This window comes from Myiozetetes cayanensis, unplaced genomic scaffold (genome assembly GCF_022539395.1).
Source record: "Myiozetetes cayanensis isolate MyiCay16 unplaced genomic scaffold, myiCay2020 scf28, whole genome shotgun sequence".
Lineage (NCBI taxonomy): Eukaryota > Metazoa > Chordata > Aves > Passeriformes > Tyrannidae > Myiozetetes > Myiozetetes cayanensis.
In genome coordinates this window covers 3,006,844-3,288,503 of record NW_026087499.1, presented here as the reverse complement: position 1 = coordinate 3,288,503, position 281,660 = coordinate 3,006,844, and the positions used below count along the sequence as shown (strand labels likewise).

The 281,660-nt window shown below is 46.9% G+C and overlaps 5 protein-coding genes across 11 annotated transcripts; 4 read left to right on the top strand and 1 right to left on the bottom strand.

Annotated features, from left to right (window-relative positions):
* Positions 1-11,684: 11,684 nt before the first annotated feature.
* GPR157 (G protein-coupled receptor 157) lies at positions 11,685-30,031 on the top strand. 2 transcript variants are annotated; one of them, XM_050322477.1, is made up of 6 exons: positions 11,685-11,832; positions 14,599-18,494; positions 24,388-24,601; positions 26,114-26,308; positions 26,850-27,101; positions 29,269-30,031. In XM_050322477.1, exons 2-5 carry the CDS (start codon positions 17,608-17,610, stop codon positions 27,063-27,065), a joined length of 1,512 nt encoding a protein of 503 aa, XP_050178434.1. In that variant the 5' UTR covers positions 11,685-11,832; positions 14,599-17,607; the 3' UTR covers positions 27,066-27,101; positions 29,269-30,031. The 2 variants fall into 2 exon arrangements, with proteins under 2 accessions (XP_050178434.1, XP_050178433.1); XM_050322476.1 differs by having other exon boundaries at positions 11,685-18,494.
* Positions 30,032-31,711: 1,680 nt separating this feature from the next.
* SLC2A5 (solute carrier family 2 member 5) lies at positions 31,712-44,401 on the top strand. Its single transcript, XM_050322538.1, has 13 exons — positions 31,712-31,959; positions 32,319-32,612; positions 34,151-34,249; positions 34,635-34,795; positions 35,283-35,407; positions 37,467-37,619; positions 37,703-37,828; positions 38,066-38,253; positions 38,634-38,744; positions 39,042-39,143; positions 39,473-39,548; positions 39,958-40,085; positions 40,753-44,401. The coding sequence occupies exons 2-13, from the start codon at positions 32,535-32,537 to the stop codon at positions 40,984-40,986; spliced, it is 1,581 nt and encodes a 526-aa protein (XP_050178495.1). The 5' UTR covers positions 31,712-31,959; positions 32,319-32,534; the 3' UTR covers positions 40,987-44,401.
* Positions 42,097-47,766, bottom strand: CA6 (carbonic anhydrase 6). Its single transcript, XM_050322726.1, has 8 exons — positions 47,730-47,766; positions 45,937-46,085; positions 45,665-45,760; positions 45,439-45,505; positions 44,744-44,901; positions 43,791-43,914; positions 43,232-43,330; positions 42,097-42,710 (listed from the first exon to the last, which is right to left on the bottom strand). Exons 1-8 carry the CDS (start codon positions 47,749-47,751, stop codon positions 42,097-42,099), a joined length of 1,329 nt encoding a protein of 442 aa, XP_050178683.1. The 5' UTR covers positions 47,752-47,766.
* A 12,878-nt stretch (positions 47,767-60,644) lies between these two features.
* On the top strand, positions 60,645-74,094 carry ENO1 (enolase 1). Of its 2 annotated transcripts, none has more exons than XM_050322274.1 (12): positions 60,645-60,779; positions 64,876-64,969; positions 66,253-66,348; positions 68,623-68,681; positions 69,328-69,397; positions 69,584-69,717; positions 69,860-70,082; positions 71,510-71,707; positions 71,947-72,148; positions 72,527-72,635; positions 73,095-73,153; positions 73,625-74,094. In XM_050322274.1, the coding sequence occupies exons 2-12, from the start codon at positions 64,885-64,887 to the stop codon at positions 73,692-73,694; spliced, it is 1,305 nt and encodes a 434-aa protein (XP_050178231.1). In that variant the 5' UTR covers positions 60,645-60,779; positions 64,876-64,884; the 3' UTR covers positions 73,695-74,094. The 2 variants fall into 2 exon arrangements, with proteins under 2 accessions (XP_050178231.1, XP_050178230.1); XM_050322273.1 differs by lacking the exon at positions 60,645-60,779 and adding an exon at positions 61,355-61,373.
* Positions 74,095-87,222: 13,128 nt separating this feature from the next.
* On the top strand, positions 87,223-279,347 carry RERE (arginine-glutamic acid dipeptide repeats). 5 transcript variants are annotated; one of them, XM_050322215.1, is made up of 22 exons: positions 87,223-87,352; positions 149,177-149,647; positions 161,187-161,257; positions 184,352-184,457; positions 185,874-185,970; positions 189,155-189,259; positions 203,337-203,385; positions 205,985-206,109; positions 206,929-207,028; positions 214,887-214,985; positions 234,333-234,413; positions 262,888-263,050; positions 265,197-265,289; positions 266,023-266,222; positions 267,506-267,667; positions 268,839-268,952; positions 269,812-271,190; positions 271,415-271,637; positions 272,186-272,909; positions 274,777-274,923; positions 275,095-275,275; positions 276,284-279,347. In XM_050322215.1, the coding sequence occupies exons 2-22, from the start codon at positions 149,323-149,325 to the stop codon at positions 276,315-276,317; spliced, it is 4,578 nt and encodes a 1,525-aa protein (XP_050178172.1). In that variant the 5' UTR covers positions 87,223-87,352; positions 149,177-149,322; the 3' UTR covers positions 276,318-279,347. The 5 variants fall into 5 exon arrangements, with proteins under 5 accessions (XP_050178172.1, XP_050178173.1, XP_050178175.1 ...); XM_050322216.1 differs by lacking the exon at positions 87,223-87,352 and adding an exon at positions 128,346-128,435; XM_050322218.1 differs by lacking the exon at positions 87,223-87,352 and having other exon boundaries at positions 268,842-268,952.
* The last annotated feature ends 2,313 nt before the right edge of the window (positions 279,348-281,660 follow it).

Sequence of the window (281,660 nt, the reverse complement as noted above, 5' to 3'; positions counted from 1 at the left end):
CTGCCTGCTGCACTGCTCTCACCCTGGGTGCCTGCAGAGGCCCCTGGGGGATGTCCCCACTGGGTTAGAGGAGGACAGGCCACCTCGTTCCCAGGACAAGGTGTCCCCTCTGCCTGGCTCCCAGCAGAGGGAGGCAGCAGCACACCAACCTCAGCTGCTCTGTGCTCTTCCAGCCCCGGTGTCACTGAAAACGAGCAAACAAAACCCCACAACACCTCGCCAAGTAAAGATTAATTTCTCTTGCTGCTCAACGATAAAGCCCTTGAGTAGCAGGGAACTGCTACCTGTAATTGCCCCAGCTAATCCTACCAGCAAGCTCTGTCCTTCACCTTAGGTGCTATTCTTAGTTCAGTCCCCTGCTGCATTCCTGACAGAGCAAGGGCTGAGGGTTGGTGTGTGCCTTTGGGTAGATCAGTTGAATGGGTGAACTGGGAAGCATCTGCTCTTCTTAAACCACGCAAGAGATTAATGGAGACCCTGCTTTTCCAAGGGAGATGAGTCCAGTCCTGATGGAAATGCTCAGAAAGTGGTGGAAATGCTGATGGATGAACTTGGTGGACTGTAGCTGGCCCTAACTCAGCCTGAGGGAGCAGACTGAGTGACTTCAGTTCCTTGGGACTCTTTGCTCGGACGACTTCCATCTGAAAATCTCTCTTTTGTCCTTTTGCCTTTGCTGATCTGAGCTGGGTCTCCAGCTTGCTGCTGTCCATTTGTTCCACCAACTAAGAGGCAGAATCCCTGTGCCATCCAGGCCCTGCTCCTGTGACTGTGACCCTGGGGAGGAGTGATGCAGTCCAGGAGGAGCTGATCAGCTGCTTGAAGGGGTGTCTGCTTCCTAGAGCAGTCATGTGCTGCCGTGTCCTCAGTGGCATTTTTCCCCCTCTCAAGACTACAGGGCAGGTTTTTACACTGGCATACTCAACTCCTCTTCTGCAAAGTGCCTCACCCTTGCAAGTCCTTGCACCCACTTCTATCTGATCAGGAGGGAGGCAGAATCTCCCTAAGAAAAAACAAAAATCCTCATCTTGAAACTGCTACATGCCTGAGCAGGACCAGGCTATCAGAGTGAATGAGGCACTTGAGTTTGAGCAGTCAGATGTTTCAGTCGTCACTGGGAACATGCTCAGCTGTCTGGAACATCACACCCCTTGCTCTGTGCTTGAATTAGTTCAGTTCCTCATGCTGCTTGCTCTGCTTCTGTTCCCTGTTCCTGCAAAAAGGGGAAACGTTCACAGGCTGTTCTACCCACAGAGTGTTTGGGAAAGCATTTGCCAGTGGTGGTGGAGCTCACTGCTGCTGCTCTGTGCTTACACCTATGCAACTGAAGAGACTCTGTGCCCACCTCATTAGCTGTAATTAGCCTCTACAAAGTGTGCCTGTACAGGCATGTCTGTCTGCAGCCAGAGGACAGTGGAGGGAGGAGATTTCTGCAGGGGAGCTGAGGAGAGCTGGACCCACATTTGAGTTTTCAAGTCACTGAGTTCATGACAGCTCATGTTCCTCTAGCAGCCTGAGAACTTTTCCTGTGCTGATGTTCAAGTTCCAGCTGGTTAATGTGTCTTAGTCACCAGCCCTTGTCCACCTCGTTGCTGCAAGTAAAGTCTCCAGCAGAGCACCAGCTGCAGGAGTGGAGCAATGACAGGCTGAGACACAAGTGGTGGTGTTTCAAGATGAGTCAGTAGGTGAAATGTGCCTCTGTGCTCTTCCACTGGGGCTGCTGATCGAGGCAAATATTCCCTCAGTGTGAGCTGGTGTTTGTGGTGCTAACTCCTGTTAACACAGGCTCTGAGCCTGCACACACAGCCAGTGAATCCAGCCCTGCTGGAGCGTGGCACTGCTCCCAGCTCAGCTCTGGGAGCTCCTTCAAACACATGGCCCTGCAGTTGGATGCCTTCCACGCTCACTCACTGCTGAAGTTGCCCAACTTGGGTGCCACCCGAGGTGTTTCTGCAGTGGAAGAGGCAGAACAGGTTACTGAGGTTTGTCAGGTTTGTGTGAAGACCTCGGGCTGTGCTTCAGCCTCTCACTCACCACACAAAGTACCTGCTGAGCAGGCACCAAGCCATTTATGTCATAAATACAACCATGGACACAGGAACTGGTGTTGTACAGACAATATTTCTGTTCAATTCCTAACAGGCCACTTTGCTGCAACTGAGAAACCTGGATCCTCTACTCATTCCAGGTGCACAGATGCAAAGTCTTATCTGCCCTTACAAAGGAGGTCTGGAAACATGTACTTTGTGGAAAGCCTGATTTATTTATTTTTTTCTCCTCCTGTTTATCAAGAATTTTGTCATCTATATATTAAAATGATTCTTTTTGAGGGGAGAGAGGTCATATATTAGTGACTTATGACTGGCAGTTTGCATGAGTGCATGTGAATCTACCTCCATTGTGGTACCATGGAGGGGAAGGAGATGGAATGGATGAGGAGGAGTTGGGAACTTAAAGGAGACACTGAAACTGCTGTTTCCCTCCACATTATTTGGGAACGCTCTTTTCCCCTTGGTAGGTTTAGTGGTAACTTGGTGTTAAACTCTGTGAAGGTTTACATTAAGGGGTGGGAGTTGTGAAGGGTGCTGGGAGGGGAAATGATGGGATTTTCTGGGTTGCAGAGGGTTCTCTGTTGTCCCACATGGAACAGAAAGGCTGCTCAGAAGTTGGGTTTTCTGCTTTTTACTGTTTTATTTGGGAGCTGTCAGTTTAGAAGTTTGAGGAAGGTGGAAACCTCAGTTTGAAGTAGGAGAGCCCTGGTGAATTGCATGAACAGGTGCAGAATTGGCCCTTTTAGCTGCCTGTTGTTGTTAACAGTGTTCAACAGCTCACACTCCTTTCCAGGAGGACCCTGCTCTTCATCCTTCCCATATGGGATGAAGGCAGTGAAGGACTCTTCCACTTGTAGTTCAAGTTTAGGGAAGTCTGTGTATAAAGCTGTTTGTTTTTAAAATAAGTTTGTAGAAATGCATTATTTGGTTTTTTGTTTATTTGGTTGGGGGTTTTGTGTGTTTGTTTGTTTTGTTTTAAAGTAATACTTTGGAGCTGTTGGATATCCCACTCAACCCTGTCACACCACGAATCCTGAGCCCCTTTTCTTCCCCCAGCTGCAACTTCAGGTCATGAGTGGGAAGCAAAGGGCACCTGGAGGTAATCGTGGAGTCACCCACTCGGTCTTGTGCTGTGCTGAAATCTGAATCTGGCCCTTGCAGCTTCCTTAGGAAAAGTAAATGTGACCACTCACTGACACAAAGGGGGGAAAATATCTGCACTGTGTGTGGGGAGGAGGCTGCTGCAGCTCTGCCTCTGAAGGGCTCGTTATTAATTAGCTGTGTGCACACTGAGTGCTTCTCTGGAGGACGAGGAGAGGCGAGGGCACCTCGTTCAACCTGCCATTTGTCACAGTAAGTGTTTGGGGGGGGAGGATCTGGGAGATGGGTGTCCTCGAGCTGCAGGAGGAAATCCCCCAGAGCAGCGTGGGGTGAGTTTGGGGCGTGCATTCCACGCCCGGGTCCTGCACCCCTGTGGACTCTGCTGTCCTCGCTGCTCTGGGCTCTCACCTCCCTTTTTTTTTCCGCTCGCTGGAGCCTCTGGTGGGATCGCCAAGCTGTGGGTTCCGTTCCTTTTGCCAGGAAGGATCCTGGAGGAATCGTGCATCCCTCCTGGGTGGGCTCTGTCAGTGCAGTGGGTCCAGTTCAGCCTCACCTCAAGCGTGCCGAAGTTGCAGCGCTCCTGAGTTTCATCTTCCCTGGGATCAGTGATGTTGCAGCGGCAGGAACCGGGTCCTGTGTCCCGGCCCGATGTGTGCTGGGCTGTCCCCGGGCTGCAGGAGGTACCTCGCGGTGACACCCGGAGGGCTGGCTTTGCCTCTGACCGGGCAGGCTCAGGAAGAGGCTTTATTTGGGCTTGTCTGGGCTTGTTCAGGCCTGAGCCTGCCTTTGTCTTTGCGATCCCAGGGATCGGAGTGGATCAGAGAGGATCTGCCTCTGCCATCAGCAGCTGCTTTGGAGCCCTCCTTGCGAGCCCCCGGCAGGACCCGCTGACCTGGAGCTTTTGGGACCCTGTCTGTGCCCAGGTAAGTGCAGCTCTGTGTGTGTTTGCCCTCCTGTCTGTCTTACACCCCCTGCCAGCTTCCTGCAGAGCCTGGGGGTGTCTGGGGGGCTCTGGAAGGTGGTGATGGTGGTCTGTGCAGATGCACACCTTGGGTAGGCTTTTAGAGGTCTTGAAATCCCGTAGGGGAATGTTACAGTAGCTGCCCTCTCCACTCTGTCATGCTGGAGCAAAGAATGCTTCCTTTTCTTTTTATCTCCCATTTCCTCTTCTGAACACCCCCTTCCTTCAAGCTCTTCACACACAAACGCACTTCAGGATGCTGGTGAACGTCTCATTTTTGAGGGATCCCAGAAAGTAACAGCCCCCCAAAAGCAGCTGTGTGGCTCACGTTGTCTGAACGTGCTGCAGCTGCACGGGGAGAGCTGAGGATGCCACAGAGCAGCTGGAGTCCCGGAGCAGTTCAGTGATGCTGAGGAGTTACCTGTCTGGCTGCCACATCCAGGAGACACAAGGCACCTGAGCTGATGGTGGAATTAGCCACTCTGTGATTCATTGTCGTGTCAAGCCTTTACATAGGGGGAACACAAAGCTGGATGCTTAATTATTTGCAGCGAGCTGGCAGCTATTCCCCTCTTCTGCTACACTTGGCACAAACCGTCCCCTCCATCCTGTTTCCAGGGCTGTTACCTGGCTCGACGTGTTGCCTCCACGTTGTCCTTTGTAAGGGAGGGGATAAATAATACAAGTTCAAGTGCTCCCACAAGGGAGGAAAGCTCTGCTGTGCCGTGTTTGGCTTTGTTTGCCCTGTTCACTGGCAGAGTGAAGCTGGGCTTCACCTGCATCTGGCTGCCCTGTGCATCGCTCACCTGCTTATCAGGAGGTTTCAGGTGTCTGCAAATGCCGGTGGGATTATCTGTGTGACTGTGACATCACATAAGACAGGGGCCTTTCCATGACTTAGGGCTGCCTCGGGTAAGAGTTGGAAAAGACACGAAGGAGTCTTTCCAGATCGGAGGTAAATACCAACCCATCAGAGCTAACTGTCAACACCAGCACAGGTCCAGCCTCAGGGCTTGGTGTTATTCCCCCTCTCACCTTTCAGGTGCATCTCACACAGGGTGGGGTGAATGGATATGAAGGTTTTGCCTGTATTTTGAAGACAGACGTGCTTTATATCTCTGATATAGAATGTATTAAATGGTAATCAACTTGCCTCTCATCTGCACAGTCTTTTGATATTTTATTAGCTGTTTATATACCAGAGTGGTTTGGAGTTCCCACATACTGGGGTGAGTTTGCTTGATTGTTATTTGCTTTATCATTTTCAAGTGCTGTGAGGTGCTTTTTTTGTTTGGTTTTTTTTTGTTTTGTTTGGGGTTTGTTTTGTTTTGTTTTGTTTGGGGTTTTTGTTGTTGTTTGGTTTTGGTAGACTAGAGACACTAAGGGATTTATTTTTCTCCTAGGACCTGAACGTAAAGATGTAGTATTTGGTTCTGATGAATTCTGTTCCCTTCTAGTGAACACTTTTTGCATCTGCCACTGGTGGTTTTGCAGCCAGGAATGTTCGAGGTGCTCCCTTTCCAGCAAGGCTTTATATTTGTGCGTGAATTTTCCATTTGCAGACACCTGCAGGGAATTTCAGACCAGGCTTTAACCCTGTCCCACTGACAGCTCCAGTGGGCACACTGGTCACTCTGCAGCTCTTCCATTCCCTGAAAAATTGCACTCCAACAGGATGATGTGCCTTGTGGATGGGGTTGCATGCAGGGCTCTGCTGCAGGCCTGGTGAGTGCAGCAAAGCCTTGGCCACAGTGGAGTTGTGGGCTCTGTGAAATGACCTGCTCAGCCTGAATTCCAAACAGGGTAAGAAAGGCAAAGGGTTCTTCCATAATGAGGCTCCTTTTTTCCTTCTCTTCCACTTAACTGCCCTCTGCACCCAACCCAAGGGTGCTGAGTACAGGCAGTTCTGGTGGCCACGCTTCTGTCATGTCACCTCACACTGTGTTTTGTCCCCTGAGCAAGTTAATTGACCTATTTTAAGTGGCTTTGGAAAACTGAGGCACCAAAAAATATACATATATTTTGAGTATACAATGAAACTTATTAGTCCATTTTGTGGGGCACTCTGTGCTCCCCTGTGCTCTGAAGGTAAAACACCAGTAATCTTCCAGTGGCTGGTACAGCTCATCTCTTAATGCAAATGGAGAGAAGTTAATAACACATGAGCCATTGTTTTGTTTCCAGAGAGAGGCTCAGCTGAAGGAGCTTATTACAACTGTGGGACTCAAATTCAAGCTTTCAGTTTTATGTATTTATTGTTTTGTTTTGTTTTCATCTGAATGTATTGTAGGAGAAGTGACCAAGGCATCCAACCCATGCCTGGCCTGTCTGAATCTGCTTTCTCCCTGAAGCAAGAATCCTGCACCCAGTGGACAAGAGGCAGCTTTGGTAAGATGAATTAGAGTAAAAGAAACTTTATGCTACTGAAAATGGAGTTTGAATCTTTTCTCTGGAGCCTTTCTGTAAATGTTCTCCCCCGGTGATGGGAGTCTGCTGTTAAACCCCCTCACAGGGGAAGCAGCTGATGTGCAAGACCCTGAGCTTGTTTAGAATGTTGCAGTGCACTTGTGATGAACTGATCAGATGCATCTTACAGGGGATGGCAGCCCTTTCTGTTGTGTAAGCAGGTACAGCCCATGTCATACACTTTAGGGGTAACAAATGTACAAAAGAGGGTCTGGCCTTGGAAAAGAAAGAGAGGCGTGTCCTGAAGGAAGTTCTATAAAGATCCTTCAAAGCCCTGATGGAGGTGGAGCCTGAGATGAACAAGGAAGAGAGGGCAGAACTGCTGTGACCCTAAAATCTCTGCTCTGGATCAGCCTGGCAGCATCTCCTGTCCCAGCAGACTCACCTGGGGGCCAGGTCAGGAACTTCTTGGGTTGGATAAAGTTGTCTTTCCCAGCTTTATGCAGGCTGTCAACCCACAGGTGTCTGTTTGGCCTGAGGAGCTGGAGTGGAGATGAGACTCCTTGCAGCTCTGCTGGGTTTCTGATCGATGAGTAATTCCTGCGCATTGCTGGGCTAATGAGTCACGGGCTGACGTGTGGCTCGGTCCTCCCAGCTCTGCAATGCCCTGGACTCTGCCCAGGCCTCTCCCGAGGTACTGAGTCAGCAGAATCCCTCAGTCTGGTGTCCTCAGCTTGCACTGGCTGCTGCAGAGTGGAGCTGGCTGGGAAAAGGGGCAGCCCTGCTTCCAGGAGCTCTGGCAGCACCGCAGCCTTGGATGGGGCCATCACCAGGCTCCACTGCACAGCTCATTACTGGGAAGTAATTTTGTCTGGGGCAATTCTACACAGAAATTAATGGCACTTACTCAGCTGCTGGTAGAGCTGTGAGCTGTCTATACAAGCTCCAAAATGACAATTCCTCAAAGAGCCTCTCTAGGTGCTGTAGGGGGAGAACTGGTGTTTGGGGTTACCTGACAAATGCCCACAGAGCAGGTTTAACAGAACATTTTGGCTTCTGTTTAAACCTTTGGGTTCAGTCTGTGTGTTTTACTTCAGTTAGAGAAGGTATGGGGAGGGAATTGTGCAAAGGAAAGGGGTAACATGCAACAAGTCTGGTGTGTGAACTACAATAGTAGTGCATCAGCTTTGTGGGTAACACAAGTGCAGCTCTTCTTCTGGCCACTGAGAATGGGCTGCTGTAAAGAGCCTGCAGTCCAAGTTTAAGATGTTCCTGCTGGACATCTCTGCTGTCATTTGGGAGAACAGGGTGGAAAAAGGCAGTGAAAGCTCTGTTACTCATTGTTGCTGCAAAGGGAAGAGCAGAATTTCCTCGAGTGCAAAAAGCAGAGGGCTTTTTTGTTTGTCTTCCTGTAAAAAGGGGATCTCAAAGAAAGGAAGAAGTTGCCCTGAACCTGGCAAAGAATGAGTTGTTTAACTCTGCTGTGGGCCTGAGTCTGAGGTACAGTGTGAGCTTGTTCCTCCCAGCAGGGCATGTGGAGAAATTCAGTAGGTGATGTGTGTATTGATTCCATGGCTTCATCTTGTTTTGATGTGAGGATTTAATATTGCCTAAGCCAGTGATATTAGTCAGGCTCAGTGAGATCCCAAACGAGGATTCACTTGGGTGAGAGGTGACAGATTTTCAATATGATGCCTTTTAAGGGGTGGGAGGAGACTGTTGCTCTGGGTTTTCTTCACAGCATCCTCGACTGTGCCATGTTTTATGGAGCTTTTGTGCCTGTATTTCCTGGAGTAGGTGCTTGAGTGACAGACACAGCTGTCCTGCAGATCTTGGGTAATGCAACAACCTGAGCTCCTTCCTGGATGTTCCCTCTTATATCTGAGAGCTTTTGAGCTTCTCAGAGTGCAGGGAAGTTTGTGGGAAGAGGCTGCTGGGGGCAGATCTGGCTGCCATCAGCAGTGTCATCCCAGGGGCTACAAAACCACTGCTGCTATTTCACCTGTCAGCTGCAATGAGACAGGACAGCCTGTTGCCCAAATTGCCCTGTGAGCTGAGGGACCAGGTGGAAATCAGCCAGGTTTGGAATGCAGGTCCTACAGGTACGAACGCTGGCCGGTGCCACACAGGACCCGTTTCCCTTGTTCTGTCACCTCTCCTGCGGGATCTCTGCTCTCTGTGAAACACAGCAAGACAACTGCTGGTGCTGGCTGAGCTTTTCTCAGTTCTGCTCCATTTTCAGCAGCCTGTGACTCAGTGCAAAGGTGTTGTCCTGTTTCCTCCTGAGCCTGAGCGTGGCCCATGGGAGTGGTGGCCGTGTGTGTGAGTGGGGAGGAGTCCTGGCTGTGTCCAGAGAGCCGGAACTGTCTGGGTGTGCTGTGAGTCTGGAGCAGGTGTCTGCACCTCTCTGCAGCCTCTGCTCACCTTCCCTGTCCTGGATGAGGCCAAGGAGCAGGAAGATGGGATCACCTGGGGGTTTAGATGGACCTCAGGTCCTGCTGCCAGGTGGGATCAGCTCCTACCACAGAACTGCAAGGAACTGGTAAACCTCTTTTGCTGTCTGGGGACCTGTCAACTCATCTCCTAAGCAAAGTTTTCTGCTGGGTGATTAATTAGGAAAAGGCAAACAGGAGTTGTTAAGCAGCTTGTGTGCTGTATTTGGGGAATTGGGATGCTGCAGGGAATTTGGAGGGGAAGAAAGTGGTAGGAGAAATATGATAATAACGGTGCTTAATGAGCATTGCCAAGAGTCATTAGCCCAGAACCATTTTCTGGATGGCTCAGCAGATTGCAGGAGTTGCAGTAGAAGGTGGGATAATACAGCACTAGCCTGAAAACTTCTGGGGACACTAACCCAAAACTCAGGATCCCACATATTGCGGGATTTCTATCAAATCAATCAGAATTTATCAAATGTATTCTTATCTAAAAAGGGGAAGCCTGTCTGTAACGCTGAAAGTCAGGAAAACTGACTGTAGTTGGAGAAGCAAGACCTTTCCTCTCCTACCTGGAGGTTCATAATAGGAAGCTTAATTTAATGTCTAGATTTAGTGAGATCTTTGTCTGTCCAGGAGCAGATGGATCAGATCCAACTGGCACATCTGCATTTAGGATGCTGGTCCCTTGCAGCTGAAGGCTGGAGTAGGTTTTTTTGGACCAGGTGAACAGTTCTGGTGTGACTTGCTACTCAGGCTTGCTTGGGGTGCTGGGCACGTGTTTTTTGGGGCTGTTCTTCCTGAGAGATTTGAGTACAAGGGTGGGTTTGCTGCTCTGTGTTCTCCCTCAGGATTGAACAACAGGGAGATCAAGAGGGAAACGTCCAATTTCAGCTGGATGATTTGTCTCCTCTCCTAAAGCACTAGGAATAGGTAGCAAGCAGCAGAGGGGAGCTAAAATGATTTGCAAAATTAAAAGCAGGCTCATTATTCTCTGGATGACTCAGCATATTGCAGGAGTTGTAGCAGAAGGTGGGGTAATACAGCACAGGTCTGAAAACTTTTGGGGGACACTAACCCCAAGATAGAAGGTTATCCCCCAAAACATCTTTTCCTGGCCCTGTGGTGCTTGACTTTTTAGTGGCTCAAAGGAAAGTTTTACAGTTCCCAAATTCTGCAGCCCTGTGTGTCCCCCGAGGAGGATGAAAGATGAAGTGATATCTTCCTCTTCTGTACCAGACTGTTTTGCTCTCCTGTAGCTGTGCTTGTCCCTGACCTGTTAATTGCCTTTGAGATGGTCTGGTTTGTTCTGATCCTGGTGGGAAATGCTGGAGGGATGATCAGGTCATTGTTCAAACAAAACAGTTCCTTCCAGAGTGGGGCACGTTTGCAGGACAGGGAGGTGGGTACTGTTGTCAAGTCTTGATTTTCATGTTTTGGAATTGTTTGTTTTTTCCCTCAGGGTGAAAAGGTTACAGTCAAGAAGTGTTCTGTTAATTGACTGGTGCTGTCTCCTGGGAGTGGAGCCTCTGTTCTGTCATCAGGATGCCTGGTGGGTGTGACTGTTCTCAGCTGTGCAGGTTGGTTTGATGTGTGGTTACAGCGCCTCATTTCACCTTTGTCAGCCTCCTCTGATATTACACAGAGGGCATGAGCTTTTCCCATCACCTGCACTGCCATCCTGTGTGATGGAAGCCACTGAAAGCTGTCATGGCTTAGTGCACACAATAAACCCAACAGTTTAGTCTGGCAGTGCAGGGATGGCAGGGCTCTGGTAACCTGCTGGAAGATGGAAGTGTCATTTCACTGGGCAAAACAGGGTGAGAGCAAGGAGCAGTCAGGAGTCCCAGCTCGCTCTGTCTTGGTATCCAACCACAAACCAGGTTGTGGTGTTTGTAATTGGTGACCTGGTGCATTAGGAGGGGGAACAGAAGGTCAGAAGTCTCCGAATATACAGATTTAGTGTTGCCAGCGAATCACTGAAAGAAATTAGAGGCTGGTGAGAGCCAGTGAGCTCCTTGTCCTGCAGCCTGTTGGACCTTTATACTCAAGGGTTGCATAAGAGGCCCTGGAGCAATAACCTGCTTGTAGGGCTGTGCTGCAAGAGTTAAGGAGCTGCTTTGTCCTGGAGGCTGTTTTCTCACATGCCCATGTGTTTCCAGGAGCTGAGGATTGCAAGAATGCCAGATAACACCAGTTGTTGTGTCTCTCAGGCTGTTCCACGAGTAAAACAGGAAAGTCCAATGGGTTTCAGTACAGGTGAGTGTTGGTGCCTTTCTCCTTTGTGTTCCCAGTGAGTTCTCTTTCTGTCTCCCTGTGTGTGACCCCAGACAGAGCTGTGCAGTCAGGTGAAATCACCAACAGCTTCAACAAGTTTGTGTCTTTAAACTGTTTCCAGATGTTTGGTGGGTATTGTTCCACTCTCCTGCCCAAGAAGTGGTGGTGTGTGAAATGTGGGAACTCATTGCAATAAATAAGGATTGCAGACAAGTAAGCTGGGCTTATCTTGGTAATATTTGTAATTCTCAGAGGCCATGACCAAGATCTGGGGGTAAGGGACAGGGGAACTGTCACTTTATGGGTTTGAGCCTCCTCTCCCTTGAAAACTGGTGTTTTTTTTCAGTACTGCTGCAGCTGCTTCACTGACTCTCTGTTTGTCCCCAGGCTCTGTGGACGAGCAGTTGAGGATTTCCAACGACCTGCCATCCTCGTGTGATGCCAGCTGTGAGTGTTTCTTTGGCAGTGTCTTAGCTGGTTGTTGTGAGCAATAGTCAAGGAAGCAATCAGCAAGTATACTGCCCTAGAAGTGCTGCACATTGTTGGGCCTGCCTCACCTCCCTGGCTCGAGCTGGATGGGGATCCAGGCTGGGAAGCTGCCCAGGTGTTGTGTGTGGAGCTGGAGCTGGGGGTGCTGAGGGAGCAGAAGGCTGGTGTGAGAAGTGCCACGGGATGTTCCATGTCAGAGGAGACAAAGATGAACACACTGCAAGTTTTTCTTCTTTCTTTGTCCTTCCCCCGTGCCTGTCCCTGAGTGTCAAATGTGTCAAATGCCAGCTGTGGTTGGTAATGCTGCAAAATGCAGCACTAGGTGCTGGGGGAGCAGGAAGAATCATCCCAGCACTGGGAGAAGGGAAAGGCCTTGCCTAAATCTTGTTTAACTTTTCAGTAATCACACAGAGGATAAGAGCTTACATTTATTTCATTTAGACCAACCAAGCTGCTTTTGCCTTGTCCCTGTCTCTCTCACTATGACCATCAGTTCCTGGCTTTTTGTGGGAAGAAACAGGGTGGGTTGTCCCTGGTAGATGGCCATGAAGATCACTGCAGGAACTGCCACCGTGTATTATGTGGAAATGCCCTTTCTGGTGCCCTTTCCCAGCTTGACTCTGCCCTGTACTTGAGTCTGAGCTGGGTGTTGGCTGATTGGGACTGATGCAATGACTGGAATGTGGTTGGGGTGACAAACACGTGGGGTTTGAACCTGTCTCACTGTGTGACTGCTGAGCAACTTCCTCTGTGTTAATAAAGACAGGAGGTTTGAATTCCAAGTTACAAGAGAATGTTCTGCTCTCTGAGTTTCCTGCACAGAGCTGGGCAAAGGATGAGAAGTGTTTTAAAATCCCTTTTTGGAGTCATGTTTAGATTTTGGACTGTAGGTTTACTACAGCTGTGTTATTTATTATATTTATAAATTATTATTTCCCTCCAGTAAAATTGTCTGTTTGCTGGTTTTCTTTCCACCTGTTCCAAGTAACTTGTGTGAAATACCTTGAGTGAGGTTTTGAGCTCAGCAGCCAAGGAAAGCTGATCTGCATCCTGACTCCCTCCTTGGGGCTCTCATTATTAGCTTTTATATTCCTGTCTCATCCGTGTTAAAACCACAGGCTGGAGGCAGCCCTCTCTGCTGCAAAGTGTGCACCTCCAGGTCAATTTACAGGAAAAACTGCACCCCAGAAATCCTACAGTTGGGCCTATTTTCTGACTATCAATTATATTATTTTTACTATAAATAATGACAGTGGTAGGAAATTAGCATTGAGGGGTTGCCATGAAGTTCACTGCAGAGACAGGCCCTTTGTATTCCGTGTAAATCCCCTTTCTAGTGCCCTTTCCACGCTTGGGTCTGACCTGGGTGGCCTCACAACCAGCTCTGAAATGCAATATCTTTTGCTTGTTCATGGCGTGCCCTGTTTCATTATGAATGCACAATATCAACACCTTTATTTTTCTCCACACAGCCCCAGCATGAAGGAATATCCCTTGTTAATCCCCTCATTTAAATTTGAAATTAAAACCTATCACAACACTTGGAGCATCCTTTAATTCCTTGATTGTCACTGGCTTCGTTCCAGCACTGTAACTAATTACATTCTGCCTGCAAAAAAATCTCATTGCTGGTGGCTTTGACTTTTTTTTTTGCCCTTTTTTTTTTTTTTTTTTTTTGAGAGCTGCTGGCTTGAATTCTTGTGCCATCTCTGCAGCCTGACTACACATTTTTATGCTAATGGAACTGTTTCAAATGACTAAGCATCTCTGCTTGCTGGAGGGATGCAGTGTGGTGCTCTGCAGCAGGGGATGAGGGTGTCCTGCTTCAGCAGTTGTGTGCAAACACTCTGCTCTGGGGTTTGCTGGAGGTGGAAAAGGAAAGCCTGGAGTAAATCCCAAGTCATCCTGATCCAGCAGGTTTTTACAGGGTCTCCTTTGCCTCGGGGCCACTCCTCTGTCCTCACGCTGAGCCTGCCAAGAGTTGAAAATGCGTCACTCCACCAACAGTTGTGTTGGGTGGGTCTGGTTCAAGGGGATTGTTTCAGGCCCTAAGGAATCCCAAAGAGCCAGGCTGGAGCAGCAGTTAACATGCCACAGTTTGTACCCAGGCCCTGGAAGCAGCTTGGAGGGCACAGCCCTGTCACTGCTGCACAGCAGAGGGGTGGGAAGCAGGAGGAAGGAGGGGATTAACCTGCAAGTAGCAGCAGTGGAGAAAGTCAGGGTGTTTGGTCTTGCATGACCAGGATAAAGTAGGAATTCACCCAGCATTTGCTAATTCCAGAGGACTTGGAATGAACTAAAACTAATCTTAGTTAAACTTATTTTCAGCTGTTGCAGTGACATGAGGGCATCTTGGGTGGTACTTTGGGTTTTTTTGTGTGACCCCCATCTGGTCCCTGGGGGAGAGTGGGAGCTGTTGGTGTTGAGATTGGATGTGGTGTCTGCACCTTTTTGACTGATTTGTTGCTTGGCATTCTTATTGACATGTAGGAAATATTTCCTTGTGGTTTGGATTTTTTTCATTTGACCCTTCTAAATCTGTGTGAGGAGGGTTGTTTTCTGGAGGGGGGCAGGTAATGAGAGACTGTTATGAAGATTCTGAGTGATCACTCTGGAATTTTCTGAGCAGCCCTCGATGTCTTTCAGCAGTGCTGTATCAAAAGCTGGCTGTGTTAGTGCCTGGCCAAAAATGGAACAGATGGGGTTAATGAAGTCAAGGATTAGGTCCCTAATCTGTGCCAGGACTGCTAGAAATGTAGGGGGTTTTTTTTGTTTTTTTTTTTATGTCACATGCTAGAAAAAGCAACAAAGGACAAGCATGAGGATTTTCACCTCTCTCAGAAGCCTTCTCTTAACTATGCTCCCCTGGCTTTCCTTTCAGCTGATGCAGTGAACCCAAGGATCAGGTGATGCCTTAGAAAAAATGGTCCCATTCTCCTGGAAGTGAAGAGCTCAGGTGCTGGTAAAACTGTTGGCTGGCTTTCTGTTGTTTTTATTTTATTTTTTAAACTGTTTTACAGTTCCAGAGTTAGGTTTCTCTTTCCAGAGACTCAGGTGTAACTCTTGGCCAGGTGTTCTGCCTGGGGTCTGTGGCAGGGGAAGGTTGGGCAGGGTGCATTTAATTTGGCATTCCTGTCAGGGGGTGGGAGTTGGGTGTCTGATTGCTCCCAGACTGAGCCCTGAGAAGCTGATGGGTATAAGAAACAGCTGTATTGGATTCCTGGGTTGGAATTTAGCTTCATGGTGGTTTGAAAACTAAAGCATTAAAGAGTTCTGGTTATTTCAATACTCATCTACTTTTTGTTTGTTTGTTTGTTTGTGTGTGCCATGAAATTGGACTCAACCTTTTTTTTTCCAGGCTCCTTCTTGAAATCACTGTCTAAGCTGTGGGCAGGGGTGGGAAAAGGTGGCCAAGGTTCATCTGCCTTTATGAAGAGCTTGTTAGATCAGGACAGTGATGATGGGAGAAAACACTCCTGCCTGGACCAGCAGTGACCTCTTGTGGGTGCAGAGGCTGCTGGGGGTGCTGGGAGCTGGCACTTGCAGGCAGAGGGTGTTAATTCTCTCTGTGGCCTTAAGGTGGACGTGGTGAAGGGAACTCGGGTTCCCTTGGCTGAAACGTCAGAAACAAACAGCTCTAAGTGGTGCAAAGTCTCTTTTCTTCCTCACACGTGTGTGCTCTGGACTGGGATGTGAAATGGTGACTTGATGGTTCAGGAGGAGCTCAGGCTCCTCTCCCTGGTGGACCCTGAGCTGGCCTTTGAGCAGATCAGGGGAGTAAACCAGAGCAAGAGCAGAACTCCTGTGCTCATGTGCTTTTTCTTGGAGTGTCTTTGTCTCTGATGAAAAGCTGCCTCACTGACCTGGCCCTAAATCCAGATTTCACAGTGCTGTAAAGCAGGCCTTTGTCTGGGATATGCAGAGGTGCTGGGGGGGTCTCAGCTCCTAATAATCACCTAAAAGTCCTAAGGCATATGACCAGGTTCCTAGTTAATGGAGAACTGTCTCAGCCCAGCTTCCTACCAGCTGCAGGGGCACAGCAAAAACTTCTTGTTGAAGCCAGTTTGTAAAAAAAAAAAAAAAAAAAAATTTAAAGGTTATGATGTCAGTACTTTCTGTCTCCCAGTGGAGGTAAATTTCTGCAGCTACAGCTCAACCAGTGCTGTGTAAGATGCAGAGTGTAGCCTGTGTGTCAGATAGCTCTTTTAGTGGTTGGTGAGAGGAATTCAAGTCAGGAAAAAAAAAAGATTTTTTGTCTTTTCACCAAACACCACGTTGCTTCATCTCCCTGTGCCTTAAAAAGCCTCTGAAAGAGAGGCTCTCATAGGAGATTTTTCATTGTGTCTAAGCCACTTGCTTAGAGTTTTTTGTTTTTTTTTTACTTCTGAGCTACAGACAACGCTGCCTTTGAATTGACATGTATCTTTGGGCAGTTTCCAAATATTTCTGTTCTCTGGACAACTGCAGATTCCTTGGGAGCGAAGGTAGGAATGTGTATTTTGGGCAGAGACAGCTGCACTGCTCCCCTGCAGCTGGAAGGTAACAACCTCAAAATGCCAGGAATGCCACGGAGGTGCTGGATGTCTTGGCTGTGGAGATATCAAGAAAATGAAAGGTGGTGGGAATCCTTAGTAAGAAGTTATTTGCCTTTTATTCCTCAGTTTTAAAGCACAAGCTCTTTGTCTGTGCCCTGCTCTGGAGTGGTGACTTCTGTGTGTAAACTTGCCATATTCCTATTTTAGAGACCCAGCAGAAAATCCTCTGCCCTTATCCTATTTCTGACTGCTAAAACAAAGATACATTTGTTTGTTCCTGCAGCATATGATGACCTGACAAACTGCTTTTTTAAAAAAGTGGGGAGAAGGGAATATCTGAATTCCAGCCACACAGTTAGGGAAATGCAAATTCTGGGTTTATTTTGATTTCGCTGTCTGGCAAGGCCTAATTAACACCCAGAAATAAAAGCAACACTCCAAAGCCCCAGGGTGTTTGATGCTGTGGTTTGTCTGGATGTTTGTGATAGTTAGGGGAGTGTCTTGTGCTACAAAAGTGGGGAAAGGGGAAACCAAACAAGGAGGAAGAAGACAAGAATGTGTAAGAGCAACAAGTGGGAGTGCAGCCTTGACAGAGCTTTGTCTTGGGGTTTTTTGGGGTGGGTCAGATGGTAGCTAAAGAAAGGCTGGAATAATGATAAGTTAAGAAAAGCTATTAGTGTCAAATTGTGTCCAGGTCAAAAGAAGTGATTTAAAATGTTGAGAACTCTCTCTCTCAATTTGGAAGATGGGAACGTAGAACTGAAAGGACACCGTGGCCAAAAGTGACATGAAAACTTGAAATCATTTGTGGTTTTTTTAAGGTGTTTCCATCAGGTGTGTTGTCTGGGGTGTGTTAGGTGGCTGCAGGGTGCTGGGGGAAGCTTGGGTGGGGACACCTGGTTCTACAGGTCCGAATAAACCTTGTTAAAACCTGAGTTCAGCAGGGATCCTTCATGGCTGGGAAATGATTAAACTGTTCGGGAGAACAAGACACCTGAAACAGCAACGCCCTTTGAAAATGGAGCACATTTACATCAAAGGTGTAAAGTATGAGTTGTCTTGTGTGGAAGCCGGTGAAGGATCAGGCAAACAAGGACATGCTTTCAACCCGTGAGTTCTTTGAAGGAGAGGCGGGGTGGGGGAAAGCTCTTTCTTATCGACAGAGCTGTAAAATCCGTTTAACACGGGGAATGAACGCTCTGTTGTGTCTCTCCTGAGGCTTTTCAGCTCCGCGGGTTGCAGGATGCTGCGAATCAGTGCTGGAATGTGGGAGGTGAAGGTAACACCGGTGTCACCTGGCCAGGGTGAGGGACCGGTGGTGTGTGTTGCTGGTCCGATAAACCTTTCTTCTGGGCATGGGAACGTGTTCCAGTGTGCCCTCGAGTGTACATATACATGTGCAAACACCGATAGAGGTGGCTCGGAAGGGACAGGCGAGCTGTGCGCTGTCCTGGGGGGAAGAAGGTCCCGACAGTAAAAGTGTGGAGTCAACAGTGAAAATGAGGAGACGACAGCAGAGCGGGCGTTTATTTCTGTCGCGTCCTGTCGCGGCGGGGTTTTCCCGGTTCGAAGGACGGAGGTGTTTTCTGCGCCGCGGGGCCGCAGCCGCTCCGCTCGCAGCGCGGCTCCCGGGGCCGCTCCCTGGGGATTCCCTCGGGATCCAGAGGGGGAGCGGGGGGGCCGGGCCGGGCTCACATGACAGCGGGGGCGGGTCGGGCCCCGCCGCTGCCGAGCCGGTCCCGGCTCCTGCCGCTCCTGCCCTCCCCATCCCATCCCATCCTCTCCCGTCCCGTCCCGGCGCTCCCGCGGAGCGCTCCGGTCCCGCCGCGGCTCCTCCATCCCCCGCCGCTGCCGGGACCGCTGCCATGCCCGCCCCGCTGCCCCCGACGGAGCTGCTGGGCTCGGAGCGGGCCGTGGTGCTCGTGTCCTGTGTCCTGTCCTGCGTGGGCTCCTCGCTCCTGCTCTGCTCCCACGCGCTGTGGCCGGAGCTGCGGACGCGGCCGCGGCAGCTCCTGCTGTACCTGTCGCTGGCCGACCTGCTCTCGGCGCTCTCCTACTTCTACGGGGTGCTGCAGGACTTCGACAGGACCTCCTGGGACTGCGTCCTGCAGGGCGCCCTGTCCACCTTCGCCAACACCAGCTCCTTCTTCTGGACCATGGCCATCGCCCTCTACCTCTACCTCACCATCGTCAGGGGCTCGCCCACGGGCACGGGCTTGCTGTGCTGCTTCCACGCCGTGAGGTGGGTGCTGCCTGCTGCTCCTGGGAGGTGGGGACCCCCCGACACCCACCCCGTGGCCAGGAGCCCCCGCTGCTCCGTGCTGCGTGCTCTGCTCCGCGATGGAGCGCTCGGATGGCCGCTGGAATCACCTGCGCCTCCTTTAAGGATAGCGCCTGTGTCCCCCTCTCAAATTCCTTTTAAACACGGATTTTGCTGCCTTTTAACCAGCCAACCCTGCTGGTTCCATCCCCTCTCCCCCCCCTCCGCCCTTCCCAAGTGAAGAATTGGAGACGTGGAAAAAGTTGAAAATGTTTTTTGCTCAAGGTCACACAGAAAAATCTCTGGCGAGTTACAACGACTCTAAAAATCCTGGCTTCTGCCCTGACATCCGGGAAATAATACCCTAAAACTTGTGCTTGTGATACCTGTCTGCCAAAACTCCCGTGTTTGGGGTCTGTTTCCATGGGTCCCTGACTTCCCTGGTGTGTGGATCCTTCCCCTTTCCCCGGGCAGGTTGCTGTAATTCAATACCCACAGGAGAATGCTGTCTGCAAGTGATGAGGCTGCTAGGAAAGCATTCTGGAGGTTGTTTTGGCATGTTTGATTGAAAGCAAGGCGAACCAGACCGCGGTGTAGCTTTCTGTCTCGGTTTCTGTTATTTAGGGAGCTGATTTTCCACAGCATGTTTAGTAAAAGCTTTCATTATGCAATTGGAGCTTGTGGAATCATGTGCTACGTCCACGCTGAGCAAAACAGTGATCCTTTAGTCCTCCTTCTTGCCAAGCTTTTGCAATAAATTATAAGAGGAATGATCTGGTTTAAAAGGGGGGGGAAAAATAAAGTAATTGGGACGAACACCAAATTTTCTTTGGTTTCTTAGTCAAGTATTTGTCACCTTGTAGTTTCAAACAGCAGCAGTTGGGAGATGATGGAATTAGAGCCGAGTCCAGGTAAGGATGTGCCACAGAAAGACTTTAAGGCTGAGTGTGAATCAGGGAGGAACTTCAGTTCCTGCCCTACCTGTTCTAATTGCTGCCTGACAGCAGGGTCTGTGTGTGAGGAAGCCTGAGGTGACTGGAAACACCAGATTTGTTGGTGGTGAAGCTGAAATACGATGCAGTGAGACAGTGGAGGAGCTTTTTAGGTTATTTAATCTCAAGTGAATAGAGAGCTCTGAGAGCCGTGGAGAGGCTGGAGTGCCAGTAAAGAGCCACAAGTTGCTTAATGGACAGAAAACAGAAGCCTGACTCCTTCATGGCCATGCTGGCTCTGTCAGGAGACATCAAAGAGTTGAGGCAAATCTGGCCTATTTGTAATTTTCTTGCCTGCTGATTGTTTGTGGGGCTTTTGCCTGTGTTTGTTTCTCCATCTGGTTTGATGCCCCTCAGCCTCGGTGGCTACAAAGTGCACAAAGGAACAGGCAGAGTCACCAAAACAGCGTTGGTTGTAATCTCTACACCCTTTAAAAACTGGAAAAACCCCAAAAGATTGCTCTGCTTTGTGACACAGCTCAAACTGAGCTGCCTCTGGGCGAATCTGTAGCTTTATTTTCAGTTCTTTACAACGAAAATAAAAAGCCATCTTCTGCCCTTGGGGTGGGTCAGCACCACTTGCTCTGTTCAAAAGGGACAGCACTCACAAAGCACCTGTTGTCAGGTGCTGCTTTGTCGAGGCCTCCTGCTCTGTGCACAGACAGTGTTTAAAGCTGCTGCTGCTTAGGAAAACCCAGAGGAAAACAAGTGAGGACCTGCTCTCTGCCCATCCCCTCCTGACACGTCACCCTGCTTCCCTTCCCTGCACTTTGATGGGCGCCCGAGAACTCAGTCACGACGTGAAATTCGGGATGCAACGCTTGCAGGTGGCTCCCCCTCACCCTTTCCAGTGCTTTAGGGTTTCACTGCAGTGCTGGTAGCCTAAAAATCTATCAGAACCACTTCTACCCATGGATGCATTAGTGTCTTTTCATATATCAGTTGCAGGAGGCAAATGTGGGAGACCTGTCTAGGCCAAAAAGAAAGGTGACAAAGGTGGGCGATGTCTTAAGGATTTAAAGTTAAATTTCCACTTTTTTTTTTTAATTTTTTTTTTTTTTGTCTAGGCGAGAACCTGAGGGGTTTTTATTCCCCCTCCTTGCTTTGTAGTTTGCCAGCAGAGTCATGCAGCGACCATTGTGTGAAGAGTCATTCCAAGACACCTCTGGAAGGGATCCAAGGCAGGAAGGAGTTTTGTCAGGCGTGTTTCCCATTCTTCAGGAGCAGCTGCTCACAAGGGGTTTCTTAAGACCAGTGCTTTGTTGATGTTGGGTATAACCAGAGACTTCATTCTTTAGCTGAGTGGAGCTGACTAAACAGATGTTGGAAGTCAGTACCTGACAGTCTCCGTAGGGAAATGAGGATGTCACACCAAACCTGTCCAACAGGTTTCATGTGGTAACACATCCACCTCTTCTGCAGCCTCTGTGCAGGTTTTAAACTCGTCCAGCTCAGAGGAGCTTTGAAAAGAAGGTTACACTTAGCTTTGGAAATATTTAGGCAGTTGTAAAATGTGAGGTCTGGCATCCAGAGTGCAAAGCACCAGGCTGCCTCGTGTTCTGAATTTCTAAATATCGAGTGTCATCTGGTTGGGTGATGTCAGCTCTGTGGTGAGAGCAGCTGATCCAAACTCAGGCTGAGGAGTGGACCAGACAGACAGAACCCACCTTGGGATTGTTTTTTCTTGGCTTTTGACAGCAATTGCTGAAAACTTTTTTTATTGTCAACTTTTTATTTATATGACAAGTATTTTTATTTCATGATCAGGCAATGCATACAAGCATATATATGCTTTACTTATGTAATTAATAAATAATTAATATTTAACAATTATAAGCATATTATAATTATAAGCATTGTTTGTATTTATATATGCATATAAATGTATGTTTATTTATATATACAGTTATACCATGCATTTTTACATGTACATGCATGTCCACGAAGTACTTGGGGTCCTTTCATGTACTACTGTCCTGTTCATCTCAGTCCTTGCTGGGCTGTCTCATGCATGCTTAAATTAAGGCAGATTTGCTCTGGAGTTCTGCTTGCAAGGTGTACTCAGAGCTCTTTTCCTGGAATGTTGGCTGGGAGATCCAGGAGACTGATTTTTCTTTCTCTACAGAAGGATAAATTGCTGGCCCCAGAAGGAATTGCCCGCAGTCCTGCTGGCAGGATGGCTTGTTGCCTAACCTGTGCAGGCAGGTGACAGCAGATCACCTCTTGTGAGAGCCTCTAGGGAGGAAAAAAAGCAGCTGTGCAGCATAAATCAGAATGTGGTTATTAAACAACCTGACCCAGGCATGCTGAGGACAAGGAAACGTCAAGACAAGTCGAGCTGAAGAGTGGTGGAGTTTAGGGGTCCTTGCCTTGCCTTGTTTTGGTGTTAATGTGCAAGGATAATAGTGGGTTATATGGTGGGTTTTCTTTATTAATCCATTACTAGGAGCTGTATTAGGGGAATAAGAAGTGTTGTATCTACCTTAGGGACGGGATCTCCAGCCTTCCTACAGAGGTGCAAGGAGTTGTCGTCTTCCCCTTCTCTCCCTCTCTGATTGTGTTTAGATCCAAGAGTACTTTTGGGAGGCCCAGCCTACATAATTGCTCTTGGAGGCTCAGAGGAACATTTCTGCCTCTCTGTTATCTCGGATCCCTTTCATTCCACTCTCTGCACAGGCCTTGGGTGATGAATGCTGGTTCCTCAGTTCCTCCATTCCTCCAGCTGGGTGTAAAAGCACTGGCATTTTGCAGCCCTCGTGAATCTGCCCTTCAGGAGTTCTTAAGAAGGACCAAATCACCAGTCTCAGTTCTCCTTTCCAGTTTCCTAAAGTAGAGCTGAAGTTCACTGAGATGTCTGATTACTTTCTGGATCCTTTCTGACTTCGCTTGGAGCTGGTCATCCTTTATCCTTGGTGTTAGTGGTAAACATCCATCTGATCCCAACGTGCTATTCCAGTGAAAATCGACTGCCTGCTGTGCAGCAGTTTTCTTCCACACTCTTTCCTTTTCCCAGTTATATAGTGAAGATTTTTGGAAGTCTCTTTCCTAGGGGTCTGTTATTCCTGCTGTGGCTTCCCTGGCTGTGTCTGTGTGGACTTGGGCTGTTTTACATCCACACGCAGTAACTCGACCTGCTTTTACCGTGATTCTCTTTCAGTTTCAGGTCACTGTTGAGATGATTATTTAGAGAAATTAGTTTCTTAATTTGCTTCCTTTTTCTTGGTACTTGTGTGCCTTAACGTGGTTTCTCTAAGGAAATGCCAGTTCTCTTGAATTCTCTACCTTGGTGCTCAAGAAGTTCCAAGTGAGCTGAAAACAGAATTGTTTTCAGAGAAATCACCACTTTTACCAAAACGAGGCGTGAATTGTGTGGAAGCTGTCACGGTGGTGGTGACGTTTGGGATGTTTTTAGAAAGCCTGCTCTGATAACAGCGCGGGGAGGGCTTCCTGCAGCACCACTGTCCTTAAATAACAGCGCTGGCTTGGATCAGCACTGCCTGTTCTGAACTGAACATTGAAACAAAATGTCCTAAACGTGCTGAAGAGTCGACTCTGACATTTTTTACAGTGTTATATTTGCATTTGTTTGTTTTGTGAGGAGTGAACCCGGACATTATTTAAGAGTGGGAAAGGGGGTATTTTCGGAAATCTAATATCATGGGATTATCTCTGATTCTTCAGCTGGAATTTCAGATAATCTGGTCAAGGCAACTGCTGTTTGCCTGCATAGTCTGGTGCCTGTGGAACCCATTTTTGGGAGGAAGACCCTTCCCATGCTCTCTGCAGCTGCTCCAGGCTGTCAGTGGAAGGCAAGCATGACCCAGAAAGGCACCGAGAGCAGGACAGGCATGGATTTGTTTTCTCTGCACCTGGGGGGCCCAAGGGGGGCTGTGCTGGGAGCTCAGTCTGAGCACTCTCAAGCATTTATGGCATCTATTGAATGTCCCTTGTCCCTCTTCAGGCTGCACAGGGTTTTTCCCTGAGGATGGCCGTGGGGAGGGCAGCTGATGCACTCAGCTGGATGCAGGGCACTCTTTCAGCCATGGTGTAATTTTCATGTTTCTGTGGGCTCATGGAATTTTTGTCTTCTTCCTCGTGGCTTCTTGTGGGCAGCCCAAGCTGCTGAGTGACAATTCATGTGTGTCACCACAGTTGTTTTTATTCTAAATGCTTCCTTATATTTGCCTCTGCTGTCAAGAGAGAAGCCAAAGTCACAGCTCCAAATTATGAGAATTCCTCTTGGCATTCTTAGCTTTCTGCTGTTACTGCCAGTGCTTTTCCTTGGGAAGAAACTTGCTCTTTGTCCTTCAGAAATTATACTTTTGCTCCCAAAACATTGCCTACACCTCCACTGAAAAGCAAAGCAAACCAGAGCACTGATGGAATAAAGCCGTGGATTTCTTTGTGTGCTGGTCCAAAGTGCCACTTTGGAATCAGGGTGTGGGATTTGGCTGCTCGTGTTCTGAAAGCCCTGAGGGAGGTGACTGAGCCCTGCAGGACAGTCACATTGTGCAGTGCTCTGGGCTTGGCAAATCCTCAGCCTCTCCTGTGTCCAGGGGAGAAGGGGAGTAGGTGGGAAGGTCTCCTGTTCCCCCTGGGTGTGCTGTGCAGGCCAGGTCAGAGTGTAGCACATCATTACACATCTGTCCTTCAGGCCTGGGGATCCAAATCCCTGTAGTGGGTCCTTAGGAAGTGGGATTTGCAGTCCACATCCGTACACTGTCTGTTTGTCAGCCACTTCCCTTCAGCCTGACACAGGAGTGCTGATGTCTGGAACAGGTATTGGCATCCTGGCTGATGAAGAATCCCTGAGCTGAGGTGTGGGGAGGGACTAAACCCAGGGTGATCTTGGCTTCACCTTGCTCTCTGTGTTCCCTCCTCAGCTGGGGTGTCCCCCTTGCCATCACGGTGGCTGCTGTTGCCCTGAAGAAGATTGGCTACGATGCCTCCAACGTTTCTGTGGGCTGGTGCTGGGTCAACCTGGATGCCGAGGATCGTGTCCTGTGGATGCTGCTGACGGGGAAGGTTTGGGAGATCCTGGCCTACGTGACCCTGCCAGTGCTCTACATCCTCATCAAGAAGCACATCAGCAGAGCAGTGAGTACTGTGCTGTGTTCAGCTGGGCCTCCTGACTCGCTCTGTGGTCCTGCCCTGCCACGCTCTGCAGGTTTTGGGCCACATTTAGCAGCTGCACAGGCAGGAATTGCTTCACAACCCTGCAGTGTCCCCACCCCTGGGAGCAGCATCACCACACAGTGACTTAGCACAAGGATGTAAAAGCCTTTTGAGAGCATAGCAGGGGTCGTGGGATGTTCGTGAGGGAAATGCTCAGTCCTAGGTAGGAATTGAAACAGGGCGTGAAGGACAAAATCCCGCTTTAATCGGTGTTCTGCAGACTTATCTAACCTCAGTCCTTGCAGTATCAGAAAGGGTAGTCTGTGTTTATGAATGGTTTGTGCTGGCAGCATAAAGCACTGTTTGGGAGTCTGGGCAATAGGCACCTCACACACACTGCACAGGAGACACCCTGGCCCGGCAGGGTTTTGGAATTCAGAGCTTTGTTGTTGCTGTTCCCTGTGAACACAGAGAATTAAAGCATCTGGGACAGCATTTGCATAACAGAGACATCTAGATTGAGAGTGGCAGAAGGAACTGCATTCAAGGATTCCTTTTATTTCCTCTAAGTTGTATTAGAGTTAAAAAATCCCTCTCACCCGTGGAAAGGAAAACGCTGCCGCTGCACTTGTGGTGCAGCTGTGGCAGTTGCAGGAAGGGATAAACACAAACCTGCTTAGGGCAGAGCTGGAAGAACAAGGGTAGTTTTAAGCAGCCCAAAGTGTCCTGGGAAAGGGGAGTTGGGAAGGGTTTGCTCGTGCCTGTCAGCACCACCTGACGTAACCCCGACAGGACACCGTGTCCCAGCCGCTGTCAAAGATAGAAGTGTGACCTCCTGGAAACCTGACCCCCCAAAAAAGCCTGGGCTGCTGCTCCTGCTCTGCCAGGGATTCCTGGGAACTCTGCTCTCCCTCCCCACTCCAGCCCTGAGCCCGTCCTGGGAGCAGAGCTAAGGGCAGGCAGCAGTCCCTGCTCTCACTTGGGGGTCTGAGGGTCTGGAGCAGCACCTCGTGGAGCTTTCTGAGCTCCATCATCTCCCCCCTCTCCTCATCCCTGGGGACTTTGCCAGGCCTGGAGCTGCTTGCTGAGCTTCTGAACTGGCAGGGAGTCTCCCACTTCCAAGGGAGAGCAATAGGCAACCAGAGCAGGGCTTGGGCTGTGTTTTGGCTGAAGCAGCAAAACTATTTTGTGGAGCACCACGTTTTTATTTATATTCTTATGACCTGTCTCAAACATCACCCAGTGATGTTTGCAAGTATAAAGCTTTAGTGGGACTCTGGCAAGGGCTGGATCTCCCTCATTTGCCACTCCCTGGCTTCAGCAGGAGCGTTTGTGCTCGCAGAGGCAGAGTGTGGCCACTGCTCACAGCCGAGCCCCTGTTAAATTCCTGCAGGATGCAGAGATTTAGCTTGCTCTGGAAAGAATCCCTGGAGCTGAATGTGCAGTGTGTGTGGGTTTTTGTTGATGTTTGCTCTCTCTGCCCCTCCCTGGAAGCACGCAGCTCTCTCAGAGTACCGCCCCATCCTCTCAGGGGCACCTGCATTCCAGCCCCGGGCTTCCATAGCGGACAAGAAGCTGGTTCTCATCCCTGTCATCTTCATCTTCCTCCGCATCTGGAGCACTGTGAGGTTCATCCTGACCCTCTGCAACTCCCCTGCCGTGCAAAACTCAGTCCTGGTTGTCCTGCATGTGAGTATTCGCCGGGAAACGCATCGGGAGGAGGATGTGGGAGGGAGATGAGGTTTTGGTGCTCTTCGTGTCACAGGATGCTGTGCTGTGAGAACACCTGCTCCCTGCTGGCAAGTGCTGCCCTGCCCGGGATGCTCAGCCCCAGCAATGACTCCAGCAAGGGCAGCGATTCCAGCAGTAGCTGTTGCAGCAGCATCTAGTGGCTGCAGAATAAAGCTGCAGTGGGGAGGGATGGACAGCGCCAGCTGCCTGCAGAATCAGCTCAGCCCAGGAATGTTGGGTGTCTGTCCCTCAGGAGAGCTCAGCCTGCTCCTGCCCTACCCCAGGCTGCAGCAGTGCCAGCCCACAGCAGCTCTCTGCTCTGCTTTTTGGGTCCTTTTCACGGAAAAAAAGAAAAAAAAGCTTTATTTTTCATTTGTTTTCTCGTTGATGTGAAGTTGGTGACTGTCATGCAGCTGGTCTGACACGATGTGTGCTCTTCTCTGGGTGGGGGGAGTGCCTGGAGGAGCAGCACTGGTTCATTCCTTTCTTGCCCTTGCAGGGAATTGGTAACACGTTCCAGGGAGGTGCCAACTGCATCATGTTTGTGCTCTGCACTCGGGTGGTCCGGGCTCGGCTGCTTTCCTTCATCTGCTGCTGCAAACACGACGAGCTGGACTGGCCTTGGCAGAGATCAAACAGCTCCTGGCAGCGCCCAGAACCCCACAAGGATGTGCCAGGCCCTGAGCAGACAAAGCCACTGCTTTCCAGCACCTGAGCTGCCTCCACCTCGGTGTCGAGTCCTCCTTTCATGGTAAGAAATCCCAGTGTGAGTCTTTCCTCCTGCCCTGCCCGTGCTTCGTGGTCCGAGGGGTGGGCACAGCTGTCAGTAGGCAGCTGGCAGAGGGGGAGGTTTCTGCTGCTGCTGGGGGGATTCCCTGTCTGACTTTGCAGGTCTTAAACCATTTACAGAACTGCTCCACCCCTCCTTCCCCTGAGCTGGGGTGGTGCTGCTCCAGCTGTTACTGGAGCCTGAAAGACAGGACACCAGTGAAAGCTGAAGAAGAGGAATGAGTGGCTCTTTTTTGATGTAGAGTGCCACGTGCACACACATTTCATCAGCACTGCACAGTTCAGATGTTCAGTGCCCCGAGTTTTGCTCGTGAGGGAACACAATCCCTGCTGCCACTCATCATGAAAGGGAAAAGGAGGGGAAGTGATTCACCCAAGCTTGCCTAGAAAGTCTCTGGGAGCAAAATTTTGACAGAAGTTCTTAAGATGGGGCACTGAGGTCCTTGCAGTGCTGTGTAAGCTGGGATGCACTGCCTCTTCAGAGAGAGTATGAAACCATCTGTGTTCCTGCAGTTGGACTCACCCTGCAGGTCACACTCAGTCCAAAGGGCTGAGGCTGACAGGAGCTGCCTGCCTGGGCCAGCGGGGATGGCAGGGGAGGAGCATCCTGGAGGGAAGGGGCTGTTGGGGATGGCAGGGCTCTGAGCTGGACCTCTCCTGCGTCCATCTCCTCCTTCTCCTCCTAGACCACACAGCCCCCAAAAAACCACACAGGGCTCCTTCTTTTCAATCAGTTGACACTTTTGATTTGTACACCAGGTTTTTGCAAACAGACCAGGAGCCCTGTGAGCTGTGTGTGGAGGCAGGGAAGCTGTCTGGCTCCAGCCACTCCGGGCCCCTGGCTGTTCCCAAGCTGCTCTTATTAGTTTATTTTAGTCACGTTAACAGCAAGCACAACAGTTACATGATCCAGAGCTCTTAGGGGACTGTAGGCAGAGGCAGGTCCTGTTATTTCCTGAAGCCTTGGCATTAGCTTTATTATTATATTAGTATATTTAAGCCCCGTGCTGCACAGGCTGTGTAAACACAGGAGGTGAAGCTCTCAAGAGCTCAGAACCCATTTAAAGGGGATGCAGAAGGGCTCTGCTCTTTACATCCCTGGAGACTTTGAGAGGTAGGTGGAAACATCTTATCTTTGCCATAGATAACTTCAAGAGGGTTTGTTGTGGGTTTTTTTCTCCTTTTAAAAGGCTTTTTTAAGCTTCTAAAAGCTAAATAGCAACCTGGGTAGCTCAGCTTCGTGTTAGTCCCGTGAGGTCTGGAAAGAGGAGCTGTGTTAAAGTTCTTGTAGAAAGGCAGGATAGTAATTTTTGAATTTTATGAGGCTTGGAGTTATGCTGTGTTCTGGTTTTTGGAGCCAGCCCTGAAGAGAGGAAGTAAAATTGTCACCAAATTGGCTTAAGGGAAAACAAAGCAAAACACACGCACAAAAACCCAACACACACAAAAAAAATAACCAAAACAGATTCCATGTTCTCAGTTTGCCTTTTTCCATTACAGAGCTCTGAGAAATGCTTTTGAAGGAATGTGCAGCTCACCAGAACACGGTTCCAGCTCCAGGGGTTTCAGGGAAGCACGCTGGGCTGTAAACACCAGCGAGGGGCCACAGTGGAAAGTCTGTGACATCTCTGACATCCTCCTGTCAGCAAGGGCAGAGAAAGGAAAACAGCCAACAGAGGACCTCTTAGAAATGCCTGTGGGTCCTAACACTGAAGCTGAGGGTGGCCTAAATATGAAGGGAGATGGGCTGATAGGGGAGGTGACGTGTGGAAGTGCCTGGCTGCTCCTGGCAGGTACCCCTTGGTCTCTGGATGAGGTGTGAGTGCAGGGCAGGTGCCTCAGGCGCCTGTGGAGACGGCTCTGATCTCTCCCCTGCCAGGCATGCACTGGGGAATTCCAGCTCAGGTGTTTCTGGAGGTGGCTGAGGTTGTGGTGCCAGGCTGGGCTTTAGGAATGGGTCCATCACGCCCGTTCCAGCTGCTCCAAGGTGACACCCCTGGGGCTGGAGCTGCAGCAAAGCCTCTTCCCCTGGCTCGGGGCACACCTGGCACAGGCTGGGCCAGGCCCTGTGCAAAGGCTGCAGGGTGGGGGGACAGTCCTGGGCTGTAACTGTGCTTCCTTTTGTGCAGGTGTGGGATCACCCCGGAGTCCCACAGAGGGAGCTAAAGCCCTGGGGAAGGCGCCGCTGGAGAGGCTGAGCAGACGGAAAAGGTCCCAATCCTCCTTGCACTCACGTACCAAAGGCTTCGGTCTTCGACTTTGCTTAGGATCCTCTGGAAGGGACTGTGTGACTGTACTCCAGTTTCCTGGTTTTCTCCCCTTCTTCCCCTCACCCTCCACTGTAAATCTTAAAAATCGGTTTGGGGTTTTGCTTTTCTGCCTGACGAGGCGAACCGGGCGGTGAGTTCTGAGGTGAGCGAATATCACGAGGACAGGAAAACTTCAGTAGCTGCTGAATGGGACTGTGCTGGGCATGGATTTCAGTCCTAGTGTGTGAATCTTCCTGGGAGCTCCAGGCTGGCTCCTGTTCTTCACTGGAACACGGACAACACAACAATGTGCAAACAAACGTGTTTGTTTGGTTGGTGGTGGTGGTTGAGGGTTCCTCTGCATGGTTTATTCCTCATCCAGGTACTCAGGGGTGTTCCCCAGAGCCTCCAGCAAGGACAGCCCTCCCAGCAGTGCCTGGCCAGTGCCCTGAGCTCCAGAGGTTCTGTGCTGAAGGCTGCAGTCCGTTCCTGCTTTGGGAGAGTTGCATCAGACGTGGGGAGGGGACAGGGTTTTGTTTGCTACTTGCAGATAATGGTTTACCTTATTTACGGCTCCTCATTTGCCTGAGTTTAAAGTATTTCTCCGACCTGTAGAAAATAAAGTTTTGTTTCTTTACCAGGACCCTGCCCAGCATTGCCTTTGTTCAGAGAAAAGAGGGTCTCATTTGCTTCTCGGTTCCAGAAGCCCCATGCCTGCTGCTGTTCCCTGCAGAGTTCCTATTCCTGAGGGATCAGACTGCCATATCTGCCTCTTGCTCACTTGACTGGAAGCCTTTTATGCAGCTGATAAAGCAGTGTTTGCACATATGACTTATTTCCAGGCAAATAATTTATTTCTTTCTTAATTCATCACTTCAGCTTGAGGCTCCAGTTGTAGCTCAGTGCCCCAGGTTATGCTCAGGACTGCATATGATACCTGAGCCGTGACTGAACACGCAATTCCTTCCCAAAGTGCAGGTGGAAAGGCTGCTGATGTCACTCTCTTGGTGTGGGATGTCTCCTAACAAGCCCCCTCAGGGCAGGCATTGCAGTGAGCACACTCTGCAGCACGGCTGCCTGCCAGCTCCTAATCCAACCAGTGCTTTCCTGGAGCTCACCACTGAAGTTCTCCAGCAGATTTGATGTCCTGAAAACTAAATTAATTTCCCCCTCACCCCCAAAGATACCAGGGTTTCATAGGACTCAGCTTTTAGCACAGACAGTTGGGCTGTGAGTGTAAACAAATCCCTGCACAAGTGCTTGGGAGCTCTTGCCACGTGGTGGGCAAGTGCAGAGGAGAGAAGATCCAGAGGTGAGTTAATGTCTTCAGGCAAACACTCTCTGGGATGAAGGGCAGATGGAAGGAGCCCAGTGCTGTGCAGAAGCTGAAATGGAAAATGTGCTTTTCAAATGCTTGTAAAATGAGCTCTTTGCTTCTTCCTGCCTCTGTCCTGTGCCCAAGTCCAACAGGATCTCAAGTGCTGAAGGTGTCACACCCCTGCAATTGCTTTGAAAGTCCCAGGGGAAGATCATTCACCACCCTGTCTCCCTTCATCAGTCTCTTCCAAGGTCATCCCAGTGCCAATTACTACCTCAGGGATGTGATCAGATTCCTACTGTGTTTGGCAAATCCTCAACCTGTTCTGCTGCCATAAGCACATATTTAGTCTGATGTAGGATTTCCAATGGCAAACCTACATGTATTCTTTGATTTCTGCATGTTTCAAGATTATTTCTTCAGGAAAGGAATTTAAAGACCACGACAGAGAATTCTCCTTCCTTACAATTACTGAGTGTCAGAGCAGTTGTCATTCTGCCAAGAGGTTCCAGCAAAATGACGCTGTCTTTAAAGACCAGTAATTCTATGAAGGAAAATTGACTTTTTTTTTTTCCATTTTCCCACCCCTAAGGCAGAATTTTCCCTCTTGGCAAAAGATCTGTGAGGGTGAGAACGCCACCAGTTGCTGACTGAGCTGTAATCTCAGCAGCTGTGACACAGGAGCTTTCTTAAGGTGGGATCCACCATCAGATATCTCAGGGCGCTGTGTCCTTAGAGTTACTCATAGATAACAAAGGCAATGAAAGAGAAATTCTGCTCCAAAAGTAGCATGGGCTCTGTCCCCTTCCACGTGGAGGGAGGGAGGCTGCAGCAGTTAAAGAACATGGGCAGGACACGTGGAAAAGAGCTGCTGCCCAAGACAGCCAGTTAAGGAACACAAGCAGGACACGTGGAAAAGAGCTGTTGCTCAAGAGGGTGTGGGTTTTTAGGCTGGCTATTAAAGGGAGCTGGACCAATTAACAGGAGGCTTGGTTTCTCTCCAGCTGCTGGGGCCATCCGTGAACTTTGCATTTCTCTGCTGAACTCCATAAATTGTAGTCGACCATTAACCAGGCCCTGGACTGTTCAGGGCAATCTCATAAGGTAGGAGGTTAATGCCGAGCCAGCAGCACGTGCTGCTCCTTTTGCATGTGGAGGGAAAGGAACACAAAGTGCTGGTGGAAAATTTCTGCGCTGTCAAAACCACAGCTCTGAGAGGATGAACCTGTGAACTGCAGAAGAGCCTGAGCAAGGTAGGACAAGGAGCAGTGTCTGGGGCCCAGGGCAGGTGCCACTTGTGGCTGCAGGGGGGTTAATGGGGTTCACTTGTATGGCTGTGCCATATGGCAAACGCCCTCTCTGTTGCTGGGGCTGCTCCCTCAGAATGCCCTGGTTTTCCCTGAATTCCACAGCTGCTGGGCAGCCTCTCCAGCTGTGCCACCCACAGCTGCCCACGGGCTGCAGGTTGAAGGGGCAGCAGCTCTGTGCTGTAGATCCACCTCTCCCACATCTATGAACCAGCTCACTTAGCAACCTGGGCAACAAATCCGCCCCTTCCCGCAGGAGATGAGCCTGTTTCCCCTGTAACTGGCAGCACATCTGTTTGAAACAGGTTCTGGTGACAGAAACCCGACCCAGCAGCGACAGGCTCGAGCAAGGGGAAAGGAATCGAAGAATGGTCAGGCAGCAGGGACTTGCTCCAGCTGATAGAGCCTGTCAGTGATTGGATGTGTTTGGAAGAGTCACAGAGGGGGATTTTCTGCCTGGGGGCGTTTCCATCCCCTGCCTTGGTCGTTTGGGCTGCACAAACCTGCACTGCGAACGCCGCATGTGGGATTCCAACGCCAACATGAAGCTGAAAGGAGGGGAGCAGGAGAGCTCTGAGCGCAGCGAGGGTGCAAAGGGGGTGAGTATTGTTGACTCTCTGCTTCCAGCTTGAGCCTCCCACAGAGACACAGAGCAAGCTCTTGGAAATCTCTGGATGCCTGTAGAGAAGGGGGAAGATATTTTGGGCTGACAAATCCACAGGGAGGGCAGAGACAAGTACATTCTTGAGCCCTGTTTATGTCTGTCTGCAGGGCAGTGTTGCACTGAGTGCTGTGATTTCCTCTCTGTCTGCAGCTCACCCACCCTGTAACTTGTGTGTGACTTCCCCCTTCTGTGTGTGAGTTTTCATTCCTATTGTCTCATCAGTTTGAGGCTGCAGTTTTAGTTTTCTGGGTGGGGGCTGCCTTTCACAGCAGTGTTTGTGGAGTCTTGCACAACTTTCCTGTGTGCCAGAGGTTTTCCTAAAAGGGCTGAATGTGTATGACAAGCACCATTGGCTCTTCTGAGCTTCTGGGATTTGCTTAATGAGAGTAAGGCAGCTGCTTTTCATCACCAGTGTGAGAATGTCATCAGTCTGCTCCTAGAAAATGGGGCGGGAAGCCTCAGCTTCCTCGTGCTCCTTACTCTGAGATCCAGCTGAATTTTGATCTCCTGCAATGCCTTAGATGAGCTCCTGCAGATTCTGAGGAATAGAAAGAAGCACCAGCAGGTATTTGGGCAAATGTTCAGCTGGGGAAGTGACAGGTCCCTCATGTGGGACCTGAGCTGAGCGCTGGGACATAAAACCTTGCAGGCATTGAGGCTGGAGGAGGTGGAGACAGAAAATGCATCTGAATGGAAAATGACTTTATTGATGTAGCAGCAAGGAGATGCATTAGTGAGCTATAAAAACCAACCCAACAAAAACCCAACAACCCAACTCTGTCAACACAGCCCAGGGCTGAACAGCAACTAAACTATTGTGAAAAGCAGGTTGTTTGTAACCCTGAGCACTGTGTACCCACAAACGTGGTGTTTGATCCCTCTCCAGATGGCAGTTTCACTCTCCTGGTTAACTGCAAAGTGCAGCTCTTGTACCCCACAGCCAAGCCCTCACCGAGCTACTTGGATAAGTTCTAATTGGCTTCAGTGATGATCAATTAGATCCATAAAAAGCTTGGTCCCAAAATGTGAGAAGCGGAAAAAAATTAACAGGAAAGGGATTTTGCCACCTGATGCAAAATCACTTCTTTTTAAAGCTTTCCTGTGCCAATATCCTGTGTTATTTCCCTACCCAATTTGCATGTTGGAAAAAGAATAATTGCTTACAACCTTTTTTCCCTGTGGGGCGGTATTTTAAGGATGTTAGCTTCAAAAAAACCAAAAATTTAATCATCCAAATGATTCATCAATACCAGCAGAGTGAATTATTGTAATGACTATGTGCAAATCAAGCAGAACAAAAACGAGTCGTAATGAAAACAACCCACTGGGCTTTCCTATGCAGTTAAATTAACGGAAAAAAACATAAAAAAGCAAGACTTAAGGTAATTCTTTATTTTTACTGAGTGTCATTAATGCCTCTGAACCAGACCTGCTTCTAAGGCGGGGTTTGTTTGATTTCTTTCCCCTCCACAGAAAATGACAATTCTCCTTGCCCTGGTGGCTCTGATATCTGGCTTTGGATCTTCTTTCCAGTACGGCTACAACGTGTCCGTGATCAACTCTCCAGCCCCGGTAGGTTGGTCTGTGGAGCAGCCCCTGACGCAGGAGTGGGTTTGCAAACACACTCAGGAGGAGGTTGACAAACAGAACAAGTTCATTACAGGGTTTTGGGGTCAGGTGCTTGTGCTCTGTGCTCAGGAGAGATGAACTGTGAGAAATGCCTCCCCCTCTGGGAACCAGGCACAGCCTGCAAGTCAGGATCACTTGCAGTAACAGTTCCCTAGTCCAGGCTTCTCTATCCCTCTCCTGCATCCCTTTTCCCACTCACCCATTCTGGTTTGTTTTTTTTTTTTTATCAAGGCATTCATTTAAAGCTTTATGGCGTTTGTTGTTAATTGGCTTTTACAGCACGAAAACTGTCCTTGCTGTGCTCAGCGTGCTCTGTGTTTCATTCCAGTACATGCAAGACTTTTACAACCAAACCTACCTGGACAGGACTGGGGTGCCCATGAACAGTGGCTTCCAGACACTGCTCTGGTCTCTTACTGTGTCCATGTTCCCCCTGGGTGGCTTTTTTGGGTCCCTGCTGGTGTGGCCCATGGTCAACAACTGTGGCAGGTACGTGACAGCCGTGGCTGGGATCTCACCCATAATTTACTGGGCTCAGATAAGGCTGGACTCACCGGTCACTCCAGCTTGCCCAGCCCAGCAGGAGGATGAATTTCCCACACACACCCCTTGGCAGTAAAGCAGATGGGATGAGGATGAGTTGCTGGGCTCACCTACACGTGTTGTCTCCCCAGGGTGAAGGAATTTATATGGTTTCAGGATGGTCAGGGCCAGGCTGTGTGCTGGGCACTGAGCCAGGCAGAGAGCAGTCATGGGAGTGCTGGGCTGAGACCAAGCCCAGAAGCTCCTGCTGCTCAGAGTTCCTGAGAAACTTCAGTTCTTTCTGGAAGCCTCCATTCCCTGCAGGAAAAATGGGACAATTGGCATTTTCTCTTGGATCAGTCTTTGGGATGATGAGTCCTTAGGGTTTGGGACAGCATTGCACCTGGGGCCTTAAAAACCCAAACTGAACGTCTCCTTTTCTGTTACTTTGCAGAAAGGGCACTTTGCTGATAAATAACCTCTTCTCCATCTGTGCTGCAATCCTCATGGGAACCTCAGAGCTAGCAAAAACCTTTGAAGCAATCATCCTTTCCCGTTTCATCATGGGAATATATGCTGGTAAGTGCACGGTAAAGAGAGAGCCATAAATGTTTTCTCGGCTGTGTAAAGGTGTTTTATTCTCCCAGCAGATGCTCTCACAGGCAGCACATTTTAGCATCTGCCTGGCAATGCTGTGCTTTAGCACTGGTCATCTGCACGTTGCAGAAGTACTAAAGGTCTCCTGGAGATAAGGTGCCTGAGAGTGGAATTTAAGATGTGCAGAGAGATGTGTGCCTGTAGGTGAACCTCCCCTCTGCAATAAACAACTGCTAGGCACTGCAGCTCCCACAGCCAGGAAACCTGCTGCTGATAATCTCTTTCCCCAAATAACTTAAAGCAGGTAGTCTTTTTTGTTGTTTGGGGTTTTTCCCCCCTTTTTAACATAGTCAGAATAATCCATCAAAGTCGTTGGAATCAGTGCCACATCCAATAATCCACTTCTGGAACTGACTGTTCTTCCTGCAGGAGAAAAGAGCTGTTAAAAGGGAGAAACAAAGAGCTCAGAGACACTGGATTTACTACAAAGATAGTGGGAAGCCAAGGATATAAGTGTGTTGCTGGTGTAAGTGGCTTTTTTTAGAGCTGCAGTAACAGGGAACAAACAGAACCCTGGAATTCTGGGTACCCCGTGCAGGGCTGGGCAGAACCAGGTCTGTAAGAGTCCTAAGGGCATTTAGGCTCAATTAATTGGCTTTGGGCTGGCGAGATTCACGTGTTCCACGATTTATTAGTGAGTTGGGATATCCTGTAAAGATAAATTTCCTGCCTTAGCTCAGTGGCTGTAATTGCTGCACGTTACACATTAAGTTGCTTTCCTCGGGCAGCTTCTTGTTTTCCAGTTTATCTCCTCCAGTGGTTTTATTTTGGCTTTTGACTCACCTGAACCTGGCAGCTGCTCTTAGCATTGGAGCTCAGAATAAACGCTGAGGGACCTGTTAAGTGTGATCCCTCTTTCCAGTTATTTATAACCGACAAAGGAATCTGGACTGGCTGTGTCCCGACTTGTCCTTAGCTTGACCTGGACAAGCTTGGATGTTTTTCCTGGGGAGGGAAGCTGCTGAGCCCAACCAGGCTGCCTTGGAATCTGGGAGGATCCAAGTGCCACCCTCCAGGAGGATCCAAGTGCCACCCCCCAGCACTGGTGACACTTGTTTCCATGCCTTTTAGCTTTCAGATAGCAGCTTGGTCACCTCTGTAACCCCAAGCTCCCGAAGCCCAGGACCTCTAGAAATGTCAGATGAGAGCCTCACATGGTCATTTGACCCCAGGAGTTTGGGTTTTGCGTGCCAGGGTTTACAGAGCAAGCAGGGAGCTGGCAGCTCGCTGGGGTTACCATGGGTAGGCGGGTAAGGTTCCTAAAAATAACCCGTGCCCTCGGTGCCCTGGCTGGATTAGAAATCCCTGTTCCAGCACTCCACCTGCAACACGTCTCAGAGCAGCAAAGCTCTCTGAGCAGCGAGTTTCTAAAGGCCAATATGGAGTTGTTTCCTTCCACCCTCACACCAGTTTGGTTGGATACTGATTTCTTTCCTTGTTTTGAAGGAGGTGAAAGTTCCTCCCTTACACAATTTTCCTCTGTGTGTCTTGTGCTGAAGTGCCTGCTGGGAGAAAGCTGCTTTTAGGAAGGTGAACACAGAGCCTTCAAATCATCTGCTGGCTCTGTGGGCTCACCCTCTGACTCCTCAAATGCTTTGCTGCTGAGCAGTTAATAATCCTGACACCCAGAGCACCAGGAGATGGGCAGGTTGCACTCCAGGGCCAGAGCCCCTGAGGGCACCAGAGGCAGGAGTGGATGTTGTACCTCTCCACATACTGAGTGTATGTTGTACCCAGTGCCACATGTTTTTAGTCCCCTCTTCCCCTGAGAGTGAGGAAAACACGCAAAGCCTATTCACTGGCCAGAAGGTGACCTTAAATCTTCAGCTGGAGCAGAAGGGTTTGAGTGTGACAGTCTCTACATGTGCTCGGTTCATCATGAATCTCTTTTGCCCCTCATGGGAAAACAGCACCTTGCTGAAGGTTGTGAGCGTGCTGACACCAGGCAGCTGCACATCTAACACTGCTCTCTCGCTGCCAGGCCTGGCTTCCAACGTGGTTCCCATGTTCCTTGGAGAAATGTCCCCCCGGAATCTCAGAGGGGCCATTGGGATTGTCCCACAGCTCTTCATCACCGTCGGGATCCTTGTGGCTCAGATCCTTGGCCTCAACAGCATCCTGGGGAATGCTGAAGGTGAGGCTCTGCCTGGGGACTTTGCTGGGGGCTCCACAAGGGCGGGATTGCTCACAGTTGTTCCCCTGTCCCCCTGCTCTCAGGCTGGCCTGTGCTGCTGGGGCTCACCGGGATCCCATCGCTGATCCAGCTCCTGACGCTGCCCTTCTTCCCCGAGAGTCCCAGGTACCTGCTGCTCCAAAAGGGCAACGAAGAGCAGGCACGACGAGGTACAGTGTCATCCTTTTGATGGAAGGGGAGATGGAACAGGGTGGATCTGACCAGGGGACGTGACTGACAGCAGAGCGCAAAATTCCTCACTGGTGGTGGAGGTGGAATTCTTGCAATGTTGCTCCTTTCTCTGCACGTGTGGATCTCCAGCCCTGCTGCCCAGAGCTACCTATTGTTGTGTCTTGATTGGGAGCAGCAGAGCTCACTTGTAAAACTCACTTTCCTCTCCCAACTAGCCTTGCGGAGGCTGAGAGGCTGGGATGACGTGGATGACGAGATAGAAGAAATGTTCCAAGAGGGCCAGTCAGAAAAGGAAGAAGGGCAGTTCTCTGTGCTCAGCCTGTGCACCTTCAGAGGCTTGAGGTGGCAGCTCATCTCCATCATTGTCATGATGATGGGCCAGCAGCTCTCCGGGGTTAACGGGGTGAGTGGGAAGCGGGAAAGGCAGTGGGGAAGAAAGGAAGGGATGGATGAAGTTGATGATGTGGGGCAGTGCTGACACAGGAGACAAAACCCAGGAGTACCCCTTCACCCAGGACACTGGTCCATGTTGTGATGGGTTGACCCTGGCCAGTACCAAATCCAGCACAGACAGGTACAGGGTCAGGGTCATATACAGATGCAGGGTCAGGCTGTCCTGTTAAGGATAATTTGGATGTTTTTGGAGTGCTTGGGCCTGGATCCAAACAACAACGTCTCCAGAAATAAAATAAGTGCACCAGTGACAGGATGTAAAGCAGCCAGAATGGGATTCCCATGTTCTGCCCTTGGCCACACACAGACACAGCTGTGGTTTTGCTGCAGGTCTTCTACTACGCCGACAGGATCTTTGAGTCAGCAGGTGTGCCCAGCAACAGCATCCAGTACGTCACTGTGTCCATAGGTGCCATCAACGTCGTCATGACTTTGCTTGCTGTGAGTTTCTCTTGGGGCTCTCTGAGCTCTGACTTGTCCACTCTCCCCTGCCTGTGTCTGTCTAATTTATATTAATCAAACCAGAGAATCCCAGAACGATTTGGGCTGGAAGGGACCTAAAAGATCAACCTCGTTCCAACCCTCTGCCCTGGGCAGGGAAACCTCCCACTGGAATGTTACTTGCAGGTGGTGTGAGGTGCTTTGCACAGCAGGTGCCCTGTGGTGACCCTTGGTTGAGGGCACCTGGAATAAGAGAGCCCAGGTGCTGGGTCTCTCACCCTCTCCTGTCTCTTCCAGGTTTTCATTGTGGAATCCCTGGGGAGGAGGATCCTTCTCCTCGCCGGCTTCGCGTTGTGCTGTGCTTCCTGTGCCGTGTTAACCTTGGCCCTCAACCTCCAGGTGTGTACAGATGGCTCAGGGTGATCCTTCCCAGGCATCTCTGGACTTCCCAGGGAGCAGGCCAGGGGTATATTTTGAAGTACAACTTGAAAAGCTGTGATCCTGCTTGTCTGAACACTGCTTCCAGTGTGTCACGTTCCTAATACCCATTTATTGGCAGCAAGGATCATCCCCAGGCTGTGATTTTGTGGCTCATTATGGACATATCTGGCGTTGGAGGGCGACACTGGCTTTAGAACGCCTTCAAATCTTACTACAAGTAGTACCTTGAATGTGTTGGGGGTGTTCAGGTGGGAACCACATCTAACCCGTGATTCAATCCTTTGCAGACCACCGTGTCCTGGATGTCCTACCTCAGCATAGCGTGTGTCATTGTTTACATCATTGGACATGCTGTGGGACCCAGTAAGTATGCACAGCCTGTCCAGGCTGCTCCTCAAGCTGGCTGAAGCCAAGGATTATGTTCCATTTCAGCCCAAAACCTTTGTGGAGCTCATCCATGGGCACTGAATTTCATCTCTGTGTGGCCACACACCGTGCAAGTCATTTAATTGCCCTGGTTTTTTGTTTGGTTGGTTTTGGGTTTGTTCTTTTATTTAATCCTTATTTGATTTATTGTCTGCTCCTAAACACTTAGTAGTTAGAAGCTGTTGCCTGCCACTGAAATGGTTGGACCATTTTTTTGGAACGTTTTGAACATTTAAACAAATGGTTGAAATGAAAAAACAAACAAACAAACAAACAACACTGTAATTAAGAATTCAGAGTGGAGGAACTGCCCTTGGGATTTCCAAATGTCCAAATTGCCTTCCAGGTCCGGTTCCCTCTGTCATGATCACCGAGATGTTCCTGCAGTCGTCCCGGCCTGCAGCCTTCATGGTGGGAGGGTCTGTGCACTGGCTGAGCAACTTCACCGTGGGGCTTGTGTTCCTCTACATGGAGGTGAGATACAACCCCACAACAGGGCAACACTTCAGCTCAAGATCAGTCCCTTCACCCCTGTTTAATCCCAAAAGCTGCAAACGCCCCTGTTGGTTCCCAGTACCTGCATGTAGGATTATATGTTAAGGGAAAGAAACTGATGTTCAATCAGCATTTTCTTATCACCCCTGTCTGCTGCACAGGCTTTAAAAGAAAGCAGTTACCTTGCCAGCTGAATGTCTCATCCTGAACTCAGGAGCGTGAAAAGATGGCAAATTCCCCATCTATCTTCCCCTGGGGGATGGGGCAGGTGTGTGTCTCAGGAGGCCAATTTTAGTTTTGATCTCTGCATCCCCCAGTTCAAACTGATCCCCATCACTGACCTGTAAACTGCAGCAGGTGCTCACTTCAGCCTCTGCAAAGGGAGCTGGGGAGCTCAGTTAGGTTTAGTTTGAATTAGCTCGATTCACCCTCCTTTTCCAGCAAATTCATGGTGTTCCCAATAAGCCCACGGTGGTGGTACGAGAAGACAGAATCCACCCCAACTTCGAGTTGTTCAGCTCAAAATACGTGCACACCACCATGGCTGCATTTTTTATGGCCAGTGCAGGGTTCCCCGTGTCCAAGCCATGTAACTGCCCACCTGGAATGTTTCCCTGATCCCTGCTCTCTCCTGTCCTTGCCCTAGGCTGGCCTGGGGCCCTACAGCTTCCTCATCTTCTGTGCCATCTGCCTGGCCACCGCGCTTTACATCTTCTTCATCGTTCCCGAGACCAAGAACAAAACCTTCATGGAAATCAACAGGATCATGGCCAAGAGGAACAAAGTGGAGATTCAGGAAAACAAAGAGGAGCTGAAGGATTTCCGCACTGCCCCGGGCGGGCTGGTGGAGAGGACGATGAGCTCCAGCAGCCAGCTGTGAGCCAGCCCAGTGCCTGGCCTGGCAGGGACATCCCTCAGCATCTGTTCAGCGGGAAAACAAATCCTTTGATTCAGCATTTTTGATACTGCTCTGAGAATCATAGAATCCTTAAGGCTGGAAAAGACCTTTAAGATCGAGTCCAGGTGCAAACCTAACGCTGCCAGCTCCACCTCTTGTCACCAGGAAAGGACAGTGTCCTCAGCCAGCTCAGTTCCTGTCACCAGGTAACCAGTGTCCCTGATGTCCTGACTGACACTCCTCGGGAGACACAGGCCAGCCCTGGGGCTGGGTTTGGGTCAGGCACGTTCAATGAGTGCACCACACTCCTCTGAGGAACTGTCACTCGTGTATTTGAGGGTCCAGCACGGGGAAACTAAAGTTAAGTTGTTATCTGAGGGTGCTGCCCTCTGTTTTGAAAAAAGCAGAATTGCTGAACAGCCTGGCGTGGATTTGGTGGTGTTGATGGAGAGCCCTTCACACGGTTGACTTTAACCTTAGAAAATTTGGATTTATACCTGCCCTCAAATTTGTGATATAGGTGTTGAAAAAAGAAACTGGTTTCGTGTTCTGTCTCTACATCCCTCACAGAAGAGAAGGCAAAGGGCTGTCCCTGGCCAAGGAACAAGGATTGCACAGGAGCTGCTCTACATCCCTTTTCCCCTGTGATGTGTCTGCAGGGGAAGGGTGCTGAGTTGATGGTGGTAAACAAACAGAAAGAAAGAGATGTGCAGGGAGGATGGTGAGAAAGCGAGACTTGGGTGAAGGATGGGATAGAAATTTTATTTGAGAAAGTGGCTCCTTTGACCAAGGAGAGCAGCTCTTTGGTACGAAGGATCTAGGTAGGGGGATCTAAAATTCCTGTGAGGGGTGTGACAGCCCAAGGTGCTGGACTGTGCCTCAAGTTCTGCTGTTCTTCGCCTCTATCCCACTGAGGGAGGCTTTGCTCTCTTGGACAGACACCCTGGAGCAGCAGCAGGTGCATGGCGAGCCCACCACAAAGCAGAGGGAGAAACAAGCTAATAATCCTGATTCTTCTCAGTTTCCCCAGCAGGCAGTTCAGATTCTTCTGATGCCTTAATTAAAAAAAAACAAACAACCAGCAGCTGGGAATCACTGGCAGCTGGTGTCAGCCTCCAGAACCACCCCCCCGAGGAGGGCCATGGGGGTTTGTCCCCAGGCTACGACGTCCCCCTGTGGCCTCCCCGGCTTGCACAGCGCGAGCGCCCGAACCTCGGCAGGGCTGAGAACGTGGCTCCACAGGTTCACCTGAGCCATCCACCCTGCAAACCCATTGGAGAACGTCCCAAGGAGAGTGTCTCTGTCTTTCCCAAGGACGAGCATCCCTCCGGGCTGGCTCACGTAGCCCTTCTGGATGCTCACCGCCTTGCCGGCCGCTCCGTTGAGCCACACGCTGGCCGTTCCCGGCTGGGAGGCCCACGCCAGGCAGTAGTGCAGCCAGTCCTGGGCCTTGTGGTGCAGGGGGAAGCTGATGAAATGGCCTCCTATCCACAGTCCCACCTCTGTGCCCAGGGTCACCACCAGCTCGTTGTCCCTCTCCCGCGTGGAGTAGGACAGGACGGTCTGGCTCCCGGAGTGCTGGGATCTGGCCCAGAAGCACAAGGTGAAGGCTTGGAGAGACATGGCACGGAGGGGATGGACATCCACAGAGCTCTCAATGTTTTCCACGGGGAAGTAGAAAGCTGGAAAAGCGCTGGGTTTAATACCTGGAAGAACCAAAAAGCCACCGGTTACATTTCCTGCCGTGCCTGTAAATAAACCCAAATCCTGAAGAATTGCACCCGTAGTCTGAGCTGTCTTGAGCCACAGTTACTGGTGTGTGTTGTGCCAACAGGGAAAGGGCTTGCAACGATGAAAAACTGAGCTCTCTCACCCAGCTGTTTGGGAAAATTGCTTTTTTCTCCCTCCTTCTTTCTCTTTTTCTCATCCTGCATAAAACAGAGGTGACGATTATTTATCCTGGGGGAACTGCGAGCTTAAACATTTCACTGCTTGTAAAAAATGTGCTCCCACGTTGCAGGAGAAAGCTGCAGTTGCTGTGGGAGTACCTAGATCAGGGCTGGCCACAACAATGCTTTAACTGAAGAATTTCCATCAGCAGGCCTAGATATGGGACAAAATTCTGCCTGCACGTAGCAGTACCCAACCTGTCAATGATTTAGGCCATCAAGGCATGGGCTCTTCCTTCTCCCAGGATAAGCTGGACTCCACAGCTGCGTGTTCTTACCTGGGTGGCTCACTCCATTCAGCAACTCCGTCTTCATGTCTTGGAGCTGCGCCTGGATTTGATCCAGTCTGAGGGTGAACTCCTCTGGATGGCATTGTGCTAGAGCAATCAGACAGCTGAATTTACAGAAGGCCAGGACACCTACACACGGTAGATCTTCTAGTCTGGGGAAAACCTTTGTTTTGAAACGCAGCATCTCTGCTTTGTGTGGTGCCAGCCTGGCTGCTCACACACCTCACCCACCTGGGCACAGACACACCCGAGCTGAGGGTCCTTTTGTGGTGCCACCTATCACCAGGTACCCTGGACATGTGTGTGACAGCCAAAACTGTCAAAATACTGGCTGGCACATACCCCGCAGCCACCACTGCACCTTCAGGGGTGAAGTGTGTTGGCAGGGAAAGAGGAGGCGTGCGGGGACACCTCCACCCGTGCGGGGACACCGCTGCTCCTGGGAAAGCCGATCTCCAGCTCACCTAAACTCGCAGCTGAACGCCTTTCCACGCAGGTTTCTTGCCCCTCCCCAGGTGAGCCCAAGTCCTGCCTGCTGAGCCCTTACCTTGGGGGGGTCTGGCTCTGAAGGAGGACTCCACCACCCTCCCGTGGAGGGGCTGGCCGTGCCGGTAGTCGTTGCGCAGGGTCCTGTTCTCCCAGTCCAGCAAGGTGCTCTCCAGCAGGCTGATCTGGCAGGAACACAGGCATCTTTAGGAGGGCAGTGGGAAGGGGCTGTTGTGCCTAAAAAAGCGCAGGGAAAATCCTGCAACCTGTTCCAGAGGGATCCTCAGGGCCTCTCACCAGGCATTAGCAAGAGAAAGGAATGCAATGTGAGGGCTCTTATCAGCTAATTCATGACAGAGATATTTTTTTTGCCTGAGGGAAGTTCTGAACACCTGATGGTAATGCATGCATGGAGATTTTTGCTGCCGTGCTGTAGCTTTCTCACAAGTGCCTTCCAGCCTTCCCCCTGCCAGAAAGAGTATTTCTTTTTCAAAGAGAACACAGTGATCCTCCTCTGCTGGAGTCTCGATTTTATCTTGCTCTTCTCCAAGAAGAAAATGTTTCTAATGCTTCTTTATTGACTTAAAAGCAATGTAAGTCTAGACAAGGAAAAATCCTGAAATACTGTATAAAAACGTGCCAATTATTCTGTAATTAATGTTATGAATGGCTCTTTTGAGGTTGTTTTGGGTTTTTTTGGGGGGGGACTCTCTTACAGTAGTTTTTGCCTTGTTGATTCTGACTGGCCACTTCCTTTTTATAGTGCTTCAGGGTGAGCTTAGAGAACTTTGTTATCAGTCACCAGACCTGCTGCTCTACAGCACCTGACCCTTGCTGTGATGTGGCACCACGGTGTCATCACAGCCACCTGTAATTCCAGTTGCTTAGGAATCTATCCCAAAATGAGACATGCCACGTTATCTCACCTGTCAGGCTGCTCCCAAAATCACTAGAGGGCAGAAAAGGAAAGGTTAAGCACAGAGGAAAGAGCAGCTGGTGACAGCTACCACTTACCTGTGTGTGTGACAAGACAATGGGAGAGTGGAAGATGGTCCAGATCACACTCTCAGAGCAGGGTGGGGTTGTCAGGGAGCCCTGGTACCTGTAGAAGTGTGAGAGGTTTTCTGGCAGCATGGCTTGGACATCCAGAGAGCTGAGCTTTGTTGATTGACCTCAAAAGGGGAGCAGAGAGGCAACATCAGCAATTAATGGGGAGTGAAGAGAGAGGTGGGAGCGCTGTCAGAGCTGGGGTGGCAAAGCCCTCTGCCCAAAGCACTGGTTTATCAGGCCTTTGGCAGAAGGGATGGAGATGGAGAGGAAGGAATGGCCTTTTCAGTGGGTCCAGGTCTGTCATTTGGAGGTACCTGGGTCCTGGGGCTGGTGGGCACCTTCACCCCAGTGCTCTGCCAGTACCTGCTGGTCCTCCCAGGAAGCAAAGAGTATTAGTGGGTGTACAGACTGCAGGGAGCTGCTCTTTGGTGCTGCAGACCTACCAGGAGTGGATTTACTGCTGCCTTGAGCACCTTCCCCTCCCACCCTGCTGCTGTTGGAGCCACGTGGGCAGGGATGGTGTGGAGTTGGGCATGGCTGAGGATGCTCAGCCATGGGACTGCCAGCAAAGCAGCAGGAAAATGTCTGTCCCCAGACCCAGCACCTACAGACAGGCTCTGAGAGTGTCAGGGATGGAGAAAGGCATTCCCAGGTCTTACCTGCAAACCTGATTCTTCCCAGCTTGGAGATGAACTCACTGTAGTAGGTGTTCTCAAAGTGCCCATCCTAAACACAGCACAGAAACCTTGATCAAAAGCTTCGTGACCTGCCTGTCCTTCTGCTCTGCTGATCAGCTGGGGGGGACTAATTGATGAACTTGGGGATAAAGAGAACAAATGCTATGGCAGATCTGATGGGCTGGACAATGCTGGGCATCCCACCTACCTCATAGAGGAAAGCCAGCACAGCCAGCCCGTTGGGTTTGTCCTTGGCTTCCTCAAAGCTTGAGTAGTCAGCAGAGTTGTAATGGACAATGTGCAGCTGTCAGGACAGACACAAGCTCATTCAGCAGCAAGTGATGAGGGGTTCCTGGGTGCTTTAGAGGGCCCAGGGCACACTGCAGGGAGGTCACCATCCCAATTCCTGCTGCTTGTGCCTCACAGCGTGGCCAAGGAGACCTTTGGTTTAACAGGTCTGTGATGAATATGCTCACGTACCTCTGCAAAGTACCTCATCCCATCTATGGTGTGCTCAGAGCCACTGGTCTCCAGGTCCAGGCCACCCCAGTGCAGGTGCATCTGGACAGCCGTGTACAGGCCCGGGAGCCCTCTGGAGATGTTCATGGTAGGTGGCAGATCGATCTGAACTGGAAAAAAAACCTCACCAGGATTAGAGGCAGCCACCCCACTGCTGTAGATCCCCTGACAGCGCCTGGTGCTCCCTGCAGCACCACCCTCTGACACGAGCAGGTGCAGCTGAGCAGGAACCGACCCCAGTGTGGAATGGAAAATGCTGAGCCTAAAGCTGGATGTGCTTGAAATCCTTCCTGAGCTCAGGCTTGTGCCCCACACAGCTCCCACCAGGGGCAGCAGCTGTGCCTGCAGACTCTTCCTCCCTCTGAGCAGCTCTGGCTCTGTCATTAGGCACTAATAAAGGTGCTTTAGTGATCAGCCCTTGCATGGCACAGTCACTTCTGGCTGGGCTCTGCACAGATTGAACTACTTCCTTTCCAAGGAAGAAAAGGGGAATATAGGTGAGACGTTTGGGTTTGGCTCCTGAGAGCCTGCAAGGAGAGTCCTGCTGAGAAATCCATCTCCTGCCCCTTTCAGATCTGCTGAGTGTTTTTCCCTGAGAGATTCTGCTGCCCTGTCCCCTCTCGCTGAAGCCAGTAGAAAAACCCAGCCTGACTCACAGGAGCTGTGAATGGGGACAGCTTTTGAATTGTCTCCCTGCTTTGGGAAACTGCCCTGCATCAGATAATCATTGTTGGGAAGTTAACAAAGGAACAGGCAAATACACACACGGGGGCAGAAAAGCTAAACCTGCAAGAATTAATGTATAGGCAGGGCAGGGCAGCAGTGCTGACACAACTGAGTCTGTGTGGGCCACAAACAGGCACTTTGTCTCTCATCACTTCATCTCCTTGCTCTCACACCGGATTTCTCCCTCTCTGTTACAGAGGGGAAGAAAGGGCTGTCGTGCAGGATTAAAGAGCTACAAGTTTCATGTTTCAATCACCTTCCCAACACCGCTCAATTCTCTCCCCACTGCAGCCATTGGAGAATCAAATCCTCTCGCTGCTCATCTGTAGTCCAAAAGCATTATCCCAACAGTACCAGCTGATGAATTATTTAGACAGTGAATTACAGACTGCAGCAGGGGAATCTGGGATCTCCTAAATTACAAGCCTTGCCCTGAAACTGTGTGGCCAAAGGCCAGGCTTTTAACCTGTGCTGTGCTCCCTTTTCCCTTGCTGAGACCCAAGATACCAATCCTCTGGCTTTGAGGAAGGGATTCCTCCGTGTTGTACTTTGGGTGACCGACATCTAAATGAACTTGGAATGCAAAGGTTTCCATTCCTGTCACTTCTTACTAATGCACAGGGCCAAAAGAAGCATTTTTTTAATGCAGAGAGGAGTCAGCATGCCCCAAATAAATACCACACACTGCTGTAGTCCTGTTGTCTTGGAGCACGTTAAAAGAAAGGGTCAATCTAGAATGCTCTGTTTGCATTTTATCCCCTTTTCGAGTCTGACAGAGAAAATATCTTGCAGAAATCTAACTGCCTGTTATTTGTCTGGTTTATATATGTATTTCTGGAGAGCTTTCCTGGGTGATTGGGCAAAACTCCAAAACAGGGGAGGGGAACCAAGTGAGATGGCAAAGTAAGGTGAGTTAAAAAAAAAAATAAATAAAAATAGGGCATTGTCTGTGAATAGCATTTGCATCAGTTAAAATGAGAAGTGTCCTTGCCCTGCCATGAGCCTGACACCACCCCCCCCAGCCTTACCAGAGTGACCATTGTTGGTCATCTTGAAATCCCCCTGCAAAGGCCCGTCGTAACCATTGAGCTCCAGCTCCAGCAGCAGGGGGTTGTACCTCACTTTCTTCCTCTGGATGTCAATTGGAGATTGGTGCTTGCCAGCACAGTCTGGAAAGTGCTTCCCCCAGTGCTCTTCATCCAGCTCTCCCTCTGCCAGCAGGGGAAGCAAGGCGAGGTTACAGGGACGTGGTGAGGAGTCAGGGGAACTCCCCTCGTTTGCCAGCAGGAAACGTCAAGCTAATTATTGTAACACCGGGAGCTGCAGCCGGGAAAGGTTGCTTTGCCTTCCCCGGAGTGAAAATACACATTATTCTGTCGGCAGGACGGCTGTGCTGCAAAGTGAGAAACCTGCATTGCAGCAACAGAGGCTGAGCCTCCACCAGAAGGGGAGCAGCGTTTACATGGAAATGGGGATTTAAATGGGGCTCAACTGCCAAAGGTGTGGAAGTCGATCAGGGCAATAGGCAGGAAGACTCTTCTTAGGATCAGGAAGTGGCAGCAATTTGCTGTTTTCAACTGGGGAAAGAGCAATTGCAATAGTGCAATTTATCCAACAGATATCCTTTGTTTTAGCTTGATTATCAGCCCACCGAAGATCATAAAGGGATTAACATTTACTGCAATCAACTCCCCGAAACAAACGCAATTGTGATAAAATTTGACCAAAAAAATATAAATACCCAAAGAAGGACTTCTTAGTGCTCTGTACTGCTTGGAATGTGACAATAAAATAAGCAGCAGGCAGTACTTAAAGCTTTTCCTTCCAGGATCATCCAAAGGGCAGCTTTTCTTCGAACACAAGTAAAGATTCCCCCATTGTTTGAAACCTCGTTGTGCTGCCAACCCTGACAATGTGTCCTGACCACACAAAGGAGCAAAAAGGGGTGACATTGAAGAGAATCACTTTCAAGACGCAGAGGCATCAATAAAGTGGAATAAATTAGCTGCTCTGTGATCTTCCACCGAGGGAGAGTCAAGCTGAGTGTTGCTCCTGCAGCACGAAAGGGAAGGGAGCGTCTTCAGCTGCAGCGACCCCAAACCAGCCTCATTTTCCCTTACCTTTGTAAGTCCAGTGCACCAGGTGAGAGCAGCTCAGGGGCAGCAGGAGCAGGGGGAAGAAGGCAGCTGGAAGCCACATGTCTTCTTGCTGCACCTGCAGTGACACCCAAGGTGGGGAGTGCTTTAAAAAACCCTCAGGAGGAGAAAATACCCATTTCCTCCAGGCCTGGTCTCTCCAACACCACCCTGCCCTTCTCCTCACCCAGCCAAAACAATGACAGCAAGCAATGCCACCGAGATAACATATTTGGACAGTCAGCTTTATTGCTCCTCTTAACTAAGCTGTGCCTGCAAACAGGACAGGTTTCCCCCCTGATGGCCAACGCTGATCCGAGTTGCTGTCTGACCACTTTTCCTGTCCATTCATTCCTGATGAATAGGTTGGAAAGCTTCGTTGCAAGTATGGTAAAACAGTGCTTTGTAAGCAAAAAAAAAAACCAGCACGGACCTCAAACACTGTCCTGAGACAGCTAATTGTTTCCTCCTTACCCAGAGGAAGAAGGAATTTAAGGGAGCATTCTCAATCTTGTTAGAAATCAAACCTGCAGACACTTAGCCCCTGTGAAAATCAGACTTTTGAGGCCAGGTTTAAAAGCGCTCCACACCCCCAAGCCTTCAGAATTCAAAGCATTTTGCTTTCAACACCTTCCCTCCTCACTGCAAATCTAGTTTTGAATGGGGAGGGATTTGCAACCTTTGAAAAATTCAGAGTTCTCCAAAAAAAAACTCCATTTAGACTGTTGAAAGATGTAGGTGTGATAGGAGAGAGTGGAACACTGATGGCTTTCTAAAAAACATACAGGAATTCAAATAAGAACCAGCAGGTGACAGATGTCTAAATACTCTTAGCTACTCTTCAGTAGCTGGTCTGTGCATCTGATTTCCTTAAAAAGGTGTCCCAAGCAAATAAGTGCCTACAGTCCAGTAAAAAAGTCACTTGGCAGAACAGGGGACAGCCCATGGATCCTCTGCCTGCCTTTCTGTAAGGCAAAATGCCATTCCCTGTGAAAAACCTTCTCTTCCCTCCAGGAATGTCTCACCACCAGCAGCCCTTCCTGCCCAGCAGTGCCCCCCAACCCATAAACCCACGGCTTGGCAACAAAAGGGAAGCAGAAATCTCACAAGGATGGAATTTTCACCTGGCACTGAGAAGAACCACAGCTTCCCCCCCCAAAAGTCAGCACAGCTTTGCTGTTGGTTGCAGGTGACAGGCAGAGATACCAAACATTTGGCAGGAAGGCAAACTGAGATCAGTGCAAGCTCAGCACTTGTGTTCACAACGTCCCTGCCACTCGCAGTAAGGTCTGCAATTATTTTCAGGGGAGAGGAGAGGGACTTTCAGGAGCAGCAAGGTGGTTTTTGGTCGGTCAGAGGCAGCAGCAGTGAGGTGAGTCCAGGGCTGAGAGTCACACTGAGGGGGATCCTGAGCTCAGACACAGCCGAGTGGCAGTTTGGGTGGCAGTTTGGGCAGGTAGGGCACTGCAGTTTGCTCAGTTGCTGGTCGTTACACTCGCTGAGAGAGCTCAAACGTGGTGCCTTCCCCCAGATACACTGACCCAAACAGAGCTCCCAAAAAAACATGAGAAAAAACCCTCCCATGTAGCTGTCCAGGCTTGAGGCTGAGGGAGTGCCTGGAGCAGGGATGGCAGCAGCAGCAACTGGGCTTGCACAGGGTGGACAACTTGCCCAGTCTGGCAGCAGAGTTATGAGATGAAGTAGAAAGAAAGGGCTGAGAAGCATCAGAGAACCACAAAGGGAGACTGAGTGGTGAGACTGGGCCAGCACCTCACCACCCTCACAGGACCAGCCACCAGAGACAATTCAAGATCAAGGGAATCATCTTTCCATCCCCCAGCAAGCAGCAATTCAGCAGCAAGAGCCACAGGTGAGCTACAGATTGCACGGGAACTCAGATTTTCAGGATTAGGCTGAGCTGAAGGACAGAAGCAGGCTTTTTTAATTCATCTTTGCAAGTGAATTGTTAATGTGAAAAGGCCTTTCCTGGTCTAATGGTTTCTGCAGTGCATGTTTAATGCTTGGGAACTGCTGTAATATTGAGTTGATTAACCAAATGTGGTTTTTTTCCTGTTCTCCTCTGAAGAAGTCATTTATTCTGACACTTGCACTGAACTGTGTAAGGACTAAACTAAGCAAACATGCCCTGCAATGCACTTCTTAATCCTTGTGTATCCAGTTGGGTAAACAGGCTTTGAAATTAGCTGAGGGAGAAATTTTGGGGGGTTTATACCTCTTTGCACTTCGGGATTCCACACAGCAGCACAGGAGGGTGCGAAGAAGAGTCAGGCACAGGAGGTCACCTCTGCACCGAAAACATCCCTCCTGTCAGCTCCCTGTGTGCACCAGGAGAGTGGAAATGGATGGCACACAGTGACAAGCTGTTTCCCTTGCCTGTGCTTTATTGATCAGCCAGCCCAGCCCGCACAAAGGATTTGGAACAAAGCCCATTCGGGAATGTACCAGTGCCAGGAAACCGGAGATGACAGCAAATTAATTTTTAATGGCGCTTTTGCAACATTTGTGCCATTTCACTCGATGTCAGCAGGAGCTGTGGGTGCTCAGCACAACCTAAACCCACATCTGTTAGCTCGAGGTAGCTTCCCCCAAATCAGTGCCTGCTTTGGAAGGCCAGGTTGGATGGGACCCTGAGAAACCTGGGCTAGTGGAAGGTGTCCCTGCCCGTGGCAGGGGGTTGGAACTGGGTGATCTTTAGGTCCCTTCCCACCCAAACCATTCCGTGATCCTATGAGGGCACAGCAACCTGGGGAGAGGATTTGCTAAGGGCACAAAGCATGGATTTGTTTCAGAGTTAGGACAGAGCAACGATTTTAATGAAGTTCTTCAAATGTATTTGGCTATTCAGCTTCTAAGTACAAGCTGAATATTATGGAAGTCCTTCCCCTGTATGAAGTACTGCACACATCAGCCACTGCCTGTTGGTTCTTGGAGCCTCTTTAGCCTGTGTAGGAGTTAAACCTGCCTGGGATGAGGCTTGTCTTAGTCAGCTCTTTTTGCTACCCCAAAATAATTGCTAGGGAGAAGCAGGGACACAGTGCTCAGGAACTCCAGACAGCAGGACCGTGCTTGAGATAAACTGGTGGTTTACAGGTGAAGATTGTGGGTCTGACAGCACCCAGATTTAACCAGTGAGAAAATCTAAAGCTGAGCATCTCAGCCATGGGTATTCTTGGCACTGTTTCTTCCCAAAGGCAGGCTGCTTTCACACAGACTTCAGCCTCCCCCCTCCCTCCTCGACTACAGTAGGAAATAAGCCTTTTATCCCACATCATTGGCTTCCATGCACTTCACTTTTATCTCTACAGTTTTCCCTGACTCTTTGCCATCTTTTAAATCCAGCTTCTCCCAGGCTATTCTCCTCGCTGGCCTTAAAGCTCAGCTCAGGTCTGACTTTGGAGTGTTGGGAGACACATTAAAACCTTGACATGGCATTGAAGTGGCTGGCTCAAAACCTCAGTGCTCCTTTGACCCAGAACTTGAAAGGGTTAACTCCTCTCCCTCTGAATCAGCAGGAATTTCATCAGGAATTGCAGTAATAGCTGCATCACTCCCCAGCCCAGCAAACATTGGAGCAGGCACAGGGCTGTTTGATGTGAGATGGACAGATGGCCTTCAGTCAGGCTATCTGGGTTTTCCTAAGTGAGTTTAAAGCCTCTTCAAACAGAGGTCTGTCTGCTGAGGTCGTGCTGGATGAGTGAAAGTATCCAGAGCCAACACAAATTTTATGAAAGACCAAAATCAGCCAGTGCAGGCAGGCCCAGACCCATGAGTAAAGCTGGCAATAGCTGAAAGATTGAAACAGGAGATTCTTTTGTACAGAGATTCCTGTAATGTTTTCACATCTTCCTTCCAAAATTTGCCCTCATTCCTTTGAAATTTTGCACGTGGGTTTTCCCCCCGCCTCCTTTTGCCCCCCACCCCCGGTTTTTAAGTACTTCCAGAGATCACAGAGGTAGAAAAGTGCTGGAATTCCTTTCTCCAGTTCACACAATCCCTTTGGACCTCCTTCATCCTATATGATATTTTGATGTGTTTGACTGAATTTAAGCACAGAATCACAGAATGGTTAGGCTTGGAAGGGACCTTAAAGATCATCTAGTCCAACCCTCTGCCATGGGCAGGGACACCTTCTTACCTTTTACTGCTACAAATTCTGACACACTTACTGATTCTGCTGAAGCTTTGTGGTAGAAATAGGCTTTGAGGCAGTCGACACCAGAGATTTACACCAGTGCTCCTAAAAGCAGGGTTTGTCCATTTTGAAGCAGAGAGGTTCCCTCCGCGGATTCCATTTCACGCTCTAACAGATCTCAGCATTATCCACCTGCGGTTCATCGTCAACCTAAAATGTCCTTTTGCTCAGTTTCAGCCAATTACTCTTAGTTATAGCTATAGCCCTTGGATTATCTTAAAATAGTTTGCCCTTTTTAAATGTTCACATCACTTCTGGGGTGGTTCTCACCTCACTGCTCCGTGGGCACGAGCAGCTTTTCACTCCCTGTTTTCCCCAAGGTGGAGAAAAGGACAAGGTGATGCTATAAAAAAGCAGAGAACATGGTCAAATAATCCCTCTTCGTTTTCATTTCCAGGAAATGTAATTCCAGGTCTTGTGATGTCTCTATAAGGGCTGCTCTGTGGACTTGGCTGAAAGTGGCTTCGTGTTCTGGATCTCCTCTAGAGACTTTTAAAAAAAAAACCAAATCGAGAAGGGAGGATCAGGAAGGGGGAGGTCAAACTTCCCTCTGCATTCAGAATGAGGAGCACAGGAATGTGGCCTGAAGGTGGGGACTGAAGGAGTGCTGTAGAGAGGGGGGCCTTGAGGAAATGATTCCCTCGTTCCAGGGCTCTGTGCTGTGCACTGGATGGTGGTGAGATAGAAAGGGAATAATTCAGTGAAAAAGCAGCTTGTCAGCACGTGCAAATACCTGTTGGCCTTCCCTGTGCTGTTGGTGTTTTACACATACCTGCACCTCCTCCCCATTCTGCTCCTGACCTCCCGGTGTAATGACAGGCACAGGAAGCACAGTTGCTGCTCAATCTCTCTGCAAATCAACATTAGCAGGGCCCAAAGAGAGCAGAAGCCCCCGAGCCCCTTGCCAAACAAACGCTGTGCACAGGACGAGTAAAGGCTCTGGAAATTGCTGTTGCCCATTGCTGGGTAAGCACTTTTCCTTTCTGCTTTCAGCTGCATTGTGTGTTGAGCAGCTGTGACATCCAGTGGCCAAACACAATAAGGTTTGGGTCCGGTACAGACCTCTTCATACATGGTAACAATAACAGAGCCCTGCCATGGCACTTTTCATCTTCAAAGAGCTGTATAAGCATGAATTCGTTAACCCCTGCCCAGCTCAGCGGGGCAGAGCAGTGTAGTGATCCCAAAAGTGCACGTGAGAGGGGGATGCCACTCTCCCAGCTCTTCAAAAGCACAGGAATCAGCTCTCTGGGGAGGTGGAGAGCCTGCTGTAGGACCAGAGTGCAGGACCTTCAGCCAGCAGTGCAAAGAGAATCTGCTGAGAGAGAAAGGATCAGAAAGGTGCAACTCACTCAGCACTTGATGGGGAGGCCACACCTGAGGAAAGAGTTGTGCTCCTTTTCCCAAGAGCAGGAAAATCTGTGGTCAGGGAGTGGGGAAAGCTCTGTGAGGGGACACAGGAGCAGGGCTGGTTTGGAAGAGATCCTCTGTTAGAGGCCTGGCCTGAGGAAAAAGCTTCTGCAGAGATTCTCTGAACATGCCAGAGGACTTTGCTGATGGATGTGGAAGGTGGGGAAGGCAGCACAAACATGGATTTGGGTTAAGAAATACCGTGGTGGACCCAAAGAAATGTGACTGTCAGGAGATCCCAGCGCTTCACTGTGATTCTCTGTCGTGGCAGGTGAATTGGAAGATAGAGAAACCAAGAAAACAAACTATGGAAAGGAGGAGCTGGGTGTCCCCCATGGAACAGGGCACCCCAGATGGGTGTTACCACATCTGTTCCAGTGGCTCCTCACCAGGGCACTCTGCCAGCCCAGGACAGGAGGAAGATGACAGGAGCTAAAAGTCATTCCCATGAGAATGAGGTGGATTTTTAAGACAACATGAAGGAGATTAAAATCCTCCTGTCTGTGTTGTACCTGTTCTGTGGCGAGAGAATCCTGTTTGATAACTCCTGTGCTTTACATAAGTATTTTGCACTCGTTAAGAAAACAAATGAGTTGTTATTGGGTTAATCATACTGGGGTGTTTTTTCAGGTTTCCATTAAAAAGAACCCTGAAACCTAAATACCAAATATAATTTCTTAATGGCTAATCAATTCCAAGCATACTTTCCCCTTTATAGCAGATTATATCTCAAAGAAAGGGAGGGTCCTGCTCATCAAGGAGCCTCAGACACCACTGTAAGAGGCAGTGCAAGACCTGCACACCGGCCTTTATAGAGGATATTACTTAATGGTTTCACCATGGTTGGAACAAGCAGCTATGGCCTTTGGATCCACAGTTCCTGGCAATTAATATCCAGCTGGTTGAAAAGCTTTCAGTCTCACTTCAAATCACCATATCAGATCATCAGCTGCTGGGAAATGTACTCCCTGGTATTAGCACTCTGGATCTGTGCATTGGTTGCCTTCCAAACAACCCTTCCCCATCACCTGAAAACAGATGTAGTAGCTGTATCTGTAGGTTGGAATTTACAGTAGTTAAAAAGTAGTAGATATTTTTCCTCTTTGAGCCATCTTACCTGCTCTTCTTTTGTTGTTGTTGTTGTCAGGGTTGTTGTGCATGAATGTTCCATTTTAAATAAAACATGTTCAAAACATTCTGCCCTTATTTACTGGTGGAGGTGGATGACTGACCCATGCTACATATTCACAGCTGCACACAGCCCACAGTGTGCCACAGTGTCACCTCTCAAACATGGACTAACCAGTCCATCTCTAAAAACCCTGGGAGAGGGGAGCAGAATTAAGAGAAGTGCTGGAAATTAAAAGCATTAAGAAAGACGTCAGGTCTGTCACCTGCAGCCATTTCAGTGTTCATGTGCCTAAAGCCCGTGGTGATTCATCGCAGAGAGGAGCTGGAGGACAAAGGCATGACAGAAAAGGGGGATGAAAAGTGAGAGGGAAGGATGTAAAATCAGAGGAAGTTTTGAATGCCTGGAAGAAAACACCTTAAAGAGTCATCCAGCAACTTAACAGACACCCAGAAGCAGCATTAGTCAGACCCTGCCGTTACCTTTCCAATGGATGTTCCTTAAAATACCAGGATCTGCTGAGTCAACGAAGAGGAGAAATCTGAGTGACAGAGTGCTGAGTTCTGCATCCGATGGCTTTCCCCTGGAGATCTCCACTCGGCTGTGGTGACGTGGGAAGCCTCGCTCCCTGAGATGCAGGGCTGCTGTTCCGCAGGATCCCACTCCAAACCCCAACAGGCTGGCACTTGTCGGATGGAGCAGGCGAGGGTGGTGCACACGCAGCGACCCAGACACATGTCCTTCAGGTGTTCTGTGAGGCACTGGGGAGGGAAAGAGGAGTCCCTGAGAATTCAGGAAGTGCTTTCAAGGTGCTACAAAAGCACACGCCCTGGAATGCAGCCTGTGCTGCTAATGGGCATTAAGCACATTAAGGCACATTAAGGCAAACAAGTCCTGATCTGTGGTGGTTCTGCTCCCTGCCTTGGCATCCTCAGCTGCTTGAACCGGTGATTTCACACTCTGCAGAGCTCACAACCTGTGTTAAACAGGGAAGGGAAAGCCTGGCCCAGTCAGCTGCTGCACTCACCAGCGTGTCTTGAGCAATCAAAAAACTTACACCCTCACACTTGGGGTTTTACCTGTAAAGCACAAGGAGCAACCAGGCCTTGCAGCAGAGGGGATTCTGATCGTGAGAGTTGTTCTCCATCTCTGGGTGGTGGATGCCTGTAAGCCAGACCCGTGTCAGTGTTTCTCCTCCATCTGCTCCATCAGATGTGTTGGTGTTCCCACGTGGGCTGTCGAACGGGATCACTGGCTTCATGTTTCCCAAAACTCTCTGTTCCCAGTGTCCACCCCATCAGCCCTACATCCCCCATCCAAACCAGGAAAGAAATATTTTAAAAGAGTGCCCTGAGCGTCTGATTAACTGGTGACAAGCTTGGATTCCCACACAAAAACTCATGCTTCCTAGATACCTCACAGCCTTAGGAATGCTCTTTTAAGGAAGAGAAAAAGGAAAGTCTGGCAGGATACATGACTGAGCAGTGACATTTTTTTCATAGCAGCTCTGAATTTCATTTTAATATGTATGGTACAGTGCAATTCTAAATCTGCTGACCCAGAAAAATATTATACCAACACCTGAACGGTGCCAGACTTCTGATCACGGATGCCTGACCACTGCTGCCTCCAGCTACTGCAGTCCCAGTGTGTGCCTCCAGCTGTGCCTCCCTCATGGACACACGACCCAGTGGAGCAGACACAGCTCCTGGCACAGTGTCCATGGCCATGCCTGCTGGGGATGGGGAATGCAGGTTCTCAGCACACAGCTCATCACTCACACGCCAACAGAGGGACACTCGCTGGGTGCTGGCTTTGTGGTCACAAGGAAAGGAGAACCCAGACAAGGGACAAGTTGTAAACTCTTCCTCACAGGGAAGGTCTTCTACAGCCAGTCCTCCCCCACAGCTTTGGTTTGGTTGGACAGGAATAGGGACCTGCAGGAGACTCAGTGCTCCAGGCCAGAGGGTTCACTTTACACCCCACTTGTGCCTGCCACTGAGCTAGTTATGACCTTTCCTAATACATCTTGTATCCCTAAAGATCACCCTCTTTTACTTCAGCGTCAGCCTTTGCTCAGCTGCTACGATGTTTAATTTCCCTCTGCCTTAGGCTTTCTTGTGCTCCATTTTCTTCAGCTCATTATGAGACTCAGCGCCTCTGCGTGATTTTCCTGCACGGCGATCAAGGGACTTCCACCGAGTGCAAAGATGGTGAAGCATCTCCAATCCAGCAGTTAACCAGCACAAAAATCCAGTTTTGTGATTTCCAGCATGTGGAATGTGTTTTTGAAGGGAATGTTCCCCTCTCATGCCCTTACACCAGGAAGGGTAAGGCTGCAGGATAAGTCAGTACTGACAAGGGCACAGATATAAGGCAGTGGAGTTTTGGGGAGGCTGGCAGCGCAAAAAATAATCTACCTCGAAGTGACAGTTTAATCCCAAGTTTAATTAATTAATTAATCCACCCCTAATAGTTTAATAGATAGTTTGATCCCTTTTCCTGGCCTAGATCGTTTTATCTCAGCTGTGTGCAACCCAGCAGCATTTCAGCCTGGTTCACAGCTGTGCAGCCCACATGAACCTGCTTAAAAAAAAGCACAAACCCCAGCACCCAGTGTTGCTGTGGGCACGTGGGACACATCACCCTGCCACCAACCAGCCTGGATTTCACTGGGCTTCTCCCTGCTGGCAGCCTGGGGGTCACACGAGGGGGCCTGTGGGGCACTGGTGGCACCACATGTGAGGTGCTGGGGGAAGGAGGTCAGTTCAGCAGATTGCCTTTGGTTTTTTTTTTATTAGACTTAAAGCTTGCCCCGAGGGGATGTTCTCAGGAAGGAAAGAAAAATGTGCCCAGAAGAAATATCAGTCATAGGCTGGCAGGGCGAGGCAGGGCTGGAGTGAGCACAAATATCAGGGAGCAGTGGTATCAGTGACTCTGAGCGCTCTGCTCGGAGCACTCAGGGTGAACTGGGCACAGAAACGAGTCACAGAATAGGTTGGGTTGGAAGGGACCTTAAAGATCATCCTGTTCCAGCTCCCTGTCATGGCCAGGGACACCTTCCAATATACCAGGTTGCTCCTTGGACACTTCCAGGGGTGGGGTAGCCACAGCTTCTCTGGGCAACCTGTGCCAGGGCCTCCCCACCCTCATAGGGAAGAATTTCTTCCTAATATCCAATCTGAACCTACTCTGAGCCCCAAGACCCCAACTCCAGGCTTGATGAAAACAGGTTTGAAGGGGGTTTTTCGATGTTGAGGGAGGCAGGGAGGCATGGACCCCCACCAGCACCACAGTGCAGCATTCCAGCATTCAGGAGATGGAGCAGGGCCTTGCCAAGGTGGTCCCAGGGAACAGCGAGTGGGGGGATTTGGGTAAATAAGGAAGGAACAGGAATCCCTCGGCAGTGCCACAGCAGGAACAATTCATGTGAGGGGTCGTGCTCTTATTAAACACCAGGACACGAGGTCAGTGCTGAGTCCGCTGATGGTTGAGTGTTACTTTCCAGGGATGGAGGGTTTGCTGATCACAGAGCTCCCAGCTCAGCCCATGGCTCGTACCTCACCATAGCAGACTGAATAATTATCAATGAATAATTGCATGTTTTTACAGCAACCACAGAGGGGTTGGAGCTTTTCAGGAGCAAAACTCACTCCATATTGGCAAAGTCCTTAATTCTGTGTCCGGTTCTGAGCTCTGTTCTGCTCTGTTATGTTTTTTTGTAACAAGATCGTTTTCAAACGTGCCTTGGGGGACCAGATCCAGGCAGAACACTGGGAAAAGTTTTTGTTGCTGCTGGCACACTGATATGAGGTGTCATAACCTGTCAACATAAGTGCTCCCTCTCCACCCCAGGAAGTGTGATGGTTACTCGCTTAAAAAATCAGAGTAAATATTTATTGTGATTAACCTTTTCCTAGAACTAATACAAACACACACGCTTCCAGCCTTCCTCTTTCCGGCTTTAGTTGCCATTCCTACACAGAATTATTGGGACGTCCGGAGATGATCCATCCCAACCCCTCTTCCCAGGCAGGGTCACCTGGAGCAGGTGACACAGGAATGTGCCCAGGTGGATTTGGAATTTCTCCAGGGAGGGAAAGTCCACACCCTTCCCCGGGGCAGCTGTTCCAGGGCTCTGCTGTCCTCCTGCTCTTCCTCGTGTTGAGGTGAAACTTCTTGTGTTTTAGTTTATGGCCATTTCTCTGTGTCCTGTCACTGGCACCATCCTCTGCCCCTGAGATATTTGTATGCATTAATAATGTCTCTCCTCAGTATTCTCTTCTCCGGACTTTCCTCCCAGCTCCCGCGGTCTCTCCTCGTCAAAGAGATGCTCCAGCCCCCCAAATCATCTTTGTGGCCCCTGCTGGACCCTCTCCAGTAGCTGCTCTGGCACAGAGGAGCCCAGAACTGGACCCAGCTCCCCAGATGGACACAATTGTGAGGAAAGGCTGAGAAAACTGGGATTGTTCAGCCTGGAGAGAAGCTTTGGAGTGACCCAATTGTGGCCTTCCAGTGCCTGAGGGGAACCGACGGCAACGATGGGGTAAGACTAGTTATGAGAACGTGTAGTGACAGGAAGAGGGGGATGGGTTCAAACTGAAGCAGAGGAGGTTTAGATGGGACATTGGGAAGGAATTCCTGGCTGTGAGGGTGATGAGGCCCTGGCACAGGCTGCCCAGAGAAGCTGCGGCTGCCCCATCCCTGGGAGTGTCCAAGGCCAGGTTGGAGCAGCCTGCTGTGGTGGTAGGTGTTCCTGCTTATGTAAGGGGTTTGGAACTGGATGATCTTTAAGGTTCCCTCCAACCCAACCCCATTCCATGACTCCACGATCGCCCCTAGGGCGAACCCGGCTCCCCCCGCTCCCCCCCTCACATGGTCCCGTCCTCTTCCCCCCCGCCCCGCGCCCTGCATGGGCCGCTCCGGCCCCGCCCCCCCCGCTCGCGCACCGTGCACGCGGCCGCCGGCCGGCTCTCGGCGGCACGTAGCACACGCACCCCAGCCCGCCTCTGGCGCGAGGCGCCGGCGGCCAATCGGGGCGCGGCGCGGGGCCGGCCCGGCCAATGGGAGCGGCCGGGGGGCGGGCCCCGGGCGCGAGGGCGGCTATAGGCGGGCGGGCGCGCGGGCGCTCGCCCTCAGTCAGAGCCGGGGCGGTGAGAGCGGCGGAGCTGCGGAGCAGAGCGGCACAGCGGTGAGTGCGCCCGCACCGCCCGGCCTCGGCGTCCCCTGGGCACCGGCCACGCGATTCACGCGGAGTCCCGGCCGCTCCAGTGGGATGGGGCTGGGCCGTGCCGAGGCGCGGTGGTCCCTGAGGGGTGCAGGCCGCTGTGGGCGGTTCGCGCAGCACCAGTGGGGCTTGCGGGCGTCTGGGCGGCCTGAACCCCGGCCACGTGTGGGACTAGGGGGGGGAATCAGGGGAATATGAGGGTCGAGGCGCGGGCAAAATCGGGGGAACACGATGGGTCATATGAGTCGAGGCGGGTGCACAATTTGGGAGGATACGGTGGGTCAAGGCTGGGCCAAAGTTTGGGGGATATGATGGGTCGAGGCGTCCTCAAAGGCAGAGTTTAACCTCTGCCTCTTAATCATTAACAATCGCTCTCGGATTGCCTGTGGTGATTCGGACTTTTCCCCTCTTCAGTGGATGTCCTTCAGCTGCCCATCTCAAATATTTAACGTTTGCTGTCGGCGCTCCAATCCGTGCCTGAGGTCTCTTAGCGGGTGGTTCAGTGCTGGTGGTTATCCCAAGGCAGCAGCACCTGGACGTGCATCTCTGGATGCTGAGGTGTGGAGAAAAACGAAAGAATTGCGTGTTAACCTTCTTGCCTCGTGCAGGGACTGCCGGAGAGGATCCTGGGCTTGCTCCTGTTCCGTTACTCGCCTGCTGAGTCACAGGGTAGGGCTGTGACTGTCTGAGCCTGGCAGGAAGTACTGAAGTTTGTCATCCAAACCCACGGGCTGAGGCAATGTTCAGGCCTCCATCTTATTAAAACACCGAGAGGGAAAGTGGTTCAACATGTCTGTGATTTACTCCCTGCCGGGCATTGGTTAGAACCCGTTGTATCACGTTGCAGAGATAGAGAGGTGCATTTTAACCCCTTGGAATGCAGAGCAGGAGGGTTGGAAAGGTGCACGTTTGCCCAGTTTTCAGGAGTGCTTTAGCAGTGGATTTGATGTGCTGAATCTGATAGAGTGAGCTCAAAGGTCTAATGGGTGGTAATGATATGAGAGTCGTGGTCACGCAGGACCTTTAAATGTCAAGCAAAGCTGGTAAATGGCATTTCTGTAATAAGACACTTGGGTAGTTCTTCCTAAGGCCGAACTTTAGTGTTGCTTTTTAAATCTCCATTCAGATGCTTGCAGTGCTCAGCTGTAACCCTGCCTTGACTTCACAGACATGTGGCTGCAAAATAAGTCACAAGGACAATCTTTGCTGAGAAAGTTGGCTGTAAATAAAATCTTTAGAAATAATTTTCAGTTGGAGTAGTTCCCTTTGGTGTGAGAGTATTGCATTTCCTGTGCAGAGCACGGAATCAGATGGGCAATAAGTGGTGATTTCTTGGACTTCAGGAGATAGTGGTGTGAGTACTCAGAGCTGGCAGTGGGTTGTGACTTAGCCTTGAGCAGGTACTGACACGTGTTTTCCTGGGAAGGCAGCAAAGCTGGTGTGTGTGGCTTCTCTCCTGCAGGCAGACAGTGACCTTGTCAGCAGATTATGCTGCAGAAGAAGGTTTAAGGCAATGTGTGTGTTAAATACCACTGTGGTATTTGCGTGTTGGGCTGATTCCACGGCTCAGTACAAAGGTCTGGAGCAGACAGTGCTGCTGGTGACCTCTCCTGCCTTCAGTCAGCATTTCCACAGTTAAACCTGTGCTCAGGCTGACCCCCGTGTTCCAGATGAGTTGTTTGAGGCAGGATTGATAATGCTGAGCTTGTGGGGAGCTAAACAGCTTCAGTTTTACCCTATGGCTCAGTGGGAGAACTGTTCCTCGAGCACAGGAGTGAGGGGGTTTGCAAAATGAGCAAGAAAAAAAGTGTGAAGGATTTCTGGAGTGGTGCTGTGAAAGGGCTCTTTGAGGAGGAAAGGGAGGGACGTCTGCAGAGGTTGTTAGTCAAGGATGCTCAGTAATGTCAGAGCTGGCAGACATTCCCAGTGGAAGCTCTTGGAGTGTGTATTCCTGAAGTGCCTCCTTTGTGGAGGTCAACAAACAATCCTTGCATTGTGCTAAGACTTCCTGTGAGCTGGCTGTGCTGTCAAAGAATAAGACACCTAAAGGTTTGTGGCAAAGCCACAGTTGTGAAAATGAAAGTGCCAGCCTAATAAACTCTCAGAGCCCTTTTTGGATGAGTGGGGAATGTTTCTGTTAGCCAGTGCTCAGTGCACCTGCAGAGAGATAAATGTTGGTGTGGGAGGGACTGATAACTGGAGGGTTGCAGGGATTTATTTCTAGCTTGTATATTTTTCACTGGTTGAAGCTCAGTGGTGGCAGCGTGAAGGTCAGCTCCAAGTAAGTTGTGTTGCTTCCTAGATTAGTCATATCATGTGTCAGTGTGTGGGTCTGACTCGAGACAGGCACTTGAAAATGTTAGAGGTTATACAACATGCAGGGCAGGACAGCTGGAAGGGGCACTTGAAAGCCAAGAGGGCAAAGCAAATGGCTACTTGAGTTTCTAACTTGAGGGGAGAGGAATTTGCCGTGGAGGAAGAGCTGAGTGTGTGAAGTTACTCCTCTCACAGACTCAGAACAAGCAGCAGCATTGCTAAGGTCGTGTTTTCTTAACTTTGCAGTAACTGTGGATTCATGACCATTTCTGTAAACAGAGTTGCCACCCACACTAGCTTGCCAAAAAGGCAGATTCCAGATAGTTCTGCTTCTGAGACTGAGCTTTATTCTCTGCAGATGGGCTGGGTTTGGTGCCAGGCAGTGGCTTACAGACATGTGTATGACTTGGTTTTTAAAATCTAGCCAAGCTTACATAAGAGTTTTCTTACGTGTGTAAAAGTGAGAAGGGGGAAAAGGAACTATCAGGAGATTGTGGTGATTTCTCTTCCTTGTAAGAGGGAAAGTTAAAAGGAAAAACTATTCCTGTAAATAGTCAACAGGGTGTAACTATTAATGCAAGCTCTTAACTGGAGCTGTGACTGTTTCTATTTCGACACAGGCTCTGTTTGGCTCTGAGCAGCTGCTGTGCATACTAAGAGCTGTTGCACTTCAGACTCTTATCAAAAAGAACTCCAACTGGTAGCAGAGATTTCCTGTATTAGGGTTGCCTGGCTGCTCTTACGTGGTGAGAGCTCTCTGTCTGAAAACAAAGCTTCTGGGTTTAGAAAATATTCTTCCCAACATTTGACTCTTAACTCCCACCAAGTATGAAAAGTTTTCCTATGGTGTGGTGTTTTTGAACTGGTCTCATGCCTGCAGGTATTAGTACAGGATATAAAATTCAAACTGATGCTTGCAGCAGTTGCTGCCTTCTGAGAGTGGTGCAAGGCCTGTGAGGTCCCTGGGCAGGGGGTCTGAGAGGGTTTCTGTGTCCCTGGCACCCCTGGGCTGTGTGGGAGAGGGACTGGGGCAGGGCTGGTGAGAGTTGGGTGGTGCTGGTTGTGCCTGTGGCCTGGTTGAAGCTGCTGAAGGCCACACACAGCCAGCCTCTGGGGAGCCTGAGGAGCCAGGGAGTGGCATTGGCAGGTTGTGGTGGGAAGGGTGTGGGATGGGGCTCTGCCTGATCTGTTCACCTGCTGCTTGGGCTGCAATGTGATGGCCACCCCAGCTCCGTGGTGACTGTGCAGAGCCTACCCAGAGTCTTAGGGACTCCTGGGAATTAGAAAGATGCCATATTTCAGAGGAATCACCACTTTATAACTGTGAGGACACTGTGACCTGCTGCCAAAAGGGTGTGTCTGGTATTGTTAATTAGAGGTTCCTTCCTTACTGAAGCTCCCAGGTTTGCTGCCTACCAGGAGCTTGCATTCACGTCATCTGCTCCTACTGTTTTGTGCAGGGTCTCATGATACTGCAATGAGGTCACTTAGAAACATCAAAAAAGACTCTCCCTTGGATACAGGAAAGAGGTTTTTTCAATGATAAAGGTGATGACACTGGCACAGGTGGCCCAGAGAAGCTGTGGCTGCCCCATCCCTGGAAGTGTCCAAGGCCAGATTGGATGTGGCTTGGAGCAACCTGGTCTGGTGGAAGATGTCCCTGCCCATGGCAAGGGGTGGAAGGAGATGATCAGAGGGAAATTTCCAACCCATTCCATGAGTAACGGTAAAATCTTCTTTTCAGGTATTAAAGATGTCCATCACCAAGATCCACGCCCGTGAAATCTTCGACTCCCGTGGGAATCCCACTGTTGAGGTAGACCTCTACACCAACAAAGGTGAGTCCTCAACTCTAGGGGTTTATTCCTTTCTTCTATCTGATAGAACAAATGATCCCATTCTAGCCTTGGAATTGTGCTTACTTTTTCCTCCGTGAATAGAACTTCGTTGAGCCTGGCAGGAAAAACCTCCGCCTCATTCTCCTGGGATGAGTTTGCTGAGCTCAAGTTCCTGGCCTGGACAGTGCAGGGTTTTTTGAAGTGTGCTGCTTCTTACAGTCTAAATTGTGCCAGTGCAGTTCCAAACCTACCTTCCTTCCCTGGCCAAGCATAAACTGGGGCAGCACTTGCAAACTCAAGTTGAGACCTCTGTTCCTGTCCTTGAGCAGCTGCTGATGGTCCTGGTGGTCAGTGCTCCCCAAACTCTGTCTGACTGCCCTTTGTCTGGCAGTCACTTGCTGGAATGAAAAGTCTTCTGCTGCAGAGTTGAATTTTGGGTAATGGTTTCTTCTCTGTGCAAGAACTCGGGCATGACTCAAGGACTTGTCTAATTGGGCCTTCACATATAACATCTTATATTTTTAATTATTGTAGGACTTTGCCGTGGTTTGTGAGTTGTTCATCCCACATCTGATAGGATCTGACAAAGGCATTGTGCAAACCCATACCAACGTGCTTTGGTGGAATGAGCAAACACAATGGTTGTAATACACTGACTAAAGAGCTGATCTTTCTGCCTCAAAGGATTAATGCAGTCATTTAATGAGACTGCCCCTACTAAGCTCTTTGATTTAGTGGGATAAGGGAAAGACTGGAGGCTGAAGCTGGCATCTTGAACCACAGGCAGAACAAACTCCAGTGTGTAGATTTGCTCCAAGTTCAGCATCCTTGGCTGGAGGAATGGGCTGTCTGGGTGGCTCTGCTGTTGTCAGAAGAGCTCAGAACTCACATTAATAAAATAGACCTCCTAATTGTCCCTTTTATTCCATATCTTAGAATTTAAGAGCTTGCTTGCCAGACTGAGCTCAAAAGTAGATGCAGTGAATAAAGCTGCCTTTTTGGAAATGGAATGGATGGGTTTGTAACTTAAACACTTGAAATGCACAGTGGAAGAGAATGAATTAGCTTACTGTTGATCAGTGAGGGAAACACTGAAGAACTGGTGATGCTGTAAAGGAGCAGACAGCCCTCTTAGGATCACTGTACACCTGAGCAGAGATGTTTAGAAACTACTTCTCCCATCTCCAGGGATGGAAGTATGAGCAGGTTGGGATGGTTTATGGGTGTAGGATGTTTTGTGGGTGTGAACATGCCAAGACCTTTCATTTTTGTGCTGTGCACAGGTCTGTTCAGAGCTGCTGTTCCCAGTGGTGCCTCAACTGGAATCTATGAAGCTCTGGAGCTTCGTGACAATGACAAGACACGCTACCTGGGCAAAGGTAAACCTGAGTTTGGGTACCCAGAGAGCCCTGTTAACAGGGGCTGTGTCCCTGCATGTGGTGCTGCTGGACTGCAGGAGAGGACACCAGGGCTCCTGTGCTGCTTCTGTGCTCTGTGCAAGGCATGGCAAGTGAGCAAGGCCATGGGAGATGCACAGGGAGGTGACAGCTGTGGGCTGGGGCACAGGGAAGGCAGAGGCTGCTGGGCTGGTTCTCTGGGGATGATGTGGAGGGTGACTGTGCCTCCAGCAGTGCAGCTGCCTCGTGCTGGAGGTCACTGTACCTGCACAGGTGGGTCTGTGGAGCTTGGACAGGCCAGGCAGGTGCCAATGTCTCTGTGCAGTGTGCCCAGATGTCCTCTGTGATGCTGCTCCCCTTGCCCTGTGTGTGTGTCAGAGGACAGAGTGCACTGGCAGGGTGTCATGAGAGCATCTGCACTGCCTGCCCCCAAAGGCTTGGCCATTCTGCAGCCACTCACAAGGTCTTTCCATAGGCCAGATTCTCAAAGAACCCTTAAATCTGCCAGCTCTGTCACTGTAGACTCCTGAGATCCCTGCCTGTTAAATCCTGAACCTGGGCTTTGATGCCAGCTGCTGTCCACAGCCAATGTGCAGCTCTGCACTGGTAATCCTGGAGGATACTTCCATTCCAGGGTGCACAACAGCTAAAGCCACTCTGAATTTTGTCTGTCATTACAGGTAGCCAGGATACTTAGGTCTGTGTTAGTAGTGTAATATTTTACTTGTCTGGGGACTTATTGTGTGTTCTGAAAGGAAATTAAACACAGCAGTCACCAGGCTGGCTGGGAAACAAGTATGGGTGAGAATGAATAGCTGCAAACAAGATGTCATTCCCTAATACACATCCTAATTGTAGTTCTTATGACCATTCTGAGAGCTTGGACAGTCAGGGCTCCTTTCTAACTTGCTGCTCTAAAAGCATTGGTGATGCCTTCCAAGTATAAGCAATCATCCTGACTTTTGGCTGGGAGAGAGAATTATTTTCAGACTCCTTTGCCAGTCAGGTGAAAGGAAGCTGAAATATTTTTTTGCCTATTAAGAAGGAGCAATTAGAGTGGATAACTACTGAATTAACTTGCAGAGCCTTGCCTTAGAAGATTCATGGTTGTTAATACTTTAAACACAGAATAAACTCCTTGATGACTGAATATCCCAAAAAGCTGAAGAGCTTATGCTGTTTACCCAGGGCACTTTTTCTTGAGAAGAGCAAATGTGTACTTACCTCACTGTGCTAAATGTGTGTGTGCTTAGACCTGTTAAGTCTGATCCTACAGGCAGTTCTTAATGGCCTGTAACTAGGCAGTGGTTAACAGCCTGTGGCAGCTGAGAGGCTTTGTCAGCTGGGAGATAACAGTTGTGAAAAAATAATCAGCAAATGGGATGAGTTGCAGATAACTGGTGGGCCTTCTGTAATATAAATCTGCAGACTTAGACTATTTGGAAAAGCAATTAATGCGGTTTAGAGTGCAGTTAATTAGCGTTCTGTTCTGAACATGGGGTTTAAACACTGCACAGTAAAACACGTGCTAAGGTGATGCTTTAGCAATGTTACAAAATCATAGCAGATGGTGAAATGCCTGAGCTGCTGCAGAGCTAACTTCTGGAGAAACCTTTTACTTTCCCCCTTTCCACAGATTCTATGAGTAGCCCATCCTAAAACCTTCTCTAAATGCTGCTGTTCAGCCCCTTGAGGCTTGGGTCCAAAGTGCTGTTGGCAGAACTATGGAGACCTGGGTGGAAAGCCCAAACACAGCCTTGCACAGTTTCCTTTGCTCTTTGCCCCTTTTGTTTCTAGTCCACTGCCCAGTGTCAGGCTGTTGCTGGCTGGTGGATCTGTTACCTGTGTGTGTCCTTTCTCTGCCGTGCCTGTGGGGTTGGCTGCGAGTCTTCCTCTCCCCCTTGATTCTGTTGTCCTGTTTCGCTTCTGTCAGGTGTGTCCCGAGCTGTTAAGTATGTTAACGAGTTCCTGGGGACAGCCCTGTGCACACAGGTAATGGATGTGCTTCCAGTGCGGTGTCACTCGGATGAACTCCTGCAGTGCATGGCCTTGCACCCTAACCCTGCCCAGGCATTCCTGGACAGCGTGTCCTTCCTGCAGCCCCCACTCAGTCAAGGTCACCTCTCTGTTCGGATGTGCCTGTGAGCTCAGGGTGCACCAGGGCTGGAGTAGCATGAGGTGATGTTCCTGAGATCCCTACTAACACCTGCATAACCTGTGTGGTTGACCAGTGTCTGATCTGCTTGTTCCTTCCAGGTGTCTCAAAAGCTGTTGAGCACGTCAATAAAACGATTGCACCTGCACTGGTTAGCAAGGTAGGAGCAATCTGCCTTTCCTTAACCTCACCTAAAGCCAGGCAGCGTGGCCAGACCGCCCCTCAGGGTGGTTGCAGGAACTGTGTGACATGGGGGGTGTTAGTGGATTGGGGTGCATGTGAACAAACTGACTACAGCAATTGTTTTACTTAATTTACTTAATGAATGCATATCTAATACATAATCAAACCATCTCTGGCAGCCTGGTGGTGCAGTGTAGGAACACAAGCACCTGGGACCTTCAGTGGGGTGCTTTATACTTAAGAGTAGCTGAATGATGAGGAAAGGCTGGGCTTCATCCAAGCTGGGTAATTTGGAAGGGAATCTGATGGATCTAGAACAGTCTGCTTGTGTGAGATTCCCATGAGCTTTGTGGCCTCTAAGCCCTATCCATAGAGGATGTGCAAAACGAGGTAATGTGTAAAGTGATTGCACACCCAGCTTGCCTGTCAGCCTTGATCTGCTGCAAGTGCCAGAGGTTCTGCTGTGTGATAATGGCAAGAGTTGGTCTATTCAACTGTTGGCAGTTGCCCTTGAGCAAGTTTTGGTGCCTGCCAGGGATGTAGATGATGCAGTGGGGGGGTAGGTGAGAGTTTGTGAACCTGTGTTTGGTGTCAAACTGTTTTTTGCTTGCTTCTCCCTGCAGAATCTCAGCGTTGTGGAGCAAGAAAAGATTGACAAACTGATGCTGGAAATGGATGGGACTGAGAATAAATGTAAGTGGGCTTTGTGTTACCCCAAGGGGTGGAAAGGTGAAGAAGGGTTTCTAGAATTCTGATATACTTTATCAGAAATGGGTAGTGTGTGGCATGTGCTGTGCACTGCCATAATTAAAACCGTGGGGCTGGCATGGCTGAATGTCTTTATAGAGACATTTCCATAAACAATTCCTTCTCTTTCAGCCAAATTTGGTGCCAATGCCATCTTGGGTGTATCTCTGGCTGTGTGCAAAGCTGGTGCTGCTGAGAAGGGTGTCCCCTTGTACCGTCACATTGCTGACCTCGCTGGAAACGCTGAGGTCATTCTCCCAGTTCCTGTAAGTCTCTGGGTGGGGCTCAAGCCTTGGTCTGAGCAGGTGCCTCCTGGGCTTGCATCAAAGTTGCTACACAATAAAGAGTAAATGCTGTTAGCAAGTTACCCTGAAACACTCTAACTTGGCTTTTTTTGGCTGCTCCAAGGCTTTCAACGTGATCAATGGTGGCTCCCACGCTGGCAATAAGCTGGCCATGCAGGAGTTCATGATCCTCCCCGTGGGTGCTGAGAGCTTCAGGGATGCCATGCGCATCGGGGCAGAGGTCTACCACAACCTCAAGAACGTCATCAAGGAGAAGTATGGCAAGGATGCCACCAACGTGGGTGATGAGGGTGGCTTCGCCCCCAACATCCTGGAAAACAAAGAAGGTAAGAATGAGCTAAATGCAGCAAGAGCTGTAACTGATAGCTGGAGAATTAAAACCATGCCTGCCCCAATATCAGTGAAAAGCAGGATCAGCAGGTTCAAAGGTGTAGAACTTGCTGCTGCTTTTTGGCTCTGCTTCTTACCCTGACAAACATTCCAAGTTGCTCTACTGATGTGGTCAGGTGTTCCCTTGGACATCAGCTTATGCAGCTTGACAGGGTGGCTTTAACTTCAGTGCCTCATTCGTTCCATTCCTGTGGCAGCTTAAGGCAATCTTGTGCCCTTCCAGCTGAAAAGTGATGTGGAAACATCTGTGCACTGCAGGTCTCCCAGAACCAGTAGTCAAAGATCACTGCAGCTGTTTTTCTGCTGACAGGGAGGAAAACAGTTTGTACTCTGCCTGGTCATGTGTGGGAGTGCCTGGGAAGTTGAGGCAGTTGCTGCTTCCACGGCCAAACAGTTCTGTTCAGGAATCTGCAGGAGAGGCTGTTTGTCTGTGGGAAGTGAAATACCTGTTCCTACAAAAACTGTGCCAGAGGAGCTGTTTTTCTGCCTCTCACAGAAGAAATGGAGCTGCTAATAAGGCAGTAGAATACTGGAACTCTTAAGTTGCTTGTTACTTTACACCTGTTAGTTATGTTATTGTTCAGGATGACTTCTGAACTGCACTGCCTTTTCTGACACTGAAAGTACTGAGGCAGCACCAGGAATGGGGCCATTCCTGAGTCCCAGTGTCACGTGCAGCTGTGCTGGGCCTGTACCCTCACAGGCATCAGTGAGGATGACCTGAAATGAGCATTACAGTCCCAGGAACTTCTGTTGCTGGCAGCAGCTGCTTTTGCAGTTTGTGCTACCAGCAGCATCTTACAAAACTCAGCCAAGCCCACAAAAAACCCAAACCAACAAGAAATGGAAAACACTTGATCTAAGCTTCCTACTGCAGATAGCCTGGCAAGTGGAGAACAGGTAGATGCCAAGAGGGGTGCCCTGTGCAGAGGCAGGCGGTGTCCTCTGGCCTGTCAGGGTTTGCAGTGCTCACCACTTCCACGGGCAGCACCTGATGTGGATGGAGCTAAAAGGGATTAGAGTGCAGCCAGTGCTTCCTGCCCACATGCATAAAGCTGGAGGAGGATGTGGTATCACCTAGCATTAAGCTTTCTGGGCTGACATGTAGTCCTGCCTGAAGAGATTAGGAATCCCATAATGGTGTCTCGGGGGTATTACAAGCTAAAAGCAGCATTAGAGTAATATCTTGTTCCAGTCAGTTCAGAAGTGGGAGAGTTTAAGAACCTTTTCTGTGCAGCCTTTTGGGCTTTCCAAAGTGGGTAATGGAGATTCTTTGCCAAGTGAAGATGCTGCTGGTGGGAAATGAGGAGCTTTTGGGTTCAGATGTTTGGCAGGAGCTCAGAGATCCCTCTCTGTGTTCCAGCCCTGGAGCTGCTGAAGACGGCGATTGCCAAGGCCGGATACACCGACAAGGTGGTCATTGGCATGGACGTGGCTGCCTCAGAGTTCTACCGGGATGGGAAGTATGACCTGGACTTCAAATCCCCTGATGACCCCAGCAGATACATCACTCCTGACCAGCTGGCTGACCTGTACAAGGGCTTTGTCAAGGGCTACCCCGGTGAGTTCTTCATTAACAAGAAGCAGCAGTGGTGGTGGGTAGGGGTTGATTGCTGAAGGAAAGAGCTGGTGTGCAGCCTCTCTTACAGGAGGGAACAAGAGCTCCTCCCTTGATCAGCCTCTTAGGGGTCTTAGGAATGTTCTTCAAAGTGGGTAGTGCTTGGCTGCAGCACTTTGGCACCACTGCACTCAAACAATTCGGGCTGGCGTTGTCTAAAAGCTGCTCGTGTCCCTCTGCAGTGGTGTCCATTGAAGACCCGTTTGACCAGGATGATTGGGCTGCCTGGAAGAAGTTCACTGGCAGTGCTGGCATCCAGGTGGTTGGTGATGATCTGACTGTGACCAATCCAAAGCGCATTGCCAAGGCTGTGGAGGAGAAAGCCTGCAACTGCCTCCTGCTCAAGGTCAACCAGATCGGCTCCGTGACAGAGTCCCTGCAGGCGTAAGTTCTCCCTCCTTGGCCAGGCTGGGAATGAGGGTTGTTTTCACTGAGGGAGATGAACATCTAGACCAGATCCAGGGGTACAGAAATCTGCTGGTGGGGCATTTGTGAAGGGAGAACAATTATTAACTGAGAGAGGATACTGGCAAGTAAACGTGTCCCTTCATGCTCTTGACGTCACAGGGGCACATTGAACAACCTCCCAGGGTCTGAGCACGTGTGAAGGCAGCTCTTGGTCACTGCCTTGTCGCATGATCCTCACCTGCACCACAGGGCAGTCCTGTCCTGCCAGAGCCAGGAATTTGCTGGCACTGTCACCAGAGCAAAGGCTGCTGGGCACGTGGGCACGGTGTGAACCTCTGTCTTTATCTCTTCCAGCTGCAAACTCGCCCAGTCCAATGGCTGGGGTGTGATGGTGAGTCACCGCTCTGGAGAGACAGAAGACACCTTCATTGCTGACCTGGTAGTGGGTCTCTGCACTGGCCAGGTTGGTATCTGTACCTGCTGCAGTTTGGCTTTTTTTGGTTGATGAGATAATGTGGTGGTGAAGCCAAGGCCACGCTGCACTGCAGCTGGAGGCTGCTCTGCCTTCAGGTGTGCAGATTTGCTGTGCCTGTACACAGGGAGCTGATTTGACTCATAGGAGCGTGACAGGAAAATTGTTATCTTGTGCAAACTCACCTTTAACCACCAATGTAAAAAACCTTTGTCAGCTCTGGTGGGTGTACTGGGATTTCCTGATCCTGAGGCTGGTGGCAAATGAACAATCTTTATTGCTTCCAAAACCTCTTGTGTTTGAGTGTTGAGATACTGAGCCTGATGCTCAAATAAAGCTTATCACTAAATTATTACATGATTATGCTTATTTCTCTGAACAGTTTTGTGTTGGCATCTCTGGCCTGGTTTCTGCTCTAGTTCTTCACTAACTTTCTGATTTCCCTTCCAGATCAAAACTGGTGCCCCTTGCCGATCCGAGCGTTTAGCCAAGTACAACCAGCTGCTGAGGTGAGCCTTGGGAAGGGGAACAGGGCTGAGCCTGGCATAGAATCAATGCTCCAGGAATGCTTGGGGGGCACAGCTTGGTCTTCTGCCTCTCAGAACCACCCTGCAGCTGAAGGACATAAAGTGAGCCTGGCAGAGGTGCTTTTGGGCCAGGGCTTTGTTGGGGTGGCTGAAGGGCTGAGCTGGATGGGTGAGGTCCTTAACAGACACGCTGAGGGGAACGTCACACAAAGCATCCTGTGATCCTGGATGGGACACATTGTCCTTCTCTCTGCATGAGGCAGAGCATTTAAACTGTTGGGGTTGAGTTCTGCCAGGTGGGTGGCACTTCTGTCACTGGTGGGGACTGGTTTATCACTGGCAGTGCCTTCAGTACCAGGTAGGTCGGGGGTTTCAGAGCAAGGCCAGTGGCTGTGCTGATGCGGGAGCTCTGTGCTGTCTGCTGACCCCCAGTGCTCTCTTCCCTCCCCCCAGAATTGAGGAGGAGCTTGGCAGCAAGGCCCGCTTTGCTGGGAGGAACTTCAGGAACCCTCGTGTCAAATAAGTGTGGATCAGTCGACCCCTGTTCTGGTTTCGAGCACTAGTCATTTACTTAGATCACAGTTACCTGTACTAGAAAGTTAAGGGCAGCTGAAGGAAAAGACCAGTCTGCAGGTCCTCTTCCCCCCTAGATGATCCCTTCACCCAGTGTTTTCACCAACTCTGATCTGTTAATTGTAATGCTCTGCTGCTGCTTCTGTAGAACGGTCCTTGAGGGGGTTGTGTGTATTTAACACCCTCAGGGATCCTGACATTGTGATGATTCTGGGCATCAACACTTTAGTTCCTTTTTCTGCCTGTCAGTGTTTGGAGCTGTGTGATTTGCAGTGCAGCAAGAGGTACCTGCAGACAGAGATAGTAGTGTTTTTACATGTGGTAAATAAAAGCATCAAACAACTCAACAATGTGTGGTTTTGAGTTATTTGGAGGAGGGGGGGAGAGGGGGCAGGGATTTCCACCTCTGCATCATGGAATTATGGAATGGTTTGGGCTGGAAGGGACCTTGAAACCAGCCCTGGGGGATGAGCTGTGGCACAGAGTTGCTCCTCAGCCCCTGGGCTTTGCTGATGGCACTGATAGAAGGTGTAATTTGGGGTTGACCCCAGAGCTGCACTTTGATTTTCACCGTATGAGTGTCCAGGTACCATTTTTCCCAGGGGAGAAGGAAAGACTTGAGGGCATTTCCAGCAGTGTGAGAGCAGAGTGAACAAAAGGCTGAGGGGCTTGTATTTCCAAACCCTTTGCTCTGTTCAGGCTCTGCTGGGCAGGGCAGGCAGGCAGGGGGAGATGGCAAAATGTGTGGCCCATCACTGCCCTGGGAGATGAGGAGGAAGAATTCCTTTCTCCTGGGCTTTACCAAGAGTGTGTTCGGTGTTTCTGTCCCCAGGGTGGTTCTGTTGCTCTGTGTGGTCACTGCCAGAGCAGCAGCCCCAGAACTGGGGATCAAACTTGTGACCTTAGTCCCCTTCTAGTCAGGAAAAACAAATTATTACACAACCGAGGGGTTGTCTAAGCCAGTTCTTGTCCCTTGCCTTCCTTTTTTTTTTTTTTTTTTTTTTCCCTTTTCCATAACGGCAGATTTGTAATAAAAATATTAATTTCCGCTTCACTTAATGACTGTTCCTGGCCTTGCAGTTCCAGGAAAGGGTTCCCTGTGGCTGGAATGTTCATTATCCGGGAGGAGCACAGCGCTGCCCCCCGGTGGGCGCTGATGGCGTTGCAGGGGCAGCGTCACGAGTCAGTTTTGTGCCTCTGAAATCGCTGAGATGGAAAATGTTAAAGGCTCTGATACTGCAGGGAACGTGTCGGCATCTGCCTTAAACTTAAAGAATGTTGTCGGTTCGAGTTTGGGGGGTGGGGGGGGAACACCCAGCAGAGATTTTATTTCAGTAGCTGCTGTGAAATGCTGAGGGCAGGGGTGGGGACTTGTGTCCCTAAACAAACCTGTAGATGTGGAGGGGAGGAGTGGAGCCAGAGCAGAGATGGTTGTGAGCAGTGCAATGAAAGCATCCTTTCCTTGGGCAGTTGGCAACTGTGTCTCCTCAGGAGATTCATCTCTGTCAGGCTCCTCTTAAGAAGAGCTTTGCTATAAATACCAAATTCACCAGCCCCAGCTCAGCACAGGTAAAAGGCTCCTCTCCCACTCCTTTGTCCTTTCCCAGGGCCTGGGGCTGGGCTGGTCGCAGCCCATGGCAGGTTTGAAGCCCGGTGCACTTTTCACACTTAGCTGATCTCTGAATTAGACCTGCTAAATGAATAAACCTGCTAATTACACACAAATCCTATCAGGGGATTTTTCCTCTCTCTAAGAGGGGGGTTTGTAGCGAGTGCAGAACGCTTTGGGAGGGTTTTTAGCAGAGCTGTGTCTCACCTGGCACTTCAGGAAGTAAAGTCCAAATGCTTAACCCACCTTCCCCCGGGCCTTTGTTTCCACTCGGTGATTTTCTTTTAATAAGCATCAGAAGGCAAAAAAGAGCCGGGAAATCAGGTCAGTGGCTGCCATAGATTGACAAAACCCTGAAGGGCACTAAGGCTGTGATGAACCGAGTGACACGAGCAGGGCCTGGCACCTGGGCTGCCCTATTTGTGCGCAGCTACATCGACCTGGGGGGGAAAAGGGAGCTGGAATCCTCCTCTGTTCGGATGAATAGTTCAGTCCCAGCTCTGACAAAAGGCCCTTCCACTTGTGCTGGTTGACAGCACTGCCGGTGGAGGCCGGGCCGTTGATTCATTATCGTTCGCACCTCGTCAGGGCAAGGTGGAGGGAACGGCTCCAGGTCAATTATCAGGTGTGTCCTGCCTTAAAATAACCGGGAAATCACACGGAAAAAATGGCAGTGTCGGAACATCGCTAGGGCTGGAAAGCCCGAAGCTGAAGTCAGATGCTATTGAACCGCGCGTTCCTCCCTCCGCCGGTGAATCAATCCCGCGGTGCCAGGCGCTGCGCTCACCTGTCCCATCAAACCAGTTATGTAAAGCTTTCAAGTTAAACCTCACAGAGTATTTGGGCCAGATCAGCGAGGTGCTTCCAGCTGCAGAGGATTCAGGCTCTACCTAATGAGGCTGCGGCGTTGAAAGGAGTCCCTCGCAAAGGAAGAAAGGAGAGCAGAGTGGGTAAGTGCCGGAACGCGGGGCTGGGGTTTGGAGATAAGGATTTTAAGCGCGTTAGAGAAAAGTGAATGATTGCTAACGCTCTGTGTGTGTTTGGAGTGAGGGGGGGGATGAGTGAATAGGGAACAAGATTTGATTGCTGAAAATCAAGACCTGAACCTGCAGCGCTGGAGGGAGGGTGGGGGGAGATGTGTCTGCTCCTTAATCAGGGCTCCAATCCCGCCGCTCAGCTCCTCACCTTTCTGGGCTGTCCCCACGGAGTTGTACTCGAAAGGCTGTGCTTTATAACAGAGAGCAAATGTAGCACAGCCAGTGGCTTTATTACCGCAATAATTTGCAGGGATGGCACTCCTTGGAGCAGAGGAGGCATCAGCTTAGCAAACACGAGCTGGGAGGCTGCTCTGAGAGCAGCAGGCTGGCTTAAAAGCAGGGCTGGAGTGGGAAGCGGGAGAAGGGATGAGTGATGAGCAGAGGGGAGAGGCAGGTGGTGCTTTGGGGAGCTATTCAGGTAACAGGATTTATAATGGAGTGATGCAAAGGACTGGAATGGGAGAGATCTCTCATTACCCTCTGGCTCTGTTTCTGGGTGTGGAGAGGTGGCTTTCCTGCTTTGAAGCCCAGCCTACTCTGAGCATTAATTTCCTGATGGTGGTTTCTGGGGCTGCTACAGGCCCTGTCTCAGAGAGTTCCTTCTGGACAGAAAGGAATGTTGCCATCCCTCTGTAATCCTGAGAAACCAAGTGATTCAACACTTCATGCTAGACGTGGGCCCCTGGTGTAGCCCCTGGAGTGAGCACATCACTCCTGACCTTCCCTCTCTAGGGCTGGGGCAGTGGCACATTTTCCCATCCCTTGGTTATCCTGTTCACCTTTCTTCCCTGATTTCTGTGTCGTTCCAAAATGGTCTAAATGATATTTTTTTTTTTTTTTGGTTCAGATTGTTGATTTTTGAAAAGAAACAGAAGTAGAATTGAACAGTGGATTGACTGTTCCTTGCAGGGACTGCTCAGCTCAGCTCTGGGAAATCTTGAGCCTTGCCAGGTAGATTTTACTGCCTCTAAAGTGGTTTAAGAGCTATTTTATCCCCAATGCTTTCTCCCTCCTGATGGCTTATCCTGGGCACACACCACCCACCCTGGCCTACTGTGGGAAAACCCCACAAGGACCAGCAAGAGCAGGAGAAGGGGTGTGTGTGGGGGTATCTGCTGCCTTTTCCCTGCTGGAAGGGGGAAATGTGGCTTTCCTGCTGCTGTGCAGGCTGCAAGGAGACACGAGGGAGGGAAGTGGATGCTGGGGAGGGGATCTGTGCCAGGCAGGCTGCCAGCCCTGCCTGCCCTGCAGCGGCATCTCAGGCTCTGGCCTCATGCTCCCTCTCATAGCAGGATTGGGAGAGCTGTGCCAGCCACCAGCTCGGTCCCACCACTCCCTCGGAAAGCTTTTATTGCCTTTTGCTTTGTATGGCAGGGAGAAACGATTTCCTTGGAGATACGGGCTGTGGGTGGGTGTGGGAATGAAATGCCAGAGCCCTGAGCACCTGGGAATGTGGCCTCTCCCTGCAGCTCATTCCTGGGGTCACCACCAGGATGGTGCTTGGGCTGTCCTGGGGGATCCAGGCTGGGTCATTTCCACGGTGAGAGACACCCATTTGTGCTCCCCCCTTTCAGTCCCGAAGAGGGAACAAAGTGCTGTCAGATGTGACACACTCTGTGCTCCGTGGATGGATCCAGCCACAAAACCTGAAAGTTCAGGGTGGAGAGAAGGGGCAGAAGAAGAGGAAATAAAGCCAAACCTGCTGTAGCCCTCAATTCTGCTAGGGAAAGGTCAAGGGGGAAAACAACCCACCAAAAAACCAAAGAGAACTGAGGCAATGAGGGAAGAAAAAGGGTTGGGTGGTGAACTCGGAGGATAAAAATGAGAGATCCAAAATAAAACATAAGGAAGAAAATAATCCCAAGGCCCAGCTCACTTCCTTGTGCCGCACTTGAAGTGTGTGTTTAAAGCACAGTGCACAGGCCCAGCTCTGTCTGGAGACACACACACCTTTAATCATCCCTGGTGCCACTTCCAGGCTTAAGTTACAGCAGGGAGAAGCAGCACAGACCAGTCCTGCAAAAATAAAAACCCGCGACAAAGCCCGGGGAAAATGACACCCTGCTGACAGCAGTGTCTGCACTGCAGGCACCGTGACCCTCTCGGAGCATCCCGGGGCTGTCTCCTCCTCCTGCTCCCCCCGGGCTCCTCAGTCCCCCCAGGTTCAGCTCCGGTTCAGCATCTCCCCTTGCTGACGGTGCCTGTCAGCAGCCACCAATCGTTCTGGTGGGGCAGGGTGTGGGAGGCTCACCCGGTAACCTGAGAGCGAGGGAGTTCTGTGCCTGGGCAGGGAGTGTCGAGTTCCCTCGGAAAACGAGCTGGGAAAGCACCTGGGCTGCTGCAATCCCGCGGAGGAGTTTGTGGGCTCTTTGCAAGGGGCAGGACAGCCCCGAGGCAGCGCCATCCTCTGCTGTCCAGGGAGGGTTTCTCTGCAGCAGCGGCTCCTTCTCTGCCAGAGATGCTTCCCTTCAGATCCCTTCGGGTGATTCACCCCAGCCAGACCAAACCCCTGCTGGGCATCCCTTCTGCCCCCCTTGGAACTGTTCACAGATTTGGCACGTTGCTTTTCAGCTCAAAATATGTGACTTTTCAGGACCCTGCGCATTGTAGCGTTGTGAGAGGAAAACGCTTTCGCTGACGGTCGTTTTGCAGGGATATTTCCTTTGAAAAGCCCTTCAGAAAGCTTTGAAAACAACCTGGAGGAGGAAACCAAACCCCTCCTTGCCAGACAAGGCTGAGGTCACCTCGGTTTTGGGGTGACCTGGCACAACTCGTGCGGGGACAGGTGGAGTGTTGCTGTGAGCCCTGCTGAAGGGCTCCAGAAGGAGCTGCTGCCGGGGGAATATTTGGGGTAGGTGGGCTTGGGAATTCTTGCACCAGACACCCGATGCCACCTGTGCCTCGTAGGTGCAAACTCAAATAAAGGCTGAGTGACAAAGCTCCCCAGCCAGGGCCTTGGAGGGGAGGTGACAGAAAGACCTGCTTGCTAATCAAGAGTGGAGCTGCGGGGTTTTTGTGAGGGCAGGTTCCAGGGGGTGCTCCCACCCCACGCTGGGTGATTTGCTGGTTTGCCTCCCGGTTGAGGCAGGGCTGCAAACAAAAGCTGGGCACAAAAGCTGCTGCTCTTCCCTTTCCGCTGGCTGATCCCTTTTACTGCGCCGCTTTAAATGAGCCCTAACCTGTGTTCTTTATTCTGCGGAGCACCCGGGTGCTTCTCTAATCTCCCGCAATAAACACTGATTGAAAGATGCCTATCGTGGCTTTTCTGCCGCCTGGAAAGTCGCCGGCGGTGGGAACGGCTGAATTCAGAGCCTGAAAGTCTCCTGGCCCAGCAAAATCCAAAGAGCAGATGTTTCTAGATCTGAACCTGTCTTAAAGAGCAGAGGTGTAAGGCTTTAGGAAGGCAGAGAGATTTCTCTGTTGTTTAACAAGCCCCAAAATCCTCTTGCCCAGCTGCTGGAGTTCAGAAAGAACCTCTCCAGAGGAGAGAGTGCTGGAGGGTTGGGAACCTTCCCAGCCCCGACCAGGCCCACTCCCAGACCTTGTCTGTGCTTCATTTCTCTTGTCTCCCCCTGTCCCATGGGGTGGCTGACACCTCCCAGTCCAAATCCGTCGATTTTGTTCAGTGCTTTGAAGATAACAAGTGCTGAGGGGGGGGGGGGGAGGGAAGAAAGAGACGGTGCTTGAAATGGAAATGTTCCTGTTTCTGTCACTCTCTTTTCTCTCCTTTCAGAAAAGCTCGTTCATTCAGATGTGCCATCAAAGGTTGTGGTGTTGCAACACCGGGGGAAGAGCAGGGAGGGGAGGTGGGAGCCACACTCCTCCTCCTGGAGGAGCTGGTTCGGAGCAGGAAGGGCAAAAACGCGACTCTGGAATCAATCCTCTCTCTCCCCACCCCTCCCCTGAACGCTTTGGCCATTTGTAACAGCCTCAAGTGAAGTCAGTCACTTAGGGCAAGAGGAGAAGCTTGTAAATCCATTTACTGCTCTCTGTGCTGAAGGAGAAGTGGTGGATTTATAGTGGGGATGCTGTAAGTGCACAGGTGAGGTGTTCCACCTCAGCAACTGAGGATGGCTCAAAAATATCGGAGCAGACCTTTGAACAACCAGAAAGCTCGAGGCCTTGGGAGCCAGAGCTGTCAAACAGCTCTTTGGGCTGATCTTCCCTGCCCTGCCCTCACTCTGCCTTTCCATCAGAGGCACAGAGGTGTCTGTGCCGTGGATCCCCCTGTGTTTGTGGTCTCCTTGCTGTGGTGGCAGCACAAACTGTGTTGTTGTTCCCCCTGAAAGCCTTCCCTGCCCTGGTGGGGAGGGGCAGCTGTGCCAAAAAATGAGGGCACTTCCCAGGGTGATGGAAGCCAGGGGGGCTTCTCAGCAGGAGGGGCTGAATCCCCTCCTGGTTCCCACCTGCACGTGGGAACCCCTTTCTGATTTAGGAACAACCCACCCCGTGATTCCAGAGCTGTTCCTGAGCCTGTAGCAGAACACAAACACAAATCCCATTTTGGAGAGCCCAGCTCTCCAGCCTGTGCTGCCACATCCCAGCTGGATTTTCACATCCGCTTCTATTCCGAGCAGTCAATTGATAATCAGCGGATCATGAACAATCTATTGGTATTAACCATAAGAAACGGAGAGATGAGCCAGCTCCCTGCACGTGCCGAGCTCTTGGCTGGCAGCTCCCTGTCAAAATTCCAAGGGTTTAGGTTAAACGGGAAACACCCCCACCTGGAGCTGTGTTAGACCCCTGCCGTGCCTTGTCCGTGAGTGTCTGCGGGGTATGACCTTTTGGAAAACTGATTTTCTGTTGGGAAGAGGGTTGAGGCACCTCTGGATTTCGTGTGTGTGGCTGTGGAGTTGCATCTAAACATGCCTGGGTGGGTCTGTGTGCCAATCTCCGCTTGATGCTCAGACAGGAGGCTGAGGCTTCTCAGTGAAAAGGTACCACAACACACAACAAAACCACTCCCCAAATCCTCCAGAGGTGCTGGGATCCCTTTTCCAGGATCCCTTTTCCAGGATCCCTCCAAGGAGCGCCGTCCCTTTGTGCCTTTACAACCCAAAAGCTGTTTGGGGTTGAAAGCAACTTTGTTGTGTTCTCTCCACTTGTGGGGTTTTATCTGATGTGCAAATCTCAGGAGGAATTTCCCCCTGGAACCACCCCTGGGCACGGGCAGGACGCAGAGCTGAGCACCGAGGGGTGATGCAATTAATCCCACTCATGAGGAAAGACTCATTAGCCGTTTGCAGCCTCAGCACTGGTGGCTTTCAAGGTGCACAGAGCTCTCGTTAGACACGTCTCATCTTCTGCAGATGGGCATTTTGTCCTCTCCCTGCACGCCCTGGAACGTGCCCAAATACACACACACAAAAAAAAAAAGAGAGGAAGGATTGTTAGGGCTGACATTTTTTTGTTCACTTTCAATGGGTCGGGTTTTTTTCCCCTCCACCCCTCCCTTTGCATGGCTCACATCCTGGGCTTTGATAAATGAGTCTCACCAGACACCGTGGTAAGCCAACCTCTGCTAATATTCATTATGCAGAACCCACTAGGAAACGGTCTGAGTCAGGGAAATGGAAAACCTTTAAGAGATAAAAAGGTTTTAATTTTTTTTTTTTTTAAAATAGAGATAATGAGGGAAGTAATTCGGAACGTTTTGCGTTGATTGCTGGGATGTTTTAGAATATTAAAAATATTCAGCCCAGAAATGTCAGAAGTGCCTGAGAATGGTCCTGTAGGAATTAGGGCTTCTCCCCTCAAAATCCCTGGGTGTCTGGGAGGTGTGCAGGGACGTGGTTGAGTGGTGGGTTTGGCAGTGCCAGGTCGGGTTTGATGGTCTCAGAGGGCTTTTCCAAGCTCACAATTCCATGATCCGCGTACTCAAAACTTCCCTGCAGAACACGACGAGCGAGCAAAGGCTCAGACAAGACACTTTTTAGGTCAGAGCAAAAGCATCCAAAGGGGACTTGGGGAGCCTGGTTTTGAAGGATCTGAAAGAAGGGAGCACGTGTGCCCTGGTGTCCACATGGGTGTGTTCCCACCCCCCGATAAATCACCAGGAGCATCTTCCTCTCCACGGGCACCCTCTGACTTGTCAGTTCGGTTGGGATCTTGTTTCTCCAGCCTCTGGGAAGTTGCATCAGGTCAGGGGATAACCTGCTGCTTCTGGACAGCCCCTGGAATTTGCTGTGCCCTGGAAGGGGTGTGATTATACCCAAATCGATTTAAATCTCATTTACATCACTTTTGCTTTCATTGCAACCCATGCAGTTGCCAGCTTTTAAACAGAGATATCTGTGTCCAGGAGGAGGTCACAAACACCCAGAGCATTGTCCTCCAAGTGGCACGAGGCTTCCAAAATAAAAAAAATAATCTCTGGTAATATCTGTGAAAATGAGATTTTAAAAATCCCTGAGATTTCTACAGAAAACAAAACAAAACAAAACAAAAACCAAAGCAGAAAACCCCCCAAAGCAAACAGTTTTCAGCTAAGAGGGCTGGTGTTTGGATATGACAAAGAGAAGGAAAGAATATAATCCTTTTTGGTGAGTGGAGTTAGGTCATCTGTAAAAGCCTCTCAGAATATTATCTCCCCAGCTAATCGCTGTATTGACATTTGCCTGTTTCATTAGAGCTCAGTTTTTACTGCATTGCCGAGGTTACAACCTGACTCATCTGTCACGGGCAAGGACTGGTTTCTAATTTCATGACCATAGAATGAAATTTAAAAAAAAAAAAAGAAAAAAGAAGGCTCCTTTATTTTAACAGGTTGGGTTGAAATGGTGTTCACAGAATTCTCTGTATTGGTGTTCTTTTTTTTTTTGTAGTTTCCTCGTTTGATTCTTTTCTTTCCCTCATAGATTTTTGGTTTATTCTGTTGGCAAACGGACTAAAAAAAAAAAAAAAAAAAGAACACATCTGTAAAGAGATAATTTTAAAAAGTTAAATGCACCACGTGCACCGAGGTGTGGATGTCAGGTCAGATAAATGCAGGGGTTAACAAAGGGAGGGGAGAAAGAGAGAGGTGTTATCCAAAACTAGGAGGGAAAAGCAGTTTAGGCCAGAACTGAGTCAATCATTGACGGGATGAACCTCCCTGGCTAGGATTGAGCAGGTCAGTGTGTGGTGTCTGAGCTGCTGGGAGCAAACTGTGCAGAGGGAGGGAGGTGTCAGGAAGGTTGGGGCAGGAATCAATTGCCTCTGATGCCCTGTTTGGTGGTTTTCCTTTTCCCTCCGTGCCCCTTTCCCTAAGAGGTGCTTTGGGTTTTCCCACCCCCTGTCGTGAGGGAAGGGTGTGATTTTTCCATGGCATCGTGACAGTCCTAGGGAACAGCTGGAGTTCCTGCTGCCTCCTTTGCCTGGGTGGGTGCAGGGTGTGTGACCAGCAGAGCAGGATTGTGGAACTGAGGGGCCCAAAAGGGCCAGAGCAGGGCAGAACAACCTGGGGCAGAGAGTGGGAGGTGGGAAAGAGGCAGGAGCAGCGCTGGGAAGACGGGAGCATTCCCATTTGAGAGCAGCAGGGCTCCAGAGCCGGAATTCTCAGCACAAACGTTGCCAACATCAGGAATATACGGAGGAAAAAAGAAGGGGAATCTGAGGATTAACATTTTGTGTGTGGATCCCTTATGTGGCACGTTGGAATTTAAGTGTCTGTGTGGATTTGGCCAATTAGCCTTTCCCTGCCTCAGCAGTTTTTATACCTCCTGGGAGCGCTGGGGGAGAGAGAGAAACGCAGGAAAACATTGCAGGGATGTCAGACAGAGCCCTGCCAGCCCCTCCTGCAGCCAATCTACGTGTACATCAAATATTTCACATGTGCAGTATGCCCAGTCATTCCATCATCCATCTCTCTCCACTCGGAGGGGAACCACAAAATCCTGCAGTGACCAGACAGGAGAACAAAGATCTCCCTCAGCAGCATTTGGGTGTTCCTTGGCCTTGTGTTGAACCTGAACCTCGTGGATTTAGCTGGTAGAAGATGGTGATGGGACGAGCTCTGTGGGTTTTATTATTATTATTATTTATTTATCATCGTCCAAAGGGAGAGCTGAGTCTTTGCCAAAAAAAAACCAAAACAAAACAACCCAAACAAAGAAGCAGCTTCAAGTGCTGTTCCTGCAGCAATCCTCTGGCTGAGAGGCAAACTTATAATTGGATCACTTGCTCGTGGTATGAGGATGTGGGTTTGCCTGCTAGAACTGGCTGGGAATAATTTTGGGGGGTAAACAGATGTTTGTTATACAGTTGAGTCAAAGAATCCTAAAATGGTTTGGGTTGGAAGGGACCTTAAAGATCATCCAGTTCTAACGCCTGCCATGGGCAGGGACACCTTCCACTCTCCCAGGTTGCTCCAACCTGGCCTTGGACACTTCCAGGGATGGGGCAGCCACAGCTACTCTGGGCAAGCTGTGCCAGGGCCTCCCCACCCTCCCAGGGAAGGATTTCTCCCCAGTATTCCCTCTAATCCTCCCCTCTGGCAGTCTGAAGCCATTCCCCTGGTGCTGTCCCTCCAGACCTTTGCCAACAGCCTCTCTCCACCTTTCTTGCTGCTCCTTTCAGGCCCTGGGAGGCCACAATTAGGTCACCCTGGAGCCTTCTTCTTTCTGGGCTGAACAATCCCAGTTCTCTCAGCCTTTCCTCGTGGGAGTGGTGCTCCATCCCATCCCTCTGATCAATGTGGTGGCCTCCTCTGGACTAGGATAGGTAGATAGGTAGGTGGATAGCTGCATGGGATAGATGGGTGGGTATATCTGAGAATATTCACCCCAGCCATGCCAGTTTCTGTTTAACAACACAAGATGACATCAGAATGCTGTGAGCACTCACTTGTGATCCTCGTGTGGTGATGTGATCAGCGGGTTTGTAGGAGAGGAAAGAGGAAGAGAAAGAAAGAAAGAAAGAGAGAGAAGCTGCTGTGAAGAATCTTCCCCTCACAGAGAGGAGAGCCCGGAGAAAGCTGAAGGCAAACCCTCCATGGTGGCAGCTCCTGCAGTTTTTAACACTTCCATCCAGAGGCCAAGGAACATGAAATTGTAATTAGCAGAGAAAATAGGAGAGATGGAATCACACTCTATCAAGGACAGCTTAAGTGCAGCCTCCGAAATGGCTGTGTCAGACACTGGACCGATGTGCATTTTTAGACGCTTATCTAAATTAGTTATTAGAACACAATCAGCTCCGGGCCTCAACCTCTGCTGGTGATGGCCCCGAAGTTATGCTGGGGATAAATTTGTCCTGTGTGTTCGGGGCAAAGAACTAAATTCCTCTGATGTGCAGGGCTCAGATCTGTTCGTGTGTGCCTCTCTCTCCAGTGAGAGCAGCTCCCGCTTCCCCCCGCTGAAGGCAATAACATCCAACTTCTCTCTGTGATGTGCCCAGAACCAGCACTGAAGGCAGTTTACAGAGACAGCAAACAGTTGGGGTTACACCACTGTAATTGAGGGCAAAATCTGCCCTGACATATCCGAGGGCCTTTTCAGAAAGAAGATACAATTCCACATGGAAGTGCTCAGATCCCTGGGAAGAGCGTGTGACTTCCTTCACTTCCCTGTGATTTGTTTTGCTGGCCTGTGCAGGAGGGGTGAGGTTGATGTTAAATAACAGCTCTGCCTTGTTTTCAGCACTGGTACCTCCACGTTATCTTTGCTAAATACGCGACAGCTCAGAGATGAAGGAGCTTAAACCAAAAAAAAAAAAAAAACACAAAACCCAACGTCCTAAGTGACCAAGTATTTCATTAATTGCCCCTCGGTGATTTGGAATTCTGCTGCTGTGTCAACTTCCTCACTGCACAGAGCAGCAAGAAGCAGCATCAGCTGTTTACCCAGCAAAGCACTCGTGAATAATCTTAACATTCAGAGCAGGGCCAGTACCAGCAGCTCAGTGGGACTGAGACGGAGCGGGAGCCTGAGAGGGCTGAGTTGTCTTGGGGGTCGAGCACAGGCTGGATTCAATGGTCTTGGAGGTCTTTTCCAGCCTCAGCCATTCTGGGATTTTGTGACTCTGTGCCCAAAATCTGCGGTGCCAGGGCAGGGACGGGCCATGCTGGGAGCAGGGGGGTGGCAGGGGGGCCACCCCAAAAACAACCCCTGTAGTGGCTGAGACATCGAGAAATCAACCCCATCCCTGAACCACTACGGGGGGAAGAGGGGAAAGGGGTGAGGAAGAGGAGGATGGGGAAGAGGAAGAAGGGGATGAGGAGGAGGAAGAGAAGGGAGGGGGGAAAGGAGAAGAAAGAGGGGATGGGGAAGAATAGAAAGGGGGGTGAAGGACGTGGGGAAGAGGAAGGTGGGGAGGGAAGGGAAGGGGAAGAAGGGATGGGGAAAAGGAGGATGGCAAAGAGGAAAATGGAGATGGGGGGAGAGAAGGGGGGGAAAGGGGATGGAGGGATGGAGAAGAAGGGGATGGGGGAGAAGAGGTGCAGAAAAGGGCGATGGGGAAGGGAAAGGGGATAGGAACGAGGGTGAGGAAGGGGGTTAGAAGGTGGAGGGGGGGCCAGAAGGGGCTGCGAGAAGGGCAGGGGGGACACCCCCCGTGTCCGGGCGCCGCCGCCTTTGTGCCCGCTGCCCGCACCGCCTTCACCACGCTCCCCGCACCCCCTTCCATCGGCGGCCGCCATTGGCCCGCCCCGCCCTCCCGTGGCGCCTCCTCCAATGGCGCGCGGCGTCACTGCGGGGCGGGCGGCGGCGCCGGCCGTGCCCGGCCCGTGCGTGCCGTGCGTGAGGGCAGGGCCGGGCGGGGGCGGCGCAGGGGGCCCGCACCGGCCGCTCCTCCTCCTCCTCCTCCTCCTCCTCCTCCTCCTCCATCCCCTCCTTGTTCCCCGGGAAGATGCCCCTGGGCTGCCGCTGCTGAGCGCCGCTCGCTCGCCGTCCCCCCCCCACCCCTTCTTGTTCTCCGCCGCCGCCGCCGCTTTGTCCCGGCAGCGCCCCCGGAGCCGCCGCGGATGGTGTAGAGCCCGCAGAGGTGGGTGGGGGGCTCGGGGGGGTTTTGTTGTGCCCGGCCGCGAGGCCCTTCCCTGTTATCCAGGGAATCCGGGGGCTGGAGCCGTGGGGGGCGAGGGGAGGGAGCGCTGGGAGAGGGAACTCCGCCGGGAATTCGGGGGGATTGGAGGGGGGGTGTTTTGGGGGGTGAAGGGGGGAGAAAGTCCCTGGTCGGAGTTCTGGGTGCTGGGTCTGGCTGTGTTTGGTCTATGTGTGTGTGTGTTTGGCTTTTTATTTATTTAATTATTTCTTTATTTCTTTATTTTATCTCTTTATCTCTATTTTATTTCTCGTAATTCCTTATTTCTCAAGGTATTTCTTCGTTTCTTTATTTTTATTTCTTTTAATTATTTTCCTTATTTTATTTATTTTCCTCCGTTTTACTCTCTTTATTTTATTTCTTTATTTCCTTATTTCTTCATCTCTGTATTTCTTTAATGTCTTCATTTTATTTCTTTATTTTGTCTTCTCTTCGTCCCTTTATTTCTGTGTTTTACCTCTTTATTTATTTTATTCATTGATTTATTTATTTAATTTCTTTATTGTATTTCGGGGTTTTGTTTGTTTGTTTGTTTATTTCTTTATTGCTGCCTGCCCCTGATGCTCGGCAGAGAGAGAATGCTCTCGGAGAAAGGTTTTCAACTTGTGAACCTTCTAAATAACCGTGATATATGACTAACATCCATATGGTTCAGAGAAAAATCCAGTGAGCTGTTCAAAAGGCACACACTTGTTTTCGTGTGTGCGGGTACAGAACTGGGAAACGAAGATTTTATGCAAATGGATTTAATCACAACATTTTCAGTAGCATAGGAAGGGGTGGGGTTTTATTTTTTCTTTCTTTCCTTTTTTTTAATTTTTCGTGGTATGTTTGTTTTGTTTGGTTCCCATTTTCTCCTTCCTGAAGCGTGAAAAGAAGATGCCCAGAATCAGGAAAAGTAGTAGGAGGTGGAAAACATTGGAGGCTTCCTTTGCTGCAAGTGGCTGCTCGAGCAATTGCTGGGAGGAAAACAATGTGATTCATTGTCGAGGTGCCTTTGCCCCTTGGATTTATTTTCACGGGCTGCTCGCGGTTATTTTGGGTTGCTGGCTCCCTATGCCGGGTTTTTCCTCGAAGCACTGGCGTTCTTGGAAGATTTGGGGGGCTCGGGAGGGTTTTTTGCGCTGCTGTTTTGGTGGCTGTTTTTTACTCCTGGGTTGCCTCGGCCAGTTATGGAAATCAAAGATATTATTTTGCTCGTGCAGCTGAGCTGAGGAGCCTCAGCCACTCGTCCTCGCTGCTCGAGTGTAATAAAAATGCTTTTTTTTTTTTTTGGGGAACAAACCTGAAGGAGTGATATGATTCAGGCAGCGTGTCTCCTCTTTAAATGTGGGTTTTAACCGGCTAAAAATGAACGCTGTGTCAAAAGAAGTAGTTGTTGGTTGTGAAAGGCACATGCCCACGTTTTTGAATAATGTGCAATGTACAACGCCTGCCCCTGATGCTCTGCAGAGAGAGAATGCTCTCGGAGAAAGGTTTTCAACTTGTGAACCTTCTAAATAACCGTGATATATGACTAACATCCATATGGTTCAGAGAAAAATCCAGTGAGCTGTTCAAAAGGCACACACTTGTTTTCGTGTGTGCGGGTACAGAACTGGGAAACGAAGATTTTATGCAAATGGATTTAATCACAACATTTTCAGTAGCATAGGAAGGGGTGGGGTTTTATTTTTTCTTTCTTTCCTTTTTTTTTTTTTTAATTTTTCGTGGTATGTTTGTTTTGTTTGGTTCCCATTTTCTCCTTCCTGAAGCGTGAAAAGAAGATGCCCAGAATCAGGAAAAGTAGTAGGAGGTGGAAAACATTGGAGGCTTCCTTTGCTGCAAGTGGCTGCTCGAGCAATTGCTGGGAGGAAAACAATGTGATTCATTGTCGAGGTGCCTTTGCCCCTTGGATTTATTTTCACGGGCTGCTCGCGGTTATTTTGGGTTGCTGGCTCCCTATGCCGGGTTTTTCCTCGAAGCACTGGCGTTCTTGGAAGATTTGGGGGGCTCGGGAGGGTTTTTTGCGCTGCTGTTTTGGTGGCTGTTTTTTACTCCTGGGTTGCCTCGGCCAGTTATGGAAATCAAAGATATTATTTTGCTCGTGCAGCTGAGCTGAGGAGCCTCAGCCACTCGTCCTCGCTGCTCGAGTGTAATAAAAATGCTTTTTTTTTTTTTTTGGAACAAACCTGAAGGAGTGATATGATTCAGGCAGCGTGTCTGCTCTTTAAATGTGGGTTTTAACCGGCTAAAAATGAACGCTGTGTCAAAAGAAGTAGTTGTTGGTTGTGAAAGGCACATGCCCCACGTTTTTGAATAATGTGCAATGTACAACGTTTGGTTGTTTGTTTGTTTGTTTGTTTGTTTGTTTGTTTCATTTTTTCCCTGTCGTTCTGGTATTGCCAGGCAAACATTTTTGATGGGTCTTTGTGTTTTTTTGGGTGTTATGGTGGTGGGTTTTTTTTTGTACACATTTAGAATGGAGAAATCCATGGTGGTTCAGAGGCGTGGAAAGCGCTTCTCTAATAATAAAAGCGCTTCTGGTAAATACGCCTCATCTCGGGTTTTACTCCTCCGGTTCGCCCCATAAATTGTGGAGCGGGGTTGATTTGGGGGTCCGGGTGATTTTGGGGGGGTCTGCGCGGTGGTTGCCGAGGGCTGGAGGGACGAGCAGGAGGTGGATGCACACAATGCCCGGGCTGGGAGCTCATTGTTCTTCTCTGAGCTCCGCTGTGTTTGGGACCGTGCTCTCGCTCGCACAACGGCCTCTTTTTTTTTCCCCCCTCGGAGGAGCGAAAGATCGGGATGGAGAAGCGTTTTCTGCCTTTTCCTCCTCCCCCCAGCACGGCCTTTTTGGTCCCTCGATTTAAAAAAAAAAAAAAAAAAAAAAAAAAAAAGGAAATAGTAAATTAGAAGCTAAAGGGCGCCAAAACATTGTGTATGTTCTGTGCTCCTCCTCCCTCCTCCGCTCGCTGTCTGGGAGTGGATGTGGAGAAGGGAGCACATGAGGTGAGACTCGGAAGTGCACTCCATTGAACCCCTCGCAACTTTCTTTCGTGTTCCACCTTCTCCCCTCCCTCTCCCAAATGAAAAAAAAACACCACAAAAAAAACAAAACACAAACCACCCCAGCCGGCCTGAAATAAGAATCGCTGCCCTCCCTTCCAGGTTTGTGTGTTGGCTGTGGGTTGTTTGGTCCGGAGGTGTGTGCAGGGAAAGCTGCCCCCAAGGAGGGGGGGGATAGGTCACATAAGTGCAGTGGAGTGGCAAAAGCGAGAGGAAATGTGCAGAGCTGGCTTCGGTGTGTCCGTGGTTTCCTTTCCTGGTGAGTGTTGAGGGCTTTTGTTTTTACAGCAGCTGCTTTAGAAAGGCCAAAGCCGGTTGTAGGATTGTAGGGTATGTGGAGCTGGAGTGGCCCCATAAGGATCATGGAGTCCTTGCAGGACTGGGGTGTGTGTATTGAGGCTGTGAAAGAGCGACTGATGCACAAGGGGTTGAGATTTTGGGTTGTTGGGGTATGGTAAAATCTCAGTCAGCTCACTGGTGACTTCAGCTGGCTGGTGATAGCGAGGTCTGCAGGAGTGGGTGAAAAGATAACGTGTGGGTGTTGAGGAAGAGTTGCCAGTGTGCTGGATCCTGTGGAAAATAAAAAACAGTGACTGTGGTGGTTTAATCATGAGGCCTCCCAGTTTTGTTTTTGACTCTTCAGCTGACTTCAGTGTGCAGTTGGGGTAAATGACTTCATTTTCCTTACCTGAATAACACGTGGTGGTTGCCTCTGGGTTGAGAAATCTTTTCTTGAGTATTTTTCTCCCACTCCCATGGCTTTGGTGTGGCCAGTGCTAATGCCCCTGTGGGCTATTGTCTGCAGGAATGCTGTGGTGTGAGTTCCCAGAGGTACAGTGAGATCCTTGTGCTGCCTCTCTGTGGCTCTGAGATTCCTGTGCCCCGTGAATTTGTGCTGTGGAGTGACAGAGGGAGGGATAACTCTCCATCTGCACAAAGCTCTTCAAAATAGGAGGCATTCCTGGGGCAGAAGAGGTGAATGGAACTGGGAAGAGACAGATCTGCCTTAACCAGTAATTAAGTAGCTGGATTTAAAAAAAAAAGAATGATTTCTTTACATCCAGGGACTTGTTTTTCCTTAGGGTGGGAGTTGTTTGCATGCAGAGTCCATCCCGGGGAGCTGTGGGTATGGAGTCAGTGCTGCCACAGCAAAAGGCAAATAACCAACCGTGTTCATGAACATTAAGAGACGTGGTGTGGGCAGTTTATGAAGCTGTGCCAGGGCAGGGTCAGGTTGGCTCTCAGGAGAAGGTTCTTCCCCCAGAAGGTGGTGGGCACTGAACAGGCTGCCCAGGGCAGTGGGCACAGCCCCAGAGCTCCAGGAGTGTGGGTGGGTTTGTTGGGCTGTCAGTGCAGGGCCAGGAGCTGGGCTTGGCCTGGATGATCCTTGTGTGTCCCTTCCAAATCTGTGATTCCATAATTGTTAATGCAGATTGCAGCTTAGGTGAGGAAAAAAACTGTCCTTCTGACGTTGCAGTTTAATAACCATCCGCTTTACTGACACCTTTGTAAATTTACTGTCACAGCTGCAAAATGCATCCCTCTGTTCTAGCCGTGTTTGGCCCATAAAGGAGTTATTTCACTTTGGGGAGTGGGAGGGAAGCAAGTGTGCTCTGAGCACGCAGAATTCAGCAGGGCTGTGCCAGTGGCCGTGTAATGGCACAGCAGAAGGTGTGTTGTCCTCTCAGCAGTGCTGTTCATACACTGAGGTGGCCTGAGGGGAGCTTTGATTTCATTATGAGCCATATTTAAGGACACTGCGAGCTCCAGGAACATCACACTCGCTGGTGTTGGTGTATGAGCACACTGCTCGAATTGTGATTAATTGCTAGTTTAGAGGAACAGTGGCAATTGGAAAACAATTAGTTATTATGTGATCCTGAAATGAGATGAGGGAGCGACTACATGAATTAAAAAAGGGGTGGTTGGGGTTGGAGTTCACTATTCAAAAAACCAAACAAGCTCGAAACAACCAGCTGTTAAGTTTCTAATGTGCAGGTTGGTGTGTTTTTTTAGGATGGTGTCCTGGCTAGGCCGGCTATTTTTAATGTTCAGCTATTTTTCACTCTGGTTTTGCTAAATATTGCAGTTGTTACAGTTGCACGAGGCCCGGACAAATCACCCCGTTTGACTTAAAGGGATGCATACTCTGTGATTTCAGCTCAGAGCTTAAAGTTAAATCAATAGGCTTAAAATACGGTGTATTTCAAGAGAAACCTACCTTTGAACCATAACAGAACAAAACCCCTATTGATTGGAGACCTGTTTATTTAATGTGCTTTTTTTTTAAGAAAAAAAAACCTGCCTGCAACGAAGCTTTGCAGGAACTGATGTGGAAGGGTGGGGAACTGGGAGGTGTGTGAGGCTGGCACGGGGTGGAGTGTGATCAGCTGCGCTCGGGAAATGGCTTTTCCAGCGGGAAAACGCGAGCGCTCCTGGGAGCGATAGGAGGTGCTGGGAGCGGGATCCACAAGGCTTTATTGTGCTCCGGCTGCGCCTTTGCCAGCAGCGTTTTACACAAGCTTTGCTAATGTTGGTGGCTGTGCCCAACTGCTCCTTTCAGAGAGGCTGATGGGGGAACAAAGGAGCAAACAAGATATGAATGCTGCCCTGGCTCCCTCTGCTTTTACAAGTCTGCAGGGGCAAGGAATTGCTGGAAGTGACTGAAAAACACACACAGATGGAAATATTAGCTGGCTGCTCCTGCTTCAAAAGGTGTTGTGGCGTTTGTTTTGGGGTTTATTTTTGGGTTTTTTTGATGCAAATGCCTTGTTAGTTTGGAACTGTAGGTTGACCTAGAGACAAGTGAGACTGGCTTGGATACAAACATCACTTCCCCCTCTGTGCCCAGTGGGGATAATAATCACCTTTTTCTGTGGAATTCTTAGAAACGTGTCCATGGAATGCACCTCTCAAAAGCTGATGGTGTTTCTCTGAGTTGGAGACATGAAGGATTTATTTGGCATGTTAATTCTGTCAGAAGTGCAGCTCTGAAAATGCAATCAGTTTAGCTATTGGCTTAATGTGATAGATTAAAAAGTAAATTTGGATGATTGAGTTATTGAAAAATGGGCAATTCTTTGAACGTGTTGATTGTCTTTTGTTCTTCCTACAGAACACAAATGAGAGGTTAGTTCACTGTTATAAGATTCAGGGTAAGGGGAAGAAAATGAGTGCTCCTGAATTTTGAAGTCTTAGTTAATCTGTGTATTTAATCTGTAATGAAAAACCCCTTAGCATGGTATTTTTAATCCCTGGGACTGAGAGTCAGCGTTGGCCTGTTCCAAACATGCAGCAGGATTTCTGTTTTATGGTGATGGATGTTGCCTGATCTTCTCTAGGGAAGGCTGTAGTGTAAATTTATTTTCATAACCAGCAGGACTAATGAAGTTTCTCCTTTAGTATTTCTGCAAGACGAGAGCTTGTAGGTCCTGAAATTTGCCCCCTCCATCCCTGTTGCCAGTTAAATCTTCTTTTTCCCCCTATTCTTCCTAACAGTGGAGGGGACAAATAACACGGCTGTGGCTGCCAAGCAAAACTCCAAAGGCTGGTTTGTGTCTGGCCATGCCTTGCTGGGGATGTAATTAATTAGGGAGTTTTTTCCTCCCCATCTGCTGGCTCGCACAGAACTTTGAGGAATGCTGGTTGTTGCTGGGATGGACGTGGCTGGTTGGAGGTTCATTACACACCAGAAGTTACTGGCATGGAATGAGAGGAGAAGGAATTGGGGAGGGGGAGGAAGGGGACTGAGGTGAATTAGGGAAGTTTGTTTTCCCTGAGAAACTGGGTGAAAGGAGGAGAAAGGAAGTGGTGTCATCCAGTGCTAATAAAGATTTCTGTGTGTGATGAGCAGTGTCTCCTTCATGGTCCTTTCCGTGTGGTCACCGGGTTTGGGGTGGAACAGGCAGCTTATTGGGCACCTGGCCCATCTTCCTGCAGATATTCCTCCTTTTTTTTGGAGCACTGTGAGTGTCAGCTGGTCTGGGAGCAGGCATATATAAAGGGGAAACATTCCTGTTATATATTATACTGAAAACAAATAAAAACATCAAGGAGCAGAATTTCTTCTTCGTGAGAAATCACCGGTAGTGTTTTCAGACAGGCTTTTGTTTGGTTTGCCATGAACTCTGTGTGTGTGTGTTCACACCAATTCTCCCACAAATGGATCTTCATCTAAAGTTTGCCAAAATCGTTTTGTGGGAATTAAAAAATGCACAAATGGGTCTTCATTTAGACTTTGCCTAATTCGTTTTAGGGGACTAAAACATGATGGATCTTACTTGATCTCTGATACTTTGCAAGTGCTATATCTTAGATTCTTAGGCAGGTATTGTTGGTTAAACTCTGGAATTCTGCACATGGAATCATGTAGTTTGAATGTGTGTAGGGGAAGGGATGGGGGAATCTATCAGGGGCAGGGGGGATTGTTAGTGATGTACATATATATATATATATGGTGAGACTACACTGTGTTTCAAACCTACAACAATCCCATGGTGCTGTATAAAGCAGCAGGATCTAGACTTGAGTGCTTTGGGGTGGTGGAACAGAGAATTAAACCAGACTCTGATGGTTCCTGTCAAAGCTCGCTATTTTGGCAACCAGTTTATTCCCTGGTTTGAGGAAAATGGCAAATTCAGTTAGTAATTAACTCTGTATTACAGGATGTGAGGGGATCAGCAGCTTTGTGCTAAATATCAAAGCTATTAAATATATGTGTTTAAGGATTATGAATCTTCTTAAACAAGTGTGTATATGACAGTAGTCTGCTGATGCCAACATCCACGAGGGACTGGAATACATGGTGTTGATGCTAAAATGCCTCTTTATCTTTTCCTTGATTTAGGAGTCTTCATTCATGCTTGTTAAAATGAAAAGTGTCATGAATATGGAAGAAGAAAGTGCTGCACATCACGGAATTTCCAGTGCTTTAAGGGTTGCATTTCCCTGAGAAAATACCCAGTAAAAAATCAGCATGTCCAGGCAATCAGGACCTTCAGATTGGCTTTGAATTAAGCAACAGAGCAGTTGTTTCGTGCTTGAGGTGAACAAAACACACCCAGTTGAACAACAGTTGTGTGTCCTTCTGGTACCTGCTGTGGCTGTGCCAGGGTGGTACCTTTTGTCTCAGAAGGGACGTCTCCATTGAAGATCTTCTAATGAGGTCGGTGCAGGAGACTTGGAGACACTTAATCCTCATTTTTACAAACTGGGAGTGAGATGCAGGAAATCTAATTTATGTCTCTAAGGTCATTCATTTTCATGAAACTTAATAGACCTGCCTCTGACTGCTCCTTAAACCACTGAATTGTGTTACTTGCCTTCTAATGTGAACCCTTAAGATGGGAAACTTCACTCAGTGATTCAACAAACTTATTTCTCTGTACACTTAAAGGTTTCTGTGAATCAAATGCCCAGCTAGGAAGTCACCAGGAGGTAAACTGGCTTACCCTCAGGCTAATTTAGGCTGAGCATTTAATTTCTGATGTATTGAATTTGTAATACGACTTAAACTGTAGGGTTATTGTTGTGTCACACACGGGTTTATTTGCTGTTACTGGGAGCAAAATGGAAATGGGCATGGTTTTAGGGAAGTAGAATTCATTTTGTTTTCTTTTTTGAGATCCTGCTGGGATTTGCCCCTTGTATCTGTGGTTAATCAGGGGAACCTTGCCCTTGAGGGGAAGCTTAGGCAGAATCCAAGTTCTCTTCTGAGCTGCTCTGGTTGCTGTTTGAATTCTTCATCAGAGTTTGCAGATATTGGAGGGCAGTAGGTGAAAGGATAGTGGTGCAGGTAGTCTGGTAATCTTAAGCTTTATTTCTTTATTTTCTTACTATAGCAGTGCTTAGGGAGGTGCTTGATTTATCAGTGGCACCCTCAGTTACATCTCACATGTCCTTTGGCAGCTCAGTACAAATGTAACCTGTTTATTTTATACCTCTGCCTAGATTTCCTTCATAATTATGCCCGTTTCCCTCCTGTAGACGTTGACATCCCACCTGCTCTGCTTTTTTGATGATTAAGCTGAGTGTTTGAGGATATATTTCTTTCTCTGAGCCTCAGCCACTGTCACAGCTCACCTTCCAGGGCCGGCTTTGTAAAACAGCCTGTAAACAGCATATCTGCTCATTCTTCTGGCTGGAAAAAGTCATTTGATTCTTATTTCCTGCTTGTCTTGGTGTTGAATGGCCCCAGTCTTTTATTGTTGGGGTTTATTGTGTAAATGCATGCTTCTCTCTCCACGGCTGGAATGTGTGAGGAATGAAACCGGCTCCTCCCGTGTTCCGTGGCTCCCTCACTGCTCTCTCTGCAGCCCTGCTGCAATTAATGTTCTCTTGCCCTGCACTGATTATTCACCAAATAACTCCTTCCACAGCTTTTGTCCCAAAGTACGAGTTCAGCAAGAGGTGGGAAGTAATTACTGTTGTGTGTGTGGAGTCCTCCGAGTGGCCGTGATGGTTACGTGGACTCCCAGCTGGGGCTGCTTGGAGCCCTCACGTTGGGTGTTCTTGGGTGGACACAGGGGATTATTAACCAGTGAGGCCTCTTGTTTGTGACATTCTCTTCGAAACCAAGCATGTATCCTGCATTAAATCCCAAAGATATCATAATTAGGTCACGTGTTTAATTCCTGGAGATGATCAAGGGTCACGCTACAAGCACACAGCAAGAGAGACTGGAGAGACTGCACGTTGTTAATTCCTGACAGGAATTTACATTTTGGTATCACAATATTTGGGTTGTGCTCCAGACACTTAAACACCCCCCACCACCCCAAAAAAAAACATGTTGCCTGACCTTCAGCTGAATAACTCACTGCAATTGTGGTTTTTTTCTGCTGATGAAACAGGTGTGAGGGTACTTTGTCATCGTTATCAGGAAGTTTTACAGTTGTTAAGCAATAAGAAAGTGCCAATTTTCTATATCTGTTTACTTTGCTAATCTGCAAATGTGTGTTTAACTCAGTTAAACATGACACATTTCCTTTTGCAGTGCTCATGAAATGGGTAGTTAATGCTCTCAAAACATATAAATAATGGTTTATTTGCATCCCAGCACCACTGAACTCTGGGCCATGTGGCTGCAGATCATCCCTTTCTCACTGTACCTTTTCATTTAAGACATGGTTGCCCTTCTCTTCAAAGGCTAATTCTGCTGGCAACTTGATGTTGTATCTTTGCATTTATTATTTGTCTCGATGTATCAGCAGCATCCATTTGGTATTACTGGTCCATAGCAAAGTAGTTAAGGATCTTCTGGTACCAGCAGCTGGAGAAAATATCTAATTCTTTGGTATTGAATGGAAATTATTCTTATTGTTTTTTAAATGCCTGTTCTGCTCGCTGTCAAATTTGAGTTATATTGATTTTTTTTTTTTTCTTCCCTTGAAGTTTTTAGAATCAATTTCTGGCTTGCTGTTTTCCTTGGCTCTCAGAACCGTTTCATGCTCTAATTCTTGTTCCAAATCAAGTTTGCCTTTAAAATAAGCTTTGTAGGAATAACCAAGTGTAACTTCTTGCCCCTGGTTTGCTCACTTGTGCTTTCAGCAGGAGGGATGTGTGGTGGGGTGTGTGATAGCAGGGTGGTTTTGGGCATTACTGGTGGAAAGTTCCTGTGTTTGGTGTCCCTCCTGTTACTAATTGACTGTTTGCTCAACCAGGGAACAGTCCTCAATCAATACTGGGAATTCATTCTGAGTAATGTTCCCTCTCCCTCCTTCAAGTGAATGGAGTTGGGATTTTGCTCTCAAGTGCACAGAGGTGGAGTTATAAATGTTGAATGAACCTCTGAGGGTGGACAGAGGTGATACCACCCATTAGAAAGCTCAGGAAAGCCAGAAGGTTGTTCTTATTTATTTCTATTTCTACATTTTCTCTTATGTATTTCTATTTCTTATTTAGCAGATTTTTTAATTTTTTTTTTTGGTGGGCAGAACCTATTCGGGAGCAGCACTTAAAAACATCCCTTCGAGATTGCTGCTGCTTAAGTTCCTTGATGTGAACAGTTCTCAGGTCATCAGTTCCTGCTCGCAGAAATAGGACTTCAGGGGCCAGTCATCCATAGCACAGTTTGACTTCTGCAGCTGTGGAGAAATGTCTGGGCTTTCAGAAGCCTGCAGATGTTAAGTGTTTGTCAGGAGGAACTTGCCGAGCGTGGCACGTGGCTGCTGTGCTTGCTCTGGTGACTTGATTAGCTGTGAATTTGGACTGCAGATAAATTGGCTGTCAGGGAGGGCTGGAAGTGTTGTCTCTATAGCACGGTACGATTTTTAGGGTTGATTTTTGTTGTTGTTTTTTTGTGGTGGTGTGTTTTTTGTTTGTTTTTTTTTTCTGGAGCCACTGGTATCAAAACAAACCTTGAGTGCTCTGGGGTCTGAATTGGAAGCTTCACATCAGTGAGAAACTGCTTAGAGATGAAGAGTGTGCAGAAATGCTGACATTTGGGGGTAGCCCTGGGTAATAAAATGCATCACATCGTTTAAGAGGAGGGAGCTGTAAATGCTGTTACATCTAAAAGAGCCACTTTCCAAATGTGAAAGAACTCCCTGTGAGCAACAGCACCGGTCCCTGATCCCTCCAGGAGCTGCATATCCATCTGAATTACATTTGTCTGTTAGGATTAGCTGAGTATATTCCTGAAAAGACAAAGCCCTTGTATAGTCTGGCTCTTTTTTTGATGATCTTGAGCTTGAGGAAACCCACATTTCTGTGTAGTGGTAACTCCTTCAGCTGTGCCTCAAATGTGATGCTCTCTTGTTGGAGGCAAAAATATTTGCTGTGCCTTTAGTTCTCAGTGAAGTGTCAGAGCTGAAACATGTTTGAAGGAATCTGTGTAGATCACAAGGTTTAATTTTGCTTGCTTGTGCACTTTTTTCCCCCTTTCTGCAGCGTGGGATTTCTTGCTATTTTCTTGGTGTGAAAAGAGCCTTTCACCATGGCGTGGGCTCATCCAAAAGAAAAAAAAAATGTGGAAAACTTGCTGGTTTGGGGAATGTGCTGCTCCACAAGGATGTCACAGCTCACCTCCACATCACTTCAGTCTGTGTCTGTGTCAGGAGAGTTATTTTAGGGATCATTAGGGACAGATTTACTCATCCACGTTACAGACAGTTCCCCTTGGAGTGACTGTGATGCTCAGGATGACACAGCTGGTGTCGGAGGTGAGAAAGTGGTTGAGGTGTGGGACATGGGCAGATGCCAGCCCTGTGTTTGGGACAGGTTTGACTGCTGGCACCACATGGCAGAGCAAAATTCTGTACTTCATTATTGGTAGTCAGGGTAGTGGAGGGTTGGACACACCCAGAACCTCTGGAGTGTCCGCTGTGTGGCCGGTGTGGAGCTGCCTGGACCAGTTCTTACCTGCCACAGGTATGAGGCAGTTGGTCAAGGGCAGCAGAAAAACCTTTCTGGAGGCTCTCAGGCACTTTAAAATGTTTCTGTCTGGGTTTAGGAGAATTTAGGGGAGTGCAAACTGTGTTTGTTGGAAACAGGCCAAGCCTTAAGCAGAACTGTAAAGACCCGTCTCCTGATCAGCTTTTGAATGTGAGAGGAGCTCCCCAGTCTGAATTACAGGGCTCTGCTGAAACGATTACACGAGGTGCGTTTAAAAATAGCAAATGTCTTTTATGTCCAGTCAAATAAAGCTCTTGGCAGTCAAATGAAATCTGTGTTGACTTCCATCTGACAGCCAGCTGACTCAAATTCTATGTTTCTTGAAGGAAAGGGGCTTTTTTTAAAATTTTGTTTCTGATTAATGCCATTGTAGCCCGTAACAATGAATAATTTTGGACTGGATTTTTCTTTGTAAGAGTGGGATCCATAACTCTGCAAGCAGGCTTTAGCTCAGCTATTAAAAACGAGTTAGAATTTGTGAGGACTGCTTGTTTTTTTTTTTTCCAGTGGGAAATGGTCTGTTGGAGGCTTCTTTAGCCTGTTTCTGTGCACTTCAGTTTGCCAGATTAACAGAGCTATTAATAATAGCCACTCTTGCTCTTCCAGCGTGAAGGAGTTGGTGAGCATGGAGCTATATGTAGTTTGTATTTTTAATTAAACTTGTCCTGGGATTATCTTGTATTACCAGCTACCTTCTAGAAGATTATGTTCATAAAAGGTTCATGAGTTGTTAAGTGGAAGAGATTAAAGTGATTGTTGGCATGTTAGTAGAATTATTTGTTGCCTACGCAGCATTTGTTCATAGCTTTAATTTGCCAGTAATGGCAGACAAGTAAAATGCAAGCATCTGAATTTTAAAATCTTCACTAGCTGACAAAACCAGGCTGTGTTTCAGAGTGATTGTCTTTTTTAGTCTTATTTTTTTAATGTGATGTTTAGTTGTTTAGAAACACTGACTGGAAGAATAGGTCTTTTTGTTTTGTTTTTTTGTTTTTTTCCCCCAGTGTTTCTGCGCTGATGAGACTCTTTAATGGTGTGACCAGAAAAGTCTTTTATTAAAAAATGGAAAACCACTTAAAGCGTGGAGGGCACAAATGAGCACAAAGGACTGATGAGCAGATTCTGGAGAGAAGATGGTTTCTATTATAGCGGCCTTGTAAATCCTTGCTGTGCCGGTCATTTAATCAATATGGGAGAGGTGCTGAAGTTATCCTGTGCTTCCATAGATAATGTGTTTAAATACAGTGCTTAGGATGATTTTTCTGCATCCAAATGTGTTTGGAATGAGCAGTGAAATGGGTCACAGCGGTAATGAAGGAGCCGGGGGGGTGTGGGGGGTGTCCCTGCTGTTATCAAAACCCATTAGGAGTTTTGCTGGGCTTCAGTGCCCCTCATTGTCCTGCTCTGGATCCATCCAGGAGCAGTGGCAGTCACCAGCCTCCCTTCTGGGCCGCTGTAAACAGCCACCAGCGAGTCACAGTGTGAATAAACATCTGCTTAGCCTTTAATAATGGATACCGGGCAGGTTGTGGAACTGCCAGCTACACTTGTGTGTGTTTTTAGCTGCACCAACTTCAAACCAGTGATGGAGAATGATGTGGCAAACTTACAGGGGCTGGTCATGCACAGTGGGAACCGTGACCTGTTATTTCACAAGGTGGTCAGTGGGATGGACGTGGGTGTGGAACGTGTACATGGATGGAGTAAAATCAGTTTCCAGCACAGGCAGTGATGCTGCTTCCAGGAACGTGTTGTGCTACTCAGCTCCCTGTGCCTCGTAAGACAAATATTTTTCCCCCTCCCATTTTTAACAAGGACTTCCCTTGTAGTTCCTTGAGTTTGTGTGGGCTGGGGGACAGGAGTAGATTGGAGCTGTGCATCAGAACTTGGGGCTGTGCATCACAACAGGCTTTGCCAGCAGCACAGTCCAAGGGCTGATCCTGCTACTCCAGATGACGATGACTGTGCAGCCTGACATTCCCACTGACTCTCCCACGTGCTATTGCACTTCTCTCCGACGTGGAGATGGTCAAGATGATTAAGAATTCTAACGTTAATTGCTCTTTGGTTGCCAGAAATGTTTCCTGTTGACAGTGTGTGCGGTTTATCTCCTGTCGTGCTCCCTGTGAATGTGTGCCTGGCTGGTGTGACGTGGTGGCCTTTAGGGATCAGCTGTCGAGTGTGTGAGTTTAATTTGAAAGCTTATAAAGCACTGCCCACTCTGAGTGTGCTGTTAAAACACAATTCCTGCCTGTAGCAACCTGCAAAAGCCAGGCTTTCGTTGCCAAACGTGTGAGAAAGGCATCACAGTGTTTTGAAACTCCTTGGTTTCTCAGTGTTCCCCCAGATAGGCAATGTAGACATGATAGCTCTTCACCACGTGGTGGCAATTGTCTCGTGGAAAGGGATTTGTGTGGCTGGAAAGCCTGAACTTCCCTTGCTCAAACATGAAGAATGCAAGCGTGTTTCAGGTTAGGCACGAGAATTACACTGATCCCTCTGTTTTCCAGATGTGCTGAGATTGGGAAGGGGGTGTAGATCACAAGAGGCCATCAAAAAATTACCATTAGCTCTGTCCTTGAATTTAGTATTTCATGCATGTCTAGCCTGTAAAATGCTAAATGCAGGTTTTTTTCAATTAGAAAGGCTTAGCAAGGCTTAGAGATGATTCTCTGAGATTCTAAAATATGTACTATTTAATACATAATGCAAAAGGAAAAGCTGGTTTCTTAATGTAAGAACACGAAAGTGGAACCAGCTGCAACGTTCTGCCACCCTGATGCAGCTTTGATGCTACACTTTTAGCAGTGGATTAAATATTGATACCTCTTTCTGCCCCCTCACCTCCCAGACACTCCTAAAGCTCTTGCAGTTGTTTGTAAGTGTTTGTAGAAGAGCTGGTCAAGTTTCTCGGTTTCTTCTCACCGAGTTTTTGTGAATTATTAAAGAGTTTAGGGGGGGAAAATGTGCAGGCAGTTTTCTTCTATAAATACACAAATCTGTTGGTGAACAAGAAAACTTTTTAAGCTCCAGTGAAACCTGTTCATGTTGGTAACGAGGTCTCTGATGTCCCTTGGCTGCAGCCAAGATCAAGTAAACAGTGTATGAAATGAAACTCTTAAAATGGGAAATGAATGTGTAATTTGGTCCCAAATGGAAGGCAGATGTCAGGAACGCAGGGATTACAAGGGCTGGTATGAAAACCACGCAACAATCCGATGCTTGTTGGAGCCAGATGTCACCCTCAAGCGTGAGTTGCACACCACTGAAAGCGTTCAGGGTGCTGGGGAATAGTTCTTGTGCTGCTGAGGATTAGGAAAGTGAGGGGAGGTTAAGAGGAGATTTATTGGGCTGTCAGAATATTCTGCTCGGGCTGGAGACGCTGCAGTTCAGTAGGACAATGAGCTGCCTCCTCCAGCGATCACTCGCTCCCAGGGCAGGGTGTGCAGGTCTGTTCACAGCAGGAGCAGGGTCAGGCAGAGTTCTCCCTGTGTCACTCCTGGCTCCTGACACTAAGCAGCTTCCTGGAGCTCTTGGGTTTAGAGTTTAGCCCATCCCCAGATATCTCAGCATCTCTAACTTGTGGTTATGACACACATTGACTAAGTGATCTTTCCTTACTGTCAGAAGCTGAAATTCCACAATACTTGGCAGAATCCTTGGAGTGAGCGAAAGGTGGCACCGTGCAGCATTCCAGTGGAGCTGGAGGATCACTGAAAATGATTTAAGGTTCAACTGTGAGCTCTGTAAAATACTCAGTCTGCTAAATTCTGATGTCTCTATTCGGTCCTCGTTGTGGTAGAAGTGAATTCAGTGGGAGATGTTGCAGGACTAATCCACACTGAGCCATGTATTAGCAAACTGAAGTTATTTTTGTTTTCAATTTCTGTCTATTGTGTTGCCTTGCTTTTCCATTTATTTATTTATTTATTTTAGTGCTGTAGCAAACTGACTGCTCAAGTTGTCAACCTCGGGCTGAACAAAGACGTGCTCAGATGACATGACTGAAAGGCTGTGCTTTCCCTTCTGATGGATTGTTTGGCTCCCTTGTATGTGTGTGTTTGCAGCTTTATCACTGAGTGAATAGTCAGAGGTTCAAGGTTTCCAAGCCACACAGATCCCTCATTCTCTGTGTGTTTTAGCTTATTGTAACTCGATGGCAACGTTCAATCGGGCACTGGGAGAAGTTGGTTCTGTTGTGAAAATATTTCCCCTCTGTACTCGTGTGTTATTGCACCTCATCTTGCAGTGGGGAAAGCAGGTGTTGAGGAGAACCTGAAATTTAACTCAAATAATGATAGAGCAAGAAGACTTAAACCAGTGGTGGTGCTGGAAGCATTTGGGGAACCCAAAATTATAAATTCTCTTGTTCTTGGAGGGTAATCAATTTTTTTTTTTTTTTTAATTCTGTGAAGAGAATTAGAGGGCAGTTTTTGATCTTGTGAGTGGATTTCAGCAGCAGCAGGTGTATTGGAGTGATCAGCCTGCCTTCATATGTGATAACTGCACCAGGGAGTTACATCTGAGAGGTGTGAGGGGGAGAGCACAACAAATGAGTCACAGTGAGCTCGTTTGTAGAAACTGATGCTCTCAGCTGTGTTTCCTCTGAGCGTGGCTTGTTTGCTTTTAAAGGATTTTAAAGGAAAGAAAACGTGTGGGGCACCTCACAAGGATATGGAGGTAAAAGGAAAGAGTTGGTTGAGATTGTGCCTAAAAACAACCTCGCTTCACCCTCTAATCAGACTCCAAAGTCTCTCAGAAGGTGCTTGTGTTTGTTGCTCACAGAACTGCTAATTTTTGTTACTTTCCTTTGGGGGTGTTGTGGCTTCCTGGGAAACAGCACTGCCTGAAGGATCCGTAGGGACTGTAGCCAGTCCCAGTGTTTGATGTTTGCTGCTGGAGGTTGAGTAAAGAACACTTTTAGTTCCACCCAGTTGTGCTGGGCCTGTTCAGGCTTTCCTAAACAGCTGCTCTTAAGCTTCTGCCCCCACAGCAGCTGCTGCACCGTGGGGAATGGGAGCTGTGCCTGACTCATCCTGAAGGATCAGATCATTGCCATTCCGGGCACAGAGCGCAGTCGATATTCCCCAGTCCCAATAAAACGTGGCAGCTCCCCAAGTGACAGCCCAGGACTGTGCCTGGAGACTCTCTCACCTTTCCAGGGTTGCCAGGAATGAGTCTCGTGACCTTGTTTCTCCTAAAGGACCATAAACACTTGTGTGGTGATGATGCTGTGGGTGGTTTCTGTCAGACAGGTAGTTCATCTCCAGCTGGCTCCAGGACTCTTGGATGTTCTGACTGGAACAGCATGAAACAGTTTTTGGTGTTCCCAGGATTTCCATCTTTGCATCCAGCCTCCTGTGTGTGAAGTGTGATGTATTTGCATGCTGTGCTGGGGCAGAGGAGGGTGGTGGGTGTGAGAAGCCGCTGCTGGGTGAGGCAGGAGAGGCAATAAATGTGCAGAATGCTCTGTTCTGGAAAGCAGCGTGAGCAGAGAACACTCATATTCCGTGACAGCACAATCAATAGGGCCTGTGTGGAAACAAATGAGAGTTCTATCTCTCGAGGCTATTGTGGAGGGCAGACTGAGGCAAATGTTTAATGGGTTCATGCTTTGGAAATCATTCTGTAACTGTAAGGGAGAGGAACAGGCTTTTAAAAATTGAGTGAGCAATTATGAAAAGGAGGTTAGTCCCACTCCTGGAAACGGCTCGTTTTGTCAGCCTTGAGTCGGTGTTTGAGCAGGCACTGGGGAGTCAGCAGGCACAGCCGTCACACAGTGCTGTTTGTGTGTTTATTTGGTGGCTTCACACTCGGTGTGAGTTGATTTTCATACCTGTAGAATATCTGGGATATATAAAACGTGCATGTCTGTCCTGGGGAAAGCCGAGCGTGTGGAGAGAGGCAGAACATCTGGTTTCCAGGGGAATACCCCTGCAAGTATAACTTCAGAGAAATATGATTATACACCAGCATCCCTTTCATTCTTGAATTTTGGCATCTAGTTTGTCCCACAGGATGACTCTTGAGAAGCCTGTTATTCTCAAAGTGCTGATCAGCACTGCAGAATGTGCTGTTCTACAACTCTGCAATCAAGAGCCCATTATTGACTGCAAAAGTGTTCATAAATATTTGGGAACAGTAATGGTAACATGGATTACCCGGTAAGAGCTCAGTGCTACATGGGAGCAGTGAGAAATGGGCTGTTCTAAATCTTTCCAACCTGTTTTTCCTGGGGTGAAGCAAATGAGAGTAACAAATGATCCAGGAATAAAACACTCAACATGCACAAAGTGTTACCAGAAGCTGTCCTTGGATATTGGAAAGCTGGTGATACTTGTGCCAACTCATGAGGCTCTTAGGGTTGTGTTTTGGTTTTTTGGGGTTTTTTTGGTAGAAAACCTGGGAGTGTGTGGATGCTGGGTTTGCTTTTGACAAAATAACTGCACGGTGTGGTGTTTTGGCCACTTCAGCTTCCGAAGGAAGAGTGAGAAATTCCAGCTGGAATTTCTTGTTTATACAACACATGTGCTGAAGCTCCTGCTCCCTCCTTCACATATGTATATATGTGCATATATATATATATATTTATAGCTGTGGTAGTTATGCAAACAAGGAGAGATGAGTCCTCACTGGATTGCCAGGGTTGTTTGAGCATCAGCAATTCATTCAAACTCACTAATTTTTTTTAAGAGGGAGGTGTTTACTTAGGTCACTTGCCAAGTTTAATACCTTTTTCTTTCGTTTTTAAAAACACTTGGAACACCAAAAGCCTTTGTTACTTTACTCCAGTCCCTTCAGTGAGAACCAGGGAAGAAAAATGCCTATTTTTTTCCTTTCTTCTGAATGAAAGAATAGCCTGAGTTTCAGAAATACTAAGCTGAAGTGATTTGTTTTCCCCCCCTTTACCTTGTCAAATTAACATGATTGCACGTTTCACTTTTTATGCTGAAGAGTTTCTGATCTTCAAAGCCAACTTTCAAACAGACACTCTGGTTCAGGCGAGGAGACTAATATTTTAGAAGGAATATTACCAGTAATAAAAAAGACAGAGTTATGATAGTTTGCATTAATTTTAATAACTTTTTGTACAGCTCTTGAGTCAGGATGTGAGAAATTAAAGGGTTCTGGGCTGGCCTGCAGTGTATTTATTCCTGAGGGGTGGCATTAGCTCATGCAGACATGTGAAGAGGCTGCCTGGAGCCTTGTGGTGTGGCTGCACCGGGGCTGGGGGTTCATGTTCTCATCTCTGGTTTGTAGTGGCACGACCCTGTGTCCACATTGCCCATCTGCCCTTCAGATGGGACAAACTGCTGTAAAATTATCTTGGCTTTCAGTGGCGTTTGGTTTTAGCAGAGGGTAAAATAAAATCACGTGGGTGCTGGTGCTTCAGTTCTCAGTGTTAGTCATTAACTGGGCAAGTTGATTCCTTCACAACAGCGAAGGAATTCTTTCTGTCAGTCCAGTGGGCACGCTGTGGGTGTTTCCCAAAAAGATGTAAAATCAGAAAGGAACCTCACTCGGCAGGGCCAGGGTAGGAGCAGAATGTCTGGTGAGCTCCTGGGAAATAGCCAATCTCGTTTATCACGGGAACCATCAATAATGCCCCAGATGTTTTGACTGCTTTTGGGGTTTGTGTTAAATTAAACATAGGCAGGGGGGCATGAAGTTTATTGTTAAGGCTGCCAAAGCTGGTGCTGTGACAACCACTCTGTGTTCTGGGTTGTTTATTTATTTATTTATTTATTTATTTTGATGTTGCTTTTCACTCTGTGTGTGTGTGTATGGTTTGTGTGTTTGTGGGTGTCTTCATAGTAAAGAATTGCCCTAAAATTAGTTGTCTTCATTCAGCTGAGCCTATCCTCTCAGGTTAAAACTGCTTTGAACAATTTCCTTCACCCATCCTGTCAGTCAAGCCTTACATTATGAGTTTAGTAAGCAATTACATTCGCTGTTTGCATTTCACTGGCTGAGACGGAGGCAGGGCTGTAAGTGGCAATAATTAGATATAATACCTGTGTTGTAAGGCAAGCAGAAAACTTCAGGTGGGGGTTGTATCTGGTGCTTAACAACACCTCTGTGTGGAATGCAGTCCCCAGGGCTTTGGTGGTGAGCGAGGCACAGCCCGTGCCAGTGGGAACTGGGGCACTTGAGAATTTTACTAAGAGCTGGTCCCAACTGCACCCTGGGTGCTGAGAGCAGCAGGGCATCTGCAACATGATTTTTTTTCAGCAGTGTGTGGTAGCAGGAGGGTAATTAAGATGGCAAACCTTGGAGATCTAACATTCCCTCCCTCTTTCCTTAGAAAATCAGCTACATCGTTGAAACAAGACTTGAAAAGCGTGCTCTGAAGCCAGAATAAACACCCTGAAATTTTTATCATAATGTTGCTTTTAAAAGTCCTAAATGTCCTCTATTTAAAATGAAATTCTTTTGTATTAACCTGCTTTCATATGCTGGCTTTCACCAGACTGCAGAATTGCCTGATTTGACTTTCTAATGTAACTGTAATGAATCTTCTGGGAAATGGAGCGATTGAATGCATAGACTGTGCAACTCCATTGTGAAATATTCTGTTAGATCTGCTATATTTCTGATTTTATTTAATTTTTTTAATTTTTAATTTTTTTTTTTTTTAGGGGTGGGGTGTCCCTGTCAGGTATTAAAAAACCTAAACCAAAAGTATTCTCTAGGGAGCTCAGACGTTCCAGTGTGTAATATTGCCTTGATTAAATATGTTTTGAGCATCACACACATAAATATGCTGGGTGATGGTGGTACAGTCAGATTAAATTCAAAGGCGTGCACTTGGAGAGGAAAGAATAAAGATGGAATTTATTGGCAGATAGCTGTGTAGCTCCTTTGAATAGCTGCAGGACAGATTATTTTAAAAAATATATCAAAGTGTGCACAAAACTCTACACAGAGAGGATATTTTTGTGTTGAAATGCTGCCTTATTCTGCAGCTGTACTTGCACAGTGTCTGACTGGTGAACAAAACGAGCCTTTGAAGAATATTGCATATGTGATATGTGAGAGGGAGGGGGGAAGCCGAGTATCCAGTGCTCAGCTTGGCACCCAGCAGCCATTCCTTTCATACTTGGGTTCTGAAGTGCCCATTATTTGCACTCTTTAAACCTTCTACCAGGGAAGGCCAGACCCAAACACTCCTGTGCATGGCCTGTGTTGGTACCTTTTAAAGTGCTACATGTAATTTTGACTTTTTTTTTTTTTTTTTGGCTGTATCTTTGGGCTTTCTCTTTGCTGTTTTTTTTTTTTTTTTTTTTTTTTTTTTTAAATGAGCTCCACTGAATTTAAAACCCTCTCCAGAAATTGTGCTGTACCTTTCAGCAGCAACATTGATGCCTCCCACAACTGAAATCTGGACATTTTCTCCTTCCCCTTGTACACAAAACAGTGGAGTATCACTCAGCTTAGAGCTGGTACTTAAAAAGGCCACACTTGAGGAAAAACCTGGATATCTGTGACTTGCTTGTTGGTTGTTTCAGACCCGTGGAAATCACGTTTGCAGAGCAGTGGTTGGTGTCATCACCAGCCCTCCTTTACGCCTGGCTGTGGTGTCCTGAGGAATGGGGTGCTGATACATCCTGTGGCACAGAGGGCAGGAGGTGCTGGCAGTTAGGAATTCAATAATGGAAGGAAATGATCTGTAAGTGCCAACTCCCACCTTGGTGGCTGATAGAACTTCTGCTGGGAGCTCAGATCTGCTTGAAGAAGGGTTTCCCTGACACCACATTCACCTGATAAGGCTGCAGCTGATCTGTTCCTTCACAACAGTTCTGCACAGTGCCCTTTGTGCTGAAAGTGATGAAAATTGCCATGAATAAAACCAGACATAGTTTTATATATCAGTTAGGGGAGGGGGAATCATTGTTTTCTTTGGGATCTGCTGTTGAGGCCCATGGCCAAAGGGCAGGTTTTAAACTGAAATCTGTTTAACTTTCAAATGCAGGTAGTATATTGTAAGATGAAGGCAGATAAGTACAAAGCAGGTTCTCAAGCCTTTGGAGAATGTTAAAATTTCTATATTTTTTTTCCTGGAGATAACCTTTTCCTTGTGTCAGTTGAGTTGGGCAATTGAAACAAAGGCTGGTGTTGCACAGAAAAGATGTTCTGTGGGCTTTATCTCCAAACTGTGTCAGTGTTTTCTCCTCCCCACCCCCTTCCCCCATCTGCCTTCCTTCTACATAAAATTTAATTCCTTAAACTTAGATTTAGATTGGCTTGCACCTAAGAGGAGTTCTGTACAAACCAGCCTTTTGTCAGGGCATTGGAAAAAAAAAAAAAAAACAACAAAAAAGCAGTTTACATCTGGAGCCCCAGCTACAAACCCCATGTGTGTCTCCCCTCAGAAATTGTTCCACCCCCTGAGGGAAGAACACTCTGCCTTTGGCTGGAAATGAAATATTTCCTTTCACAACCCCCTCCCCAAATCAGTTGTTGCCATTTTGCATCCTGTTTTTTTTTTTTTTTAATCATCTCCCTCTAAAATGGCTTTATTGTTGGCCTCTCAGGTGTATCCTGGCAGGAATAAAGCGCTGGCAGTAATTGGCCGTGACAGGCTTTGCCTCTCCCCGGCGAGGCAGGAGCAGCCCCGTCCTCCCTCCCTGGGGTAATTGGCTCTGACGGCTGCTGGTTGCTGCAATAATACTGATCCACGAGCTTGTGTGAGCTGCATAATGCCTGGAGGATTTTGTACCCATCAATATGTCCTCGGCTCGAATCATTTTTTTTTCCTTTTTTTTTTCTTTTTCCTTTTTTTCCCCCGCGCTTCTGCCGTGGCAGTTTATTAAAAGGAACGCTTGCTGCAGTTACTGCCTGTTTGGTGTCTGCACAGCCCCAGCTGTCATGGCAGATGAAAACACCATCCTGCCGTTCTGTCCAAACACTCCTGCCGCTGCTACAAAGGAAATCCTCCCGCAGTCAGTCGCCCACGGGCGCTCGCAGTTCGAGCCTCTCGCTCATGTAGGTGCGCTTATGCTTTTTAAAAAATCACCCGTGATAACAAAACGTGGTAATCTGCTGGCCAGGGCACAAAACCGCTTTTGTTTGCAGAACTTAACAAGCTGTGAGACAAACCCCAAAAATATGCAAAGCCAGAGAGTTGTACGTGCCTGGCAGTTTCGGTTCCAGCCGGGGCTGAGGGTGTAGGGACTTGTTTGCTGCCTTAAGTGAGAATTCAGATTTCTTCTGTGGTGTCTGGTGGCGAAAAAAAAATTAAATAAATCTCGCATTGGGTGGTGTTGGATCGCGCTCGGTCTTATTAGGACGTTCTGAGAAATGTAAAATGGCAGCAAATCCACCTTGGTTGGATCCTAATCAGCTGCAACACCAAAGTTATTGGGTTCTTAACCAGAATTGGCACGTAGAGCTGAAATTCATTAAAAGTAGTTCTTAGAGCAGGGATTAGTTTTTCTCCGTTGGAATTACTGCTGGCTCATCACTTAAAGCAGAGTTTTTGTGGGTGAAGTGTTTGCCAGAGTCATTTACTGTCTCAACAGTAATTGTGAGTGGTTTGGGGAAGGAAGTCTGTATAAATATGCCTCTGTAAGGTTGTTCCCTGACAGTTTTAGGGCTCTCTGCTTGGGGAGTGGGTTCTAAAGGGTCCCAGCAGCAGTTCAGGAATTGCTCCACAGCAGGCCGAGGCTGCAGTGGCTGAGAAGTACCTCTTGAAAAAGATATTACTACTTGCTTAAAGTAAGATCCTTTTGGCACACATGAAGCCAACTTGCACCTGCAGTGGAGCTGGAGAGAAATGCATCTTTAGGAATGAGGGGGACTCAGGGAAGGATCAGGGATTTGGTTGTAATTCAGTGCCAAACTCTGCTAACTCCTTGGAATTGCCTTTTTTTTTTAAACTTAACTGTGCTAATCCTGACATGGTTTATGGCTTTGCAGTCATGCAATACCATCGTGCTGATGACTCTTCTGGGGAAATGGCAGAAAACTCGTAGTGGGATATTCTGCATCTTTATTTTTAGAAACGAAACACTTCCCAGAGAAACAAACCCTCTGGTTTCGTTCTGTCGTTATGGGGAGGTCTGGCAAAGTTTTATTTCCTCGTTTCATGGACTCAGCTGTGTCTTGATACTGAAAATAAAAGTTGTCTTTAATTACATCCTACAGTGAGGAGGTTGATGATCAGTGCCTGGCTGGCTGCTTGCTTTTGGCTTCCAGTTTTCTGTGACGACAAAAAAAAATGTCTCCTACTCAGCTCCTATTTTATGAACTTGTTTTTATAACTCTTTGTGTCTTGAATCTTTAGGCAAAACCCTGAAGCGAGGTGTTCCTATATTGGTGTCTTGAAGGAAAAGGTACTGAAATGTCATTTTTTCCACCAGATGAGCACACACTGCAAATACAATTTCCAAATGGGATTTCCTTTGTTTTTGGTAGTTTATCTCCCCGGAAATTACAGTAATCATTTGAGTGGGAAGCTTTCAGAGGCAGAAAGAACAGTTTAAGGAGCTCACTTCTGCATTCAGAAGTACTTTCAGAGTGGAATGTTGTAGAGTAATATTTGGATCCTTTTTCTCTTAAGCTGTGACCAGCCCTTCCATCCATTTGTACCCTGAAGATCATGTTCTGATTTCCAGGTAAACCTTAATTTGAAAACAGAATGATATTTAAAACCATTCAGCCTCTTTTGCAGTGTGGGGTTGATCACCCCAGGCCAAGAACCCAAAACCAGGCCATGTCAGTCTGTCAAATATGCCCAGCAAAGACTTAGGGGTCAAAACCAGCAAAACTCAATTACAGGCTAATTGATGAATGTAATTACATGTAGATTTGACCAAAACTCGGTTCTGCAACATTAGCAGTTTAATTACAAAATGCACTGTGATTGTAAACCTTGCAAAAAATATTTTTCCTGGTAGAGGTAGCTGCTATTTCACATCCTGTTTTTTCACATAAACTGGTTTTAGTGGCCAGTGTAAGAACAAGTGAAACACCTGAATTTGCATCAGAATGAAGCTTCCTCTGGAAACTTTAGCACAATTTTAAATGTTTTGCCAAATTTAAACCCGAGAAAAGTAACTTTAATTCTCCCAGCTTTAGCCTGTTGCCTGCAAATTGGATTTTAAACCTCTTGTCGAGTGCCAGCCAACGAGTTCTCTTTGTGGGATGTCATTTGGGAACGCTGAATCCAAGCATTTTGCCTGGTGTGTGTCTTTCCACTCGTCCTCCTTCCAGTCCCGGTTTAGGTCCCTCCCTTTCCCTCCTGTAGCAGTGTCTGGGTCTCAGCACAAGTCAGTTCAGGAGCTGCCCCTGCCCAGGTAATTGTTTTAAAAGCTCCTTCTAATCTCGTCTTTGTTGGCTTAACTAAACCCCTCGATTTGGAACTCAGGTTTCAGCATTTGTGGGTAAGAATGCAAGGACAGTGTGGGGAGGATTCTGGAATAGCTCCTGGGCTGTGCCAGTTCTGTCTTGTGGGGGGTTTTTTAGTTTATTATCAATATTTTGAAACAGGCCCTGCTTGTCTCTGTCTCCTGAAGGAGGTTTGGCACAGTAGAGGCTGCTGAGGGGAGGGGTTTCCTGGAGAATGCTGGGGTTTGTGTGGGGAGCTGCAGCACAAATCCTCGCTGGGCCTGATCCAGGGGGTTTTTGATGCAAGAAACAGGTGGTGACAGGCAGTGGCAGCTAATCCGGGTGGGATCTGCTGGGGAGAGCAGGAATGTGGGAGATGGCTGCCCTGGCCATGTCTGGCATTAATATTAGAATAGCTGTCAGGAAAGGTCACAGTCCTGCTGATCCAACGTGAAAGCCACACAATCTTGTTAGCAGATACTGCACCCCCCCGAAGAGGATTACACAGCAGCAATAGTTCATCGTGTATCTCTTTGCTGCTCTCCAAAGGGGATTGATTTATTTTACAGGTGTGTGAATGACAAAACACAAAACTGGAGTTGGCTTCTGTTCTTAATAAAATGTACCCTTCATGTAACACTTGAGCTGTGCTTCTCTAAGTAACCTCGTAATGATCTACAAGCTTGCCTTTGGCTTAAGAAGATTAAGGAATTAATGTCAAATTACAGACATAACTGCAAATAGTATTTACTGTGTTCAGCATGCAAGGAGAGGCAGGCAGTTGACAAACATGAAATATATTTTTAAAAGTCTTTTTAACTTGAAGGATCACAACTACAACGATGTCAGTGTGCTGTGTGTGGGAGGAAAAGATGCCTTGGCCAGAGAGGGGTTGTTGTGTTCTGTTGTGAGGTTTGGCCGAGGATCCAGGTGAGGAATTGAGAAGGTGTCAGTTTAATTCTGCATCAGACAGTTCCTCGTGTGTCAACAGAGGCTGGGAGATCACAGCTCTGCAGGCACAGTGGACGTGTGTGCAGGGGGTTAGTTGGGGGTGAGACAATGATAAAATGCCTAAGAAGATTGTCTGTGTTACATAATGCTAATGGAATTATGGCTGGATAAACACATTAATATGAGGGAGGGAGGGAAGGAGGGAGGAAATGCCCAGGCTTCAGCTGTGGGAGGCACAAATGTTGCTGCTGGAAGGCACGGCAGAGTTTCTGGAGATGGTTTTCAGTTTGGGGAGGGGGGAGCTCGTCACAAATAAAGCATAACGAGTTTTCCCAGCTGTAAATGGCTTACCTTAACCTTGCTATTTTGGTCAAGTGAAAGGGAAATGAGGGCTGAGGAAATGCTCTTTAGCAAAAGGTGGGAAAGCCACCAAGGTTGCTTATCTGTGAGGAGCTGCAGGGAATATTGCTTTTAATGTGCACAGCAGTTTGTTAATTTTCAGAATCAGAGCAGCAGTGGCCTCACAGGAAGAACAGGCTCTGCTAAAACAGGGGCTGGACTATTGATCCCTTTCGAGGAAAGAATCTGTATTGAGGTGTAAAGATTTGTAGTTGTCAAAGGCTCAGATTTGTCTTTAAACAGATACTGGTTTTAGCTACTGCTCTTAATTATTTGTCAGTGTTAATAAGCATGTGAGAAGGCAGGAGGTTAAAACTTCCCGTGACTGTGAGCTGTAACAAGTGTTGGAAAACTGCAGACTCTGGATGTGCAGGAGGGCAGAGCTGCGAGCAGGAGCTCTGGGAGATCCTTTGCCTGTCTGTGACACTTAACTTAGACCTTAAAAGCTGTGATTGTCTTGCAGCAAACATCTCCAAGGATGACAATTTGTGATGGAAGTGTGTTCTATCCTTTCTGCAGGATAGTGTTTCCATCTGCTCCCATTGCCAGAAACTTTTCTGACCTCCTTTTCCAAATCTCTCTTTTCCTGGCAGTGCCTTAGTGTGTTGAAGAGACAAATGATTTTCTTCTGCCTCTCTGGCTTTACCTTGAGCTTGTTTAAACATTAAAAAACCCCACTTTTATTTCAACTCCTCCTTTCTCCCGTGATTTACTTTTAAAGGAAATGGTGGTTTGGAGACAGCCCCGAATTCTTAAGGCCCTTTGAGTTCTTGCAGCCCAAAGGAAGGTCCTCAGGAGATCTCTCTGAATCCCCTTTAGATGAAGGATGAGTGTCCTCGTCAAGGCAGATTAGAAGGATGATCACAGATTTTGTGAAACAGAAGACAGGTCTGCAGGATGAGATGTGGGGGTGAAGCTCAAGAGCCTGACCTTGCGTGTTTAGGGGCTTGTCTGGCCTAGAACATGAGGCCCTTGGGCTGGGGAGTGAAGATGAGGGTGATGGGAGTGAAGGGAAAACCCTCCCTCCTGTTTTGGGGACTGAAATTGCCAGCAGAGCTCAGCAGGAATCGCTGGCATCGTGTAACTTGTTCTCCCCTCAGTCATCACCTGTGAGCCTGTTTAATTCAGAGAACAAAACCAAAATGACATAATGAAATTCTGCAGTCTGTTTTTTCTTTGGGTTCTGGTTTTTTTTGTTTTTTTTTTTCTCCTCCTGAGGGCTCAGATTTGGCAAAACAAGTGAAACCCTAATAATTGAATTGATGAAGTCACTGATTAGATTGTCTCTGGTGTCAGTGTTATCATCTTTTGCATGTACCTGCTTTAAGCAAAGAGTTTACAATCAATGAGTGAGAATTTAAGGGTGTATTTCTGTTAGGCAGTAACTAACCCTCATTTGGGATTGAAACAGGCCTTTTAATAAGAGTTTGATAACTTCAGTGGGTTTTTAATTAACTGAAATTCCACGCCTTAACAACTTTCTCTTACAAATAATAATTAAAAACTCAGGTTCTTAGGACTGGGAGGTGATCTTAGAGATGGCTGATGTTAAAACAGACCAGGAGTGGCTCCTGCAATCCATACTCGGCCTGGTAGGAAAAATCTGGGATGCAGCAGCTTCATTTTCAGTGAAAGGTGCACGTGAAGTCTTGGAAAACAAAGCTTGGCCTTTATTCAAGATGAGCTGGTTAGTTCTTCTTCAAAGTGACAGAGCAGTGGCAAAGTTTTTTAATAGCTTTGTTCTTTACCCAGAGGTTGTGTCTTTTTTTGTTAGGAGCACACTGACAGCACAGATCAGGGCGGGTATTTGTGGATGTAAATTCAGAAAATACATTCATCTCCTGCTGTCAGAAAAACGCTGCCGGGTTTGCTGACGTGTTACCATTTTTTTTTTGGGGGTGTCACGTCCTGGTGGTTTGGGGGGCTGTTGCAGAGCAGCGGGGTGGATGTGAGTGGAGGAGGACACGGGGGTGATGTCACTGGTGAGGAGTTGGCTCTAGAGGGTGCTCTGAACCAAGGCAGCGCCTCCTTCCCCTCCTTAACATGCACGGATGACGTTTGGGCTGAAGGAAAACAACAAAGATCTCCCTGCTTTCCTCCTGCCTTGCTCGCCACCTTGGGAACCTCAGGATTGCTTTGGCCTGGAGAGTTCCTCGGGAAGCTGCTGCTTAATTATTTGGCTCTGGGGGGATTCCTGCACCGGGAGCTCTGACATCCTTCCCCGTGTTTTCCTGCTGACTTAAATAATTTGGATGTTTGAAGTGTCTTTGGAGGCCTTTACAGAGCATAAATAAAAGCATGAGTGGTTCAAATTGGATGGCATTTTCTCCCTTTCTTGGACAAGAGGTAAATTACTGCATTTTTGCCTCAATATATTAATGGAGAAAGAAACAGTGTCTTGACCTGCTGTGATTTTTAATACCCCTCTCTAGCAGCTGGTAATGACTGGTAGTAAAACATGTAATAATGCACAAATTCCACACTGAGATTTCACATAGGGATTTTTGTTTGTTTTGCTTTGTTTGTTTGTTTTTGTTTTGTTTTTTGTTTTGTTTTCCTTTTGACTATAACTGTCCATTCTTTTTCTTCTTTCTTTTCCTTTCCAACACTTCCTTCTCTTTCTTTCATTTAAACAGCCTTGCCACCCTTTCCCAAATGTCCTGGTGAGGGATTTTTTTTTAAATTTTTTTTTTTTTTTGCTCTGAGTGTGGGGAATTGTTTAAGGTCTGCTGGAAAGCTGTAGCTCAGGTTTTTGGCCAGGGAATATTTACACCTGCAAGTGTTGTGTCTGTTCAGGTCTTTTTGCTGCATTTTTGGCAAGGATGTTGTTGCTTTTCTTTCTCAACTTAAAGTCTTATTCTGGGACAAGCAAAATTAGGGACTGTGACTGTGCTCCTCTCTTTTGTCTCACTGACTGTTCTTTGGAAAAATGTGACTTTTTTCCCCCTGAATATACAGTCAGGTAATAGAAATCTCGTAATTTTTACCTCTTGACTTGAGTGGTTATGAGGATAGTAATTGTTTCAGCCTGATGGAGATTAAAACTTGTCTCCCATGCCAGTTCTTAAATGTGGAAATAGCTGCGGGCTGTGGAATAAAATATTTGATTTATTTCGCAACCCCGTGAAAGACCATAATGCCAGAACTGTATGGATTTGTTTGGTATAAAAGCTTAATTTAAAAGGAGAAGCAGCAGCAGCAGCAGCAGCCTACTAGACCATTTCTGGCTGTGATTTCTATTTTAGGAGGCCGGGGCCCGATGTGGTGATTTGTGTGCTATAATGACGGTAATTCCGAGCTGGGAGATGAGTTGTCTGTAATTCTGAGCCTCTCTCAGCGTTACAGCTCCTTATCAGCAGAGTTAACACGAGGTGAACTGTCTGTAAGACACGGAGTTTTCCCTCCTTCTCTCCAGCTAAAGGTTAAAGTTATTACAGGCACGTGTGCTGGCTTTTGCTGGCGCTGAGGAGTGCTCTGCTTGCCTGCACATTATTGCTGTGGACATATTTTCCTGCTTAACGTGGTGAGCAGTTGTTTAATTGCAAAAGCTGTTACTTCTCCTGATCCCCGACTAGAGTGAAAAAAATCAATGTCTTCTCTGCAGTCTGAACTAATAGGAATCAAACTCATTGAAGGATGAAAATGGTTTAATCAACACAGAGCTGTCTTAAAGGTTATTTAGAAAAAAAAAAGAACACCAAACCCAACAACAAACCCACAAACCAACCAAACACCCCCCAGCCCGGCTCTGGAACTAATGAGCAAAGCACTTCTTCCTCCCTGCAGCTGGACTGATGAAGGGAAGGCAGGACAGGGTTTAATCTGCCAGGGATATGTAGTGATATTCTTGGGGGCTGTTTGATTCCCAAGGCTTCCCTTTTAACCACCACTTCTTGTCTCTATCTTCAGCCTTTGTAGGAGCTGACAGAAACGAGGCCTAATGAGGGGTTTCTTTGTAGTGGGAGCCATGAAAGGCACTCGGGCTTTTCATTCCAAGAGCTGGATCCAACACGATTGTCTCGCTTGTTCTTGACCTCATTTGTCCAGTGAGCTCTGCTTATTTAAAACACATCAGTGGCACCTCTGCTTGGTGGGACCCCAAAGTGCAGATTTCCCTGGGAAGTCCCAGGGGGAATGTTTGGTTGACCATTCCTTTGGAAAAGCGTCAGGTGGTGGTGGTGGGGTTGGAATTGCTGCCTGGTAACCCTGTAAATTGGGGAGTGGAATAAGCAGTCTCTGCTTTGGGGGAGAGTCTGTGGAATAAACTTGGTGTTGCTGTCTTCAAATCACTGCTGATGTTTAAGCCTTGTTATCAGCTGGGCTTTGCAGGCCAGTCTGGAAACACAGGCTTTGGTTGGAGACAGTTCTCCAGCTCCCCCTCTGCTCTAAACTTCTACTTGATTTTTTCCCCCCCTTTTTATTTACTCCTGACATTCCCTGCCGAATCTCTTTTACCTGTGCTACCCACTGGCATCCTCCTGGAAGTCAGACACGTGCAGTGTGATGTTTTTGTCTGGTGTTTAGGGAGGAGAGCACAAGTTCTTGCTGTGGGAGGTCACCTGAGTGTGAACTTCCACGTGCTGTTGTGATTTCAGCCTTTCCCTTCTGAAACTCGGTGACTGAAGGCAATGGAGAATGAAGTGGATCTGTGACTGCTCAGTGATGATTCTGTGAAACCGAAACAAAGTCTTTTAAATTATGTTTTCACCTCTTGATGTGCCACTCTGGCGTGTTCAGATCCAAAAAAACACCCCACAAAAGCAGCAGGTTTTACTTCGGGAGGAATTTTGCCTGCCAAGCTTTAATAAAATGGATTGTTAATGAACTCAGGAGGTGACATGTGTGCTTTTTTCCTGATAAAACATTAGCATGAAAATCCAGCAGTTCCTGTCAGTCACCTTGTCAGAACCCAGACAGGGTGTTCAGGAGGAATGAGGCAACAGCACCTGGAGCTGGGAGGGTGCATTCTGTTTGCTCTGTGAATCCCTCAGCCCTGCCTGTGCCCTTCTGGGTTTCTGAGCCCTTTGCATGCTGGTTCTGTTGTTTGTCAGCTCATGTGCTGGTTGATGGGATGATTTATCAGCTGCAGAGAGGGGAGCCAAGCACAGCAAGAGCCTCCTGTGACGCTGCCTGACTTGGTGCTCTCTGGGTTTTCCCTCGGTGCCCTCGGCTGGGCCGATGGCAGCACGGGAGGGGAAAAATTAAGGATTTTCAGCTGCAAAGTCCAGCCTCTTTGTGGCTTTCCTCGATTTTCCGGTGTTTTGGTGGTTTTTTGGAGGCTGACACTAGATGGCAATGCTGCAGCTGGACCCTGTCACCTGGCTGCCAGCTGGGCACGGTTTGCTCTGGAGCCCTTTTTGCTGAGGGAGGATTTCTCTGTGTCTCTGCAGTGGCTTCCAGGCTGTCTCTTGGTGCACTGGGAACTTGCCTTGACATCCTCCAAAAACTCGTGAGTTCCTTTTGTCCAGGAGTGTTTGCTCTTCCTGTAAATTTAATGTAGGACGTACAAAGACTTCCTGAAGTGAATGTTTGTTTTGTGGAATTGTCCCTTGGCTGGGTGTGTTTCAGGTCCTGCTTTGCCATCTGCAGGCAGTTACTTCACCAGAGATGTAACACAATGCCTGGGACACCATTTAGGATGGCAGGGAATGGTGCTCTCATATTTTAGGTGTTTTCAAGGAATTCCATGGATACCTCTCACATATCCCTATGGTTGTGATGCCCTGCAATTATTTGGCTGCTCAGTTCTGATGGGGACTAGGTATTTGAAGTGCTTCTGTCTTATTTTGTGTGGATTGCAAGAAGAGACAACTAAATAGAAGATCTGGGATGCCTTTTATGCTGAACTCTCTTAGTAGGCCACTGAAGGAACAGTGGAAGGGAAAAACTGCTGTGTTGGAGGTGTAGCCTTCCTAAAAACACTAAATTTCCGTGTTCCTGTAGCTGCATAACACGTGAAACCAACATGAATGTAGATAAAACCAGTGTGTGTGTCCTACTGGAGAATTTGGAAGGAAGTTCAGAGTCAGGATACGGTCACGTGAGTGGGATTTTCAAGCCTTTGGTGTGATTTTATGTTGTTTTATGTGAAACACCAACAGGAAAACGAGCATTGTATCGACAAGCAGCAGTGATTTATGTTAAAATATAGAGCAGGATCCATTTCTTTGGAGAGAGGGTTGGATAAGTTGGTGTAAGCCACGTTTAACTGCTGCCACCTCCTCATCTGCAGCGTGAGAAACGTTGAGAAACTCACCCTGAAAGGCTTTTGTGACTGTTAACTGGTTGATCACGGCTATCAAAAAATCTGCTGCTTCCTTTTAGTTGACTGAAAGTTTCTGTGTAGGTGGCTGCAGACTCACTGCTGTGTGAAACAGTGGTGCACCAGCAAATCCCTGTCTGCCTGAAATAAAAACGAGGCAAAGTAAGCAGAGTCCAGCAACCTGCTCAGATAATTAGTGTGATTTAAGGCTCTGAGTGCAGTTTTGACTTGATATCTCTTTATCAAGCCTTCCAAAGTGCAAAGAGACCTTTCTGAGAAGGGTCAGAGTTATATTTGAGTGGCTGCAGTGTGGCCAAGGCAGATACACCTCCCAGTGCTTGGGTGCAATTCTTACCCTGGTTTATTTTTTTTTTTAGGCTCTTAAGAAATGTGGGAAAGTGTCCATTTTTTAAATAACCCACTATTTCTCACTCTTATGAACCTGTTGGGGTGAGAAGAAGAGGAATAAACCGAGAACCTTCACATTATTCCAAGTTTTGGGGGATTCTGGAGGGGTGAATTAGTCCCATCCGCTGGGTATCTTGTCCTGTAGCCCAGAGTTTCTTCCCTGTAACTGAACTGGGCTTGGGTGGTTTCAGGCTGTTAACATTTCTTCAAGATTATAGCAGGAACTTCCTGTTTTTAGAGCTTATCTCCCTGTCTGGAGGGAGAGATTATTATAGGTATGGTCACATCCTGGGGTTGTTGTCACTTAGTGAAAAAAAAAACACAACCCCTATTGAATTTTCAGAGGCCTTTGAAGGTGCAAGTGATTACTGGGTTTTTTGGAGTCACAATTCCCACCCCCTCTGTGATTCCAATAAAAGGCCCTAAATCCAGTGGGAATTTCCCATCTCTGCTAGTTCAATTTGTGTGTGGAGAAAGAAAACCTCTTGGTAAAGGCTCTGTCTGGCTCTGGAAGGAAGATTGTGAGGGGAAGCATTTGGGAGTCATTTCCTTCAGCTGTGAGTCCGAACATGCTTTATGTTATAACAGTTTAAACAGGCCCTTGATGGGGGTATCGAGTTTTCCATTCCCAGAGTTTCAGTTTAAACAGGCAAACTTCCATTGTTTTACAGCTGCTTTGATGGAGCTGAAAAAAGATGCCTTTGCTCAGTCCTTCCTTCCCTCCTTTTCTTGAGCTTTACCCCTCCCACACAGATTGAAACTATTCAGAGTTTTATTTTCTTTGCTTTATTTTAAATATACAACTGAGAACAAACAGCTTCCTGTTTGCTTTTTAATGCATACATTAGATTTTCAAGTATGTAAATTTTCCCTTTGATATATGACTTCTTTTTCTTGACAAATATTTGGGTTTTTTTTCTCTTTGTCCTTCTAAAATAACTTTTGTGCATTCTTTTGTGTTGAATTCAAGAGGCTGCTGAACAGGTTGGTGTCTTGCCCTAAGTTACCACAAAACCTGGCAGACACACACACTGGGTTTTGTTTTAATATTCTTGGCTCACAGTTTGCCATTCTGTAATTTGGAGGTTCCCAGGGCAGGGATTTTCTACAAAACCATTTTTGAATTTTACTTTTGGTCCCTCAAACCAGGAGGGAAATATCAGGGAAAAAAAAAGTGATTTCTGTGATGAGCAAATGAAGTTTTTTTTCCTTAAATGTGCCTTGCCTGGTTTGTTTTGGTTTCCAGCTGGGAGGCTGTACCTGCTTTGAGTCACTTTATTCACTTGTTGTTCCCCTTACCTTGGTCACAACATCCCAGCTGAGTTTATTACGCTCATCCCTATGCACATCAAAGCTTTTATTTTAAAATCTGCTGCATTCCTCAGCTTGTTTATCTTTTTTTTTTGGTGTTCTTTCCCCCCCCTCCTTCTCTCTTCCCATCCTGTCTTTTTGGCTGAATTTTGCCCTCTTTGAGGTGCAGCTCTCTCAGAGCATGAAGTTTTAACCCTTCTCGTGTCCTTCTCGTGTGTGTTTTTCCTTGGCTTTTCGTTGGGCTCAGACACCTCAGCATTTTGGGGAGGAGACCAGGGAGCTGTGAACACTCATTTATTTGTGTGAGGAGCTCTCAAGTGGGCTGAGCTGTTTCTTTTTGGGTTGTGGTTGGTTGGTTGGTATTTTACTGTTTGTTTGTTTTCCCCAACACTTCCTAAGCTGGGCCTTCCTGTAAAATCCTGCCTTTTTTTTTTTTTCCCACGTGTTAGCATGTGAATTGCCTTAGTCCTCACAGCTCCCTGGGGGAGCCACGCTTGTTTTTTCATCCCTGCTGTGACAGAAGTGCATCCAAGATGCTGCACAAAAATAACCCGCCAGATTCCTCCCGAAGACACCCAGAGCAGAGCTGTGCAGCCCTTCATATCCTTGAATTCCCTGTCCCCATTCCTCAGCTGAGTGATGCCCTGACTGTCCCAATAACCATTTCTTTGGCTCTCTCACAGGTTTGAGGGGGAACCTGAGCCAATTTGTGTTTTTACCTCATACCAACCCGTTGTTTTAACCAGCACTGAGTGCCACCAGTGCACAGGCCTTGGGATATATATATATATATTTATTTCTTTGGGGGATTTTTTGTTTGCATTTGTGCCTGTCTTGCCGGTTGGAGTTTGGTACAAAGGTGTTCCCTTGCAGGGCTGCCAAAGGGGCAGTTGGTGGCAGTTGCTGGTGACAGTTACAGGAGGTCGTTGTCTGCAATTCTGGGGCCTCAGGGTCGTTCAAAAGAGGCTGAAGTTCCTCAGACTTTCCTGTGCTTGGCAGGGTTTTCCTTGCCCGGGGTATTGATGTGGTGCTGGATTTTAACAGGGACCTGTGAGGAGTTACAGCTTGAGCAGAGGTCACCTGGAACATAAACCTGAACACCAGGTAAGCACAGCAAAAGAGTCAGAGTTCCTGAACCGTAAAAGGTGTGATGGTGTCAGTAATTTGGTTTTTTGCAGGCTCCAGGTTGGATGCTGCATAACCAGAGGCTTGGGGAGGGGGGAACCCTCACCCCAACCAAAACCAAAAAACCCTACAAACCCCAACAAACCAGAATCTAACCCAACAAAAAAAAAAAAGCCAAACCTCTTAAAGGTCTGTAAAGGGTGCAGGTTCCGTTTGGAGATTGGAGAGAGGCGAGGAAATGGTTCATCCAAATTTCAGCTGTTCTGCTGTAAATTAAAATAACAAATAACCCTTCCCGTGCTGGTTTTAAGAACTGCTGCGTATGTAAATGTGGGGGAGAGGAAGCAGCCACGAATGTTTAACTGTGTGCAGAGTTTACAGCCTCCTTAGGCCGGGATTACAGCACCAAATGGCCTTTTGATTATGTTGAGGCAATGACGGCGTTGCTCCCAGTTTCCTCTCACAGGTTACGTTCCAGGAGTGTGGAAAAGCGCCCTGGTGTAAGTGTGGAGCTGGGTCAGTGCAGTGGCTGCCTGGAGCTCAGAGCAGGTTTCCTGTTGGGTGTTTCATGTGTGCTCACAGATCTGCAAGCACAGACAGGACCTCTCCTGCTCGGAGCGGATTTGGAGACATTTGTGTGCCGACAGCAGCAACTGTCTCGTCAGGAGCCGAGTATCAGTTCCTCTCAGCTGTGTTTGTACCAGTAAAACAGCACGTTATTTACAGAGGAATAGAACCTCACCTCTAACCTGACCAAAGGTTTTGTGTTTAGACAGGGCCCAGATGCTTTGATGTCGAATTGAAAACAAACAGCGACGGGTAACAAATATTGGGCGCTGCTGCTGCGAGCAGGCAGAGGTGACCTTTCCTGCTGGCAGCACAGCCGGCGCTTCCTCTGCTCTGCCGGGAGATCTGCAGGTGACTGCTGGCCTCTGGAATTCTCCAGCTAATTTTCGGTTTAAGCTGCCCCTGCTTGGGGCTGGTTTTTTTTGTTTCTCAGGAGGAATCACTGGTGTTTTGGCCGGGGATGTGTGTGTGTGTGAGAGCTGACAGGGAGAGGGAAACTTGTGATGAGGAGTGGAGTTGAGTGACGCGCAACAAAAGCACTGTGGTGACAATATGAAGCTGTTAGCTTGTTCTCCATCAGCCTACTCCCTTCCTCTTCCCCCCCCCATCCAAGGCTGAATCCGAGGGGAGGGCTTGATTTACGTGGAGCTCTGAAGACGGTGTTAAATCCCCTTTTAAAAATAGGCTCAGCTTAGCAGGGGGCTGGTGTGTCAGACTGAACGCTTGCCTGAGCCGGGAACTTGTGCTGTATGAGCTTTTAGAAAACACTTGTCATGTTCACATCTGCATGTGTTCTCAAAAGTACTTTGAGGCTTCTTTGTGTTCAATTTGTGCAAGTCAGGCAGTTGCACTCGAACCTGCCTTTTGGAAAAATTGACTGGATGAGCGAACTCAGAGCCGGAAGGAGCCGCTTTTAAGCGTTTGTGGGACCTCTCTGTCGTGGCTGCCTCTTGAAAGGAAAAAAAAGTTAATGTACCCATTTAATCTGTATAATCTCATTAAGCCTGTTTACGGTTAGTTTGTGTTTCAAGTGTATGGATACCTGGGAGACCCGAAATTGCTCCTCTGGAGCAGTTCTGGGAGCGGGTGAGATGTTTATGTGTGCTTGATGGCTAATTCTGTCAGAGGAGGTGGGGAGCGCCCGCTTGATGGATGGATCCTGTTGGCTGGGAGGGCTCGTGCCTTTTATTTAATATTCTCCAAATTCCCGCGTCCGTGTTTAATATTCCTCAAGCGCGGCGCGGGGTTATGAATTATTCGCGTCGGGCACGAGCCGCGTGTCTCGAAAGCCGCGCGTTTTTCCCAGCCCGTTTGAAGAGAGCTCTGTCTGTCACTCCTCGGCTCTCAATCTTTCATGAGCCTGGAGCGCTCGTGGGTACAGGAGACAAAAGTGTTACAGGACTGGGGGGGAAGCGCTGAAAATGCAGGTGCTTCCCAGATTTCAGCAGCAGGAAGGGAAGGTGTGCTGGGTGGGGTGTGTGTGTGTACATGCCTTTAAGCAATGTCAGGAATTACTGACAGCAAGTCAAAGCTGCTTTTTTTTTGCTTTTTTTTTTTCTAGCTTCTGTTGTTTATTGTCACGACCTTAATGTTTCTTCAGCTAGGTGTTCTATTTAATTATGGTGTTTATAGTAAATATCAGTTCCCTTGGCTGTGTGCTGGGGCCTGTAGCATGCGGGAGTGCTTTGCTTGTAACTGCATCCCTTGTCTCAGTTCATTATCTGTTAATGGTACTCGACATGACAGGCTTGTTTTGATAAATGGAGGCTGCCAGGAAAGCTGGGCTGGATTTTGCAGACGGTGGAATTGAGCTTTATTTCATTGTGTAACACCAGATAACTGTTGCACACTGGACCGAGCACAACCACGTGTTGTGTTGAGGTCTGGGGGCACTCATTCCACTCAGGGGCTCGTTCTCTCCAGTAGATTTGCCTGACCCATGTGAGGGTAGATTTTGCATAGTCTTGTTGGGCTTTGTGTATGTTTAACTCACATTTTCCCCCCTTTTTCAGACATCCAGCTTCCAGAAGTGATATCAAAAGAAACTCTGTTAAAGTTTATAATGCTGTGACTAGCCAAGGTGTATTTCAGGACCAAGAAAAGATCTTTTTTGTAATCCGTTTCCAAAAGGCAAGCTAGGAAGTCCCTGTTGCAAAATGGAGCTTGAGGCTGTACTCTGTGCGTGTTTTTTCTCTCAGTCTCTGAAATGGGGGCAGATCTCCATATCTCATAGGAAAGCCAATTAGTGAGAGTTGAGTTGTCTCTGATGTTGGTGATTGAGTGCTGTGGCTGTTCTGTTCATTCAAGGATCTCCAATGTGCTGTGTACAAGCAGATGGGACTTGAGATGATTTCGCTGCCATCTCCCACGCCACTGAATTCAGAAGTTGGTTTGTCTTGGATTTGCAAGACAGCGTCTGAGATTCAGGAATAGTCTCCAGCTCTGTTGCTGTGCTCAGCCTGCTGGATGCTGTACCCTGCACTGCTTGAACAACTTTCATCCTGCTGGGATACAAACAATTCTATGCATTTTTAAATTATTATTATTATTATTTGAGTGCGTTTTTCCTGTATGTACCGACTTTAAGGATTTGTGGTCCAAGCTGGCTGGGTCATCTGCCCTCAAGGGATAAGGTGGTTTTGAACAAGTCCCATCGAGCAGGGTATTTTTCAAATGATGGAACCTGGCCTGGATTAACTTACTGCTGGAAAGCTCTTTTGGAAGTCATCAGGAGTAAACACTGATTTAAATACACACTGGAGCAGCAAGTTCCCTTCTACGATTTGCCAGGTGTTGGGCCACATTTGATTAGAAAATTGAAGAGTGAGGATAAATGCAGTGTGGTTTCTTTGTGCTGACTCGAGGATTGGATTTCAGCTCTGGCAGGTTTGGAGCTCTCACACGGCTACTTGGTTACAAAGCTCGTTTTGAACCAGGTCTGGCAAAGACAGGCTCCAGCTCAGGAGCTGTTGTACAATGAATATTGCAGGAGCAGAGCTCATGCCATACACCATCTCCAATTTGTATTGATCAGAGCAGTCCTGTGATGTGGCACAAGGGCATTAGAATTAATCAGCTCCTTCAGCTGGGCGTGCGGTTTTAGGGAGTTCTATTTCTAGAAAGTGCGGAATAAATGTCAAAGTTGGGTTTCTTTGTTTCCTGAAGGACTCCTGGGTTATGGTTCGAAACATGGGAGAAAGCTGTGTGGATAAACAGAGGGGAAAATACACAACTACAAATAATTACCAGCATCTGGAAAGATTAAGTTGGCAGGCAGTACTTGAGGGCGTCCCTCTAATTAACTGGGTCTGTGAACCTTAATGATTATTATTTTTTCTAAATTTTTAATTTTTTTTTTTTTTTTACTTGGCCTTTGTGAAGCCAGCTCTGGGAAGGTGTACTCCCATATTTATTTTATAGGTAAAATATTACTGCACGGCTAGGAAATGGATTTGCTCGGCAGGGATAAAGTGTACGTTGCCCTGAGGTAATGGATTACATAGATGACTTGTTCTGCATGTTATTCTGCAAGGGAAATAGCAAAGCTTTGCTCTAAAATTAAGTCGGTACTAGCAGCTGAAAGGTCATGGTTGTGGTGTTGGAGAACAGAGCGAGACATTGTGAGGCCGAGATGAGTTACAGGTCTGCGTGGAGACGCGCAGTAAGATAAATATTCATTATTGAAAAAACCCCCAATTAAACGCAATTAAAAGGAACGCGTTCTGCTGAGCTGATGAATTTCTGTCTCTAACCGAGGGGGGAGAAGGAAGACATGGTAGGAAAGGATTTTAAACAAAATGGCTTACTAATTGAACGCGCTGCAACACAACCCCCCGCGCCAAGTGTCTCCTACCGTGGCACTGGCCAGGCATCCCCCACCCACCTGGGAAGGTGTCGGGATCCCCCCCACTTCCTTGTTTTGTCTGCCTTTCCCCACCCCCCGTGTTGTGGTCGGGGGAGGCCGGGGCATTGATATTCCTGCAGCAGCCGCGGGCTGGGAGCGCCGAGCGCCCCGGGGGATGCTTCGCCTCCCTCCTCCTCCTCCTCCTCCTCCTCGGCGGCTGCAGATGCCTGTTCTCGCTGACCACGCTATTAAAGCGCTGCCATCAATCACGGGGCTCCCGGTTCCGGCGGGGCCGGGCGGGGAGGAGGAGGAGGAGGCGGAGGCGGGGAAGGAGCCGCGCGTGTGTCCGTGTGTGTTCGAGCTGCCCCCGCCGCGTGGGACCGGGGCCGGTGCGTGGGGACCGGGGGGTGACCGGGGAGGGGGCACCGAGGGGAGGGGGGGGATGAAGCCGTGCCGGGAGCGGGGAGGGGGGCGGCGGGCCCGGGAGACCCCGCTCGGAGCAGCTGCTCGGCGGCGGCGGAGGGGCCTCCTTTTGTTCACCAGCTGCGCCTCCCGGCCCCGCTTCCTCCGTGCCTGCCCTTCCCGGAGCCCTCCTCTTCTTCCTCCTCCTCTTCCTCCTCTTCTTCCTCCTCCTCCCGGGCACCGCGGCTGCTCCCCCCCCTCCACCCGGAGCACAGCCCCGCTGGGATCGGGCTGTTTTCCCGGGATCGCGGTATTTTCCCGGGATCGTTTTTTTCCCCTATTTCCCCCCCCCCAATCCACCCCCGGGAGCCGCAGAGCCCGAGGCTGGCGGTGGGTGCCCCCCGGACCTTCCCCCGGAGTTTTGGCCAAGGCGGAGAAGGGGTCTGGGATCCCGCTTGGAACATCCCTGGAGCAGGTCCCTGACTGGGTGAGCTGCTCTTCAGTTGTTACCTGGCCAAGGATAACCTGGGTGGAGGAAAGGCTTGACTTAATTCTCCTTTCCCCCTTTTGGTTACTCCTGGTTTGTTTTGGGGGGGGGGTTGTGTGTGTTGTTTTTTTGTTTTTTTGGTTTTTTTTCTCCCAGAAAAAGTTGGATCGACTCGGTGGGTGAGGCGTAGGTAGGTTGTTGTTGGCCTGGGAAGTTCAGAGTGCTCTGTGAGGCTGCGGGCTTTTCTTTCCATAACAAACGCTTTACCTCCCCGATCTAAATATAAACAGTTCAGCCAAGCGGGCTGCTGTGTTTAATTCTGTTTTTTTTAAAAGCAAACGAGATAAGGAGATAAAGATTGCCTTTTCCTTATCCTGGAAGAAAGTACTTTTTTTTTTTTTTCTTTGCTCTTGATACAATGGAATGCCTTTGAAGTACTAATTGGGACAGCGTGTGTGTAACTTTTTTTAACGATGTTTAATGGTGTTTTAAGATAGTGACAGGAGACCTGCTCGGCCACTTTGTTTCCTGAGGAAGAAACCAGCTCTGCTTTGTTTTGCAATTGGTTTTAAGCTCCTCTGAGTCCATGTGGCTTCTCCCTGCATGGGGCATTGTGTGGCTGGATGGCTCCTTACAGCCATATGGGGCGGCTTTAATTGTAGGGGAGTGGAAATGCCAGTTGACAAGGCCACTGAATTTCTCTTTTTTTTTTTTTCCCCTTGTTGTTTGTTTGTTTTAAACTTCACATTAATGTGGGGGCGTGAAGCAGGAGAAAGTGGAGAACAGAAATCTAGTGAAGTGTAGTTTCAGACGCTCCACAGAGATGTTTCTTCTGGGAACTCAGTTTTAAAGTCAACTGGATTTCAAACCCTGCAAACAGCACTGTTCCAATGTAAAGCCGTTAATCTGCAGGCAATTAGTTCCAGACGTGCAACCAACTCCACATTTTTCGCAGTTTTTGTTCTTACAGGCGGTCGCAGTTTTGAGCACTTTTGCCCAGTGACTCTCACAAGACAGGCGTCTGAGATACCTCAACAGCGAGCTGAGAGAGCGCTGGAGGAGCAGCGTTTGAAAGCTTTTATTTGTTTTTCCAACCCCGTAATTTAGCAGTGTTTAAACTATTTTATAAAGATCTCTGGGACCCAGTGAAAGGTGGTTTTTTGAATCCCGAGCACTCGAGTGCTCATTGTGCTCTGGCAGGCCGGGTGCTTGGCAGGCACTTCTTGAAATGTTATTTGATCTGGCAGCGCGATAGAATTGACTTGGATTACACCATTTTTTTCACCCCCCCGGTCGCTGTTTGAAAGTGATTCATCAGCGAGTGTTGCTCGAGAGCGTATTTTAGGGCACAAGCTGCGTGTATTCACTTAAAACATCTTTCCAGAGAAAGGCAGTTAAGAATTCGTCTTGTTTTGCGGTCAGGATTTATGAATTGAGGCAAGGGCTGACGTAATCCCTCCGACCACTTCCTTTGTGTGTGTTTTGGAGTTGATAGTGCTTTGTTTTACTTAAAATAGCCAGGACTGTTTCTTGAATACTTTTCTATCTCCTGGCTGCTGTGGCCTTCGGTGTGAGCAGACAACTTGTTCCACTTGTGTGTGATTATGTCCCTTTGAGGAAATGGTTCCTTCCTATTGTCACTAAGGTTCAGTGAATTGCTTGTATGCTAAGCAGATGAGACTTTAATTTTAATTAACATAATGATGTGTACAGCTGTTCTGTCGGAATGCATCGGCTGTCTTTGCGATTTTACTACAGGTTGTAGAGAATCCCTTGGTGTGTCTCTCAACCCCTCTTTTGCTCGCTTTTATTTATGCAAAGGTGACAAGATGGGGCTTTTTATCTCCTGATGTGAGTGGTTAAGAGTTCACTGCCAGAGGGCTTGGGTTTGATTTTGTGTGTGTGTGTGTGTGGGAAAGAAAATAAGCTGTTTATCGCTGAACTAATCCTAAACCTCCTTGTCTTTTGGGTTGAGAGGGGTTATGTTGCCTGTTGTTTTGCTTAAGAGTAGCCAGAAGGAATCCCCACCTTGCTAATTTTTTAATTCTTTAATGGATGTGCAGCTTTCTAGAGCTGGCTCTGAGTGTTAGCTCAGTGGGCACGTGTTAATCTTTCCTTGTCCTGGGACTTCTTCAAGTGATGTAGAGAGATTGTGCTGATGGTGTGTATGCTGGACTGGGAGCAACACCAGTTTGTAAACACTGCAGACCAGTGCTCCTGTAACTTGTTGATCAATGTGGATAACACAATGAGAATCCAGTTACTGGTAAGAAAACCAATTGTGAAGGCAATTTTAGGAATAGGTGTATAGTTGTGTTGAGATTGTCATTCAATGCTGTTTTGGCCAAGTGATTTTCAAATTAAGGCCGTTCTTTGGGGCGCTGGGCTGGGCTCTGGCAGATGATTGGATTAAAAGGTGTTGACTGGAGCTGTTGGAGTCCCCAGTTGTTGGTTGTGTCACTCAGGTGGTCACTGTTTACCCCACTGTTTGAAGTGCTGCTGCTCTCAACCAGCCTTGTTTAGTTGAACCAATTCTCATCATGATTTAGAGGGATGCACCAGGCAGGAAACAAAAGCAGCTCAGGAGCCGAGCTGTGAACTGGGGTGTGACGTTGTTGGGGACTTGGCTCCGTGGCAGAGTCAGAATATGGGACAGGAGCGTTTTCCAGGCATTGGGAAGCAGAAATTGCACGTGGCCTGTTGGGTTTGATGCAAATGCTCAGCACTTTCACCTCTCTGAAGGCTACAGAGCAGCTCTGACTCGTGTCCTGAAGCAGTGGCTCAGAGCTGTGAGCAGCTCAACAAGCTGCAGATGAGTTTTATTGCTTTCTGTGAGCTGTAATGTCTTGGCCAAGGTATCTACCTCTGCCTTAAAATAACTCGTTTTTTTTTGTTGTTTGAACATTGTGTATTTCAAGTGCCAGGCTCAGGAAATGACAGATAAGAACACTAAGTAGTTGTGTTTTGTATTTTGAGGGTAAAGAAGGGAAATGGTGTATAAATCACTGTAGTCCCAGAATAGCAAGTGACCTGATGTGAATCTTTAATATTGACAGTCAAGTGCATGAATCTTCGAGTTTCTCACCTTTGTGTGCAGAAGATTGAGCATTGCTTTAGAAACAGGTCCAAGGGGCAGCAGAGGTGGCTTTTGGTGTATGAGGGGAGATCCTTCTATTTTCCTGATGCTGATGTAGCACTGAGCAGCAAGTGGTGTGGATATGAGCACTCAGTGTAATGAAGATTCCCAAAATAAGATGGAAAGGCCTTTTTTTTTTTTTTTCTTTTTTTTTTGAGTAATTTCCTAGCTGATAACATGCAGATTAAGGTGCCAATCTTCTCTAATTCGGATAAAACAAGATGATTTCGGAAGGGGTGTTTAGGGAAGAAGGGAAGCTGGAATTCTTGCTCCTTGTTTGGCTGATCCTCATGGTGGTGTAATTCAGAATATACACACAGAATGAATTTCTCTATTAGTAAAGATTGGCAAAGCCTAAAGTGATGTAACACGAGTACTAAAGGAGAGGAGCCATGAAAAACTTGCTGTAAGCTGACTGTGAAAAGTGTTCCTAAATGAATCAGAGGGAAATCTGCTTTTTGCACTCCAGCTCCCTTAGCAGAAGTGAGACTCTTGCCAGGAGAGTGGACAAAAATTGTATTTATTCCAAAGTTTGCCTGGGGTAGTGGTTTGAGTTCTGACCTTTGGATGCAAAGTGAGAACAAATAGTGTTGAAAAATGTAAATGATTAAAGCAAGCTGGCCTTCTTTAGGAAACATTTGTGAGAGGTTTTGCCAAGGAAAGGTCTCGGTGATTGGGTAAATGTTTCACTGCTGGAATAGGTGTTCAAATGGGATTTGATGGGGATGTGTAGATGGTGAGTTTGGATGGGTATCACTTTTCACAGGATGACAATACAGTGGGAAATAACAAATGTGGGATGTGTGAAGGTTGGTTCCTAAAAACTCAATACTTGCAGGTTTTTCATTCTGTTCCCCCCCTTTTTTATTAAAAAAGAACTGACTCTAAAAAGCTGTGTGATGGGTAAACCTTCTACTAAAACCAACCAGGCTGGGTTTAGGTAATTGCTGCTTCTGTAACATCAGTTTTGTTCATGGAATAACCTTTGTCTTAAGTGTTGACTTGGATGTTCTTGAAACTACCAATAAAAATGCTTTGGGGTCGGCAGGGTTTTCTTGTTGAATTGGTTTAGTTGTAGAGATCAAAATGACTTGTTTTTGAAATAAAACTGAAAATTTGTTATCAGGCAGTAAGTGTTTCAGCAGCCTCTGGGGTCTGATAAGCTTTTATTCTGTTTAGATTCTTAAAAATTTAAACCACTTTGTAGTTGGAATGTTATTGTCAGGTTTTGGTTTTGGTCATTGTTGGGAACTGGAGAAAATGCAGAGTTTTACCATTTTTAATCCATAGTTCTGTCCCAGGTTTGTCTCTGTGCGTGTCCATCAGCAAAATTATGGCAGTAAAAGGTTCTAAAGTTTAAAACTGAATTAGTTTCAGGTTCTTCACTGGGGAGGTTTCAGCATGTCCACGTAATCAGTCTGCAAAGTCAACATATTTACCTAACCCAGGACCAATGTGCCACTTCCTCTGAGTGTGGGAAGTTCACACCTTTCTCTTGGTGCCCTCAGTGGGTGTTTTAACCCAGGCACAAGTTGGGAACTCAGTGACTTGAATTTTTGCACGTGGTGAAGTTCCTCGGGTCTGCTCAGTGACTGAGGAGCAGAAGCTGCCCCAGTGAGCAGTTAAATTACAAGGCAGTGTGGAAATGACTGAGCCATAATATGAGTCAATACAATTCAGGTTGGGGACTTGTCTTTTTTTTTTTTTTGAGTTTGACACAGTAACAGATCCCTGTGGAATTTACCCTTCCAAGCAGTCAAAACACGCCGTGTTTGCTCCATTTCCTATTGAAATCTAACAAAGAAGCCAAAAATCAGATTTCCATTTCCTGGTAATAAAGCTATTCCTTTGAGATCAGAGCTGGGAATGGATTTTTTTATATATATATATATAGCAGTTCCTGCTTAATAATTGAATGCTCTTTGGTGTCTTGTGTGAGAGTGTGAGGCAGAGCACATCTACCCTGTGAGTTCAATATTAGACTGCTGGAATTGGCTTAAAGTTGTGGGCTAGTAGGGCTTATAGTTAAGGCTGGTATTAAAGAGTTAAGAGCAGCCCAAGGTTATTAGATCATCTGGAAACCAATTGCCCTTTCACAGTGTAATAAAGTAATTATGAGTAGTGGATGAAAATGGGGTGCAGTCTGTTCCAGCATTATGGCTGCCTGTCTTTCCCAGCAATTGCATCGTCCTCCTTTGTGTGGAGATCTGATGATTTGCATATTCAGAGCATGTTTGGTATTTGCCACTTGCAGCTGTAAATGGGAAGTGTGGCATTAAACCCTCCCCAAATTACGCCATCTGTTTGCGGGGGTTTCCTGTGAGGTTTTTCGGCTCCTGATAGATGATGTTTCACCTTGGGTCTGCTCTCTTTAAACAAGCACATCCCCCTGGTGCTGAGGGAGTTGGGAGTCTGGTCTGGTTTAAATTGGGAGTCTGGTCTGGTTTAAATTGCCAGAATTCTTTCCTGAATGGATGGAGCAGTTGCAGCTGAGCAGGGCTTGTGCAACTTCATCTCTTGGTGGGGTGTTCCTGTGCTGCCCTGACACCAGAAAAGGTGTTACTTGGAAAAAAAACCAACTCAGTCCTCATGCTCTGTTTTTAACTCGAGTAGCACGTGATCAAATTCTCCCATGAATTTTTAAGGCGAAAAAACAAGTTTTAGTCTAACTTGCCTTTGTGCACAAATGAGATCTGTGGTTTGAGCGATGCAGTTTGTGACTAAAACGTTGTTAATGTGAAAGGGTAAGTACAGCTGGGATGTCTGATCGAACTAGAGATGACAGTTTTACTGGAATTCAGCACCGTGTCCTGGCTCCAGGTACCACCAAGGGTGCTGTTTTCCAGTGGGGTGAGAATGAGAGTGGACAAGTGCCGGTGGTGACCTCCCAAACCAGGTCACTGTTTGCTGGGACATGAGAGTCAGGGTCTGGATCTGAGGGACCAACAGTCCAAAATCTGCCCTGGAAAGGTGTGCAAGCTCCGTGGGGCTGGTGAAAGCAATCCTGGGGAGGCTTTTAAAGCGTGGAGTCAGTCCCAGAAACAAGAATGGAGCTGAACTTGAGATCTTGACTTTTCTAACAAATGCTGCTGTCTAAAGTTGTGTTTTGGCCCAGAGCTTTATTGAATCCATGCTTTTGGCTGGGTGTTTTCCCTCCGAGGCTGCACTGGGGGCTCTGGGACACCAAAGGTAAACAGAACGAGCTCCTTCTGTTCCGTTCCTGTGGGACTTCCCAGTGGTTTAGGATTTCAGGACAGGGAAACCTTTACTCAGTGCATGCACATCTTTTTCCGGCTTGTTTGGAGCAGAGAGAATTTTTGGGGATGAGTTATGAGCGTTGTATGTCAGGGTAATCAAGTTCTGAGGTCGTTTTCTACCCTGTGGCTCCCACACTGTGATGCTGATGTGGGTCTTCTGTGGAAATCTTAAAGTATATTAACTGTTCTTCTCAGGCAGATGAACAAGTGATTTAGTCCTACAGATAAGAGATGGTGAGTAATAAACCCTTCCCTGGGATTATCTTTAGGAGACAGTTGAAACTTTTCCTGCCTCTTCCAGCCTAAACTGTGCATGTGATGACTGTTTTGGTTTTGAAGCACAATATGTGAGCAAGATAGTAGTTGTGTTTGGGATTTTTGTGTTGATGTGTCTAGGTTTATATAGGGATCTTTTTCTTAGAACTCTTACCGTGGTTTTTGCTTTGTTTGGGGTTTTTGCTTTGCTTTGTTGTGTCGTTTTTTGAGGGTTTTGGTTTGGTGCCTTTTTTTTTTTCTTTCCTTCCCCTCTCCAAGAAGGCTTTTAGTTTGTGGGAGGTTTTTTTAAAACTCTAGAGCAGTGTGAGTGCAGTTCTGCCTGCCTGGGAAGCAGTGGACAAAGAAATAACATGCAGAGAGCACTCCTGAAAAATCATGACAAGTTTTTCACTTGGCTGTTGGGCTGAAAACTTGAGAAAACCCTTCACAGGAGGTTGTTTATTTTGGTGTGGTTTGTTTTTTTCTTGGTCCTATCAATACAATTTGAATAAAAAATAGTACATAATTATTTTGTAATGTCACTTAAACCAAAGTTCCTTCTGATTCCAAGGCCAGATCAGCAGATGTTAAGAAGCAGTCAGCAAGTAATAAATCTCCCCCTGGCTGTGTGTGTTATCTCCTGGGAGAGGCTGCAGGACCCGAGGAGAAAACAGGGCTAATCCCTCAAGTGCTGGCTGGATTTAATGAGGTCCCAGTTGCTTGGGTAACTGGCACCTGGTGAATTTTCTCCTGTAGTATTTTGAAAGTAGCTCTTAAGTCAGCTGCTGATTAGGTCTGTGTTTCAGGAAAACACTTGGTGACAGGGCATCCTTCTGCACTCATGCTCCTTTAATTGTTGAATATTCATGTGCGGTTTAAACGGTGGAAACTTCACCCACAGGTGTCTTCAGAGCTGGGAGACTTCAGTGCATCATAACAATAATCAATCATGTCACTTGTTTTGCTGTCTGGGGTTTTTAGTGGAAGAGAGAAGGGAGATCTGGTAATGCTGGTTCGTGTTACTGGGGGGATAAAGAAGGTCTTAAAAGACTTCCCTTGGTCACAGATGGATGAAACACTGCTGTGAACAGCTTCTGGTGCTCTGTTTAGTCTCATGTCTTGTCCACCACAGACTCCAAGCAGCTTTATTAAACATTTAATGTTGTTTCAGAGCTGTTATTGATGTCTAACCTTAAAGCTTCACCTTGAAAATAGAGCTGGCAACCTCACAGTGCATCTTTTAGGGAAAAGAACCTCCGTTTTGAAGGTATTTCAGCAGGATACATGGCCTGTGTGATCTTAATTTGCATGTCATGGGGTATTAGCATGTAATTATGAAAGCTAAGGAGGTTTTTTTTGTCTTTAAGCGTTTCAGGCCTCTTATTTTTGTGGGAATGTGTCAGTCAGCACACAAAGGATGAGCATCCTTGGCTTCAAGGAGAACAAGGCCCAAGGCCATCAAAGTGTTGCCACAGTCCCTGTGCCACCTCCTGGTCTGCCTGGTGGCACATTGATGGTCCCACCAGTGTGAATGAGGCCACTGCATTTCCTGGGTGGCTGAATGGTTATTTGCATTGCTTATTTTATGCTTTAATGCTTTATGGTCTCACTCTGCAGCCTCGTTCTCAGCAGCTTCCGAGATCAGCCCTAAACACACGGCTGCAACTGTGGTGCCTCCCACTGTTCCATCAGATCCCACTGCTCTGGTCATACATGACTGTAGAGCATCTGCTGAGGGTCCTGGAAGTAGGAATTCTGTTCATATCTGAAGCATGAGCAGAGCCACAAAGTTATTTCATGCGGCGTTCAAATATTTCCTCCCGGTGTGGATGAGACTCGGATTAATCACTCGGAGCATTTCTTAATATTTTCCTCTTCTCAGGAAAGGTGTTGTGAAGCCCTTTCACTGGGGTTCATTAGCACTGGGCAGCTGAGGGCTGTGGGGTCATTCCTGGAGCTGAGAGCTGTTTAAAACATAATATACAGGGTTGAAACAGCGTGTGAGACCTGCGAGCTGGTCCTTGTTTAAAAACCGGTGCTTCAAATCTACTCAGCAACTCAACTGGGTGCTGCCCAGGAGCAGGAACAACCTACAGAGGAGGTCAATGTTTCACTTTGAAAGTATCTACTGGTTTGTTGTCTTTTTTTTTTTTAAAGAAACTTCTCTGACTTTCAGAGAACTAAACCAGACCTAAGGGGAGGAAAAAAAGTGCAAGTTGGTGCAGTGAGGAGTCACTGGGCAAGTGAGAGATGTGGGTGTTGGTGTGCAGTACCAAAACCAGCCAGGAAAGTGTGGAGGTTCCTGTGGGAAGCTCACCTCGGGCGGTGTGAGGTGTAAAGGAAACCTGGCTGTATTTTTGGGCTGAAAAGATGTCAGAAGCCAACTGCCAGCACTGCCAGCTTTGGTTCCTGTCGCTTGAGGTCACGCAGGAGATCCTATGATCCCTTGAAACACAGACCCCCCTCCTTGCAAATACCTTTTAACACGTGTTTGGGAATCTTTAGCAAGAGCGCAGAGGGATAATGAGCTGTTGGAGCTTTGCTGCAAACTCATTTTTGAAGCAGTGCCCCTCTGTCTCACCACTCTGTGCTTTCATTCTTTCCTTGCATGCGGCATTTTTGTTTGCTTTTCAAGTACTGTTCCTGCTGCCTCGTGTAGCAGTGTCAAGATCAAAGGTCACACTGGCACTGGTAGGGTTTTACTGCTTTAAATGCTGAATATTTATTGCTGTTTTCTCTAAGTGCAATAAAGGAAGTGAGATGTAATTGAATCCATCTCAGTTGTTAAGTATTATGAAATGATGAGGAATATGCTGACCATTTGCTGCAGACAGTCTATAATATGAGACAGGGATCAAGCCTGCATTTCACACATGAATAAGCACAGTTAATCTCCTGATTACAACAGCCCTGCTGGACTGGGAAGGGAGGCTTTGGAGGGAAGGAAATTCTGACGTCTGCTCTGTCATTAACTGAAATAAGCTGCTCCTCAGAGAAAATGAGACCCAGGCCTGAAATTAAAGGCAGTTTCTCCAGGCAGAAATATCATCTGTCTTGATGCTTGTACAGAAAGTGTTTTAAAACAGTGGACGAGAAGAAAAAAAAATCTGTCCTGTTAATTCTGATAACATTTGACTGAAAGAGGAGACTTTCTTTGTTTGCACTCTTGTGGAATTTTATGGAGCAGTGAAGTGGTGCAGCTTTAGTTAGTCTTGTGGATAGTCTCTAAATCTCAGGATGTTGCTTTCTTTAGAGAGAAGCTGCTTTAATTATAGCCCTGTTTCAGTGGGAATGTCTGGCCAGGCGGCTCATCCCGGGAGCCCACCCTGCACTTACTCTTCCATTTTGAGCAGCTCAGATCCACAGGCAGTTGTCTGGAGTTAAATAAAACACTTAATGTGGCTGAAGACCAGAGGTTTTGCCTTTGCTTGCTCCCAAAAATAACCCGATCTGGTTTGGGTTTGGGTGGTTTAAATAACTCGAGTTGGAAGCTTTCTAGGAGATGAAAGGTTTGTGGGGGGGACAGCTGAGTGTTCAGCCATGGAGAAATGGAATTTCCAGTGGAGAAAAGCACAGCTAAATACACCCAGGGAGCGACAGTTTGGGAGATATTTGTAGACATATTGCAGAGATGGAGGTGCCAAAATAAAATTGAGAATTTAGAAACTGAAATGAGTGGTGGGGAGAGTTTTGGGTGTAGTTACACTTGGAGCTGCCTGCGAGGCAGCAATGGGCTCATTCTGATAAACACAAGTGAATGTTTTCAGTATTATACAAAACTCATTTCTGTCTTAAAATAAAGGACTTAGAGGCAGGTATAGGAATGTGATCTATTGGTAACATTGATAAACATCCTGTAAAACCAGAGCTGTTGCAAAAGGGACACAATTCTGTTTCATTTACCACTGGTTGTTACTGTCTACCAGCAGTTTCTCTTGATGCTTTGATTTCTTTGTTGGCTTTCCCCAGATCTGAATTTACAGCACTTGGCAGTGTTTATATTTTACCTATTTTAGTAAACATACTACAGATTTCTCTTTTATTTGCCACAGACTTGCCTGTCAGGAGATCCATATGCATGCTTTCAACCCTTTTTACTTCTCAAAATCTGTTGTCTTTTTTTTCTGCAACCTCTGTCAGCAAATGAGTTGATTTTTTTTTTTTTTTTTTTTTTTACAATACTTGATGATTTTTCAAGGGAAAGTGTGATTTATTTGTTGGGGTATGGTGGAATGGTTCCACTGCCTCTGGTTTAGGTTCTCCACCCTAATCTCACTTTTTGTCTCTTTATCTGCACTTTGTTGGCTGAAGAGTTCTCCTGCAAATCCAGCTGTGTTGGTGTGGTGGCTGGAAGGAAAACAGAGCAGTTGTGCCTGATAAAAGATGGCACGAGGTGGGATTGTTGGGGTGTCCTGTGCAGGGCCAGGAGTTGGACTTGAATGATCCTTTTGGGTCCCTTCCAGCTCAGGATATTCTGTGGTTCTCTGATAGAGAATCTGTTCAAAATAACCTGCTGTATATAACAACAAGGGTTGGGTTTTTTTCCTGTTTTAAATGTTGTTAAGCAAACCCATAATGCAGATGTTTCCTTGGCTCCAAATCACTTGGAGTTCCCCAGATAATATTTCTTGTTACAGAAGCAGCTCCTGCAGGTCCCGTGGGCCTGTTCTCCCCTAACAGCCTTTAACAGGAGGGAGTTCTCTTGCATTATGGGGTCATTTTTTAAAAGCTCTGCTTTTCAGTAGTGCTGTGGGATGACTACTTTGCATGACTCAGACCTGTATCACGTTAATCATTTACATTAGCCTGGATGACTTGGGAGAAGGAGCAGTAAACACATGGCTTGGTATTTACTGCCTGGGGATCCTTGTTCTGTGTGCTATGACTGTAGAGGCCATTAAAGCACCTTTTTGGATGGCAAGAGGGGTTCTGATAAGCCATAAAATTCCACAGGAGTGGGAACAACCACTTTAACAGGGTGGGTCAGTGCCTTGGGCTGGGCTGTGAGTTGTTGTGCTCCAGTCACAGCTCTGGATTTTGGTTGCTCTGTGCCCCAGTGGCCCCGCTGTTTGCTGCATCCTCACCAAGCACTGAGAAAACAGAGAGTGTAGCTCCTTTATCTGCTAAATTTAGGAGCACAGAAACTTCCTAAGACTGTATTGATCTTAGGTTGCTGCTCTGAAACGAGTGTGGGGAGAAACTGTGGCTTGTTTGGAATGACATTACTTTTATGGAAGCCTGTGTGTAAAACTGCCTGAAAGGAGGGTGTTCTCAGAGAGCTTCTCTCAGGTCGCTGCTGTGAGGGTGGTCCATAAATTGCCCATCCATTTCTGGAGGAGGCAGGAGCTGATGTGCTCACTGCAGATATCATTCCTGGTGTTTCAGTCTCCTCTGTGGTCAAAGCTGACTGTCTTGGTAAGTGTTGTTCTTAGGCCTTCCTGAATTTAGGAGCTCTTGCAGGTAGAAAGTTCTTCTACTTGTGCTGTGTCTCAATTTAGGGTAACACAAAGGGAAATGTTACTTTGCTGTCTTAGATCCTTCCCACTCCAAACCTTAAAAATCCTCACGGTTGCCCGATAAACCTGGCACTTTCCTCCTGAAAATGTGACCCTGAAAACATGCAAAATATCCTGGTGGTAAATGCAGAAATATTTTTGCCTGGTGAAATGTGGCTTTGCTGCTTTCCCCCCCTCCCCGTTCCTGTAAGTTCTGTGGCATCAACACTGTGTTGAAGAGAGGGATTTGAGGATCTTATCTAAGCTGTCACCCTGCACAGCTCGTCTGTCAAACAGCCCCTCACCCCGGATTTCAGGATGATGCCATAAACATCCCGAGCCAGAGTGTATCAGTGTGAGGGTGGAATGTGCAGTGGGAGAGCAGCACCATAAACTGTGATTTAAAACCTGGCAACTGCGAGCCTGGCCGGTGCGAGGCAGGGCTCAGAAATGTGACATCTCCTGTTTGCTTTGCTCAGGTCAAGTTGGGTAAATAGCAGGGCAGGGGGGAGGAAAAAGGTCAGTGCCTTGTCACGGGAAACACCTCGAATTGTGTGCCTGGACCCAAGGGTGACCTCGGAGCTGGGAGATGCTGGTGCGGTCGGTGCCTGTTGGGTGCTTTGTCCCCACCCTGGAGCCGCGGGGGGGGATTGGCACAGAGCGGTTCTGAGCCAACAAACACACTGGGAATTGCGTGTTCTTCGAGGCTTACAAGGGCTGTAAATATGTAACTCAGTGACCGTTCCTGCCCACGGTGTCCCAGCCTGTGTTTGTGTTATAAACTCGCAGTGCAGGAGATAAGGGAGACAACTGATAAGAGGCACATAAATCACTGCAGAGACTCCTGAGAGCTTTTTAAGACTTTCAGCAAACTTGCCTCCAGAAGGGGTCACACACTTGTCCTCTGAGCATTCAAGGACAGGCAGCAGGACCCCTTCAACACCCACTCCACCAGGAAAATGAATGTTTGTGCTGAACGATGCATTAATATCCCAGGGAAGAAGTTGGTGGGTAGTTTGTACTCCTGGCAGGGAGAGCTCTGTGTTTGGGCTCTGTGTGTGGTAGTTGGGTGGAAAATACTGCAGGTAAACCCAACAGGATGTGGAGTCTGGAAGTTGGGGTGAGTGCCTTTAGCAAAATCTCACTCCAAGCAGACACTGTCCAAGAGTGCTCATAGAAAGTTTTTACTTGCCCTTTCTTCCTTTTGCTTTCCCTTTCTTCCTTTTGCTTTCCCTTTCTTCCTTTTGCTTTCCCTTTCTTCCTTTTGCTTTCCTTTTCTTCCTTTTGCTTTCCTTTTCTTCCTTTTGCTTTCCCTTTCTTCCTTTTGCTTTCCTTTTCTTCCTTTTGCTTTCCCTTTCTTCCTTTTGCTTTCCCTTTCTTCCTTTTGCTTTCCCTTTTCTTCCTTTTGCTTTCCCTTTCTTCCTTTGCTTTCCTTTTCTTCCTTTTGCTTTCCCTTTTCTTCCTTTTGCTTTCCCTTTTCTTCCTTTTGCTTTCCCTTTTCTTCCTTTTGCTTTCCCTTTCTTCCTTTTGCTTTCCTTTTCTTCCTTTTGCTTTCCCTTTTCTTCCTTTTGCTTTCCCTTTTCTTCCTTTTGCTTTCCCTTTTCTTCCTTTTGCTTTCCCTTTTCTTCCTTTTGCTTTCCCTTTTCTTCCTTTTGCTTTCCCTTTTCTTCCTTTTGCTTTCCCTTTTCTTCCTTTTGCTTTCCTTTTCTTCCTTTTGCTTTCCTTTTCTTCCTTTTGCTTTCCCTTTCTTCCTTTTGCTTTCCCTTTCTTCCTTTTGCTTTCCCTTTTCTTCCTTTTGCTTTCCCTTTTCTTCCTTTTGCTTTCCCTTTCTTCCTTTCCTTTTGCTTTCCCTTTTCTTCCTTTTGCTTTCCCTTTCTTCCTTTCCTTTTGCTTTCCCTTTCTTCCTTTCCTTTTGCTTTCCCTTTCTTCCTTTTTCCTCCTCTCTGGCCTCTCAGTGAATTTGTCCTCAGTTTGCAGCCTGTTTGTGTGTTGTCCTGAGCCAAGCAGCTCTGGCTTTCCACTTTCAGATGATGGATGAACCGTGGGGAGTATCCCAAGGAATATCCCCCATGAACTCCTTAAATACTTGATGCCTCTGAATATCTGCAACTCCTATTTTCAACAGCAAATGGATGATAGGAAAGAATTTTGGAGAAAGTTGATAACAGATGTTCTTGGTCTCTTTCTGAAACCTAAAGGTTAAAATGTGTGTGTGGCTCCCTTGCAGTTAATGAGCTTTATCCCAGTGTGGGATCTGGGGAAGTGGGAGCTGTGTGGGAACTCCTCTCCTGGGTGCTTGGAGCAGGCTCTGAGGATCTGAACCACAGTCTAGCTCTCTGTTTGGATACCTGGAGTTTAACTCTTCATTCTTTCTGTGGCAACTGAGATTTCTTTTCCCTCCCATTGATTATCAGGGTTATTTTCCACACATGATCCCAAAGGTTTTTCTTGCACCTTATGAGTATAGGAGGGGAACCTTTATGGTTGGTTTTCCTTCTTTATTTCTTTTGTAAAATCTTAATCCCTTGCACTGAAACAGAGTTAAAATTCTCCCTTGACATCCAAATTAGAAAAACTCCAGGGCAGGAACTCCAGCAGTGGCAGCACATACTTCCTTTAATCTGGCATTTGCTGGAAACAGTGCCTTTTTATCTGGCAATATGAGACTAAAAGCTTACAGAAGAATGGTCCTGTTGTGTTTATTAAGGCTGGTAACACATGACCAAACAAATCTTGTTAAAAGATTTATCTGTTTGGCTTAAATAAGAAAAAGGAGCTCGTCTCCATCTTTTTAGTTCCCCTCTGCACTTGGATGCCTTCCTGGTACAGTCTCATAGCATTGCTGGTGCACTGGCTTTCACATTATCTTTAAAACCTGACTCTTTAATTCTAGTTAAGAGGTTTAAGTACTTAAAGTGGGAAGAGGTGGTGTATGTGCCTTTGGCTCCGATGAAGGTCTGCAGGTGCACAGATCAAAGGTGGGTGGGACAGGTGACTGCACTGTGGCCATCCCAGCACTCCCAGTGCCCAGATCCCACTGCAACTCATGGGAACAGCACTGTCCTGCTCTCTGGGCTGGGCTGGGAGGATGGGAATTTGTGGCTGAACAAATGCTGAAACTTTTAATTTGAACTAGATTTCAAATGCTGAGGACCCCCCCCTCCCTCCCCCGAGCCGAGTGAATGTGGGGTAATAACTTGAAAATAGTGATTACGAACTTCTGCACTTCAGGTTTCTAAATTAAGTTAAAGGTCAAATTGTGCCTGCCTGATTTCTCCAAAGGTACTGTGGCAATAACATCTCTTAGGATCCCATTTGAAAAGGCAGAGGCAGATCTAACAACCATCTTCATCATGACAGCTCTTGTGCCCTGTCTTTGGGAGTGCAACTGAGGTGGGTTTAGTGGGACTCCACCCAGATACTTTTGGGCCTGACTGGAGAAGGACTAGTTGAAAGTGCAGGTATATCCTGTGCCCTGAGGGGTGACTGGGAGCTCTGTGTGCTATTTTTGGAGTGATGCTGCTCTGGAGCTGCCTGTCAGACAGGTGAAGGATGCAGAAGGCCGTGTCAGGAATGCAGGGACTCTGCAGGGCTTTGCTTTCCATTCGGTTTGTGCTGGAGTTTTCCTCTAGAACTGCTGTGGGCAGGGGAGGGATCCTTGGAACCTGGCTGGAGTCGGTTCCACTTTAACTATTGTGGAATGTTAAACACCTTTTCTGTACAAAAGGAGTGTTTGCAAGCTCTTATTGTGCTTGGCATGTGGGGTGAAGTGGCAGAGCACTGCAGGGACCACGTTCTGACCTGGTGAAGCACCTGCTTTCAGCCTTCTCTTGACACGCTTGGTGCCACCTTTCCTTCATCGTGCCTGCCCCAGACTCAAAATCAAGGTTCCTGGTCCCAGTTTGCTCCGTTCCTTCATCACTGAGCCTTTTAACAGGAACCAGCACACCTGAGTACGTTGTGAAGTCATCGGTGCCTGCGTGTTCTGCTGCAAAGCAGAGAACAGAAAGCTTCAGTGAGTTAACTCTGCAAACATGTTTTTGGCTCGTGTTTGATCTCTGAACAATTTCAGATAAAAAAAGACCTTTCAAGTCGGGTGGCACACAGGGTGGAGACAAAGGAAGCCATCCCACGGTGGATGTAATAAACTTACTTGGAGAAGTGGACATATCCTGAGGCCCTGGTTAAAAAATAACAACACCAACAAAGTCTCTCGGAGTGTGATTGCAGTGGAGTTAACATTTTTCCTCAGGTTTTTCAACTTGCATTGAACAAATAATGGACAGGGGCTATTCTCCCTCTCCTTTGTGTGCCAGGCTCAGCTATTGTGAAGTGATTGTTCCCCTTTTAGCTCAAATGACTTCTTTCCGAGATGAATTCCCAGTGGAGGGAGCAGTAAACCAGTATCAAAGGCTCTTAATGCCCTTCAGCCTGTGGTGTTTAACCTGAATTTCTCTGCTGTGGTTTAATGACAGAAGCAGCTGCTTTGGTGGTGGTTTGGTACAGGCAGAATGAGGGGCTGCCAGGGAGTAAAATGACAGGAAACCCAAACCCCAGAGCTTGCCAAAACCCAGATTTTCAGTGTGTTTGCCTCTGCTGTCCTAATCCAGAGTTAAACATCTGTGTGACTGCTGCATCTGGCAATAGAATGATGTATGACCCCAGCTTGCTTTAGAGAACAAAAAAGAAGGCTGGGAGTATTTTTGTGGGTTTTGTGCCGGTGTTTCCTTGGGTTCCACGTTCATCCACAATTACCCAGAGAGCGACACAAGTGCTGAACCCACCACGGCATCTGTGAGTGAGGAGGGATGTTGAGTCAGCAGATACTTCTCCACAGTGTTTCCATGTTGGTCAGGAGGGATTAAGCAGCATGTTGAGTTTGGTGATACCCTCCTGTTCTCGAGGTGCTTGGTGGGTGAGGTAAGAACGTGTGAGATGAAACCAAAACATTCAGGTTGAGATGATGCATAAGAAACTTTCTGCTCTTATGGTTGAAGGGATCCTTCCAGATATTGGGGGTGTGCTTTATCTAGAAATAGCTCTTTGCTTTTGGTTTCTGCTGGTGGTAAATGAAGAGCAGGGATGCAGCAGGGGACAATGTTGTGTTTTACCATGAAAGCAAAATATACCTTGGAATCTTCAAAACACGTTTGGCTCACTGCTTAAATAATAAAGTTTCTTAATCAAACACTTCTTTGTGGTAATAATGGCTTCCCCTTCATTATGTGGCTGCTGATTAAACAATTTTTCCTTGCTCCTCTGGCAGTCCTGTACTGCTGTTACACACTTGAGTTTGTGTAACATCATCTTTTGTCTGTTGTGTTCTTTCCTTAGTCCTGTTGCAGCTAAACTTAAGGTCATGGGGTTGCTTTATTCTCAGACAGAAGTGGTTGAATCCTGCAAAACTTTTGAAATGGAGCATTTAGAGTGAAATAGTCTTGGAAATGAGATGTATTTGTGTGAGGAAGTTGAATGGTGCTCGTGATGAGATTGCATCAGTAGGTAGGGACTGGTGAGATGAAAAGGCTGCCTGTACTGTTCATAAATACACTGGCTGTGGAAATGACTTTTTATGGGATCTCCTGAAATGGGAGCTGGGAGGAGAGTGGCCATTTGGCTGTATTGGAGCTGGAAATTTCACAGCTGACTACACTAACTGTGGTCTCCACTAATTACTGCCCAGCCCTCCAGCAAATGAAATCATTCTGACCGTGGTGTTTATTCATTCAGCGTTCCTCCTCTGTGCAAAACAAATAAAGAAATAAATAAACCCAGGGGGAAAAAAAAAAATCCCCACTAAGAACTGGACTTGCAATAAAACACACTGAAGTACTTTGTTTGGATTTAATCTGAGAGAAACAGCAAGGACTTAAAACCTGCAGCTATGTGGGGAGTTAAGTCCTGCAGGGTTGGTCCTGGCTCCCGAACTGGAATCCATCAGCATTCCCTCAGCAGCTGAGGATGTTTGGAGGCTTCCCCCTGTGCTCCTTGGCAGGGGGTGTGGAGGGGTTTTCTCTCTCCTGGAGAGTTGGTTTTGCCTCTGCTCATTAAAAGGGTCGATGGGGACAGAAGAGCAGAGCAGGAGGGGAGTGCATTTGGGGGTGAGTCCTGTGAAGGGATTTACCCACCAGGCACGTGGAGGTCACTGGGTTTGATGTGATGTCGACCCTCAGACGGACTCCTCTGGTGTAAAATGGTTCACTTGGAATTTGCTTTTAAAACAAAGCTTGGCCAGGAGCAGCCTGCACTGAGGTCCTGGCTGCTTTTCCAGGGTTATTTGCACAACTCTTGGTTCCTTGAGAGTTGTGGATTATGAAGAGGAGCTCAGAACGCTTCAGATGCAGATAAAATTAATATGGATGAATTATCTCTCAGTTACTAATCAACTGTGGTTTGTTTTCCCTTCAAACAGGGACTTTAAAATCATTTTTCCTTTACGTTTAGAGCTGTGTGAGGTGGTTGGCACCTTCTTAAGTTTGGGGCTTCATGGAAAAGCCCTCTAGCTGCCCAGGTTCAAACCTGCTCTTACTCTCATGTACCACCCATCCCCAATAATTAAATACTGTGGTGACTGATGGATTATTTTTTTTTTAATTGGAAATTATTTAGAGGATAAAGAGACACATTTAGCACTTGCCAGAGGAAGGTGCTTGCTCGACTGTGCCAGAAGAGGGGTGTGATCCTTTCACCAGAGTGAGAGGGAAAAAACCTCCAAGTTTGCTGCTGGGGAATTCCCTAACCTCTGGAAATTTAAGGCATTTCTTATTGAATCCCTGTAGACCTTTGCTATCACTATTACCTGCAGCTTCTCTGGCAGTTGACAGGTTCATTGTGCTCTTCTCCACTGGAGTTTCATTGGATTCCCCTGGTGTGTTATCAGAGTGATGGCAGCTGCTATAACAGGGAAAGAAAACAGAATCATTTCCTACCTGATCTGTTCATTCAGGAAATGCCTGAGAGATTCAAGGCACAGCCTGAATTGCATCAGCAAAAGCAATTTGTCTCTCTCTCTCTCTCTCTCTTTGCTGTTTCCATTGCTGGAGCTGGGAGTCGACAGGGACAGGAATATTGTGGTCTGAGATTCGTGTCAGACTGAAGGAATTTCAAGTACAGGGGATCACTGACTCCTCAGCTGACTTCTTAAAGATGAAAATAGCCTTTTTCCTTCTCTAATGTGGTTTCAAAAGCTTAATACATGAACAATCAGTCTTCTTAGGGCCCAGCCTGTCAGGCTGTAGCTTTCTGCACAGTGGGGGAAGTTCTCATTGCACCAAACAGCAGCTTCCTGAAAACTTAGGAATTAGATGTGGGTAAAGTGGTGAATCAGGGGAAAAAAGATAATTTACCTTCGTGTGTTGGATGTACCCTTTTTGAAACACCCTCCTTTTAGGAAAGGTCCTGTTGTTATATATGGAAAAGCAGGTTTTGTTGGTGCACTTGTAACCACTGCGGTTTGGTTTGGTTTCAATTAATTAATTCCTGTAATCTGTGGATTACAGGTTGGCTCTATTTTTGGAAAAGCAGGATAGGGGCAGGACTTCCTAACAGATTGCCCTGGAAGTGGCAGATGGCATCCTTTCCTCTGTCCCAGCTTTGTAGGGCATCCGTTGTGAGTGGTGTTGAGATGTAAAACAATCCAGCCATTTGCTAAACCCCTTCATTCGCTTCCAGCTGAGAGCTGGAGACTCTTCCTTTCTTGCACTTGTCTCTTCCTAAATGTTTTATGGATTTGGGTTTTTTTTTAATTCCTATTAGCTGCAGGTATAAAGTGATGTGTGTTCTCAGCCAGCACTTCCCATCCCAGAAAGTTATTTATTGCATGTCTATAGTGGAAAGATGAAATTTTTTTCAGGAGCTGGGAGGATCTTTTTGGAGGAGGGAAGTGGCTTCAAACATTTTACAGACACTGAAATTACTATTTCTGGGAAGCCTTCAAAAGGCTGCTTTGTGTTTTACTGTTTGTGCTTTCCAGACTGAATTGCTTTGAGACGGTGGGGGGTGTGTGTGAGTGGTGTTTCATTTTTATTTTCAGCAATTGCAGGAATTTTGAATATTAACATGGTCTTTTCCCCTCTTTCTTTCCCGTCACCCCTTCAAGAACCTTTTTAAAACGCTGGGGTTGTTGGAGTGGTGGAATTTTCCCTGGATTTGAGTGAGAAATTCAGAAGACTGAAGCCCAGGCTCACTGTCTACCTTTCACGGAGGCCCAGCCGTGAGAGGACAGAAGAAGGCACGTGGCGAATCATGACAGCGGACAAGGAGAAAGACAAAGACAAAGAGAAGGACAGGGACAGAGACCGGGATAAGGAGCGGGACAAGAGGGACAAGGGCAGGGAGAGCGAGAACTCCCGGCCCCGGCGCAGCTGCACCTTGGAAGGAGGGGCCAAGAACTACGCGGAGAGCGACCACAGTGAGGACGAGGACAATGACAACAACAGTGCCACCACCGAGGAGTCCACCAAGAAGAGCAAAAAGAAACCCCCCAAGAAGAAATCCCGCTACGAGAGAACCGACAACGGGGAGATCACGTCCTTCATCACCGAGGACGACGTTGTGTACAGGCCCGGAGGTAAGAAATTCCTACACCTCGTGTTTCCTTTGAAAGCCCTTGTGCTCCAGAGCTGTCAGTTGGCTGCAGCAGCCAGCACAGTGTGCTCCCTGCTAATTGAAATTATCCTTGTCCTGGGGGCAGGATGCAGCTTTTCCGAGGAGACAAATGGGGCCGTGCATGCAAAAGCTTCTCGCTGTGTCTTGTGGTGTCTGATTTAGGTCCCCTTCAAGAAAGAGCTGCACTTTTTGCTTTCTGCTGTGTTGATTATCATTGTGTCCCGTGGAATCTCTGTCCCTGGGAGCTGTGAAACTAAACTGGGGGATGCACTAAAGGCTTTGCTGCCACTTTGAAACTAGGCTTGATCTGAGCTAGAGGTTTGACTGGGATGTTGAATGATCTTCAAACCTTTCTGGAAAGTTTGTGGGTCTGGGATTGCTTTGCAGAGCTCCCCTGCTGTCCTCTGTGACATATAAATCAGGTGACTCAAAATCTCATACCTGCCATGCCACTGATTTCACCCCCCTCATTAATAGCTAAGCCTGTGCACAGCAGCTTTAGCAGTGTCAGCATCAGCAGGTGCCTGGGATGTTCTGGGCAGAGAACCAGGAGCTTGGGGTGTGCTCTGCATGTCTTGGATGTGCCTCTGAACATAAAGTTTATAGGGTCTCATGTAAGGTTCCAAGGTCTAACCTGTGGCTGCTGCCAGCTAATGTTTTCCTCAGCCTGTACTTGAAAATGAGATTATTCAGCCCTGTGTGTTCCTCACATTTCGGGTGCAGACTTCTCTGTTCACCTGCACAGCACTTTAAAAGTGTTGACTGCAGTTGTTTGTTCCACCCCAAGCAAGAGTTGTGTTTGGGTTCCCTGTTGGAGGCCCTGGCTGAAGGGCCCTCCCTGGTGGTTTTACATCCCTTGGCTGTCCAAGTGCCCATCGTGCCCTGGAGCAAAGCAGGGGTGGATTCAAACTGGAGCCCAGGGAAACTCAGGAGGTCAAATCTCGTTTTTCCACAAGGTGCTGTGTAGCTCAGCTCCAAAAAATGAGTGCAGGTGTCAGTGTTTTAAGTGCTGTCCCCAGCCCCAGTGGCTGTGAGCGCTCCAAGGTGCATGGGGATGCTCAGCTGCTGGTCCGGGTGGGAGGTGCTGCTTTCCACACTCCTCCTTCCCCCTGGAAGTCTGAGCTCTCCCAACGTTAGTCAGAGCAGCTTATCTCTGGAAATGCTTCAGCTTCAGTTTGGGCTCCTTTCATCAATCATTTCAAACCATTCTGAGGAGCTGTTTTCCCGTGGTCCGGGCTGGTGGCTGGGGATATTTGTCGCTCCAGCAGCGGCAGTGGGGAGCCTGCAGAATCACTGGCTCTGCTGACAATCTTATTTTCAGTGTCAGAGGATGAAAAACATTTCAGAATCTGTTGAGAACAGCTGCTGTGGGGGCCCAGGAGTACAGTGTGGCACACTGGTTTTATTGCAGATGGAGCTGGCTTGGAATTAAGGCAGGAAACCGGTTTGGGATCTCAGTTTTACCCTGTTGTGGTAGGATGGAGAAGTGGTTGGAGCTGATGTAGGAGGAGGTTACTCAGTGAAAGAACAGGGAAAAGCCACAGTCCTTGTGATAACTGGGGCATTTGTAACTGTTCTGTAATTTAAGGATCTGCTTATTAAATTTTACATTATTAGTGGTAATTAGCATGAGAGATGGGCCCCAGCACTGAAACTTTTCTGTTCAGTTTGCTCTTTGTGCCTTTGTAAAACTCGCCTTGGAAAGTGCTGAGGGTGGTGAGAACACACATGAGCTCAGTTCTGGAGGGACATGAGCTTAGCTGGAACCTTTATTGAATATACTGATTTATAAATTTGATTTAAAAGGTAATTTCTCAACAGGATGAGATCTTGAATGCCCGTTCCTGTGCTTAATTTATCCAAAAAACCCAGTTTTAGCATGTATTACAGAAGGCACTCTTACAGCTTGTTACACACAGGAAGATGTATTTGCAGCTAAGGGTGCAAATTACATAAAATTTTAAGAGGGATTAGAGAGTTTAAATTAATGAGACACAGCAAGGATTAGAAAGATGAAAATTAAAGGTGTGTGCAGAAGGGATAGCCGTCTTCAGCTTACATCTCCTCGGCTTTAAGGCAAGGAAATCCTTTCCAGTCATTTGATTCTTTCCCTTAAATACTCTTATCTGATATGGATGAAAGTTAAAGGTCTGCATTTTCCTCCTGTGAAGTCCTTGGTTAAAATCTCGTTCAGTGTTTACCCTGTTGCTGTACAGTGCTTAATCCAGCACTTAATACAGCTTTTTTTTTTTCCCCCCCTGTGCTGAGCTCAGCAGCTGTATGGGAGTAATAGCAAATAAACTGTAAATAAATACATAATCAAGATAATTGGAATTTTTTTTCCAGTGAAAGGTGGCACTATATTGTTACTGTATAAATACTGCTCTTAGTAATTTGCATAGATATAATGAATTCATGCATAGCTTTAAACAAGGTATTAAAAAGAACCGGGCAGGGCTTAGACAACACTATGCAATTAATCTTCTCTGCTTTGCTGGCAATCACACACAGACCTATCCTAAAAGCTCATTGGCCCAGTTCCCCATCTGTCCCCTCAGCTTCCACACCCTCCCTCCCATTTCCTTCCAAATCTAAGCTGGGGGGTTTTCCTGTTTTGTTTTGTTTTGTTTTCCCCACACAGTTGTAACCTTGCTTTTGTCGAAATGACTGCTGGCACATTGGTTTTGCTTGCACAGTATGTATTCAGGCCTTAGCACGAGGTAGGAAGGTGCTCTTGGAGCAGCTTTCCAGCCTTTCTCCAAGGGTCACGTTGTTCCAAACACTGTTGAGTGGCTTTTGCAGAGGTGCTGCTTTTGATACCTGGTTAAGGGCATGACTTGGAGCCAAGTGATAGGAAACAGCACTGGCAGGAACTTTAAATTCCTAAAATTTCAGTTCCAGGGAACCTCCTTTCCCCTCCCTCTTCATGAGGGCAAACAACAAGCTTAAAGTCTTGGAAGAACCTGACATATGGAGGTATTTTTCTTGTGTGTCTTCAACCTGTCACTGGACATGGAGATTTCCTTTTCAGTAGCCCAATAAACCGCTCTTATTTCATAAGATGCCATAAAAAGTACATATCCTGCATCAGAATAGCAGCTGGTTCTGTGGATAACGATTGTCTTGTTCTTTGAGCTTCTGAACACCTTCCTTACCCTCAGCCTGTTGAACACCTCAGGAAGGGACAGTTTTAGATTAAAGTCACAGAATTTAAAACTGAGGGTGTTGTTCCTTGAGCAGATTGCTGTAGTGTGTCACTGTGGTGGCACCTCCAATGCTGGGCTGTTGGGTGGAAGTCTGAACTGATTTGGAGCTGCAGCAGAACCAGGTGACTTTGTGCCACCTGCAGATGAGGACAGTATTGTTTGCTTCGCCTACGCAGAAACATTTAAAAGGATCTGCAGGAATTAGAAGGATTTCTGAGGATCTGTTTCTGCAGTGACATCAGTAGCTATATAAACAGCACCTCAGCAAGAGGAATCAGCGTGAGGTGACACAAGGTGAAATGATCTCAGGCACCGCTCTGCTTTTCCAGCAGACTGCTTGGAGGAGCTGATGGGAGAGCCTCGTTGTTGTGGAGTTTTAGGGTCCGTGTGGAGCTGGAAGAAGAGGTGCAGGGGGTTAGATGTGGAAGGTGCAGCTTGATACAGTGCAGGGCAAAGAGGCAGAATTAGCTTTGTCATCAGATAAAATCACAGGATGGTTTGGGTTGGAAGGGACCTTAAGGATCATCCCATTCCAGCCCCCTGCCCTGGGCAGAGACACCTCCCACTCTCTCTGTGTATCCTGGGACATGTGGCCTAATATCTGAAAACCAGGAATGAATTCCTTTGCCATGTAGAGATGTTTTAGGCTGTTAAATGTTAAATATTCCCTTTATTAAAACTCTGATGGTGTTTTGTATTGTTGTAATGGAGGAAATTGCTGAAATTGGTTGTTTTGATCCACGAGCTTTATAAAAACATAAAACCAAGAACCAAACCGAAGTTATTCCTCCCTCTGCTTATATGTTCAATAATTGGTATATCGGGATCTGGGCTGAATGAGACTGAAAAACTCCTGCTCTGGCAGTGCTTGGCTTGTATTTGACACTGGCCCATGTTTTGTCATTCTTCTGGAGGCTCCTCTTCTTTCTGTCAACTGGGTCAGCTGCAGAAGGGGGCCATGCCAGAAGTCAACCTAGAAACACCTCGAATATGAACAGGACAGTTAATTGTTCTCTGGGAAGTAGAAGTTTGAATCAGGCGCTTGGGCAGGAGGAAGAAACGCAAGGAAATGATTATTTCAGCTGTACATTTGAATTTTAGGAGGTCCTGGGCCACCCCCCTTGTTTGTTGTGAGTGTTGTGTGTGGGCCGACCAGGTTTGTCACAGAGGTTTGTGCTGTCCTCGTGTGGTCTCCTGTTCCTTCAGGAGCTCCACAGTTGGAAGGAGTGTGTTCCAACACGGTGTGTTTTCCTTTTCCTTTGGGAGTCTGTTACCATTGTGCCAGTAGATCACTGCAATAGTTCAGTGACAGACTTTCAGCTCCTCTGAAGAGGAGTAACCTCGGGAGCTTTGCTGCTTAATGTGGTTGTAAAAGCTCCCTTATTTTTCACACTTCCACCACTGTTTTCAACCCTTCTGCATCTGTGAATAGTGGTGAGGAAATCTAGCAATCTTTTTTTTTTTTAGAGAACATTAAGACTTTTGTTTCAATGGAAACAAATGCATTCTTTACCCATTCCTCCTCAGGTAATTAAGAGAAGAGGGGGGAAAAAAATGAAAGAAAAGGCCTGGATTAGTAGGTGAGTCTTAAATCATGTCAGGAGGGTTAACAGAATGCATGAAAACATCCCAGAAGGGTTTTCTTTGAAGCTGATTGAAGTCTGTGGAGAACAGTGTGGAGGAACAGCCTGTTTGTCTGCAGCTGAAACTGGGGCTGGTTCTGTTCTGTACTCGGGGATATCACAGGGCTTGTAATTAGTTTTGATTCCCAGCATTTGAGAGTTGGAAGAAGTGTGGTTCTTAAAGGGAGCAAGTGAATAATATTAAGCAGAGACAGTAATTAAGGCTCTGTGGCAGAGAACATGGACTGCTTAATGCGTGTAACTGGCTTTCTGTGTGTGCTGTTTGTTGGGATAAACAATGAACATGAGCCAGGCTGGATAAAAAAAGGAGATGCATTTACCGAGTCCACATTTACTCTTGCACTGCTCTGTCCATGGGCAGCTGCTGGTGCCTGACAGATGGAGCCTTAAGTGCAGATCAAGGTTGATCTGGCAAATGGATTCCTCTGGCTTTGTTTGGCCTTTGTGTATGAAATCATGGAGAGCAGCACTGAGGAGGTGGCTCTGCCCAGGGCTGGGCACGTGGCCTCACCAAGGCTGACCCAACAGGGAGCTTTTGTACTATTAGAGATCAATATTATAACATTACACAAAATTATGTGTATATTTTTTATATATATTAATATTATACTTTAAAATGAAGGGATAAAGTTGACATACCAGTGTTAAAACAAACAACACTTCTCCAGTAAGATCAACTTTAGAGCTGCTGCCCTGGTTGGTTCTGTATGAAAAGGCTGCTTAGAACTGCTTACAGATTTGAACAACAGGAAAAGAGGTTTTCATTTGGGGAAAATACAGGTTGCTTTTGGAAAAAAATAAAGATCATTTTTTCAGTGCTGCCAGCTGTTTGCAGGCAGGCAAGGGTCAGGTTAGCAGGTACCAGGGAGGTTCTCACGTGAGCTCCCCCGACAGCAGTGTCAATATTTGCATCTCCACAGGCTGCACTGTTTGAAATGGAGCATTCTGTGAAAATCATCCTCACTCAGGTGACACATTTAATTTCCCTCCTCTGAACACCACGTTTCTGTTCAGGGCTGCACCAGCAGCTTAGAAAATGGATTACTCTCTGTCTGATCAGGGAGACGAAGTGCTGGGGTCAGTGATGGGAAATAGTAACGGCTGGGGTTATTTTTTCTCTGCACAAATAAAGCCCATCCCTGTTCTGATGAGGTGCTGGAGTGTGTTACACTTGGATTATCCAAAGGGCAGCTGAGGGAGGGAAGTTAAGCACCCATTTTGGGTTTGGGAATGGAAGGGTTTTCCAAGCTCTCGTGGTGTGCCTGTTTTCTCTGGTTGCAGTCCTGCGTGGACTGTGCAAGAACTCCTTAAAACCACGTAAAGACGATGGTTTTTACATCAAGTGCAGCTTCACGGGCCAGCTGCTGGCTGTTCCATTCTCCCAGTGTCCCCAGTGAGTCATTGCCAAAACCTGGGAAGTACAAGTGAATGGGAAGAAAGATCCTGTAACTCCCCAGTCGTGATCCTTTGATCTCCCCACATTTTTGTGTGTTGGCCCAGCCCATTCCCCACTCAGAGACGCTGGGGAAGATCACTTGATGGTCCTGTAGAACGTGACGATTTTTCCCGTGGGCTTTTAAAGCTTTTATTATAATCCCTGCATTATTTTTATTTAAGGTCTCAGAGTAATTACCTGTAGCCATTGTCCAAGCGAGTTGGAGATTGCACATTAGGGATTTTTTTTTTTTTTAAAATTTAATAGAAAAGGAAGTTCAGGCTGTGTAAATAACGTGAGGTCACGTGGTGATGTGAGGGAGACCTTTGTGGGGCTGCTTGTCTTTTGTGTCTCCCACGTTTGGAAATGAGTGAAGTTCCACAGAGCTGTGGAAACGCAGCCAGATGAGGTTTGGGAGACAGGTGGCTCTGTGGGTGTCTGTGAAATACCACTGAGAAGCACTGGGAGCAAATGTGGCACCTCCAGCAAGAGTTTGCTGCCTTAAAAGCCCAGAAAAAGACTGTTTGAAATGGGGTGTGTGTGTGCAGTAAAGCTTATCTGTTGCTAAAGGAGGAGCTCTTAGGCTAATTGGTTATTTAATTAATAATTTTTTTAGCAGCCTGGATTCTTATTCCCACCCATCCTCCCTTTTCATGTGTTTAATTGAAACAGAAAAGACAATTCCAAGGCCAGGAGGATCCCCTTGCAGGGGCTCAGCACCCACAGTGCCTTTGCTTTCAGTGTGGCTTTTTTTTTTTTTTTTTTTGGTAACAACTTTCTGTAAGGACATTTTGCTTTGTCTCAGGGTTGTTAATGAAGTATGTCTGAATGCATCTTACAAGGAGAACTGTGCAGTGTTGTGGACATGCTTGAAAAGTGCAGGAAAATAATTGGTGTGGGAAATGCTGGAGCTGGGGGCCTGAGCTGCAGAACAGTTGCTTTTATGAAATTGGGAACTGCAGAGTACAATTAGCTGTCATTAATTTTGTTGAATAGAAATATGTTCCATTTATTGTACAATCAGGAGCCAGGCTTGAATGAGTTTAAATAGATGAAATCTAAATTATACTGACAGTCCATTAAACAGCAGCAAAAAAAAAAAAAACCCTTAAAGAAAATGGATTCACTATGATACCAGTTTATAATAAAATCATTTGCCAAATAAGAAGGAACTATAGCCCGGGCACTGGGAATACTCCTGCGGGCTTCAAACGAGCGGCAGTAAATTGGCTGAGCCATTTATTGCCGAGCGGGGCTGCAGCTCTGGCTGCTCCCCGAAAAGGAACCGCTCGGAATCCGCTCGGCTGGAGGTGACACGGAAAGATCAGACCAGCAATTTGTTTGTTGTCAGCCATATGGGGGGGAAAGGAGAGAGAGAGGGGGCTCTGCAGCTCCCTCACCTATGGGTGGGAACGCTGTCCTGGTGCTTTGGCGTTCCCGGTGCCCTTTGTCACTTAAAAACCATCGTGCCAAACCTCTCCCTGCACTTGGGGGAGGTTTTGTTTCCATCACTCGCCTTTCTTTTGGCTTTGGCGATTTTCCACCCTCTCCCCCCCTTCCGTGTTCGGGTTTTCAGGCGTTTAGGAGTCACTGATTGTTGCAGGTATCGATTTCTTTTGATCGTCTGAGAGGTACCGCTTGGTTATTAACGATCTGTAAGGGCTAATGTGCCACCCCTAATCACATTGAGCGGCTCCGGGGTGCTGGGGAAGGGTTGTGGCATTTAAATTTAAGCACCTGAGACCCCTGTAATGCCTTGGACTTCCCACTGGTTTTGGCTCAGGCAGAGGCATTTCTGGAGAACAGAATTGCCCGGTCAGGATTCTTCACTGGCTGGAAGAGGGCACTGGGATCACTCAGCCTTTTAATGCAGGAATGTGAATAGTCTTTAATTCTGGGATGTAAATACCCTTCAATTATTTGCCAGTCCCACAACCTGTATTCAGGATTTGTACACAGTATGTACAGACATGCAAAGAGTGTCTCCCTCCCTTTCCATTCCTGATAGATCACAGAATAATTTAGGTTGGAAAAGACCTCCAAGTATCACTAAGTCCACCCTGTGTCCCATCCCCACCTTGTCCCCCAGCCCAGAGCACTCAGTGCCACTGCCAGTCACTCCTCGGACACCTCCAGGGGTGGGGACTCCAAACCTCCCTGGGCAGCCCCTTCCAAGGCCTGACCACCCTTTCCATGAGGAAATTCCTCCTGATGTCCAACCTGACCCTCTCCTGACACAGCCTGAAGCTCTTTCCTCTTGTCCTGTCACTTATTACCTAGGAGCAGATGCATCTGGCATGTGATTTTTCAGAACCTCCAACATAAAATATCTGAAGGAAAGCAAAAGGAGGGAAAGAATCCAAATAAAATCGTGGGGTGTCAAAGCTGGAGTGCTGTGTTGGAGCTCTGCTTGCTCACAGCTACACTGCGAAGGCTGAGCTTGTGGCTCTTGAAACCCATGACAGGGGATTGGAGACAATTCCTTGACGATGACTTTCAAGGAATATCTTCCCTGTGGAAGTGTGGTGCTGTGCAGGGAGCCTAAGGCTTTGTTTCTTGGATGATGCAAGTGTTGACTCATTAGGTGAAACATAAAAGGATTCTAACTGTGAAGATGGTTCCTACAAAAACCCACCACGCTTCAGCTGTGAAAGGTTCAGAAAATTGAGGTGGTTGGGGTTTTTCCCCCCAAAAAAAATATCTTTATGTCCATCTATTGAAGCTCTGATTTTAAAAGCAGCTTTTAGTGTGGGAATATTAATGTAACCCTTCAGAACTAGGGCACATCTGGTGAATATCACGAGCCCAAAGGCATAATGACTCCGTGCCATGTGTCAGAGAAATGCCTCATCTCCAGTGGGACGCTTTACACGGAATAGGAAAGTAAGCAGGGCTGGAGACAGGCAGTGAACCCAACAGCAGTGCAGGGAACTTTATTCTTTACTCTGCTTTGCCACTGCGGTGGCAAAGGTTATGGAAAGCCCTTTTATTTTTATTTTTTTAATCGATTATTTCTCTGTTGGTGCCTTTGCTGGTTTGTCAGCAGTGAACTCTCTGTGGCGCAACACGTCGGGTGTTTGACTTGTCCACGGTGGCCCTTGGATGTGATCCTGCCCTGGAGAAAGCTGCAGTGTGGATTTGCAGCACACACATTTCCCGTGGGGGGTTGCTTGCTCTTGTCTCCTGGTAAATGCAGGATGATGTGAGGACAGCTGTCCTTCAGTAGAATAAATCAAATTGTCTTTGACTGAAGTTGTCTTGAGTCTATGCAGAAGTTCTGTGCAGTCACACGGAGCTGAGATTGTGCCAGAAGTACATGGACAGTGGGGAAAAAAAGAAGGGTGAAATAGCACCTTGCAGTGTGCTGAGGGGGAGGATGGGGCTGGTAAATAAATCTGATTTACGCAGATTTGTTGCATTAAGAAAGCCCTTTTCTTGGGTCCACTTGGAAGCTGTTTGGATTTCTGGTAAATGGAAGGAATTGAATTTTGATGGATCATGTGAATGCATCCATCAGTGTTCTCCTTTCTTAGGGGGGACATTTTTCCAGTTGCTATCATTCAGGACATTGCTTTGCACCTGGATAAACTTGTTTCTTTATCTGTGTGGCCTCTGTTGCTTCGGAGATGTCTTAACTGGGTGTCATCGTTGTTTTAGGGCTTGGCAGGCAGCCAGCAGAGCCTCCCTTAAATGCAGTGCAGAGAGAGGCTTTATCCATAGGAGATGCCACATTCCCTGATTTTATTTTTTTGTGCCAGACATTTCACAGGGATGTTCAGCTGTTTGTTCTGCCTGCTGTGTGATAACACACTCTGGAAATGAGCCTTGCAAAACTGAGAGATTAAGGGGAGGGGGGAAAAAAAATAAACCTAAACCTTGGAAGTTGTGGTGTTTTCCATATCTGGAATCTCGCAGCTTTTCATGAAGTGACTCCTGAAAAACTTGCAGCAAACCAGAGGTGGGACAGGATGGAAATAGATGGGATGCTGAGCAGTTTGAGGGAGTGGAGGTTTGTCTAAAAGGAAGTCCAAGGGATAACACAAGGCTGCAGGAGCACTTTGATGTGGTTAAATTGCCACAGCTCCCCAATAAAGCTGCATTGAATCAAACTGCAGCAGGGTGTTATAAAACTCTGAGATTTTGGAGTTTTTCTGTAGAAATATATATAAAAAAAAATTCATGGAAACCCATTCATGGGATAATGGTGGTTTTTGTATATTCTGTGGTTTGAATATTATTTATTTAAATGTATATCAAAAGGGACACAATGACTGTCCCTTGATATTTGTTTGGCTTCCACTCTGAGACTTGGAGGTTTTTCTGCAGAAATGTAAAAAAAAAATCATGGAAACCCATTCACAGGATAATGGTGCCTTTTTGTATCTTCTGTGGTTTGAATATCATTTATTTAAATGTATATCAGAAGGGACACAGTGACTGTCCTTAGATACTTGCTTGGCTCTGGGAGCAGCATCTTTGTTGTTCAGCGGGCTTTGTGCGAGTTTTCTGATTTCTAAGGTCATTATCATTAATCAGGCACTTGGTTCCCATCCCTGCAGTAATTCTATTCCAAAGGCACTGCTTTTGTTGTAGTTATTGCCGAGCCTGTTTTTAATACAACAGCCCTTATGTTACAGCAACCTCGGAGGGTCCAGTTGTCAAAAGCAAACAAAAATAATTACTGTGTTTCTGTCATGTCAAATGTAAGTGGAGAAAGCCCAGGCCTTCCCTGAGGTAAATCTAATTTACTTTGCCGGGTTTCAGCTGGGATTGGTTGCCTTGGTTTTCTTCACAATTAGAAGAGGAAAATATGTTAGTGCCGGGTTTTTAATGGCAAACTGACCACACCAGATCTGATTAGTTCCCTCTCTTATTTTGATCTGGTTCACAGGCTGTGACCTGGTCATTGTTATTAACTCAATCCAGAGTGGGCTTTAAATGACTTTCTTTTTGTGGTTTTTTTTTGGGTGTTTTTTCCCAGCAAAATGTCTAATTCAAATCAAAGTTAATTTTTGTGCGGTTAATTCCCTTATTTATCACCATAAATAGTTTCTATTCTTAGAGCACGCTCGGAATGAATTAACACGTTATGCAAATGAAACGGTGGTTCTTTGGAACCTTACTCTGTGTTTCAGTTTTATCCTGTTTTTATGCTCTTTCTTGGAGGTGCGGAAGTTAATTTCCAATGATTTTTTTTAACATCTTGTTTCTTTCAAGATTGCGTTTACATCGAAAGCCGCCGGCCGAACACCCCCTATTTCATCTGCAGCATTCAAGACTTCAAACTGGTAAGGAACATTTTCACATCTCCTTTTCCCTGCCCCAGTCACCTGTGAGGTGCTGATATTTCTTAGCCTGTGGTAGCTCCTTCTGGATAAACCTTTCCCTCCTGAGACAGGTGACCAGATGGATTGGGAAAAACACAAAATAACATTCAAGAACACTTCATCACTCTATTCTTTGAGCCTGCAGAGTCAGGGGCCTGTGTGAGAACAAATCAGAGTTGTGGTTTGCCCCTTCGGGTCTGAATTTGCACACAGGAGGAGGTTCAAGATGTTCCTTTTCACCTGCTGGGTGTGAACTTTGCTCAGTGTTGATGTCCTGTGGCCGTGATTTGGTTTGTTCTCTCTTCCCTCCCCCTCTTTGTTTCTCTAAGGAGCTGTTGCATTTGTAGTTCCCAGGTTAAGCCCACACTTGTCCCACTCCTGCACATCAGCAGGTGCTTTTGTGTCCCCCTGGAGTTCCAGGGGCAGAGTTGCCCTTCTGGGCCATGAGTTGCTGCCGAGTTGCATTAATTGGTCAGGATAATTAACAACAAAAGCTGAAGCTTCTCTTGTCTGCCTTGGGCTTTTGTACCACAAGCTGAAGCTGTTTGCAGAACTATGGGAAGTGTGTTGCAGTGTGTTTCAGTACCTTCACCTTCTTTCTGGAGTAGTTTCTCTTTACTCATGTTCTCAACAGGCAAAGGACTTAGCCTGAGGTTTGCTGGCAATTTTGAGTAATTTTTGACCTGGAAACAGTGTCCCTGTTTCATGTTTATTTTTGCTTGCTCAGAGTTCTGTTATTGTCTCTGTTAGGTTTTTTTTCTTACTGACATAATGCATAAACTCATAAAAATAGCAAAAATGCTCTTGACAGTGATAAAAGCAAAACTGAATCTCCAGTGTGTGTGACTCTTGATTTTACTGTTGGGGGAAAGGAAAGATGTACAGTGGAAAGGACACTTGATTCCTCTTCTAGTGTGAGATACCAACAGGAAAACAGTCTTGTTTTGCCTTCAGCTAAATATGTCAAGTGAAGCAGAGAAGTTCAAGTCAACAGCTTTGAAATGTCGCCTACTAATTAAACACATTATTGGGCTGGTTGTCAGAAAATAAAAGTTTTGTGGCTGACTGTTTGAGTCTGAGCCTGTCCTTCCTGTGGTTCTGGGTGCAGTTCAGGTGCCAGCAGTTGAGGGTGGTGTTTTAGAACCAAAGGATGTAAAAAATTTAAAAATAAGAAGAGCAGTCAGTTAAAAATGACACAGCACTTGTTGTACTGTCCTGAGGATCATTTTGGGGATGAGACTGGAGTACCATTCAGCTCCATTCTTGAAGTAAACTGAGGTTTAACTTGCTTTTCACAGTAATATCTTAGATAATAATAATTAGATGTGATTTTATTTTTATTCCAGAACTAGAAACTGGTTCTGTGAAGTTTGGCAGTTTATTCCAGTCGAGTGTTCCAGATAACTCATAACCTGATGAAGTCACACAGCTCCAGCAGCAGATGTTGTAAACAGTTCCAGAGCAGTTGTATTTCAGTGTTTCAACCTTGTGTCTTGGAGAAGGCTGTAATTGTTTTTCTTTGCAGTTCTGGCAGGTGGAGTGGTGTGGTTTGATGCATTAGTTTATCCTTCCATCACAAGTTTCTCTTGACATTAAGATGAATCAGCTCTATTAAAAATTATATTAGAGGAGTAACTCTTTCCCTTTCCTGAGGAAGAATTCCACTTCACCAAAGGCCCTAAAATCCTCGATGAGGGAGCTTCACTGACTGCTAATTTCTCTTTAATCTGTCTCTGTTGCCATCCTGTGTTGCAGAGATTGGCTTTTCCCTCTGAGTTGTATTAGTTGTTGTTTTAGGACAGGGCAGGAGGAGCAGCAGATGTGGTTCCCAAGCACTCAGGGCAGCTGGAGGAGCACAACCAGCTTTCTGGATCTGTCTCTTTGAGTCAAAAAAACCCCAAATGATGCCTTGAGGTTGGCCATGTGAGGAGCTGTGAGATGATTTGATCAATCCACCTTAACTGTGCTGGAAACTTGCCGGTTTATTTTTTCCTTAACTACTGAAATGTTTGTGAATGTTGACTCTTGGAAGCACAACTGCTTTCTCTTCTCCTTATGGAAAACGTTGGGGTGGCAAGTCACGTGAAAAGTGTAATATGCCATAAATACCTTTTCTTTGTTTGCTTCACTTCACAGTTTTGAATTATTGATACACTTTAAAAGTGGAATTGCCATAACCTGCCAGAAGAGTATGAGATAATTGTCTGTATTTAAAATAAAAAGCAACCAAGAAGTTACTAGATTATTTCTTCCCTACTGATTGGGGTTTGTGCTGTCTGTGTCCCAGAACATTTTATTAATCTCTCTTTAGTGCTAATTCATTTTCTCTGGGTTAATACTATCCTCTTTCAGGATTCAAGGCCAGATTATTCTTAAGGACTTTGATTAGGAACAAAACTGTGGTCAGGCAACGCTTAAATCTGTGGTTGCTTTCTTGCCTTACGTGTTTTGATTGGTTTATCAGTTCCTTCTCTCGTTGCTGGGACTCAGTATTTGCTGCCAGTTGTAGGATGTGCTCTCCCTCCTCCATGGGGCAGCTGAAGGAGTGGTTGAGTTCAAGTGGTCTCCTGTAAATCTGGACTATACAAGGTCCTGATGAGCTTTAGAGCAGCTTTTCTAACCTTGTTTTTGCCTTGGGAAGCACTTCTTTCCCTAACCTAAGCCCGTGTCATCCAGCTTATGGTGTCAGATAGTTGAAAAATACTGGTTTCAGAAATAAGAAACAGCAAAATGTAACTGGGAAGCTGCAAGGTGTGGATAAAGCCTGGGAGAGGGCCCAGTAATGTGCCTTTGATGCTTCCTTGACATTGACTGCTGAGCAAATGGAAGGGAAATGGTGTTTGGTAGAGCAGCAGAACTGGGATCATTAACATGTGGTTCAGGGTTTGCTTACTGCAGGATTTTTTGTTGTTCCAGAACAATCTCACAGCTTTGGGATTTAAATTACATGGGCGAGTCAATAAAATGAAAGCAGTTAATGCTTCGGTGCATTAAAAAAACATAAGTTTCTCTGATTGTTTTTTTTTGCCTTTTTTTTTTCTTCTGTGAGAAAACGTTCAGGTTGTTTACATCAGGAGTTGTCTCCTGGATGTCAATCTGCTGCTTTTCCCTCCGTTCTGCAATGAAACCAGTGCATTTTTTAACAATGCAGTTGTTCCCACGGCCGACCCGCTGCTGTCAGAAATGCAAATTTCCTGCTCATCAGGAAGTTGTGGCAGCGTGCTTTTTGTTCGCTGTAATTTGGCACGAGTCAAAAACATCTTTAAAAAAATCTGCAGCCTTCCTGAAGTATTCCTTAAATACTCTTTGGTGCTACAAATACCTTGATCAAAGCACGCGTGGCGGGAGAGCGATGACTGAGTCATGTTGTAGCTGGCAGTGGAGAGGAAGCGAACAGGGGTGAATTGTCTGCAGACCTGCACTTTGAGCTGTTAATAATCCTGAAATAACTAACAGGGAATCAAATGCTGCTTCACTTCCCCCCACCCCCTCCCCTCAGTGCTAATTTTTCCAGAATTGATACAATCTCCACTCAGTCCGTGGAGCCCTTCAGAGCTGGGCCTGGATTTAAACCAGTTATTTTATCCTGTCATTGTGGGCTCTCCATTGCAGGCTGAGCTCTGCTAAGAATAAATCAAACCTGGCCAAAATCACTTTGATCTCCCGAGTTCCTGGCAGAAGAAATGGATCTGGAATTTCTGGAGGAAATAGCGAAGGATCTGCTGTGCTGGTCGTGTTTATCACTCACACATCAGTGCTTTGTGCTGCCTCCTTCCACCCCTCAAAACCAAAACAAGTGCTTTTTTCCCCCCTTTTTTAACTGAACAATGCCATGTTTTGAAACTGGAAGGTTTCATTGCAATATTTTTTTTTTGGATCAAGCCACTGGAAGAAACAGGTTTTTATTCTCTTGGGCCTCAGGATATTGTTTCATAGCTATAAGGTTTTTTTATTAAAGAGTGGTATTTAATGGTTTCCTTTTGTAGTTTAAGCCTTGACAGATTCTTTGCATTACAATCAGTGTATTATAAACACTGAAGTTTCCCTTTATCTCTTTGTTAATGGTTAGCAAGTCCTAAAACTCAGTCCGTTCTCTTTATCTTAATTAAAATGTTGATTGTGGTTACTTCCAGATGATGAAAATACACGATTAAAACTGAGCTGACTGACTTGGATGAGGAAAAACCCAATTAACGTGCAGCAGTTCAGTTCAAATGTGTGCACAGTGGTCACTGGGGTGGTTCTGATGCTCCTTTGCTTTGGACCCCACTGACCTGGAAGGAAGCTGCAGGCTGGGAAGCAGGAGGCAGGGAATGAGGCAAGGCTGCAGGACTGGGATGTTGGGGGCACAGAGGGAAAAGCAGCTTGGATAATTTGCCATTTGTGCTCAGTGGCCCCACCAGAGAGGCACGGGGGAGGTGTTTGAGGAGTTCTTTAAGGATATATTTAATTTAACATGGAAATTCTGTGAACCTGCTGCTGCGGGCAGGGACTGTCTGTCACTGGCCAAACCCTGTCCTGGTGAAGTGCTGTCAATGATAATATCCCAACAAAACCGTTCTCCTCACCTTAAATAGCCAGCTGCTGGCTTAAATATATGATGCAACAGCAGTAATTGCATTTCAGATAGGAATATATTAATTATGTAGTGCATCTAAACCCCGGCGTACCCAGCTTTGATTACACGTCTCAATTTAAATATCAAAAGTGGTTCAGAGCCAGGGCTGGTGGAGATGGGTTTATCTGCATGCAGAGATCAGCAGGAAAATGAGATGACTGAATATCAGTGTTTTGGGAGAAAGGAACAAAAAGCACAGTGTGGAACTTGCCTAAGTCTGGACTTCCAGCCCAAGGAGGAGTTGGGAGGTTTGAAAACGTGGCTGATCCTGCAGCGTTACAGGTATGAGTGTGAAGTGCTGAATAATCTCCTGAAACCAAGGCAGTTCCAGCTTAACTTCTAATCTGAAAGGGGGGAAAAAAAGACACATCCAAAACGAAAGGGAGTGGGGAACTGCCATCCAGGAAGTTTATAAGCGCTTTCTCTGGGATAACAAGTAGAGGTTGAAGGGAGAAGCAAAGGAAACAGGAACAATAAAACCACGGGGTGATCACTGACAGCTCTGGGAACAACAGGACGGCTCTGACTGTGCTTTGAGCTAATTTATACAAATAAAACAGATCCTGCAAATCCGCCCTCTAATCCTGACGTTTAAACCTTTCTTGGGCTGAATTTCCAGCTCGGAGAAATGAAGTCCAAACCGCCTTTTTCAAAGGTTTTCCTGTTTTCCAGAGAGAACCAGAGCCCAAACCAGCAGATGGATTTCAGGAGCACGCTCCTGCTTTCTCATATTCATCCTTAATTCGATGTCACATTTCAAATGCTAATGGGCCCCACTTTGAATCTGAGCATCAGAGAGGAACTTGGAGGCAGAAAAACGCCGAATTTGCCGTACAAAAGCGAAACATTATTAATTGTGATGCCGCTGCCCTTTGTGCCCGTGTGTTTATTTGACTGAAGCATCTTGACTGTGGAGCTTTCTCCTTGAAGCCTGATTTGAATGGAGTACACAGCTGGATTGCCCCAGGGCCTTGTAACAATTTATAGTCTGGATGGAAAGGCAGAAGTGCATAAAAAGACAGTTGTGAAACGCCGCCAGTGCCCTGTAATAGAAAATCTGTGTACAATGACCTTGTCTGGGTGGGCCTGTGGGATCATTCCACTCTGATCCAAAGGAGTGTAAAATGGCAAGTACTGCATCTCACCTGGAATGAAGGAAGGTGGGGGGAAGGAAAAAAAAGAAAATCAAAAGAAATTTGTTTTTCTCAATTATGCAGTATCTGCTCCCTGTCCTTTGCATTCCCCCTGCATGTAAGGCCTTTGCATTTTAGCAACCATGTTAAATTTACATCTGTTATTCTCTGCGCTCTTACAGGAGCTGCTGGGTTTGAATGCAAATATCTGGGCGAGGTTTCTGTAGCCACAAGCATTTATGTATTTAAAAGCCTCGTTCTGTTTGCAGATGAATTGATGTTCTGTTCCTGAGCTGCAGCTGAATTAATTCGTGGCAAATTTTTTCCTGGCCAGTTACGAGGCAGCACGACCTTTCCTTTTTGGTTGTGGAAAAAATGCTGATTAATATAGATTTTTGCTTCTCCAAATTCATTTCTCCTCCTAGAGTCAAGAAAAGGCAGAAAGATTTTTCTTTTTTCTTTTTTTTTTTCCTCCTCCAAATCTTTGCTAAACCTTTTCAAGGCCAGGTTGGACAGGGCTTGGAGCGACCTTGTCTAGTGGAAGGTGCCCCTGCCCACGGCAGGGGGGTGGCACTGGATGGCCTTTGAGGTCCTTTCCAACCCCAACCATTCTGTGATTCCATGATTCTAGAAGTGTGTGCTCAGTCCTGCCTCAGCACAGCTCATTTTGCTGCTAAAGGGCTGGAACAGACTTGCTAATAAGAGCCAGACGAATGAGACGTTTGAAGGAGCGCTGAATTATTTAAAATAAAAAATTTAGCCTGCAAATGAGATTGGCTTTTATGTCTTAATGTGAAGCAGATTGAAAGGCTGCTGTGATTACAGAGGGGCACATGTGGGGTGGGAGATTAGTGTGGAAGTTGTGGGTACGGGGGCTTTGAAGGAAGTGGCGAGGAATGATGAAGAATCAGAGGTGACAGTTTAAGGATTGCATGGCAGGAGCTGCACAGTGATTAAATTCACTGATGCTGTCATTGAGCCGTAAGGCTGGAGATAACATTCTCTCCCAGTGCTGAAAACAAGAATCAATACAAACTCCTTGACAGGGGCTAAATTATTAAATAGAGCCTTCCTTACAATGTTTCATTATCTGGGATTTACCTCAGCTGGTGATTTGTCAGCAGCGCAGAGAAGATTTGCTGGGCATTTCATATTGAAATAATTCCAGATGCATATGAATCCATTTTGAGAATTCCCTTCCTTTTTACCTCTGGATGTTTCCTTTGGTTCCCATTGCCAGATGCCACTTGGAATCCTCACACGGATACTGAGCTGTGGCTCACAGTGAGGTTCATCACACACGTGTAGAAACAAATTATTTTGGGTCTAACAGGCTGTTCTTTAAGCACTGAGTTGATTTGCTGCTCTCAGTTAAATTAGCAGGGCATTTGCCACGACTCTCAGGTGAGCTCAGGACTGAAGGAAGAGCCACGAGGCTGCTCTCTGGATTTATGGCTGTTGGAGTCTCACTGGACTGGGCTGAAAAATAGAGCAACGTTCTTTTTATTTGGTGGTATATCTTGTGGAGGCAGGAGCAGAAACCATCCATTCTGGGGCAGCTAAACCAGCGTGGTTTGCATTCCCAAGGTGCTCAGGGCTGTGTGGAGACACTGCATTCCGACTTGGCAAAGATCTGTAATTTCATCAGTGTCGTTATCTTGTCAACTGAAGGATGTTTAGCATTTTTGTGACTTGCTTGGGGTTGGAGGTTTGGGTTTTTTTTGGTTTTTTTTTTTTTTTTTTTTTGAGTGGCTTTGATAGTGTCGTGCACCTCAAATAATTTCTACAGAGAGCTGCAATGTTATGTCACGAGTTACATCATTGTCTTTTGGGAAGGGGAGAGAGAGTGCTCGTATTTGGAGGGTTAAAACAGATGGGAGCATTGTTCAGAAGAGGGATTAAACAGCTGGGAAGTTAAGACTATATGGTATGTTTTTTAGGGCTCAAATCCAGCTCTTGCTCCGTTTCCTTCCATATGGCCTGGATCTTTGCAGTTGGCATCCAGACCTTAGAACTTAGGGGCTACAGAGAAAAACAAACAAAAACCCCTACAAAGAAAAACAGACAAAAAACACCCCCCACAATAATCCACTGGGTTTTTGTTTTGGGAGGTGTGGTCTTCTGTTTCCCTGTTCTTTCCCCTCTTCCTTTCACCCTCTTTCCATTTTTTCTCTCCTTCCTTTCCCCCTTTCCCTTTTCCCCCCTTCTTTCCTCCCTCTTTCCCTTTTTTTACCCTCTTCCTTTCCCTCTCTTTCCCTTTTTTCCCCCCTTCCTTCCCCTCTCCTTTCCCCTTTCCTAATATGATTCCCCTCTTTGTTTTTGCCCCACTTGGCAATTCCCAGGCCCAGCAATCGGAATTTTCCTTGCTGGCTTGTTGCCACACGAAAATGGAAGGGCTGTCTGGAGGCTGTTGAGGATTCACCCCCAGGAAAAGCTCTGGAGCTCCTTCCCTGTGTCCAGCAGGAGCTGCTGGAGCATCCCGGCTGTGTCCGTGTGTGCACCCTCGGAGGGAGAGACCGGGCAGACAGGCCCTTAATCCGAGCTGACGATCCCTGTCAGCTCGTTTCACATCACCAGATTGCTCCCATTCACTGCAAAGCTGGTTTATTTTGAGAGCCAACTTCTGTGTTTAAAAAAAAACGGGAGTTTTTAAAGGAGTGCAGCGGGACAGGAATGGGGCTGGATGTGGAATCCCGTGTTGGGGTTGCAGGAGTGCAGTCGTGTTGCTTTTCCCTGGTGTTTGTAAGGAGGGAAGCAGGAAGCACAACTGGTACAAGTTTCATTAGCACAACACCCACCCCCTTGTTCCACTGGGAGCTGAGGGTGAAGGCAGATGTTGAGCAAACAGGGAAAACAAGAATGTACCAGTTGTGGAGTGTAACCCCGACTGCTTTTCCCATGCTGTGCTACCAGGAGGGATGTGGGGCTTATCAAGTTGTAGATAAGAACGCCTTTAGTAGCAGTGGATTGATTGCAGATACAGGAACCACAGGGTTCATTAACACCCCCCTGTATATTTGACTTGCCCATATTTGCAGTTTGCTTAGGCAGAGTCTTCACCCCCTTTTGCCTTTTTTCCCCATTTTTTTCTGTCTTGTTTCCTCCTCCTTACCCGAAGTAAACCTGTTCCCTCCACCTGGTGCTGAGATAATTGACTGCTAAATAAATCATTACATGCCAGCTTGAAAACGTGGAGGGGGAAGAAAAAAAAAATGTTATTTCTGGCTTTTAGAAGAGAAAGTATCAAATTGTACATTAGCTGCGTTTTATGTAGCAGGAGAAAATGGAGATAGAATAAATTTAGCCATGTCCTCTAGTGTTGAACAGTGAGGGCATCTGTCATGTTTAATAATGCTTCTGACCTTTAGGATTATTGAAGTTGAAATTTTCTCTCTGGTCATTTGGGGGTACTTGAGCACTGTCAGATTTCTTGTGTCTCTCTGCTAAGCCTCCAAAGACACACTCTTATGCTTCGTAAGCTGGTGGAGATAATTCATTAAAGGAATTTGTTTTCCTGCTTTCAAAATGGTTTCCTTAAGGAATGTGAAATGTCAGCGTGGTCACTGAATTTTAGTGTGTGTCCCATCCCTCACCATCGCTGCAGCCTCACTGATGGGCTTTGAATTGCTCTGCAAGGTGATGATGATGATGATGCTCTTGGGAATATAAAATGCTCAGAGCAGCATGTGGAGCTGTAGGACACAATAAACATCCCCCTGCCAGCTCCCCAAAGCGCTACCTGTGCTGGTTTTGGTGTTTCCCAGCTGGGAACCGTCACAATAACCGTGGTGTGAGATGCACCAGCACCTTTGCTGAGCCCTGTCAGGCTGCTTCGAAATAAAACCTGGGCAGAAAAGAGTAATGTAAATATGTAAACCAGGCACCTTTGGCTGTTCCAGCTGCACTGGAGAAAGGGCAGTCGAGCTGTGGTGTGGTACCCTGTGGAAAACGTTCCTGAGACTCCCTACCTGAAGTTTGTGGGTGAGATCTCTATGCCAGCAGTGTGTGGCTGAGGGTGGGAGGTGGCAACTGCCTGCAGTGTTGGCAGCCTGGGTACAGAAACGTCTCCACCTGGATCTGTGTAGGCATGTGAGTGTAGTTCCTCCTTTCCTGCCCCATATGGAGTTGGCTGGACTCTCTCTTCCCGTTTTTCCTGGTTTCCTTAAGGTTTCAGGCCTTGGGGGCATCCTGGGCTGGTGGCACACACGTGTGTTAATGGGCAGCTGCCCTTGATCGTGTTCCTTGCCCCTCTGGTGCTGCTGCTCCAGCAGGCAGGGATTGGCTGTCCCTAAAGATCAGCCAGTGTTCTTCTCTACTACAGATTACCCAGAGTTGGGAGGGACCCACAAGGATCATCCAGTCCAATCCTGGCCCTGCACAGGACACCCCAGCAATCCCCCCCTGTCCCCGAGAGCGTTGATAGTGTGACAGGCATTGGGCAAGGGGGATGTTCTGGAATGTCAGTTTTCCTGATTATCCCTGTGGATGTGGGTTTTTCCTGTACTACCCCTGCTCTTGCTGAGAGGTGAGTGTTGTGTTCTGGGAGACAAGGGATTGACTGTTTGGCCTGTTCAGTAAATTTGGGGGTTGTACACCACAGTGTGTCAGGAGGTGCTGGTTTTTGTGTGGATTAAAAAATGCTGGGAAAGGTGTGTGTTCTGCTGGTGAGAGGTGCAAAAAGGCTGGTATGTGGAAAGGAGAATAGTGTGGGTGCTCTTTGAACAGCTGGGATGTGTTCTGAGCTTGAGTGGCAGGAAAGGCAACATCTCCCCTTTTATAGGGCAGGGACTGATGGAGCCACTTAGGAAAACGCTTCAAGTCAGCTCCACCTTGTGACCGTCTAACAGAGCTTCAGATCTCCTGCAAATTCTGTTTCCTTCCCTGCAGAAGGCAGGCAGGGCTGTTCAGAGAGCAGGGCTGGGGGTTGGCAGAGCCTCGGAGTCACCTCTGTGTGAAGGAGGGAACCTGTGCAGGTCCCTGCCTGGGACTCGGAGCGAGGAGAACGTCAGGATGTGATGGATGTGCATTTTTGACACTGTAGTCACTGAACACTAATCCATGGAGAATTTGAACTCGTAATTTTGATTAAAGTGATTGATTTTAAATCAGCCTGAGTTCGTTTTGGGCCATTAGAGGGTATTTAAAAGGAAAATAACTTTAATTAAATTAGTGGCGTGTAAGCATCCTGCTCTGCTTTCTAAGCAGAACTTCTGGGGGTTTTAAAATCTTATTCCCTTCAGTTGTTTGTTGGCACATTTTAAGGTTAAAAGCAATGCAGAGTTATTAAAACCAACAAACTCGTCCTAAGCAAATCCTTAAACTTCGTTTGAAGCTTTTCCTTTGAGAGGTTTATATTGCTGTGTGAAGCAATTCCTGTCCACCCACCTGTCTGTGCTGCTCATCCACCTCCTGTAAGGAATGCTGCACAAAGTGCTCCCCTTTTATTTGTAAAACATCCTTTTTTTTAGGCTGTAAAACGTGCCTAAAACATTGAGTTTCTAGAAAGAATCAAATAAGTAAGATAAAAGGCTATATATGTTTCGCTGCTGTGAGATGGAAAGCCATAATTTATGCTCTGTATCTCCCCGTTGTCGTGATTAGTGACCCGAGGCTGTTGAACTTCCTCTTTATGGATTGGGAAAATGCTGTGACAGTTTTCAAGGGAATTGCTCTCTTTGAGTTTAAAGAGATGAAAATGGGTCTGCTAACAAGGACCAGCTTCAGTGTGTGCTTTCATATTCTTCGTGTTTAAGGAAAAAAAAAAAAAAAAGAGAAAAAGGCAAAAAAAAAAAGAGAGAAAAGGCAATTGGCTGCTTTGATACGTGTGAACCCGGGGACCCTGCGAGGCAGAAGCTGCAGAATCTGGAATATCAGACAGTGCTGCAGTCAGTGTATGGCAAGGGATCTGCAGGAAGGTGTTCCCCCTTGGATGCTTTCTGGAATGTCTGAAATAAGCTTTCCCAAAAGGGAGCTGCTCTTGCTGTTGGGTTCCCCGTTCTGAGGTGCTCTAGTGTTTCACCTGCTGGTGTTACAAAACAATTCCTGAACCCAGGAATTGCTGATCCAGGAGGATGATGGTCAGCAGTGTGGGCTGTGGTTTAGTGCTTCCCTGCCTCAGCTGGGGCAGAGCTGTAAGGGAATACCTGCAAATTGTATCCCGATTTCTGGTGCCCTTCAGAGGGGTTTCCTGCGCCCTCAGCTCGTCCAGTGTATAACCTGGGGGAATTTTGAGGTAGTTGGGACCTTTTTAATCTAAAAACTTCACGCTCTGAAGTGCAGAATTCCCACAGAGTGGTGAAATACCCTCATAAATCTTTACGTGGAGGCTGCAGCTGCTGTGGTGTGTGCAGCGCTGGGTGTACCCTGCTCCCTGCACTCCATCATCTTCCCCGCTCTTTGGGAAGGGCATGTCCCTGGAACAGGCTCCATTCCCCACGTGCTGGCTGTTCCTGGTGCCAGAGGGGCCTGATGGATACCTGTGCTGGGTGTTTGATGTCGATGCTGAACGTGGAGGGGCGATTAAACCAACGGGCTGTTTGTTACCCAAGACATCGGGCCAGGAAAATAAACAGCTGGGAGCATATCTGGGGCATTCCTGCTTTGGAAAGACATTAACTGCACAGTAAATATTTAAATTCCAGCTAATATTGCATTATATCACGGATTCATTTATTGCTGCACTCATTGGAAAGCACTTGTAGGACAAGTGCTGTGGCTTGCAATAGTTCAAGCGTGGGGAAGTGGATTTGGATTTGTCAGTGTTGCTTGTGCCAGTGCATGAATATTCTGTTTTATTCCACTTTGCTAAGGTACTGAACACTCAGTGAGGCCTCTGAGGGTCAGCTTCCCAGAGAGATGTTCCAGCCAGAGCTGCAGACAATTGCAAAGGCTTCTCAAATACGTGCTCCAACACTGATTTAAATGGGCTTCTCCCTTGAACATGAGTGTCGAAGAGAGGGAGAGCTCCTAATTTTACTGCATAACCTCTAACACTTTAATTTTCCCCAAAAGAGACTCTTCCTGCTCAGCAGTTTGAAGAACTGAGTTGGTGGAGATGTTAAAAACAATCTTCTGAGCCCTGCTGAGAAGCTGGCATTTGTCAAGAGGAAGCTGATCTAAATCATGAGCTCCCTCTCAACCAGTCAAACCAAGTTTCATACGAATTTCCTGAATAACTGGAGGATTTCGGAGGCAGGAGCCTTTGAATGGGGCAAAAAAAAAAGGGCTTCCATCCAATGCCTCCAGTAATAAAGTAAATTAATTTGAGTTCTACATGAGGACTGAAGGGTTTCTGGAACTGCTGGTTGGCCTCGAAGTATTCTGCTGCTGGATCTGGGACTGAATTAACACCTTGACTCCTTTAAATGGGAGCTATTAGTGGCTTCATTTGTTAGAGCTGTAATGCTGTGACGATTATATTGCCCAAGACAAATGATTAGCCTTGGAATTGTATGTTAGCTTGGCTGGCTGTGTTCACTTTAATCCCAGCCAGAGTGCAGATGGTGTCCATGACATGCACTGTGTGTTTAAAAGCTGTATTTCTGTCTCCTTTTCTCGTGGATCATCTTACTTGTCTGTATGTTTGTGCTTTCAGCACCTGAGAAAAGGTTATTTTTTTCCTTTGTATCTCTCTCTCCCAACTTTTCCTTTGAGCATTTTTCTTTTTCTAGCAGGTAAATGGATCCATTTTATTCCCAGTGTAGTTATTTCTGATTTTAGTGTTTTCAATATCTGGCTATTTCCAGATGAATGGAGCCCATCTTTCCAATCTCCGGGTTCAGATTAGATTGCAGCCTGTGGAGCTGCTGTGGGGGATGTTTATTTAGTGCTGATTTACATATAAATACAAAGAAAAAAACCACAAAGTCTGGTGCTTCTAATTCTACCTATTGACATCAGGGCACACAGCAACAATCTGTATTAGAAACGTGGGATAAGAGACAGTTGTATCTTCTACAACTTGACACTATTTTTTTCAAGATTCCTGTTTTGTTTTCTTGATTAGCTGCTCTGGTTGTTGCACACTAATTGCTGACAGTGTTTTTATGAAGGCTGTGTCATGCCCCTCTTTATCAGACACTGCCTGAACACCCTCACATGAAGCACGTGTAGAAAGCTGATTTTTGGGGTTTTTTTTCCTGCTTTAAAACATGGGCTAGTTCTGTGACACACGTTTGGTGCAGGTTCTTAGAGGATGTAAACACTGAAGTAACTGCCCATTTCATAAGCAAATTACATCCTCCGAGGAGCTGCACAAGGAAACATTTACTTTCCAGGCATTTCTTTTCCAAACACACTTTGTTTCCTGATGGGAACAGCCTTGGCTTTTGTGGTGAAATGGCCAAGTCACGGGATCTGGCTAATCAGTCTTTATTTATTTTTTTTTCCCTTTTCTTTTTCTAATTTCAACCCCCAGCCTGTTTGCAGAGGTGCTTTAATTTTTCCTGCCATAAAATTCCCCTGCCCATTAGGCGATATTTTAACAGCCCCTGTGACTGTTCAAACTCCGTGCTGGGTTTGCAGAGCAAACCCTCTCCTGATTGTTTTATCCTCCAGCTCTTGGCATGTCTTTGTTCAAAGGTAAACCCCTGAGTGGGATGGTAAAGAAAATGTGGCCTCTTGATATTTAAAAGGTGAGAAATCTATTTAAACTGTATATGATGGCTTGGAACAGCCCCAGAGCCGGGTGTGCTGCTTGTGTTAATAGAAGTGATAAATACTGCAGCTGGTGGTGCTCAGCAATTAGATTGGAGCTGTATATGCCATAAATGACATTTAATGGCAAATGTCAGGCATGGCCTGAATGGTGTCTTCATTTCAGCGTTGCACTTCTTGGGGATGATGCTGGAAAAAAAAAAACCCTGAATGGAATTTAATTACCAGAGCACGTATTGGATGATTAGTTAAGTGCATTTGTGATACCATTAGCTGTAGGTGACTGTTTGCTGTTCCCTGGATGGTGGGAGCACAGCAACAGAGATGCTGGGGAGGGTCCCTGTCCCTCCAAATTTCCTTCTGTGGGAAAGGCCTAACCTGTAATCACAGTGGATTTGGGAGAGGCAGCACAGGTGAACAGGCTGGGATCAAAAAACACTGCTTACTGCTCTTTCTTGCAGTGATTTGAATTGCAGCCTGGCAGTGGCTCCTCACCCCTGTGTCTGCTGTGCAGGGCCTTTGTGATATTTGCAGAATCCCAGCAGAGATGTGGCATCTCCACAGCTTCACCCCTGCTCTGCCCCCAGCTGGAGAGCACACACAGAGGTGCAGCAGCTCTGGGGTGGTGTGAGGGATCTCCAACAACACGCAGGAATCCCACAGAAGGTGGAGATGTGATTTGCTCAGGCACAAATAGGATGGACCCAACTGGCTGTGCATCCGTGCTCTGCTTCCCCTCTTGGGAACCTGCGAGGGCAACACCAATTTTATCTCCTCAGATGCAGCCCCGCTTTATCTGCTCCGGATCCGGCGCTGCAGACAGCTGGTTGTTTTCCCCAGGAAGGGAGCAGTCAGCTGGGGAAAGCTTTTTGTGTCTCTCAGAGGGGGGAGGAAATGGGTGGACAGGCTGTCTCTGAGCCCTGCCAGCCGTAATTAAACGGGCCTGTTCCCGGTGCTCGGAGCCGGCAGTGCTGGGGTGACTTTGGTGCCTCTGCCCCCGTCACCAACACCACGAACCGCAGATGGGATTCAGGGGACATAAAAGGGAAACGGAGCAGAAAGATACCACAAAGGGATTAAATGAGGTAGTAAGCAGTGACCCATGACCTTCATGAAAGATCTTATCATAGTTTTATTTTAAGCCAGTCGGGGTTTAAGCATAACTGCCTTTTTTTTTTTTTTTTTTTTTTTAGCAAGATGGAATTATCTTTTGTCGTTTAGGATTGCAGTGAGATTTTAAGGGTACCTTTGTACTTGAGTGTATTTCACCCAAAAATCAAAAGAGGTGACTTGCTAATTCTTGGCACAGTGAGTAGCTTTGTTTCTAGTAAAGCTGAAAAGTTTATGGAATCAATACTGCAGTTTGTTTTAAATACAGACCTCTGTGTTGTCATCACCTGAAATGAGTGATGTTCTTTTTCTCCTTTAAAAACCTGGATGAGGCTGAGTTCAAGGGAAGACACCTGAGTGACACTAAATGAAATTAAGAGCTGGGACGCAACATTAGTGCCATATTTGGTTGAGTTTTGCAAAAATGTGCTCATTTGGTTGAGCTCTGTCTTAGAAGCGCATCCAGTTGAGGCAAAGGGAATTCAGTGCTAACTCCCAACGAGGCAGATTTTGCTGTTGAATTCACTGAGGCTCAGACAGCCTTTTAGTGCTATTTATTGCAGTTTCTGACGGATCTTTGCCCAGTTCTCAGCTGCCATAAATTCTCCTTTGTCTGTCCTGGGTGCTGTGGAGCTCTTGCCTTGCCGCTGCAACACCCAGAACATCTCGTGCTGGGGAGGTGGCAGCGTGGCAAGTTTGGGTTAGAGCAGTTCTGGGGATCTGAAGGCTGTGTTTTTAAGACAGTCTAGCAGCTCTAATGCCAAACCACCCACACTGGGAGACAACATATGGCAGCCACTCGGAATTAACATGCGGATAAGTCGCGCATCACCCACCGTCTCTGAAAAGGCTCGAGCCTTGCTGGCTGCTTGGGAGGTTTTGGCTGCCTGGCCACGTCCTCCCAGTGCACAGAACAACCTTGCAGATGATGTGTCGTGATGTGGAACTAATTTTGGCCACGTTTTGCCATGTTTTAAAGGTGTAGGCAAACAGATTGTCGTTTTATACATCAATCTGCGTGTGTAGGCTGAGGTTTGCAGGTACGTGTGTGGGACTTTCCCCTCTCCTTCTGTAGGAAACAAACCTGCAAATAACCTGTCTGTGATGTTTGGGGGTGTTTGCCAACAGTGTTGCTTCAAATTCTCTAGAGAGAGATCTCAACAAAGAGTATTCTCAACAAAGCAGGCTGGCTCTGAGCAGGATTGTGTATCCTTGGAGGTGTCCAAGTGCTTTGTGCACATCCCAGGTGAAAGGTTGGAATTCTGGGCAAGGTGTGTGTGTGTGTTTTACACCTCAGAGTTACTTGTACACAAGGCTGAATTTAATTTCCAGCCTGCTGAGGTGACTTCATGAATTCCCAAACGAGTTTTATTTGTGAATAAAAAGGGACACAGGAAAAAAAAATCCAAACCACCAAACCTCTCTGTAAACAGTCACGAAATGTCAAGCGCGAGGCGTTGCCAAAAAAATCCGATATTGTTTTGTCAATAAATTATGCTCTCTCCTGCATAGATCACAGAAATGGGCCTTTACCCTGGAAACAGCAATATTTGATACCCCAGGCAGCTTATTCCCAGCTCAGCTCACACTTGAGCGAATCCACTGATCGATTATCCGCGGCTTTCCCGAGCCTTCTCATTTCCTGCCTTCCATTACCGCGCTCAATCAGCCCCTGCTTTGTGCCCTGCCTTGTGCACCAGATAAGCCATCAAGGCATGTTTCTATTAGAAAAGCTCTTGTAGATGGAATAGTCATTAGATAACACTAACAGGTTTAGAGGTTGCAGCCTTTGTGTGGGCTCAGGGCGAGGGGGACAGCCCTGCCCGGGCTTGTTGTGCTGGAGGGGCAGAGAGGATTAATCTGCATGTTGCCACGTTATTGCTTTCATTTCACTTTTTCTTTTTTTTTTTTTTTTTTCATTCCTTGCTGAATACTGACAATGCCTCTGTGTTTGCAAGGAGTAATTATGTGTTGCTGCGCAGGCAGCTGAATTAAATAATCAAGCTGCAAAAATAACATTCATTTGGAGTAATAACCTCTGTATTTCCAAGCTGGGTTTGCTTGGCTTACAAACAGCTGATCGGGTTTCTTAATTAATTAGCAAACAGCCTACAAAAAGATATCCTGAGAATGTGAAATTACGTGTGCTGTTGTGGAGAGGGAAGAGGAATAATCCTTGTTGGATCTCTTTAGCTCCTGATACCCAGATAGTTTCATTTGTGTGTGTCCCCCCCCCGCTGTTTTTTTCCCTCCCACTGGTTGAGTGGTCTCTATTTTTCTTTTTTCTCTCCTTTGAATATTAGCAAGTGTCAAAATTCTAAGTGTAAAAAATAGCTCTGCAGTTGGAGAAGAACTATTGGAAGCGATTCCTCATGGCAGGGAAGGGCCAGGAAGGGATGGAGGGAGTCAAATGCACCACTGGAGTCAGGCACGTCACGGAGCATCATTGGAACTGTTTGTGTGAAATGAAATCTTTATTTTGGGGGGGCAAATAATGCCCCAAAGGAGGAGGTTAATTTGTATTGCTAAAAAAAGCCTCAAACCCTTGTCTTTGTGGGGCCAAAGCTGCTTTGCTGCTGTGCACAGGATGTTGATTTTGACGCTGTTAAAATATTTAACACGTTATTAAAATCCTACAGAGAATTCGGTAGCTTAGAAAGAATCCCATTATTATTATTTTTTTTTCTGATAGAAGAATTTCAGAGTGGAAAACGTGTTGGAAAGGGGAAGATGTTCTTTTCCTTGTTCCTGTTTTGCTGTTTGTGCCTCTGAAAGAGCTGCTATTCCCCCACTCCCGCGTGCCCATCTGTCATCCCCCAGCATTTGGGATATTGTTTCCAAGGCTAGTTGTGATTTAACATGGATCTAAATAGGGCAAGTAGTGAAGTATACTGATTAAAATCCCTCTGAGAGAATCTGCGGGGCATCTGTGATCGTTTGCACAATGTGGTTACTCATAACCCTGGAAGGGGAGTGTGGAACCTCTGCAGCTCTGAGCTGGGATGTGCAGTAACTCTGTTTGGAGCCTGTTCCAAAGAAAACAGGCACCTTGGAATTGTCACCAAGGCTGTGGAAATCAGCACATTCCCTGCTTTTAGACAGAACCTGCAAGATTTTATTTTTTTTTCCCCTCCCTCTAAGGCAGACACTCATTTTAAATAGAATTTGACCAGATGCTTGTGAACTGGGGAGGCTTTAATCCATTTACAGATTCCATCTCATTCTCGTTCAGTGCCCCAGCCTGATTCATGTTGTTTCAAAGGAACAAAACCCCAAAATGTCAGCACGAACAAAACCCCCAAATGAGCACTTTGTGAGTGCTGCAGCAGAAGACAATATTTTCATTTAAGGGGAGAATGCAGTTTAGTAGCTCAGGGAACCGTTTGGAGCTGACAGAAAGACACTTGAAATTTAAAGCACTTGCCAGGGCTGCAGTTTCTGCAAGTCTCAATTTGGCATGTGACTGTCTGCAGCTTTTCAGATGTAAAGGTGTAAAAAAAATTGAAAAAAAAAAATTAAAAAAAAAAATCACACTTTAAGAACTGGAGGCCACTTCTTTTGTGTGCACATGGCTGTAAAATAAATAGTCTGCCACCGAAGTTGGCGCCTTGACACCTCTGAGGATTGTCTGCTTTATAAATGACATACGTATTTAGGAAGTTGGCTGACAAAATAGCATGTCTAGGAATTTCTGTGCTCTGAAGGATGTAAATGGGAAAAGGAAGACTCTGACAGACGTTTTATATTTTTAGGGAGATGGAAGGTGCAGGTTAAAACCCACTAAATCATCCGTGTTGGGGAGGAAGCACAGAAAATGCTTCTCAGGGTGCAGGTTTTAAATGATTTGGACCAAACTGACCAGATTTGGTAAAAAGAGATATTTAGGAAGGAGATCACACCTTCCCCTTAAAACAAACAAACAGAAAAACAAACTAAAAAAAACCCCAAACTCCACAACCCAACCCAACCAACCCACGACCCATACCCGACCCCTCCCAGCAGAGCACAAACAGCAGTTTTTTAGTTTATGGGCACATTTTTTGTTGCATCCTTGTCCAGAGACCTTTCTGTAAAAAGTTACACATCCCATTGTAAATGATATTTTTGTTGCTGCTTTCTCTATGTGTGGAGGCACTGAGTTATTCCACGGGCAGCATTCCTTGATTGTTCCATGAGCAGGAGCCCATCGGCATCGTGGAGCCACGAGTCAGATAATTTTAAAAGATGTGTACATTGGCCGTCTTCATCCATCTTCTCCATTTCCAATTCACTTCAAATGACTGTTGAGTAGCATTCAGTGTTCAGAAGTTCAGAGCTGAAGTGGGTGTGGGCCGTGGCTTCAACCCTGTGTTTATCCCACGCCGTTTGCACTGATTGTGTTTTGGTTTTTATCGCCTGTTCTGGTTCTAATTCTGACCTCATATTTTTCTCCGTGGCTTTAAAAGATACATTATTGAAGTGTGCTGAAAGAAAAGGGTTATGAATCCTCCCCTGTAGTTCCCTTTGCTCTGCACTCCTGCCCTGTGATGGTGTCTCCCCCCTGCACGCTCAGCCTGAGCCATCAGTTCCACTCCTGTTGGCAGCACAGGGCGATTCATCACTTCCCTAAAAACTCCTTGGCTCCAGCCCCGCCTCCTGAAATCCAATCTCCCGGTTGTGAATCTGATTTCAGGGGAGGAAATGTTGTTGTTCTCTTTCGTGGGCAAGAGAAACTGCTGAAGCCTCAGAATTAGAGCACAGTGAGGGGAACAACCCAGGCGTTCGGAGGGATTCCCACTCGGAATGGGAAATGAAATATCTTCCCATCAAATGCAGATGCTTCAACTGGCAGAAAGCTCCAGCCTGTGTGTAGATGTTATCCTTTTTTTCAACTGTGGAATTTTTGAGTGATGAGGTGATGAAATACTGCAAACCCCAGTAAATACTTTGCCTGCCTCCTCTGTGTGCTCATGTGTGAATATTCCTGATGAGCTCCTGTGAAATCCCCTCCTCTCCCATTTTTTTGGTGCATGTTGGGGGAGCACTGGCAGTGAAGCTTCCAGGGGATGTGGCAATCAGCAAAAACTGCTCTTTGCTTTGACTGAATGGCAAAAAAGGCTCTTTTGGGAGGAGGGCAGAGAGTGAGGTGGTCCCTTATGGCAGCAAGTGGGAAAACCTCACTTGCAGCCACTGATTTCGTCTCTCCAGAGTATGTGAACGCTTTGGAAGTGCTGACCTTGGCCTCCTCCTGCCCTGCTAAAAGCCCTGTGCTGTTCCTGGGATAGAATTAGAAACAGAGAGAGAGTGGGGTGATGGCATCACCATCTCCTTTAGAGCCTTGGCCTAATTCACAGAAAAGCTGTGACCTCCCAGCTCCGTGTGATGCCAAGGAAACAGCGAAAACATTTCAAGTGTTGATCCCTCCCTTTTTTGTTGGAATATCATCCCAGTGTATGCAGATGTAAAGGAGGTACCTTCACACAGAATTTGCACACCTTCAGAATTCCTTCTGCAAAACTGTCCCCTCTTAGCAGAGTGACAGCCTTTTATTCCTCATTTGCTGCCTTTGTCGTCTTCTTTTATCCAAAACACAGTAATTTACTCTCTTTTCTTGGATCTCTCCATTGGCTGCTGGTTGTTGTTCGGACTTGTGATGCTTTGGTTTGTAGATAACTCTCTGTAAGCACCTTCCATTCCTGATTTCTAGTCCTTCTCCTCCCCCTGATGTCATCTGCTATTCAAAACCACCTCCACCACTGAATCCCAGACTGTGTTTTTCGGTCCTCCTCCCTGGTTCCACCTACAGATGCACTTGTGCCTCCTTTGCAGTGCTCCTTGGAGGGCTGTATTATTTGAAAGACACCTGCCTTCAGTGGCACAAACCCGGGAAATCAAAGCATTAGCTGTTATTGCTTGTTGTAAACTGTCCTCATAGAAAAGGGAGTGGGTTTTGCGCTGTCACAGAGCCAGGGTTTGTGTGTTCAGCACAAGAGTGGGGGCTTTCTCCTCTCAGCTAAGAAATGAAGGAGAATTCACAGAGGAATGCTGAGTTGTTAGGATGTCTCCTATCATTGCAAGCAGTGCCTGTCAGCACTTAATAGAATTGATGAACTCTCAGTGAGAGGGTAACAGATTATTTCCTTGTACTTATTTTGTCTTCAGAATTCAGAGAGGCTGCTCACAAAAGCTGGGCTTGCACTGAGCGTTGCTGCGGGAGAACAGACGAGTCTGCAACCCCAATTTTTGAACAGCGGGCGCCAGAAATCAAGAGCTGCCTCTCACTCCTCGTCCTTTTGATGTTTTCAGGCATTAGGCAAGCTTGTTGGCTTTGATTGCCAATGTGTTATTTCAGAAATAAAAAGCCCCAGCGCAGCAGGATCAGGTTTCTCCTGCACAGCCCAAGTGTTGTTCTTGAATGGGGGTTTGAGGATTCAAGTGCATCGCACGTGCAAAGTGGTGGATCAGTCGCAAACTTTTTCTGGCACAATGCTGCCACTGGCAGTGGTTTCCTGGTATTACACGTGGCTTCCATCAAAGGCTTCACCGAGTGCTTTTAAAGGGAAGGGTTTGATGTTGATTGTTAGGCAGAAATGCTGTAACTGTTGGGCTGATGTGAACAGGAGAGACAACAGGAACCTTCTGGGCCAGGAACCTGGGATTTCACTTGGAAATGTGAATGTTCTAGGAGCAATCCTAGAAGGCTCTGGAGAACTGTGGTCCAGAAAAACACAAACTTGCAGTTGCCTCATGCCAGAAGAATGTTATTTTCCCTTTGGGCCTTTGTTTCTTCAAGTGTTTTGGAGCAGCAGGAGGAACTGCTGACCGAGGGGGTTCAGAGATAAACTGAAGCAGAGTCTGTAATGACTTGATCTAAAAATTCTCTTTTTAAGTGGTGTTTATGCTTCAGTTTCCTTCTAAGAAGGAACAAATTGGTGGCTGGAGAGTCTCAGTGAAAAAGGAGCATTGGAGGGAGATAGTTTTGTGTAAATTTTGCTGTGAGGTTCATGAGCAATCAGAGCCTGTAATTATTGTGATTGAAGTGCAGCATCCTATTCTTTTGTGTAATAAAGAACATCTATGATTATGTCTGAATCCATCTGTCCCTGGGGGGGGATCTATTATCACTTGGCTTCAACTATTAAAAAGGGTTGCACTGAATTATGTTACTGTTGCCATTCTTTTTTGCATGTTTGGCCATAAATACTTCATGATTGTAGAAATAGCAGACTAAGACCCTGCTGCACGAGGCCAAAAATTCCAACCCTTTTCTAATCCCTGCCTCTTCTTTTCCTGAGTTAATTAATGTGAGTGAATAGATTAGTGTTTGCTGGTCAGATGCACAGAGAGATCCAACTGCAGTAGGTTCTTATTGCCTTCGAAAATCAATCTGTCATCCATCAGCACGTTGCCCCGGTTCGGTGTCGTGGAAACATTTTCCTCCTTTTTGGGTTTTCCTCCTTTTTGGGTTTTATCTCAGGTCTCAGGGTGAACACGTAGAAGGTTGTGTCAGGTGTGGCTTGGGTTTCCTTTTTAGTAATGCCTTTAGACCTTGTTTTTCAGAGCAAACGGGACCATCTCCTCATGAACGTCAAGTGGTACTATCGCCAGTCGGAGGTCCCGGACTCCGTCTATCAGCACTTGGTCCAGGACAGACACAACGAGAATGGTAAGTCAGGCTTCCCAGAGCCAGGCCTGCTTTGCTTTGCTCTCAGGTTCAACTTTTAACAAAGCAAGAGCGCTTTTTCACGGGTGTGAAGCAGGGACAGGATGAAAACAATACATCAGGTGATGGTGTTGAACTGGTGCGTGTCCTGTACCCACAGATGCATTTCAGATGTGCCTTAAATACTGTGATGTATTAAACAAAGCCTTAAGAGACAACAGAAAACAAACCCAACACTGAATCCTTCGTAGGCCTTCTGTGCTAGTTACTAAGTGAAGACCAAATTGTCTGAAGAAATTCTGAATCTTGTGTTTTTCTGTGATTCTGCCACAGTGTTTTACATTCCTGCCCCTTGCCCACCTGAACATTCACTGGGATTAACATTGCAGGAATGGATGGAACTGAAACACCCCTGGCTGCGTTTCCCCCCCTCTCTTTGCAAAAACAAGTGTGATCTCGGGTTTAACAGAAGCAGAAGAAACTTTAGTGTCCATATTCCCGTGTCCTTTATCTCCTGCCTCCAGGGAAGACATAACATTTGCTTCTGTTCTCACCAGGAAAGTTCCTTGAGGCAACTGCTCAAAATTCTGAAGATACTCCAAGGTGAATCGTGATGATAAAAGTTGATGATTGAAATAGGGAACACAGCAACTTTTCTGGTGCCTGACAAAGTACAAAGTTGAGCAGGAGTTCTCCTCTTAAAGGACATTCTCCGTGTGTGCTTTTAGCAAAAAAGCTCCACAAACCGAACGTTTCTCTTACTAATTTATTTGGAGCTTCTGACGGTGAGATTACAGGCACAGTGTCAGAAAGGGAGCGTTTTTTGATAGCGTGGCTGCTTTTTTTGTGCTCTCCTGTGCGAGGATTTTCGTGTTCCTCAAAGGGTTTATGAAGAAGTCACGGAAAAAACTTGTTTTTTTGTTAACACTCAGGGTTTTTGGTCTTTGAATGTGAACATCAATATTTACCTCAAAAGCCAGAGGACTGAGCAGTTAGTGCTGTCAAGATTTAGTTGAAGATCTGACATTAAATATGCAAAACAGCCAAAACCTTAACCTGGAAAAGTCAGTAACAATTTAATTTCCTTATGTCCTTCCACCTTAATTCCTTCCCCCTAGGAGCGAGTGACAGTTTCCAGTGGCCAGTGGATAAATGTGTCATCCAGTGCCCCCCTAAAAGCTCTTTCTCTTCAGAAGGTTTTTAGGTATGGCCAGGGAGAATTGATGTCTAAGAATGGATTATAATAATATAATAATTGTTATACATTCGTTCTTATATCCCATCCTTTACAGGCCATATAAACAGAGTGTTTGTCACCTTAATTAACCTGAGTGTTAATTAACCTGTAAGAAACACCTGCAAACTGGAATAGTGGCTCCAGCTAATGAGTTGGGGGGTTGTGTTTGTGCTTTCTGGCAGACTCTGGACGAGAGCTGGTTATCACAGACCCCGTCATCAAGAACAGAGAGCTCTTCATTTCAGACTACGTGGACACTTACCACGCTGCTGCCCTCAGGTGAGACACTCTGCAGCCCTGAGGTGGATGAGGAAAAACCCCAGTGACTCCAGAGGGGCTTTTCCCGGGTTTGTGTGGGGTCATTAACATACAGCTCAGCGTTCTCCTCCTCTCCTGTAGTAATTAACTGGTGTTATCTGCTCTGGTTCAGAAACGAGCTGTAATTGTAGAGTTATAATCTCCCTCAATCAGTGTAGCTCAGAAGATACTGCTTCCCGTCGTTGCCAGCTGAGGTCATCGCTGGTTCCTGCAGCAGCAGTGGTTGATTGCCCTGCTCACAGTGGCATCTCCTGCAGCGCTGCTGCTGTGTTGCCCTGATTAAATCGTGTTAAAGGCTCGTCATGGCCACGGCTCAGCTCAGAGCTGCTCTCAAAGCTGCCTGCACAGGCAGAGGGAATGGCCCCCTGTGCTGTTCCTGCTCCCTGCCCGTCCCTGGGGGCTGCTCCTCTTGCTCCCCAAGCGTTGGGCTGAGCCTTCCCAGCCCAGGGGATGCCCCAGCACTTGGAAATGTTTTCAGCCAACAGCAGCCAGGCGTTATTTTTCAGCTGATTTTCAGCATGCCAAACATGCATGGATATTGTCAAAATGCAAATTGAATAATCTCCCTGATAACAATGCTCAGATGGTGTTTCACCAGAGCCATCTGGAGACATTTCTGTGCTCAGAGTCACTTTGCTGAAGCCACTTACTTCAAGACAAACTAGCTCCTGTCCTGGTGGGGAGGGAGGGCTTTGATTTACATTTATAAACTCAGAGCATTCCAGTGGTGTGCTGCAAGCCTGTGGAATTCCACAGTGCCTTTGCAGAGTTACAGCAGGTCAACTTGCAGTGTTAAATGAGCATTCCCAGAGACCAGGCTAGCAGGAGGTTGGCTGTCCTGATGGAAGCAAGCTGGAAATCTGCTTAAATAGAGAGAAACTCAGCTATGTGTCTGGAATCTTCCCTGGGAGTATTTTACCTTCTCTTCTACATCCTGTTTTCGGTGGTTTTTTTTTTTTTTTTTTTTTGTTGTTTTTTCTTTCCCTTTTAAAGAAAAGATAGAAATGGAAAGATAAAAATGGAATTTTTACATGTATGGCAAACAAACTAGAAAAAAACCTTCTCCCAGTGTACAGGATGAACATAAGGATAATTGCAGGGAGTAGGCAGAATATGTCGTGATGCATGAAAGGTTAACACGAAATTCTAATTTATTATAATACCAGATTATTCCTCTTCCCTCTGCAAACAAATGGACACACAGCGAATCCTTGACAAACTGGGAGATAAAACCAGTGATTCTAACTACCAATCCTCCGCTCTAACAAGTGGAAAAAATTTAACTGGAGGGTAGCTGCAGATCCCTGTGGAAGTGTGTAATAAAAATGATGTGCTTTTTACCTGTATGGTGAATCTTCGTGGTGAGTGCAGCACTGCTTGTGTGAAATGCTGTGCACAAGATGTGCTGCTGCCACTGATACACATAATGCAGCTTATCTGGCAAATGCTTATTAGCTGTCAGCTGAATTATTGAAAGGAAACTGAATCTCTTTCCCCAGAATGCTTTTAAAATGGGAATTTAATGCGAATTATCAAAACAAATCCCCCTTCTCGTTTTCTGTCGTCGTAAATGACTCAAACCAGCCACCAGGGAGGAAATGGGTGTCAGTGAGCAGGTTTGGTGGTGTTTGTTACACACCCTGCTGATGTTCCATTGCCATGACCTGGGCAGTGTCCAGTGCTCCTTGTGCTCTGCCAGCCGTGGATTGGGAATTAGGAGATCCCAGGGGCAGTTCTGCAGGACCCCAGAGTCGATTCTGGCTCAAAACAGCAGCAGGTTTATTCATCCTTCATCCCCCCGGGGTGTTTCCCTCACCTGCAGGAGTTGGAGCGTTGCAGAGCTCATTCCCAGGGCAGGTTCTGGGCTGGCTGTTGATGGCAAAGCCCTTCTGAAGTGCTTTACCCTGGACAGAGCAGGCAGGGGAAGCGAGGTCAGCATTTCAGCTTCCCCCTGTGTGGTTGTTCAGGGAGGCAGCTCCTCAAGGATGAGGAGTTTTCCAGCTCTGCTGAGCAGCCCTGGCAAAATAATGATCATTGCAGGCAAAAATAATGATTCATCCCAGCGTACTGGGGGGCACCAGCACTTCTCATTCCACTGGAACCCGGACTGGCAAACCTTGAACAGTGTTAAATAAGCCCTGGAGCAGCTTATTTATAACAGTGAATACTGTTCAGGAAATACAAGGCAGAAGAGATGCTATCAGTCTGCAAAAGAGCCAAGTCTTGTGCTTTTCTTTATTGCACTGACTCGGGTTTAGATAAAAAGCACCAGCTCTGGCTCTCGGGCCCATTTGTCTCTGCCTGCTCCTGATCTGATTTACTCAGAGGCAACAAAGTGGGATGTGCTGCTGACAGAGCACCAGCAGCTGTGGAACACTAAGAGCCCAACAAACCCTCTAGGAAATGAGAAACAACTTCTTAAGAGTCAGCCTTAATGCTCTTCTTAAGGATAATGACTTCATCAGCAAGCTATATTAAAAAAACTATTAGCAATCTGTGGTGGAACAAGCTAATAAATCCTCAGGTCTCTTTTTCTCCTCCCCTCATTTTTTTTTTTTTTTAAATATGTCTTTGTGTGTTTTACTCTATGAGGTATGAAAGTAGAAGGGAGAAACTTCTGTCTGTTTGGAATTTGTACTGGTAGGATTGCAGACTTGCTAAAAACAGCACAGCTTTGCTTTTTGGTTGGGAGCTTTTATTAAACTGTGGTTTTATTTAGCTTTCTAAATGCAAAGCTGACTTCCCAAGCTGACTTCAACAATGTGAAACAGCACACTTTTTGGAAGATTGAAGTGTAATAGGACTGTAAAAACTTGGAAAATTAGCTATTTTCAGGCTTGTATTTCTAGGTGTTGTTCATTAGTCTGATTAAATTCGGACTCCTTGGACTCTGTGCTGGCTGAAGGAGAATTAAGGATTGTTTGGAGAACACCATCTGAGACACTGTAACTGCATTTCCTGCCCTTCCCACCGTGGGAAAGAACCCACATGGTTATTTGTTACAACAGGCTGGTATTTATGATGTTCTTGGACATTTATGAGAAGGAGGATGCCTGTGGCTCATACACAGATTGCAGTGGCACTTAATTAAAAGAGCTGTTATTCAAGCTAAGAATTCTAATGCCATCTCCCCTCTTTCTTCCAGAGGGAAGTGCAACATCTCCCATTTCTCTGACATTTTTGCTGCTAGAGAGTTCAAAGCCAGAGTGGATTCATTTTTCTACATCCTGGGCTATAATCCAGAGACAAGGTAAGTGAAGTGGCTTTTAAAGGCAGCTTTACCACTGACCTGAGCTGGGGTGCAGTCAGAGGTTTGGACTTGATGATCTTGGAGGTCTTTTGCAACCTTAATTCTGTGATTCTATGAAAACTCCTCAAGGGGAGAAAGGTTAGAATGAAGTGTGATGCTGATTGAAGGAGGAAGCTACATCTTTCTGCTGGAGTGTGTGTTTATGTAGGAGAAAATAAGAGTAGAAAACAAAGTTTTCCTGACATCCAGGTGCATCTCTGGGTAAATAATGTGCTTCTTAGAAATGTGGATTTATTTTTTTTGTTTAAAGGTTGCAGACTTCAACAGGAGTTCTTTGCTGTCTTGTTGGCTGAATGTACACCCCTGAAAATACTCTTTTAAGTACATTTGCATCTTCTAGTAAGCAAAGTTGAAATTTAGACGCTTTTAAGAAATCAAACTGGAAGTTTTGAGGTGTGGAAATTTGTGCTTTCCTGTGTAAATAGTCACCCAGGGTCCCATATCAGCAATTCCTACTTGATGCTTTGCTGGCCTAGAACAAGTCAGAGCTATAGAAAGAACTCTCTGGGAATCAGTGCCTATTTGAAGGTGTGTCCAGCTCTTTTATTTCACAGTTCTTTCAATCTGTCAGGGATTTGTCCAGCCAATATTGATCAGCCGTGTTTGGGAAGCCAAGCTGTACCTCTTGTTATTTTTTGGGTCCAAACCAGGACTTTTATCTTCTTCACTTATGGAATTTTCTACCTTACAAACAGCAGCCTGGAGGAGTTTGTTGTGTAGGGGCAGATTTTGCTGATGAATGATGTGGAACAAGGTCTGTGCCCAGTGAAAGGTGCATTGTTCCTTTCAGTGCAGAACATAATTACCTGTGGACCTTGATTTCTAGAGATACCATCGAGGAAAGGATTGTTTGAAGTGGGGATGAGGTAGGCACATAAACAATAAATATTTGAATTGTTACTTGGTAGATTTGCTGTTCTTAGTGCAGATACCAATCTTGATGCTTCGGGGCAGAGCCAACCACTGCCTGCTTGCAGCTGGGGAGGAATTCCCTGTGTGGGCATACGATTATTCTGTTTATTGCCTGTTTATGAGGCTGCCTGTACCTTTTTCTGAGGTGTCTTAAGCTGTCCTTAAGCCTCAGACAGGGGCCTGGAGGAGTGAAACCCCCTTGATGCAGTCAGTTCACCCTCAGTGTAGGTCTCTAGGAGGTCTCTTGGTAGTTTGTGGTGCTGAGCTCTGGGAGGGGAATGTTTTAAAACAAAATGTGTGATGCGTTTGTATTGGTGTTTAATGGATGATTTCTCTTCTGAAACGCCGTTTATGTGAGCTGTCAGTGTGGTTTTAAACCCCCTTTCTGTGTGGAAGTAGTTGCTAATTCTTCCAGCTATTAGAAAATGACTGAGGCTGAGAAGATCAATGAAATGACAAAGCTTAGCACTTAGTGATCAGTTAATTACTCAGCCTGGCCAACTCTGAAAAGCAGCTTTTTCTTCATTTGGTTGCAGCTAGTTCAGTTCTTTTTTTTTCTTATTTTCATTCTAGCTTGATCTTGGAATGGGGGAGGTTCAGAAAAAGGAGCTAAGTCAAGGTTGCTTAATTATTTTTGACCTGTGTGTTTACTGTTGTTTTGTATGTGCATTTGATTTCCCAGTTTTGCTTTTGGAAGGAAAAATATTGTAAGACACATTTCAGGATGAGCCTGAAATGGTGGTTTGTCTGTTAAAAACCAAACAACTTTGTCTTCAGGTTGACCTGCTTTTCTGAGCTAGTGTTTTGTTTCACACAGGGAGGGTGGAAAATGTTCTCGGTCGCTTGAATTAACAGCGAGTTGTAGATGAGGTTCTGACTGAGTGTGACCCCCTCAGTGCCTTGTTGGAATGTGGGAGAGGAAAAGTCCAAAACCATCCTGAGCTGTGGGCTGTGTGTACAGAGGTGCAGTTCTGTTGGAGTGGGTTTGTGTTCACCAGGAGATGCTCATGAACTTTTCCAGGTCTCTCAGATCCAGCTCAGCCTGGTGGGAATCTCTCTGCTGTGTTTTCATGTGTTTGCAGAGCAACTCACCAAAATCCCAGACCCCAAAAACATCCCCAGCACTGGTGGATGTGGAATATGAGGCCTTTTTGTTGTTGGAGCACACAGAGCTCAGGAAAAGTTTGTTTTGTCCTTTTTTTGGCTGTTTGAAAACTTTCTCATTGTAGGTTTAGCTGGAGAAATACCAGCTGTGATCCTGCTGTTGTTCCTCTTGTCTGGAACTGGTCAAACTGCATTTTGGGATAACTTTCCTTTGCAGGGAGTATCAGGCTCGTTTGTTTGGTTGTTTGTTTTTTTTTATCCCCCAGATTTCCACAAAAGACCTACCCACAATTTCAGTAATTCTCACTAAATTCATTGCTAAACCAAGTCTGATTGTGGAATAAAACCCTCAGCTAATCTTAAAGCCAGAGAACTGAGTGTTAGCACCTTGACTAGTGTTAATCAAGCCAGTAAGTAGAGCTGCAGTGTGTTCCTGGCTCTCCAGAGTGTGGAATGCATCCACTGAGCTCATCCTGCCAGCTGAGAAAGGAAATTCATTTTATGGCAAGTGCCTGAAAATAATTAATTTCATGTCTCTTCAGAGAAGTGACTGCTCTGACACTGAGTAATTCCATCAGCATGGAATCCCTCTACTGCTTCCAGGCCTTCCTTTTGTGCTCTGACATCCTGGATGGATTGGAGAAACAAACAAAAAAATAACCAAACATTCAAGGCTTGGGTGACTTCTGGAATAGATGTTTGTCTGTGGTTTTATTGCACAACATTTGCCTTTCCTTTATTTTTAATCCTTGCAGGTGGTGCTGGGTGATGTTGTGAGTTAAATGAGTACTGGGGTGTCTGAGAGGGGTGTCCCCAAGAGTGACATTGAAGGGGAACTTCTTCTTTCTTGCTATTCATTTTACATTCTCTGGACAGGAATCTCTGTTTAAAGTCGGAAATAAGAGCCTCTTTTTCTTTATTTTCTTTATTTTTTTCCCCTCCTTTCACTGGGAAGCAGAGTGGGCGTTGTACAAGTTTCAGCTCTAGAAACAGGTGGGAACAGTGGAAGCTGTGGAACTGTGTCAGTAGGATTTTCAAAGCTCCCTCTTAAATGTTGCCCTTGTTCAGAAAACATTCAGAGTTGACTGATATATTGATCTGTACAAGCCAAATGTGAGCAGAGGCTGGGGAGAGCTGCAGAGCTGGGGTTTGCCACCGTCTGCTCTGCTTCATTTTTAGCAGTCAGAATATTTTGATTGCAAGCACGAAACAGTGCCTAGGGCAGCGCTGGAGAAATGATCATAATGGGTTTTTAAATGTATCCATCCTTATGGCTCAGATCAGAACCTCACAGTGAGTTCTTGTTGTGCTTGTACTCAGTACAACACTGACAGTCTGTGCTGTGCTTTGTTTTAAATGAGGCAATTCCTACAGCATGTTGCAAGTCTAATTATTTACTTATTTTTTAAAAAATAACAGTTTTAAATACAACCATGAATAAGTTGGTTTGTGTCACTTGTCTTAATGGTCCTCAGAAGGAATTCTGGAAGGTGCTGGTTCCCCTCCCTTGCTATCAGTTGATATTGTTGTGTTGAAGTACCTTGGAGTTGATCCCTTTTAAACAAACAGACCAAAAAAAAAACCCCTCCCCAAAACTGTATTTGGAGAAATGGATGAGTAACTTACTTGGGTTGTTCTATCTGGCTGATATCAGATTTACTGAGTACATTATCTCCATGTGTCCATATCTCAATTTATCCCTGAACCGAAGGGAGCAGAAAACTTGTTCTCAAGTTTCACCTGAATTTGAGGGGTCAAAAACCCAAATTGGAACAACAGCAGCAAAAAAAAATTTCAGAAATATATTTCAGCTGTACTTGAAGACTGGATACATTTGTCCTTACAAGTGTAATTACTTAAAATCAGTGAGCTGGTACAGACTGGGCAGCATATTTGGAGTCTTTTTCTGGTCTATAGCCTGGGAAAATTTGGTCAGATGATCTCATTCTGAATGTAATATTATAACAGAAGTGAGTTGATAGAGTTATGGTGAGGTGTTGTTTGTTTTTTTGGGTTTTTTTAATAGTGGTATAGCTTAGTATTTAAAAAAAGAAAACCAACCCAACCAATAGCAACTTTTACCATGGTTGGTTGTGTTTGATTTTTTTTATTTTACAAGCATGAGCCAGGCCCCTCTGTCCTGTATCTTAGGACATGGCACTGGATAATTTCAGCAGGGCCACAGGAGCTGGAACATTCCATTTACTGAACATTGAAATTACTGTGGCACATTCATTGAAGGAGCCAAACTGTTGGTGAAGGTTCTCGAGAAGGGGGTGGGAGGCAACACAGTATAAGAAACGAGAAAGTTGTGTATCCACCTATGTCATAATAAAAATTTCACACTGCCTTTCTGAAAGAGAGAAAATCAGGGATTGTTTTGTGGCCTGATCTGTTCTGCTTAATGTGTTTGTCTTTGAAAATTCAAAATGTAAGAAACTTTTTATCCTCCTTTTTAGCCTCGTGGTAGGTTCAGGCATCTCAGGTACCTACAAATAGAGGCAAGAATCCTAATTAAACCACTGTGTGCTCCAGGGGAAGGGATGTTACCTCCATGGAAATGGGCACCTAAGAACCAGTTGGAAAAACCACATTAATATAAACAGGAAGGCCAAAATTGAAGGGTGAGCCAGGAAGGGCCAACAGCGAGTCAAGCCTGGCTCCTCTTGGGTTCTCAACGTGTTCACCCATGTAAATGACCCAGTATCCCTTAAATGCTCCCATACATTGCAGGTAGAATGTTTTGTGTTCTCAGTGAATGAACTGATATCCCTTAAATGCTGTCATACATTTTAGGTAGAAAATGTGTTCACAATGAGTGAACTGAATCCCTTAAATGCTCCCATACATTGCAGGTAGAACATGTGTTCACAAATTAACTGCTATCCCTCACATGCTCCCATACATTGCAGGTATGTTCATTTAGCTCATAAATGAACTGATATTCCTTAAATTTTCCATACGTTGCAGGTAGAACACGTTGTGGTTGTAAATGAATATTCCTGAATTTTCTCATACATTACAGGTAGAACATGTTGTGTTCACATGTGCTCATAAATGAGCTGATATTCCTCCTGTTTTCTCATATGTTGTAGGTGGAACATGTGGTGCTCATAAACGAACTTCTATCCCTTAAATTTTCTCATACATTGCAGGCAGAACCTGTGTTCACACGTGCTCGTAAATGAACTGATATCCCTTAAATTTTCTCATACACTGCAGGTAAAATAAGTTCATTTAGCTCATAAACGAACTGATGTTCCTCATATATTCTCGTACGCTGCAGGTAAAACAAGTCCATTTCTCTTGCAAAGGAACCGACACCCCTTAAATGCCCTCACACCCCGCAGGTACAACCACGAGCTGCCGCTTCCCAACGCGTAAAAACCACCCGTTAAAACGTGATGCTTCTCCCCTTTGCACCCGGGCCTTTCAGTAGGGGTGTAATTTTGAAAAGCTGATGACGAACTATATATATAAAAAAAAAAAAAGGCAGCTTCCAGGAGCGCGTTGCGAGCGCAGGAGGGGCCGGCGTTGGCCGTGTGGGATCCCCCAGCCAAGGCCCCACTTCCCCCCCGCGCACACAAGCTCGGCGTGCGCAGCTTTATTCGAGCCAGCTTTATTTACGGAAATCCAGCGCGCTGGGATTGATCCGAGGAGCCCCGAGCGCGGCGAGGGAGGGTCACAGCACATGCTCAGTGCCGGCAGTCCGAGGGCGAAGTTTCTGCGTTCTGCGTGCGGGCTTAGGTCACAGCACAAGCTCAGTGAAAGCTCTCCCGAGGTCTCCCAGCCTGCATGTTGCCTCCATTTTGAGTTGGTGGAGTGGGAAAGGCAGAGTTTTAGCTCTTAGCCAGGGGGTTCAGCAGCGCGTCTGAACCCGCAAGCGCCTGTCAGTAGTCATGGATGATCCATTCAGCCCCTGCAGGTAGGCTACATCACTCCGGCCTCCCCGAAGCAGCGGTGGTTTGTGCTGTTGTTTGTGACTTCTGCAGTGTTTATGAGAGTCATTCCATCGCTGTTGCATGCTCCTCAGAGCCTCGTGGTAAATCTCAGCGGCGTTGCTGTGCAGCTGCTCGCACGGTGCATGAGGGCACTGCCAGGGGGTCCGAGGGGGGCACGGACTGAAATGCTGCAGCTGTGGGGGCTTGGGTTTTGGTGGGGGTTTTTTTTTCCCCCCCCTCTCCTCTCCTCTCCCTGTGGTGCAGTTTGGATTTCCGTGGTGCTGTCTGTCTGCATGCCGGGTCTGGAGGGAGCTGCAGAGGCTCTCCCTGCAGCTGCAGCGCTGCCGGAGCGGGGATTAGGGAATGTTGGGGCCTGTTTGGGTGATGTTAGAGGAGGGTCGTGGATCAGCAGCCATTGGTTGCTCCCGGGATGGGTGGTTCTCCTGGTGATGGAGGGGCAGTGATCCCGCTGACACTTGCTCAGGGATTCAGGAGGAGAGCCCAGCCTGGGTCCCTCTGCCTGTCAGCCCCACGCAGGTGACACTTGGTGCATCTAAATTGCAGCAACATTGCCTTGAGCACTGAGAGCTTGTGCTGTGTCAGGGAGCAGAGCCGTGTCAGCAGCACCCAGGGTGGTTTATCAGGCTGGCAAAACACCTTTTGAGGCTGATCTGAATAAAAGGCAAGACTTGGGCTCGGGTCGTAACTGGCTCTGAGGTCCTCGTGGGGCAGCCATCAGTGTCACTGCTAAATATAGACAGGTTTGAGAGGACTTGGGTGTGTTGGGGGGAGTAAACGTGATTCTGCAGCCTGTCCTCGCTCAGGAGCCTCAGAACTTGTGCAAAACAGGGCTGTCCTGTCGTGATCCTCTGCCAGCCCCTCGCCCTGCAGAGCTGACCTCACAGCGCAGGGGCTGCTGCTGGGGGGAAATCCCTCAGCCAGGGCAGCTGGTTTGGCAGCCACTGGAGTGTGTGGATTTAAAGGTGACAGGAGTGTTTGTGCTGCTCGTGGTGACGTCTCTGGAGCTGGAGAGCAGAGGGCTGGTTGGCCTTTAGCCTTGCACACGTTGTCAGCCGCCTGCACGGTGTGTGTTGCTGGGGGGAGAGACTTTTCACACGGGCAGAGAGTGACAGGACAAGGGGGAACAATTTTAAACTAACAGAGCAGAGATTTAGAACAGATATGGGGAAGAAATGCTTCCCTGGGAAGGTGGGGAGGCCCTGGCACAGGTTGCCCAGAGAAGCTGTGGCTGTCCCTGAATCCCTGGAAGTGTCCAAGGCCAGGCTGGGCAGGGCTTGGAGCAGCCTGGGATAGTGAAAGGTGTCCCTGCCCGTGGTAGGGGTTGGGACTGGATGAGCTTTAAGGTCCCTTCCAAGCAGAACCATTCTATGATTCTTGTCAGAACCTGAGGAATAAATGATGAATAAGCCAGCAGAATTTTGCCCAAGTTAGTGCCATGTCCATATCTGTATTCTATCCCAAGTTTCATTCCCTTTCCATTTCCTTTTCTACCTGTAGAGCATAAAAAATCAAGAACTCCTAATTAATATGGATCACTGGTCACTTTTGCCATTGGCTGGAGCAAAGCCCTGCTAATGATGACAGAGCCCAATTCCCTTGAACTCAGCCTGGCTGGATCACACTTCATAGTTTAAAGAGGTGTCTCCAAAGGCCTAAGCTTTGGAAACATTCTTATTCCTAATAAAGGAGCTACTGGAATAGGGGCAGGAACACGACAGTGCTCTGCAGGGATACAGGGATATGGCACCTTGAGTCCTGAACATTTGTTTTAAATGTTGGCTTAAAAGCAGAAGAGGTATGGGAAGGGTATGAAGCAATCTGCTTTCTGCTGGTTTTCAGTGACAATTTGTGCCTGCATTTCAGAAAGATTTAAGAATAATGCCAGTTCTGAGCTTAAAATGATGGTTTGGTCATGCTTATTTTTGAAAACACTTCGGATTGATTTGCAATAGCACAGGTGGAAAAAAAATACCTCTAGGTTATAACAGCCACAAAATCTGATTGTTAAACGGGACTGTTGCATTTGGCAAAACAAATACAGCTGGAATGACGTGCCCAATGTGTCATTCTTCACTAACCACTTGCCCAAGAACTGGTAGATGTGGTGTTGGATGTATTGGCTTTGCAGGATGCCTCTGCTGCTCCTGCCTCTAGCAAATGTCTGGATATTTGTATTCCCTGTGGCAATGCTCCTCTCACAGCAGACCTTCAGTGCTTTTGAGATCTCAGTTCTTCCTTTCCACGTGTTTCAGCTCAAATGTCTGTCACCTGCATTTTACCACCTGTGGGCTTGGGGTTTTTAAAACCAAAGCAGCTCCTTAGGTTTGTGTGTAGGAGGACAGGACCTGTTTAAAAGAAAAAAAAAAAAAAAAAAAAAGAGGGCAGCAGCACAGATAGAAAACCAACCTCCCTCTCCCCCCACCTTAAAAACCCACAACCCTTCCCCAGAAAAGCCAAACCAAGAAAACCCTTGGTATTAGGAGAGCTAAGGCTGTCTGATGTGAGGACTCTTGGTACTGGCAGGATCTTTAGTTCCCTGAAAAGCCCCTTCCTCCCTGGCCAGCCTGGGGTGTGCTCCAGGTGGTGAATTTGAGGCTGGCTGGATGGCCAGAGGATTCTCCCCAGTTCAGAGGATCCTGGTGACTTACAGTGCCATTCCAAAGAGCTGTTTGAAGTCACAAATATATTATGGGAAGTGCTTGTGTATTGTCCTTTGGGTGAAGAAGTAATGGCCCAGTATTTGATGGTTTCTTCCCTTGGTTCTGCCTTCATTTTAGCTTTTCTCAAGGCATAAATCAGTAACATCACCTCTTCCCCCCTGCCTTCCAATTCTTCAGGCTGCAATTTGTTTTAATTTTAGAGCTTTGCATTTCCAGGTGCGTGGCAGAACCAGGGATATCTTCAAGCTTCCTTTATCCCTCACATTCTTCATGCTTTTCACCTTGTTCTTTCTCCCTGTATCTGCTGTTCAGATGGGGGATCATTGCATGGCACCTGAGGAAGCTTTATGGAAAAATTCCCTTCTAAGGTTGCTGCCCCATTCCACTGTCCTGCACAGAAATGGTGCCACTGTGGCATTTATTCTGTTTTAATGGTGAATATTTACTCTGGGAAGTGCAAAGGTACTGCCTGGCAATTTTAGAAACTGTGCAGGATACAGACTTAAAGCAGCATCACTCCATGTTGAATTCATTTACACATTTATTTATCACTGTAGATGTTGCTTTTGAATAAGTTCTGGTTCTATTAAAATGACATTAAAATCTATTAAAAGCTTTGCCCTGTGCAACTCTGCATCACAACCATGCAAGTTCCCACTATATGATTTTTTTTTTTGAACTTATGATCAAAATACTGGTGTGTTCCTTATTGAAAGGTAAACAGATACTGGAAAACAAGCCTTTAGAGAGGTGATCCATCAACTCTGCCAACAAAATATCACCCACCCAGGTAATTCCTAAGTGGAGAGAACACTTGTTTCCTCTGCAGTAACTTGTCTTGGCTGAATCACTGTCACTTCCATCCTACCCTTGCAGTGGGGCACAGTGCTAAGGACTCTCTGCAGGCTTTTTTTTTCCCCCCTCCTCTTTAAACACGAAAAAATAACGTTATCTTGAAAAGAGCTTTTCCTGCCCTGACTCAAACTTGTGCAATGACTTCCTTCTGCAAACAGCAGCACGGGGCAGGACAGCCCTCAGCTTCCTGCAGGTCATGGCTCAGCCAGCAGGTCTGAGCCTGCCCTCAGCATGTTTATTCACTCCTGCCTGACATTGAGCAATCACTGAAAACCTTCCCTTCCGAGTTAATGTGCCTGAAATACAGGTTGGCTGTTTCAGAACGTGAAATTGCTCCTGCGTTTTTATTTTTAATTATAACCCCACTGTTTCAACAGGTTTTAAGTGAAAACTCAATGTATCCTTGCTGACCATTAGCAAGGATATTTTTTGAGGGTTAAGGCACTATTGCTATAAAATGGATTTTAAAATCTCGCTTAATAAAAAGGTTTAAGGGCCAAGTGCAAGCTGGACAGGTGAAAATCAGGGAGCTTGTTACTCTTAGGTATTTAACTCAGCTATTTGTGTTAGTTGTGGGGGTTTTTTTTGGTTAAAGGTTGAGTGACCTGAGCCTGCCTGTCCCTTTTGTAGTGGATGAACGTGACGTGCATAAGAGAATCTTGGGTCAAAATTGGGGATCCATTTGGCTCAGTCTCCTGTCCCCCAGCAGTGACCATAAGCAGATGCTCTTCCCTGCAATGCCAGTCACTTTCAGCTCCTGATAAACTGTTTTTTAATCAGCTGAAGTTGGAGAGGAGTAATTCTGTTCTCTCCCGTGTTTGTCCCTCTGGAGATGGAACAAAATGATCCTTGCCAGATGTTTTTAGAACTGCCTCTGAAGAGCAGGGTTTCTTCATCTTGGGTGTTGGATTATATGAATTAAAGGATTTTAAAAAACCAACCCAAACCTTTTCTTGAGACTTTCCTTTTCCCAACTACTTGAAAGTTGTATTAATTTTACAGAAGTCACAAATACCTAGGAATTGCCTCACCCTCTCAATTGATGTAGCTGATTATCTGGCCAGGAACAGTGACTGTTTGGTTACATCTGTGTGAAGTGTATGATTGCAATAAATATTGTGTCTATCATGCACATGCCTAACATGGTTTTATTTAGTAAAGCCATTGAGTTTCATAACCAGGCTTTGTAAACAACCCCAGGTCTCATCAGAGTCATTGTTCAGTGCTAGAGCTTGTTATTGCTTATTAAAAACAAGCAAACAACTCCACCCCCTGCACATTCTGGCTTTAAGCTGTGTCTTTTTTAATCTTTCAATATGAAATTAATGACCTCTTCCAGCTGGTTTTGCTCACTCACTTCCTCAGCTAACAACCTGTCCTCCCTTGGGGATGGCTCAGTGCTGTCCTGGTGGTCCTGGGGCTCGATTCCAAGAGCCCTGACCCTCCTACAGCTGGATCCCAGGGTGGGGAGAGCTGCTCTAGGCTGATAAAAGCTCCCAGTTTAATTGCTGAAACTTCTTTTGGACTGTGAAGTTGGTGTTGGTGACCTGCGCATGTTGCACCAGGCCGAGGTTTTTTAGCAAGCTGGTTTTCAAAACTCGATTTCTGGAGAGCTCCAAAGAGAACCAGAAACGCTGTTTGGAGAGGAGGTTTGTGGCTGAGCCATTTGGCCAGTTCAGAAACCTTCTTCTGTCGAGGCATCCCTCTAATTTAATTAGGGATCACCTCATTACACAGAATCAGGAGTGATTATGCCCAGAGTGGTTCAGTGGGTAAGCACAGAATTGTGTCCTGTGTGTGCCCTTTGGGTTGTGGGGTTTTGTTTTGGTGTTTTGTTGTGGGTTGGTTTGTTTGGTTTGGTTTTTTTTTTTAAACTTAATGGTAGCACCGAGTTCTTTTCATGGGGTTTGAGCTGTTGCTGGCTGGTGGCAGATGTTTGAGAGCCCAGTGGTGGAGAGCACTGAGTGCGTGGTGGCCACAGCAGAGGGAAATTAAACCGTGTGGGTTGCTGGGTGTAATGAAGTAAGAACAGAGAGGGGGTTCAATGTGATGCTGAAGCAGTGCCACCTCCCTCAGCCCCATCTCAGGCATGCAGGTCACTTAAAAAACATGCAATTAGTGCATAGCATTGTGGAATCCTGTCATAGCATGGCCCCTGCTGAACCCTGGCAGTAAAAAGGGGAACATGAAAGCAGCAGTGCCACCATTCCGGAGGCTCCACCTCGAACAGGCGACCCCTGACCCTGAAGGTCCCCCTCGTGTGTTCTGTGTGTGTAGTTCCTCTCAGAACCTGCCAAAGGGCTTCACTCGTCCTGCTGGGTAAGGACTTGCTGGGATTCACGTCAAGGGCAGGGCAGAGCTGTGCAGAGGAGTCTGGGCAGAAATCTCCCAAGTGCCTTTGGCCACTGCCTCCAAACTCAGAGAGTTTTGCTGTGAATTCCCAGCCTTGAATCCTGCCTGGCTCTGGCCATGCTGTGACAGTGGTTGGTGCTGCATGTCCTGAACCCAAGTTATCCCCAAAGCTGTCCTGCTGTGCTTCGTGGCAGCTCCAGCTGGGGCTTCCAGTCCTTCATGGCATTGCAGTGCCAACGTTTTCATGGGCAAGGCTGCCAGTTGTGCCACCCTGGGTTTAAATGGGGGGAGTCTGGTGTGGACAAGAAGGCAGGGGATAAACAGAGAGGGTTAAGCTCGTTTCTGGATTGGAAATGGCGCAGGAACTGTTGTGCCAACCTTTCTTCCTCTTCCCTTCTTCCTAAAGCTGGTAAATGAAAGCTCTGTACCAGCCTGTGCTGCCTCCAGTCCCTTCCCATCCTCACCTCTGAACTGTTTTCTCTCAGCGGTGCTGCCTCTGGCCTTGAACCTCCAACCTCCCCTGTTGCTTCAGAATGGGAAGGACAAAGCTTTATTGAACTGAACATCCTCTCTCTTCTCTGGGAGCTGTTTGGAACAAGCCTCTCCCGGATCAGAGCCTGCTGCTTTTGCCCTGCTCTGCCACAGCAGCTCCTGCCTTTTTGATATTCCAGCACAGGCTTCCATCTCCTCTCTGACCAGCCCCTGTTTACTTTGCAGAACACAACGTTGCCATGGCAACAGGTTACTTTTCAAAGGGAACATCTTGTCATTATATTTAATCCACTGCAGCTGAAGAGGACTGAAATATTAAGTTGTTGTTGCTATGGATACTGCTTTGTTACAGCAGTTTCTTTTGTGTCACATTTCATATACAGTGTTGGCTCCTTTTTTTTTTCCCCCCTTTCCCATCGAATAAACACAGGATGCCATTCCATTCTCATTGTAATTGCTCTCACCAATATAATTTAGCTTAAAACCTACAGTGCATTTTAGTTTTCCTTAAGGAGAATTTTCTTTTCCGTCTGAAACCCATTCCTGGGGACGTGGAAACGGTAAAAGATCACGGAACAGCTTGTGTGCCCTTGCAGAGCCATCGGCTTTGTGCCCTTTTAAAATGCCAGTGGGATGTAGAGCAGCCTGCACAGCAGCTTCACTCAGCCCTGTCCTCACCTTTGGGGCAGGGGAGGGTGTGAACATCGTCAGAACATGCTGATGGAAGGACACACAGAACTATTTCCCTCCACATTTCACGTGGGAAATGGCTGGATAACCCCACTGAGTTTCCATGGGAATAGATGGGAGCAGAAGTCCCATCCAAAACTTTGCTTTTAAGTTTGCAGTTGCTTACAGGATCCTCCAGCCCTGATTACTAAATGCTTTATTTATCATATTCACTGTGGTGCAGCTGAAGAAATTGGGAGTTGGGGAGGGGAATATTTGGAGCGCTGGGGTTTTTCCTGTTTGAACTGAAAGCAGCCCAATTTTCTGTGTAGGTACAGCAGCCCTTGGCTGGGGTGCAGAATTGGAGCTGGCACACACTGCTCAGGCATGTTTTAGGTTTGACTTGCTCTGACTAGCAGAGATGTGCACGGCTTCAGAATGAATCCTGGGAATAAAGGGAGAGCCATCAGCATTTTCTCCTGTCAGGTTCCCCCTTCCTTCCTCCCAGGGAAAAAAAATTCTGACACCTTGTAGCTGGAAAAAAAACCCCCACGTACCCTGGTATTTAATGTGTAACTTTGTAAATATAAAATTGATTTCCTGGTTCAGTCGTTGCTTTGCATAACCTGCAAACAAGAGAACAGCGTCAGATCGTGTCTCACAAAAATATGCATTGAGGGGGAAAACATTTTGACATGTCCTCGTTGTTTTCAGGAGGCTCTTGGCATGCATTTTGGAGTGGATTTGCTTCCTAGGAAGGGTAGCATTGCCAAAATATCACAGCATAGGATGGAGTGTTTCAAAGCCGTTGAAACAATGATTTAACAGCTCAGGATGGTCAGCAAGGGGAAGCTGAACTTCACACCCCTATTTAAACACATTTTTGAAATGTTGAGGGGAAAGTGTTCATTAAGACATGCATAAAACCCTCCAGTGACCTCTCTGGCATCAAATGGGATTTAATGCTTGGGGGCAGTTCTTTCTCATTGCTGTTTTTTCTTTGTATCTTAGGAGGCTAAACAGTACCCAGGGTGAAATCAGAGTTGGACCCAGCCATCAGGTAAGGGATTTTGTTTGTATCCCAACATCTGGACATGCTTTTGCCTCTTGATCTCTTCAGATGATACTTATTTAAAATTACATGTGATCAAATGCAGCGAGTTTTTCAGAATCATCTTTAGATGACTCACTTTAGTGAGTTCTTTAGAATTCCCAAGCCCAGGTTTTTCTGACAGATGTGGATATATTAATGATTTTTACTAGCAGAAGTGCTGTTGGGTTAATTCTTGAATAAGACTGAAGCAATATGAGTATCTACTGGAAATTAAGAAGTGCCTTAAGTAGTAGTTTGGATTGTTAAAATAGGAATTAAGAAAGCTGAGTGTGTTCCAACACTGGGAAGCAGAATAAGGTTAAGACTGTAGTTGTGCCTGATATTTTAGTGCTAATTTGAGGGAAATCCTCCATAAGCAATGAAAATAATCTGCTCTTAAAGAGCATTAACATACAGTTTACTGGGGTTCATGGAGCCAGATCTGTCACTGGGAACTGAGTCCTCTCCTTTACCTGTGGAATTGCCTCTGCACTGTCCAAGTACTGCATTTTCACATCCAGGTGATGAATATTCACTCAGACCCTTTTAAAAATGTTGTTTAATAACAAGTGAAAGTAAATATTTCTGGAACCCAGGTAACATTCTTAAGGTTGTTTTGCTTCAGAGGGAAAAACGTCCTTGGCAATTCAACCTGTGGTGTTCTCCCCAGTGGTTATAATAAGGGCACTGTAAATGGTACCTTCGCAACAACTTTCATCTCAAATTGTCGTCTAATATTTTGGCAGGCATTAGTCACCTGTGCTGGAAGGTGTAATTACCAGATGCATTTATGGATGGGGGAGGAAAAAAAGGAGTAGGGAGAAGGTCCACTGATTTAGAATACTGTTAATCCTTGCTTGGTTAGTGTTTTAAACTTGCATTGTTCTCTCCCTCACCTGCTGAGCATCCACGAACAAATGTCCCCAGGGAGAGGATCTGATAGTTCTCAGGCTGTAAATTGGTGTGAGGTGTCATCTTAAGGTGCAGGAGTGGCTGGTGGTTAGCCCTGGTGGGAATTGGGGCTGAAGGTGATATCTGCTGCTCTGCTGTGGGGTCTGTGGAGGTGTCCAAGGGTCTCCTGTGCACCCTGGGCTTTAGCTCAGGTGTTGGATGTGGATCCACTTTCCTCCACCCACCTCAGTGAGCACATGCAGCAGAGTCCAGAAACAACCCTGAGGTCCCCAGTGGGCAGTTTTTTATGAATCTCTTGCCTTCATTTTCCTTAGGTTGGGTGTGTTACAGCTGCTGGAGGCTGTTGTTTGTTGGTCTTTGCTTAGTGCACAGATACCCCAGAGTTCCCTGTGTCATTATGGCAGACAAGGACACAAGGGAAGATAAATGTGCTGTGGAGCTGCAGTTCTCAAAATTCACCTGCACAGGAGGACAGTGGTTTCTACTGAATGTTCTCCTGTGACAGCTTTTGGCTAATTAATGCCCAGGTGGTGGAGTGTCCCCATCCCTCTGGAAGTGTTTAGGGAAGGACTGGACGGTGCTCTGGGCTGGTTGACAAGGTGGTGATGGGTCCCAGACTGGACTCCATGATCTTGGAGGTCTTTGCCAACCTCAGCGATTCTGTGCTCAAGAGGAACTTGCTTTTGGGAGTGACATCCCAAGGGTGCAGGTGGGTTTGAAGGTGGCTGAAGGTGGATTTGAGCAGAGCACCCTGGCTGCCTCGCTCCCACACCACCCTCAGCTGGGGATGATGCTGGCTTATCCTCTTCCACAGGAGAAGTTCAATGACATATCCATTTTCCCAGGCAAGGAGTAAAATAAAGTATAGATTAAAGAGCAGAACATGAAAGACATCTGAACCTGTGACTTGTAATTACTGGTTATGTATAAATGTTGCCTCTCAAATACGTTTAGCGTTGTAAGTATAGGAGGTAATTATAGGGCTTAAAAGCTGTTTCTGAAGAGGCTCTCAGCTATCTCATCTCATAGCAGTAGATGACTAAAGATGCTAATTGGGTCTCTGGATAGAGTGTAATACTTATTTAGTGGCAGGGTTCATTTTGCTGAGCTATCTCGCTTTCAGGAAATGTCTTTGTTTCTCTCTCGAGTTTTAATGATTTACTGAGGATTTAATTTTAAATTTAGTATCACGTGTGTAGGGTTTTTTACTGATTTGAAGTGGGACACATATGGTAGCTGCATTCTTGCCTTCTTTCTTATTAGTATGTTATAGCCTGGCAAGCAGGGTTGTAACAGCATCTTTGTGACAAATGTAATTTCTGTCTCTGAGAGTAAATTGTCCATCAGTATTTGACTTCTGTACAACAGAGGGCTGTGTTTGCAGTACAAAATGGTTTCCTTTCAAGCCCTAATATTTCTGCAGACATGCTTGGTCTGTGTGGTGGGAAGAAATGCTGAATTAAGGGAATAGGTTGGGGCTTGATGACCCAGTTTCCTCATAAACTTTGAAAACTTGGATCAGATAGCTTCACCACCTGTTGTCTAAGTATCTTCCATCTATGAGATCATCATATTGCAGAGAATTTACAAGCTTGTGTATCCTCCTAGCATTAGGCAGAACTGCAGTGTCTGTATGAATTCCATTTTTACCCAGGCCAAGCTCCCCGACCTGCAGCCCTTCCCTTCCCCCGATGGTGACACGGTGACACAGCATGAAGAGCTCGTGTGGATGCCAGGAGTCAACGACTGTGACTTGCTGATGTACCTGAGGGCTGCCAGGTAATTCCAGCCACGATCCTGCAGTGCCTGTGTGCTGCTGGAGGGGGAATGTGGGGTGCTGTGGGATCCGATCCCTCCTTTATTCTCTTTCGGGATAACGTGGCTGCCGAAACGTTTAGTTTGAGATAAGATAGCTCAGATTGGCTGTTGGGCCAACAAGGCATCTTTGCATCAGCTGTGGCTTTTGGCTTTAAAATGCAAAGCCAGCAGTGTGTGCTGGCATGGTGCAGTGTGGGATGTGCGTTGTGGAAGCAGGGAAGGAACTGCTCCGAGTGGAAGAGCCACGACAGCACAGGATTCCTTCAGAGGCTGGACGTTTGGAGCTCTGGTTTGCATTTGAGTTCCATGCACATCTCTGGTTTGCCTGGCAGATTCATAGTAACTCAGTGTCTTGGTAAATTATCTGTAGCTTGCAGGAGTTCAGAGATTGAGGAATCTGCAATTCAAGTCAGGTTTTTGACATAATAAAACGAAGATGACAGCAAGAAGTTTGCTGTGTCTGCCGAGACTCTGTTCTCATGTCTGGAGGTTGTGTCTTCCTTAATTCTGATCAGGCTCTGCTACTACTGCAGTGCAGGTTTTTAATTGATGAAACCCAATTAGATTGGGTTTTAATTTTGAAATAATTATCCCATGTGCTGAGGTGACTCAGCTTTCCATAACCACCAGTGCTGGGTGCCTCATTTTCCTCCTTCCCACAGTATCACGAGGCCCCGAAATTTATGAGTTAAGCTGTAAATGCACTGTTTGTGCCTGGCATGATGTGTGCACCAAAGAGCAGCTGAGGAATGTAAACTCTTTTGCCCTCCAACTCTGCAGGAGCATGGCAGCCTTTGCAGGAATGTGTGATGGAGGATCCACAGAGGATGGCTGTGTTGCTGCCTCCCGTGACGACACTACCCTGAACGCCCTCAACACAGTGAGTACAACTCCTGCAGGGAAGAACAGCCTTCCCATTTATTTCTGGGCTACTCAGAGCCTGCAGTGCATAAAGCAGTGGATGAAACAGCTTTAGGAATCACAACACGAGGCTGATTGTAGCTTGGGATGTCGTGGCTTCCTTTCAAACAGCAGCCCATTTTCTGAGCTGCGGAACTTCAGTGATGAGCTTTTGGGTGGTGCCTTTCAGGGCATCCCAGGGAATGTTCTGTGTGGAAAAACTGCTCAGGTCAGGTCCACCAGCTGGAATTGTGACTTCTCTCAGCTGGCCCCTGACCTGGCAATTGGTCCTTCCATTCAATCCAGCCAGTCTGGGATGTTAACTGAGGTTCAAATGCCTACATTCCCTCTGTAGCATTAGCTTACCAAACCCACTTGCTTTGGGGTTTTTCATTTTAGTTCCACTGCTGTTTGATTTCTTGTGTTTCAGAGGGTGAATCAATTTTCATCCTGCAACAGGCAGGAGTAAAGAAGTGTTAAGATCTAAAATGTTCCCCTGTAATACTTCCTGAGTAAACAGTGCCAGAACTTTCATTCTTGTTCAAATACACACACTTGAATGTGTAACAAGCTGAAAATCCAAGATCAAATTCTGCACCCAAATTAAATCCTTCCTCGTTGTTCTCACTTTGACTTCTGCAAAGTCAGGTGTTGTTTCTCAGTGCTTCACAGAACTGAGTGTAGGAATCCCAGTCCTTTGGTTCCTTTCCTAAAGGTTTTGTGTGGTGCAGATTTTTGTGCTGTTTGGTGAGTGCTGCAGTTCAGTCTCTCTTGCACATCCTCTTCAGATTCTTACCTGGGTTCCATTTTATTTCCTGCCTTTCCTTGGGATGGATGCCACCTGATCCTGCTGCCTCACCTCTCCAGAGCCTGCTCAGTTGTTCCTTAACATCCTTCTCAGGGGCTCAAATTCCTGTTAAGGTCAAAAATCATCAAAGAGGTTTTGGAACTGGAATTTCTTCCCCCTTATCTGTAATGAAAGACTAATGCAGAAAATTCATTTAACTTTGCTGCTTTGCCATCTACTTTAATTACCCCCTTTAATCACTCAGCAGCCCAAGGAGTCTGTAGTTGCACTTGTAGAGTTCTTGCTTCTGAAATTAGATTAGTCCCAAAATATTTTGGTTGTGTTCTTCTGATTCTTTTCTCTTTGTGTTGCACATCTATTTTAGAAAATACTTTCCTTGTCCACTTTGAATTTTTCTAGCAAAGAGTCCTAATAAATAACAGTTCTGTCAGGGATATTTTAAGAAACTTGGACTTATTTCTGAGCACCTGCTTTTTTGACTGACTGAAAACAGTTAAATTTGATGCCCTGACAAAACGGTACCTCTTTTTTATCTTTCACCATCTATTTAAAACAGATCAGATTTATCTGATAAATAATTTGCGAGACTCTTACCTGCACTAAGTTGTGTTTTTGTTTAGAAATTACCATGTGCAACCCAGAAGATGAATGTAAAAGAAACTGATAGGGATATATGATTTCTTATTATGGAAATCCAATAAACTTCAGAGCAGCCCTTCACATAAATCAGCCTTGACAAGCTCCTTTGCTGGTGTTTTATTTATGTAATAACAGGTGCTGTAAGCCCCTAGAATGATTTATTGTTAATTATACCAGATAGAAACGAAGATCACGGGAGGCACAATGCAACAAACAGACACATATATATTTATATTTATATCTCAGCCTCACTGAAATGATTATTCACTTAAACATGCCAGGTAAATTCCAGCTCCCGTGCCTTTGTTTGCCTGTTGGCATTTGCTGCCACGTTTGTCACTGTAACCCCTTAGGAGGGAAATCAGGTTTTCATTTGGAGTTTGTCGCCCTCCTGATGGGTTGTGGTGTCAGGTTGGAAGGGAGGGAGGAGGACACAGCAGCTCCTGCAAGGCTTTCACCACAATATATGGTGAAAAATGAGCCCGGGCTGTTCTGTGGGGGAACGTGAGAGGGTGTGACAGGGTGAATACCGAGCATAAACCTGCTGCTGGTGGGTGCTGTGGAGGGAGAGCTGGGGTAAATCCTGGTGCAGCTCTTGCCCTCCCTCCCATCTCTGTGCCTGTGCCCTCGGGAGCTCTGCCTCAGTGTCAGATGTGGTTTAAGATCCTCTCAGTGTCAGAAACTCCTGACCTCAGCTCTCCTTTTGACCCGTGCCTGCTGGGCTGGGGGGCTGCAGTTCTGTTCTCACAGATCCCAGCTCAAGGAGGGGTTGATTCACTGCTCTCTGCTCGGTTCTGAAAAATTCCAGAGTGATCATTCATTGCCAGTGCTCTGCCTGACCTGTTGTGATGCAGGAGGGAGTGTGAGCACCAGTTCTATGAGACAGCAACCCCTAGACCAGAATCTGGGGGTGTCCATGTGCAGGCTTGGAGTGAGCCTCGGAGGGTTTGGGCATTTTGATGCCAGGATGTTTTTGCTGGGGAAATCAGAGCCAGCAACTCTTAATTTATCCTGACATGGCGGAAAAAAATGGCACCACTTAAGCTCAGGTACAACCACGTGGAGGGAAGACAAAACAATCCTATGCTAATGTTGTGTAAATCTCTCTTTGCTAACAGTGTTGTTCTGCCTTCTCATCACACTCTTACATGGGAACGTGTCATTATGAGTGACAAACATGACAGTGTAATATCAGTTCAAGGAATTTCAGTTCTAACCAAGATGTCACCCAGACAAATTAACTCCCTGTTCTAACTTGCCCTTAGACCAGATTTTCTTGTTCATTAACTACAGACAAGGTTGAAAGCATAAAAAAAAATTATTTAAATGTATGTTAGCATTTCTTATTATTACCAGTTTTCCTTTTGGATGAGTCTTAATTAACATTTACTCTCATGGTTCAAACGAGGTACTGCAGCACTTCAGGGGCCACTGCTCCCTGCCTGGGCATGTTGGGAGATGAAGCCACCTCTAGTGCATGAGACAATCTGGCCACTTTGAATTTCCATTCATCCTTATCCTTGCTCTTAGGGGAAAAACTTCAGCACTTTATTTGCTGGATGAGTCAGAAAGCCTTTCTACAGAAACTGTTGAAACAGGCAGATAAAAAGGGCCAAAAAATGACTGCTGTGATTGCTTTTAAAATTTCTGGGGACTATGCAAAATGTTTGTATTTTCTGGAAGGGTTTTTTTTATTTATTTTTTGTAAGTGCTGTTGCAAGTTCTTGCCCTGGATGTGTGTGGAGCACTGACCATGCCTGCAGTGCCCCCACGGCTGCTTTGCAGCTGCATTTTGGGCTGTTGGGCAGTACCAGTGTGTGCAGAGTGGCTGCATCACAGACACCAGGCTTGTCAACCTTTAGCAGTGGCATCTTAGATCATTTGGAAGCTGTTGGAGCTATTTAGATGTTTAAAAAAAAATTAGAACTGGGGGGAAGAGATGGCAATTGAGGCTTTGGGGGGGGGTTGTGGTCTTGTTTTATCTGATACCCAGCAAGACAAAAGCACCTCCAGGGCCCCTTGTCTTGTTGGGTCTCAGCCAGGGCTGATAAAAATTAGATGGAGCATATTCCATTTCCACAGTAGGGCAAGATGTCCACAGATGTAAGTAATATTCACACCCAGCTGAGATTTGTCAGCTCTGCTGCTGAAGGAAGTGGCCTGAACCACATTTTGTATTAAATCAGGTGTGGGGTTGGAGTTATTGCATCCAAAGATGGGGCTACTCAAGCCCCAGGGCAGCAACCCTCACCCTGCTTTTCATTTTCCTTGTCTTCTCCCTTCTCTCTCATCTTGGGCTGTGGTTTGTCTGTGACCAGTGGTCATTCCATGGAAGAACCGGCACTGGAATGTGCTGGAGTAGGGTCAGATTGGATATTTGGCAGAAATCCTTCCCTGTGAGGGTGGGGATGCCCTGGCACAGCTTGCCCAGAGAAGCTGTGGCTGCCCCTGAATCCCTGGGAATGTCCAAGGCCAGGTTGGAGCAACCTGGGCTGGTGGAAGGTGTCCCTGCCCATGGCAGGGAGTGGAATGAGATGAATTTAAAGGTCCCTTCCAACCCAAACCAGTCTGGGATTCTGTGATTTCCAGACAGTTCAGTAACACTGTCCCACTAGACAGCAGCAATTTTTCCTTGGAGAAAAGGACTCTGGAATGTAACTGTTCTTAATGGACTGCAATTATTTAACACCGTGCCACGAATGCAGCCGAACTCAGATGGGCTTTTCAAGGCACATCATAATGACTGTAATTGCCAAAGGATGCCTTGCTGGAGCAGGAGCTGCCAGATGCAATGCCATTCTGCTCTAAAAAGGTCACAGTAAAAGGGACATTTAAATTAAGTTATAAATTACAATTGAAGAACAATATTTTGATGAGCAAGCCCGGAGATGTCAGAGCTGCACGATGTAATTCATGGGTTCATTACAGCCCAGAGGTGCCTGACAGCTGAGCCGTGCCAGAGGAGAATTTATTTGCAGCATCACAGGCAGGAATGGCAGCTCTGCTCGGGAGCAGGGACTGCAAACCTTGTGGGAATGTGCAGGCTGGATGGTGATGTGCCTGTCCTGGGATCTGGAGTTGTTTAATGGCTGTGGTAATAAAAATGAGGGGGGTTTGGACATGTGCACAGTCAGAGTTTTTCTTTAATGCTGTGATGCAGAAGTTGCTGTGTCTTTTGTTCCAGAGTAACCTGTGTGTCTGTTCCTGTTGTTGCAGACATCAGGTCACAGTGGTGCCAAACAGAGAGGGCAGAGTTAATGCTAAAAGTGGTGATTCTCCACCTGACAGGACAATAATCTGGTGTTTACAGAAATTCCTTGAGAAGTTCAACCAGAAGTTAATGAACCCAGGGGCAGTCATCATTAGCTGTTATTTATATGTTTGAATCTTGCCCATAAAGTGCTTAGATACATTAAATGACTGAAAGTAACAATCAGAGAATGAGCCAGATTGAAACATGTAAATTTAACTCCAGCACTTAGAGAAAATATTTGTCCTTTCTGCTGCATTATCTTGCTCTTGGTATTTATTTTTTAATCTCTCCCCCACCACACCACTTGCTAAAAATAACATTTTTCAGGAGGCTCTAAACCTGTATCAGGTCTGTTTTCACACGTGTGTCTTCTCTGTTATGTGACTCCTCTTTCATGTCTGTGCTGATGGGTTTGGTGATTATTATATTATTAATATAATTACTTGCTCAAAAGTTAAAGCTTGTATTTTTCTGTCGCTGGTTTGGGACAGTCTTGGTGGGCTGCAAAATTTAAGTTTTCTGTCAGGCCAGGCCATTCTTTCTGGGCCTGTCTGGCTCATTTTGTTTGCAGATGGAGCTGCCTGGGCAATAAAGGGCTGCCAGGGAAAAAAAAACCCAGAAAACACGTGTTGTCCTTGAGGCAAAATAAAGATGCCCTCCAAGTTACAAAGAGGCTTTGGCGTCACTCGTGCTTCGGGGAGGGAGCAGAGAGGGAAGGGGAACAGAAGCACCATTCTCTTCAACACTGTCACATTTCCTAAGTGAAAAATCTTCTGGGTACTGCAGTGCACAGGGGGGAGAAAAAACCCAAGCGTTTGCAAGGTGAGCTGGCAAAACAAACAGTGCTCGTTGCTTTGGAAGATGGATTTGTTCCCAGTGCCGGAGTGCAAACAAGGAGGAAAAATGAATGTGTGCCCAGTAGAAAAGGCAACATCTTATTTTCACGCCTGGGAGTGGGGATTGCATCTGCCACAGGAGGTTTGAAGCTGGGTTGGTGCTGCCTGGTTGGTTTGTTTAGGTCGCTGCTGGTGGTTGAGCATCGGGCACTGCAGGCTGAGTTCGGCCAAGCTGGGCTCAGCTCACCCTGCCCCTGGCACAGAGGTGGGAGCTGATGGATTCACAGCCCTCTCCTGCTGTTCCTTAGGGAATTTCACCTGGTCTGAGAGCACCCAGTGGGCTCGGGTGATGCAGCTCCCTGACCTGGGAGGGAGTGCTGGTGGCTCTGGTGCATTGGCACATCCCTGAGCTGTGGCTGAGAAAGGGGGGATCAGGAGGAAGGAATATTTTGGGAGTTTGAAGCCTTGTTTGCTGTGCTCACTCTGCCTGTAATTAGTGCTCCAAGTAGCTGCAGCTCCCCTGGAGGTGCCATCTAAAAGCTGAAGATGAATAGAAGTCCAGTCTGGCTTAGCTTTCTTTCTTGTCCCCATTATATTATTCATGCACTTGTTTTAGTGCAGAAACACCCCAGTTGCTGTTGTAATTTTAGTTGTTGGTAAGGAAAAAAAAAAAGTGTTCAGGCCTCCAGTTAAGGAAGGTGAGTGTGAAAACACACTGCAGGTGTAAGGGCAGAGTCTGTGCCCAGGAGTGACCTTTTATTTTTAGAAGTACTTCACTTCCTTTAAAATTCAAAAATAACGAATTACAGTGACTGGGTGGAGGTGGAAGAGCACCTTCAGCAGCTCAGGATTTGTTCCTGAGGAGAGGAGATCTGAGCCAGTTTGTGTGGAGTGTAACCCAGCACTGACATCGTGCTCAGCCCTCTCGCTGTGGCTTTTGAGTGGCTTCATTTTTGAGAGGGCTGCTCAAGGTTCTGCTTTTCCAGCTCGCCTGGTCCTCTTCATTTGGGACCCCAGTGTTTAGGAACAACTGTTGATCAAATCGTGTGTCCTGGGAACTCAGCTCTTCAGGTGTTAGAAAGGAGGCCCCAAACTGTATTGAACTGAGAGTTCACCAGCAAATGGAATAAATCAGCTCTTATTTTTAATACCTTGAAGTTCACTTGCAAGGATTTGTTTACTGAAGAAAACAGTGTGATTTCTGATAGGTTTTATCCTCCAAGTGGCTTTAGAGACTCCCAAAAGCTGGTTTTGCTGAAGAGTTAAAGACAAGAGAAGCAATATAAGTTGGTGTTCCCTGCTGTAAAGAAACTTTTGAGGGTCTTCTGTCAAATTGTGTGGTGCTCATCAACAGCTCTGAAGGTTTGCTCTGCTCTGTCTGTGCTTAAAAAAACAACCTCCTGCCTGTGCAGGGAAGTTGGGATGCAAATGGTGTAGGAAGATAATTCAGCTTTGGTCATCCCAGCAATATTTCTTTTCAGAAGACACAGAGCAGGCTCCTTCCTAGTCCTTCAGTGCTTAAAATTCCACTCTGAGGACGGGACAGGCCCTAAATCTGCAGTTTTCTATCGAGTTAAGAGACAGAGATGCTCATGGGCTCCATTAATGCTTTTTTCCCCTTGCAGTTGTTTTTCTACCCCACCCTGATTTTTAATGTCTCCTCTCCAAATTCAGAGTGAATGTGGGGTAGAAGATCAGGTGCACTGTAGGCTCTGACGAGCTGCAAGAGTGAGGTGAGCTTGGACATCCCTGGTTGCTCTCAGTGGGTGTTTGTTCCCTTCCACGCTTGCTTTCCAACACCATGGTGATCTTTGCAGTGCAATAAAAATAAAGGGAATTTTCTGGATGGGTAAACTTGACATCCCCATGACTTGCAGTCCCTCCTGTGTGTTAGTTTTTCCAGTTGATTTTACTAATCTGAACAAAAATCGCTGCGTAAAACACAACTCCTTTCGGAAAACACTCTGCTGGAGCTCCTTACAATTTTTCTTGGAATTCCTAATGCAAAAATAATATTGTTGTTAAAGTTAACCAAAAAATTTTCAGTGCTTTATGGACTCAGACATGATCTGGGAGAGGTTCAGGAAGGCAGGGGAAAACACACTTGTTTTAATGCCGATTCCTTCTATAATAAACCCCCAATTACCCCTCAGCCTGTTTAAATCTCACTCCATCCATCGACAGGAAAAAAAAACAATTAGGCAGAGAACATCTCCTGTGGGCTACCTGTGGTGGTTTCTCTCCACATATCAGATCCCTGCTAATTCCATGGAATGATCTGTTGGTCTCCTTTCTTTTTCAGCTACACGAAAGTAACTACGATGCTGGGAAGGCCCTGCAGCGCCTGGTGAAGAAACCTGTGCCCAAGCTGATTGAGAAGTGCTGGACTGAGGATGAAGTGGTAGGAAATGATTTATTCCCTCCAGCCTTTGAAGTTCATGTTGCATCTCTTGATTTTTTTCCTATTTTTTAAATTCCCCCCTCCAAAAGGTTATTTCTGTCAGCAAGAAAAGGGTGAACAGTGGGTTGCACGGGGTAAATTTGGCACAGATGTGAGGTTGGTGGGGCCTTGTTCAGTGTATGGAACTTGATTAGAAAATACATAAAGATGGGCTTAGAAGTGGAAATACATGGACATGGGGGTATAAATTAAAATAGACATTGGGATATAAATGAAAAATATATACATGGGGATATAAGTGAAAAAAACTGGTACAGAGCAAGGTAGAATTACTCATGGAAAAGTGACAGGAGAAAAGTTTGGTTGATTTGGGGTTTTTTACCCCCCTCCTCCTTGAATGGATGAATTTTTCAGGTGGTTGATTGATGAAGTGTTCGAAGGGGTGATCAGAGATAAAAGGGCTGTTTTCTTGTTGAGCTTCTAATAAAGTTGAGATTGGTTAAAGGGGGAAACTGTGGTGGCTTTAATAATTCAGGCAGTGGCCGGGCAGAGTTTTTCAAGCTCTTGTTTCTCTGCCAGCCTTTCAGGAGTTGCTGCAGTGAGTGCCCTGTGCTCGCTCTCTGCCTGTGGAAATCCTCCTGCAGCAGCTCCATCAGGCCCGAGCCAGGCCCCATAAACCCGTGTTTGCAGCTGATTCCATGAGCCAACAAAGAACCTTTGTGGTCAGGAGGCTGCCTGGAGACAGGGAGGGAAGGAGGATCATGTGCTGGCACTGGCAGCAGCCACGAGCAGAAAGCCTAGGACGCTCTTTCCCGATAAGTTTTACGGTTATCTCGTGGTAAAAGTGAGTTTTGTTTATGGAACTGGCTGCTGGGACAAATACTGGAGTGCTCTGCCCTGTGTTTAGGAAGTTTGTGTTCATATTTCAGCCTGTTTTCTCTGCATGCATTCATGGGTAACTTGCACAGGGCCAACACCTTTTTTTTTTTTTTTTTTTTCTCCTTTCCTGTGTAGAATTTTTGCCCCCTCTCCTTGTTTTTTTCCATCAGCTGCACTGTGAGTGCTGTAGCTGCTGCAGCTCAGGGGTTTTCCATGATCAATCCCTGTTAGACAGGGGAGAAGAGAGCCTTAGGAATGGAAAAAACAAAGTTTATTGCAAAGTGAAACGTTCCTGCAGAAGTGCAGACTGTGAGCACGGAGCAATGATCACTGACTCTATAAATCATTGTCAGGCCCAGCTCATTTTATCATATTTGTTCTTGTTCTGTTCCATCCAAGTTTCCAGAAACACTTGGCAGCCCTCCAGCCTCGGCAGAGCCAAAGATCAAACTGTGCTCTTATTTATAGCCAGCTAAGCTCCACCTGCACAGCTCCACGACCTGTTTGTCCCTGCAGCTTGCAGAAAACTCCAGGCTCTGCACTTTGGAGCATTTCTGACACTTGCAAGAGAAGTTTCCTTACTGCTGGCTCTTTGAAACGGAGGGAAAACTCTCTCTGTGTGATCCACAGGCTGCTGAAGAATTCTGTAGTGAAGTGTTTTTCAGAAAATACTGATCTATCAAACCCAAAATCTGGCCAAAACAGTGAAATGTGGGTTTAACTGGTAAATTTGAGAACCTTAACAGTGTGTGCCCTCCATCTCCTGATGGCCAGTGATGAGGAGGTGGAAGCCTCTACTATTGTGGTGGGCTGATAATCCAAGAGACACAATTGTGAGGCAAGTGGAAGACCCAGGTCCAATCCATGTCCCTGTTTGTGCTGGACTTAGAATTAATCTTTTCTTGTAGCCCAGCAAATATCTACTTGCTTAAGCTTTACAACTTGGATAAATAAGCAGATCCCACACCTGACAGAGAGCTTTGGTCAGTTAACCTGAACTGAGAAAGGCTTTGTGGCAAGTGACACACTCAAATCATCATCATAATGATGATGATGATGATGATGTAGGTGATAATAATGAAGATAATAGTGTAGATCACAGCTTTTGCTGTCTCAGTTTTTCCATTCCTGCCTTTCTAATCCTGTCATATTCTCCCTCTGCCTTGCCTCTGGGCCCCCAAGAAAGGTCACACTTCCTTTGTGTTATTCTTAGTTTCATTTTCTGCCAGATTTTTAAGATGAGTGTCAGAACTGTTGCAGGGAAGCTGTAAAGGTTGTGTGGCTGGGAAAGAAAGGAGAGTTGGGGCAACCTCCAGGAACTGGGCAGGTGGTAAAAGCCACTGGAGTGGAGTGTAATCACACTGACTCAGGGAAAGAACTGACTTAGTACAAAACCAGTTCTTAAAACTCCACACCTGCCAGAGCCAGAAATGCCCTGTGAGTTGGTTGCTCTGTGACTTGCACGAGGATTTTGGCCGAGTCATTTCTGCTGTGCTGGTGATTCCTCTTGCTGATTTTGCTGTGCCCGTGATAACCCTTTGTCAGTAGCATTTCTGATACAACACTGTTGCATTGCTCAAATTAATTGAAAATGTGGTTCTTTCTCAAGTTTTTTAACCCTTTCTGTGGCCTCTCTGCTGCCCAAAGACAAAGCCTTTCCTGTCAGTCAGAACAGCTCTGTTGCCCTGTGACCAGACTGTGATCTAAGAGCTGCTTGGCAATATCAGACCTGATTAAAATAAAGCATGGGAGTCCTGTTATTTTTACCTCTGATGATGTGGTTGCAGAGGTTTAGATCAAATTAAACAGAGGATAAAATTGGCCGGTGATTGAATTACATGGAAGGCTTTGTAAATATGAAGACGGAGGTTTGTTGTCTCCCTCATGTTTCTAAACCTCTGGTTATTTTTAAACCTTTCATTTTTTTTTTATTTTTTTTTTAATCCCTCTATGTAAATTCAGAGGCACAGTGTGAAACCCAGTCTTGCACACTGCCTGCAGAAGTGGCTAAAGCAACTTATTTACTGATGGGTCTAAATGCAGCTCTGAGAGCAGCTGTTTCCTGTTTGTCAGGGCTCATTCTCCACCTGACAACATCAATTTCCAGCACTGATTTGACGGGGAGGGCTTGGTTTCTCTTGTCATGCTCATGAATTTACTCCTGTGGACAAGTTGGAGCAATTGTCGTGTATAACACTTTATTCAGGCACACACCAGCACCTGGTGGAATCTCATCAGTGTGAGGCTGCAGTGTCAAGTAGGAAGCAGAGCAGATTGGAGGAGATGGGTTATTTGGGGGGGGGGGAGAAGCCTTGGAGCAAGTTGTGTGGTTTTGATCCAGCTGGTGCCATTTAGAACTTTCCCTCCCCTGAGCTCCATGTCTGGCACGTGGCACGACCCTCTCGCTGCTGGAGCCAGGTCAGGGTGCCTGGGAAAAGGGGGCCCTCAATGTCACTGGGATTTGTCTTCCTTTCAGCACAACCTCAAAACTTGGCTCTTTTGATCTTGTGGCATTTTGGGTGCCAGCAGTCAGAAATCCCTCGTAACAATGGACTGGTGCTGGTCCCTTCTTCTTCTTCTCCAGTTGGGAATTCTTCAAAACTGACCTGGGAAAATTGTGTTTTGAAGCATACAGGTTTGGTGTTTCATGGAGGATCAGTGACAGCAAACCTGACAGTGCCTCTCTTTACTCTGGTGCTTGCCCTGATTGCAGCGTTCTGGACCTTCTGCAGGTTCCAGATCTGGAACCACGATCATTAACTTCCCTCACTTCAGGTTAAACTCAACATCCATATTTCCTGGCGTGCTTTCAGTGGAAATACCTCCCCAGACAAACTGTCCTTATGAAATTTCCACACATCTTTGGGACAAAAATCTTCTGTGCAAAATTGCTCCGACACTTTCCAGGGATGTTCAGTACAATCCTGACCCCTGTGCTTGCTCCAGCTTCCATTTCAGATCAGTAACCCATCAAATGGCTATAATTTATAAAGGATACTTTAAGTTTTGTCAATTTAAATGGCTTTCTCCTCTGGCATTCCTGAGGCATTGGAAGTGTGGAAGGAAATAAGCTGGTTCTGACTGTTCCTCGCCCACCAGCTCAGATTCCATCTCACCTCGTTGTCTCTTCGTCCAGAATGTGCTTTTTTTTCCTCTCTCTCTCTTTCTTTCTTTCTATCAAAAGTACTAAGGAAATCAATAGGGCCTCCAGAAGAGAGGGAGACAAATCAGAACCAAAAGAAGCTCTAGTTTATTAGGTTTTTAATTAAACATGATGAACACATTTTAAATAACACAAAGGCCTCAGGCTGAGCTGCATCTAATCGAAACAGATTAAGTCACCCGTCCACACTTGGGTAGTTATTAATTCTGTTTATTTATGCATGCTTGCTGCAGGCAGAGCTGGTGCTGCTCTGCTGCAGATTATTGCACAGGGATGCTTTTCCTGCATGGAATTGTGCTCCTCATTACCATTCAGATGTTGGTGATGGCGAGGCTGATGGAACAGCCTTTGAAACTCAGGGATGGACCTTCCCAAGCTGAGGAAATCTGGGTAAAACAACACTTGGTTTCTTGGACAGCTCTTCCTTTTCCCCTCTGCACTTTGTTCCATCTCTTCAGAGATGTTAAATTCTCCAAAGGAAATTGCCAAATGTTCCTTGGGAGGGTTTTTTTTAACTTGTGAATCTCCGTGCAGAGCTGTCACTGCCACCCTGTGACATCCCTGAGCACCGGCTTTTATCATGAAATATTCTGCCTTTTAAATATTTTACGTTGCTCTTGATGTGGAGTAGTTGAGGTAAACAACCCTGATTCAAACAACCTCTTAAATTTATGTGCTGGGCTAGTTAATCCTTGCTGGTGCTAAGCCTTAATTGGCCGTGTACATCCATTTACAAGTTCATAAATTTTAAAATATCCACACCTGGCTTCAGCTTTAAACTCATTTATCAGAAAATACAAGTGGAGATCTTTATTCCAAAAAGGACAAGATAGGGAAAACTGTTTTTCCTGCTGTGTTTGCAATCCAGCAGAGCAGGTCAAGAAATTACTTATGCAAAGCCCACGTACTTATTTGCTTGGCTTCTCTGCCTGGAATCATCTTCAAATGTCTCTCATCTGCCCTTTTTGGAGTATCTGCTCATGAAAACATTGTTTTCATGGCTCCCTCCTTTGAAGCCAAGCTCTTCAGATGTGCTGGAAGACAGAGCTGCTTACTGGGGCAAAAATACCCTGAATTTTATTTCCTGTTTCTGTGGCAGTTATAGAAAATGTAATTCATGGCCAGATTGAAACAGAACCTCTGGAATAGTCGAGCGGGGAGGGGGAAATCATCAAGGGAGATTGGAAAAGCTGAGTGGCATTGCAGGGCTGCATCTGACTCATGCAGTGGGCTTAGAAGGTTAAGATATCACTTACTGCTCAGTTTTAATGTTTTATCCACAGAAAATAAAACATTACAGCTTTACAGTGGAGGGGACAGTTCCACTAAATTAACATTTTCTGGAATTTAGAAATCCAGCCCTTTGCAAGTGCGTTAATCAGTAAGAGCTGGAACTTAATTGGGCACTGAGATAAAAAATTTCAAATTGCCAGGGCCCAGTTGGACCTGTGCTCTAAGAAGAATAAACCAGATTTTAGTTTAAGCAAGTGTGTGGGAAGGTCTCGTCTCCAGCTTATTATTAAGTGGAAAAGAACTATCAGCCTTCACAGTAAAAAAGTAACCGGTGAGGGATGAAATTATTCTGCTCAGGGAAAAAAAAGTTGTTGTTTAAAGGTTGCATAAAATCACAGTTACTGAGCAGCTGGCAGGTTCACAGAACACTAAACTGCAGCACAGCTGGAAAACACAAGGTGTGGTAGAGCTTGGAGAGGTGAACTCAGCTGCCACCCAGGTTTCTGGAGGAAAGATAACCATCTTTTTTGTTGGTGATTAACTTGCCATCGGTGTTTGATCCCAGCCCTTGTTTGGAGGGGTCGATACTGCACGTGCAGCAGCGAGTTTATTGTCGAGTCCTTTCGGAAATAAGGCAGTGAATTAAAAATCAATTATACGTGCAGAAAAAGTTTGTGTAGGGCAATCAATTCCGGCCTTTCAGTTTGCCAAAAGATTCCATTGTTTAACCAGCTGTGAAAAGGAATGAATTTTAAAAGCCTCCAGCAAATGAGGGAGCCCAAATGGGGGGAGGGAGGGAGAGATTTAAAACAAAAATTATTTCAGTGTTTCGTGTTCAGCAGAGGCTCGTCAGGGATAAATCTATAAATCCTGTCAGTGACCTTGGCTTCCAAATGGGTGATTTCAGTGCTCTCCCTAATCTTGATCTTCCCCCAGCTGCCAGAGAAGTTGGTGTTTTCTTAACAATACCGTTTTTTTAAAATATTTTATTTGTTTTGTTCAGCTGCCAGATGCTTCTTGATTTGTGGTCTCTCTGCCTTCACGTGGACTATTTTTATCTATTAAGCACTTACCACGTTGCTGATTCCCCCCCCCCCAAAAAAAACCCAACACAACAAATATTTGCCCTGGCTGTCTCCACGCCTCAAAGGGCTCTTTCTGTGCAGGGATGGAAGCGAAACTCCAGCATACACCAAAATAATCCCGAGGCTGCTCCAGAAGCTGCTGGTTTGTTTTCTGGAGAGAGAGGAAAAAAAAAAAAAAATCCATAATCCAGCAGTTTCCCTGTTGCCAAGGGGAAGGAATGTGCTGCCTGGAAGATTAATAAACGGCTGATGGTCGGTTTTCATCTCGTTTTCAAGGGCATCTTGAAAACGGAGCTGCCTTCCCCTTCCTGGGGCTCTCCATCGACTCTCCTGGAGGGAGAAGGAGGCAGGGGGGGACCCCAGCCGTGGTGTTTGTCCTCCCACAGGGCAGGGGAGGGTGGTTTTCTGAAGGAGGAGGGCCCAAAAAGCTGTGCCTTGGCAGTTCCTTAGCAACGGGGCTGCAGTGGGGTCGGGTGGGTGTCTCCCCACTCGTGTGCAGGGAGGGCAGAGCTGCAGCTCAGACAGGGCCTGGGGATGGAAACAGCCCAGCTGGTCCCTGTCCCTCCTCCCATCAGGTGATGTTCTGGTCACTGGCACAGCTCCTGCCTCCAACACTCTGACCTTTTATTCCGATTTTATCTGCCCAGAGATCCGGGAGCTGCTTTAAATATAACATCGTGTTATATCCTGTTCCTCTCAGGGAGGAAACTGAGTCATGGCATTAGAAAGAGCAGCTGCAGAGTGGAGGGATCATCAAAATTCTGGATGTTCTGGCCTCAGTGCTTTTGCCACAGCCAGAAAACCAAGGGAGGGGTTGGTAACTCCTCTCTGGTGGTTGTGGTCGATCTTTTTCCACCCAGTGGTTTTGTTTTGGGGGCGGGAGGTTGTTACATCTTGATATAATTTGCAAAATTGGCCTATTTACTCCCCATTTCTTTGCACATAACTTGATTTCCAGGTTCTGGATTGAGGTTTTTAAGATAATCTGTATTTATTCGCAGTATGATTGACTTTTAAAAGGCTGATAGTGTTAATAAGGTAACGTTGCACAGTTTGCTTCCCCTTCTGAATGCAAATATCACAAATTACCTGGGATAGATTTTCTGTCTCGTGCTCATCCCAGCTTGTGGGACTGCATGAGTTTCTTTATGCTTTTGAAAGTGATTTTATGATTTAAAGATGAGAAATGCTGGTCAGCTCTCTGTTCCAGGTATTCTTTTTTCCTTGTTGTTTTGGAAATGATATAAATTGTGTGATTTAAATTTAGGTTCACCTTCTCTACCAGTTAAGGAAAGGTGACTGGTTTCTTGGCTTTTACTGATGGCAGCATCCAGAGTTCTTGGGTTGATTTAAAGTTATTTCAATACTCCTGTCACTTCAGCAGTTTGGTTGGGTTTATCTGCCTTGCAGGTGGTAAGAAATTCAAATTATCTACAGGATCCTTACCTCCTCAATGCCTGAAAGTGCAATTAGAATATAGTAGCAAAATAATAGTGAAGTGCTTTGATATTTTTTTCATATTAAGCGTGTGATAGAAATCTCCAGCTTCTTTCCAAGTAATTTTGGCTTAGTCTGAGGTGATATAGGTAAAAGTGTTTCCTTTTGTAATACTTGTGCTGGAATTACACTTTATTAAATACACAGAGCCCAGGATTAGATTACTTGATAGGGCAAATGGCTGTTTTATTTCAGAAGGGTTGTTTGCTGTCTGCATGGCAATTTGCTGTTCCTAACAAGAGCGCTTTAAAAACACAAAAGAACCCCTAAAACAAAGCAAGTGCAGACAGATGACAAGCACTGTCTGCAACTTGACAAGGTGGTATTTGATTTTTAAATATTTTTCCCCTGATAGTTTGGGTCTCTGTCTTAGCCTTGACTTTGATTCTGTTTGAACACAGAGCCCGTCAGCCCAAAAAAACCCCAAATTTTTGGCTTTGTCCTCTGTGGTTCTGCCCCACAGCTTATCTGAGAATTATCACTATGGCCCAGTGGCCACTGAGGCAGCACATGACAAAATGCTCTTTCAGGTCGGTGTAGTGACATAATTCCTATTGGAGAAGGGTTGATTACTGTCACAGTGTGGGTGCTCTGTGTGTTTTAGTGCTCAGGGCTTATCTCCCCTGCACAACAAGAATGCCAGAACACCCCTCATTTGCAAGCGCTGTTTGCATGATAGATTTTATTTTTCTAATCTTCCCTATCAACAGCACCGATTTATTTTATTTTTTTTTTTTTTTAAATCCTTCAGATGACATAAAAATGCATTTTAATGAAGCAAATGATCGGGCTTTGTCTCTTCTGTGTATAAGCGGGGCGGCCACATTCAATTAGGCTGAAAAATGATCATTTGTTCTATTACAGGCTGTAACAGAGCGAGTGGAAAACCGTGATCCATCACCAGTTGCTCAGCTTCACGTTACTTAAATCACTTGCCATCCTGTCAGAGGCTCAGAATCCTCGATGGGAGCCATTATTTAATTCAAGTTTGTGGAGGTGTCACTTGTTTGATAATAGGCTGGTTCTGTAGTAGATGCACAGTGACTAAATATTCATCATTTCCTGCATCCATCCAAGAGCCCTAATTAGTCATGAGGGTGGCAGTGCCACAGTGCCATGGGGAAGGGTTTGACAGCAAATAAGGGTTTGATCCGAAGGGAGACTCCGTAACTTGTAGCAGGAGAAGGTTCTTCCCCCAGAGGGTGGTTGGCACTGAACAGGCTCTCCAGGGCAGTGGGCACGGCCCCGAGGCTACCAGAGCTCCAGGAGGGTCTGGGTAACACTCTCAGGGACATGGTGGGATTGCAGGGAGGAGTTGGACTTGATGGTCCTGGTGGGTCCCTTCCAGCTCAGCATATTCCGTGATTCCCTGGATTCTGCTGGAGCTGGAAAGGCCTCGTTCCTGAGCCTGGCTCCTCGTGTCTCACAGAGCCAGCATGAGGGGTTCCCTGTACGTGGAAGAGAACTTTGATTTGAGTGAGGAAATGCCACCTTTTCACAGTCACTGCCCATGGAACAGTCACTGAGTGGGACACTTCTAACCCTTTAAGGAAAGGGCGTGGTTGGCTCAGCTGAACCCCAGCACAGCAGCCCCTTCAAACACCCTCTGTGCTATCCCCTGCACCGTGAGGTTCTCCCTTCCCCTCCTTCTTCAAGTGATGTGTTGATCATGAGGGTGCACTTTAAAGCTCCTGCTCGGTGCTCCTTGCCCAGTGTTGTTTGTGCTTTCGTGTGCCTTGTGGTTTTTGAATATGTTGTGGTAAAGACTCAGTGCAGGAGCTTCTGGCTTTGTGGTTTTGCTTCAGTTTTTACTGGCCTCCTGATATCTCACTTGTTTCCCTTGTGCTTGTTCCACCATGTTTGTTTGGGTTTTTTTTTATTCTTTTGTTCCTTTCCTCCTCCCCCATCCCTTTCACAGCATCCCTCAGATTTATATGGCTTTTAGGCTACGTGGGGAGATGGATCATTCAGGCCTTATGCATTTAGAGGAGCTGATAAATAACGTGGCAGTGCCTTCCCCTCCACTGCACTGGAATAACTTCCAATGCTCAAATCAAACATCCCATTTGCTACAAAGTGGGGAAGGCAATGAGGGCACCTCTGGTTTATTAGGGTGCATATTTCATTTGTCTCTTAGGGAAGGTGTTCAATTGTGTGCAGCAATTCCATGGTCTCAGCACCCCCTCCCCCTTTGCCTCCCTCCCGCCAAAATCCACCTTCCCAGTTTCCCTTCCAGTGTTCCCCCAGCCTGGAGTTTGATTTTGTCATCACCAGTATTTCTTCTCTCCGGATTTGCACACTCAGGGGTCTCTTCACTGCCACTGCAGCCAGGGACAGACATATCCTGAGAGGAATTCAGGAGTTTCCAGAGGTTGCCTTGTGTCATTTTGGTCAAAAACTGGAATTCATATCCAAGTGCCTGAATTCCAGCCTGGGCATCACTGCTGTCACAGCCCTGCTGTTCAGTGATTTACCTGGGAAGCGACCTGCAGAAATACCTACATGGATAATTTCCTTGGGGATTCTTACCACCATTTTGTCTCATTATTCTTGGATTTGTTCATTTGCTCCAAAGTCTGGGGGCTCTTGAAGTGCTTTTATTTGTTTCCCTCTGTTGTTTGCATAAAGTCCCTGTTTGAAGGCAGCAAATCATCTCCAGAATAATTGATAATAATGGTTGAAATCCCAAGGGAACAATATTTCTGCAATAGGGAAATCCTTGGTACAGGTATTTGAGATTTTTTTTTTTCTATTCAGATTGAGGTTTGCAGGTTAAGTACTGAATTTCTTCCATTTACCTGTATTAAAGGGAGATATTTGGAGATGCCATAGGGGAAAGGAAGCACGTCCTTGAAGGGGAACACGTTGTCCAGCTCTTTCTTTTTACTTGCTCTTTGGTTTTGATGTACAAGGACGCTTTTGGTATATTAGCATTTTTAACAGCAGTTTAAAATAACAATCAGAAACGAATCTCTTTGTGTACAGAAAAGGCAATCTGAAGTATAATCAAAAGCTTTCTGTTGTCTGTTGGCAGCAGCCCATTGTTTTCTTTCTCTGGGTCACAAACCGGGCCAGACCTTTGTTCTGTTTAACTCTTAAGAGGCACCTTTAAAAAAAATCATTTATGTAAAAACACCCTCCAATCATTTTAGCTTTAGGACTGAGGAACTGTTGAATCCAGGAGACAAGAAGCTGGAGAGAACATTTTATAAGCATGGCTCTTTGCTGTCAGTGAGGGCACTCTCCAGGTCGGGGGTTTGAGGGGGGTGCCCACAGCAGGGACGAGTCTCACTGTGTGAATCCTGGCTCATGGCCCCGTGGAACGGGGCTGCTCTCTGGAGATCACCATGAGCAGATGTCTGGGGAGGCTGTGGGAGCAGCTGGAGCGTTGCACAGACCTGGATCTGCCTGTCCCACCTGCATAGGTGGATCCTACATCTGTCAGCAGAAGGTCTGTCATGGGCATTTAAATACCAGTCGGCCAGGCTGGTTCCCTGCTGTGGAAATGATGACGTTGAGTAGAGTGAGGAAGTGCTTTCTGTGCAGCTCTGGAGAGGAGAGGTGTGGAGAGTCCTGAGGGAATGTTTCCAACCTGCTGGAGGCCCAGCACTTGTTGTTCCCTTTAGGAAGATCCTCCTGCCACTCGCCCCTCTGTGCAGTGCCACCGACCTGGCTGGGACAAAGGATTGCCTGCTCTTCCCACCCTGGTTTTATTAGAGAAAGGAAACTGCAGACTGAGCAGTCTCCAAACAAGAGGCCTCATCTCTCCCTGCCTCTCCATCCCTGCCTCGAAATGGGGGACCATTAGCAGTGGTGTTAACGCGGCCGATAACGCCTGTAATAATCCATGAATTGTTTCTCCAAGGAGGCGAGGTTGTTTATCAAACACCCCTTCTAGAGCTCGGCAAAAGGAGAAAGTCAGGCTTCCTTTTTTCCTCCTGCTGCTGCTTTAATATCCAGCCTGGTTTTGATCGTGCATCAGCTGCTGCTGTGCCACTGCGGGCTGTGCTCAGATCAGGTTTCTCGGTGCGCTGTTGACTTTATCTCGTTTACAGGATCACATTTCTGTTGCCATACGCTGTGTGATCGCAGCCTCCCCGCAGCTCCCTAACAATTAGGAATGGAGCAGGAAGTGTGTGTTCCTCACAAAAGCCTTTGGAGTCGGGTTTTACAATCACGCCCGGAGCAGAGGCGGGGGAGGCACTTCTCCCAAACACGCTCCTGACAGAGAGGAGTCTGTTGTTGCAGCCACTTGGCCGTTTGTCAGCAGTTCCCAGACATCCATCCATCCATCCCTGCATCCCTCCTGCACAGGTTGCTTGGCAACCCGGGCCGGAGCCGGCGCGGGGCCGGAGCATCAGGTCGGGGATGATTTATCGGCGGGGCTGGGCGGTGAACCCGGGAGGCAGGACTGGACCTTTCCCGGGAATGAGAGAGCCTGGCTGGGCTGGGAGCGTTATCTGGGATGTGCTCTGAAAGCACCCGGAGCTGATAGTTAGGGCACAATTAGAGCAAAAATAAAGGCTCCTCGTTGAGACGTAATTGATTTTTTTTTTAATTTAATTTTTTTTTGCTGTTTTGTTTTCTCTTTCCCATCGTGGCTCCCACGCAGACACAGGTACAGTGCAGCAAACCCAAACCAGAGCTGTGCCTGGTGCTTTGGGTGAACCTGAAATCTCTGTCTTTATAAAAATAGCTCTGCTAAAATCCTGATGGGAAAATACAGCTGGGGTCAGCACAGAAGGTTAGCAGCACCCTGACAGCTCCAGGCCTGGGGTGAAGGAACAGCTGAATTCTCCTCCAGCTCTGGAAATGTCTGAGAGCTGTTGTGTCACCTTCAATATCATGTTGCCTTTCATACAGACTTTCTGCATTGATCCCTGGCATTAAACAGAGAAGGGAAGGCAGAGTTTTGTAAACTGGCATTTAGGTAATGGCTCCTGCTGTGGTCACGTGCAGAACTCTCACCCCCTCAAACCATCACCTTCGATAAACTAAATGGAAGGAAAGTGGGGCAGCCTTTAGGTATCAACACCTCAGCTCAGCTCCTTCTGCTGGCTCCGGTCCTTTTCCCAGCACGGTGGTGAAGAGGGGTGGGCAATCCGTGGAGGGCATTTCGACAAGAGCATTTGTGCCCCCGTGTCTGAGAAGGCAAAGAGGAGAAGAAAGGCTGGTGAATCCACTCTGACCTCTGGAACGGGCAATATAAACACTTTATTGAAAATTCCAAATAAATGTGCTCGCAACCCGTAATCCTGCTCTGCATGCAATCTCATTTAGCCAACTGGGTATGCAAATGTGCTATTAATGTGTTTGCATCCAGTATAAACACACAAATCTAATCTGTTTATATATGTCATTTACACACAGCTGTGCTCACGCTCACTTAATACCAATATTTTCAGCGGGGCGAGAGGTACCATGGGAGATCTATTGTTCCAAACAAAAGCAGCACCAGGGAAGGGGGGTCGTTATCAGCGCAGGATCTTTTGGCATTCCCTCGAGGGAGGCTGCCTAATGACTCTGTGTCTGTGGACAGGCTGTGGGCCCAGGGAGCACAGCCTGGGAGGTGCTGTGGCCGCTGCATCCCCGCAGTGCTTTGCTGTTGAACCCCTTCATTGGAGGGAGGGTCTCATTTCCCAGTTTAATTCTCCAGGAAGACAAAGCCATCCTGATTGGGAGGCAGAGCGAATTGTTTGGCTCCTGGAAGCCTTTCAGCTGATCTATTCCTTGTCAGTTTGTTTATGGAGGATACTTGATCTTCCAGGCAGATGGCCTGAGGAGTAGCAAGGTTTTTGTCACATGTGGGTGACCAGCAATGCACTCTGAAGAGGGGCTTTGAATATCTGAGTATAGAGTGGTGTCTAATGAATACCAGCAAAATATTTTGGGGGTTTCCACCTCTTTGAGTAAGAGAACTTGGTGAAAATACGATTTTATTTTCAAAAATACCGCATAGGTTAAAGGATAATTTTGTCTTGACGGAATAGAATTATTTCACTTTAAAAAAAATTGTCAAGAAAGATCAAGAGACCAGTATCTGTGATCTAACTGATTTCCAGTGAGTGGCATCCCTGCCCATGGCAGGGGCTTGTTTCTAGATGAGCTCTAAGGACCCTTCCAACCCAAACCATTCTGGGATCCTATTAAAGCTGAATTTGGGGTTAGTATGTATTTTTTGGCAGTTGGAGTGGGTTTTTTTGGGGGGATAAGAGTGTTCAGGGAGCAAACCAGTTCGTAGGAGGAGTTAAATAAGCATTAAATGGAGATGCTGTGTGTCTGCAGTGGTCAGGTGGATGTTGGGAACAGCTTGGATGTGTGACAGCTGCCTTTTCTTTCACTTAAAGTACCTCTGTTTGCCCTTCCTGCAGTTACTGAGCACGTAGAATATAGAGAGTAAGATACAATAAATATTGCCATCAGTTTCTACCCCTGGCAGGTATATTTTGGTGAAAAAAGAGTTGTGAGTAACACACATCTTTTTGTGCGAGAGACCTGACATCTTCAGGCTGAGTCTCCTTAATGAAACTATCAGGATATTTCTGTTTTTAGAGGACAGTGTCTATCACTGACCTTATCAGCAAATGCCTTTTATTTGCTCTGTACACACATGAGCGAAATATAATGTTAACTCAGCCAAGCTTTTAATAAAATGTGCTCTGCACTGAAATTCAGCTGACAGAATTGTTTGGAGCAGTCTCTGAATGTGCTGCACGTTGAGCAGGAGTTTTGCAGCTACAACCAAATCTCATTTTCTTTGTTTGGAACAACTGCCATAATTTTTCGTCCCCTGAAACTTAAGAAGTAAAGATGCTTTCGTGCATTTAGTGTTTATTTGCTGTTAACTGTTAAAACCCCATAAATTTTGCTACTGTGTGTACTGTAAAACTTAAAGAGGTATATTAAATATGGAAGGTGGTGACAACTTCCATTGGTATCTGCCTCAAAAACCTCAGGCCTTTCCCAAAATGCACTGAACCTATTGCTTTCGTTATAGCAAAACCTTCCATTTTATTTGCTTATAATTAAGGAAGAGGTTGAGAGAGAAGAACTTGCTGTTCTTGGACATAGGCTAAAGAGGGCCTTTTTTTTTTTTTTTTTTTTTTTTTAGAAAGATTGAGAAATAAAGTCCCTGTTTCCTGGATTGAGAAAGAACAGAAGAGGCTCTGTGTGTTTGTAAATATATTGCATTGCACAATGTTCTCCACTCATTAACCATGTGGAAATCATAGGAAGGGAATGAAACTCCACGTGGAGTTTCTTAGAGAAAATACATTTGATCTAAACTTGATTGAAGCATCACCTCAGAAGAGACAGATTAGTAGCAGTGATGAATTTGCAGGTTGATCAGAGTTGTGCTGCCTTCCTGAGGCCCGTGAGGTTCCTGTTTGAAATTCTCAACTTGATTTAAGCAGGTTGTTTGTCACAGCAGTTGTTATTCTTGCACACTTCTCTAAACAGCTTTGCTTTAGATCTTTGGCAGTAGAGCAGCAAAGCAGGCCCCTCATTTCTGGTGAAAAGCTGGGGTGCAGGATCTCAGTGAGCAGCAGCAGCAGCAGATTTCTCCTGCCAGGCTGTAATCCCTGGATAATAGAAACCCTGACGTACACCCTTAACTACAGCTCTGCACTGGCACTGCCATCCCGTTGATAAACATGCCAGCTGAGCTGTGTTAGGCACAACATAATGGCTTTGTGTATCTTGTCATGATATTTGTTCCCTGGGATAAAATATGGGACCTGCAAGTAACACACAGGCAAACATTAACATGCTTGTTCCTTGTTCTCCCTGGGTTATTTATAGCTGCCTGTTTACAGGCTGGAGCAGGGATACTGCAGGATCTAATGCATTGCATCAAATTATAAAATGGTATTAGGAGGCCTTGTGCTGTGGCTGGTCAATAGCCATGGTAACCAGATCATAAAATATAACGGTGTCTGTCGGCACTGACTGCAAGCCATGGGATTTCCTAAAGCTGCTTCACAGCCATCGTTATCCAGAGATTTTTTTTGTTTGTTTTTTTAATTGTGCCACAGTTTGTCATCAGTGAACAGCACAAACAACGATGCTGACAGAACCCTGTCATAAGGAATGTTCTAAAGTTGAACACAAGTGGTGAAATTGAAATGTTTGTCCTAAAAAAAATTGAATTCTCTACTCGTAAAAATTAAACCGTTTGTGCTCTAGAGCCACTTCCACGTCTTATCCAAACTTAGCCATAGGTTTGAGGCTCGTTATTCCACCAGCCCTGTATATTGTAAGACTATTTTAATTCAGCAGCTGTCGCTCCCAGATGCCTTCTGTGAGCAGCTCAACATCTCCCGCGCCATTAAGAGGCAGACATGGAATTTGGTGCATGTCATCTGTGCAGAGGAGAGCAAATTTAATCAGTGGTGTGCAGTCTAGTCTGCCTTGTGAGTCGCTGGAGAGCAACAGGTCACTTCTGATTTGGTGTGCAACTGTTTGGTTCTCTCGTATTTAAAACCATTTCAAGGCCTCTGTTGGGCTTGACTTGGAGAAAAGGAGGAGCTGCTCTTGCTGCAGGCCAAGGGAGATCAGAGCATGATGCCTGAATTAATGAAAGACTAGAATAGGAAGGAAAATTTCAGGATGTCAGATTGACTTGGTTCCTGCTTGGAAATTTGGAATAGCATTTCAAGGTCCCTCTGATTCTGTTATTCAGGTGGGCTCTATTGCTAGGCTTGCATTCCCAGTAGGGATTTTTGATATCCCATGGATTCAAAGGAAAACAGTTTGTCAAAGGCTTTTTTAATAGAGTTGAATCCCAACACAAAACAAATATAAAATAGTTCAGTTAAAGAATCTCAAGAAAGTAAATTAAATGGTCTGTTGGGAATTCAGATGCACCCTAGTAAGTCTTTGGCAAAATGAGGAATCGAGAATTTTGGGTGTTTTCATTTTAGATTGCACTCTCCTGTTTCCCTGTGCTGTTTCACCCTTGGTTGGAGTGTTCCAGCTCTGGTTTCTTCTTACTCCCTACAGCTTCTCCTGTCACCTTTTCCTGTGTGTGCTGTTAACTGATGCTGCAAAAGCACCATCCCTCTGATACAGCCCAGGAGGCAGCGATGGCAGAGCCAGGAACTGAGCTGCATCCTCAAGTTCCCTTTGGATTGCCTGCTCTGAAATGTTTCTTCATCTAGTTGATTTTTCATTCTTTGTGATGAGCTGCAGACAGGAATTCTGCCGCTCTCTGGGATATTGGGAGCGGTGTGAGGGCACCAGCCGGAGGTTTGTGGTGCCAGGGGCATGATCCACCTTCCCCTCAGTGTAATGAGAATTCCTTGGTGACATTCACGTGGTAAAAATGAGGAGCATGTTTGTGCATTAGGGACCAGTTACACACTGTAGGCACTCCATACCTTGCTCTGTAGTTATTTGTGTGACTTCTGCTTTATCAAAATTTTCCATGTTCAGGAGCCCGGGCACCCCCAGTGCTTAAATGCCAAGTGCTGTGTTGGCTGGTTTGAAAGGAGCAGGTGGGTATGAGTAAATCATACACTGGAAGGGACTGTAATCTCCAAGCCTTTACAACTGGTGGTTAATTCTCGTCTCCGTGCCCCCAGGCACGTTCTTGGCGAACTCTGCAGTCTTGCTGGTTTTTGAGGGTCAGGGTTAGGTGAGGATAGATCCCTGTGGGAGCAGATCTGCAAAATAATGTGTGTGAGGTTCCAAGGAGCCTGTTCACTCCTATTGAGGATTGTGGTGGGAGCTGCTGAGGTGCGGAGTCCTCTATTTGAGCAGTGAATGACCCTTTCTGGGATTCCTTATGCCCTTCACAACATGGAAGCCTCTGATCGCTGCCCTCCTCCTTCAAGCAGATGTTTGTCAAAAAGGTGTGATCCAAAATACATAAAGTCAACTTACTTCTTTTCAGGGAATTACTAATTCTCAATTCCCTCCCTTCGCCGGAATATTAGGGCCCTCATACTGAACATCCCTTATCTTTTTTGCAGTCAGTATTTGCTATTTGCCTGTTTCTTTTTATTGGGGAATTACTAATTCTCAGCTCCTTCCCTTCTCTGGAATATTAGGGCCCATAAACTGAACATCCTTCACCTTTTTGGCAGGCAGAATTTGGTGTTTGCTCATTGTTTATACCTGTGTATGATATGTATATAGGAAAGGAAAAGCTTTTTTTTTTTTTTCCCCCTCATTTCTTTTTAGGGAATTACTAATTTCCAAGTCCCTCCCTACTCTGGAATATTAGGGCCCATAAACTGAACATCCTCTACCTTTTCTGCAGGCAGAATTTGGTGTCTTGTCTGCTTGTTGTTTATACCTGTGCATGGTGTTTATAGGAAAGGAAAAAGACCTCCTAGGGGATGACTGGCCTTCCCATAGAAGAGGGACTTTGTTTAGTCTTAAATGTCTGGGTGCTGGCTCTTAAATCTCGTGGTGGTGGATTTTAAGTGTCCTGGTGGCGGTTTTTGAGGATCCTGGTGGTGGTTTTTGAGGGTCCTGGTGGTGGTTCGTGGTGGGGCCGTGCTGGGTGAGAGGGTCGCCACCGTGTCCCAGCGCTGCGGGCAGGGGGTGGATGTCACCCGGCCATGGATTTACCACACGAAGGTGCTGGAAAGAGGAGAAAGGAGGAGGAAGAGGAGCACTGGGCAGGGAGCGGTGCCGGAGGCCGAAGGGTTATTCGGGGTTGGGGGTGTTGCTGAGGGGAGACGCGAGGGGCCGGGGGAGGCGGTGGATGCGAGGCAGCGGCTGCTCGGAGCGAGGAAGGGGAGCCGGCGCCGCTGCCGAGGCCAGGGGCCAGGGCGGGCGGGATCCGGCGGCGGCGGCTCCTCCGCGGCTCTTCCCCGGCTGTGCCCGGGCTCGGAGGCCCCGCGGGCGGCGGGGAGGGGACGGGGGGGCCGGCGATCCAGGCCGCCTTTTGCGGCGCGCCCCGCGGGTGCCGCCCGCCCAGCCCCGCCGCCATCACACGCTGGGCGGCCGCCGCCTCGCGCCCGGCCCTCGGCTGCTCCGCTCGGCTCCGCTCCGCGCCTGGGCTCGGCTCCGCGCTCGGCTCCGCGCTCCCGGGCTCGGCCGCCGCTCCGAACCCCCCGCAGGACGAACACGGGGGGCTCTGCGAGGATTTAACCCCTGCGGCACCTGCTCGGCGGCGGCTCCCGCGCCCCCCCCCCCCGGTCCCGGCGCTGCGCATTTCCCCCGGCTGGAGAGCTGACCCCCGGGGAGGACGGGCTGTGGTGCGGTGTCCCCGAGCTCCGAATGGTGGAAGTTTGACGCGGAAGGGGATGCGGTCGGAATTTTTCGGTGTGTTTTCAAAGCCCTTTTCCACCACTACCCCCCTTTTCGTTCGCGGCCGCCGTGTTAGGTGCGTTTGCTTTCACCGACAGACCTTCGGCTCCCGGCGCTGCTCGGCTCTTGGGCTGATTAACAGGAGCTTTTTTTGGCTTTTTTTTAACCTCTTTTATTACTATTTTTTGCTTCTGCTGACACGCTGTTTTTTGTTATCTTTTACCACAGAAACGTTTTATTAAGGGGTTGAGGCAGTACGGCAAGAACTTCTTCAGAATCCGAAAGGAGTTGCTTCCCAATAAGGAGACCGTGAGTACATTTGGACTTTATGTAATTTGCTTTTTTTCCCTCTCTCTCTCTCTCGCTGCTTCGCTGTTTTGATCTTACGGAACTCTTTCCTTTTCACCCGGAATTCTCTTCGGATAAATTGGAAGGCAGAGCCACAGCCAGACAAGGTAGCTGTTAAAATTTCAGCGCAGTTTTTTAGGTCTTGGGGCACGAAAGATGTTACATAAAATAGTCGTCATGGCTGGACGGAGTCGCCGGGCTTGGGCGAAGTGTATTTATGGGAGACCAGATCTAATTTTAAATTCTGACATTACGATGGGGGGGATAATACATTTGTGTCACCCGGCCGGGCTCAAATGGCATCGGGTAATTAAAGAAAGCCTAAAACAAAACAAGATCTAATTGAATCGGGAAGCCTGAGGTATGTGCCTGCTCCCGTGGCCCTGGTTGTGCTTTAACTCTTCACCTCCCCGGACCGTGGAAGTTCTGCTGGGGAATTGATCCATGGCTTTCCTGAACTTCATGGAGCTTACGTAACTGTCATTCCAGTGAAAATCCTGGCCAGGGCCTCCCAGGGGGAGATGGACATGGAGGAGTGGTCGACTCCTTCAAAGGGAAAAGAGGGTTTGGGAAGCCTTGGGAATCCGGTTACTTCTCCGTTAGTCCTAATCAAGCTTCCCTAAAAGCTTCTGTTTCTGTTCTGCAGGTGTCGTTTCACAGCTGGGAGGGTTTTCCTTGCTGTTCTGAATTTAGAAAGGGGGTAACTCCCTGGAAATGGAGTGAGGCTGTTTTCTAGCAGTGTGCTGGCGATCTGGAAAATACTTATTTGAAGCATAACTGGCTGTTTGGACTTCTGTAGGTGTGGAGTTTGGATGTGCAGCGGGGAAGAGCGTTACTGTAAAAATATTTAACAGTCTGTCACTTGCTGTGGGATGTTTCCATTCTCCTCTGAGATGTTCTTGTGAGACAGTGCTGTGATAACACAGTCTTTTGGTGGTAAACAGTAACACTGAATATGGCAAATGGGAAGGCGAGGAGGAAACAATTGCTGGAGTTACATGTTCACCGATTCTGTTGAGAAAGAAAACTTAATTACTGATCGAGTGTTGGGAGACTTTGCTTCAGTATTCTGTCGGATTTTGAGGCACGAAGGCCCAGTGCTGGAGAGGTGACAGTTTAGCAGGAATGCTGAAAAACTGTGGATCTTAAACAGCTAACAAATCCAGCTGAATCAGTTCTTTCCCTTTTTCTTCCGAATCTCTCCTAGAATGGATTTAGAACAAATTGGTGTTTGCTTTAGAAATCAGTTCTGCTCGTGGTAAGGTTACTGAGAGGCAAAAGCACTCTTGTAAGTTTGCTTTACAGCAACTGTGAAATATATCGGGGTTTTTTAAATTTAAATTCATTTTTTAAGTATCAAATTTATTTTTGTGACGGAGAAAAACATTTTTCAGAGGTGGGGGAAGAAAAGAAAAACTGAAGAACAGAGCTGGGGGCAGGTGTCCGGATTTCTCCACTGGAGCTTGGTTATCAGGCCTCAGGCTTTTTGTAAAAGTTTTGCAAGTGGTGTTAAACCTCGTATAAGCTATCGTTTTACAAGCGCTGTGTTTTTGTTTAATTAGGTCTAATTTTTGACTACAGAGAAGACTAAATATTAAGTCTGAGCTATGGGAAGCATCATGTTGATGGGTTTTTGGGCTCGTTTTTTTAGCCCCTTGTGGTAACTGATCTACAAATAACCTTTGACCTGCAGTGGGTTGTTTATAATCTCCGCTTCCTATTTTTGCCCACAGGCCTCACTTCTGCTTGCTTTTAATTCCCAATCTTCTTCAGCCAAAATTTACAGCAGCTTTGCTATAGGAAGGCTATATATTTGCAGAATAAAGGCTGCAGTAAATATTTGACTGTCCAGCTTTACCTTTCTTCCTTAAAGTGGAATAATGAATAATGTAAATGCCAAGGCCATGGAATTAATTTATCTTTTTTTCATCACCAACATAATTTCAGATACCTTGCCTGCCATTTTTTTTTTATTGCAGTTTGAAGCAGTCATGTAGCAATTCCAGAAATACTAGAAAAAGGTCTTATTCTCCTGTTTGCCTTCCATATTAAGATGAGGTGAAACTCCCCCCCAAAATTATTATGTGGGTGCAAAAGCACTGAAACACCTTCCAGATACGTGTCAGGGGCATTCTTGGAGTGATTTCCCTTAATATCTGAATACATCTAATGTAAGAAGTTTACTTTCCTGGTTACGGAAGCCTGTGGGGAGGAGAGCCAGGGTTTTTGCCTCTGCAAACCCCACCAAAAGTTATTTCTTGTTTATTATCATGATTTTTGTACAATATGTGCCTTTTTTAAACTCTTAAATGTCTGCCCCTTTCACTGGGGGAGGGCTCTCCCCAATATCACCTTAAACCCTGGGGCTGGAACATGAAAAGAGAGGAAGATGAGGAATACAATAGAAATACAGAATCCTTGGTGGAGACCAGGCCTATTTTATATTAAATCAAGCTGAGGCTGCTGTGCAGAAAGTCTGATGAAGATGACATTCTATTTCTTTTCTGGTATTGGAAGGTGTAAAGTGGCCTGGTGAGATGAGAATTAGGCCATCCTGTACTGAATTTCACAAGGGTGTTAAGGAATGTCCTATTTGAGTCGTGCCTTGGCTTTTTTTATTCCTCCATGGTTAACATGCAGCATCTTCCAAGAAAAACCATCTATCTGTCCACGTGTGTTTTAATTAGTTTAACACAGTTTTTCAGCGTTTTTAATTGTTTATTCTAAACGAATAATCACCAAGCCAAAAACTTTGTGAAGGAAAACATCTATTCCATGTCAGAGCTGTGTTTGTTCAGGACTTCACTCTTCCAGTCTAGTTCAGATTTTCACTTTATTTCCACGTTTATGGCCAAGAGGGGTTCCCAGTGGTCACGAGAGTGAAGAGCTGTAGCATTTCCTTCAGGCTTTTTTACACAAGAGGCACAGGAACTGAAATCAGCTCTTACCTGGACATGCCTTGGGCTGAAGTGGGAATGCTGACGTGGATCAAGGAAGGCAGTAGCTTTAAGGCTGGATCAGTAAGTGTTAACCTTCTCATACTCTGGAGAAAAAAGTGCCTCCGTGTGAGATTTTTAAATAAAACCTCTGCAACTTCCTTGGCTTTCCATTGAACTGTCTTAAATAGATCTTCTCCTCTCTTCCAGTGTACCTTCCATCCTTTTCCCCCTTCCTCCTGAATAGTTTTTCCCTTGGTTGTAGCTGTGGTTGACTGACACAGCTGATGAACTGTGCTGCTCTCCTTTTGGTTCATGCTTGGCAGCACTTCTCATTCTGCATGGTAAGCCAAGAAGTAAATTTTGGAGGTTAAATTCACATGTTGTGAGGATGGAAGGTACACAGCTGGCAGCAGTTTTTCTGAGTATCTGATTTGGCTTTAAAAGTGGTTTTCATTCCCCTCCCTTCCCCCTCGTTTTGGGATAATTTGCTAAAACTTTGTGATAATACTGGATTTTCCAAGTATTTAACATTCTGCTCCGAATTCTTTAGGTGATTACACTGAGCTACTTGAATTTGAGAGTTTTAGAAGCACCAGCAGTTGTGATAGGCCTGAGATAAAGGTACTTAAATGCCTCAGAGGCCGGGAATTGCCTCATTGTGTTGATGGAAATAGCTTAACTCTGTGTTGGCTACGTGCAGGAGGTAAATAGAAACACGGAATGAACTTGAGCTTGTGCAGAGCAGGAGGAGGAGGAGGCCAAGCCGTGGTGTCAGCTGTGGCCTGTTCCTCTAAGCCTGCCCTTGTGCTGGTCACTCACAAACCCTTCTGGAAGCCTCAGGGGCGCAGTTTCAGTTGATTTGGACGATTTAAGGCCACAGTCCCAGAAGAAGCAGAATTGTTTCCCTCTGGCTGGAGCTCCTGCAGCCTGTGTGGTGCCAGGGGTGTTGTCTGAGCTGTGGAACTCCAGCCTCACCCTGGGTGGTTTAGTTGGCCCCCAGAAACAGAGGGGGACGTGTGTGATTGTCCCTTGGGCAGCCTTGCAGGGGTTCAGGAGTAATAAAAGTTACACCATTGGGTGGTCATGGCACTTGCTGCAGTTTGAGGGGTGGGTTTGGAACTCCCCTGTCTCTCATGGTTCTGCTGATCTCCTCTGCACATCCTGAGCACTGGGGCTGACACCCATCTGAGCTGCTGGGGCCGAGCAGGAAGCCCAAAAAGAGGACAGGGAGTCTTTGTGGAGGCACCCAGCCCCTGCTCTCACTTTGCTTTGAATTTCCCTGTTGAGCACGTAGGTATCTTTGCTGTGTGTGATTTTTGGTTTGGCTGCTGAGCAAGAGCTGACAGAGTGCAATCCAAAGATCTTGCCCTCTGGGTGGGTGCTCCTTTATTTAGCTTTAAAACCCAGTGTAAACAGAAGTTATGAATGTCAGCTGTTTCCTGCAGATCGAAATACCTGCAGCGTGCTGTGTTTATGCACAGAAGAACCTAAATATGCATCATTTCTCCAGGAAAAATAGTCTCTCTTCTCATAGTAAAATCTTTCCCTCCAAATTAAATGCTGCTGGGACTTACCTCAGAGACTAAATAAGCTGAGCTCTGTTAATGTTAGGAGACAAAATGAGTGCAGTGTGAGCTTTCAGCATAAACTTCTGTTTAATTTTAGATTGGGGTTTAGATAAACAATTTTATTCTTGCCTCATTAATGCTTAATCTTGTGTTACATAATACACAGTATTGGCTTCCTGAGTAGCTCTTAAATATAGTGCAAATGTGTAGTAGCTGAAAGGTCAGTGCAGTTACCATATGTGCAGGCTGGCAAGGTGTCTGTCCTCTCTGAGGACAGACTGTGTGCTCCTCCTGGCAGCTCACAGCCTCAGGAATATTTGTGCAAAACTCCCCTGAAAGGTAGAGCTTCCCCCTCGAGACAATTGTTCGAATAGCAGTTTTCCTTTGATCAAAGGAGGGGGATAATTAGATGAATATCTCTTGGTCTGTTGGTATAAAGTGATTACTTAGCCCTACACTGGCTTTTTAATATTTGCATTTAGTGGTGGAGCTTGTTTGGAGCAGTAGCTGTGGTGTGGGCTCTGTCACTGCTCTGCTTTCCCAGAGGAAATCTATTTTATTTGATGCCATATTCCCCTAATGATGGGATATTAATACACTGCACAGCCAAGGCATATTATTTCCTGACTTGTCGTTGCTGCTGGAGCGTTCAGAAAGGGACAAGCCATGGAAGCCTCTTCTGTTTGAAAGCTGAACCTTTTTCTTTAATAACTTGTTCTAGCCTGGGTGCAGCCAGACCTGAAATTTTCCATTAGAGTTTGAAGCGACTGCCAACATAAACAGCCACTGCTTCTTTTCATTTCATCCCTGCTCTCTGCTGCCGGTGCTTCCAGAGCATGGATACTGCAGTCAGAGGGGTTTGTTCCTGTTAAAACAGGGACTGTGGGCTTCACATTTTTCAAATGATAGCCTGAGACTTTTTTTTTTTTTTTCCCTCTTTACTCATACCAAATATCCTACTGGGCTTCAGTCCAGTTAGAAAAACGGGGCAGAGGCAGCAGTTGGTTGCTTTTTCCTGTGTAAGTGAAACCACTGAATGATTTGCATAACAAACTCTTCTGGAGGGAACATGCTGCCTTTTTTTTTGCTTTTTTTTTTTTTTTTGGGCTGTTTCTGTCGTGGCTGGTGGAGGAAGAACACTGGGTTAATGTTTGACTTCAAGGTAGAGCAGTGCTGAGGCAGCTCACAGCCCTCCAGTTCGTGCTGCTCACCAGGAGCAGAATAAGTGAAGCCAGAGAATGTAATGAAATGCTGAGCTCAGATGGAGATATTCCTGAATTTAAGTGGCTCTGAGCTGAAGGCTGTTTACAAAGGGATGTTCAGGGTGTGTGCTCACTGGGATTCGGTTTGTTGTCAGTTTAACTGTGAAACCGATTGCAAATGCCATAATTTTATCGGATAATGAAGCAGAAGGCCTGGAAAGGTTTTTAAAGAGACACAAAGGTTTAACTCACACACGCCCCACGTTGTCTTTCTCGACCTCTAAAACTGGTTTCAGGTGTTAGAGGTGAGGGGAGCTGCCAGCTGTGACTTGGGCCGCAGTTCCAGCCCCGTGGTTTATGTACCATTTTTATACCATTTGTTCCCATTGCCTGAGTTTCTTCTTCTTCTTCTGACTGAACATGTCCTGGAGGTGCACAGTGCCTGGCTCTGAAACCTTTTCCCCCTCAGGGCCCAGTGCCACCAGTGTGTGATCCCTGATTCGTGCCTGGGTCCATCTTCCAAAGGCCCAAACACCCCTTCACCTCCCTGCCTGTCTCAGTTTTCAGCTGAACCAAGTAAAACCAAAGCAAGAAACTACCCCATGTTTTCGTTTTAAAGCTCTTAAGCTTTCTCTTAAGAGAATAAGAGGATTAATTTTCAGTTGTATTATTTTACTTTCTGTATTCCAGAGGTAATTTATAGTGTCATCAGCTCAAAAGCCGGGCTGCTTATTGGAGTTTCTTACTAAGAAACCTTCATAAATGAAGAGCATAAAAGCAGAAGGTGTATTCGCTGTGCCAGCTGGACTCAGGAATTGAGTTTAGCACGGGCAATAAATCAGCTCTGCACTCTAGTGGCTTCTTTTTTATTATTTTACATTACAAGATTGGAACTCATTGTTTATTTTTCTCTGAAGGTTTAGAGGTAGGTAGGAGTAAAATATTGTTGCGAGTAAAAGAGGGCCATTAGGCAATTGCATCGAGATCTGTCAGAGAGCCAGAAAGGACAATTCCTGCTTTGTAGGGAAAGGTCTGTAGTCAAAGATAGAAGCCAAGATTATTTGGGTAATGGATACAACATTGTCTGAGTCTTCCTCAACAGCTGAGGGAACACAATGCTGCTGAGGCTCCTCAGAGCTCTGTTTCACTGCATTTTCCTTACGTAACTTCTGTTTATAATTCACCATCCTAAGGAATTTTGGTTTGTTTATTTCCTTACTGTGAGTTCTTTTTTTTGCATCGGTGCTGAAGGGCATGTGTGACTCTGGTTAAAATGCTGTTGTTCATCAACAGCTGTATATTTATTCTGTATTTTTCTTTCCCTGTAAGAGTAAAAAAAAAAACAAACCAGCTTTTCTTCCTCTGTGGCAGTTGTCAGATTGTATCAACTACTCAGACATCAACCCTAAGGTCCTGTGAATCACAGGTACATAAAATAGGTACCTGTTAAAGAATTTGTGCAGTTTATTTTCATGGTTGAGTGTCCCAGCCTGGCAGGATTCTTTCCCAGGGCTGCCATGCATCAAACCCTTCATGCTGTTTGTTCCCCATCCAGTGAGTGACTAAACATCTGCTTTAAAACATGAAAATGGCTTTTAGAAGGCAGAAGTAAACAAGTCATCTCAGCAGCAGGGATGTTTGTGGGACATCCTGTCCTCGAACAGTGCTAAAGCCATAAAATTTGAGTAACTCCTTGAAGAAATGGATCTGGATAATCCTGCCTGGGGTCTGATTTTTCGAATGTCTTAAATAGAGAAATACTCTCCAGGTAATCCTCTCTGTGGTGCTCACTGTGTGTATTTACAGTGTGTGTGAGAGAGAGATTACAGTTTCAAAAGGCACTGCAGCACTTGGCTTTGAATTTCCCAGTTCAAGAAGTAAATAAATATAAATAGCTCGGACTTGTTGAGAGCCGTGTCACAGGAGAGTCAGAGCGATCTGCAGAGCAGCTTTTGGTTCCTTAGCACAGACACACATGAAATTAAGTTGCTCAGGTTTGTGTGGGGTTCAGTCAAGCAGCCATTTGGGGCAAAGGATTGTGCACTGGGTTAAAAGAAAAAAAAAAAAAGCTGTGTTGGCAGAGAGCAAACCCTGCTTTGAACGTGTCTTGCCTGCCACGCTGAGCATGAAATTAACTTTCTTCTGACACAACAGATCATTGGCCTTCCTGGCTATTCCTGCCCCAGATGGCACCGTAAGAACGGTATCTCCTGCATCCTTCTGGCCCAGAACCAGCCCCCCAAACCCATTATTCACTCCTAAACACCCTGGAACGTGCTGGGAGAGCAAGACAATACCAGCTCCAGGAGACACATGCACTCATTTTGCCAGTTTTGTTCTGAACCAGCTGTAAAAATGAAGCAGTGCTTGTTGATTACTGGGGGAGGGGGGGGGGACTGTTGTGTAATTTTTTTTGTGGCAAGGAACTACAGATCATGGAATAAACTGAGAATGGGGAGTTAAAATAAAAGCTGTGCCATATGGAAAGGTAAGGCGGTTTGTGGGTACCACTGACTCTGTGAGCCTAAAAAACGTTTAACATCACACTCCCAAACCACCTCCCTTTGCTTTTGTTTTGTTTCCCCTTTCTAGTTCGTTACCTGCAAGAAGGAATGTGTAGGAGTGTGACAGAATTCAGATTGTCAGGGCACAAAGGTGCTGCTGATTCCTTGGGGTGTTCTTTTGGGTGAACTGCTGTTCTCCCAGCGGCAGGGGAGGGAAGAGGCCCGTTCTGGAGGGAGCTCAGGTGGCAGGAGGATGGCTGGAAGTCCCAGCCATAGCCCTGTGCACGTGCACAGCGGTGGGTTTATAGTCAGGGGGTTGTTTCCCTGCCAAGAGGTGCATTTTGAGGCACCTCAACATCTCCTGGTAGGTGGCAGACAAAGCTCCGAACTGTGAAATGCTCAGGCTTTGGGTTTCCCATTCCTGCTAGGGAGTCTTGCAAGGATGTGCCCACCTTTTGTGCCTTTTCCTTGGAGTAAAAGGGCTCTTCCCTGTGCTGCCTGTGCCTCTGGCATTGTCCCAGGTAGAGCCACATTCTGCTGCAGCAGCATCATCACATGTTCTGCAGTAAAGAAATTCAACCCACCTTCCCTTCTGTCTTTCAGGCTGGATAAGAAGGTGCAGGTGGTGTCTCATCAAATTTTGAGTAATCAAAGCAGATTCCACAGACTAAACCCTTTGGCTTCTTGCATGCCTTATTTTTTTAAATCCTAGAATGTTGACAGGCCTTTCCTTCTGATTTAGGTCCTTCAAGGTGGAATTTGTCCTTTCCTCTTTTCCTTGCAGAGCTGAACTTAGAAGCTTTCTGTGCTGGGGAGGTGAACAAGCTGCTTTTCCTGAGTAATCCCTCTTATTTAAGATCTTGGAGTCTTAAGAAACAGACCCAAGTGTTACAAGATTGATGACAAACTCACGGATGCTGATGGTTGGGAAATCCTCCCGGGCTCTGGTCATCTGGCACAAGGAACACTGGCAGGGAAGATGGTTTGTTTTACGCTACCAAACTACAGGAAGAAATCTGGCATTAAAAAGCTGCTGATAAGTGCTTTTATTGCCGTGGTGAAATAGTTTGCTCTTGGGTGGAACAGTTGAGTTGATCCTCTCCTCCCCCAGACACTCTTTCTGGGCTCCCTTTTCCCTGCTGGTGCCCCTGACACAAACAGGGGGTTATTTTGTCCTGTTCCTCCAGACCCTGAGCTTTAAAGAGAGGGGAGAGCACATTCCAGGTTATAAACCAGCTCTTTCCTCCTGCAATCTGAGAAGTCCTCCCTGTTGTTAAACTCCAAGCCTGCTTTGTGCCTGTTGTGTAAAGCACCAGGACATCCCACAGGAACTCTTGATTTATTTTGCTAACTCTGCCCTTCTCTGTGGTTCAGAAACCTCTAATGGCCTGTGAAGCTCCAAGATTTTTGAGTTGAACAGTAGTAGTTTGAAGAACCTTCCCTACTACATGAAAGACTTTTAACACTTTCCACATGCTGGGTTTTTGGCTCCATGGAAGGCTGACCTCCTACAAATGCAGTTTGTAAAGCTGAGGCATCCTGGGCCAGGGTGGTTAATGCTGTTGTGAAATGAGGGTTAGGAAGGAAAAAATGTAATGAAAACTCTGGGCACGGGGCCAGCAAGGAAGATCTGATCAGTGAACGTGTTTCTCTTGCCCTTTGTTACTGTTGAGTTTGATTAGCTTTGTTTCTGGTAAGTTTAATTACAGTTCTTTTTTTTTTATTATTTTTATGGCCGTGGAGGGGATCTTTGCCAAAGCTCAAGTCTTTCATTACCCAAATTGCAGTCAGAGGGAACTGGAGAAATAAATCATGGCATCTTCCCAGCAAACAAACAAACCAAGCAAAGTAAAACCTAAAGAAACCCCATTAAACTGTAAACCCAACCCTTTTCTCTCTCCTTGCAGCCTGTTACTTTCCATCCATTCCTTTCCCTTCCCTGAAGTTTCTTTCAGACTTTGAGGGTGAATAGTGAATTTAGTTTGTACAGTGAGTTGTTCTTAGCCTGGGCAGTGTCTTCACAGGAGCTTGGCTGGCTCCTCTGCAGCTTTGCTGTCACACAAACACTCTCTCCATAGGTTTCCTTCCTTGGGTTGCAGTGGTGCAGTTGGGATGGACAGTGGCTTAGAAACTGGAAGCACATAATGTACAGAAAGAGGAGGGGGATTGGGTTTGGACCCTGGTTTTGTTCTGCAAACCCTTTGCAGGTTGAACTGTGACTGAAAATACGTGCCATAAACCTTGCGCGGTCTGGGTGCTTGAAGAGGACATGAAAAACATGCATTTATCCTAATTCCCACTGGTAAATGAGATCCAGAATGGAGAATAACTCTGTGGGTTGTATAACTGGACCTTCACCTTGTGATGGAGAAGTGCCATGGACAAAGGCCTCCCACCCCCAGTGCTGTGTTCAAGTTGTATTGATTTAACAATCCCAGCTCGTGTTCTCATTCTGTGCCATTTGATGGGATAGATTTTTTTTTCCTTCTTGTTGTTGCCTGGCTATAGAAGGACATTCTTTTTTTGTGAACATAAGAGCTTCTAAAAAGAATTTGTCTGCTCACTGTGGGCATAAAACTCTCTTCCCTATCTGCCCCTTATTTATTATCTCCTAGGGTTGGTAGTCTTTTTGTTGCCAAGCAATCCGTGCATCTCAAGCTTCAAAACTGATTTCAAATGATTCCAAAACCGATTCAAATGATTTTCAGCTAAAGAATGAAAAGGAGGAAGCCAAAATCTTATCAGGTTTGAACAATCAGGGAGTTGTAACCCAAAGCCTGGCCAGGAGATACTTGGAAATCATGCATATACTTTGAGAGAGTTTTATTTAATAGGTGTGTGGCTGCTGTAGAGAAACACGAATATTATGAGCTACTCTTTGTGGTTATGAATGACCTCACTTGCCCTACTCTCTGAATACTTTTCCATGGAGCACATTAATAGTGCTGCTGAAGACAAATCCAGGGGATTGTTATGTGTGTAAGTGAAAACCACCCTCCCATTTCCCACCTCAACCAGTCCCTCTTTTCTGGTCCTTCTCCCATGTTTACACAATCCTGAGTCAGGAGTGCCATGCTGGCATTTACAAATTACCACTGGAGGAGTTTCATTGCTTCAGCAATTAAATAATAGGTAACAAATCCCTCTGAATCACCACTGATTAGCTGGTTTTGTATTTATGTCTGTGCCAAACCAGCATTAAGTTTTTGGATGTCTTTGAATTGCTGAAGTTTTGCTTTGACCTTTTCAAGGCAGCTCTCGTGGAAAAGATAGGGGAAATCTTTAAACCCGAGTTTCACATTATGTTTGACTGCTTTAGTTGTCATCTCAGAGCTGAACATGGGGATGGAACCCTGCAGGCTGTGGGTAAACAGCTTTTGGTGCCCTGTTCTTGGTCTGTCGTTCCACAAAGGTCATGTCAAAATGAGGGGAAACCCCCAAAACAACACAGCCCAAAAATCCCAGACAAGCAGGGACTTCATAATTCAGGAACAGGAAATTCTTTGGGCTGCTGATCTTCCAGATTTTCTTGCTTCAGTCTCTCTCCAGGAGTACATCCTCTCTCCTTCAGTAACCATTGAGTAAGTTACTTCCCAAGTAAGGGAAGCCTTTGCCAGCCTCCAGCCTTTGCAGCTTCCTCGTAGTTGGAATGCTCTGGCAGAAGGAGGGATCAGGAGAGGTTTCTCTGTTATTATTTAATGCCTGTAGTTGAATTCTTGTAGATTGAGCAGTGCAGGGAGAAACCCAGTGGATGGACGTGGATGGGTCTGGTTTGCTCTGATATTTAATGAGACCTGCTCATATCTGGTTGTCCCCAGGTGGAAGGACAGGGCTGATGGGACCTGAAACCATCCATCTACTTTTCTTCCTCTTCTCCCCCACTTCCCAAGGTCACCTTCATGTGCAGGATAGAGTGGGGATTTCCATTTTCTTCCTTCAGCAGAGTTTCTAAAGGGCAGCAGGAAGGTAAGTTCCCTGCTGCCAGGGCTTTGTTGCTCTGTGTTATTTTGCCTTGTCTCCATAATAATTAATGTTGACGTGGCTCGCTTGGAGCCTGCTGGATTCCTGGCAGCTCTGCTGCCCTGCTCCCCAGGGATCTGTTAGCCAGGGGATATCTGCTCCTGGAGATGCAAACAGCAAAAAATAAGTTGCAGGTACCTGCATCTGTGAACAGAAGTGATGTGCACCCAGTGATTAATTCATTAATAGGCTAAAAGCTCTTTTGTTGGGGGGAATTGTGTGAGGCAGTGGAGCTGCAGCTCCACACCTGCTCCAGGCCCTCCTGCCTGTCTGGGGTCGTGGTGGTGCAAATTTTTCTAAGCCTGGTGAGTAACCAAACCACAGTAAAAAGTGACCAGTGAACCACAGCAAGGGCTTTGTTGGTCTGTTTGACAATTTAGGGTGGTTTCAATTATGGGACCACTTTGCAGTAGTGTGTGTGTGATGGATTAGGGAAACATGAGTAACAGAAAACCTGTCCTGCTGCTTTGTGTCTCGGGGCTTTGCTGAGGGGAGGCAGAGCAGAGCCTGTGCTGGTTTGAGGTTGCAACAACAGCCTGTGCTGAGTGAGGGAACGCAGGGTAAGGAGGCCTGTGTGGTTTTAAATATAGAACAGTACCAAAATTTATACACATGGCCACTGTGAGAACTTGCTGTTTGAATTCAGTTGTGTGTGATACTCATTTAGACACCTTTCTCCACTTCCAAAAGTTTCTGACAGTGAATTTTCACAGGTGCTGGGAGGATTTCTGCTCAGCTTCCTTAAGTTTGCACAAACTCCAGATGAGGTGCTCGCTGCTTTTCTCTCCTGGTGTTGTGTTTTGGGTGTAGATGAGTAAGGGGTGGATTCAGACTCCTTGAAATACTCTGCTCCCCCAGGCTGCCTGTTTGCTCCTTGGGCTGCTGCTCAGCAATTCTGTCACTGCTGCTTCAGACCAAATGGGATCCAGTGGGTTGGAAGTGAAGAATTCCACATCTCACCTCTGCAGAGCCCCTTCCCTGCCTTGTACAGCATGCAGTTCTCGGGCACTGAGCTGCTGCTGCTGATGTTTTTACGTGGTATAAAATAAGCAGTGTAAAAATTCTTACATGCCTGAGTTGACTGTCAGGTGTTTGCTGAGCCTCTTGAGTGTGTTTGTCTCTGAAAGATTCATGGAACATTCTAAGGAGATGGTAGTGCTGCTGTGAAAAGCATCACTACAGAAGAATTCCACTGAGTGATTCCAGTTTTTTAGGGCATCATTTTCGGTGGTTCTCCTGTTAGTTTTTGTTAATTTTGTTAATTTGCTGCTTGCTAGCAGCTACTGACAGTACCATATAGACCCAGGGAATCCTGGTTATCCTCACATGCCTGTGGGAATGGACTGAATTTCAGGCTGTCATTTCACACACCTGGCCTGAGCAATAAACAGAGAAATAAATAGAGAAATGACTCATTTACCTTACAGACAGTACCTGCAAGGATGGACCAGAAGTAAATGATATGTTTTAGCAGTGTTACTGTGATTAGTTTAACGAGGGGATAAACCAGGAGAGCAGGAATTAGTTACAGAATGATACAGGAGACACTCAGAGCACCTATGGGTAGATCCAGCACAGTCAAGTGAGTTTTTTAACAGAGAAAATAAAATGTTTGTGGTCTGTCTTCCATGTGCCACAAGGCTTCTTTTCCAGAGCCGTGTCATGTCCCAAATCCCTGTTCCTGCAGGATCTGTGCTTTGGTTGTGTCAGCTGGTTGGGCCATGGGATGTATTTCTGATTAATCACAACTTGTGGCATTTTGATTCTTGGAATTTTCCTAGGGCTGTGACACTGTGGGTTTGTGGTGGGTGGAACAGGGTGCTTGGCAGCCCCAAAGTTGGGCAAACAGCTAGGGAAGAGTTAAGCAGAAGAGAAGGGCTGTGGTGATGCTCTGATGTGGCTGTTGAGTAACTGGGGGTGATGAATTGTGCGGAGCAGCCACGCCTGGCAGAGCTGAGGGGGCTGTCAGGGCACTGCGAGGCTCCCAATTGATGGAGCAGCACACACAGAGCTGAGAGTGTCCTCAGCTTACTGAATATTTCATATGGAAAACGCAGGGATTCTGCATTTACGGACCCTGCAAGGGCACCAAGCACAAAGAGCCTTTCTCTAGCACTCAGCTTGGGAAGGAGCTTCCCTTCCGTGCCCGCTGGACCGAACCAAGTGGCTGCACCCTGGCTCTGACTGCACCGAGTCACCGCTCTCAGGAGGCATCTGAGGAAGCTCCTGAGGCTCAAGGCCAAGCTGGAGGTGCTGCCCTGGGCCAGGGTGATCCCCACAATCAGTGCAGCCCCATGGAGGTGGTGCCGGTGGATGAAAAGTGGGAGATGATGACACAGAAAGCTGGCTCCAGTTCCTGTTGAATGGGGAGAACTGGCTCAGTCTCCTTGTTCCTCTGTTGACCTTCTCTTCTGGCTTGGCTGCTCTGTGAAATGGGATAATGCTCAGCCTGTTCTGTGAAGGTGCTGTGGGGATCAGACCGCTTGAGATTGAGACACTGCTCCAGAGCTTGTAGGAGAAGCTTTGTAAGGACCAGGATGGGCAGGGAAGGGAAGAAAACAGGAGCTGGGGGATTCACAGAAAGGTTTGTCACCTGATGCCAGCGTGGCCTTTCTGTGCTGACCTTTTCCTGCAGGTTTGAGGTGACGGTTCACAGAGAAACCCTTCACAAAAGTTACAGGTGTTTTGTGTCTGCAGGAAACGTTCCTCGTGCGCTGCATGTGGTTGTTTGCTGAGCTTGGCCCCGAGCCCAAGCCCCGTGTCAAACACTGGCCTTGTTTCACAAATAGAAACCTTCCCCAGTTAAAAGGACAAATGACAGTGTGGCCCCACCAAATAACACTTGTGGCAGTTCTGGTTTTCACACACACGTGGCAGTGAAATCAGCACCCTGAACATCCATCTCAGGGTTATTTGCAGCACTGAGCTGCGTCACTGGGGCTCTCCATCTGTCTGGAGAATTAAGTCAGGGCATGGTATGTTTTGCTGTAGTAAACCAAATCCAGAGTGAAGGGCAGATTTTTAATAGATGAAAGCTGTTGTGCTTTATCTAGAGTCACAGGTTGGTAGGTTGGTTGGTTTCCAGGGGGAGAAATCTGATCCAGAAAAGTGAAGTTTTAAAAAAAAAAAAAAAATGCAATGGGGAATTTTGGTGGCTGTTAAGGATGAAAGTGCAGGATGCTTTGTGTGTGGTTTTGTTTGCAGGCAGGGCAGTGTATGGGGCTGTTCTCTGATAAACATGTGAAGATTAATATTTCAGAAAGTTTGTGGCTGCAGCTTTATCAGTTAATAACAGATTGTCCTTTCAAGAGCTGCCTAAGTAGAAACACCTACCAGCCAGCTTTGCTTTCTTTCAAAGGAGGAGCCCAACAGGTATTGATGTAACATCTTCCCTGTTGTTTTGAAGGTCCCTGTTCTCAGTGCTGCTCTTTGGTTTCTGACACCTTGGTGCAGGGCTGAGCACAGGCTCTAATTAAACTGATCCCTCCCCTGCCTGCTGTGGGCACTGCCCCGCTGGGCCCGTGAGACGTGGCAGCAGGGAATCCATGGTGTCGCATTCCTTGCCTTTGGAATACCTGATCAGTCAGTCTCCCCGTTCCCAAGGCCTGTCAGCACAGTCCAGCTGGAATAATAAAAGAATTTCCGAGCTCCTGCTGATGCAACTGGATGAAACTCTGCAGTGTTGATGCCATGAGAAACAGGGCTGTGCCATGGAGGGGGGTCTGGGCTGAGTCTGGTGTAGCAGGAGCTGTCAGGCATTGTTTGATACATAACTATCTTATATATTTTATATATATGATATAGTTGTATATCATTATGTATATATGTTATATACTATTACCTTATATATTGGATTCATAACTATTTATAACCATAGTTATAATATTTATATAGTTATATATATATATATACACACACATTATTTATATAGCTCTGCATATCTAATAAAGCAGTGTAGGAAACATCTTAGTCTTCAGGAGATCACTGACAGGGTAAAAATGACATTTTATTCCTCTTTTTATCAAAACTACCTCAGTCTGTACTTACCTTGTTGAAGGTAAGGTAGAGACAACACAAGTCCAGACCTATGAAGAGGGAAATAATCCTGACTTTGTTTGCAGGAGGGAATTGAGCTTTTCTTGGGTGGGAGAGTGGGTGCAGAGGGACGTGTTTCAGGGAAGCAGAAAGGCAGCTCCAAACGAGCCTGTCAGGCTGCTGTAAGGAGAATGTTCCTGGAGTGGCAGGCTGGCAGTGTGACAGGGCAGTGCCTTGCTGACAGCTTTCCTGGGATATGAGCAGTGCTTTCCCCTGGCACGGGAATGCAGGGCCAGCCCAGCCGAAGGGGTGTTGTCACAGGCAGCCATCGCTCACATCCCGCTCAGGGACGGACCAGACTTCACGGTAAAGCTCAGCAGGTCTGGAGCCATTTGTTCTCTTGCCAGTGCTGCCCATCAGCTGCAGTGGCTCCTCTGTGTCCCTGTGGATAACTGCACATGGAGCTGCAGTTTGGGATGATGGGAGTTGTGCACGGCCAGGGACATGGAGATGTCTTTTCTAACACTGCAGCTGCTTTGTGGCCTGAACGTGCCCAGCTTGTGGCCTGGTGGTGTGAATCACAGCTCTGGGGTGTCTGAGATCTCTGGCCCTGGTGGCAGCTGATTTTTTTGTGTTGGTGGAAAAATAGTGTTGCCTTGATTTCCTTTTTCCTTCCCACTCCCTTTCTCCCCTGCTTACACAGCTCTTCTGCAGGTCATCCCTGTAGTGGCTGTGACAGAAAGGTAAAACTGAGCCTGCTGTTTACCGGCCATTAACAGCATAAACTGAGGCAATGGCACATTTTAATTCATCTCCCTCGGTCAGAGGAGCTGTGACAGCTGTGTCACCTGTCCTGCAGTGCACGTGGCCATGGGCAGGGTGACAGGATTAGTGGCAGCAGCTCCTTTCAGCTCTGAACTCACCATGGTATGATTTGCAGATCCTCAGGAGTCACAACTCTTCAGTCGTGCCCCAAATTACCGGTGCCTTTTTTTTCCATACTCCTAATTGTGAGGATCAAATTCGCTTTCCAAGGGAGCAGCTTGGATTAATCCTTGCTAGAGACACCAGGGCAGGAGAGAACTCTAAAGAGTTAGTAATTTCTTTCACTTTTGAGCTCACTGTGTAGGTATTATAGTGAGCTACAATGAATTGCTCCTTCTAATACTGCTTTACAACTCTTAGCATTGTCTTCTGGCTAAATTTTGCTTGCTCAGGATTTTTTTCCTGACAGAAGGAATTTGAGACTGGAGGGAAGCAACAATAACCGAGGGATAAGCAGCTTACGTGGCAGTTCTCTGTGGGTTGGGGGGGGTGGGAGGTTGCTTGATGTCCTTCTTCAACATCCCTCTTTCCATATATATTCCTCTGATAAACAGGAAAACACTTCAATACTTCTCAGCCCCCCATGCTTAATCTAGAAAATCTCCTGGTTTAGAGAACTGCTCTGGGAGAGCAGTAAAGGAAAACAGCTGTTCAGGGAGCAGATCTGAGAGTCTGTTTAAAATCAGGGCTTAATGGCAGGGACTGGGCAGGACAGGGTTTGTTTGCAAGTTGGTTGCTGTGTCCATAACTCAGCCTGAACTGGGGAACAGGCCCTCACCCTCCCTAAACCCCTGTTAGTGCAGTGTGTGAGTTTTCAGTGATAAGCTGGGGGTTGGGATGAGTTTGGTTGATGCTTTCCAGGTGTAAAATAGATGGGTTTTGTTCCTCCATCTGGCTCGTTCAGATGTTGGACATCCTGTGCTGGTGATTTTTATTAAGAGGTCAAATTCTGTCTGTCTTCACTGTGGAGTCAGGGAGGTTGATAGTTTTCGTCCTGAAACAACCAGGGGTGAGGACTTCAAAAAAAAAAAAGCAGACTGGAAATTGTTGTTTCCAGGGGATCACAGCTTCCATTCCTCATTAGCAGTGAGGGTGGTTTCACAAAGTTTATCTCCTGTACCATTTTCCTGTATATTTTCTGGTGGCTGCTGTTTTTAACTCAGCTTTGTAACAAACTATTTTAAACCCCAGCAGCTCCCCCGTAGGTCACTGCAGAGGGAGGAGGCTGTGGCAGGGAAGGGGAGGGTGTGCAGTTTGACAAGCCAGGCTTTGTGTGATTCGGCCCAGATGTGTTTGGAAAACCTGAAACATCTGGTGCAGGGAAGTGTGGAATGCAGGTCAGTGGTCAGACACATCAGGAGTCCAAAACTGTGCTGCTTGTGGCAAAGCTGCGTTGCTGGGGGTTGTCACAGGATTGGGTGGACCTTCAGTTCTGGTTTTATATTGAAATAAAAGCAGTTAGGTATGACATATGAGAAACAAGTGGCTGATTCTTGCTCACCTTTCAGCCCTTCCTGCCCTACTGAAAATGGACAATCTGATCAAACCTTCAGAATTTTCCATTCATTGGTTTTGCTTCCTTGTTTTTGGGTTACGTTGGCATCATCTCAGTGCCCACTGCCTGCCCAGGGAAGAGCTGGGGTTGGGACTGCAGAGAGCAGTGCAGATCAGCTGTGTTAGTAATCCAGAGGCAAAATTTGACTATTAGAGAGAGGCTGCAGCAACTCAGGGATTGGAGCTTTTTTCCCCAGATGGTCCAAGGTGCCCCAGAGGTGTGGAGTGATGATGTGAGTTCAGCCTGAAGGGCTTTGCCCACACATGGACCAGTGGATTTCGAGTGGGGCTTGAAAAGAGAACCAGAAACTTGTCTGTTGAACACTGGGGGCTCCAGTGGCTCCTCGGGTGAGCTGAGCCAGGAAGGTGCATTGCAAAGTGGAAGCATTTCACCATTTCAGCACCTCACCCTTTCAGATCAGTGAGATGTCATCCCTCTGATCCCTGTGGGAATTCCCAGCTGGGCAGAAGGGGAATTCCCTGAACTTTGGAGTGTTTGTCTGGTTTAGCTGCTGAGGAGTGTGAATGTGGGGGGGGTTGTTTTATTGCCCCTCCCCGGTATTTTAGTGAGAGAAAACCCAGGAGCCTGAGCTCCAAGTCAGCATTTTCCATCATTTCCATCAGTTCTGTGTGTGTGTGAGCCCGGGGCAGCCAGTGCAGGGCTGCAGTGAGGCAGAGCATTGATTCCAAGTGACAATTCACTGGAAATGGTTTGCTTTTAACACCAGCTTGAATTATTGCTGTGAATCAGCTGACCAACAGAACAAAAAAACCCAACAGTTACAACTCAGGAAATGTTTCCTCAAGTATAGTTTGATTCTATTTGTAAAATAAATCATGGAATAATAAAAACACTTTCAAAGTATAAAAGCTTCCTTAATAATCACGAGTTTAATTTCAGTTCTCAGAATGAGCATCTGTACACCTTACTGAGAGGCAGGGGGATTGAGTTCCCTGCTGAATAGTGGAATTAAATTTTTAATACTTTGTTTAAATGGAAGTGATGAAAGGAGAAAAGTGGGAAAGCAGAAAAGAGCTGCTGCCCTTGTGGTTGGAGTGTCCCTCTCTGGTGCACATACACAAATTGGCCTTTTGTTAATTAAAGCTGACGGGCAAACCACAACAAGCAGCAGATGAAATGACCGGAATCCGTCGATATTTTTCTGATTGGCTCGAATAGCTGATTGTACTTGATCTAATTCTCAGCCCCTGTATAAAATCCACGAAGCAGAGGAGCTGCTGTGGCTGGAAGGTTTCCATTCTCTGGCAGCCATTACACGCTGCCAGCACACAAAAAACCACCACTCCTGATTTTCCTTAACGGTCCTTTCCCAAGCTCAGAAATGGATTTTCCTCCCAGCCACTGTCATTCAATTATCACCTCAGGAAATGCACAGATATAACTGATGATCCCTTTAGAACATCCTGCAGTATTCCACTGCTCCCATCCCTCATCTCCCGGCTCTCTCCAGTCATCAGCTGTAACGTTGCCGATGGATATTTTATAGGGTGACCCTGACGGCTGTCGCTTTGAGGATGTGCACAGATAATAAGATTGTGCTTGTAATGAAGGGCAGATAAATAGAAAAATGTTTACAGGATGGAGTGTGGTGGCTGGAACTGCTTTATGGCTTCATGGCTCGCTTCTCTCCCACCCCCAACCCCCATGAAACACTGGTACCTCTGCTTTAAATAGTGAAAATGTGATGGATTTTAGGCTTTGAGGAAGGCAGCGTTGGGATGTAGCACTGAAATGGGTTTTTGTTCCACACCTGAACCCTGGCAGTGCACAACCAAGAAACTTAATTATTGAGCTGCTAGAAAAAGAAAGTGCAGTTAAAGGGATAATGAGTCGGTGTTGGCACCTCCATTGAAAAAAATCCTGTTCTATCTACTGGGCTGCTAAATTCTTATTGTGACAGCACTGGTGGAAAATTGTTCATGGAGTGGGAAGGACATGATCCAGTGCAGACAATACCCTGCCCTGAAAGCTTTCCTGAATAGCTTGCATTTAATTTATCTGGGTATTTATCTCCCTCTGTCCTGGTGTGTGAGCTCCAATGCTGAGAACCTCTAGTTAACAAGAGGCTGGCAGGGAAAGCTGCTGCAGTGGAACAGCTGTGAACCCCAGGACATTGATGTGGCTTGTAAAATGGAACAGAAAAACTGCTGGCTCAAGAAAGCAGCAACTTCTGCCATCTCTGCAAAGGCCTCTCAGCTCTGTCCTTCATTCACCTGCTGAATGTGGTCAGGGGTGAAAACATCACATCAGTGCTGGAGAATTGGGCTCTGCAGGAATGGAAGGGTCCCCCTGTGCTGCAGGTTGGTGGCTGTGCCTGGGCAGAGGCTGGAGGGGGCTGTGGAAGACAAGAGGTGGAGGGTAAAGTTAAATTACTGGAGTTAAAAGCGGTCGAGACAAATCAGGGTTTCTAACCTGCCAAATCTGGGTAGTGTAAGTTGGAGAGGGGGAGCTGAGCAGAAAAAATTCCCTCTAAAATATGTGTAGGGCTCTCAGGGTCTGAACTCACACTATTTTGATAACCTTGTGCTTGATCAAGCCCCAGACATCCTGGGGGAGGTACTTGGTGACCCTGGCAGGGGTTACCCAGTCCTGGAGAGCCACCACTGCCACCACTGCCACGACTGAAACCAGCTCTAATAATTAATAATGGATGCAGCCAACAGCCTGTGAGTTCCTGTGGGGATTGGGAACTCTGTTGATTAACAAAGAGGAGTCTCTGGAGGAAGAAGCCGTAATTACAAAAGCTTTCTCTTCATTCTGCCGTGAGGTGCAGCTGCAGAGAGGGTCGGCAGCTTTTAACTCTGGCTCGGGCCTAAAACAATGCCCCAGTGTGCTGTGCATTTGTTTTGCAGAACTCTTAAAGCTGGTACTTAAATCCCTAAAAATAGAGGGAGGGGAAAAAAGAATTGTTTGCATCGAGCAGATAACGAGGGTAAAGTTCCATAAAATGTTAATTTTCTTATTTCCTACCAGCCCATGCAACCTTAATTACAAACACTGGGGAAGAGGAACAAATGCACTGCATGAACATGGTGAGATGGATGTGGCACAGAGACATGTTACTGGTTTTTTTTTTCCCAGGCTGTGGACAGTGGCATTTGGATTTCTCTGGGGTCTGCTAAAACCATGCAGTGGTAGGAGTGAAACAGGGATATGCAGCTGTAAGAAAAAGCAGCTTGTACTGAGGGCAAAAGGAAGGTGAGGTGTTGAACACTCAGCCAGTGCTGTGCTTAATAAGGATGGATAAGCCTGTCCAATAGGCCTGTGTTGGGATTCTGAAGGAATTTCAGAGCCTGTCACTGTTGGAGCTGCTCACAGAGGGTTAATCAGCACAATTGTTACACAGGATTGATCTTGGCCAGTTTATAAATCTTGTGTCTCATTGTTTCTCCACACTATAAAACTTCAGAAGGATGTGCTGAGACTGAATTTGTAAAACTTGATTGACTTTGTCATCAAATGGAAGCTGCTGTGCAGTGGTGAAGTGTTGCTGTGCTACTGCAGATAATGCTTGTTTGGCAGGAGAGATTATTTACATCCAGCCCGTGGAGTTCTTTTCCTTTTTTCTCCTGGCTTGGCAGTGACTCTTTGCTCCTAATGATTGCATTAATGTGTCTCTTACCACTTCCAGTTCCCATGCATAATTTTTATTGAAGAGTTGGGTTTAGTTTGCACTCACCCATTATGTTGAAGAAGGGCAAATACATTCTCTTGGGGGAATTACAGAAGTGATCTCTGTGTTTAGGTAACATGCACAGTGAAATTATTTTAGTCTCTTCACTGCTTGAGGATCTTTGGAGTGAAATCTTCAGGCTCCAAGCTTATTTTAGCACTCTTAAGGACCTGTGGCATCCTAGGCCTGTGTCAGCTCTGCAAGTGTCATTTGTAGGAGATCAAAGCTTGATCTTCCTCTGGTCTGCAGAGGACTAAGCAGGGTACCAGTTCTCATTTAGCAGAAACAATTAGAAAGCACAAAGCTGTGTCTGATTGCAGGGTTTTTCCACAACAAAATGAACTCCAGAAGATGCAGATGGAGCCTCGGCTGGGTTCCCGGGAAACTCAGTGCCTGTTCCTGTATTGGGAGTAAATGGAGAGCATAAAAAGCCAAGGAAGTGAGCCTGGGCTTCTTACACACCTGTCTCCTCTTTTGATTCCCACTTGGCCAGCCTGTTTGCCAGGAGTTTCAAATAAGAGAATTAAACCAGGGAGCATTAACCTTGCTGTGTGCAGAGCCAGGAAACGGAGTATTAGGGCAGCCAGTCTTCTAAAATTGTAGATAGAGTTCTTAGCAGAGACCAGGGAGACAGGGCTGCATTGCCATCCAGAAGATAACAAATGGCCAGAGGAACTGTGAGGTAAAATGCCCCTACTTCTAAAACATGCCAGAGAACTGAGGCCTGCAGGGTATTCCTTGGAGAGCATCCCATGATTTTTAATAGGGTTTTTTTTTGTAGTGTTAAGTAAAATATTGCTTGTTTTTTAAAAACCTCTCTTAAAATCTCAGTAATGTGTTAGGTTATGCAGGATTCCTGTGCACCCAGGGTGGACATTAATCAGTGCTGCTGAACAAGCTGCTGAGACTTCAGTGCTTAATTGGAGCATGTGCAAACCTCTTTGTCATGGTTGGCAGAGGCACCGAGATGGGGCTTCAGATGGTGGAGATGCCCAAATGCAGCCCTTGGAGCTGCACAAAACTGCTCTTCTCTGCCCTGCTGCATTTTTTTTTTTTCAATCCTTTAACTTGTTCAGACCAGTTCCAGATTTCCTCTTCCCCGGGTTCATAAGGAAGGGCTCCATTGCCAGGGAATCCTTAAGGTTGGAAAAGCCCTCTGAGGTCCAACCCTTAACCCAGCACGGTGTTTGCTACTAAACCATGTCCCCAAGTGCCCCATCCACGTGTTCTTGGAACACTTGCAGGGAGGGTGATGCCACCACTGCCCTGGGCAGCCTCTTCTCTTGGCAGCTCTGGGGTGTGAGATGGAAGGGTCTGGCACCTTCAGTTCTGTCCCCCAGCCCAGCAGTGCGTGGCAGCACTCAGGGTTACTCTGTAAAGTTTTGGGAAGCAACCTGGAGGTACCAGATGGATACACTGGTCTGTACTGATTCTGTACACTTCCCACTATCCAAAACTGCATGTTCTTGATCCCCCCACCGTGGCAAACAAGCACTGGAGCAGATGTTGAGAGCAAGACCCTGTCAAAGCCAGGGATGCAGTGAAGGAGGGGAGCGCTGCAGACTGTTTTTACTGCAGGACTTTACGGGAGCATTAGCTAAATTGAGTTGACTTAATAAAATCTTGATGCATTCCAGAAAGATTGTGAATTCATTAAGGCCACAGCTGGACAATCTGTTCCCCTCTGCTCTGCCATGGCTGGTTTATAGCCATTGAGGAGCGCTGTCATTTACCTTTTCTGTTTAATTACTGTAAAGCTATTCCCCACCCCCATGATTTTTTTTAATTTTTTTTTTCCCCTGGCAGAGCTCGACTCTGGGGAAATTAAACAGCAATTATTATGTTTGCTCACTCTGTTATACCATAACAGATACTTGAAGGTAAGTTGATGTGTGTGATTGGCTTCCATAGGAGCAGCGCTGCTGCAGGGCTGTCAGAACCTCTCCAATCCAGAAACGCACACACAGCCTTAATCCTTTGTTTACCCAAGGCAAGACTAAACACAAACAGGGGGGCACAGCTCGAGGGTTGTGTATTTTACATTTGAAAACTGCTGATAAGAAGTGGGAAGCCAGGACTTGCAGGTTTGTTGGCGCCCCGTGTGAGTGTAAAGGTGTGGAGATGGTGTGGGATGTGGTTTTTGGGGAGCTTGGTTGAGCTGCAGAAACATTTGGGTCACAATAGTGGGAGAGGTCAGAGAAAGGTGCCACATGCCAAGGAATCCATCCCCTCCTCGTGCAGGAGTGCTGGGTTAGGGGGGCTGAGGGACACTCACAGTCTTGTGTCAGCTCTGAATTGCAGGGAAAGTCTCACCACTGTGTCCACCTGCAAGAGGGATCTGAACCACATCTTTCTCTTCCAGAACAGGGCTAAAAAGAGAATAAAGTGTGACTTTTCTGGGGTGGAATGGCCTTGGCAGGAGATTTTTGTCGTGAGCTCCAGATGTATTTTGGAACAGGTGGAAGCTGAGCCGTGGTTTTAGTGAAGAACACCCCCCCTCTGCCTCGTGAAAGTTCAGTGGTGGGAACGTAGGTGTTCTCGAGGAAACGTGGCATTAAAAGCCTGGATGACGCCTCTCATTTTGTTTTATATGTTTCCTGAATGGCTGGGGACAGTTAATCAGATGTTCACATGGAAAAACAGAGTTGTGTTGGCAGAAAAACAGAGATGGTGGTGCAGCAAGTGGAGGTGAGGCTGTTACTGTGAACAGGAAAAGAGGTGAATCTTCTCCCCACAGAGATGGAGAAGAAAAAGCTGGCCCATGATGGAGTTGAATTGATCTGGGAGGGCAGTAATAGCATCTTTCTTGGATGTGGCACAGGACAGAAATTAGAGCTGCTTGCTTGAGGGGTGGTGTTGGAGTAGATGTGTGGGTCATTTCATTGGGATTTTCCTTCTAACATACCAGATTTATTGGTAAGTAAAGATGCAAGAGGACAATTACTGTGTCAGCAACGCAGGTTTCTCTTCCATCATCCGCCTCAGTGGTCTCACCCTTAATTTATCTCATTGGGGGGGTCACTCCTGAGTTGAATCCAGTGCTGCAGTGAAGGGTGGCTCAGTCTGCTTTAACGCTGTGATTTTGGTGTGCTCGTTTCAGCAGTACCCAGTCCCTGGCACAAAACGCTTCAGAGGAGACGCTCGGTGTGTTTGAGGCTCCTGGGTTAGGGCTGTTCCCCGGGATTTTCCTGCTACCCAGAAAATCCCAGCGAGAGCAGCTGCCCCCAGCCCTTCCCCAGCGAGAAACGAGCAACCCCAGGGTGTCTGTGCTGGCAATTACAGCTCAGAGATGTGGGATGTGTTGACTGCGAGACCTTGTGGTGAGGTGAGGTGAGATCACCAGGAACAAAATGATCATTACAGGCCATTCATGTCAGAGCGTTCATGCTTTTCTGTTTGCTTGCAAGCAAAACCAGCAGCTAATTTGCAAGGCAGGCTTTTGTCACAGGGCCTTTGATCAATGCTGGCCTGTGTTAATGTTTCAGGAGGCTATTGATTTCTGCAGCAGCTTTTGTTCCCGAATTTATGTGCCGTGGCTTTCAGCGGCACGCACTCTGCATGTTTGATTAAAGTTCATTTGACTTCTTTGCTGGAAGCTGGTTTTACTCCCTGTTTGGAGAACCAAAGCTTCCCTGACTCTGCTCCTTTGTGCTCGGGCTTGTGCCACCCATGCAGCCACCAGTGAGCTGGGTCTAATCCTGCCAGGCTCACTCCACTCCAGCCTTTAATCCCTTAGGTAGACAATGCCATGTGAGGTAGCCAGGTGGCCAGTAAGATCTGGCATGGAATTTTTTCACTGCCTGACCCGTGTGGGACATGTCCATCATCCTCTGTGTGTGCTTCCCCTCTGACTTCTACTTCAGAATCATTTACTGAGTTGTAGCTGTGCAGTCCAGCATTGAATCTGAAGTACAGGACATTCTTTGGTCGTTTAATCTCTCCAGATTTCATAGTTGGGTTAACTGGTTGTTGAATAAATAGGCTTTTACTTCATCTTTATCTGCGTGTGATTGTGGCTACACTTTTGGGAGCGTCTCAGGGGATAAAAAAGCATTGTGATCATGAAGTCAGCGTTTTTTTCATAAATACACACCATTTCTTTCATAAAGTTTGGTTTATGATAGGAGTTCTTAAACTTCCCTTGGGACCCCATGGCTTCGCAATGTGTAAATTGAGCTCAAATAGGTTCCCGTTCCCTATTTTATGATGGGAGGAGAGCAGATCGGTTTGCACTCAGGTGTCAGAGGACACATTAATTCACTGACATAAAGATGTGGGATTTACAGGCTTGCTCCTTGGTGCTGACACCTCAGATTTGATACAAATGAATTTATAGGTTGAAAGTGGCTGGTTTCATTTGCAAGAGCATTGCATAAGCTCTTGTGCAGAGCTGTGCCTGCCTCTGGCACGGGGCATATCCCTCTTGGACAAACAGTTGGGCCGGGTGGACTTTGAGCCCACTTAGTGCACTCAGTGAAATGGTATTTCTAAAGCAAACACGTGGAACAGGCAGTGGCAGAGCAGGGTGCTGGGGTCAGAACTCTTTGTTCTGTCCCAGTCTGACATAGTTGGGTACTCATTGCCAGCCAGTTTTAAATTCTCTGCAGGAAACACTTATTTTCTTAAATATTTTTATAGTAGGGCTTTTGTGCTTCAGAATCAACAGTCGCAGGTAATGTTTCTCCCACTTGCTCCTTTCTCCTCTTCCTCACCAGTTCCCACTCTGAATACTTGTTATTTTAGTATATAATACATTAATATTGTTTAGGTTCACGGTGAGGATCAGCAGCATCATCCCAATCTGTAGCAGCTCATTAAAAACTACCTATTTCTGCCTGGTGCCAGAAATCACAGTTGTGGTTGTGTTCTCCTTTCTGGCGTTTCTATTTTTAAAGTAGGCACTGATAAAATTCTTGAGCATCTTAAATATCGGCAGTTAACGTTTAGAACAACATCCTCCTTTTGTCTTCAGGGTATTTCAGGGGTACAGGTATTAGTTGTGGCTGTAATTGCTTCTTTGGGAAGGTTTGGATTCAGGTCGGAGTTAACTCCCTGTGCTCTGCCCTGAGCAAGGGCTGCAGGATTTCCCCACGGAGGGAGCAGGCTGAGGTTATTTGATCACATAAAAACAGGGTTCAAAGGACCCCTTTTTGTGGGCAATTCAGGTATGTTTGTTCTGATGTTGATTTTTTTTCATGGGGCTGGTTAGAACTTCTCCGTTTTCCTCTCGCAACTTGAAAGCAACAACACCTTTTACCTCAGAGGCAGACAAGTCGCCAGGAAATGATGGGGATTCAAAGTAAGAGAAAAGAGATTAAAACCACATGCTGTTCTTTGGTTCAGCATTACATCCTCCAGTTTGAATGGCAGCTGCTGCACTTTTTGAATGTAAGCCAGATTCATTATGCTGTGAAATTATCACTCATTTCTCTAGGTGTGCTCTTTTAACTGCTTAATTAATTTAGATGTGGGCATATATATTCAAATTAAAACACGATTTGCTGTAGTAGGGTTGCATTACGGTTACAGACTTGTTGTTGAACACGTTTTCATTCTGACTTTTCAGCTTCTTAAACAGGAACACTGAAAAAAACCTGTATGTGGAGTGTAGGTTGACAAAATGGCAGTGTCTGTTTGGATTGAGCCTTATTCTCTCTGTGAGCAGCAGAGGATTTGTAGCAGGTTTGGGTTGTCTGTTCTCAGAGCTCAGTGGGAGGTTGTGCAGAGCAGAGGTGTCAGGGGATGCTGACAGTGAGACAAGGGCACCCTCTTCCGAATCCCAGGACCAGCAGTGCCAGCAGCATCCATGTGTGGAGCCTGGATATGTGCTTCCCAGCCTCTTTCCTTTCCTAGACAAGGAGTGAAAACCCCTTCATTTACTACTTTTCCTGCCTTGCAAAAGCAAACCAAAGATAATGAGGGTGGTTTTTTTTTTTATTTTCTGTCTTACTGAATAATTCTTTTGTCTGGCTGAAGCACGCCGTGATCGTTCCCAGAAAAATACATGTGTGCACACAGAGAGGCACGAGGGAGGGAGAAAGCTGCCAAGTCAGATTTGCATGTCCCTCTAACATACTCCTTCTGTGTTTGCAGGGAGAACTAATCACCTTCTATTACTATTGGAAGAAAACCCCTGAAGCAGCAAGTTCTCGAGCCCACCGTAGGCATCGGAGGCAGGCTGTGTTTCGGAGAATTAAAACTCGAACTGCTTCCACTCCAGTCAACACTCCCTCCAGGCCCCCCTCCAGTGAATTCTGTAAGTGGGAGCTAAAAGCAATGCATTTATCTTTGTCTAAATGCAGGCAGCAGCAGTAATGTAATGGTGCTGTGCCTTCAAGGGAACGGAGGAGCAAGGAAATGGAGTTCAGGCCGGTGCCCTCTCCCGTTCCTGCACCATTATGCTGGAATGTGGAAGGCGGCTTTGATCACCCAGTGCTTTGTGCAGTTCTTGAACATAAAAGCATCCTGTAAGGGTGGAAATATTGCCCTGGTATTGAATTTCCCTACTCTTTTCTGTGGTGCTGTGTTGTATTTTTATCCAGGCTTATTACAGTAGTGGGAATTGGGAATCACAAAGGAAGTCCCTTCCGTCCTTCCTGGGTGACCCACACCTTCTGCTGGACCTGAGTGGGTGCTGTATCCAGCACTGTCTCAGAGTGTCTTGGAAGAACACTGGCCTTGCCTGGAGCAGAAGTGTCCAAACAAAGAGGAGTTCCCCACCCAAACCATCTGCATGTGCTGCGTTGCACAGGGTTATGATCAGCAACATCCAGATGGAGACAGAAAGTTTTATCCTTGTATAAAAGGCTTTGTATTAATTACCTTGTGAGGTTTAGAGCCTTTCTGTGGACTGAACCCAGCACATTTCACGTGCCTTGTAAAGAAAGGGGACCGTGTGGAAGGCAGAATTTGGGGGGGGTGGAGGGTGTGGTGACATCCATTGTCAGAATTTGGAGAGGGTGGTAGTGAGGTGGTGGGAAAGGGCTGTTAGCTTTTCCTTGCTGAATTGATAGGATTTATTGCTGGTTTCTATGTGCACAAGAAATGAGGATTTGGACTCTACAACTCAATCCAAAGCACTCGGCACATCACAGAGCTTGTGGGTGGAAGGGCCTGTCCATGTGGATCCGACTGCAGGATGAGAATAAAAATCAGTTCAGTAAAAGAACACAAGTCCTAGCCTGGGGTTAGTTTAGCAGTCAGGGCTTAAACACCTGCAGGAATTACTGTGGGAATTATGGTGTTGCTGGCTATTAAATGGGGGCCCTGTGTTAATTTGAAGGGTAACGAGTTACTGACAAATGCTGATGGCAGAATCCATAAGCCATAATCCATAACTATAACCTGCATGTACAAAACATCCTCTTGGAGCCTTTAGAAAACCAGTATTCTTGCATCAAGGACTTCTCTCCTAATTAAAGATTTAAACAGAAGAAGCCAGAGGGGCTTTCTGCTTGTGACAAATTGCAGAGCTGTGATGTTGTGAATTTATTGTGGTGGTGCTTGAAAAACGCAGCGCTCTCAGAAAGAAAGGATTTACTCCTGAGTTGTGTAGAAGATAAGATACAGTTTTTGTGGTGTCTGCAGATTTTCAGTGGTTTAGATGCTGCTTTTTAGCTCACAGCCTTGTAATCTGCTAATTTGCTGTGTACTGCTTGCCACAAAGGAAAGGGGCCCTTTCCATATCCTCCTGTCCTTTGAAACGTGGTTTTGAAACGTGAGTTTGCCACGGGTTGAAGCTCTCTGAGGCCTGAGCAAGGTTTGAAAAGCTGGTAGTGTCCTTTAGTACCTCTCATCCGAAAGAATCACAGCGTGTTTTCCAGAGAGGTCCATTATATGTAAGCATTGATTCTTCCACCCACAAACACATCTGCTCCTGGTTAAATACAGCCAGTGCCTAACAGAGCGTGACATTGGTCCTCAGCTGGGCTGGAGGGTGAAGTCTAGAAACAAAATAAAAATCAAAAAAAGCCACCACAGTGTCTGTTCGTGAAATGCAGTAAAGTAGGTTTTAAGTACAGAATATCAGGTTTTAAATTTGACCATGTTCTAGAGAGAAACCTCTTTTCTCTTGAAAATTGTGTTTTTGGAACACAGCCTCTCCAGCTCACCACGAATGACATTTGAATGACAATTTATCTGGAAATGTACCGTGTTCTGTGAGTTGTGTCACTTGGCACGTTCCTGGAATCCTCCCTTAACCTGGAGGCTGATGAGGTCTGGCCTTGCCTAGTTCGAAAAATCGGAAGTAATGGCTGTGCAAGGCACAGGGTGTTTGTAGGAAGTCACCAGCTATTTTTATTAATAGTTATTTCAGCCAAGTAGGAGGAAACAGAAGATCCTGCTGAGTGTTTCATTTTCCATTTTCCTCTTTTTTTTTGCCTTGTTCTTCACTTGTTCAGTGGACCTGAGCTCAGCCAGTGAAGATGACTTTGACAGCGAGGACAGCGAGCAGGAGCTGAAGGGCTACGCCTGCCGCCACTGCTTCACCACCAGTATGTCCCAGTTCACTGCTGGCTTTCCCTTCTACTGCCTGTTTGGTGTGGGTTCATTCAAGCAGGAGCAGTTTGGGTGCTTGTACAGCAGTTCAGAAAAAACTGTGGGGTTGAATCAGCTAAAACATGCAGCATTCCTTGCAGAGTTAATCAGGCTTTGCCGTTGCAAATTAACGTTGCAGTGACAAAGGAGAACCCTGGGGTAGACATTTATACAGGAATAAACCTCCATGATCCACAGTCTGTGTAATCAGTTTGTGATGTAATGAATCAATATTGGGCTGTGACTGTCACGCACAAAACTTCTTTATGCTGCACCAAATCTCTTCTGCATCAGCCCCCTTCCTGGGGGGGTTCTGAAGGTTGTTTGATGTTTGGGGCATTTGCACAGCATGGAAATGTGAGCCCCAAAATAGGGAAGGAAATGAGAGGTTCACAGCTCACTTCTCTTGCAGAAACCACAGCTTTGGAGAACAACAGCTAGCTGCCTACTAGCTCCCAGGTAGAGCAGATAAGGCTTCTTTCTTTGGTTTCAAAACTGTAGTTTCTCAAGCAAACAACCAGTTTGTAAACTGAACATTGAAGATGTGCAGTGGAACAGGACTAAGTTCTCCAGAAACTTCTCCGACTTTGTTACCCCTTAGAAATGCAGCTTTTAAAGTGATCCAGTGTGCTTGTTGTGGGGACCTGGTGGCTTTGTGTGTTGCTGAGCTGTTGCTGTCCTTGCCTCAAGCCTCCAAGGACTGGCACCACGGCGGCCGGGAAAACATCCTGCTGTGCACGGATTGCCGGATTCACTTCAAGAAGTACGGGGAGCTGCCACCCATCGAGAAGCCAGTTGACCCTCCACCCTTTATGTTCAAGCCTGTCAAAGAGGAAGATGATGGACTCAGTGGAAAGCATAGCATGAGGACACGGCGGAGTCGAGGCTCGGTAGGTTTAACCCTCATCTTGTGGGGGAGAAGGGTCAGACTCCTAAAACTGAGCCTTTTCTCCATCCTGCTGGTTCCACAGAATCACACAAAATAATCTTGAGTTGGAAGAGACCCACAAGGATCATCAGGTCCAACTCCTTAGAAGTGAATGGCCCACACAGTGGATTGAACCCATGACCTTGGCATTTTTAGCACCAGCTGAGCTAATCTCCCTTGGACTGGGCCTGCTGCTGCATTTCTGTGTGGGCTTTGCTGAGGTGGAGGCTTTCTTTGGAAAAAGGAGCTGAAATGTCTCTGCAAGCTCAGATCAGTTATTTCCATGTTTGTAATGCCTGGCAGTGGACTGGCATCGTGAGGGGGCACTTGACAGTGTGTTACAGATTCTGTTCTAGTACGTGTCCTCCTTCCAGCTGGATCCTGTCAGAGTTAAGCCCTTGGGAAGAGTTTTAAAAAATTAGATGCTGTTCATGTGGTCTCCTCATATTACTGGAGATCATATCTCTTCTTCCCTGCAGAGAGCTCTGTGTTGCTTCTGTGATTGGTGTGCCCTGTCCCCGAGCTGTTACTCAGGGTGGAACGCTGGGAGCCTTCCTGTGAGCACATCACTTGGGAGAGCTCTGACAGCAGCTCTGGCTAATTTGATCTTTGATTTGGGTTTGGCTGATGGGAAGCAGCAGATAGATCTCTTTTCCTTACCCTCCCCTCCCTGTCTTTGTGGTCATGATGATATGACCATTGATTCTGAATCTCTTTGTGAGGCTCCACTCTCAGGTAATGTTGGCTCGTTGCTTTTATGGTAGCCAATCATCCCAAAAAACTGCCAAACTGAGAGGGAAACAGCATTAATCATTGAAATAGACTTGACTGTGACCCCTTTTTGCATAACAGGAGCACCACAAACTGGGGGTTTAGAACCTGGCCTTGACTGCTTGAATGCCAATAGACTATTTTTAATGGAACACAGGTCCTCTCCTACCTCGTTCACTCCCGTGTGTAGGCAAACTTGCAAACGTGTATTGAAACACCCTTCTAACCTTATTTCTAACAGACACTGCTAAATTAAATAATCAGCACTTACTGGTTTTGAGTAGACAAATGAGGGATTTGCCTCCTTTGAAGCCCAGATGAGCTTTCAAGGAGAAGTTGTAACCGTGCTCCTGCTTTTTGGTTGTCGAGCTCTTGGCACGAGCGCTTCATCTGCACCCCTGCTGTTAAGGCAGAGGAAATTCAGGAGGTTGGGCAGATGCTGACTTGGATACCCTTGTTTGTGTTGAACCACAGATGTCTACACTACGCAGTGGTCGGAAGAAGCAGCCAGCCAGTCCCGATGGTAGAGCCTCCCCCATCAACGAGGACATCAGGTCGAGCGGCCGCAACTCGCCCAGCGCCGCCAGCACCTCCAGCAACGACAGCAAGGCAGACTCCGTGAAAAAATCCACCAAGGTAACCTTTGCCCTTGCCTTTTGTGTTAGGACAGCACACCTGAGGCCTCTCAGTCAGGCACATGAGGTTGCAGGAGGCTGGAGAATCTCCCCCCTGAGCCAGAAATTCGTGCCTGTGTGGATAAGCAGAGAGTGTCCCCCGGTGCAGCTGAACTGCTGCTCAGTTCCTGTGCACAGAGGGCTGGGTGCTGATCAGACCACTGAGGTAGCCCCACATAACCTTGCTGCTCTCACAATAAATTAATCCTCCCATTTCAGATGCAAATGCAGGCATTAAGCTCAGGGAAGTAATGCAGCTCAGAAATCCTGTATTTGAGACAAGTAGACAGTTTGGGGGATTTTTTTCTTTTCTTTTTTAAGCAGTGCTTAGTCTTTGTTTACAAGGGAATTTGAATATGTGGTAATTGAGGCTACTTCTGTTACTTTTTTTCTGGAGGTGTATTTGTTTGATTTTTCAGAGCAGAGCTGACAGTTGAGTCTGTTTCAATGAATAAAGTGTGTTTCCAAGAGAATTCTAAAGAAACAAAGCCACAGCAAGGCTTGCCATTAAGCAAAAAAGTAGCAAGTTAAAAATAAATAAATAAAAAATAGAAGTCAGAACTGGAGTGTGGAGCAAGTTTTCACATTAGAAAACTGAAAACTTGGCAGAATTAGAAATTAGTTGGGTTTGGTAATTATGTGATGTATAAAGCTGTCCCAGGCCATGAAAGAAGGTAGTAGTCTTATAATAGCTATTCACTGTTAGCCCTGTATTTGAGGGGATCTAAAAATACTCCTCTCAAAGTACCAGGAGTAAAGCAGGACTTTGATGAGGCTTATCTTGTGCCTGTCTCCTGCAGAAGTTCTTGTTCCATCCTCTGTTAACAGCTGGTGTTGGTCTCTGCTAGAAGGGTAACCTGGGCCAGTTGATCTGACATGAGTTCCTGGTGGACTTGGTCCTGCACAGCTCTGTTTAAAGTACCTCTGGATAAGAGAAATGTTTTATTCACACATTTTTCCTATTAGCTTGATGCCTGTTGGGTGGTTGTTAAATACTGACTGTCTCAGCTTCTCCTGCTCCGTAGGAACCCTTCTCCTTTATTTGTGTTCATCGTGGTATCACAGGCATACACTCAGTTTACTCTTGCATTTACACCACTGGTAACTGCTGTGTTCTGCTTCCCTCGTGGCAGAAGATAAAAGAAGAGGTGTCTTCTCCTCTCAAGAACTCCAAGAGGCAGCGGGAAAAGGCAGCGTCGGACACAGAGGAACCTGACAGGTCCAATGCCAAAAAATCCAAAACTCAAGTGAGTCCCCCAGAGGAATATTTCCTCTTAGGAGAATGCTTTGAGAGGGTGGGGGGGTTGCAAACCTGGTAACAAACCGAAAACATGAAATCAATTTAAGCCACAGCAAATTGTAACTTAATCTGGGGCTGGAAAGCAACCAATATTATAATGTGTTCCTTCTGTTGGAAACAGTGGAATGATACAGGGTAAGTCCAGAAGTTGTTTTTTGCTTTGTTTTAATATCAATATCAACCATATAGAAATACACTTGGACTATTTTCCACCCCTTCTGCCCCTAATTTTTTTAATTTAAATTTGTTTTTTCCTGTTCTGTGGCAGGTTAGAAGAATACCACTGGAGTTCTCTTAATTCAGTGGTATCAAAGCTCAGTTGAAATACTTTCAGGATGTCTCTGTGTATCTGACCAGGTTCACTCTGTGCGTAGGGTCTGGGGATTCTGGACTTGAGCTTTCCATATTAGAGAATCCCAGAATGGCTGAGGTTGGAAGGGCTCTGGAGGTCATTTAGGCCACCTTCTCTGCTCCAGCAGGGCCACCTAGAGCTGACTGCCCAGGGTATATATCCAGGTGGCTTTTGAATGTCTCCAAAGGTGGAGAATTCACAGCCTCACAGGGCAGATCTTTTCCACTGCTGGTCACCCTCCCAGTGAAAAGGTGTTTCCCTGTGTTCAGGGAGAACCTGCTGCATTTCAGTTCATTCATTGCCACTGGCACTACTAAAAGGAGTTGTCATCAGGAATATCCCCTTGGACATTCCTGTTGCCTGTGCTGGGAGGTTCAGAGGGTTCCTGCACTTGAGTGACAGGTACACTGGGGTCGCCCTTGGTGCAGTGGTTACTGTTCCCCTCTCCCTGCAGGAGATCAGCAGGCCCAACTCCCCCTCGGAGGGTGAGGGCGAGGGCGAGAGCTCCGACAGCCGCAGCGTCAACGACGAGGGGAGCAGCGATCCCAAGGACATCGACCAGGACAACCGGAGCACCTCGCCCAGCATCCCCAGCCCTCAGGACAATGAGAGCGACTCGGATTCCTCCGCCCAGCAGCAAGTGCTGCAGGCACAGCCCCAGGTGCTGCAGGCACAGAGCAGCTCTGGCCAGGCTCCTCCAGCCACACCACCCGTACCAGCCCAGTTACCAGCGTCGCTGCCCGCCGTGTCCAGCGCTGCCCCGGCCCCACCGCAGGTGTCCCCACCAGCATCCCAGCCCTCCAGCCAGCCCCAGGCCCCTGCCCCACCTCCTCCTCACTCCCACATCCAGCAGGCCCCTGCTCTGCACCCGCAGAGGCTCCCGTCCCCTCACCCTCCCCTGCAGCCCCTGAGCGTGTCGCAGAGCCAGCCCAGCCCTGCCTCCTCACAGCCCCACACGCAGCCCCCGCTCCACAGCCAGGCCCAGCCTGCCCCTCACAGCCTGCAGGCACAGCCCCTCCTGCCCCATCCTGTACCTTCCCAGCCATTTTCCCTGCCTGCTCAGTCATCTCAGTCTCAGGTTCCCCTCCAGACACAAGCCCCCTCTCATTCCCACTCGGCTCTGCAGGTGACACAGCCCGTCCTGCCCACGGCCACCTCGCTGCAGCAGGCGCAGCCCCCGCGGGAGCAGCCCCTGCCCCCTGCCCCCATGGCCATGCCTCACATCAAACCTCCCCCTACCACCCCCATCCCTCAGCTCCCCACTGCTCCATCCCACAAGCACCCTCCTCACCTCTCTGGCCCGTCTCCGTTCTCCATGAACTCCAACTTGCCTCCACCACCCGCTTTAAAACCTCTGAGCTCCCTCTCGACTCACCACCCTCCGTCTGCACACCCTCCCCCTCTGCAGCTGATGCCTCAAAGCCAACCACTGCAGTCCTCACAAGCCCAGCCTCCTGTTCTGACCCAGAGCCAGAGCCTTCCCCCTCCTGCTAGTCACCCCCCCTCTGGACTCCATCAGGTATCCTCCCAGCCCCCCTTTTCTCAGCATCCCTTTGTCCCGGGGGGCCCACCTTCCATCACCCCTCCTTCGTGCCCCTCCACCTCCACGCCACCCGCCATGCCTGGCATCCCGCTCCAGACTTCCATCTCCACGTCAGCAGCCTCTAGTGGGACGGTGCCCGTGGTGACAGCCTGCACGCTGCCACCCATCCAGATCAAAGAGGAGGTCCCAGATGAAGCTGAGGAACCAGAAAGCCCTCCCCCTCCACCCAGGAGTCCATCACCAGAGCCCACTGTGGTGGATATCCCAAGTCACGCCAGTCAGTCAGCCAGGTATGGAGGTTTCATCAGTTAAGCACTGATTATGCTCTGGTTTTTACACTCCGTGGTCTGTGGAGTAATGAGGTTCAATTAATTTTCTCCTGGCTTTCAAGGAAGCTGCTAGTGCTTTGTATAAGTGTAAAGTGATAGTTGTTTTATTTTTGACATACAGCTCTCAAATCCCAGGCTCCTGCATCTTTCCCAGGGATAAGCTCCTTCTCTTGCGCTTCTTCCAGGTTCTATAAGCACCTGGACCGTGGCTACAATTCATGCTCGAGGGCAGACCTGTACTTCATGCCCCTGGCAGGATCAAAACTGGCCAAGAAGAGAGAAGAGGCCATTGAAAAGGCCAAAAGGGAAGCGGAGCAGAAAGCCAGAGAGGAGCGGGAAAGAGAGAAGGAGAAGGAGAAGGAAAGAGAGAGGGAGCGGGAGCGGGAACGAGAGGCGGAAAGAGCTGCGGTAGGTTCGGCTGGGGCTCAGAGCTGTGGGAGGGGGTGGGTGCTTGGGTCTGACCTGGGTGGTCACTGCAGAATGCAGATCCCAGGAGCACTTTAATGCCTGTGCAGTCGGGTGTTCCTGAATACGGAGATCTGTGTATCCAGCCCACTCTGGGACTGTCTTCTCCTTAAAGGAAATGGAGAGCCTCTGCTCCTGCTCTGTGTCTGGTGTGAGGGGAGCCAGAGCAGCTGGGGAGAGAGCAAAGCCAAGTGTTGACATTTACTTGCAGTAGGAAAACACTGTGCAGATACAATAAATGTCTTTGTGTCCCTTGCACTACTGTGCAGGCACATGAGAGCTGTCTGCTGGGAAAAAAAGGCATCTGAGGGCTTCTTAAAGTTGAAGTGAACTTAATTAACTTCCTTTACGAGGAGATCCAAACTCCGGTGTTGGTATAAAGAGCCAAAGTCTGAACTTGGCTCTGCTTGATGCAAAGGCAGGAGTTGTGCACCTGCAGTGCTCTGAGCTGAGTGCGTTGGACTAAACTTCTCTCCCCCCATTCTGTGCAGCAGAAGGTATCCAGCTCCTCCCACGAGGGCCGCCTCGGCGAGTCCCAGCTCAGCGGGCCAGCACACATGAGACCTTCATTTGAACCTCCCCCGACCACCATTGCCGCCGTTCCCCCCTACATCGGGCCGGACACGCCCGCGTTACGGACACTGAGCGAGTACGCGCGGCCTCACGTCATGTCGCCCACCAACCGCAACCACCCCTTCTTCGTGCCCCTCAACCCCACCGACCCGCTCCTGGCCTACCACATGCCCGGCCTCTACAACGTGGATCCCACCATCCGGGAGCGGGAGCTGCGGGAGCGGGAGATCCGGGAGCGGGAGATCCGGGAGCGGGAGTTGAGGGAGAGGATGAAGCCCGGCTTCGAGGTGAAGCCCCCGGAGCTGGACGCGCTGCACCCGGCCACCAACCCCATGGAGCATTTTGCCAGGCACGGCGCACTGACTATTCCACCCACGGCAGGGCCTCACCCCTTCGCCTCCTTCCACCCGGGTTTGAACCCCCTGGAAAGGGAGAGACTGGCGCTGGCGGGGCCGCAGCTGCGGCCGGAGATGAGCTACCCCGACAGGCTGGCGGCCGAGCGGATCCACGCCGAGCGCATGGCATCGCTCACCAACGACCCCCTGGCGCGGCTCCAGATGTTCAACGTCACGCCCCACCACCACCAGCACTCACACATACACTCGCATCTACACCTACACCAGCAGGATCCCCTGCACCAAGGTGAGCCCAGGGAACTGGGCGGTTCCCCTGGGGGAACCCCTCCCGTGAGCTGTTAGCGTCAGTCTGCCCCGAACAGGCAGGCTGGGACCCCGGGGTTCCAGTGGCAAGATCCCTGTTTTCACAGAATCACAGAATCTGCAAGGTTGGAAAAGGCCTCTGAGTTTATCAGGTCCAACCTTTGACTCAACACCACCTTGCCTACTAGACAAGAGACTGATACCACATCCAGTCTCTCCTTAAACACCCCCAGGGATGGTGATTCCACTGCCTCCCCAAGCAGCCCATTCCAGTGTCTGAACTCTCTCTCTGTAAAGAATTTCTTCCTGATGTCCAACCTAAACCTCCCCTGGCACAGCTTAAGGCTGTGCCCTCTTGTCCATGCTGTGATTGTGAAATGTGTAAGGTTGTAATAACTGAAATGCAGGTAATTTCTGTGAGAGTGAACCACTGACAGTGAAACAGGATGGTAACACCACAGTGATGCTCACTGAGACTCCACACTGTCACTGGGACAGGTTTGCTGCTTTGTGGTTTGGGTTCTTTAAAATAGAGGTATCCTAGGGCAGCACCTTACAGTGGTGTCTGGTGCACAGGGGCAGGGAATTCCCTAGGAGAGGCGTCATGGAACTGGTGACACTGCTGATGCTCGTGGCTGTTACATCAGGAGGTATAACTGGAGATGATGTTTCCATATAGGAACTGACAAAACAAATTGGAGAAAAATTTCATCTCTTCAGCCACTGAACATGCTAACCATCTGGCTTTAGTTGAGCTGAAATCCTCTGTTAAAGTTGTCACCAGAATCATCTAAAATTATGCAGTGGCATTATTTTTATTTAGGGTGTATTCTGATGTCTGGAAATTTTTTACCAGAAATTTTTAATAGCCTCAAAAATTAATTGATGCCTTGCTCATTTCTAAAGCAACTCCTCTAGAGGTCTGGTGTCCTGAAGATGAGGCACTAAGCAGAATTTTCCAGATATATTAGGTGGCAGACCAGGTGCAGTAGCTTCCAAGAAAGGGGAAAAAAAAAAAATCCAAGTATTCAAAGTGCAGGTTCTGGTGCATCTGGTTACCAGTGCAGTGTTTATGCAGGCAAATGCAGCAGACTTTGCCTTGGAGCATCATGCATCAGATGTGCTGGGATAGCTGCTTTGGGGAGTTTGGAGGGAATTTGAGTGCTGCTGCAGAATCCAGATTGTCCAGCAAGGAAGTCAGCAGGGCGTTGTGAGATTGTGAAGGGTTGGTGGGTGGTTACAGGTAGGAAGTGATAGTGCTGAGTGTCAGCACTCCTAAAGCTGTTGTTTGTGGCCGTGGCCTGAGGGTGGTGCAGAAAGCAGAGGCTGGCTCAGTTGGAGGCAGGTTTGCATGCCCCAGGTAGCAGCAGGGATTTGCCACAGATCATGTCTGTACCAGGGTTCTGTTGTCAGGTAAGTCAGTCACTCAGCACCTCTGCAGGTAAGTCTGACACTCCCCAGCTGGAGAGAAATATGGTTTGTACCTTCTGCCTCTCAGTGTAGTGAGAGCCTGGTACAGACAGTCAGCCCATTGCCACATCTCTCTTGAGCGTATTTGAAAGGTTATTTGGCTTTAATATTGGATGGCAGGTTCAAATACAGTGAGGGGCTCCTAAAATGCAGTTGAATGTCTTTAATCAGTTCTTTGCTCCAGAGCAGTGGTCAAGGCTGTTACAATCCATGTGTCTCCTTAGACTGGAGATGAATAAGAGGGCAAAATGACCCCAAATTTCTGCTCTGGACCAGGTACCAGCTGAGGGAGAATTGTGCTAGCTGTGTTACTCCTTTCCCTTGCAGTTCCTGTGCAATCCCAAGGCAGCTGACTGATGCTTTCTTTCCTTCTTTCCCAGGCTCAGCAGGACCTGTTCACCCGCTGGTGGATCCTTTAGCAGCTGGACCCCATTTGGCACGTTTTCCCTACCCACCTGGGACCATCCCCAACCCATTGCTAGGGCAGCCACCTCACGAGCATGAAATGCTCCGACATCCAGTCTTTGGTGAGAGCATTTTGTGGTCCTTTACCAAGCTTGGCTTTGATGTGAGATGTGTTCTTTGGTGGGGGGTTTGAGCCATAACAGGTTGGTTGGTCAGTTCTGTTGGTTTGTTGGGGCAGCTCTGCACACCTCGTGGCAAACAAGTGTCTATAAAATGGGCCCTGTCTCTCTTAGGTACTCCTTACCCACGGGATCTGCCCGGTGCCATCCCACCTCCCATGTCAGCAGCCCACCAGCTGCAGGCCATGCACGCCCAGTCCGCAGAGCTGCAAAGACTGGCAATGGAGCAGCAGTGGTTGCACGGGCATCCTCACATGCATGGTGGGCATCTACCGAGTCAGGAAGATTATTACAGGTGAGAGGTGACCCCACGCTGTGGGAACATGGGAGATGCCTTCGTATTTCTTTACATTTCGTCTTTTTTTTTTTTTCTGTCTGAATTTCTGCCTTTCTCGCTGTGAGCTGAGTCACTGTCCTGGTCACCTGCAGGTACAGGTGAAGCTTTACTAGGACCTGATTGGGGCAGATTGGAAGCAGGGTCCAGATGACTGGAACAAGATTAGACTAGCTGAGTGTTACACTGCAGAATTCCCTCTGATTGGGGTTTTTAGTCTGTTGCTGTGATGGCTGTTTCCACATCTTTTTCTCTTCCTTGAGATCAGTGGAAGGTGGGCAAAGCTTTGTGAAGAAGAGGGGAGGGATTCAATAAGTCCTGGGAAATGACTGAAGGCACCAGGAAGTTGAAGTGTGTGAATGATACAAGGTCCTGCATTGCCAGCTGAGAATGCCTGGATGAATCCTGGGAGTTGTTCCTCTCCTGAATGCTCTGCAGTGCTGATGGTGGAGTGGTTCTGTGTGACACCACCTTAGTTCCTCTTTGGCAGTGACCACTGACGGCATCAGCTGAGGAGAAAAAGCCACCAGCACCTCACAGAGGTCATTCCATGTGCCTGTGGGTAGCCAGGATATCCGGGAAGCAGCATAATCAGCTCCTGCCCTGCATTGCTTCACTCTGATGTTTCCCTCCTTGCTCCTGCTGCCCAGAACTGCCTGCTGGCCTCGTGCCACGGGGACAGCCAGTCTGTCCCATCTGGGACTGCAGACAGGGCTGGAGTTGATGGGCTGGCACTGGGGCTGGTGCTCACAGGTCAGGGGCACTTTGGGGGGCAGAAGGTCATCACTCCCCCCTGCACACGCAGAGTTATCACTGCTGGGACTCAGCTTTGGGCTCCGAGCTCAAAACCCCCACCCTCTGATCCCTTCAGGGCACCTGGGAGAGGTGACAGGAAGGCAGAGCTGGCTCTGAAGTGTCTGACACCCCCTTCCTTCTCGGTGTTAAATGGAGTTTTTCTTTCTCTTGCAGTCGACTGAAGAAAGAAGGCGACAAACAGTTGTAATAAATTATTTATTTGTAACGCTGGCTGTGGAAACCCCAGTCCTTGGGAAGGAGTGGAACATTTTTACATACGAGAAGAGCTACAAAAGGAAAAGAATATCTTATAAAGATTTCTTTATATATTTAAAACAGAAGCAACCACCCAACAAGTAGAGACTTATCAGCATAGTGTTCATTTGTAGAGAAGATTTCTCAAGACTGGTGTGGGTCTCCCTGCATGACAACGTATTCAGAAGCCTATTGGAAATACAGGACTGTGTGGAATATTCAGAGAACTTCCTGCAATCTTGTTTTTTTTTTTTTTTTTTTTTTTCTTTGTTTTTCTTTGTTTTTCTTTTCTTACTAGTTTGTTTTCAGTAGGTGCTAGAATCAGGTTCACAACACAAGTCACTGTGCGTGAAGAGACACTCAATGCATCTATAGCTATTTAAAAAAAAAACAAGGATTGCAAGTAGGTGACATAACAAGCTCTGAATCCAAGTGCTATAATAATAAAAAAAAAAAATCTACTTTTATTTTAATACATTGTAGGAAATCTTCATAATTTTAAAGAGAGCTCAGTTCTGCAGCATGGCTTTTTAAGTCTGTAAATATTAACTTTTTTTGGGTAGAGGGGAGAAACAAAACAAAACAGAACTCCAGAAACGTTTATCTTGATTTTCAGTAACATCACAAATTGTGAATTCCTACCTGGTATTGACAGAATACAGAGTTGATTTTTTAATAAAATATATATATATAATTATCCCTTTAATTAAAGGGAGTGATGGGTATCAATAATTTCAAATGGGTAAAAGCTTGACATTTGGTTTGATATCAACAATAAGCATTAAAGGGATTTGCAGGGATAATGTTGCAAACGACTGTTTCTGTTCTTGGGGTTTTTTTCCGGTTGGTTTGGTTGTTTGGGCTTTTTTTTTTGTTCGTGTTCCATCTCTCTCTGTTCTGCAGATGATTTCTGTTGAGTTGGGTTTCTCAGCAGCACAGATGTCCCTTGGAACCAGCCTGACCCTTTTGATTCCTCCCTCGGCGCTTTCTCATTTTCAGCGTGGCCACAAAAGCACTTCTTACCTTTTGGAACCTCAGCCTAAAAGGACATTGGGTTTAGACTTTATGCAAAAAGTTCAAAGAAATAACCTGTTCTGAAGGTCTCTTTCTGGAAATGTTCCATTGCTTACAGCAGTCCAGCCAGAATTTTGGAGGATGTGCTTTTTTCTTGGCCTCCTGTTTGAGAAGTTCTCAAGAAGAGTGGACTGAGGCAACTCAGTGTCCTCAAAGTCGTTTTGCAAACACCAGTCTGTTTTTTCTCTTTGTCTCTTTTGTTTTTATAAGCAAAAGCTCTTTTAACTGCCACCAGTGTTCTGCATCTCAGGAACTTTTACTGCTTTGGGATTAACCTGATTATGGACAGTAACGTTTACTGGCTCCCAGCTGATCCATGTAGGATAACTCCTGTTGGCTACTGAGGATGGTGAGAGGAGAGGAACACACAGAAGGCCAGTGAGCATTATTCTGGAGACAGCTCTGCTTACTGGGCAGATTTTTTTTTTAAACATTTTCCCCCCGTTTTGCCACTTTTTCTTTGCCAGAGCAGAGGGTGGTGATGTGACCAATGGACATCTGAACATGCTGGTCATTTTTTTTTTCTGCTGGTGCACAACTTTCCCCCCCCCCATTCTCTCTCTTAACTCATGAGTGCTCTCTCTCTGCTGTTGTAGCCTGTTCAGTGTGATGGTTGTGTCCTAGGACTGTTCTGAGCCACCTGTGATAAACTTGTAGTTAATCAGTTGTTGTGGTGGAAGGTGTGGCAGGCACAGTGTTCACTCACCTCCTGCACCTCAGACCTGCCCAGAGGTGGGTGTTGGACAGCCAGTGACAGCAATTCAGATTAAAAATTATGCATCTGTTCTAGGCTCACTTAAGGCAAGAGTGAGGAGGGTATTTCAGCTAATGCTGATCTCCTTTCTCTGCCCTCCATGCCAGATTTCTCAGTGCTAAAGAACTGCAGTAGCATTTAACCCGTTCCAGCTGCTCTGTTTGAAGTCTGTGTGGAGGTCTGAGGAGGAACAGTTGGTGTTCCTGAGGTTGGCAAACCACGAGGTCGGCGCAGAATCAAGGAAGGTGAAGTCTTCAGTTGCTGTGGGCAGCAATCAGGTGAAATGTTTTCCTTCTGAGCACAGGTTTTTTTTAAACTTTTGCTCAGAGCTGAGCGCCCAGAAAGAAGGGTCTGCTCGGCAGGGAGCGCCTCAGTTTGCTTTACAGGTCTGATTAGGCACATTTCAGTTGAAACTCTGCCCTCCTTTTTTTTTTTATACCATGTGGAATTCAGGAGTTTGGGGGAGTTCAGCCACTTCAGCCATTTCTTCTGACCCTTCTCTTTGTTGATTTTTAGCCATAGTTCTTAAGAAAAACGTAATTGCCTCCAATGGTCCTCTCTCTGTATTCCTTACTTTTTCAGCTGAAGTTGGCAGTCTGTTCAAATGTATTGTGTTTTCTTTTTTTCCTTTTCCACAGAAAAGCATTCTAATAATTTATGGGAGTTCTTTTGTTCACATCATTCAGCAAATAAGCACTGAAATTCTTCCACATCAGCCCAATGATTAACTACAACTTTACATGCAGTGGCTTTCTGAAGCCATCTCGGTGTTCGATGCCCTGTTAAAAAACAACCCAGACCTTTCTGATTTTTCTTTCAAGAAATCTCTCTCTTTCCTTTTTTTTTTTTTTGTTTGTTTGTTTGTTTTATTTTTCAGACTTTGCTTTAGTGTTTTTGAAACGTCTCTCTCTTGTTCTATGTCGTCATGGTTGAGCTTGTTTCACTGCACCGTTAAAGCAGAGTGTACATTCTGACTGCTACATTTATATATATCTTGAAGCTTAATGTATATATGAGTAGTTTGCCATGGGATAACACAGTGTAAACAGAGTAGAAACCCAGAAAATCGTGACTTCTGTGTTCTCTCCATTTGAGTATTTTGTAATTTTTTTGAAATATTTGTGGACATAAATAAAACCAAGCTACACTACAGCAGCCAGGTTCTGCCTGCAGGCGAAATGTGTCTGTTGATTGGTGTTAAGTTGGAGGGGTGGGGAATAGTTACTTTCGTCTGGGATAATGTGGGATGCTTGGCATGACCATCCTGTCTGGTTCAAACCTGGCTTTTATTTTTTTCCTTCTTTGGGCTCATTTTGGTTTTAATCTACAGCACACAAACCCCAACACCGTGTCCAGTTCCAGCCCTGCACCCCTGATATGTATTGCTGCTCTAGGCCACGCTGCTCAATTTTGGCATGTTCTCCCATAATTTAAGCAGTCAAATGGGTAAGAATGGATGTGCAAGGATGTGATCCTGTGGGTTTTTCAGTGTACAGTGGCTGAGCACAAACCAGGAGCTAAAATGAGGTACAAGTGTGCAGAAGCTCTCACTGCATCAGCCAGGGAACAGTGCGAAGGTGAGAACTTCTAACCCAGAGAGGACAATGCCCTCATTTCAGAGGAGCAGGAAAGACTCTCATCCCTTAAATTTGCTTGTGAACTAAAGGTGTTCAGAAGACCTGCAAGTGAGAATGAGGCCAGATGACTTAGGGAAGCATAAGCTTGAAATTCAATACAATAACACTACATATACCCCAGTAGAGGAGGTTTTGTGCACATTTTTCCCAGTGCCATTAGGATTGTCTCACACACAAATGGTACAGAACTGGCATCCCCAAAAAACTTAGGGAAATGTTGGGATGCCACAGAGAGCCATGGTGAGTATCCTGGCTTGGTCAGAAGGGAGATGGGAAGGCTGCATTCTTGACCCAGTTCTGCTTTGGGTTTTGATCTGTGATTTTTCTTTTTCAGAAATAGTAGTATAGACTAGAAGAAATACTTTGACTCCAGGCTAATTAGTGCTGTGAGCATCATGAGAACAGTGTCCTGTTTTCCAGCGTGCTCGGAGCAGACAGAGAAGTCTCCGTGACAAATGGCATGAGAGGCTCCTTTATTTATACCCTGTGGCATTTTATGAGGGGAAGGTCAGTTCTTGTCTGCTGGAAATAGCTTCTGAAAGTGCCTTTTTTTTTTTTTCCCTCAGCCTGGCTTGAACATGTGCTATTTATTTTGACATTTCTTTTTTAATTCCTTGTACTTGATGCAGAACTGGAATGGGCTCAGGCCGCCCTTTACTTGCCACAGGTTCTGGAGTTTCCAGATTTAAAAGGATGAATTCTGCAGGGACGGGGCAAAAGAAGACTTTTATTGCTGGGTAAATTGAACCGCGTTAGTTCTTACATTGTGGCCTTGTGTTAATGGGACCCTGGGTGAAAGCTGGAAGCCCATCCGTGGAGGGGCTTTGTTACAGGCACAGAGTTCAGGCAGTGCTGTGTCAGCTGGAACACACAGGCGGGTTGGAAGGGACCTTAAACACCATCTGGCTCCAGCCCCCATCCCATGGGTACCAGAGATCTGAGGAGGAGGAAAGGTGGAGCAGGTGCTTTGAGGAGTTCAGTTAATTGCCTGTTAACGAGGAAAGGTCGCTCAGGTGTTGCTTGTTGTGGGATTCCTGCACTTTGCGGGAGCCCCTGGTGCTGGGTTTGGTGCTGGAGCCTCAAAACCTGTGTGTGAGGGGTGGGGCTGAGGCACCTGAGGGGAGGGCGGGGCCCTTTAACACCTGAGGGAAGGGTGAGGTCCCTCAACCCCTGAGGGAGCCCCTGCCCCAGAAGGTTCTGGAAGCTGCTGAGCGAAGCCCCTCAGGTAAGAGCCTTTCCCCTGCTGAGGTGTGTTGGGTCGTTTTTTTTAGGATAGTTTTCACCTTAAGAGATCAGAAAGACTCGATGTCTGATGGAGGGAAGAGGTTTTGGGGTCCCCTGGATGTACAAGCTGCTGTGCCGCTCGTTTCCTTCTTTAATTAACCCTGATTTTCCTCGTGGTGTTGTCTTTGCAAAAAAAAAAAACCAAAACAACAATGGAGCAAAAGATAAAACTAACATATTGCAAGCCACAAATCCCAAGCAGACAATTCAGCCAGGTTATTGGGTTTTTTTGTTCTTTACAAATGCTGACCTCTGTACAAGTGATAGCTTGCCCCCTTGCAAATTCAGCTGTTCTTTCCCACTTTCTCCCCTAAAGAAAAAAATCCAGTGAGGGAATGTGGCAAAAAAACAACCAAAACCACCAAACATTTATCTGTGTAAGCTCTCAGACGTTTTGACAGAACTGAATGCTAAAAGTCACCTGTGGCACTTGAATCTTGATGCAGCACAGCTTTCTGACAAAACATAGGCTTGTCTTCCTTGGGGCTCACAAATGTGAGAAATGAATCCTCACAATAAATATTGATCATGTCCATTTTCTGGTCAG

Bases quoted from the DNA above. Each gene is read 5' to 3' on its own strand.
- RERE (XM_050322215.1), top strand. From the start codon at position 149,323: ATGACAGCGGACAAGGAGAAAGACAAAGACAAAGAGAAGGACAGGGAC. The intron at 234,414-262,887 runs GTGAGTACATTT...CTGTGTTTGCAG, and splicing joins TGCTTCCCAATAAGGAGACC to GGAGAACTAATCACCTTCTA. The intron at 267,668-268,838 runs GTAACCTTTGCC...CCCTCGTGGCAG, and splicing joins CCGTGAAAAAATCCACCAAG to AAGATAAAAGAAGAGGTGTC.
- ENO1 (XM_050322274.1), top strand. From the start codon at position 64,885: ATGTCCATCACCAAGATCCACGCCCGTGAAATCTTCGACTCCCGTGGG. The intron at 69,718-69,859 runs GTAAGTCTCTGG...GGCTGCTCCAAG, and splicing joins AGGTCATTCTCCCAGTTCCT to GCTTTCAACGTGATCAATGG. The intron at 71,708-71,946 runs GTGAGTTCTTCA...GTCCCTCTGCAG, and splicing joins CTTTGTCAAGGGCTACCCCG to TGGTGTCCATTGAAGACCCG.
- CA6 (XM_050322726.1), bottom strand. From the start codon at position 47,751: ATGACCAACAATGGTCACTCTG. The intron at 44,902-45,438 runs GTAAGACCTGGG...TCCCCTTTTGAG, and splicing joins GGGAAGAATCAGGTTTGCAG to GTCAATCAACAAAGCTCAGC. The intron at 43,331-43,790 runs GTAAGGGCTCAG...TGATTGCTCTAG, and splicing joins CAGAGCCAGACCCCCCCAAG to CACAATGCCATCCAGAGGAG.
- GPR157 (XM_050322477.1), top strand. From the start codon at position 17,608: ATGGGAACGTGTTCCAGTGTGCCCTCGAGTGTACATATACATGTGCAA. The intron at 18,495-24,387 runs GTGGGTGCTGCC...TTCCCTCCTCAG, and splicing joins TGCTGCTTCCACGCCGTGAG to CTGGGGTGTCCCCCTTGCCA. The intron at 24,602-26,113 runs GTGAGTACTGTG...CCTCCCTGGAAG, and splicing joins AGAAGCACATCAGCAGAGCA to CACGCAGCTCTCTCAGAGTA.
- SLC2A5 (XM_050322538.1), top strand. From the start codon at position 32,535: ATGTGGGATTCCAACGCCAACATGAAGCTGAAAGGAGGGGAGCAGGAG. The intron at 35,408-37,466 runs GTAAGTGCACGG...TCTCGCTGCCAG, and splicing joins CATCATGGGAATATATGCTG to GCCTGGCTTCCAACGTGGTT. The intron at 37,829-38,065 runs GTACAGTGTCAT...TCTCCCAACTAG, and splicing joins CGAAGAGCAGGCACGACGAG to CCTTGCGGAGGCTGAGAGGC.